Raw genomic sequence first — 288,358 nt, 5'->3', positions numbered from 1 at the left:
ATGTATTTCTGGGAATATCTTCCCTCAGTACAACTGTAATGATGTCCCTTGTCAAAAACATCACCCCCCCCCCCCCCCCCCCCCCCGCCCCCTCCTCTCTTGCCTCTCTTTCTATCCTTCCTATAGCATTTGTACCCTGGAACATTAAGCTGCCAGTCCTGCCCATCCCTGAGCCATGTTTCTGTAATTGCTATGATATCTCAGTCCCATGTTCCTAACCATACTCTGAGTTCATCTGCCATCCTTGTTAGGCTTCTTGCATTGAAATTGTTATGGGGAAAATCACCAGTCTTGGAGTCAGAGTCGGGGTTCAATGACAGAGTTAATTGTACAGGGAAATACCAGAGCTCTGGGCAGGCAAAGACACCAACAGCACAGTGGTCAGCTGCAATTCTTCTCTCAACCCGGAGCACGTCAAGATACGTTTACATACATCTTGTAATACAATAGGTCAGTGATGGGAGTATTGTCTTTGTAACATGGTGTTTGTTTATGGTAATCATTAGAGAATCATTGATAGTTTCGATACTGTCTTTGTCAGTTCCAGCGCAACCTTTGTTAATTTCAGCGCAGTTGTTGTTAGTTTCAGCACAGACATTGTTAGTTTCAATGTCTGTGTGGAAGTCCATTGCTGTGGCAATGGGGGCTAATCGCTGTTCCTGAGAAGGATGATTACTGCAACCCTGGCTATTAGCACTCTGTATTGAGTCCGTATCAAGCAGTTAGCATTTCCATAAAAGGTGTGGCTGGACCCAGACACTTTGGCAGGCAGTGTTTGTTACTCATGTGTATTCTCTCCCCCACCCACCTTAAACTAATGAACTAGGTTGTGAGTGCATTATGCTGGCATTCTGGTGGCCCCAGGCAGTGTCTGTTTTGGTCTGCTGTCACTCTCCATATTGTGGTCTGGTGGCCATCTTATGTGTCAAGTGGCCATCTTGTGTGTCCGTGTGTTTCGTGTCACCCTGCCCCCGTGCCATCTCGTACTTCACTCCCCCCTTTGTGGTCAATGAGGGACTTCGGAGATCTCCCGCAGACCATCCAATTCACATGTGGAGGCAGGTCATCTCTCGGAGCTCCTCCTCCAAAGGGGTATCATGGAGTCCCAATTTCATTGGGGGCCCTTCTGTGGTGACACTTGCTGCTGGTGCAGTTATCATCAGTAGCGCCTTACAGCAGAGCTTTAAACACCCGAGGCCCACACACAATACCAGCATGCGTGCAATGAGGAGAACTATCCCGTGTGCCAAAGAGGGTCCCCAAGATTTACCCAGCAACCAATTTAGCCAGCTGTCTGTAATTGTGGCACACTGCCAAAAACTGTTTAGCTGGCCTCGGATATTCTTGATGGCTTCTGTAATGTTAAAAGAGTCTTCAATAACGTGGGTGATACAATTGTCACCAATAATTGTACAAAGTCAGCCTTGCTGTGCTAATTGATAATCCACTGCGTAACGTGTCTGCTGTGTGTAGAGTCTGAGTTCAGCCAGCTCTGTGTTAATTGCTTCCAGAGTATTTGAGGTACTGTTGCCTAGGACAGTCAGGCCACATTATAAATCCTGACATGCTCCCAACAGTCACAGCACTTAAACACAGTGGAGTACATGCTTTATATACATTTTGCAGTAAAAATAAAGTTGTCAAAGTCTTTACTTTTGTCAGGAGGTACAGTTATGCTTCTGTGTGGTTTGTTCTGTTGTGTTTTCAGTACTCCCCACTGGGATGAACGTCTTGTCCGCCAATCCTGTCTGCACCTGGGGAGTGGTCAATGACATGAGTTTGGTCACAGGAGTCTTCAAACGGTTTTAGTTCGGTCCTGTGCTTTCATGTGCCTTTTCCTTTAATATCGATGCAGGCACAGATGTCCCCACTTACTACCACGTCGTATGGCCCATTCCATTTTGGGACAAAGCCTGGTTTGTCGGGCCATGCTCACACCAGGACGCAGCTTCCTGCTGCTGGGACCTCAGGGAAGATTTCGAGTTCCCCTTGCCTTGTCCTTTTTGTCCTGTTTGTCAGTTACAGATTTCCACATCCCTTTCAATTAGGCACTTAATTCTGTGACACATCACCGAATTTTGTCTTTCAGTGGACCCACTCCAGTGCCACCTGTGATTATTGTCTCTGGCAACTGCATTGCTCGCCTGGTCATTAATTCAGATGGTGTTAGCCTGGTTGCCTGATTCGTGATGGCTCTTAATCTCATTAGTATGGCTGGCAGCACTTCAGCCCATGCTCTGTGTGAGGCCTGAATAGCCTTAGCTAAAGTATGTTTGAGTGTTCTATTCATTCTCTTGACTATCCCTGAGCTCTGGGGGTGTTAGGGGATGTGAAATTTTTGTCTGATGCTGAGTAATTGGCAGACAGTCTTCATGACCTTGCCTGTAAAATGTGTCCCTTGGTCGGAGTCGATCTGGAGGGGTACCCCCCCGGCCAAAACCTCGGGATTACCTCATCTGCTAATATTCTGGTTACAGTGGTTGGGAATGCTTCTAACCACCAGGTGAATTGGTTTATGATGACCAGGCTGTACGCTTTCCCACGGGAAGGTGGTAGTGGTCCTGTAAAATCTATCTGAAGGTGTTCCCAGGGTCCCCTAGGTCTGGGTTGGTGTCCCATCCTAACTTTTATGGGTCTCCCTGGGTTATGTTGTGCACAAATCATGCATCTGCAGCAGGACTTGGCCACGTCTCTTCCCATCCCCTTCCATCACCACTTTCTCCCTAGGCTTGCTGTCATGGCCTCTCTACCTGTATGGGAGAGCCCGTGGTGCAGTTCAAGCAACGTGTTCTGTATACATGCTAATGCTACCACCTTGTCTGCTTACCTCCAACCACCATCCTCCCTTTTGAATGCCCCTTGCAGTTTCTGTTGTTCTTTCTCTTCCTGTGGGTTGTCCTCCTGCAGCTGCTGAATTTGGATAGTATCTTTTCAATAGTGGCTATTGCAACCACATCAATGGCTTCTTGTTCTCGGGCTTTCTTGCTGCTCGGTCTGCTGCCTGGATCCCTTTGAATTTTAGCTAGTTTGGGCTCTCTTTTGCTGGTTTCTTTTGTTGGGCTTTTATTTTTATTACTGCACCCTCTTTTGGCAGTTCACTAGCACACAATAGTACCTGACTTCTTAATTGGTGTCTGATAGGGCGTCCCCCGCAGTGGTGACCCCTCTTTTACCCCATGTCACCATGTAGTCATGGACTACACCGAAGACATATTGACTGTGTGTATATATATATTCACGGTTTTTCCTTTTGCTAGTTCCAGTGCTTTTGTGAGTGCCACCAGTTCTGCTACCTGTGTGGACTGACTTCCATCAATCCCTCTGGACATAACTGTTTCTAACTTATCATTTACCACAGCCCATCCTGTTCAGGGCGACCCTGCTAACTATTTTTGTGACCTGTCCACGAAGAGGGTCTCCTTGGCTGTGTCTAGGGAGGGTATCTTTTACTCTGACTGTTTCAGCACAAGCAACAGATTCTTATAGCAGTTAATAAAGTTAAACACTTATTCTCCACAGACGTGCACTTAAATTTTTAAGTCAGTCCTGTAGCAAATCAGACATTACAATCAGTATACCTTTTAAACTGTGTCTTTGGCCCGTTTGACTCTTTCTGTTTGCAGGTACAAATTGGTTCTTACAATGGCTCCCCGATTGTGGCCTTCAATCAGGGCAGCAGTAATAAGAACCCTGCTAGCAGCACCAATTGTTGTGGGGAAAATCACCAGTCTCGGAGTCAGAGTTGAGGTTCAATGACAGAGTTTATTGCACAAGGAAATACCGGAGCTCTGGGGAGAGAGAGAGACACCAACAGCACAGTGGTCAGCTGTGAGTCTTCTCTCGACCAGGAGCACATGTCAGGATACTTTTATATACATCTTATGATACAATAGGTCTGTGATGAGATTATTGTCTTTGTATCATGGTTTGTTTATGGTAATCATTAGAGAATTGTTGATAGTTTAGATACAGTCATTGTCAGTTCCAGGACAGCCTTTGTTAATTTCAGCGCGGTTGTTGTTAGTTTCAGTGCAGACACACTACATTGGGGAGACTGGGCGCCTCCTAGCAGAGCGCTTTAGGGAACATCTCCAGGACACCTGCACCAATCAACCACACTGCCCCGTGGCCCAACATTTCAACTCCCCCTCCCACTCTGCCGAGGACATGGAGGTCCTGGGCCTCCTTCACCGCCGCTCCCTCACCACCAGACACCTAGAGGAAGAACGCCTCATCTTCCGCCTCGGAACACTTCAACCCCAGAACACTTCAACCCCAGGGCATCAATGTGGACTTCAATAGTTTCCTCATTTCCCCTTCCCCCACCTCACTCTACTTCCAAACTTCCAGCTCAGCACTGTCCCCGTGACTTGTCCGGACTTGTCCTACCTGCCTATCTCCTTTTCCACCTATCCACTCCACCCTCTCCTCCCTGACCTATCACCTTCATCCCCTCCCCCACTCACCTATTGTACTCTATGCTATTTTCTCCCCACCCCCACCCTCCTCTAGCTTATCTCTCCACGCTTCAGGCTCACTGCCTTTATTCCTGATGAAGGGCTTTTACCCGAAACTGCTGCTCCTTGGATGCTGCCTGAACTGCTGTGCTCTTCCAGCACCACTAATCCAGAATTGTTAGTTTCAATGTCTGCACAGAAGTCTATTGGTCTAGTAATGACTGCTAATTGCTCTTCCTGAGAAGGACGGTTCCTGCAGCTATTAGCACTCTGTACTGGGTCCGTACCAAGCTGTTAGCCTTTCTATATAAGGTGTTGGCTGGACCCAGACACTTCGGCATGTAGTATACGCTACTCATGTGTATTCTCTCCCCCACCTGCCTTAAACAAACCAAGTAGGTTGTGTGTGCATTGTGCTGGCATTCTGGTGGCCCCATTCAGTGTATTTGCTCTGCATATTGTGGTCCGGCGACCAACTTATGTGTCAAGTCCTTAAAATGCGTTGCTGGAAAAGCGCAGCAGGTCAGGCAGCATCCAAGGAGCAGGAGAATCGACGCTTCAGGCATGAGCCCTTCTTCAGGATTCCTGAAGAAGGGCTCATGCCCGAAATGTCGATTCTCCTGCTCCTTGGATGCTGCCTGACCTGCTGCGCTTTTCTAGCAACACATTTTTAGCTCTGATCTCCAGCATCTGCACCTCACTTTCTCCTTATGTGTCAAGTGGCCAACTGATGGCTCAGCAGACATCTTGTGTGTCCGTGTGCCTTGTGTCACCCTGCCCCATGCCATCTCTCACTTCAAAATAAATGCAGTTTAATTTATTAGTCCTACCTTGTTCCTGTCTGCCCTGACTGTTTGACTCACTTCTTTTCTCAACTGTACCAGTCTCAGATTGATCTCTTTCCTCATTATCTCCCTTCCCCACCCCATCCCCAGCCTTACTAATTTAAATCCTCCCGAGCATCTCTAGCAAATCTTCCTACCAGTATGTTAGTAGCCTTCCAATTCAGACAGTATCCATCCTCCTTATACAGGTCACTTCTATCCCAGAAGAGATTCCAATGATCTAAAAAATATAAATCCTTACCACACACCAGCTCCTCCGCCAAGCATTCATCTGTTCTATCTTCCTATTCCTACCCTCACTAGCTCGTAGCACCAGGAGTAATCCAGATATTACTAGTCTTGAGGACCTCCTTTTTAAAATTCTTTCCTAACTCTCTATATTTCCCCTTCAGAGTCTCATCCTTTTCCCTTCTTGTATTCTTGGTTCCAATGTGTACAATTCTCTGGTCAATCTCTACCAGTTTACTGGAGGAGATTATGGAATTGGTTAAATCTAGCAGAATAATAGAAACAATTATTTATTACAACTTTATTCTTTGTTCTAAAAATGAAAACATGAAGACTCCTTACATTTGAGTGAAGACGTTTAAGAACAGCTGGCAAGTGAATTAAAAGAATATGTGATCAGTTATTCCATAGGTAAAGAAGAGTGGTCCAGGAAATGGCTGATGGAATTTAACGTGAGCAAGTGCGAGGTCTTGCACTTTGGCAAAAAGAATAAAAGCATGGACTACTTTCTAAATGGTGAGAAAATTAATAAAGCCAAAGCACAAAGGGATCTGGGAGTGCTAGTCGAGGATTCTCTAAAGGTAAACATGCAGGTTGAGTCTGTGATTAAGAAAGCGAATGCAATGTTGTCTCTTATCTCAAGAGGGTTGGAATATAAAAGCAGAGATGTACTACTAAGACTTTATAAAGCTCTGGTTAGGCCCCATTTGGAGTACTGTGTCCAGTTTTGGTCCCCACACCTCAGGAAGGACATACTGGCACTGGAATGTGTCCAGCGGAGATTCACACGGATGATCCCTGGAATGACAGGTCTAGCATATGAGGAACGGCTGAGGATACTGGGATTGTATTCGTTGGAGTTTAGAAGATTAAGGGGAGATCTAATAGAGACGTACAAAATAATAAATGGCTTTGAAAAGGTGGATGCTAGGAAATTGTTTCTGTTAGGCGAGGAGACTAGGACCCGTGGACACAGCCTTAGAATTAGAGGGGGTCATTTCAGAACGGAAATGCGGAGACATTTCTTCAGCCAGAGAGTGGTGGGCCTGTGGAATTCATTGCCACGGAGTGCAGTGGAAGCCGGGACGCTAAATGTCTTCAAGGCCGAGATTGATAGGTTCTTGTTGTCTAGAGGGATTAAGGGCTACGGGGAGAATGCGGGCAAGTGGAGCTGAAATGCGCATCAGCCATGATTGAATGGCGGAGTGGACTCGATGGGCCGAATGGCCTTACTTCCACTCCTATGTCTTATGGTCTTATAACATTTGGATCCTGGTCAAGATAACAACAGCAAAAATGTTGCTCCATAATTTGAATCCTAAATAGGGACATTGTCTTAGAACAAGACTGTTGTAAAAAATGTCTCAGATCTTTATCTGGTCTTGACTACATGTGACTCCAGATCCACTTAAGCCTAACTGACTCTTTCCTGTCCTCTGGGCAATTAGGAAAGGGCAATAACCACCGACTTTGTCAGCCTAACCCAAATCTCTCGATTAATTTTCTTTAGTGATAGATGCTGAAATTATTGTAGTTAGGATTTCGAGCAAATAAATTGAATGTTTATTTCTCAATTAATAATGAATCTACCCAGGGGGAAATAGTTCCCAGTCAGACTTGATTTGGAGACTTCTACGGTTCATGGTTATAAACAAATGAGATCGCCAGACTGTTTACATAATTTGCATTATATCCCTGTGACTGTTGTTAAACTTTGGCATCGATATGTGAGACAATTCTTGATTCTGTTCCACTCTTTGGTGAAAGAATAACCTGAAATCTTGTATTTAAAGAAGTACAGTTGCAAAACGTAGCCTACTAATTTGAGGACAAACATGTTGTGCAGTCTGTACCAATAAACCTTATTTCAACGTCATTCTTTGGACCCAATCAGTTCAGTCCAAGGCGGAACTGGGGTTACTGACGCTAAAATACTCAAGAGTCATGCCATTAAAAAATACAATTTTCTGTATAGAACAGTATGCGAGTCTTTATGTGTTATATAATACATCAGACTGTATACCTTTAAATAAATCAAACATACGCAAAGACCCCATCCTTGCCAAGTATTTGCAATGTGGCGACGTGCGAGTTTGATGTTACACACCAGACCAGGAAGCAACGTGAAATTTACAAGAAGGCGGGACTTCTCTTTCCCAGCCAACTTTCAATGAGTCGAGTTTGTTCACTCCGGCAATTATTTTTTGTAGAATTTGGATCGGAGCAGCTTATTTGATCGTATAAGGCGAGATTAAGTGTTTCTTATCATGTTGACACTGGTCCTTTTGTTGCTTTCTTGTGTACTTTCAGCCCGGTGTAAAGACCATCAGACTTTAAAGAGACAGGTGGATGAACAAAAATGTTCCTATCAGGTAACACACGGTGGATCTTTGTTGATAATTTCATGTGAATATGTGAGGGTTTATCTGAACTGTGTAAAACATAGTTACTTTGTTGCGTGTGTAAACCTCCCCTCCCCCTCACATTTATGAGAACCATGTAGGACATTAAGTCTAGAGATGTCCCCCAAATAGAGTGCTAATAACAGTGGGGTATGTCTGGTGCAGAGCAAGGCCACCTTCTTTTATACTTGATGCTGTTTCTAAGTTTGGATGCGATAGGTACCGTGTTGATATTGCTTTGTGCAAGATGCCAGCTCGCCCCTGTCTGAGACGTGAACGGTTGATTGAGCACGTAGTCAGTGCGGAATGAGAAAGCTATTGTATCGGGTCAGAGTCAAGGCGAGGAAAGAAAAAGTCACCAAGTATTAATCACAACTCCGCTTATTAATCAGAGGGTGTGTCTGTGTGAGGACTTTTACAAATTAACAATCACCTTTCCAACCCATGGTAAGTTACATTTCCTTTGGTTCATAAGATATCCGATGCACGTTGAAGTCAGTGAGTTACCAAGTCAAGCTAGAAAATTTCATCCCTACCCGTAGGATTGCAGATATTCAACTGAACTTGCATGTCGAAGTGTTGTCATTTGTTATGCCCACTTCTTCTGAAGTTACTAACTGCTTGGATGAGGGGAACTTGTATGGTGAATATTCAGAACATTTAACTGTGGAGGGGGCATGAGTCCCAAACTCTTCCTGATGAAGAGCTTCTACGGGAAACGTCGACGTTCCTGCTCCTCGGATACTGTCGGACCTGCTGTGCTTTCCCAGCGCCACACGTTTTGCCTGATCTCCTGCATCTGCAGTCCTCACTTTCTCCCTGCGGAGAAGGCATCACAGCCTTATCCAGTTCTATCTTTGAACATCCAGACCAGACCTATTTAGTATGAGACACTGGATTGTGATGATGAACTAGAACCATAACTAAATCTGGGTTCTGCCTTGAACTAAATTGATTCAGAGTATCGAGTACAGGAGTTGAGAGGTCATGTTGCAGCTGTACAGGATGTTGGTTAGGCCACTGTTGGAATATTGCGTGCAGTTGTGGTCTCCTTCCTGTTGGAAGGATGTTGTGAAACTTGAAAGGGTTCAGAAAAGATTTACAAAGATGTTGCCAGAGTTGGAGGATTTGAGCTACAGGGAGAGGGTGAATAGGCTAGGACTATTTTCCATGGAGTATCAGAAGCTGAGGGGTGACCTTACAGAGGTTTATAAAATCATGAGGGGCATGGATAGGATAAATAGACAAAGTCTTTTCCCTGAGGTGGGGGAATCCAGAACTAGAGGGCATAGGTTTAGAGTGAGAGGGGAAAAATATTAAAAAGACCTAAAACTTTTTTTCACGCAGAGAGTGGTATGTGTATGGAATGAACTGCCAGAGGAAATGGTGGAGGCTGGTACAATTGCATTATTTAAAAGGCATTTGGATGGGTATATGAATAGGAAGGGTTTGGAGGAAAATGGGCCAAGTGCTGGCAGGTGGTTGGGATATCTGGTCGGCATGGACGAGTTGGACTGAAGGGTCTGTTCTTGTGCTGTACACCTCTATGACTTATTGACTTTGAGAGATTTCCAACAAATGACGTTGAAATAATATTTATTGGTTTTTAAATGTTACCTAGTGCCTTTTTTTGTCTGATAATCACCCCTGAGCCATGCTGAGATGTTTTATAATAAAAAGTGTAAAATAATGCTGTTCTGCCAGCCTCCTTCATTTGGAAAGAGTTAGTTGGATTCAAAACATTACCTTTGTTTCCCTCTCCACAGTTGTGACCAAATCTGCTCAGTTTTTCACTTTGTTTTTAATGTTGATCTCTGGCACCTGCAGTATTTTGTTTGATGTTGGGATGTTTTACTGAATTAAAGGCATTATATAAACGCAAGTACTTGTCGTCACTAAGGCAGAGCCCTGATTCCAGATTTGCACTACAATATCAGCATTAGTATAAAGCAACTTGCTTCTCGATCCTAAAGTTGCATTAATGAGATCAAAACGTAACTTCTCTTTCTCCTCATTAACACTATGGCTAGACTTAGAACTTGGAGATTCCAGATAGTTCAGGGTGAGAGGAGAAAGATATAAAAGGTACCTACGGAGATCTTTGAAGAGAGAGGAGGAGAACTTCCTCAAGGTAAGCATCCTTGGAAGAGGCTTCACATTAAGGTTAAAATCAACTAGGAGGAAATAAGGACTGCAGATCAGAGTCGAGCGTGTGTTGCTGGGAAAGCACAGCAGGTCAGGCAGCATCCAAGGAGCAGGAGAATCGACGTTTCGGGCATAATCGCTTCAGCAGGAATTGAATCCAGGTCCCTGTGAGGCAGCAGTGCTAACCACTGAGCCATCATGCCACCCCTATAGCGTATTTGGAAATTATAATAATCATTCTTTTTACAAAATACAGACTTTTCTTTGATTGTATAATGTTTCATATGGAGTATATTGGGTGGCGATGAACTCCTAAACCATATTAATAAGGATAAGCTCTGACAGTGAGTATGGAAGTGACAGAAATCCAGCCTGTGATTATGAAGCTGTGGGTTCTCAGTCTCAGTTTATCTACGTATTGATTTTAATCAGAATTGTGTGTTTTTGCATGGTAAAATATTGTCATGCCTCTGTGAATTAGAATGTTGGAATTCTAGCTCTGCTATACCCATACTTGTCACAAAAGTTAAAGATTTTTTAAAAAGGATGCAGAATTCCCTTTTAGACCAAGTTGTTCGAATGCACAGATCAGCTTCCTGTACTTAACAAAGTTAATTATTTTTCACAAATAATTAGAGAATAGCTGCAGGTAAACAATTACGAACCATCGCCTTGCAACAAATTAAAATTCTAATGCCTTATATACTCCCCCTTATACACACAGGCAAGGAAAACAAGACATGGATTATGGATGGAGTGAAAACTGGGAAAGTAGTTCAGTGATCGGAGTTCAGAGCTCTTGAGCTGGTGGAGGTCTGAAGGCTTCTCTCCATCTTTTTCTCACGGCCTCAAGCTGTTTACTGTATTGTAAGCAAAATGATGCTTACAATGAGAGTTAGGTTCCTTGCTTTCCAAAGTGCAGCAATCCTTGGTTTTTAAGTTATTTTCTCATTTCTGTTCACCATTTGAAAAAGACAGAAAAATAAAAAGGACATGTTCTTTATTACACAATCACAACAAAATTGTTGAAGGGAGAATTAGAATTAGTTCAAAGGCTCTTTTCAACTGAGGTATCACATAAATGAGTTTTTAAAAACTAAATTGCAAATGCATATTTTAGCAAATCTAATGAAAATATTATTATCCTGGGAAAAGTGGATATACCTGGACATGCTGATCATGGTACATTTATCTGTTGAAATGTAACACAAATTTACAAACATGAGGACTTATGAAAAAGAGTAGGCCATTCAGCACGTTAAGCCTGCCCCACCATTTAAGATAATCATGACCACAAAGCACCTCAATGGCTTTCAGCCACCTCATCCCCAAACCCTCTATGCCCTTACTATTCAGAAATCTATCAATTTCTACTTTAAACATATGAAAAGACTGAGCTTCCACAGCCCTCTGTGGTAGAGAATTCCAAAGGTTCACAACCAGTTGAGTTTAAGAAAAAAAATCTCCTAATTTCTGACCTAAATGGTATACCCCACTATCTTGAAATTATTTCCCCTGTTTCCAGAATACTCAATCTGGGGAAAATGTTACCTGCATCTACCCGGTATTCCTTTCAGTATGTCATATGTTTAAATGAGATCACCCCTCATTCTTCGAATAGAATTCTCTTCTAAAGAATAAAGGGTCCATTTTCCAAATTCATCTCCATAGGACAGTACTACCTTTCTGGGATCAAGTCTGATGAAACTTCACTGCACTTCCACGATGGCAATAATATCAAGATAAGGAGACTAAAACTGCACAACATACTCCAGGTGCAGCTTAACCAAGCTCCACTTCACTACACCCATAGTCAAAGACTCTTGCAGTAACATTTACCATTCCATTTATGACTTAATAGCGCATTACACTTGCATGTTAGCCTTCAGTGACATTAATAAGGGCACCTAGGTCCTTTTGTACATCTACACTTTCCAATTTCTTACTATTTAAGCAATACTCTGCAACACTTTCTCCTATTAAGTGGATAACATCATATTTTTCCACATTAAATTCTACCTACTGAGTTCTTGCTAGTTTGCAAAACTTGTCTAAATCCGCCTAAAGTTACTTTACATCTTCCTGACACATTCCCACTTAGCTTTGCATCATCCACAAATTTGGAAGTACTGCATTTGGTCCCCAACTTCAAATCACTGACATATATTATGAACAGGAGGAGTTCAAATACTGATATAGTTTTGAAAAATCATACAATTTTAAGCAGCCTGTTAGCCATAATTAGACTGTCTGTCTTCAGGTTATAACGTAGATCATTTGTAGTGTATTAAGAGCTTCCCTTTCAGTAGTTCTGGGGACACCTGTGTGATTTGTTGCCTGAGATGCATTGATAAGTCATTGGGCTGTTTTAAACTAGCCCAGTTGGCCCATTTGAAGGTGTCAGGTTACTAGCCCATCTTTGGGCCTATTGAGGCCCTTAAGTGGTCAATAATTACATTCATCTGGCACTGTTGGTATTTCACCTACGATGGGAGGTCCCTGTCATTGCAGGAAGCCTGGAAGCTTTAACTTATTGAAACTAATTCGCACCCCACTTGTCAAGCAATCAAACTACCTAAAGCTACTAAGCATGTTGGAATTACCTGCACTCCCAGTATGGAACATCCATCTTCCGCAGCTACGCTGGCACCACCCCCCATCTTTTCCTCCGCTACATTAATGACTGTATCGGCGCTGCCTCGTGCTCCCACGAGGAGGTTGAACAGTTCATCCACTTTACCAACACCTTCCACCCCGACCTCAAATTCACCTGGACTATCTCAGACTCCTCCCTAGACCTTTCCATTTCTATCTCGGGCGACCGAATCAACACGGACATTTACTATAAAACGGACTACACCTCCTCCCACCCTGCCCCCTGTAAAAACGCCATCCCATATTCCCAATTCCTTCGTCTCCGCCGCATCTGCTCCCAGGAGGACCAGTTCCAATACCGTACAACCCAGATGGCCTCCTTCTTCAAAGACCGCAATTTCCCCCCAAACGTGATCGACGATGCCCTCCACCGTAAATCCTCCACTTCCCGTTCCTCCGCCCTTGAGCCCCGCCCCTCCAATCGCCACCAGGACAGAACCCCACTGGTCCTCACCTACCACCCCACCAACCTCCATATACAGCGTATCATCCGTCGTCATTTCCGCCACCTCCAAACGCACCCCACCACCAGGGATATATTTCCCTCCCCTCTCCTATCAGCGTTCCAAAAAGACCACTCCCTCCGTGACTCCCTCGTCAGGTCCACACCCCCCACCAACCCAACCTCCACTCCCAGCACCTTCCCCTGCAACCGCAAGAAATGCAAAACTTGCGCCCACACCTCCCCCCTTACTTCCCTCCAAGGCCCCAAGGGATACTTCCATATCCACCACAAATTCACCTGCACCTCCACACACATCATTTATTGCATCCGCTGCGCCCGATGTGGCCTCCTCTTTATTGGGGAGACAGGCCGCCTACTTGCGGAACGTTTCAGAGAACACCTCTGGGACACCCGGACCAACCAACCCAACCACCCCGTGGCTCAACACTTCAACACCCCCTCCCACTCCACCAAGGACATGCAGGTCCTTGGACTCGTCCATCGCCAGACCATAGCAACACAACGGTTGGAGGAAGAGCGCCTCATCTTCCACCTAAGAACCCTCCAACCACAAGGGATGAACTCAGATTTCTCCAGTTTCCTCATTTCCCCTCCCCCTACCTTGTCTCAGTCAAATCCCTCGAACTCAGCACCGCCTGACTAACCTGCAATCTTCTTCCTGACCTCTTCGCCCCCACCCCCTCTCCAGCCTATCACCCTCACCTTGACCTCCTTCCACCTATCGCATTTCCAACGCCCCTCCCCCAAGTCCCTCCTCCCTACCTTTTATCTTAGCCTGCTGGACACACTTTCTTCATTCCTGAAGAAGGGCTCGTGCCCGAAACGTCGATTCTCCTGCTCCTTGGATGCTGCCTGACCTGCTGCGCTTTTCCAGCAACAGATTTTCGGCACTGTTGGGACTAGAGCTGGCAGTCAGTTGGATTGGCCAGTGCTCTTCAAGCTGGGACTTGCTAATGAGATGGGGGCTACAGAATTTAATTGTTTTAAATTGTTACAGAACAGCTATTGGAATTGTGGCTGGACTGGGCAGAGACTGTGGCACTCCATAAAATTGAATCCATGAAGTAAATTACCTGCCCATTGATTTTTATTGTAGAATTGGTAATCTGAGGGCCTGACCTTGACTCAGTTAAAGTCCATTCACTATAAAATAAAATTGGGCTTTTGGAGTCAGTTAACAGACATCTGGTCAGATGTGATGTGAAAATGTTCCCCTTATTAAACTTTCAAATTTTGTTTTGACAGGAAATATAATTTACATCAATAAACCTGTATGTCAATCTTTCATTATTCTTTATTTGTACTTTTAACATGGAGTTTATGTTCTTAGGGTCGTAGAGATGTACAGCATGGTAACAGGCCCTTCAGTCCAATTTGTCCATGCCGACCATATACTCTAAACTAATCCAGTTCCATTTGCCAGCACTTGGCCCGTATCCCTCTAAACCCTTCCTATTCATATAGCCATCCAGATGTATTTTAAATGTTGTAATTATACCAGCCTCCACCACTTCCTTTGGCAGCTCATTTCATATATGCACCACCCTTTGTGTGAAAAGATTGCCCCATAGGTCCCTTTTAAATGTTTCCCCTCCTATGCCCTCTAGTTCTGGATTCTCCAACCCCAGGGAAAAGAACTTGTCTATTTACTATATCTACGTCCCTTATGATTTATAAACCTCTATAAGGTCACCCCTCAGCCTCCGACTCTCCAGGGAAAACAGCTCCAGTCTATTTAGCCTCTCCCTATAGCTCAAATCCTCCAACCCTGGCAACATCATTGTAAATCATTTCTGAATCCTTTCAAGTTCACAACATCCTTCCTATACAAGGGAGACCAGAATGGCAGACAATATTCTAAAAGTGGCTTACCCAAAGTCCTGTACAGCCGCAACATGTTCTCCCAACTCCAAGGCTCAATGCTCTGACCAATAAAGGGAAGTATACCAAATTATCCATGTCCATTCTGTCCTATGGAATTGGAGTGTCATGTCAGCAAATTCTATGGTTATTGTGCAACATGTGATCCTTCTCTTTATCCCTTCCTCTTCAATCTAATATGGGTTTTGCACAAACGAAATGAAAATGTTCATAAAGACAGAGATTTACCCACTAGAGAATGGATATAACATATTTGTTGCAACAGAAATATTTGTCTTTTTTTCTCATCAGTTACTGTTGAGAAATCTAGCATTGTGCTATTACGAAGCATTCGTTTAGTCAGGCAATGCCTTAAAAACCATGAAAATTATGCTTTGAGGGATATTGTGAAGCTCAGGCATTCGGTTCTTGAAGCAAAATGGCAAGTGTCATACCTGCAGCAACCTGTAACTAGGATGTACATTTGCAATTAAAAATCTGACTGATTATGTATAGAAACAGTTTCCTTTTAATACAAACCCAGGGATTATATTCCCTGGAATTTTGAAAGGTGAAAGTGAGTCAAAGTTTTAAAGATATTAAGGCGAATCAATAAGGTGGAGAAAGAGAAGCTGTTTCTGCTGGAGCCAGGAATTAAGGAACACATTTACAATTTTGAGCCAGATGTTTCAGGACTGAAATTAGGATATGGTTTTGCATCCAAAATGTGATATAAAATTGGAACTCTTGCCTGCAAATGAAGTTGATGCTAGGTCAATTGTTAATTCTAAATTTGAGATTGATTTTTGATAAACAAAAGATATTGAGGAATGTGGAGCAAAAGAATTGGGTCACAGATCAGCATGATCTTATTGAATAGTGAAACTGCCTTTAGGCTCAAATGGCATGGTTCCCTTGTTTCTCTATTTTATATGGCAGCACTGAAACACTTAATGATTGATGGAAATGTCATTTTGCCCTCAGTGTGTTGTCTGCACTATCAGCTTACTTTTCCAGCAATGTATTTTTCATCCTGTTGCCCTGTAGGGAGCCCGTTATGCTATTGAGCATGATTTACGGGTAGTCTTGTAATTCAACTCAGTACAATTGTGTTGCACAATAGAGATTTAATTTGCTCAGTGCCAGTTTTGAACAATTTTGCTTCAGAAAACAATGTGATAAAAGTAGTCTATTCTCTGCATATTTGCAAAGGATCTAAGATTTAGTCAGTTTACAGGACACTGCAAGGATGATAATTTAAACTCTTTAACTGTAGCTGACAGGATACCTCGACGATTGCACTTGTGATATTGAAACTATTCAAGACTTTAATAACAAGAAGCTATTTCCCAAAATACAAGAACTGCTAGAAAGTGATTACTTCAGATATTACAAGGTATGTTGTTATATCTTCTTCTGTATTTATCTGTGTTGGTTATGTACTATGATTCTCAGATTTGTTTAAATTGTTCACTTCAATCTTTACAGGTGAATTTAAAGAAGCCTTGTCCATTCTGGTCAGATAGTAGTCACTGTGGTCTGAGAGATTGTGCTGTTCAACCTTGTGAGCCTGTAAGATCATCATTTCTTTTATAAACTAAAATACAGGGAGGAGGGAATGTGGATAGAGGTAAATTTTTAAAAGAAATAAGGACAGGGAGCAGTAATACCATATAATTATTTATTCATTAAATGTTTTAGTTTTAGGTAAAAAAAGCATTCTACCACTAGTGAGAGAGACTATATAGGTATGGAATTCAGGGAGAAGGCCTGTGATACACTTAAAGAAATTAGTGTAGACTGAGAGGAGGTTTTGAGTGACCTGGCAGGCTTGAGAGTAGAGAAATATCCAGGGACAGATAAAATGAATGTCAGATTGTTCAGTGAGGCAGGGAAGAAATAATAGGGGCACTTGCAAAAATTTTCAATTCCTCTCTGGCCACAGGAGAGGTGCCAGAGGAATGTAGGAAAACCAATGTGTTAGTGTTATTCAGTTAAAGGCAGATTGGGATAAACCAGGAAACAACATGCTAGTCAATCTAACCTCAGAGGTGGAGAAAGTATTGGAAGCAATTCAGAGGGACAGAATTAATCTACATTTGGAGAGGGAAGGTGTATTCGAGAACCGTGAGCATAGTTTTGTTTAGGGGTGGTCGTGTCTGGCCAATTTGATTGAATTTTTTGAAGAAATGACCACGTATGTAAATGAGGGCAATGCTTTTGACATTGTCTACTTGGATTTCAGCAAGTCTTTTGATAAGATCCCATGTGGGAGACTGATAGCAAAAATAAGAACCACTGGAATCCTAGCAAATTTGGCAAATTGAATACACAACTGGCTTAGTGGAAGGAGGCAGAGGATGATTGTTGAGGGGTGTTTTTCCAACTGGAGGTCTGTGTCCAGTTGGATCCCCAGGAGTCAGTGTTGGGGACCTTGCTATTTCTGATTTAAGTAAGTGATTCAGACATGAATTATAGAAGGGTTAATCATTAAGTTTGTGGATGATAGAAAAATTGGTGGGGTGGTAAATAGTGAGGAGGCTACCCTCAGATTACAGGAGAATATGGTGGGCTGATCAGTGACAAATGGAATTCAATCCAGATAAATGTGAGGTGTTGCACTTGGGCAGAACAAACATGATGAATGATGTGTGTACACTGATGCCTTAAGGAATCAGAACAGGTGGATAAAGTGGTTAAAAAGGTTTATGGTATGCTTGACTTTATTAGCCAAGGTATCAAGTTTAAAAGCAGAGAGTATTTCCTGGAACTGCAGAGAATGTTGGTTCAGCCACAACTATGGTATTATGTGCAGGAATCCACATTGTAGGTGGGGTGTCATAGCATTGGGTAGAGTGCAGAGAAGATTTACCAGGATGTTGCCAGGGCTGGAAACTATTAGTTATGAAAATAGATTGGACTGACTCGAGTTGTTTTATTTTCCTTCGAGCAAAGGAGATTGAGGGGTGGGGCGGTGATATTACTGAGATGTAATGAATTATGAGGGGTGTAAATAGAGTAGACAGGAAGGAACTTTACTCTTAAAGAAAGTATCATTAACTGGGGACATAGATTTAAATTAAGGACAAAAGGTTTAGAGGAGCTGTGAGGAAATGGTTTTTTTATTCACTCAATAGTGGGAATCTGGAGCAGTCTGTAAGGATGGTAGAGGCAGAAACCCTCCAAACATTTAAGAAGTGTTTAGATGTCCACTTGTGATGCCACTGGATAGTTTGCTGGAAAATGGGATTAGAATAGTTAGGTGGTTGTTTCCATCTGGCACGGATGTTATGGACTGAAGGGCCTTTTCCTATGCTGTAGCTCTTTATGATTCTAAAATGGGAGCTAATTAGATTAATCCTTAATGGTATCTCATGGTGTATTCAAATGATACGTTTTTCCATTTAAGTTATTTCACAATGTTTTTTTTCTGCAGAATGAAATACCAGCAGGAATTAGATCAGAAAGTTTAAAGGTATGACATTTGCAAATTTAATTCATGGTGCACGTGCTAGTATTTAAATGGATGCATGAATTACTGTCTGATTTAAAACTCTTAGTTTCATATTTTTATTCTAAACATGTTTTTTACATTGGTTAAGACAATCAATTATGAAGAATTTAAGGAGTAAATGTATTTTTTTCTGTAAAAGGTTGAAACTACCAGACTAACAAAGAACCTTTCAGAAAAGAAATTTTATATTAATTATTAGGAATAATCAATAGGACAATAGTGTTATTCAGGGATCCAGATGGGGCCTCAAATCATAAGGTCAAAGCTTGAGTTTCTGTTCTGTCACATCTTTCTCCCTTGGCTCTGCAGTGTGCTATTTGACTAAATCCTTGACAACTAGCATTTTATTTCAGAACTACACACACTGGTGAATATTATAAACAAGCAGATGTGTAATATTGGTGGACTGTTTGATATTCTTGCATTACCTATTTGAATTGTTGAAATTTGAGTTGTTCTTTACAATAAGATTTCAAGTACATGCTTTATGTAGTTAATAACAGTTCACAAGCAATCACGATCACTCCCCTTTTTATTATTTATGCTATCCATTCACTCCACTCCTACTTCCTGAGCCCACAGTCTCTGTTGGACCCAGCAGTACCTCCTGCCTGTCCTTCTCCCATGCTCCTACAATCTTTCCACTTTTTCTTGACTCTCCCACAAATAAGATCCAAATTTAAAAACCACATCTCCATTTACATACTCTCACACATCCTTCCCTCTCCAAGTTACTGGAACTGTATGCTACTACTTTATACAAAAAAAAAGAAATTCCTTTCAATATATCGTACACAATAAATTTTGGGAAAATTATTTTTGGTGCCTTTTGTAATGCAGTTACCGACGCTATGGTGCATGTATTAAAAAAAAATTGACTGGTTTAATTCTATGAACTTCTAGTATACAATGGAAGCAAATGTGATTTCCCAACATGACCGTGACTGTGAAAAGGCTGAGAAGCTTGGTGCTGTCAACAATTCATTGAGGTAATTGAAATGACACAGGATCAAGCATCATTAAATTCCACTGTCTCTCTGTTGCATGGATAACATTTTTTTGCAGCCTGATCTTAAAAAAATACTGCTTTTGTGATATTGGAAATGTTTATAATCCTGACTGTCAGGAAGAAACTGGAAGAACATACAGTTAAAATGGCCGAGCAACTTAATCCCATCAGACAGGTTGCCAACCTTTGGGTTGCGGTTATGACTTGCTGTTTTAAGCACTCTATCACATGGAGGTCAGACTGTGATTGGGCTAGGGCTTCACTGCAGTTTTTAACCCGAGGTCTCAACAGGCAACCCAGTGACAAGAGTAGCTGAAACCAGAGATAAAAGATTACTTCTTTGGTTTCTTCCACAACCATCTTCCTATGTGCCAGGTATGTCCCCTGGTACTCATTGATTCCAGTTTTACTAGGGCTCCTTGATGCCACACTCGGTTGAATGCAGCCTTGATGTCAAGGGCTGTCACTCTCACCTCACCTCTGGAATTCAGCTCCTTTGTCCATGTTTGAACCAAGGCTGTAATAAGGTCAGAAGCTGGGTGGCCCTGGCAGAGCCCAAATTAGGCGTCACTGAGCAGGTTATTGCTGAGCATGTACTACTTGACAGCACTGTTGATGACACCTTCTATCACTTTACTGATGATCGAGAGTCAACTGATGGAGTGGTAATTGGCTGGGTTGAACTTGTCTTGCTTTTTAAGGACAGGATATATCTGGGCAAGTATGTCTTTTCCTCTTGTTGGTTCCTTCACCAGCTGTTGCAGATCCAGTCTAGCAGTTATGTCCTTTAGGACCTGACCAGCTTGATGAGTAGCACTACTCCAAACCACTCTTGGTGGTGGACATTTAAATCCCCCACCCAAAGGAGGTTTTGTCCCCTTACCATTCTCACTGCTTCTTCCAAGTGATGTTCAGTATGGAGGAATATTGATTCATCAGCCGAGGGAGAATGGTATGTAATAATTAGTAGGATGTTTCCTTGCCCATGTTTAACCTGAAACCATGAGACTTCGTGATGCCTCGAGGTAATGTTGAGGACTCCCAGGTCGACTCCTTCCCAACTGTATATCGCTCTGTCGCCACCTCTGCTGGATCAGTCTTGCTGATGGGACAGGACATATCCAGCGATGGTGGTGGTGGTGTTTGTAACATTTCTGTGAATGTGACTGTGTCAGGCTATTGCTTGACTAGTCTGTGAGACAGCTCTCTCAATTTTGGCACTAGCCCCCAGGTGTTAGAGAGGAGGACTTTGCAGGGTCAACATAGCTGTTTCTTCGTTCCCTGATATCCAAAATCCCGCTCCGAACCACCAGCTGAAACCTCGGACTGGACTCAGCAAGCATGTGAGAATGCAGATGAGGCCTGTGTGTTAAAATCTCTTGGGCCAAGTGCAACAGAAGAGCTGATGAGTTGCTATCTGTCTTGATACATGCCTGCACAATGCTCACAACTTACTTAAAATGGGGGCCATTATCTACATTGAGTGATTACTACTTAATCAGTTTAAACATTTTTTATTATTTTAGTGAAGAAACAAAACAAGCAGTATTGGACTGGAACAGACATGATGATTCTACAGACAACTTCTGTGAAGTTGATGGTGAGACCTTATCATTAACCTTTGAAATAAGTGTTTGTATTTATTATGTGTTTACACAGGAATGTCTGATTTCATTGCTTTTTGTATCATGCACTGACATCATCAACTATTTACAATTTAAATAATGACCACAGTAACATTTCTAATGTAGATGGCTAGCGTGACTGAGAGCATATCCCATTAGAACTTGGTAATTTACTTAGGACTAGCATGGACCTTGCAGATCCAATGACCTATTCTTAGCTGTAATCATTCATAATCACTTACTCTCTACCACTCCATAAGCTAGAACCCTATTCTGATGACAAAAGACAGAAACTCCGTTCCATTTGAGAGTGAGAAGTTGTTTTAAGACAGTTTTACAGTGGAGATCCACAGCTTTCCCATCCAGTTATAAATAAAAAGAGAGAAACTCAGCAGGTCTGGTAGCATCTGTGGAGAGAGAAAAACAAAGTTAAGGTTTCAAGTCATAATGATGCTTCAGAACTGAAGGAGCTGGAATACAATGGTTGACAGAGTGGATGAGGAGTGAACAGTGAGGATGCCTAGAGCAAAAGGTTAAAAATCACACAACACCAGGTTATAGTCCAACAGGTTTATTTGGAAGCACTAGCTTTAGGAGAACAACCACCTGATGAAGGAGCAGCGCTCCAAAAGCTAGTGCTTACAAATAAACCTGTTGGACTATAACCTGGTGCTGTGTGATTTTTGACTGTGTAGACCCCGGTCCAACACCAGTGTCTCCAAATTAGAGCACAAGGTATAGGGTTATGGTAATAGTAGTAAAAGAGAGAAGGAGATGTTAAGTAGGTGTGAATGATAGGTGTGGAAAACAGAAAAATGGATCCATTCTGCTGACAGCATGTGGACAAAATAGAAACAAGAATTGGGCAGGGGAGTTCAATAGACAATAGGTGCAGGAGTAGGCCATTCTGCCCTTCGAGCCTGCACCACCATTCAATATGATCATGGCTGATCATCCTTAATCAGTATCCTGTTCCTGCCTTATCCCCATAACCCTTGATTCCACTGTCCTTGAGAGCACTATCCAACTCTTTCTTAAATGAATCCAGAGACTGGGCCTCCACTGCCCTCTGGGGCAGAGCATTCCACACAGCCACCACTCTCTGGGTGAAGAAGTTTCTCCTCATCTCTGTCCTATTTTTAAGCTGTGTACTCTGGTTTGGCACTCACCCATCAGCGGAAACATGTTTCCTGCTTCCAGAGTGTTCAATCCTTTAATAATCTTATGTGTTTTAGTAATCTAATCTAATCTAATCTAATCTTATGTGTCTCAATCAGATCACCTCTCAGTCTTCTAAACTCAAGGGTATACAAGCCCAGTCGCTCCAGTCTTTCAGCGTAAGGTAGTCCCAACATTCCAGGAATTGACCTCGTGAACCTACGCTGCACTTCTCAATAGCCAGAATGTCTTTCCTCAAATTTGGGGACCAGAACTGCACACAATACTCCAGGTGTGGTCTCACCTGGGCCCTGTACAGCTGCAGAAGAATCTCTTTGCTTCTATTCTCAATCCCTCTTGTTGTGAAGGCCAGCATGCTATTAGCCTTCTTCACCACCTGCTGTACCTGCATGCTTACCTTCATTGACTGGTGTACAAGAACATTCAGATCTCTTTGTACTGCCCCTTTACCTAAATTGATTCCATTTAGGTAGTAATCTGCCTTCCTATTCTTGCCACCAAAGTGGATAACCATACATTTATCCACATTAAACTGCATCTGCCATGCATCTGACCACTCACCTAACCTGTCCAGGTCACCCTGTAATCTCCTAACATCCTCCTCACATTTCACCCTGCCACCCAGCTTAGTATCATCAGCAAATTTGCTAATGTTCTAATCGAAATGTAAGACGTGTAATCATGCTGTGAAGTTGTTGAATTCCATGTTGAGTCCTAGGGTTGTAAGATTCCTAAGCAGAAAAATATTGTTGCTCCTTGCATTGAGCTTTGTTGGAATATTACTACCATTTCAGAATCAAACATTAACACTGTTTCTTTCTCAACAGATGCTGCTAGTCCTGCTAGGTTTCTCCGGTGTTCGCTGTTTGTTTAAATTTCGGATTGCCAGCATCTGCAGTAATTTGTCCTTATTCATCCAATGAAAGAAACTGATGGAATTATAGACACGTATAATGAATGACTACATTGACATCTTGTAGAATTGGAGGCTCCATGTGACTTAGCAAAGCCCAGCAGGGACTACTATTCAATAGACTTCAAACATGAAAGATAGAATTCTACTGAAGCAAAGTCAGCAAATTATAGCATTAGCCTTTGTGCATCTTTCTCTACCACAGGCACACACAGGATAAAGTTGCAGATTTTGTTGACTTAAGTTGATATGTTTCATGAAACATACAGGTCAAACTGTCCTGTCATGAAGTTGAATAGCATCGTCCAATGCCAAATGACTCTTGAGAGAAACTGCTCTAAATTGAAGAAGGATAAATTCTTGGAATGAAATATAACTTTTGTCCCTCAGATGAACACTGTCCAGACGCTGAATATGTAGATCTGCTTCTCAACCCTGAACGTTACACAGGCTATAAAGGTCCAGAAGCATGGAAGATCTGGAATAGTATCTATGAGGAAAACTGTTTCAAGTATGTAATTCATCAATAGGACAAAGTGCTACCAGTTCTTTAACAAACTATAGTCAGTCATTAAACTGTGTATAGTGTCAAGATTGCAATTACTTATTTCTGTTCTCACTGTAGGCCAAACTCCATTAGAAGACCATTCAACCCATTGCTTCCTGGCAGAGGTGAGTTAACAATGTGACTTTTTTTCTGTATTAAAAACAATTGCTTTGGACAATTTGAGTAACTATGTAATTTATTATCCATCAACATAAAAGTATTCCTTACTAAATTCATTTAGCGATACCATGACAGAGCGTGTGTATAATAGTGAAAACAGGGGATTTGCCTCACAAAACTGAATACGGCTAACCAATTGAGTTGATTACAATTTTAATTGAGAACAAATAACAAAATGTTAATCTATCCTGGGTTAGTGAGAGGTTTCTTATTTTAGATTTGAGAAAGTAATATTCTCAATATTGGGAGCCTAGGAACTATGAACGTGCATTCAGCTTTGGGTGTCAACATATTCAAATCCCTGAAGTTGGTGCAATAGTGCAAAAGGTATTTAGGAATGTGACCTTCTATTTCAAGAGAAGGTGGATGGAATGTAACATGAGGAACTAATGATTCCCATGTAAATTACATTTAATTTAGGGCACAGACCTCAGGAAAGATATATTGCCTTAGAATCTGTCTTGGTACAGATTCACCAAAATTAAGCAAGTCATGTTATGAGAGCAGACTATATAAATTTGTAATTCCTCAAGTCTAAGGGATTTAAAATTAACAAGGGATAGAGTAGGTTCATGCAGAGAACCTATATCCTTTAGTGGTAAAAATCTAGAATAATTGAGAATAATGTTAACGTTAGAACTAGATCACATGCAAAATAAATATGGAAAAATTATCTCACACAAGAGTAGAGTAAATTTGCAAAGATTTCCTCAAATGCTGTGATGCAGGGTTATATGGCATTTGAGATGAGATTGATGAGATTGAATTTAGGCAAGGATATTGATGATGGATATGGAACCAATTAAGTTTGATGAAGATCATCCATGATGTAATTGAAGAGGTGCAATGGGTGGAATGGAGATAGTGAGGACTGCAGATGCTGGAAAATCAGTTGATAAAGTGTGGAGCTGGAAAAAGCACAGCGGGTCAAGCAGCATCAGAAGAGCAGTGGATTTCAAAGGTTCCAACCTGAGTCGTTGTCTCTTCTGCTCCCCTAATGCTGCTTGAACTGCTGTGCTTTTCCTAGCTCCAAATTTTATTGACTCATTGGGTAGAATGCAAACTTCTGTTCTGATGTTTAGTTCTTACAAGAACTAGAATGGCAGAAGCAGAGATGCTCTCATATTTTCTGTCATCTTTATCAGAGTGTAATGGCATAACAACATGAATACTTGAGAAAGATAGTGGAAGATTCCCAACTGGAGATGAATATGGCAGTTTTTTTTGCATACTTAAAGTAATGGGACTAATATTGAAAAGTAATCAGGCCCGGACTTTATGCATTCCCGAATACTGAAGAAGGTCATAGAAGAGATAGCATAATTCTTCTGAACTATTTGAAAATTGGGATTAGAGAGTGACAAACTTTAAGATAAACTAATACATTACTAGTATCTTCTTACTTTGCTGTGAAGGGAAAGAATATTTCACTATGAACTTTGAGTTTTGAATCTGGTATAATAAAAGAAACTAGTTAAATTATGGATTGAAACTTGTATTAGTGCTGGAAAAATTATTTATCTTTTAGCTCTGAGTTCATAATTGATATAGTGAAAGGAAATATGGATTTTCAGAAGACTTTTGATAATGTGCAACAAAAGATACTTGTTGAAATGAAAAGCAGATGGATTATAGAGGGATGGCCAGAATGCAATGCGCTTAATAGATTAATGCACCTTTTTCCCATTGACAGAATGTAGATGATTATGTGGTCCCACTGGTCTTCACAGATTTCTTTTGCATCTGTGTAATCAAAAGAATTTGAATGTAGGATAAAAGAGGATTGATATTGACGTTTGCTTTTTTTAATTGAATATGGGCTTGACAGGGTCTGAAAGTGTTAATACTGCAGAGTGAAAAACAAACCCATCCACTCTGGTGTCATATTGATTGATTGGTAGTTAGATCAGTTTATGATCTTGAGGGAGTGAGACCTAACTTCTGCCCTGGCTGAGTCTTAAAGGATTTAGCTGCTATGTCCAGGTTTGTGGCAGATCTTGTGGAAACTAACAAGAGGGAGAAGCTTACTTAACCATTTCCCCACCATTCTATCTGTAGCAGATGTATCTGATCATGACTGCATTGATCTTGTGGAGACTCCAGTTCCATGTTCTGTGGAGGATCGCATCCTTTACCACTACCACCATGCTGAATGTGGGATAGATTTTAAACAGATCTAATAATGTGATTGGGCATCCATGAAGGGCAATGGATCATTAGCAACAGGCTGTACTCAACCACAATCTGTAACCTCATATAATAGTTTTCAACTCCACTATTACCATCAAGCTGGAGGTCAACTCTAGTTCGATAAAGAGTGTAAGTGGGCATGCCAGGAGCAATACCACACGTACCTTAAAAATAAGGTGTCAACCTTGAGAAGCTACAATACAGGAAAATCGGCTTGCAAACAACATGTAATATTGCTCAGACTCAATATTTTCTGATGAACCTGCTCAGAGGTGTGATGACACACCTCTGGATCAGATGGGACTTGAATCTAAGATCCTGGCTGAGAAGGAGAGGGACACACCCACAGAACCACAAGAGCCCTGAATTCCCCAGAGTACATATTTTGTAATCCAACCTGTTCAGCGATGTTATTGCACACTTCCGAGGCAGGTGTGACTTGAATAGAGGCCTCCTGGCTTAGAGTTAGGGGCACTACTACAGCGCCACAAGTGCCCACATTCCTCAGAATACTGTTCTAGGCTCGCCCATCTTCAGGTGCATCAATTACATTCTATCCATGATAAGATTATTGTGCTATCATCAACCAATCTTCAGTGTCATTTGTGGCGACTCAGTTGCTAAAGCCGTTCATGTCCATATGAGCAAGACTGGGGTTATATGCAGGCTTGGGCTGACAAGTGGCAAGTAATGTCTGTGCCATACAAGTTCCAGGCAATAACAGTTTCCAGCAAGAAGAAATCTAATCATCACCCCTTGACATTCAGTTGTTTTATCATCATTGACATCTCCATTATCAATTCCTGGGGTTATTACTGACTGGAAACTGAATTGAAACCAGCCACATAAATGTGGCCACAAGAGCTGGTCAGAGGCTCAAATTCTGTGGGAATTAACTCCTATCTTGCCCCTCCTCCAAACAAAGCAAGTCAACAATATGATGGGACATTCCCCAATTGTCTGGATGGATGTAGCTCCAACAACACTCAAGAAGCTTAACAGGATCCAAATAAAAGCAGCCTACTTAATTGGCACTCCCTCTAACACTTTGCAAATTCACTCCCTCTACTACAGTAGGAGCAGCATCTATATCTACAAGATGCACTGAAAGAACTCAAAATCTTCTTAGACAGCATCTTCAAAATCCACTATCATCTAAAGCATTAGGGCAGCAGATGAATGGGAACACCATTGCCAGCAAGTACCCCTCCTAGCCACTCATGATCCTGACTTAGATCTATTATTTTTCCTTTACTGTCGCTAGGTAAAAATTCTCATACTCTCTCCCTGACTGCATTGTGGGTCTATCTATTCAGCAAGGAATGTAGCGGTTCAAGAAGGTAGCTCACCACCACTTTTTCTAGGTCAATTAGGTATGGACAATATACGTTGATTGAGCCAGTGATTCCTCACATCTTTTGACTGAATAAAAAAGACACCTTTTTAATAGCATACAAATATTATTTGATAAATCTACAGATGAAGTGAAAATCACTTTCTTCAATGTTTAATTTAAATGTTGAAGTATGAGAAATTAGAAGTTTTTAGTAGTCTTTTGAATTGGTATATTTATCTTTTGCAGGTGATGAAGGTAATTTCTGTTGCTGAACTTTGGATGATGCAGCTGTTGGCTTTGATCTGCAGTTGTAGCCTGCTTTGACATTGCAGTGAAATACTCATTCTGAGGACCACAGGAACATCTTTAGAATCTCCAAAAAAAGGCGACAGTTTACTTTAAAACTGCAGAATATGCATTTCGTTGTGTGGATGATGTAGTTTCACATGTCCTTACTTACGATTTATCAGCCATCTTTAATATAGACTGTTGTAGCTTTTTAACATGAATTTATTTGACAACAAAACAAAGCTAAATGACAAATGTAACAGGAAATTTAAAAGCAATATCAGCAAAGCAAATCTGTTATTTACAGGTACTAAAATCACAGATCTGTTTTATCAAAGCAAGTGTGTTAACAATACTGAAGGTTTTTTGATGTTTTAGCAACAACTTGTCAATTGCCAGCTTGTTCTCTCATATTGCAAGCAGCAACTTCACTCCTGTTTATTCAGGAAAAGTGAGATGTTCTGCAACTCTCAACAATCCTCTTAGAATTTATTCAAGCAGATGCACAGAATGGTTGATCATTTAATGTCATTACAGTAGTGTAGTTCATTGGATCACCTATGCTGTTTAAAAGTCAGTTGCATTGACAACAAAATTAATTCCATTCATTTTTAGAATCCTGTTTCCAGAACAGAATTGATTTAATAATTTAAGAAATACTTTTGTTGAATGGGTTAAGTGTGCAAAGAATAATAGAAGCTTTTCAATTTCTCTGAATCAAGCCAGACCTGAAAATCTTTCTTGCACTCTGCATTTAAGTATTATTTGATTTAAGTGCCCAACTTTTCACTCATCATAAGAATGAAAATTGCATCAAAGAATTTTACTTAAGATTGCATTTTTTTTTCTCACATAGATGGAACCTTCTATAGCTGGCTGCAAGGTAATTGCATTTTCTTATTCTCAGCTTACTTGACTCCTTAGTGAATAGTAATAGTCATATATTATCAAATAGGACTGTGCCTATCTTATTTCTTAGAAACTAGTGTTGAAGCCCTTGTCAAACAAAAGTCAAATATTCAATATATATCAACTTGTTTTTCTTTAATAGGATTACTAGAGTTTCAACAGTCTTAACTATAAAGTACAAGCTAGATCAGAAATCTATATACTAATAACTATTATCAAAAAATGAAACAAACTTTCTGTTTCAGGACTGTGTTTAGAGAAACGATCATTCTATCGAGCAGTTTCTGGTCTGCATACAAGCATCAACATACATCTTAGTGCACGATATTTATTACGAGGTAGGTGTAGAAGTTCATTCTTGTTCCTTTCCATCTGTTGTCCAACACTCTTGTGATCAGTGATAACAATATACTAAATGTTGAATGTTCTGCTGGAAGCACGTAATAAATCCACTGATGTGGCAATGTAGGGGGTCCTCATTGACCAGTCAGTTTTATACATTTTCATACCTTGCTGAAATAAATATATTTCACAGTACTTATGGTCCTGAAACAACTGCAATTGAATACTACCAACCTCTTTGATGGCAACTATCACCAACCTCCTCAACACATTTCATTTTAATTCTTTTATGTGATTTGGGCATCGCTGACGAGAAAAGATGGATGCTTATCCATCCTCACATAGCCATTGAACTGAGTAACTTAAGAGTCATAGAGATGTACAGCATGGAAACAGACTCTATGCCCCTCATGATTTTATAAACCTCTATAAGGTCACCCCTCAGCCTCCGACGCTCCAGGGAAAACAGCTGCAGCCTAATCAACCTCTCCCTGTAGCTCAAATCCTCCAACTCTGGCAACATCCCTGTAAATCTTTTCTGAACCATTTCCAGTTTCACAACATCTTTCCGATAGGAAGGAGACCAGAATTGCATGCAGTATTCCAAGAGTGGCCTAACCAATGTCCTGTACAGCCGCAACATGACCTCCCAACTCCTGTACTCAAAACTGTGACCAATAAAAGAAAGCATACCAAATGCCACCTTCACTATCCTATCTACCTGCGACTCCACTTTCAAGGAGCTATCAACCTGCACTCCAAGATCTCTTTGTTCAGCAATATTCCCTAGGTCCATACCTGCTAAGATTATGCTTTCCCAAAATGCAGCACCTCACATTTATCTAAATTAAACTCCATCTGCCACTTCTCAGCCCATTGGCCCATCTGATCAAGATCCCGTTGTAATCTGAGGTAACCTTCTTTGCTGTCCACTGCATCTCCAATTTTGGTGTTCTCTGCAAACTTACCAACTATACCTCTTATGCTCTCATCCAAATCATTTATATAAATGATGAAAAGTCGTGGACCCAGCAGTGATCTTTGTGGCACTCTAAGTAGCACCAACTTGCTAAGTAATTTTAGTAGGTGGTTAGGAAATTATCTTCATCCAGTCTCACCCAATTCAATGTTAGCCAGAGAATCACCTGGAATGATTTACTTTCCACTATTTCAGAGTGTTACCTTTGAAGTGCCTACCTTTGGTTCACTCCTACTTCTCATCAACACACTGCCCTTGGTGATATAATATGGATTCCATATGTACCCAGATGACACCCAGCTTGACCTCATCATGTCTCTGATTTGTCACACTGCTGATCTGATATCCAATACCTATGGACAAAAATGCCCTCTATCTAAGGACATTGAACCTGCTGTTTTTGGTCTCCACCACAAACTCCTGTCCCTAGCTGTGTTTTGAGGTTGAGCTAGACCATTCACAACCTTTGATTGACCTACCAAGCACAAATGCTGTCCTCCAAGACTGCCTCATCCATTATTGAGTTTGCTATCCCTCAGCTCATCTGTTGAAATCCTCATTTATGCCTTTACCTTTGCATTTAACTATTTTAATACTCTCCTGGCTGGCTTTCCATTTTCCACCCTTCATCCAGAACTCTCACTAAGGTGAGTTCATCATTGCCTGTGTCCACTGATCTACACTTGTCTTGCAGTTGGATAATGACTTGATTTTCAAACTCTTTATTTTCAACTCCTTCCACAGCTTCAATCTTATCACTGTAATCACCTTTAGTCTAACAATCCTTTGACATCTCTGTGCTCATTCAACTTTGATCTCTTGTGCATCCCTGGTTTTAGCTACTCCATCATTGGTGGCTGTGTCTCTGGCTATTTAAACTCAAATTCTCTTCCTCTTTTTAAACCCATCTATCTCTCTTTCTGAGAACGTTGAAATCCACCTATCATTCAAGCTTTTGATCACCTGTTCTTCATATCCCCAAACTGATGTCAAATTTTGTTTCACAGTGCTCCTGTGAAGTGCTACGAGATGTTTCACTGATGTTGTATAACAGTTATTATGTTAAACCCTAAACTAGAACTTTGGCTTTTTACACACTGATTGTCCTGCATTCTTTTTCATTCCCTCCCACTATCCCGAACTGTTAATCCATTCTTCTGACTGATATTTATGTCTAGAAATCTACTTCAAGAAAAGAAAACTATTTTTGTTTCATCGACTTTCTCCAACAATAACAATTTTGGAAATAGCAATTTTATAGAAAAGGTATTAGCTGAAAACTCTAACAATTTCAGCCAATTGAAAGCTGGAGGTTGGAAGATAGAAAAAGGGAGTGACCAGGTAACTGGTGCATTACAAACAAATGGAAACAGGAAGGATTAGTGATGCAAGGGTATGATATATTCCAGGCCAGGGAGTTATTAGAACTAGTAAACTCTTCTGCAGGCCATGAATTACAGAAGCAATTGCAAATCAAACAAAAGAGTATTTATAAATATAGAGGTGGTGACAATCAAATTAAGTCTTAGTCAAGTTTGCTACAGGTAATCTTTTTGTTGTGGATGTGAAACTCGCACTGAAACCTTGTTTCTATTTTCTTCATGGAGGAGCAGCATGCCCGAATCGTCGATTCTCCTGCGCCTTGGATGCTGCCTGATCTGCACTTTTCCAGCAACACATTTTCAGCTGGTCCACACCCCCCACCAACCCAATCTCCACTCCCAGCACCTTCCCCTGCAACCGCAAGAAATGCAAAACTTGCGCCCACACCTCCCCCCTTACTTCCCTCCAAGGCTCCAAGGGATCCTTCCATATCCGCCACAAATTCACCTGCACCTCCACACACATCATTTACTCATCCGCTGCGGCCTCCTCTATATTGGGGAGACAGGCTGCCTACTTGCGGAATGTTTCAGAGATCACCTCTGGAACACCCAGACCAACCAACCCAACCACCCTGTGGCACAACACTTCAACTCCCCCTCCCACTCCACCAAGGACATGCAGGTCCTTGGACTCCTCCATCGCCAGACCATAGCAACACAACACCTGGAGGAAGAGTGCCTCATCTTCCCCCAGGAACGCTCCAACCACAAGGGATGAACTCAGATTTCTCTAGTTTCCTCATCTCCCCTCCCCCCACTTTGTCTCAGTCCCAACCCTCGAACTCAGCACCACCTTCCTAACCTGCAATCTTCTGCCTGACCTCTCCGCCCCCACCCCCATTCTGGCCTATCACCATCACCTATCACCCTCACCTTAACCTCCTTCCACCTATCGCATTTCCAACACCCCTCCCCTAAAACCCTCCTCCCTACAATTTTATCTTAGCCTGCTTGGCACACTTTCCTCATTCCTGAAGAAGGGCTCATGCCCGAAACATCGATTCTCCTGCTCCTTGGATGCTGCCTGACCTGCTGCGCTTTTCCAGCAACACATTTTCATCATGCCCAAGCATTTTCAAGATGAAGTGTTTCGAGCTTTACATTAATTGGCACATACAAGGTCAAGCAAAACACTACAAAACAAAAGCTATCCATATATTTTTGTAAATCTGAAGCATCTCTCATACTGATCTCCTACACTGATCAGCTGACTAACGTACATTGAGCTCGTGTTAATAGATAATTTGTTACGATTGGGTAAAGATTGTTCAGAATGCCCATTTTGTTAATTCATTGACATTGCTGTTCAATTAATAAGTTAAAATGTATTTGTTTTAATGTTTAGTTTGGATATTAAAACAAGAGGATCAAGTGTATCCAAGCTAATGTAAAGTAAACTTTCTTTGCACAGATACCTGGTATGAAAGAAAGTGGGGACATAACATCACAGAATTCAAGCAGCGGTTTGATGCGCAGATTACTAATGGAGAAGGACCACGGAGACTCCGAAATCTTTACTTCTTGTACCTCATAGAGTTGAGGGCTTTAGCGAAAGTGTTGCCTTTCTTTGAGCGCTCTACCTTCCAACTTTACACAGGAAACAATGCACAGGATACAAAAAATAAAAAACTTCTCCTGGAAATTCTTCACTTGGCCAAGTAAGCAATTGTTTATTAAAAGCAACCTTAGGTTGTTAACAAGCTTTGTAAAAAGGTACTGTGTCAAATGATCAGTAATGGCTTCATAACTCTTCCTTGGCTTTTAAGAAACCTGTTTGTACCCTATGCTTTAAGCAGTCTCTTGCAAGATTTGTCAAATAAATTGGTTTGTTGTGATCACATTAAGAAACTAGACCAAATTAGCTCTGTTTTCTACTTTGAAATCTAGATGATGATAGCAAGTTTGATGAAAGAGCTAAATCCACAAAGCACCTGGCAACTCCCATTATCCATAAAGAAATCCTTTTTAGTGCAGAGCTGATAACTTACAGAAAAATTCTGTGTGTGATGCTTTTAATTACTGGTCATTTACATACATAAGGATTTGCCTAATGTCAAATGATTAAAAGCAGCACCTGTCACATGGGTTGCAGCAGATAGTTTGACTATTTTTAATCCAAATTCCTCAATTTACTTCAGTATTGCAAATGAAAACATTTTACCTTCTAAGAGTATGTTACATGAATGAATTTTTGAAATTCATAAGTAAGTAATGAATACTTGGCACCTACTTACAGTTCTATAATCATACCAATGGTACAAGATAAAAGTAGCATTTTACCACTCCATTTCACAGCACACATGATTATGGCACAGTGGCTCAGTGGTTAGCACTGCTGCTTCACAGTGCTAGGGACCCAGGTCCAATTCTACCCTCGGGTGGAGCCTATGTGGAGTTTTCACTTTCTTCCCATGTCTGCATGGGTTTCCTCCCACAGTCCAGAGGTGTACAGGTTGGGTGGAATGGCTATGGGCAATTTAGCATAGCCAATCCACTCTAACCTGCACATCTTTGGACTGTGGGAGGAAACCTGAACACCTGGAGGAAACCCATGCAGACAGTCACTTGAGGCTGGAATTGAACTGGGTCCCTGGCGCTGTGAGGCAGCAGTGCTAACCACTAAGCCACCGTGCCCATGCCCCAAATCTCCTGTATTCTTTCTCAGTTTATATCCCTTAATTTATTAATTTTAAATTTCAAGAACACCAGTTTTTTACTCATGCTTTCATATTGATGGTAAGATAAGTCTTACAACAGATCCCTTGACAGAACATTGCCTACATCCCCAAAATCTATTTACATGCTCATTTTTGTATCACTGTCATTTCACTATCGATATGATTATATATCCTTCTAATACTAAGTACCTAAGTCATTCTAATAAATCTCTGATGTAGGACCTTGTCAAATAAATATGCGTATAGTTGTCATTCATTGTATCCATATTTTTTATGACCAAGTAAATTCAGAGAAAATTGATAATGGACAATATATTGGGAATCACATTTCTGTTGTTACTCAGTCATGGATTTCCAAGTAGTAACAAAGTATAACAAAAACAGAAGTTGCTGGAAAAGCTGAGGAAGGTCACTGGACCCAAAATGTTAACTCTGATTCCTCTTCACAGATGCTGCCAGACCTGCTGAGCTTTTCCAGCAACTTCTGTTTTTATTTCTGATTTACAGCATGCGCAGTTCTTTCAGTTTTTATTTTGTAGTAACAAAGTGTTCTATCCTAGATCATTTCCCTTTCCCTTTGATGAACATTCCTTGTTTGCTGGGGAAACAAAGGAAGCTGAAAATCTCAAGGTAACAATATACTAAAATCTTTTTATACTTAGTGAGACTAAGGGTCAATTGTAAGCCATGGTTCATTTAATGCAGATATATTTTTTGGTTAGAAAAAAATGCAGCAAGATGATGACTGCCACAGTAGGTAGTGCACTAACTACATAAGCTCCTTAGTGAAATCTGTTTAACTCCAGGTACTATGTCAGACGCTATGCTAAAAAGGATTTTCCTTATGAATTTATGAACTTATAGCAAATCTCTAATAACACATAAACCAATATAATGTCTATTTTCTAGTCCATACTTTGAATTGTTTCAGAGTTCTCTACCATTAAATAAGAATACACTAGCTATCTGGTTGAATCAGAGTGTCAGGCCAGTTATAACATTTGGCTAGATACCTAGTGTGTGATTCAGAATAATGCCAGGAGCATGGGTTTGATTCCTGTTCCAGCTGAGACAGACTGCGACTGACTTTCTTGCCCTCCCCCTAGGAATGGACAGCAACAGGAGCTCTCTACTGAAAAACATGCCTAGAAAAAGCTCAGGATGAAGTATCAACAGGCAATGAGCCAATGACCTGCCTTCAGGCAGAACACTCACAAATTAATAAGGTTATAGCTACTGACTCATAGTGCCAAGGGAAATTCAGTTATTAGTTGGGGTTTTGATACAGGGACTGTTATGACACATTTATGAATACTGAGCTGAAAAGACCAGAACATTCTAAATTTCACTTCTGATCAATATTGAATTACCCTAATTTAGCCATGAAATCCATAGAATTTATGCAGTTGGTCTCTAAGTACAAATAGAGGGCAAAGAAGGAAATATAATTTGGGAACAACTTGAGATTTCCATTGCTGATTATTTTCCTGACACTTGCTGGAAGTAGAAATAGGTGAACATTAGTGAATCGGATTGTCAGACAAATGTTCTTTATTCAAAAACAGGATGTTTTAATCATAATCCAATCTGATTAAATAATTCATAATTTCTAGTGAAGATCTTTATGATAATATTTTATTGTTTGAATGATTTCATGTATCAGTCAAACGTCCTTTGTCCTATCCAGACTCTCCTGATTCTAAAGGAATCAATTGAGTTGATTTTCCAGACAATGTTAATGTAATGTCAAAACATGTGGTACAATATAGAAATTCGTTTGGATTTTACTAATAGTGGTGAATGAAAATTGGCAGCCATTTACTTCAAGTTAAAAATCAAAAATCACCCTATCACCCCTTCCAGAGAATCTAGGAGGTGATATTGAAGAATCTTTAATGAATGACCTAGTCTGATCCAGTAAGTATCAATTAAAACTTTTAATTTATTGCTAAATTAGGTATAGAAATAAAAATAAAGATAGGAGGAATAAAGATGCGATTATTGGATAAGGAATGATTAATTTTAAAAACACTGATTAAATTCTGTGACTCCACACTTTTAAAATTTAATTTGGTTGTTTACATACCTACATTTCACTTCACAAGCCTAACCTTTTCAAGCAAATTTTATATGGAATGCAAACATGCTGCAACTTACAGAATTATCTCTTTCAAAGGCAAGAACCATAGTGAGGTTTAGCAAGGGATAACGCAAATCATGAAGATACAGTTTGTCAAGCATGTTTTCTCTCCACAAGGAAGATAATGACTTACTGCAATTTTTTTTTTAATGTGTGGATTTAGGGGGTGGACAAAATGTATTGTGCACCCCAACATTGCTGGTCTCTAGTGTTAAACTGACATTATTGCCTCCTCATACGACAGCCAAGTTAAGCCAAGGAACGCAAGCAATTAGAATCAAAAATCAACTAATGACAGTTGGCAGGAGTAAACCAACTGTTCTAGAGACCCTGTCCATGATGATTAAGAAGGTGTTGGTAGCAGAGGCTGCAATTGTCAACTACTTCCAATGGTCGATGACCAATGGTTCCTCTGAACTATGTGGCTATTCACAGCAATCAATGTCAGAATACTAATCGCAATATTAGCATTCAGCAATTGCCCAGCTAGGAAGAAAATTAGAGGGACCACTGTTTATGAACTTACAAGAGACAGAGAATGAAGATTTGATTTTATTATTTTCATGTTATTTTGTTATTTTCATACAGTGAAAAGCATTGTTTTGCGTGCTCCCAGGCAAATCATACCATACCAAAGTACATTAATGTAATAACTCAAAATGCAGAATATAGTGTTACAACTACAAAGAAGGTGTGCAGAGAGAGATCAGCTTTAATCTGAGAGGTCTGTTCATAAGTCTAATAACAGATAAGAAGCAGTTCTTAAATCTGTTGGTCACATTTTCAAACCTTTATATCTTCAGCCCAATGGAAGAAAGTACTAGAGTGGTCTTTGATTTTGTTCACTGCTTTCTCGAAGTTTAGACAGAATCAATGGAAGGAAGGCTGATTTGTGTGATGGACTGGACCACATTCTCAACTCATTAATTTCTTACTGTCTTGGGCAGGGCAGTTGTCATACCAAGCCATGATGCATCCGGATAGGATGCTTTCTATGATACATCTGTAAGAGGAGCAGGGTAGAGTGTACGAACCTGAGGCTTTTTTCACCCACCTGCTGGGGGCCAGCATGATAACTCCAGCAGAGACAACCAGAGAACAGGCTGGCATGCTGCAAAGCAACTGACATGAAGCAATTTTAGGTGCAGCACATTCTTCAAAGTTCCCAAGGATGCTGATGAACCTTTGGAATCTGATGCTGACCTGTTACCCAGCTAAAGCTGCAAAATCTACAGACATAACGGGCAAACTTTTTACAGAGGGTGGTTTGCTTGTGGAATGAACTCCCTGAGGAAGTGGTGGATGTGGGCACAGGTCACAACATTTAAGACATTTGTATAAGTACATTTATAGGAAAGCCTCTGAAGGATTTGGTTCAGGAATAGGTAAGTGGGACTAGTTTAGTTTGGGATTATGTTCAGCATGGGCTGGTTGGACTGAAGAGTCACACAGCAAGGAAACAGACCCTATGATATGTCTCAGGAATGCACACTATAGCATGTAATACACCAGAAATGTTTGACCGTACTGAAAACATTTCAGATTGCATTAATTTTGATACATTTGTTAGTTAGACAAAGAATAGCATGTGATTGAGATTATTGGGGATGATTCACTGATATCAGACATTCAGTAATTTGGGGGATATCGTCTAAAAGGTGACCAGAAACGTCCATTCTTCTTGACATTATACAATATTTCAGGCATCAAGTGCTAACTGTGAGCATGGGTTTAGCCTCATGAACTTGATTAAGTGTAAATCCAGAAAGAAATTATGATAGATCACCTGGGCAATTTAATGCAAATTAAGTTGTACATTTCATTTGCATAAAATATCAACCTGAATAAAATATACAACAAATGAACAACAAATCAAGATAGACACACAAAAGCTGCCAACTAGTGCCCTCTCTTGGTCAAGTCGCATATGTGGCGAACGTAGGAACACCATTAAATGGGTTCTGAGGTGAGCAAACAATTTTGTTTATTTGAGCAGGTAGAATACCTGTGGTTGTAAAGTAATGAACACTTTTAATGGTTAAAAAACTGCAATGTAGCTTTCCCTCAATAGATATGATTGCTGCTTAGTCTACTTCAGGTTCTGAACATGAATCCCACACCATCATTCATAACAGGACTGTAGGGCTAAGATGCAATCTATTGGTTATGGGGTTTCTTCACTCAGTTCATTATATGTTGCTTCTGTTTTGGCATGCAAGTAGTCTTGTTTTGTGGCTTTACCAGGTTGACACCTCATTTTTTTTGCCATGTCTGGTACTGCTCATGGCACGCTCTCATGCACTCTTCACTGAACTAGGATTAATTTCCCTGAGCATGATGGTAATGTTATATTGGGGGTTATGCTGAGCAATCAGGTTACATATTATAGTTGACTATGATTCTCCTGATAACCCAAATTTTCCTCCATAGATGTTCAGTTTTGAGTTTAGTCTGTTCGAAGTAGATTTCATTTAGAATGATGGTGCCACATAACAAAAATTGACCATTTTTCACAATTACTACAGCATTATTTTGATCAGATTTTCTTTTTGACTGACCATATTTGTATACAAATCAGGTTACATAGGATTTCTATGGCTATTTTGAAGCTCTGTGTAACAGGAATTTGTGGGTGAGTCCCCTGCATTTTGGATATAAAATAAAATTGCAATATGTCAAATGCATCAAGATTTGCTTTTAAAGTCCAGAGCCCTGTATAGCATTAATAAAGCTAATTCAGCTGCAATGGAGATGAAATGCTACAGAATGGTAGGGGTTAATCTGGAGACAGTTCATCCTGTCACATGTCTGTATCTTGGAGTTCAGAACAGCACTGTCCATTCTCAATGAATAGATTGTGGCGTGGATTGGTAACAAAAAGAAAATTTTTAAAATTTAGTGGTACAACAAAATATTATAATCTGCATTTTTTCCAATTGTAGGAAGAATTTCGTCTGCATTTCAAAAATATTTCAAGAATAATGGATTGCGTTGGTTGCTTTAAATGTAGACTCTGGGGCAAGCTTCAGGTCAGTATTAAGACATCTCCTCAAAAACAAATTCTAAAACTACCTCAAGTCTGATGAGATATTAATATATTGCTGTATATCAAAGACACAGGGATTGGGTACTGCTTTGAAAATCCTGTTCTCGGAGAAGCAAATAAAAAACTTACCAGAATCTGGTCCATCTCAAAGATTCCACCTGAAACGTCAAGATATTGTTGCACTCCTTAATGCTTTTGGCAGGTGAGAGTTTTTCCAATTTTTAAATGCTAATCAACACATTTATGTTGAAATTAATTTATTATTTGTGTTTTATTGAATTTTTTTTTGGGGGGGGAGGGGAGTTTAATTCTAGGATGGCTTAATTGTAAAAGAAATGGATAGACAAACCAGCTTTTTCTGAGCCTGTGCTCCCACATGGTTGTCAGAAGGTGGAAGTAGAATAGTGGAGATTGCAGTACCTCCTTTACCTCCCAAGTGTGAAATACATGACTACATACCAGCAACACAATTAGTTATTTATCACTAGGTACATAACAAATTGCGACAAAAACAAATTGCTGGTGAAGCACAGCAGGTCTGGCAGCATCTATGGTGAGTTAACATTGAGTCCAGTGACTTCATTTGAATTTCTGTTTTAGTTTTAGATCTCCACAGTTTTTTGTTTTATATAAAAAGTTGCTCTTTGGCTAGAATGGCAAGCTCTTAATTTATATTTTCCCTCCATCCAAGGCAAATTCCCTGGGAGTGCTGTGCTTAATGTAAATAGGTACTTATATCAACTATGAATCCTTGGGATTTAAATTGGAGGTCATAAATTCCATTCTCCTTTTCTGCTGCAATCCAGGAGTTTGGGATTACAACTCATTTGCAATTCAATTTAGAAAAGGTTTCTGACACCAGCAGACACCAAGTTCTCTTTTGTATTTGAATACTGTTCAAATTCTTGACTATTAAATATTTGTCTGACAAGGTCATTTTAACAGTGAAGCATAATAGTGATCATTTCTTTTGTTACAGAATTTCCACAAGTATCCAGGAGCTTCAGAACTTCACCGAGTTACTGGAAACTGTACAATAATGGGTCCAAACTGCCCATTAGTTGTTAACGCAAAGGACAGTTCTATTCCCCTCATTAACACCATATAACTTTTGCAACAAAGAAATGTAATTGAATTCTACAGCTTGAGTCTGTAATGGTTTGTTTTTAAAAACAATCACTGATCACTCCTGGGCAGCTGCCTAAATTTTACTGAATGTGAAAATGGATTGAAATTGAGTCATGTTGTGCTATGAAATAGCTTGGTCTGTGAAGGGAATATCAATGATTATTCTGTACCTTTCTATTGCTAAATTTTCTAATCTAAATACTGGCAAATGTGTTGCATGTTTTTGATTCTAAATGTTTACACGGGTGAAATGTTACTGATTTTAAACTCAGGTTGAGTTTACAAGAATGCACTGTTCGCAAACTTTGATTTCTTGTGTTATTGAAAATGTAACTTGGTAATGAATTTCAATCTGGTTATTGTGTTAGTGAAGTACAATTACAAAATTATTGTAACTTTGCTAACCTCAGCATTTTGTATTGTGAAAGTGGATGGGTAAAGCTCTTTCTACTTTTGCTCAACAAGTACAGATGCATAGTTCTTTCAAGGTGGAGTTGCAGGTAGACTGGGTGAAGAAAGCATTTGGCATGCTTGCCTTCATTGGCCGGAACATGGAGTATATGAGTTGGAAGGTCCTGTTTCAGCCACATAAAACATTGATGACGCCACTATAATATTGCATACAATTCTGATTGCGCTTCAATAGGAAGGATGAAATTAAACTTGAGAGAGTGCTGAAAACATTTACAAAGGTATTGCTGGGGCTAGAGGGTTTAAGCTATAGGGAGAATAGGCTATGGCTTTTTTCCCTTGGCGTGTCATAGGCTGAGGGGTGAGCTTAGAGATTTATAAAATCATAACGGCATGGTTAGGGTGAATAGACAAGGTCTTTTTCCTAGAGAAGGGGAGTCCAAACTAGAGGGCATAGTTTAAGGTGAGAGGGGAATGATTAAGAAAGGACCTGAGGGACAACTTTTTCATGCAGAGGGGGGGGGGGGGTACGTGTATGGAATGAGCTGCCAGATGAAGTGGTGGATGCTGGTACAATTACAGCATTTAAAAGGCATTTGGATGGGTATATGAACAGGAAGGGTTGAGAGAGATATGGGCCAAGTGCTGGCAAATGGGATGGGTGGTTGATCCGGACGAGTCAGACTGAAGGACTTGTTTCTCTGCTGTGGCCGGGTATAAAAGAATACCTTGGAAATATTGCACTAGTGCAGTCAGTTTTCACAGTGGGCATCGTCTTAGCATAACTTTGTGCTGCACACCATAAAGTTTGGTCTACATTATTTCAAGCTTCATTATTTGAGATTCTTACACTTAAAAGAAACTTGCTGATCTGACTACATTTGTGGATTCAAGTCTAGCTGTCAGAAGAGAAAGTATTATGCATCCTAATGAAATGTGAGATTGCATTCTAATATTTCCATGGCATTTGAGTGTGAAAAGTATGACTGTTGTGGAAAGTTTTGGATGGTTAAAATTATAGAAAAAAGCATGACTTTGTTGTACTTGATAACTTATTTTAAAAACAGCCAGAATGTTATTTGCAATGAAAACTCTTTCATGGTTTTGTTTAAATATTGTATGACTTATAGGATAAAGGGGGAGATTTACAACTTGAAACTATTGCATGGGAATTTCATTGTCATAGAATCACACAGTATGGAAACAGACCCTTCACTCCAATTAGTCCATACCGACCATGTTCCCAAACCAAACTCGTCCCACTTGCCAGTTTGTAGCACACATCTCTCCAAATCATTCTTTTTAATTAACTTCTCCAAACATCTTTTAAATTTTCTAACTGTACCTGCATCCACTACTTCCTCTGGCAGTTCAATCTACATATGAACCACTGTTTTAAAAAAATAAGTTGCCCCTCATTGTCCTTTATAAATCTTTCTCTGCTGACCTTAAAAAAAATTGCTCCCTAGTTTTGAACACCCCACACCCTAGGGAAAGGACTCTTGCTGTTCACCTTTTCTATGTCCAGCATCCCTTTTAAACATCTGTAAGGTTACCCCTCCACCTCCTACACTCCAGTGAAAAAGTTCCAGTCTATCTAGGCTACCTTTATAACTCAAATCCTCCATTCCCAGCAACATTCTAGTTAATCTTTTCTGCACCTTCTTGGATTTAATAATATCCTTCCTACTGTAGGATGACCAGAACTGTTTATAGTACCTATACTCCAGAAGTGGCCTCACCAACATCCTTTTCAACTTCAATATGACATCCCAATTCCCAGGCTCGAAAGGTCTGATCAATTAAGGTATGTATGCTAAACACCTTAATCATCTTGTCACATTTCAAAGAATTATGTACCTGAACCCCTAAGTATCTCTGTTCCACAGCACTACCAAGGCCCTAACATTAATTATACAAGTCTTGCCCTTGTTTGCTTTACCAAAATTTAAGATCTGACATGTATCCAAATTAAACTTCATCTGTCATTCCTCAGCCTATTGACCTAATTTATCAAGATCTCTTTGTTATATTAGATAACGTCACTGTCCTCTATACCACCAATTTTGTGTCACCCACAAACATTAACCATGTCGTCCAAATTCTCATCCAAATCATTTCTGTTAATGACAAACAGAAGTAGTACTAATCCCTATGGAACACTGCTGCTCACAGGCCTTCAGTCCGAAAAACAACTCTCCTCCACCAGCACACTCTGTCTCCTACTGTCAAGTCAATTTTATATCCAATTGACAAGCTAATTCTGAATCCCATATGATCTAACTTTATTGATTATTCCATCATTTCTATGAATTGGATTCTATAAGACCATAAGATATAGGATCAGACTTAAGCCATTTGGTCCATTGAGTCTGCTCTGCCATTTGATCATGACAAATATATTTCTGAACCCCATCTTCCTGCCTTCTCCCTGTAACCCTTGATCCTTGTATTAATCAAAACTCTATCCATCTCTTTCTTAAATACATTTGATGACATGTGTTCTACAGATTCACCATCCTCTGGCTGAAGAAATGCCTCATCATCTCAGTTCTAGAGGGTCATCCCTTCACTCTGAGGCTATGCCCTCAGGTCTTACTCTCTCGTACTAATGGAAACATCTCTCCATCCATTATATCTAGGCCTCTCAGTATTCTGTTGTGGTTCTGTTTGCCGAGGTGGGAATTTGTCTTGCAAACATTTCGTCCCCTGTGTAGGTGACATCCTCAGTGCTTGGGAGCCTCCTGTGAAGCGCTTCTGTGCTGTTTCCTCCGGCATTTATAGTGGCCTGTCTCTGCCGCTTCCGGTTGTCAGTTCGAGCTGTCCGCTGTAGTGGCCGGTATATTGGGTCCAGGTCGATGTGTTTGTTGATAGAGTCTGTGGATGAGTGCCATGCCTCTAGGAATTCCCTGGCTGTTCTCTGTTTGGCTTGCCCTATAATGGTAGTGTTGTCCCAGTTGAATTCATGTTGCTTGTCGTCTGTGTGTGTGGCTACTAAGGATAGCTGGTCGTGTCGTTTCGTGGCTAGTTGGTGTTAGTGTATACGGATCGTTAACTGTCTTCCTGTTTGTCCGATGTAGTGTTTTGTGCAGTCCTTGCATGGGATTTTGTACACTACATTAGTTTTGCTCATGTTGGGTATTGGGTCCTTCGTTCTGGTGAGTTGTTGTCTGAGCGTGGCTGTTGGTTTGTGTGCTGTTATGAGTCCTAGTGGTCGCAGTAGTCTGGCTGTCAGTTCAGAAATGCTCCTGATGTATGGGAGTGTGGCTAGTCCTTTGGGTTGCGGCATGTCCTCGTTCCGTTGTCTCTCCCTTAGGCATCTGTTGATGAAATTGCGAGGGTATCCGTTTTTGGTGAACACCTTGTATAGGTGTTCCTCTTCCTCTTTTTGCAGTTCTGGTGTACTGCAGTGTGTTGTGGCCCTTTTGAATAGTGTCCTGATGCAACTTCGTTTGTGTGTGTTGGGGTGGTTGCTTTCATAGTTTAGGACTTGGTCTGTGTGTGTGGCTTTCCTGTAAACCTTTGTGGTGAATTCTCTGTTCGGTGTTCTCTGTACCATCACGTCTAGGAATGGGAGTTGGTTGTCCTTTTCTTCCTCTCTAGTGAATCGGATTCCTGTGAGTGTGGCGTTGATGATCTGGTGTGTGTTCTCTATTTCTGTGTTTTTAATTATTACAAAGGTGTCATCCACATATCTGACCCAGAGTTTGGGTTGAATTTGTGGTAAGACGGTTCGTTCTAACCTTTGCATTACTGCTTCTGCTATGAGTCCAGAGATCGGTGAGCCCATGGGTGTTCCGTTGATTTGTTCGTATATTTGGTTATTGAATGTGAAGTGTGTTGTGAGGCACAAGTCCAGTAGTTTAAGTATGCCGTCTTTGTTGATAGGTTCAATGTCCTGTTGTCTGTTATGTCTGTCCAGCAGGTTGGCTATTGTTTCTTTGGCTAGGGTTTTGTCGATGGAGGTGAACAGTGCCGTTACATCGAATGAGACCATAGTTTCTTCCTTGTCTATGTGTATATTTCTGATGATGTCCAAGAATTCCTGTGTCGATTGTATAGATTGTCTGGATCCGCTGATCAGGTGTTTCAGTTTCTGCTGTAGTTCTTTGGCCAGTTTGTGTTAAAAACCTCTCCCAAAGTGCACAAACCAGACATCCCACTCAGACCCATAGTATCACTATCAGGGACACCATCACACAAACTGGCCAAAGAACTACAGCAGAAACTGAAACACCTGATCAGCAGATCCAGACAATCTATACAATCGACACAGGAATTCTTGGACATCATCAGAAATATACACATAGACAAGGAAGAAACTATGGTCTCATTCGATGTAACGGCACTGTTCACCTCTATCGACAAAACCCTAGCCAGAGAAACAATAGCCAACCTGCTGGACAGACATAACAGACAACAGGACATTGAACCTATCAACAAAGACGGCATACTTAAACTACTGGACTTGTGCCTCACAACGCACTTCACATTCAACAACCAAATATACGAACAAATCAACGGAACACCCATGGGCTCACCGATCTCTGGACTCATAGCAGAAGCAGTAATGCAAAGGTTAGAACGAACTGTCTTACCACAAATTCAACCCAAACTCTGGGTCAGATATGTGGATGACACCTTTGTAATAATTAAAAACACAGAAATAGAGAACACACACCAGATCATCAACGCCACACTCACAGGAATCCGATTCACTAGAGAGGAAGAAAAGGACAACCAACTCCCATTCCTAGACGTGATGGTACAGAGAACACCGAACAGAGAATTCACCACAAAGGTTTACAGGAAAGCCACACACACAGACCAAGTCCTAAACTATGAAAGCAACCATCCCAACACACACAAACGAAGTTGCATCAGGACACTATTCAAAAGGGCCACAACACACTGCAGTACACCAGAACTGCAAAAAGAGGAAGAAGTACACCAATACAATGTATTCACCAAAAACGGATACCCTCGCAATTTCATCAACAGATGCCTAAGGGAGAGACAACGGAACGAGGACATGCCGCAACCCAAAGGACTAGCCACACTCCCATACATCAGGAGCATTTCTGAACTGACAGCCAGACTACTGCGACCACTAGGACTCATAACAGCACACAAACCAACAGCCACGCTCAGACAACAACTCACCAGAACGAAGGACCCAATACCCAACATGAGCAAAACTAATGTAGTGTACAAAATCCCATGCAAGGACTGCACAAAACACTACATCGGACAAACAGGAAGACAGTTAACGATCCGTATACACTAACACCAACTAGCCACGAAACGACACGACCAGCTATCCTTAGTAGCCACACACACAGACGACAAGCAACATGAATTCAACTGGGACAACACTACCATTATAGGGCAAGCCAAACAGAGAACAGCCAGGGAATTCCTAGAGGCATGGCACTCATCCACAGACTCTATCAACAAACACATCGACCTGGACCCAATATACCAGCCACTACAGCAGACAGCTCGAACTGACAACCGGAAACGGCAGAGATAGGCCACTATAAATGCCGGACGAAACAGCACAGAAGCACTTCACAGGAGGCTCCCAAGCACTGAGGATGTCACCTAGACAGGGGACGAAATGTTTGCAAGACAAATTCCCACCTCGGCGAACAGAACCACAACAACGAGCACCCGAGCTACAAATCTTCTCCCAAACTCTCAGTATTCTGTTAAAAATCACAGCACCAGGTTATAGTCAAACAAGTTTATTTGGAAGCACTAGCTTTCAGAGCACTACTCCCTCTCCAAATCATCTCAGTGTCCTGTAAGTTTCAATTAGATTCCATATCCCTCATCCTTCTAAACTCCATTGAATACATATCAAGTGCTCAACTGCTCCTCGGATGACAAGTCCTTCATCCCCAGGATCATTCTTGTAAACATCCTGTGGAGCCCATCCAATCCCAGCACATCCTTCCTTAGGTAAAGGGCCCAAATGTCTTCCCCCTCCAACTCTATTTTGATTTAGTCCCTACCCTCCCCTTCACTGTTTTGATCACACAGCATTGCCCTTTGATGTCAAGGGCAGTGCTTGTCACTGGCCACTTGGGTGTTTTTCATATCTTCCTGGTGGTGGCAATTAAATAAAGATTCGTGCACTAAAAAAAAGAGAAAAAAATAAACAGGAGATTCAGCATTGCCCTGTGGTTTGAAGGGCATTGCTTGTCACTGGTCACTCGGGTGTTTTCCCCATTTTAAAAAAAAAGAAAAGAAATAAAGGGCCCAAATGTGATCTGACCAGAGCCTTATGCACACTCAGCAGTGTATCCCTGTTCTTGTATTCTAACTCCCCTTTGAAATGAATGCTAACTTGCTTTTGTCTTCCTTACTGCCAACTGAACCTGCATGTTAACCTGAAGAAAATCCTGAAATAGGACTCCTAAGTGCCTTTGTACTTCAGATATTTGAATTCATTCTTTATTTACAAAATAGTCTAAGCCTGGATTCTTCCTACCAAAGTGCATAACGTCATACATTGTGTTCCATCTGACAACTTCGTTGCCTGCTCTCCTAGCCTGTCATTGAACATTGGCTAATCCATATAGTGAAAAATTGGCACTGTCTCAGGAAATCTTATTGCAACCTCAATTTTTGTTAAAAGTTACTGACTCACTCTCCTGGTTTTAGGTAGGGCAGTATACAATCGGAGTACACATGACAATAAAAGTTAAAACTAAATGGTTAATCAAAAACTGGTATTGGAATTAAAGGTGTGGATTTAATTGAGTTTTTATGAGCCACTTAGTGTGTTATGATACTTCTATGGAACTACTGTATGGTGAACTCCATTTCTTTATTAATAAATTTGCCTTTTAAATAATAACACTCGGGTGTTGGCTCTGATTCAATTTCTGAGTGGATGGTTTGACACTGCTCTCTCCATTCAAGATCTGTCTATTTGTTTAAAAAAAATACAGTAAACATGTCAGGAAGAGTGCAGCTTGCTACACGTTAATGAGGGGGCAACACAAGCCACAAGCAGGGCAGATATCCAGCTTGCCATAGACAAAACTATCTGGAGATGCCTGGGAATGAATGTTGGAGCAGACTGACTCACCAGCGATACAGTCGCTGACATCTGTGCCTTCGTTTCTGAAGATCTTGCTCTTTCCAGCACTAGTTGTCATGTCCTGCAAATGGATATCAAGGTCACTGTGTCCTTGTGTTATTTTTTGTTTTTGGGCTCGAAGGCTCAGCTGTGAGCCTTGATGACATCTCACAAGTGATTGTTCATTACATTTTACAGATCACCTCTTACTCAACTTGGCCATCACATTTTTTAATGACAACCATTTAATGAATTTCCCTAAGTTCAGGACATTACTAATTGAATTCATGGCAATCTTGGCACCTAATGATCTACCATCAATGTCACCCAACGTCTCCACTGGACACACTCCAGTGCCAGTATGTCCTTCCAGAGGTGTGGGGCCACAAAAGTATCTTCTAATACACTTTTGATTCTCTAAAAGTTGACTTGCAGGTTGAATCAGTGGTTAAGAAAGCAAATGTAATGTCATTTATCTCAAGAGGGTTGGAATATAAAAGCAGCGATGTACTTCTGAGAATCTAGTTAGGCCCCATTTAGAATACTGTGTCCAATTTTGGGCCCCACACCTCCGGAAGGACATACTGGCATTGGAGTGTGTCCAGTGGAGATGCACACAGATGATCCCTGGAATGGTAGGCCTAACACACAATGAATGTCTGAGGATCCTGGATTGTATTCATTAGAGTTTAGAAGGTTGAGGGGAAATCTAATAGAAACTTACAAGGTAAGTTAGAAAGGGTGGACACTGGGAATTTGTTTCTGTTAGGCAGGGAGACTAGGGCACAGCCTTAGAATTAGAGGTGGTCAATTTAGAACGGAAATGAGGAGACATTTTTTCAGCCAGAGTGTGGTGGGCCCATGGATTCATTGCCATGGAATGCAGGGGAGGCCGGGACGTTAAATGTCTTCAAGGCAGAGGTTGATAAATTCTTGATCTTGCAAGGAATTAAGGGCTACGGGGAAAGTGTGGCTAAGTGGAGTTGAAATGCCCATCAGCCACGATCAAATGGCAATGTGGACGCGATGGGCCAAATGGCCTTATTTCCACTCCTATGTTTTATGGTATAATATTCATGCTTGCTTCCATGACTACTGCCATGGCTCCTTCATTCTTTACCATCACTCATTATATGGATAGTTACTGATCTCTTTATGGTGTTCCTGTTTTAGGTACCCATAACCAATTTTTCTGCAGGACAACCACTAAGGAAGCCATTGGTTTTCTGCAAAGAGGCATTCTAGAGTCTGAGCCTTGTGGCTGGTGCCATCTTGCAAGGGTCTCAGTCATTTTGTTGTAGTCTGTTGTGACATAACCTTCCAGAGAGATGGGAACCTTGAGGATAGTGAATTTCTAAAAAGGGAAAGCTAACCAGGACAGAATTGAAGGTATATATATCCAAGATGGCGGTGGCAGAGTAGGCAGCATGGAGTGTGGGACTCCCACTTCCTTTTTCTCTTCCTTTTTTATCTTTATATCTTTAGATTTTACTTCTACTTATCTTCTGGAGAGAGTTCAATCATGGCAGCATCAGCAGTGACAGCATCGATGAGGAAGGTGGTCGGGAAGTGGCTTTGTTGGGGTCTACAACATGGTGGTGGCTGGTGATCCTGGAGTGGTACCCTTTGAAAGGCAGTGACTGCGGTATCAAGGAAGTGGCTGGCAGAGGGTGGGACATGGGACCCAGCATTAGCTGCTACATCGGCGGAGGTGATGTCAGTGAGGGAGGCCCAGTGGTGAAAGATGGTACCTGAGGATCAACAACTTTGATGATGGTTAGGCCCTGCATGGGCTGCAGTGAAGCAGTGGCAGAAACGTAATGGACTCTTATTAATCTATTTCTTATTTTAAAAAAATAATTCTTAAGTTATTCAAAATGACAATAGTTGAAGTTTTTCACTGTACTGTACTTTTCACTGCAAAAAACTACTATAAAATCATTTATAATCCAAAATCATTCATCATTTGTCTCAGGGGGATTAAACTAAACAAACAGATGCCTCTTGTAGGACCTTGGCTCAATCTTCCAATTTACTTTTCTCTATGTGTGACCCTAGTCCTGCGTGTTCTTTTAAATGAAGCACTAGGAGAAGATATTCAGTCTCACACTCTTGATTTATTTTAAACAGTAAGTGGACAAAGCATTCAGAGCTCTGGGTCTAACCCTTTTTCCCTGACCAACTACTACGTGTGCCAGTTCAAAAAGTAAGACCTCGTTCTGTCCCTGCCCCAGTCTTTTATACAATAAAAAACGTCATACACACACTGAGGTAGAATTATCTTCTCATTGGCTGTTGGTCTGACTCCATTCTCCGCCTCTTCGCATTCCCAGATGTCCGACGCCACGTGAGCTTCTTTTGCCCGCGAAACGGATCATCACGTGACCTCCTTGGCCCACTTCCGGGGCGCGAAACAGAATGTCACGTGACCACCTCGCACTCTTCCGAGCACGAAACAGAAAGTCACGTGACCGCCTCCTGCTTGGGTTAGACAGCGTCTTCACAGGCTTTTGACTGCTGCAGAGATTCACAGTCGCAGCCAGCCTTCAGTATTTTGTGTAAGCCATATATTTACACTCTATAGTATAATCCAGCCTTCTTGTGGTAGCCTCTGAAAGAAGACTTCTCTCCTGACAGTTTCCAGAATTAGATCCAGGTTGGCTTAGAGTCTGCAGGGCTCCTCTGTGACATCCCATTTGTCTCTGGTGAATTGGAAGATTTTGACCCAATCTCTCCCTCAAAACAGCCAGTAGCCTCGGTGATGGCTGCTGGGGAACATCTAAGTCAGTCTCAAATTTCAACTGATCCAACTACATTCTTGCCACCAGTAGCCGATTAGGGTCTAACACATATGAAAATCAAAGTCTTATTCAGCTTGCAATAGGAGGTAGGTTTCTGACCCAGAAACAAGACCTGGTTTGCATTTCCTCCCTCTGCAGTGAAATTCCAGCCTGTAGAATTTAAGGGGCTGCTCTTACAAATTGGTAATGCTGTTAAAGGAACAGTGTAATGTGAGCTGGAGATTCTCGCTCTTCTATTAAAGGAAACATTTCTCTTGGAGCATCTTTCATGTCATCAAAGTATCACAACCCTTCACATGCTACAACTTGCTTTGAAGTGCAACATCAGTTTCATAGGGGGATCCCATTAGCTCAGCTGGCTAGACAGAGTGTGGATCAGATGAATGCAGGGTGTGGTTTGATCCCTGTCCTAGCAAAGACAGACTTGGGTCTGTGATGTTACACAAAGTGATGACGCCAAACATTGCCATTTATACAAAAGAATCCAACGGCTATTGTATTAACAGTACAGCAAGGGCACAAAAGCTGTTTGAATCAGTACAAGTAGTTTCAGGCAATGATTTGCCAGGAAAAATGTTGTGACTATGTGATTCTGCATCAGATATACAATGTCAAGGGAAATGCTGGTTAGATATTAGACCACTGAACCAAGTTAAATGAAGGGGAGGGGATCAATGTTCAATCTTTTTACACATATTTAAGGAAATGATAGCTTAGATGAGGTAAATTTTTTTTTTCCTAATCATCCACAATTTCAAGGAGCATTCAAAAAAAAAAGCATCGATATTTAAAGACTACAATTAAAGACTATTGTCAAGAATGTCCTAGTGCTTGGGATAAAAAGAAATTCCCTGGTAACAATTTGCCATTAGGGATGTCCTCTGAGTCATATGATTTGGTTCATTTTGAATTGGTAAATGCATGAAGTGAGAGGACCTACTATATTTATTATAAATGTTTATAAAGCAAACCTCAAATATTACCGTCTCAAAATATATCAACTTTAAGAGGAAAACTAAACAAAATGTGAGATGGCTAAAAAATATTTGAAAAGTTTACTGAATAACAACTAAAACAAGAGATAAAGCGGCCAACATTTGTGATTGTATTGCCAGAGGCAAGGTGTTAGTCTTGTTTTCGGTGTGTCTGTGGAACCATTAAAAGTGAGTTTCATTGGACCTTATCATATTAGAGAGAAACTCAATTATGTGATTTTGAAAGAAAAATTCAGTGAACGTACCATATTAAACAGTGATGATTTTACAAAGATGATCATTGAGTCATAGAGATGTACAGCATGGAAACAGACCCTTCGGCCCAACCAGTCCATGCCAACCAGATATCCCAACCCAATCTAGTCCCACATGCCAGCACCCGGCCCATATCCCTCCAAGCCCTTCCTATTCATATTCCCATCCAAATGCCTCTTAAATGTTGCAATTGTACCAGCCTCCACCTCACCCTCTGGCAGAGAAGTGCATTTACTGTGATGAAAGATGGAGAAATTAAAATCAGAATGTTTCAAAAATGAATGAAATTGAAAATTAAAAAGTTGACTCTCCAGTAATCGGATTGAATAATATGGCTGTGTTTAAAAAGTTAGATGAAATATTATGCTGTACCCCAGTGACTTATAAAAACTATTACAGAAAATAAATGTGTGTAAATAGGAAGGCCAACATCTTTGGCTATACATGATATTAACATTGGGGTTGTGTTATCCATAAATCAACATCCAGACAGTCTCAAACCAGAACATTTAGCTCCAGTGAGGGAAGAGATCAAGTTTATGATGGATAATGACGTTATTGAACAGAGCCATATCAACTAGAGCTCATCTGCTCCAATAGTATCAGATGGATCACAATTATTGTGTATTGATTATCAAAGTGAATGCAGTCAAAAAAGGCAGATTTGCAGCCAATTCCACAACTAAAGGATTGTATTAATAGGATTGGACAAGTACACAATTACAAAAACTATGGTTAAAAGGATATGGGAAATTCTTTTGACTGTTACAATCAAACAAGTATCAGCTTTTCTAACACCAAATGTACATTATCAAGGTGAAACTGTGCCGTTTGGAAGGAAAAATGCACCAGCAACTTTTCAATGATTTACCAACAAGGTCAAAGGATTAGGCAACTGTGATATATACATCTATGATTTGAGTGTATTCAGCCCAACCTGGGAAGAACATTCACAATTATTGAACAAATTGTTTAATCAGCTACAAAGAGCCATTTAGGACATATCTGGCTTAAATTTAATTTGCCAAATGATACAGTTCCAGTTGATGTTATTATTGAACAAGTTCAGATCCTACACTGAAATAAGGCTTGTTAGATCAGAATTTGATTTTATTTAAAACACAGGCTCACATGTTGCTGGTTTAGTTTTTTTTATAATAAAACAAGTTTATTAAGCAAAACATGATCAAATAGAATAAGCTATTTACGTATAGTGCAATTTGGAAGATTTCAACACATAGTAAAACAAAAAGGTTTCCATCTATTCCAACAGCATCCCCTTCACAATTTTTAAAACACCAGAGAGAATGTGTTCTCTATTAAAAAAAATTCAACTTAAGAGTTTGATCATCTTTTCCTCAAGTATTCATACAACTGAAATTAAATATTCTAAGCCACAAACAACCCATTCAAAGTTCTCATCAAATGTGGATGAGATGTTCCACTTCTGATATGGAACTTTCAAACTAAACTTTTTGCACAGAGATAACCTATCTCCTAATAGTTTTCCACTATCCCCTTTCTTGAGGGAGGACAGCTTTACACATCTTTTACTTCTATTAAATGAAACCAAAAGTCTTTCCAAGCTACAAGGTGATTCCCCTCAGCAAAAACAGAATTCCAGATCTCTAACTGAAAGAAAATTAATATTCTTCAATATCTGGTTATATAATTTTCCAGTGCAAACAAATTCCCAAACCACTCCAGGAACTATTTCATCCTCATACTGATTTCTAAAAAATAAAAACACACCTTCAGAATATTAATACGTTCATCTTTAAACCGAGACCAAAACACAAATGCCACTAGTTAAAAATCCAAACACTAAAATAACTGATAGACACCATTTATCAAAAAAGGGAGTTGTTTTAGATTTTCCTGTACTTAGGAACAGAACATAATATCATGTGATATACTGGCATAAGTGGCTTTTATCAAGTTCTGGATTTCAGTATTATAGTTGCTCCTTTGAAATTTTGATAAAGAAAGGCAAGAAATAGACAAAGAAATGTTGGAGTGCCTTTGATACCTTGATGGTTGCACTATCACACTAGTTCTGGCAGAAATGAATTACAATAAGCAATTTAAATTGGCAGTTGATGCTAATGACAGTGTGTGCAAGTTTACAGGAGGACAAGATGGGATCAAATGGCCAATCAATTACTTTTCATGGAACTTAAAATACAATGTAGAAAGAAATATTCAGTGCTGGGCTAAGAGACACATACCCTGATACTGATCATGCAATATTTTGAAGTACAGTTATCCAAGAATTCTGCAAATACTTCTCTATATGGACCACAATCTCTTAACTTTTCAGGAATGTTTTCATTATAAAAATCTGTGACTGTTTCATTGGAGTGTAAATGACACTCAAAAGACAAATTTACAGTGGATGCTTCAAATATGAAAGCAATTCAATATTACAATGAAAATAGACTTACATAGAATGTGATTGTAATGAAAGTCCTTGTGTGTTGAATTTTAATATGTCACTGTCAAAAAAACAACAATTCTCATTATAAGGAGAAATTTTGATAGAAAATGAACAATCCACTTCAATATATTTTTTTCATTTCTTTTAGGGCAGGGCATGATTAAAGTTTATTATTATTATTAGGAACTTGGTTTCTAAAAGAGAAATAAAAACAGGTTTTAGTTTTCAGCTTTGAAAGACAAAAGATCAGAAAGTCATTTGAAAAAAGTAATTTCTTTCGAAGAGACCTTGGAGTGCAGGTTCATAGTTCCTTGAAAGTAGAGTCGCAAGTAGATAGGATAGTGGTAGGCCTTCCTTTAGTATTCAGAGCATTGAGCAGGGAGGTCATAATACAGTTGTATAGGCCATTGGTTAGGCCACTTTTGGAATATCAGGAGGATGTTGTGAAACTTGAAAGGGTTCAGAAAAGATTAACAACGATGTTGCCGGGGTTGGAGGATTTGAGCTATAGGAAGAGGCTGAACAGGCTGGGGCTGTTTTTCCGAGAGTGTAGGAGGCTGAGGGGTGACCTTATAGAAGTCATGAGGGGCATGGATAGGATAAATAGACAAGGTCTCTTCCCTGGGATGGGATGAGTCCAGAACTAGAAGACATAGGTTTGGGGCAAGAGGGGAAAGATATTAAAGGGACTTAAGGGTCAACTTTTTCATGCAGAGGGTGGTGCATGTATGGAATGAGTTGTCAGGGGAAGTGGAGGAGGCTGGTACAATTACAGCATTTAAAAGACATCTGGATGGGTGTATGAATAGGAAGGGTTTAGAGGGATATGGGCCAAGTGCAGGCAAATAGGACTAAATTAGGTTACAATACCTTGTCGACACGGACAAGTTGGACTGTAGAGTCTGTTTCTGTGCTGTACATCTTTATGACTCTAAATCAAATGAAATGAACCACAGAAAAGATGAATGGCCAAGGGCTACAAGAAACTATCCAGTGCAGCAAAAGGGCAATTTTTAGGTTTGTGGGAAGCATCAGGTCTTCGGGCTGGAAAGGAGCCTTAAGCTGTTTTAGCACCCTCCAATGGGTCAAAATAGAAAAAAAGGTCAGCGAGTTAATCTTGATGAGTCACCAAGAGAATCTTTTTTGATGAATGTGTCAGAAATCACTGAAAGCAAAAACGTATAATTCATTAGTACTTCAGTAAAGAACGTTAGAGTGAAGACAAAAATGATACTTCACTGGGATTGACTAAGTGCACAGCAGGGAAGAAAAAGGTTCAATCTTTCTTTTCATTGTTTGATAAAACCTTTTGCAAGTGATCTTAAAAATGCTAAATATGATGTAACAAATGTATGTTTTTTGTTGAAACTGCATTGACATCTTTGTGTGAATACGTTTGATGTATTGTTACAGTAATAAACAAGTTGTAAAGAGAAAATGTTTGGCAAACCTAGTTTCATTTTGGAATCTGACTCGTCCAGTATTAGCATCAAGCCGAAAGTGAGGACTGCAGAGGCTGGAGATTAGAGAATGTAGTGCTGGAAAAACATAGCAGGTAAGGCAGCATCAGAGGAGCAGAAGAATTGATGTTTCGGACTTTTGCCCGAAATGTTGATTCTCTTGCTCCTTGGATGATGCCTGACATGCTGTGTTTTTCCAGCACCACACTCTCGACAGTATTACCTTCAGCTGGGAGCATAATACTAGACACGTCAGATTCTGGAGTGCACAAATGAAAAGAAAAATAGGTTGTTAGTTTCAGGACAAGCTTTCTACAAGAGAGTTGACAGTTAAAAAGGGAGGTAAGCAGAAAAGAGGAGCTGAAGCCATAATTTGATCAGCTATGATTTCATTAAATGGTAAAGCAGTTTCAAGGAGCCTAGTGACTTGCTCGTCCTCCTACTTCTGACCTTGATTGAGTGGAGACCCTGAGCTTCAAAGTGTACAAAAGCAGGGAGACAAAGGTGGCTGACACATTCTCTCTTCCTTCATAAGTTTTCAAAAGTAATGTCAGATAACTGAATTTCCAAATCTTCTCCCTTTCCCATAAAATAATGCCTTTTCCTGTCCAATGGGCCTGCAATCGAGTCATGACAGTCAGGAGACAATGCAGGATGTTCCTCCCAGACCATCTTTGTGTCTTTTACCTCTACTGGCTATTTCCATACTTTTGAGGCCAATATCGTTGAACCAGTCAGGTCAAGCACCAAAATAAATTCCACTGATCTCCTATATCAATTGCAATTACACCATTTAAGTCACTCTTAAATCCAACTCTATATAATGGGACCAGTTTGCATCATCTATTTTCCCTTCCCCAACCCCCAGTCATTAATCCCTTTGGAAGACAAATTGTTTTCCAGCAGTATCAGTGGTTTACTTGCTTCAGTGTCTATCAAAATCTTTATTCATTTCCTCATGGTTCAGAAGCATAAAGCAACACTTTCCCTTTGAAACAAAATATTCAATCCCCAGTAGAATGATTTTGTATAATGAGGTATTCAAAATTTCAGTGCCAGATATGTAGGCCTGTTGACCCAAAAGCTGGCTGCTCATGTCAATAGCATTTCCCAGTGGCTGAACCCAACAAGATATTTACCATATCCAATCACACCACAGTTGCTGAAATCTCAACATAATATTTAATGTTACATGTGAATCTGCAATCATTTTCTGAATATACTAAGAATTACATAGCCTTGAATGGTTGCCAATCTGGCAGGCTTAAAGTATGGTGCATATACTGGGAAGCTACATTTTAAAATACACAAAGCTGCTCTGTGCCTGTTTCAACTTTATATAGCCAGGCTTATTTCTTAAGGGAATTCAATCTGCCTGGTTTAAAAATTTGAAAAGCCTGGCTATTATCTATAAGTGACAAGGGGTGCACTCTCCATGGCAACACATCTCCCAATTAACTTGCTAAACAATCAGCACTCACCTCCCAGGAAGCATAAATTTTAGTGTTCCGCTTGAATTTGTATTCTTGTGAAATATCCTACTGACTGCAAGATGAAGAACTTTGACAAAATATCTCTGTTCAGCAGTACTCTAACCTGACATTCTTTACAAATACAGAAATAAATTCTTGACTGCCCCAAATCATCTCTCCCTTCCAAAGGATTATGCTGTACCATTACAACAGCTTCAGTTTTAAAAATCATTTTGTTTCCTGATGCATACTTTTCTGATGATTCATTCATTTTACTGGATTAGGTCTCCCATTTAACATCCCACAATCAGCTTTAGTTTGGTCAGTTTTTTTATACATGGAAGCAATTTAGTTTATTTATCACTTTTAGGTTCTAGCTTTTCTTCTTTATTATTTAAGCAGAATTATGTTTGCTGTCCTAAACTTTCCATCTCCAGATTTCATATGCCCGAATTCCTCATGGAGCCCCATTTGACTATCACCTTGCATGTATTAACTGAACGGTTGTTCATTCACATGACAGGGCCGTCACTGGTTAGGCCAGCACTTATTGTCCATCGCTAATTACTCAGATGGCAATTAAGAGTCAGCAACATTGCTCTGGGTCTGGGGTCACATGTAGGCCATGTCCAAAAAGGACTTCAGTGAATCAGATGGGTTTTTCCAACAATTAACACTGGTTTCAACAAAAACGAAACACAAAATCTGGAATTAGCAAATTCAAATTCCACCACCTGCTATGACATGATGTGAGTCCAGGTCCCAAGAATATTACCTGGGTTTCTGGATTAATAGTTTAACAATAACTCCACAATATCATCATTGCTCCTTTGGAGACAGGCATCTGCCAGAATTGACAATTCTTGGATTTTCATCCAAGTCAGTCTTCAGGGATCCTGGAATACTATTTCTAAATTCTTCTATGATCATCACTTCCCTTATCTCAGTTTTTCTATAACTCAGTGATTGAAACCACTGATCCTATATTTTGATTTAACTTGCAAATTCTATGTCTGACTGATTAGGTTACTTTGTTCTAAACTTATTTTCCCTTTTGTGTCATCACTCTTATTTTTCTCCCAACTTAAAGATTTTTGCTGCTTTTTCTATGAACTACGTTTTTGATTTCTTGCTGAATCTTAGAGATAGTTCTAATGGTCACATCTCAATCTCATGTTTCCACTCTTAATTCTAAATGCTGACTAAACACTAAGTTTCTGAGCTTTACAAGACCATGCGTTTACTTATACTTCCAATTAGGTTTTGGAAGTTTGGTTTCTGAACCTGAGAAGTGAATGTACAGTGGTAAGCCAGTGATGGCTGCTCCAATTTATTAACTCAATGTAGCCATAAAGTCAGTGCTTTTAACAGGAGAACACAAATTTATTACATAAAAGAAATAAACTAAGACAATTTGGAAAAATCCGGTCATTAGCAGCAAATAAATTTACTCTTTCTACTTGCAAAGTCTTTTACACTCCAGTGAAGAATCAGGGAGAAGGTGAGCACTACAGATGCTGGCAATCAGTCAAAGAGTGTGGTGCTGGAAAAACACAGCTGGTCAGGCAGCATCCAAGGGGCAGGGAAAAAAAAATTCAATGTGGTTCAGGCATAAGCCCTTCATCAGGAATCCTGCTAAAGGGGCTTATGCCAGAAAAAGTCTAATTGTCCAGCTGTGCTTTTCCAGCACCACACTCTTCGACTCCAGTGAAGCATCATTCTTAACTTCATTTTTAAAATTTCTTACTGACAAGGTCATAAGCATTTCCTTCCAATGTGTTGTGCATTTACTGGGCATGATTCTCGGTCTCTCTCCCAGACTAGATAACTCACTGAACTGCTCCAAATGATTTTCGGAAAATCCGAACTCCACAGCACTGAAAAACACACCTTTATTTATCTTTTTAGAATCCAAGTTCCCAGAAACATTAATTCTTCCTCAAAGTGCACCACATTATCAGATACCCAGAGTTTTTTGACTCTGTTGAGAATTTTAAGGGTTCAGTGTGATACCCCAGGGCAGCAATCACTGGCTTTCTTACCCCCTCTCCACCCCCCCCCCCCCCCCCCCCCCCCCCCCAACACACACACACACACACACACACACACACACACACACACACACACACACCTTAGCTTCCAAAACATAACTGCTCTTTAAATATCTTTCCCTTCCTCTTCATCATTTTGTTGATGATCTTTGAAAGAAGGTCCATGGCCTGGAGTGAATGCACTGCTGACCGACATACCACCAGTATTTTATGCCGTATGCCATCATTCAAAGTCTTTGGAAAACCCGGAAAGTACAGTCCAAGTTGTACTGAGTAATTTACTCAGTTTTAAGGAAAATTTCTAGGGGTCACTCATGCCAAAATTTTAGATCAAGGGCTTATTAACAATAGATTTACTGTGACTGTACTGGCAGTGTGATAATGTCACTAGACAAGTGATCCAAAAGTTGAGGCTAATGATCTCAGGACACAGATAAATTCAAACTTCAACGCAGTTGAGGGAGCTTAAAATATAAATAATCAAGTCTAGAACAGAATTCCAATCTCACAAGGAGACTGCTGTAAAAACTCATTTGATCACTTGTCCTTTAGGAAAGGAAACTGCTATGTTTACCTGGTCTGGGCCACGTATGGTTGATGACCAAGTGCCCTTTGAAATGGCCGAGCAAGCCACTCAATTCAAGGGCTTTAGAGAAGGACAAATGTTGGTTTTCTGGAAACACCTACACCCCATTAAATAATTACAATGGCTTAAATTCCAGAATTCTGTAAATAATTGGCCTTCATGCAACACATTTCTACATGTCTAACATTACTTACAAACTTAAAAGCAGAGAATACAACAGGTGTATAAATTATTAACAAATATTTGTTAATCAGCAGGAGTGTTGGGGGAACTGCATCTGATGATGGTTCTGGGCTTTAGCTGTAGTTAGAGTTTGACAACATAAGGCAATTTTTTTGGTATCACTTTCAGATTAGGGCTGCAACTGCAGGATGGAGATATTCTCGAAGGGTTGCTTCTGTGACATCTCAAATTGCATTGATTTTAGCACCACTTCAGTACTTTGTAATTCAGTACCTTTTCTCATGGGCGAGGTTATAGCCACTGTATAAAAAGTTTAGAACGAGGCAGCCACCCAGTGAGAAAGCAAAGAAATAACTCCTGCCCCCTTGTATATTATCCAGTATATAGATCAGAGGGACCTATAGGTGGATGAGAGAGACTTAAGATGGCAGAAACTGACTTCTGAATCTTGTGATTTCTAGAGTATAGGTTTGCTCGCTGAGCTGTAGGTTTGATATCCAGATATTTCATTACCTGGCTAGGTAACATCATCAGTGGTGACCTCCAAGTGGAGCAAAGCTGTTGTCTCCTGCTTTCGATTTATATCTTTCTCCTGGGTGGGGTTCCTGGGGTTTGTGGTGATGTAATTTCCTGTTAGTTTTCTGAGGGGTTGATTCACAGGGATCCATTCTGGGCTTTCTTGTTTGTCATTTACATAATGAATTTGGATGAGAATATAGTAGACATAGTTAGTAAGTTTGCAGATGACACCAAAATTGGTGGCATGACTTTCTAAGATTACAAAGGGATCTTGATCAAATGGGTCAATGGGCTGATAAATAGCAGATGGAGCTTAATTTGAATAAATGTGAAATATTGCATTTGGTACAACAAGGGCAGGACTTGTACAATTAATGGTAGGGCCTTGGATAGTGTCGTAGAACACAGGGATCTAGGGGGTTCAAGTAGGTAATTCTTTGAAGTTTGAAGTTTGTATCACAGAGACAGCTGTTTAGCCTACTTGCCTTTGTTGCTCAGTCCTTTGAGTATAGGAGGAGTTAGGATGTCATGTTGAGGCTACACAGGACAGCCACTTCTGGAGTACTGCATTTAATTCTTGTCACCCTGTTGTTATAGGGAGAAAATTATTAAGCTAGATAGGGTTCAGGAAGAGCTTTACCAGGATATTGCCAGGTACGGAAGACTTGTTATAAGAAAGGGTAGGTAGGATGGGACTTCTTTCACTGGAGCACAGGAGGTTGAGACCTGACCTTATAGAAGTTTGTAAAATCTGAGGGTATAGATAGGATTAATGGTAGGTGTATTTTCCCTAGGACATTTCAAGAGAGAGAGAGAGATTTTTTAAAAAAAAAGACATAAGGAGCAATTTTTGTTTTGGAAAAGAGGGTGGTTCATATGTAAAATGAACTTCCTGAGGAAGTGGGAGATGTGGGCACAGTTACAATGTTTAAAAGACACTTAGATATGTACATGAAATATTTGGAAGGATATTGGCCAAGACCAGACAAATGGGACTAGCGTAGTTGGGATTATGTTCGGCATGGACTGAAGGGTCTGTTTCTGTGCTAAGTAATACTTTCAAACTGAAATTGCACACATTATAATACTGATGTGTGAAGAACCCCTTGAACCAACAGTAATAGAATACAAAAGTGTTGTGATGATCAAATTAACTTCCACTAACACTTTTAATAAGTTGAAATGACAACAATACCAATATCACTACAATAATGCAACTTTTCTTTTTTATTCCTCTTTTGTTTTTAAGATTTGTACCTAAGTACTTTGTACCCAAGATGATGCCATGAGATACTACATTGTAAACTTCTCACTGTACTCCTGTACTTGATTACATAATAATAAAGGATATTCTATTCATATAGAATGATATGACAAGTACAATACTCTGATAGCCAGTCTATAATCATATGACTTTATATGCTCCCTGTAACTCAGGCCAAAGTTTCTGTGCATTGCATAAAGTATGATCAGGCTCCCAGTCAATACGACTTTTAGTAAATCTATGCTTCCTTTCCTCAGAATTTGCTTTGGCCTCAAGCATTATAGGAAAATTAACACTCAACTGGAAATCTCAGTCTGAACTGATTTGCATTTGGACCTCTTCCATTAAAACTAGCTGGCACCTCAACTAAATAGCGATATCACATAGGGCAGCAGACTGTGTTTGGGGCACTTATCCCTAAACCCAATGCCAGCATTTCTAAATTTAAAATTAATAAAAGGAACATTTTCAAAGAATGATAAAAATGATAGCACAAGATATGGTCATTCATATCAACCTAGCCTCCAAGATTCCTTCCCAACATGGTCACAAATGTCAAGTGACAAAATAGCCCTCTTAAATAATTTTACAGTCAGCTTCAGCCTTGTGACTTGCCTATGTATTTCATTGCACAAAACATAAAAAATGTTTTAACCATCGAAATTTAAAACTTTTCAATTAAATATTTTCCCTTTACGAATGCCATAAAATGTTTATTTAAATATGGTAGCACTTATTACAACTTATTACATAGTAAATCCATTACATTCATTGGCCACAATAAAATAAAGCCTTCAAAGCAGCTTTACGGTTAACAGTACAAATGCAGTGGAAAAATTTACAGATAAATCATAGTATTAACAATACAGGCACACTTAAATTCCCACAAAGACACTTAAGTTTGAAGATTTACAAATGTTCAATCTTGTAAAGTTATTTGAAAGTTAATGAAAACATTAAGGAAAATAATTTATAAATAACTTCAAAAAAGGGAATAAAGGAATCAAATGTTTAGATGTTTTTCAATATTTCTGTCTTGGCACCAATAATTTAAACACAAAGAATCAGATTAAATTTGGAGAGTTTTACTTTGCTGCATAGACAGAAATAAATTATCTCCTTCAAAACAGAGGTTCAGACCATATGGAAATCAAAGCTTCACAGCAGAACTAAACCTGACCACTTACAAACCACATATCAAGACAAGGCAGGAGTAATATTTGTTTGCTTGTTCAGATCCTGGTCCACAGAAGACTTCACACAGCAATGTGATAAGCATTTGATCCTCAGACTGATTGCCAGTTAGACAATTCACTCATGGACTGGATGGAAAATACAATTAGAATGAGCTCATCGTTCATTAAGCAAGCTAAGTTTGCTGTGAAAAATACAGATAAGTACGATCTATTCAGAAAGGAAATAGAATTTAAAATTGGAGATGGCAACGTCACTGGACTTTCAATTGAGAGGCTAACATTAGTGTATTGGGATCACTGGTTCAAATCCACATTTAGCAGCTGATATTAAATGAATTTCAATTTGAAGTTCTAGAATTGAAAATAAGTCTCAGTTACCAAAGTAACACTGATTATTGTAAAACCCATCTAGTTTGAGAATACTCTTAGGGAACAAAAGCTGCCACCCTTACCTGGTCTGGCAAATGTGACTCCAGATCCACAGAAATGTTTGTGTCTCTTAACTGCTTTCTGAACTGACCCAGCAAGCTACTCAGTTCAAGAGCAAATAGGGACAGAAAACAAATGCAGTGATATCCGTATCCCATTACAGAACAAAAAAGAAAGTACCCGAATTTGGCTAAGGCAGACATTTTTGAAATGATTTGTGGAATAAATAAATTCCTATTTAATGGCTCAAATTTTTTTAGCTTTCACATTTCAACATGAATATGTAGAGTAATTATTTCCAAAGATACTGTACTTTGAGTTTTAAAAACTGGCAAGATATGTAATCCATTTGGATTAAATTGTGCACAAGTTCAAGTGTGTTACCTGCAGAATAGCAAATCTACAAGAAAGAAACCTGACTGAAATAAAGTTGGCTGTAGATCAATAACACTATGCATTAGCAATCAATACAACTAATTGTTTATAGTATAACTATAAACAGACAGGAATCATTTTAATATTTGAAGTGGTCTTGCATGACTCTTCAGCAGGTAGAATGTTTTCAAGAAATAAATTAACCTTTACTCTGCATTCATACAATGTAATGACTAGTGCATACATATTCTCCAAGAGAAACACACATGTATCTTGAAAAATACCTCAGGCCACAAAGAGTTCTAATTGGTCAATTTTAATGCAAAATAAAAGTTTAAATTGGTGACTGGATAAGCGAATTTTTTACAACAATCAAAACATTCAGAAAGACATTTTGCAGATTGAAAAAACATACTGAAGATTATTAACTTCCAGTCTGCCTCACACCATGCACTTGCCCACCTTATGAATTAAAATAAAATTCTTAAGTTTCAATCTTCTTCTGAGGTACCAGGCTTCAGAACAAGAGGACTATTTGATAGTAATCATAAGTAACTGCACTTCAGCATTAGGTACAAATCCAAACTTGTAAATTCATTATTAAAATGTACCAAATATACAGAAGTGAGAACACTTTTTGGGCCATTTTTACCTGATAATTTCTACTGTTATGATTGGACAGCCAAATCCTAACAAATACTCTTACACAATGCTGTCAAAGTCAAAGTCAATTTCTATTTTGAGACTTACGCATACACAAAATTATGTAATCTCAGGATTTCATATTACTTTCAAGCTGGAAAGTTTTACCTAACATTGCAGCAAGTCAGAAATATGAAGTATAAAAGGGTATGCAAATTTAGCACACCTCAAATCCATTAGAGACTGGTCCTGTTGCTATTCCATTAAGGTCCTGAGTCATACATATAGTATTGTACAACTTCCATTTCAGTAGTTAGATATAAAAATACAACACATTAAATACTTAGTCTGAAAAAATGTAATAGCTTATAATTCACATTCATCTGCTTAAGTAGTTGTACTGCTTTCATAAACACACTCAAAAGTGCAAAAGAATAACGTGCGAACTCGTCTAGTATCTTACCATACATGTTTAATCTGTGCCCTACAACTGTTGTGTACAGTATCTAAGTATGCAGCTGCTTCACGGAATGTTCAGGTGTGTACAAGAACATGCTGGTGTACACATATATGTTTAACTTTACATTACATACAATGAAATCCAATAATTATTTCCATCTTGTTTGGAGAAACCAGCCCTCAACTTGGAAACCTCAGCTAACCAAAAATATCACGTGGTTAATGAGGTCCACTAAAATAAACATGCAACTCTACCAAAGTAGGTTAAGTTAATGCTAATAGTTATAGGCTACTGTAGTAACTGGCAATATTAATACATGTACAGATATTAAATTCTATTAAACACAATTTTAGCCCATTTATGAGATTTTGAATGGCAAATAGAAAAACATTGCATTAGATATTACATTCAAATGCTTTGTTGATCACTCAGCAAATTTCCATGTTAGGCCTCAGATCTGGAATATTAGTGGCTTGGAAACACAACGCAAACAAATGTGCCAATATTGTTTGCCCATGACCATGACAACATCATGTGCAGATATTTTTAGTTGAAATTCATGCACCACATATTATAGTATTTAAAGCAACCATTCTATTTTTCCTGTTAGATTAAAATGACCATTTTTAAAAAAAAATTCTGCTCTCCACAGAGCTATCGCACAATAAAACAGGCTGTGAATAATCTAGTCATGAAGAAAATACATCCTTCTGCTCAGCCCAGGCCAATGCTAAAACCTTCCAGAAATTTAGAATATTGATAAATCCAGATACATTCTGGAATTTTGTTCAGATTGCAAGTGCAGATAAAAGTGCAATATGCAGTCCAACTTGCTACAGTTGAAACAAGCGGCAACACTATTGGACATCTTTATCCTTCTTTTCTAGTCACTGGTGCAGTTCTGTAGGTTACTTTATTGACATCTCTTTCTTTCATAGTGCCACAAGTGTACTTGTTCTTTCAATCAATCATTCTTTCATAACATGCGAAGGGCCATTAAAACTATGTAAACATTTCCAAAGAACTGAAACGGTACAGTCCCATTAGTTCTGTGGTGTTGAATAGTAGTTTTGTGGTGTTGAGTAATAGTTATGATGGTGGTTGTTTTGAATATTACCATAAGCGAAGAGAAGTGGTGCTGTAGCTGTTGGAGGTCCATTCAGCAAGTGAGAGACTACATTGTAATTGCTATTCCTATGGATGGCTCCATACCAACCAGTGCCTTGTGGTGTTGTGGATAAGATGCTTTAAAAACAGTAGGAAGAAAGCAAAAAGGGATTTTCAGTTTAAATAAAAGGAAAACTTAATTTTAGACGTTAACATTTTCATCTTTAACTTTATTCGTTCCCCAATTTATACAAACAGGTAGGTAGCTAACCTGCTCCCAAGCATCTGACAATGCTGTTACAATATAATGATATTTTTTCTTTGTATCCCGATTGGGGAACCTTCAACAACTTTTCAGTGCAAGCAGGATCAATAGCTCATGTCAGGAAATCTCGAGTTGGAGACAGACATCTCTGCTGCTTCGGGTATGTTGCTCGAGAGGTAACAGAGCACCATAATTTAGAAATTGATGGGACAAGGATCTTACCTTAATCATGTACTGTCAAGGGCTATCACACATTTACTGAGAGCTTTATTGTCAGAATTCAAGTACTGGGTAAAATGAAGGATGCATGGCCTCCACTACAGACGGGATTTAGATACAGCGCAAGGAAATTTAGGATGGAACAAGCAGTAATCTTGTTACAGGTTGTGTAATAAAGGCGAAAAAGCAAGCATATACCACAAATCCATTTCATGCCTCAGTTCGTGCTGAGTTTCTAAATTAACAGTTGTGGGTATTGTATGATCGATATCCCTTGAAATTTCTAATGCCTGCTGTGATACGCCAACTACCTTACCTGAGCATCACGAAGCTTAATACTGACCACAGCCATGTCTACAAATAGAGGAGAGTTCCTGGATAGTTCAGGCCTCTTGTGGGAACATCTGTTCATGACCATCAGTAAGAATGACCATTATATAGCCCTTGTGGAGAGAAAGATCCATCTTCATATTGAGGACATCTGTCATTCTGTTGTATGGCACTGTGGGCCATCAGGAGCAGCAGCAGGATTGTACTCCAGCATAACCTGCAACCTCAGACCAGCATATTCCCCACTCACTCATTACCATCAAGCGAGAGGATCAACCTTCGTTCAGTGAAGGCATTCCTAAAAACGAGGTCTCAAACCCTGGTGAAGCTACAGCACAGGACTACTTGCATGCCAAACCACATATGCAGAAAGAGATTCCCAACCAATGGATCATATCTCAGCTCTGCGGTCCTGCGACGTTCAGTTTTCAATGATTGTGGACAATTAAACAACTCACTCCAGGGAAGCCTCCACAAATATCCCTATTTGCAATAGAACATAGGACAATATAGCACAGAACAGGCTCTTCGGCCCTAGATGTTGCACTGATCTGTGAACTATTCTCAGCTCGTCCCCTTACGCTATCCCAAAATTATCCATATGCTTATCTAAGGATTATTTAAATCTCCCTAATGTGGCTGAGTTGACTACATTGGTAGGTAGGGCATTCCACACCCTTACCACACTCTGCGTAAAGAACCTGTCTCCGACATTTGTCTTAAATCTATCACTCCTCAATTTGTAGTTATACCCCCTCGTACAAGCTGACGTCGTCATCCTAGGAAAAAGCCTTTCACTATCTACCCTATCTAATCCTCTTGATCATCTTGTGTGTCTATCAAATTCCCTCTTCGCCTTCTTCTTGCCAATGAGAACAGGCTCAAGTCTCTCAGCCTTTCCTCATAAGACCTTCCCTCCAGACCAGGCAGCATCCTGGTAAATCTCCTTTGCACTTTTCCAATGCTTCCACAACCTTCCCGAAACATGGGGACCAGAACTGTACACAATATTCCAAGTATGGCCGCACCAGTGTTTTGTATATTTGCAGCATGATATTGCGGCTCCGGAACTCAATCCCTCTACGAATGAAACCTAACACCGAATGCCTTAATAGCACCTGGGTGGCAACTTTCAGGGATGCATGTACATGGACTCCAAGATCCCTCTGCACATCCACACTACCAAGAATCCTTCCATCGATCCAGTACTCTGCCTTACTTTTATTCTTCCCAAAGTGCATCACCTCACATTTAGCTGCATTGAACTCCATTTGCCACCTCTCAGCCCAATTCTGCAGTTTATCCAAGTCCCCCGACAACCTGTAACATTTTTCCACACTGTCCACTACTCCGACTTTAGTGTCATCTGCAAATTTACTAATCTATCCACCTATGCCTGCGTCCAAGTCATTTATAAAAATGACAAACAGCAGTGGTCCCAAAACAGATCCTTGTGGCACACCACTAGTAACCAGACTCCAGGCTGAATATTTTCCATCAACCACCACTCGCTGCCTTCTTTCAGAAAGCCAGTTTCTAATCCAAACTGCTAAATCACCCTCAATTCCACGCTTCTGCATTTTCTCCAACAGCCTACCACATGGAACCTTATCAAAGGCTTTACTAAAGTCCATGTTTACCACGTCAACTGCCCTACCCTCATCTACATGCTTGTTCTCCTTCTCAAAATCTCACCGAGGTTTGAGAGACACTACCTGCCGTTGACAAAACCATGTTGACTATTTGAAATCAAATTGTTGCTTGCTAGATGATTATAAATCTTCTCTTATAATCCTTTCCAAAATCTTTCCTACAACAGAAGTAAGGCTCACTGGTCTATAATTACCTGGGTCATCTCTACTGCCCTTCTTGAACAAGGGCACAACATTTGCAATCCTCTAATACCAAACCTGTAGACAATGACGACTCAAATATCAAAGCCAAACGCTCTGCTGTCTCCTCCCTAGCTTCCCAGAAAATCCTCAGATAAATCCCATCCGGCCCAGGGGACATGTCTAATTTCACTCCTTCTAGAATTGATAACACCTGTTCATAACTAACCTCGATCCTTTCTAGTACAATATCTCTGACCTCATTCTTCTCCTCAACGATATTCTCCTTTTCCTGAGTGAAAACCGATGAGAATATTTGTTTAGCACCTCCCTGATCTCCACAGGGTCCACACTCAACTTCCCACTTTGATCTTTGATTGGCCCTATTCCTAACCTAATCATCCTTTTATTCCTCACATACCTATAGAAAGCTTTAGGGTTCTCCTTTATTTATTTGCTAAAGATTGCTCGTGTCCTCTGTTTGCTCTTCTTAACTCTCTTTAAATCCTTCCTAGCTGATCTGTAATTCTCCATCGCCTCATCAGCACATAAGCCTCCTCTTTCTTTGTAACAAGAGATACAATTTCTGTTGCAAACCACGGTTCCCCTACCTTATCACTTTCTTCCTGCCTGACAGGGACATACCTATCAAGGACTCGCAATACCTATCAAGCTCCACATTTCCATTGTCTGCATCCCCTGCATTTTGCTACCCCATTCTATGCATCCTAATTCTTGCCTAATCACATTACAATTGTCCTTGTCCCATCGATAACTCTTGACCTGTGGCATGTACCTATCCCTTTGCATCGCTAAACTAAATGTAACTGAATTACGGTCACTCTCTCCAAAGTGCTCACCTACAACTAAATCAAACACCCGGCCTGGTTCATTACCAAGCACCACATCCAGTATGGCCTCCCCTCCTGTCAGCCCTTCAACATACTGTGTCAGGAAACCCTCCTGTACACATTGGGCAAAAACTGTTCCATCTGACGTACTAGAGTTATAGCATTTCCAGTCAATTGGAAGAGCCTAGCACAATCAGTGTAAAAGATAAAGCTGAAGCATTTGCAACAATCTTCAGCCAAAAGTGCCCAGTGGATGTGCCATCTTAGCCTCCAAAAAGGTCTCCAACATCAGATGCTTGCCTTCAGCTAATTTGATTCACACCACATATTATTAAGGAATGGCTGTATTCAGGGGACATCCCAAAGTTCTCTGGGATCTGATTGTATTCCAGCAATAGCACTGAAGATATGTGTCACAGAATTTGCCACTCCGTTTGGCCAAGCTGTTCCAGTACAGCCACAGCACTGATATCTATCTGACAATGTAGAAAATTACCTGGGTACAATCCTGTACATAAAAGACAGGATAATCCAACTCGGCAATTACCACCCATCATTCTATTCTCGATTATCAGTAAAGTGATGGAAAGGGTCAGTGTCATCAATGAACACTTGCTTTACAATAACCTGCTCACAGTTACACTCTATTAGGTTCTACCAAAGTCACTCAGCTTGCGAGCTCATTCTGGTATTATCTCAAATGTGAACTCCCAACATTAGGAGAGTATGACTCCCATGACATCAGTTTTGCACATGAATGCAGCACCAAGGAGCCATAGAAAAATTGGTTAATGAGAATTCAGGAGAACTTTCCATTCGCTTGATTCGGACCTAGTAAAAGGAAGATGGCTATGGTTTGTGGAGTTCAGTCATTTCCGCACCAGGACATCTCTGCAGAAGTTCCTCAATACACTGTCCAGGCCTAACCATTTTCAGCAGCTTCAATAATTTTCGCTGAACCACAACATCGGGAGTGGGAATACTTGCTGATGACTAAAAACAATGTTGAGCACAATTAGCAATGTCTCACACAATAAGGTAGCTCACGACCAAATCCAGTATTAACTGAACAATATCCAGGATTGGGCAGATACTTTTGGAATGCTGCATTCAATTCTAGTCTCCCTGATGCAGGAAGGATGCTGAAAAACTTGAAAGGGTTCAGAAAAGATTTACAAGGATGTTACCAAGGTTGGAGGGTTTGAGCTAGAGGGAGGGGTTGAATAAACTGGGGTTATTTTCCCTGGAGCGTCAGAGTCCGAGGGGTGACTTTATAAAAGTTTATAAAATCAGATTTTATAATAGAGGCATAGGTAGGGTGAAAAGGCAAAGGATAGGAGAGTCAAAAGCTAGAGAACATAGATTGAAGGTGAGAGGAAAAAAATTTAAAAGGGCAATGTTTTCACGCAGAGGGTGGTGTGTGTATGGAATGAGCTGCCTGAGGAAGTGATGGAGAGTGGTACAATTACGAAATTTAAAAGGCATCTGAATGGGTACTTGAATAGGAAAGGTTTAGAGGGACATGAATCAAATGCTGGCAAATAGGATAAAATTTATTTAGGCTATCCGGTTGGCATGGATGAGTTAGACCAAGAGTCTATTTCCATGCTGTATGGTTCTATGACTCTATAATTCTAAGTGGCAAGTAACATTCATGCAAAACAAGTACTAGACAATGACAATCTTGAGGAAAGAATGTAACTAGTCTCTTGAAATTCAATGACAATACCATCACTGAATCCCCCACTGTCAACATCCTGCAGATTATTATTGACCAGAAATTGAATTGGCCCAGCTGTACAAGTTGAGAACAATTCTGCAGCAAATAATTATCGTCTGGGCTCTGCAGAACTTGTCTACCATCTACAAGACAATTCAGGAACACGATGGAGTACTCCTCAACTATCTAAATGAGTATAGCTCAAACAATACTGAAAAGCTTACCACCACCATACCAACATGCACCATATCCACTCCCTCTACCAGTGATACTTAGGAGGAGCATGCACCATCTACAAGATGCGTTGCAGAAATTCACCAAGGCTCCTAAGATACATTTTCTAAATTCAATCACTACCATCCAGAAGGACCATGGCAGCAGACACATAAGAACACCATACCATTTGAAAGTACCTATCAAAGCCAATCACTATCCTGACTTGGAAATATATTACTGTTCCTTCAGTTTGACTAGGTCACAATTCTGGAAATCTCTCCCTAACAGCACTATGTTTATGTCCACCAAATGGACAGCAGCAGTTCAAGATGGCAGCCCAAAACCGCTTTGATTTATTCTCCCCCCCCCCCGGGAGTATTTTTGTTAATTTATCACGACACAGAAGACAAAAATGCAATGGTACATGGAGAACACATGTCCAAATGAGACTTGGGCATCACAGTCAGAGTTTGGGAAAATGGAGATCACGGGAATATCCAACAACCCTATTTATTTGTCAGTTGAATTTACTTACCTTCTCCCTGTGCAATTGGATTAAATACAGGGCCAATATTTTCTTTATATCAATTTCAGCCTACATTATGCTCCAGAAAAAGTCAATGTTTAACCAATGAATTTGCTGTATACCTTTTGTTTGAGCTAGATTTGGCGTGATTGACAATTTCCTACTGGGAGATCTTGCAAGTAGAACTGCACCACCTTAGATTATGCATCAAAGGACTGATAAATGGATTGCTTTTACAGCAAGTCCTGTTTAAAATTGGCTCGTTCAGCCCTGATTTTGCTTTAGGGCTGTGGATAGATCAGACTTGGTATGTGAACTTTGAGCTAGGACATTTGCTTTAGTATCAATTTGTATATGATCTGATCAGACCAGTTTGGACAGTCCTCTCCCATTCATTGAGACTCACCCTCAGATTGCTATTTCCCTTTCTGACCTTCCCACTTGCAGCTTCCATCATTCACTTTTTCCCTCTCAACACCCACTCTTAAGCCCTCGCTCATAGCAAAGGCTTGGGAGGCAAAGATTGAGCAAGAGGGAGTCAGTGAGACAGAAGCAAGTTATTGGGTTTTAAAGATATAAATTTAAAAAGACAGGCTCTCTTTCTTACTATAAATATTAATATCTGTACAAATTCAAGACTATACAGTATTTCAGCTAACAGGATATAACATTGAAACTTCTTTCTGATGGGCAAATTTTGTCAGAACTTATTGGATGCAATGGGAAAATCTGATTTGTTTGAAGTTATTACTTAAAAGGTATACTTTTCAGGAATGCAACTGCAGCTTTAAAGAACAACTTTTTGTAGCTTCAGCCGACACATTAAATCTCAGCTGCTTCATTTTTCCAGTTAGATTAAACGGAATTTTATTGAGCACTGTCAGTATTACCTCATTACATGATCAACTTGGGTGACAATTGACCAAGACTATCAGGACTTGATTGAGTTTTTTGATGAAGTAACAAAGAGGATTGCTGAGGGCAGAGCAGTAGATGTGATCTATATGGAATTCACTAAGGTGCTCGACAAGGTTCCCCATGGGAGACTGATTAGCAAGGTTAGATCTCATGGAATACAGGGAGAACTAGCCATTTGGATACAGAACTGGCTCAAAGGTAGAAGACAGAGGGTGGTGGTGAAGGGTTGTTTTTCAGACTGGAGGCCTGTGACCAGTGGAGTGCCATAAGGACCGGTGCTGGGCCATCTACTTTTTGTCATTTACATAAATGATTTGGATGCGAGCACAAGAGGTACAGTTAGTAAGTTTGCAGATGACAACAAAATTGGAGGTGTAGTGGACAGCGAAGAGGGTTACCTTCGATTACAACAGGATCTGGACCAGATGGGCCAATGGGCTGAGAAGTGGTAGATGGAGCTTAATTCAGATAAATGCGAGGTGCTGCATTTTGGGAAAGCAAATCTTAGCAGGACTTACACACTTAATGGTAAGGTATATACTGGATTAGTGGTGCTGGAAGAGCACAGCAGTTCAGGCAGCATCCAACGAGCAGCAAAATCGACGTTTCGGGCAAAAGCCCTTCATCAGGAATAAACTTAATGGTAAGATCCTAGGGAGTGTTGCTGAACAAAGAGACCTTGGAGTGCAGGTGCATAGTTCCTTGAAAGTGGAATCGCAGGTAGATAGAATAGTGAAGGCGGCATTTGGTATGCTTTCCTTTATTGGTCAAAGTATTGAGTACAGAGTTGGGAGGTCATGTTGTGGCTGTACAGGACATTGGTTGGTCTACTGTTGGAATATTGCATGCAATGCTGGTCTCCTTATTGGAAAGATGTTGTGAAACTTGAAAGGGTTCAGAAAAGATTTACAAGGATGTTGCCAGGGTTGGAGGATCTGAGCTACAGGGAGAGGGTGAACAGGCTGGGGTTGTTTTCCCTGGAGCGTCGGAGGCTGAGGGGTGACCTTATAGAGTCTTACAAAATTATGAGGGGCATGGATAGGATAAATAGGCAAAGTCTTTTCCCTGGGGTCGGGGAGTCCAGAACTAGAGGACATAGGTTTAGGGTGAGAGGGGAAAGATATAAAAGAGACCTCAAGGGCAACTTTTTCACGCAGAGGGTGGTACGTGTATGGAATGAGCTGCCAGAGGATGTGGTGGAGGCTGGTACAATTGCAACATTTAAAAGGCATCTGGATGGGTATATGAATAGGAAGGGTTTGGAGGGATATGGGCCAGGTGCTGGCAGGTGGGACTAGATTGGGTTGGGATATCTGGTCGGCATGGACGGGTTGGACCGAAGGGTCTGTTTCCATGCTGTACATCTCTATGACTCTATGACTTTATGACAGCATCACAGAACTCTCAAATGTCATATCTTAAATAATTTAAATTAGCTTTGAAAATATTCTCAGTATTTACTGCATACTTAACTTTTTGATTGAAATGCTTATAATATTAATTAGCCAGAAATGAAAGGAAGTTTACCATGTGAAACAATGTGGCAAGCCATGGTGCTTCTGAAATTGTTGTTGCTGCTGAGAATCAGCTCAACATAACAGATAGTCCAAGAATGGTCTTGATATACACAGCCAAAAAACTTATTTAGATTCAGTAAGAGTAATTTTGTTGACTGATACATGTTGGAAGCTATTGTATACTGCTCCTAACTGTAATTTTTGAATAAGAATTGTCAAAGCAACATTGTACACCCTGAAGTTAAAAAAAGGCATCTCCTCAAACTAGTTTATTACCTTAATCTTACGAATGACACTTGTGATTGATGGGCTGGGAAAGATAGGAGAGGGAAAATATTTTGCATGGCACTAGTTCTGTCAGTCTCCAATCACACTAGTCCAGGTGGTGACAAAATTCTTCCCAGACATTCTCTGAACTGGAGTCGAGGAAACTTTACAGGAATATGATGACAGTTAGATGAGGCCACATGGCTCAAAAGGTGGTACTACTAGGGAATTTCCTTATTTTTTTGTGGATGAAGAAACTATTTGAGAGAGAGTAAATTGCTGGCTATGAAATACTTTGCCAAATGATTACAAATGCTAAAACTTCAAGAATATTCTTCGTCAAGGCTACTACTTTCATTAGTATCATATAGTAAACAATATGGAGATCACCATCGCCAGAAAATAAAACTACCCACCTTCCTCTCTCTCCTCTAGAGCCACTGCTTCTACTTAAATCATCATCACTATCATAGCGTCTTGGATTATCGAAAAAATATGCCCTGGAACTGAAACTGTGACTGTTGATCATTCCACCAGATCCCTGCAAAAGATTTTCACAAAGTTACAGCAGTTTAATTGAATTCAGATCAATTAAATCATAGAACCCCTACAGTGCGGAAGCAGGCCATTTGACCCATCGAGCCAACCAAATCATCCAAACAGCATTCCACCCAAACCCACCCCCTCCACCCTATATTTCCAAATGCTATTCCACCCAGCCTGCACATCCCTGGACACTACTGATAATTTAGCACAGCCAATCTACCTCATGTGCACATCTTTGGACTGTGGGAGGAAACTGGATGAAACCTGGAGAAACCCCTGCAGACACATGGAGAATGTGTGAAGTTCACACAGACTGTTGTTGGAGGGTGGAATTGAACCCAGGTCCTTAGCACTGAAACAGCAGTGGTAACCACTAAGCACCATGCTACCTGAAGTTTACATGAACAGCCAGAATAAAAGAAATGCTGACAGTTAGCACCATATAAAAATTACTTTTAAAAGAATAAAATGTGAGAATTTCAAACTTACTTTACTATCTTTTCCATGGCAATTAGGGATTGACAAAATCTGGATTTCCCATTGACACCCAGAGCGCAAACAAATAAAGAAAGTCACTTTAAAACAAAATCCATCAGCACATCCACTAAAATAAGCAGATTTGCTTTTCCATCATCTGAATGGAATATTGTGGTATCAGAAGAAAGGTGAGTAACGTTGGTTTGGTTTATGACCAACAATTACATTATTTTAAACAAAATTTACAAGTAACATGTCCAGTATGTTCGTAAATAGTTACCAGAAACAATATCTGGGACTTGAGGCAAAACTGTGGACATGCTTACAATAAGAGCAAGATAATGTCTTTTAAAATTCCTCAAACATAATCAAAGTACAGGCAACTTTGCCAAGAGTATCAATAATATGAGTAACAAACTTCTGGAGATTGCTAAATTTTGCCTTCAAAAGCTGTATTCACCAGCTTCCTGAGATACTGGAAATGTTTCTTTGCAACCTAAATTGTTGTTCAGTTGGGATAACTGCTACTAATCCTGGGAGAAATACATGATTCACAAAGAGATATCAGACAGTAGGAAAAGATTTAACCAGTTAGATGCTGGAATGAAACTCTTGCAAGCTGTGACCATTATATAAATCTAATTAGGCTTTAGATTTGGAAAAGAATGATTTCAAAATTTCAGGAAGGCAAACTTCAAAAAGGGCCATTAAACATCAATTACATTAAACTCAGTGAAAGCATTAAATATTTCCCAGGAAAGGAAAACAAAGTAACTTTTGATGCAAATCAAAATCAGTGCATTCTCTTAAAAAGCCCTTGGGTAATTAGAAACTATGATCAATAAATGAGCTATCCGGTATTATTAAACTTCAAAAAAGTTACAAAAGTTTAAAAATGGAAATCCTGCAGATAAAGATCAAGAAAAAAAAAGACAAAGAATTAGGTCAAAAGAAAGCATTAAATAAAACTAAGAAGGGATATCAAAGTTAGTAGCAAAAATATATTTTGGAAGTGATAAGGAGAATATTGGAAAATGAAAGGTAAATGAATGGCAACTTAAATGAATACTTTTAGTCCTTGAACATGGAAGAGGGCTAAATATTCTCAGTGCAAGAGGATGTAAAACAGTCAAAAATATAACAATGAATTTGAGAAATGTGACAATGATTAAAGTAATTGCAAAAAGAAGAGCAAATCTCTAGCACTTAATGGTTTTCGATCTCGTGATAAGTTAAATGAGGTGATTCAAATCCACTAATTATAATTTTACAAAACACTTCTTTGAAAAAAAATGTGATGTTGAATTGGAAAATTCAAAATATCACAGAATTACGTCAAGGACTAAGAAACAAGTAACTCAGGATATCAATTGTAACAAATGTACTGATAGATCAAAGGAGTGACTGAGCAGTAACACAAGTAGCAGCTGATTAAAATAACTCAACATTGATAAATGAAGGATGACTGTATTAAGTGCTCAGGACCTTTCTAGATGGAGCTTTGTATTTTCCTGTTTGGGAAGGACATCTAGGAATATGGAACAAAGCAGTTAAACAGTGTTGAGGAACATGGCGGCAGAACAGGCTTTAGAAGCTAAATGGTATACAACTATTTTGATATTCCTGTTCATAGTACTTCCTTCCACTGAACAGATAAGAACATTAAAGTTTTTTTTAAGCATTACATTGACAAAAATCACAACATGCAGCATATAGTAGATCGATGAGGAACTTCTGCTACTATATATAAACATGATCTGGAGGAGCCAGTGTTGGACTGGGGTGGACAAAGTGCTTCCAAATAAACCTGTTGGACTATAACCTGATGTTGTGTGATTTTTAACCACATACAGTATAAACAGTTACTTACCAGATTTTGATTTGGTCTCTGCACTCTGAAAAAAAATACCACTAAACTTGTAGGCAACAGCTCCCAAAGGAAAAGAATGATTCCAAATGCCACATAAGCTTGGTCGCTGACTTTTTCAACGTCTGCCTGTAAAGCAAATGTTAATGCAGCTTAATACAATAGCAAGCCAATTGAAATGAACACATTCCTGAGCAAATTAACTGGGGAAAAAAATCTTAATTTAAAATCCTGTACCTCCCCATACCCTGCTTCCTGAAGGACTCCATTGCATTTTCCCATTTCCTTTGCCTCCATCACATCTGTTCTGATAATTTGCCTCAACAATTTCAATTTTTCCCTTTAATGAGGTAACCACAGATAACAGGACCCTCAACTGTGCCTGACCCATCTCCAGTACGGTTGGCCTACACCACTTCCCTTCCCTCTCACAAAAACAACAGTGTCCCCATGGTCCTCACTTTCCACCCTATCAGAATCCAAAGGATCATGAGCAACCATTCCCATCACCTCCAGATACACATTCCTCTTCAACCCCAGTCAGCATTCCATAGAGACACTGTACCCTCTGGGCACTCCGGTTAACTCATCTTCTACTCCTAACACCTCCCCAAACCTACATGGAACCTTCTTATGCAATTGCAGAAGGTTTAACACTTGCCAGTTTACCTCCTCCCTATCCATGGTCCCAGACACATTCTGCAGTTGAATCAAAGTGAGCTGCACTTCGTTCAGTCTAATTAACTATATTCGTACTCACAGTGTGATCTCCTTTACACTGGCAGGCAAACCCCAGACTGTGTGACTGCTTTGCAGAACACTATGTTCTGTCCATAAAAACGATGCGGAGGTTCTAGTTGCGTGCTACTTCAATACGATGCAATATTTCTGTGCCAGCACTTGACTCAGGCTTGCTGTAGTGTGCCAGTGAGGTTTAATCCAAGCTGGAGGAACACCGCCATGTTCCATCTAGGTACCTTAGAACCTTCAGGACTCACTGAATTGAACAATTTCAGAGCACGAACACTACAAGCTCAACTCATCAGCCACATCCCAACTTCCTCAAACCCTCTCAATGCTGGTTATCTCCCCTAGGTCTGGTTTAGCATGGCCTGTCCCCAGCATAGATCACCTACTTTTAACATTTTACATCTGTTATTAGTACCCTACCTGGCATCTCTCTCTCTCTCTCTCTTGGCTTTTCAACTATCGCTGTCTTTGCCTCCTTCTGGGCACCATCTCCATGCATGCCTCCCACCCAACCCCCATCATTAGCATAAAACTACCCTTCCCCAGCTATTCTCAGTTTGGAGGAGTTACTGGACTTGAAACATTACTTTTGTTTTCTTCTCTGCAGCTGCTGCCAGGCATTGAGTTTCCCCAACAACTTCTGTTTTTGTTTCAGATTTCCAACATCTGCTAGTCATTATTTTTAATTTCTTAAGATATCAGCTGACATTACATAAATAATAACTCAGTAAATTATATCATAGCACATTTCATTAAAATTAAACCAAAAAAATTGAATCCACATACTGAACCTGACCAGACATATTAAAATAGTTCAGAAATAGCCTGCAGTATGAAATACATAATCCAAATTCAGCATACCTTGCATTGTAACATTCTTTTGTGCATTTGCCAAATATTAGATTAGCTGTGACTAATGGTTTGAATTGAACACTGAACGGATGACAAGTGCGTTGGCATAGCATACTTCTAATGAAATAAGAATTTTTAATTTTAATATTCATTGCATTTTCAGCTGCGCAGAAGCTTTTTACATACAATGTGTCTCATAATTATCCAGCTTTACCTATCAGCAAATGAAAATTCTGGTAGTTCTGATTAAAAAAAGAAATACCTTTGTAAATGTATATACAACTACCTGATCAGACACATTATACCAGCCATAGTTGAATGAACTGGGTCTATCTTCTGGAGCCATGAAAACCACAACCAGGTTATAGGAAGCCCTTGATATATAAAGCAGGATCACTGCTGCACCCACAAGAGTAGCCTGACAAACAGAAGTTCCCTGAAAGGAAAGTACACACACATTATAATTATGCTGAATAAAGTTGAAACACAACTAAACTCATACTATTACAGTTAAGGCAAAGTAAGATTGACACTTGATACGCAAAACATTTTGGTATGGTATTAAGCACCAAAATAAGGACACTCACTACAATAAAATGGAAGTTGCTGGGGAAACTCTGCAGGTTTGGTGGCATCTGTGCAGCAAAAGCAGAGTTAGCATTTCTGGTCCAGTGACCCTTCGTCATAACTGGATCTGAAATTGTTAACTCAGCATTCTCGACAGAATGCAGAGTTTTTCCAGGATTTTCTGTTTTGTTTCAGATTTCCAGCACCCATAGTTCTTTGTTTTTTTTTGTTCTTAGTCATTACAGTATTTTTTGCTCTAATGAGGATAAAGACGGACATGTTCACTTGTGATATCAAATCAGTGCCTTGCTTTACTCATGAGGCGGCTGTTTCACCTGCTCATTGCATGGGTTCACAATCAGGTGACTTTGGGTAATATTTTCACTCCCAACTCAGCCATTAAAGCCTTACTTGTTAAAACCCACAGCCTGAATAATAGCAAACTGGATTCAATGGTTTGTTACTTTATTGATCTTGAGAATGATCATCACTAAAAAAAAGAGCATTAAACTTCAAAATAATGCTGAAAGACGCAAGAAAACAACCTTTTGGCATTTTTTCAAATTAACAGCAATCTTTCAAAAAAAAACAAGTTTCAATTTCACTTAAGGGTAGACAAATTAGAGGCTAAGTACTTTACTCAAAAATTAATAAATCCAGATCTTTCATTTATATTTTGGTAAATGCAAGCAATCACTTTTACCTTGGACTCGAGATACACATTCGCAGATGACATTTTTGCAATTTTAAAGATGCACACAGCCAATGAAATGGCACAAAGTACAAAGAGGCTGTCATTGATGAGTACTCGAGCAAAAACAGTCCATTTCAACTGGCTTTCTGGCACATTTCCTTGGACAAGCACTGCACATGTGAAGTTCACCACCAGAAACAGAATGCTAGCAAATAAGAATCCTAGTCGTAACGGTATCCTGAAAATATGACAAAGGTAAGTAGTTAGAAAGTGCTTATTATACTTACATCTGTAGCTTAAGTGAGATTCAATAAACAAACAATTTGCATTAATCAAAATGTTGCTTTATGGGGACAGATTTTCCAGAAAATGGTAATCTCTGAGATTGCCATCTTGGGCCTTTTGCTAATGAAAGAAGGGAACTCCACATTTCTGAAAGGAAAAGTGCTCAGGGCTCCCTCAGGAGTTAAACGTGTAGGTTTAATTAAATTCTGGCTACTCTTTAGTAACAGAGCAGTCAGAGTATGGCAAACCAAACCCACTTTTCACAGCATTCTGCTCCCACAATCTGAAAATTAAAATATCCAAGCAGTAAATTTGCCAGCTGATGTCAAAGGGGGAATGCATAAGGGAGGTGCAATATTAGGGCGTTGGGCAGGGTTGGGTGCCAGATGGGTATATAATGTATGCATGTTGTGAGTGAGGTCAGTATGGGGTCGGTTTCATAGCTACTCAGCTATTAGACTTTTTAATTGGCTAACTTTTCCCAGTGGGAGAAAGTGAGGATTGCAGATGGTGGAGATCAGAGTCAAGAACGTGGCCAGGAGAATCAATGTTTCGGGCATAAGCCCTTCAGCTTTTCCCAACGTAATTATTTTACTTAATTTCATTGGTGTCATTCCAAGACTCCAATTTTTAAATCGAGACAAAATTCAATTTCCAGGGCAATTCCTTCGGTGTGCTACGATGGGGATTGCACAGGGTCGCCATATGCAACCCCATCTATGGTCATATAATGATTGACTGTCTGTAGCTAGTGCAAAATCTGTCCCATAAGATTTTATTTCAGAAACTCTACTCAGTAAATGAGATTACAAGGGAACGTAATTAAAAGAATTTTTTGTTAATTATCAAACATTTGTACCTCAATTGAAAATATTGGAGCAAGTTGCTTCAATATGCAGAGAACAGAACCCCCATACATACTATTTTGTGCATATTTAGCTACAGTTGCAACGAAATTAAAGCTTTAAGTAATTAAGTTTTTCCAAAAAGTGTGATGAAAATATCTTTCAAAACAAGTTTGTTTCTTTTGGTTACTCCAGCAACAAAAACAGAAGGTGTGTGCTTGGTACTCACTTGTATTTATTAAGTTCTGGAGAATATTTGGCTTTGGCCTTAAAAATAACCTGCAAAGACATACATGATATTGAAAGAAAAGCCAGCAAACACAAATAGTCAGAAATACATAGATATCTACCTCAAAAAGAATGAGAGGGTGTTCTAGCTAACACAAATTTCCATTTAGATAAAGAGTTAAGAGAAAGAACCAACAGTTTGGAGTGGAAGAATCAATAGAGATAACATTAACTGTTACTTAGAGAGGTACAGATTAATCAGGAATAGTCATGGCGTTTTATTAAGGAAGGCCATATTTACTGATTTGAACTGAGGAATTTAGGAGGATTGTGAGGACAATGCAGTAGATATCACTCAAATGGATTTTAGTAAGACATTTTAAATGACCCCACAAGGCAGACAATTAAGAAAAAATTGGAAGTCTAAAGTACATAGAATCCCTAAAGTGTGGGAGCAGGCCATTTGGCCCGATAGAGTCCACACTGACTCTCCGAAGGACACCCCACCAGACTCACTGTCCCCCTCTGCCCACCCTGTCCCTGTACCCCTTATTTTCCATGGCCATTCCACCTAGGCTGTACATCGTTGGACTGTAGGAGAAAACTGGAGCACTTGGAGGAAACCTACACTGACATGGGAGAATGTCTGCGTGGAGTTTGCATAGTCACCTGAGGCTGGATTCAAACCTGGATCTCTGGTGCTGTGAGGCCGCAGTGCTAACCACAGAGCCACTGTTCCACCCCCAAGTGGCAAGGTGGTCAAAAACTGGCTCAGTGACAGGTAATGGATGGTGGATCTTTAAGTGGAAACCATTTTCATTTGTATTGCACTGGGTCCAGTTTTATGTACCTCAACATGTTGGACTTAAACACGGGAGGCACAATTGGGAAATTTGCAAATGACATAAGTGGGAATGTGGTAAAAGAATGACGGCTGGAAGGTACCAATAGTTTGGTTGAGTGGGCAGGAAAGTGGAAAATGGAATTTAATCAGAGGAAGGGTGGGGTTATGCAATAGGGGAGGGTATTTGGGAAAGAGAATACACAATAAAGAGAAGGGAATTAAAAAGGATGGAGAAATTGAAAGTCCATGCTGCATATGTCTACATGTCCCTGCATATGGCAAGACAGGCAGGTAAAGGTAGTAAAGGAGGCAAATGGGATGCTTTCGTTCATTGGATGAGGCCTTGAATATTAGAGCAGGAATGTAATGCTGGAACTGTACAAAGGTGTTGGTTAGGTCACAGCTGGAGTGGTATACAGAGTTCTGGCCACCACGTTACAGAAAATACATAACTGCTCGAGAGATTAGAGAGAGATTTAATAGAATATCGCCAGTGCCTGAAAATTGAAGCTCTGAAGAAAGATTGAGCAGGCTAGGATTGTTTTCCTTAGAACCAAGGAGGTTGAAGGATGAATTACTCTTAACATGTGCAAAATAATGAAGGGCCTGGATAGAGTTGACAGGGAAGACCTTGCCCCTGATAAATGACCCATCATGCTAGGGGAACAGATATTATTGGGAGAAGCGGACAAAAAGGAAAAACTTTTTCTCTTTACCCAGAGGGTGTCTGAAATTCACCTCCCAGCCTGGTAGTTGAAATGGGAAATTTGAACTCATTTAAGAGGAACTTGATGTGTGCCCCAAGCACTTTAACCTGTAAGGTTACAGATCAGGTGCTGGAAACTGTGGGGAGAATGGGTGGCTGTTTATTCAGCTGATGCAGACACACTGGGAGGAATAGCCTCTCCCTGTTCTGTAATTTTCCCAAGGTGCTATGGAAGCATTAACAATGCCAGCTAGTTGGGAGGTAGAGTGGAAAGGAAAGAAGAGACAGAAAACCAGGAAATGAGTTAATGAGTTGAGCTTGGATGGGTCAGGGCTCAGGAATGGAGAGAAATGGGAACAAGAGTGCAGCTCAGGCCTGATCTTGCTGAAGAAATTCCCGAACTCCTTACACCTCATCTAGAGGTTATGTCGGAGAGGACAACTGGTCACAGCTGTTCCTAATTGCTCTTTAGATAATTCTGCAATTAGGGAAGGCTTTGGCTGGAGACAGTGACATACAACTTACTATTAGAAATGCATAGATTACAATGACCAAATAACTGATGTCAGGTATAGATCACCTGGATTCTTACCACTAGGTTTGAATCCTACTCCACAGACACCAACGTAAACATTGCATTTCACACTCCAGTGCAGAAATAAAGGAGTGCTGCACTGTCAAAAGTTCTACCTTTCAGACAAGTTGTTAAACAGAGGTCTCATCTGCCTTCTCACATAGATGGGGAGAGATGCTATGGGAGTTGGGAGAGATGCTATGCCCCATTTTGATGGTGGGCAGGAGAACTGGCCCTGATGTCCTAATATTTATCCCTCTGTCACAAAAGAAATAACCTGATCATTACCACAGTATCATTAGTGAGAGCTTACTGTACTGTCACAATTTGACAGCCATGATTCCAACAAGACAGTGACTACACTTCAACAGTATTTTGCTGGTTGTAAATTGCTGAGATATCTGATGGTTCTGAACAGCATATAAAGGCAGGTCTTCTTGAAGTCTTGAAGAAATCAAAAACGTGTTTTTATTAAAAGTATTGATAGTGATATTTCCAAAGTATTTCTTTCATAAAAACTTCATTTAGGGATGAGGACAGCACTGGCCTGGCCAGTATTGATTGCCCATTCCTAACTGCCCTCAAGAAGGTGGTAGTGAGCTGTCTTTATCAACCGCTGCAAAACACTTGGTGCAAGTAACATCCACAATGTTCTTACAGATTGGGTTCCAGGATTTGACAGCAAACAAACACCAATATATTTCAAGGCAAGATGGTGAAAGCATTGGGAGGGGAGCTTGAAGGTAGTGGTGTTACCAAGTATCTGCCATCCTTGACTTTCTAGATAGTGGTGGTCATGGGTTTGGATGATGCTAAGGACCCTTGGAAGCATTTCTGCAGGTTATCTTGCCCAAGGCACACAGTACTGCCACTGTTTGTTGATGAAAGGAGCAAATGTTTGTGGATATAGGGCAATTAAGTGAGCTACTTTGCCATGGATGGTGACAAGCTTTGAATATGCTGGAACTGCATGTAGGGAGACTTGCATCGGACTTCAGATATGTACATGGTGGACAGGCTTTGGAAAGTCAGGAAGAGAGAGTTATGCACTGCAGTTACATGCTGCTTAATTCTTAATCTCTACATAGCTTTTGTAGCCAGAGTATTTATATGGTTGGTTCAGTTCAAGTTCTGGTCAATGGTAACCCCCCTAGGATACGGAGAGTGTGATTTTATGCTTGCCATCAAATGTCAAGGGGTGAAGGTTAGACTCTCTTTGATCAGAGCTGGTTATTGTCTGGCACTGGAGCGGTACAAATGTCACTTGGCACTTATCAGTTCAAGCTGGATGTTGCCTAGGTTTTGCTGAATTTGGTCATGGATTGCTTCAATATCTGAGAAATTGTCAGTGGGGCTGAACATCGCGCACATCAGTGAACTTGTGACCTTATGATGGAGGGAAGGTTTTGATGAAGTAGCTGAAGATAGCTGGGCCAAGAACCCCCATCTTGAAGTCTGCAGAGTTGTCTTGGAGCTGAGATGACTGACCTCCAACAATCATACCCATCTTCCTCTGTGCCACCTATGACTCCAATCAATGGACAATTTTCCTCCCGATTGCTGCGGACTCCAGTTTTGCTAGGCCTTAACCAAAGTCAAGGCTGTCACTGTCACCTCACCAGTTCAGCTCTTTTGCCCATTTTTGAACCACAGTTGCAGTGAAGGAGCTGAGTGGCTGTGACATCACCTAAGCTGGGAGTCAGTACATGACCCAGGCTATGTTTTTGTGAATATATCAACATCTTTATTATTCAATTGTCTAAATACACATGAATGCTAGCAGAATTAGAGAAAAAAAAGATTAAAAATTAGAAACTGTGGTAGCATTCCATATTTGTGGGTACTAGGATGTAGTATGCATAACCAACATGTGATTAAATCCAGAGATTGGAAACAATTAACATTCCAAAAGGTATATTTTCCAGAAAGAACAATGAACAAAAAGAGAGTTTAATAAAATAGATTCATTGCATACCCCTCTAACACAAAGAAACAACTGTTTAGACAGCTTCCAAGCTTTGATCCAGGTACCCTACAGATTTTCAAGTCAATATAAAAATTTTCTCTGCAAAGAGAAATGGTAGAAGAGAATGGAAGTATTTTAAGGGAGGTCTTCAAATTGACCAAATTGTGAACGAAGGAAACTGAAGGGGTTGAGAGTCAGAGTTACTAATGGTATTGCACAATTACTTCATGAACCTGATTTGGAGATGCCGGTGTTGGACTGGGGTGTACAAAGTTAAAAATCACAACACCAGGTTATAGTCCAACAGGTTTGTGGGTGGCACGGTGGCAGCACGGTGGCACAGTGGTTAGCACTGCTGCCTCACAGCGCCTGAGACCCGGGTTCAATTCCCGCCTCAGGCGACTGACTGTGTGGAGTTTGTACGTTCTCCCCGTGTCTGCGTGGGTTTCCTCCGGGTGCTCCGGTTTCCTCCCACAGTCCAAAGATGTGCAGGCCATGCTAAATTGCCCGTAGTGTTAGGTAAGGGGTAAATGTAGGGGCATGGGTGGGTTGCGCTTCGGCGGGTCGGTGTGGACTTGTTGGGCCGAAGGGCCTGTTTCCATGCTGTAATGTAATGTAATCTAAAAAAAAAAATCTAATCTAAGAAGCGACGCTCTTTCATCAGGTGATTGACGCTCCGAAAGCTAGTGTGCTTCCAATTAAACCTGTTGGACTATAACCTTGTGTTGTGTGATTTTTAACTTCATGAACCTGGGCAGCAAGTAAGTCTATCTTCTCTTCATGCTATTAGTAACAAGATCAGAGAGACAGGACATGGAAATCTTATAGGTGTGGCATTGAGTGAATGATGAAATTCCACATGATGTGAGATTCAGATATACAGAAGACCTTAAATATACAACATTAAGGAAGATCAAATTCAGAAGTTTGTTTTTGTCAAGAAGTGGACTAACATTGAATATATGGAATAGTAAACTCCTAAAGTGTTGGCCTAAACAAACATAACTAACTGGATTAACAAATCAAAAATTCAAGGACACAAGAAAGTTGACATTATTATACTCTGAAGAGCAAAAGATAGATATGATCACTAAGCTGAAAGTGCCTCAAAAATATTCAAAGATCTGTGCCTATTGCCTTTTGACAAAGAGATTCAAATATTCATGACTGTCAAAAATAAAATTGTCCTCATCTTTTTCTTAAGTGGGCAATCACTTTTTTTCAAAAGCAGTGACAACTAATTTTAGATTATGATTAGATGAATCATTCATTCCATAGCTACCTGTCAAGGCCCTTCAGGGACTTGTATGTTTTAATCAGGTTGCCTCTTATTCTTCGAATTTCCAGCAGATACGAGTAACGGTAGCACTGGCTAAGATTGTATGACAGCCTGTCCATTTGAGGCATGGAGAAATTATCTTTAAGGCAACATGGCTGCTACACATGCAAATATGACACATGGGATCAGCTAAATAGGAGCTTGGGTCAGTCACAATGTGGAAAACAATTTGCAGTGGGAGCTGTATTTTTGCCTGCTACTAATCAGGACATTGCAGAAAGATTGGGAGTCCACAGGGGAAGTAAGAGGATGCAGCGGTTAGAAGAAAACAAAATAAAATAGTTTTATTCTGTTGTGCAGATTACTTCATTTTCACACCTTGGCAGCTGCTTCCCATCACTTGTGAAGATGTCAGTTTTCTACATATTTGCACCACCTAGAGGTGTTCACAGGATACTCTTGCCTTGCAAGTAAAGTTCAGACAAGCCTTACTAGACTGTAAACAATACATTTACATAATTCCTTAAAAAAAAGACTAATACGCAAAAGTCCTGATGTGGTCTCAACAGTGTCTTGTATAATTGAAGCATGGCCTCCATACTTTTGTATTAAATTCTCCTCATGAACTTCCTCAATTATTTGGTGTACCTCCGTACTAACCTCTCCCAATTCATGCATTATAACATCCAGATGGCTCTGCATGTCAGAGCTCTGCAATCTCTCATCAGTTAGTGATAGGCAAGATTTTCCAAGGCATCGCAATCAGTCAGACTGCCATTTCATTCCTACTTTTATGTTAAGAGTGCTGCATTTCTGGTAGTAGATTCTGATCACAGATCCTGCAGAAATGGAGAGTGTACCTTCAACGTAACTATGCACATTGTACAGTATAGTTAGGGCAAGGCAAACCAGTCACTTTTTCACCACAATAGTAGCTATATTCTCCGACTTTAACGGCCAGTAGCACTGACAGCTACTTTGACAGCTCTTGTAAAAAGCTAAGTGTAAGATAAGGCAAGCAAATGGGTAGGTCACTAGAGTGACAGGCAAGTGACCATGATCTAGGTCAGGTGAGGGTAGGTATGTGGTCTAGCCTGCAAAGGGGAAAGTCAGTTCCTTGGTGGGTACAAGGGTTCTGGAGGTTTGGTAGGTTCTGCTGTTCGAATATAGACTGCTGGGTCTGGCAGAGTGAGAGGAGTGTTGCCCAGGATCCTAGGGGTGTAAGAAATCAGCAGAGCTGTGGCTGGAGACAGAGGGCTTGTGAAGTTGAGGGGGGCCAGCTTAAAGAAGCTCCCGAGAATGATGAGAATGCCATGGAGGAATTTAATTACGAACATTTTAATATGAACCTTTGGAGGACCAAAAGCGAATGCTTAAAAGTGAGGATGGAGTCTTTAATACATGGAACTTGGTAAGATATAGGATACATGCAGTAGTTCTTGGACGAGTTGAAGTTTAAAGTAAGAGAGAGAATGGCAGCCTTGGCAGGACAATGTTGCCATATTGAGAGGATAACAGAACCATGGGTAACATTTAAGCAACTGTTGGTCTGAAGCAGGTAAAGCTGTTTTTGCAGAAATGGAATTGCAAAATTGACTCACGGCCAGTTTAGACGTCATTGCCTGTGGTAATGTTTGGGAAAGAGGACAGAGTCAACAGTAAGATTGGAGGGTTTAAGATTAGGGGTCAGAGACAATGGCTGTGTTCTTTACAACATTTAGAGGAAAATCAGTTTTAAAGACAGAAAAGGAGATGTGTGCCAGGATGGAATTCCACATAGTGCCTAGGCAATTGGAGATATAAATTATAAATGGTGGACAAAGGTAGGAGGCCTGGGGGAAGCAGTGCAGATTATTGGGCTGGATAAGGTTAAAGAAATAGAGGAAGACTGGAGGAAAGACATACAGTTTGACAAGATAGAGGCAATGATATCATGAAGAAGAAGAACTGTTTGACTAGTGTACACAAGACTCCACTTCATGTGTGGATAATGTGCAGAAGGAAAGGGGGTCGGAAGTAGTTTGTATCTAAAGTGGATGCAGGGTGGCTGATAGAGGGGCTACTTAGGACTGATATGGCTTTCAATTGAGGATGATTGTTTGATTTTAAAAAAATACAATGTTATGGGAGTAGATCAGAAGATTGCCATTAGATAATGATATTCATTAAATGAGTCAGTGTAGGCTCGGCAGCTGAATGGCCAATGAGCTCAAACACGGATTGTGAGATGAGACACATGGAGGTCAGTTCCACTGAGCTTGATGAGAAAGTACAGGTGCAGAGGTAGGGTAACATGGTCAACAGAATGAAAGATTACAGAGGGCAAGAGAAATAATGTAGCATGATTATAATGAATGAGCATGCGATTAGTGACATCAATTAGGGTTATTTACATGCTTCCAGGGGAAGAAATTCCACAGTCGAGATTCAAAGTAAGTTGTGGCAATATATTCCTGAACTTTGAAAACATTGGCTGAAAGCAGCATCGCAGCTTGAAAGGACAGACGGAGTTCAGAGTGAGCTGTTTTGAGAACAGAGCTGATATCTGACTTTTTGCGAAAGGATAGAATAAATTAGTAGAGTGGAAGGAACTATTTACACAGTCAAAGCATGAGCTAGGAAAGGATGCTGGATGGTCAACAGACTAGTTGGTCTGGGGGCCAGGTGCACAGGAGGTAAATTCAATAAGGAAAATTAAATCCTGCTTTTGACCCGAGGAAGACAAATTGGAATATTTTGTTCATAATGACAGACCATATGGAGCACCAAGAATTTAAAGTATTTCTTTATACTAAAAGCAAGAATACAGGAACAAAAACATAGTAAAGATGCAAAGGCAAGTTTGGTTCTCTCAGTGGGGTTAGAATCCTAAGCGAGGAAGTGATTCATTGCAGTCTGTGAATACTGCTTTCACTTTGGGCAACACATCAAAAGCAGCAATATATTGGTCTTGGAAGTCTGCAGGATAGATTGACTAGAATGATACCAAGAGGTTAAACAGAGTAGGTTTGTATAAAGCTATTTTATATCCCACTGACTGTTTTTAGTAGCAGTATTGGCGGCGGGGGGGGGGGGGGGGGAACACCTAAATTTCAGTATTTCAGATAATAAGGCAATTCAATACAATGTATATAGGAATTATTTTCTCTAGTATGGGACTTTACATAATCTTAAAATTAGGGACAAAAATTAATGCATGAGAAATGGTTTACTAGGACAATTGATAGAAGAACTCTACAACTCCCTCCCCAGAAGATTGCGAACACTAACACAACTGAATTTTCAATATTGATTAATGGAGGTCTTTGGATAAGAGAAATAATATGTGAAACAAAAGCAGATACAATAGGAGATGAAATACAACTCAGCCATGATCTAACGGAATGATACAGTAGGCTGTTCACAAGGATAAGATCAGCTCAGAAAAAGGAGAGGAAAAAGATAAAGAAAGATGGAACCAGGGCTAGGTTTGATGAGCAACGGAATTTGAACTAATTGCTCAAGTCTTTTTTGGTTATAATTCCAGGAGCTCTTGGTGCGGCTTGTAGGACAGAGGGTCAACAAAGTGGATTTTGTGATAGGACCAATGGTGCTATCAAAATCCAGGATGATGTTAGAATCATTAAGGAGTTTTGGCAGAAGAATAAAACTCACTAGTGCTTAATGTAGTCCGGGCAGATGTGGTGAAAGAATGATAGGCGGCTATTTGACCCAAGTTAAAAATCACAACACTGGGTTATAGTCCAGGTTTATTTGGAAGCACTAGCTTTTGGAGAAATAAACCTGTTGGACTATAACCTAGTGTTATATAATTTTTAACTTTGTCCACCCCAGTCCAATACCGGCACTTTCTCATCATATTTGACCCAATACACATTAGCTTTTTGAATGAATCACCAGTTTATGGTGCCCTGCCTTTCCCAATAGACCTATACGTTTGTCCCCTTGAGATTTTACCCAATTCCGTCTTGAAATTTATTGAATCTACTACTACCTTGAGGCATTAGGTTGTGACAACCTGTTGCATAAAAAGAAATCTCAGCTTGCTACTTGGTCTTTTACAAATTATTTTAATTGCCATTCTCTGGCTTGTGAGCATTGAAAGTTGACCCAAACTTACCAGCAGAATTCTTATTAACTTTGAAGACATCAGTTCAAACTTCCATGAGCCTTTTCTGCTCAAGAAACCGCAACTTCTCGAGCCTCTTGAGTGACTGAAGTGACTGAAGTTCCACTGGACTAGCTTCTCTACAACATTAGCTGTCTGTGCTTTTGCACTGCTCTAAAATTGCATTATTTAGCTTGTGTTAACTTCCTTCATTCCTCCTATCAAAGAAATCCCTTCACATTTCCATTTATTGATTTATATTGGTCAGTGTCTGCCCACTTCATCAGTCCATCCTTCTGAGGTCTGTTCATGTCCTCATTTTTTTTTTACAATTCCAAGTCTTACGTCAACTGCAAAACTTGATGGTACACCTTTGAGTCCTCTATCACCACCAGCACTCTCTTGACCTTTAAAAGAGTTGGGGGGGGGGGGGGGGGGGGGGGGGGGGTTGGCACAATAGGGTGCCTAAGTGTGCGTGCTCATGTATGCCTGTCTCGGCGCATCTTGGGAACAACCAGGATTGGAAAGTAGAGGATTTTCTGATAAATGATAAAATAATGGAAAGGAATGGCTGAAATCATTGGGAGCTGCAGATGCATCATGGAGAATGAAAACCTAAATGGTACCAGACATTTGAGTTTGACAGTATATCTTAGTTGCTTAAGGAATAATGGAAAAACCAAAGTAAAGTTGAACATTTAGACCACTTGATGATAAAGAGCTGTGTATTATTGGATCAATGTTATCACAGAGTAGAAAAGTAAGTGGTACGATAGGAAGTGCATGCATCTTCTCAGCGTAAGGAACCATCAAATCTGTAATTGTGGGACTCATTTTAAAAAGTAACCTTGGCTTTCTCTCCCATGGAATTATACAGCTGGAGATAGGGTTGGTATGAGATGCAAACACTGAACAAAGATACAAGGAGGCAAGCAGAGGTAGTTTTGCCACAGAGATAAAAGAATAACAAAGCTTAACAAGTATCACAACAGGAAGTAAAGCCAAGGACATGGGTATGGATAGGAGTGTTATTTCCAGAAAGATACTTGGGGGAAGGCAGGATCAGTGAAATCAAAGAAGGGGGGTAAAGACGATGATTGGGTACGTCAGTATAGTAGTTACTTGCTGAACTAGTATTCTAAAGGAGCTCATTTTATCAACAATTTCAAAACTGAACTCAGATTCAAAGTTTCTGGAAAAAGCCAAATTAGTTTCATTAAGTGATCACAGGTGTGTCAAAGAATCTAAATGATTCACATGCATTCCTTTGTTAAGGGATGTTTTTTGTGATTGTAGACCGAAACTAAGAGTAGACAAATAATTAACCTTTGGTCTAGCAAACCATCCAATTATATCAAATTTGTACCAGTGGCTCAAGGAGAATGCATGTTGTCTCTAAGGGCCACAGGGGGTAGACAACAAATACTCGTCTTTCCAACAACATTAATTTACAAAAGGGAAAAAAACAATAAAATTGGTAAATGAGACATACTGGTGTCTGATTCTATGTCCAATTCAAAATTAAGGTCTAGATATGACCTGTACATTAACTTCAAATATTATTGGATTTTTAAAAAAATGTTTCTCTCTTCATCTAGCAAAATTATCAGGATGAACACTTGTTTAATGCAGATACTGAAAGAAAATAAACAGTGAAATGGAAGGAAGCTAGGTAAATGTTATAAAGCAGATCAAAGGCTTGGATGCCTGAAGTGCAGTAAGGCAAAGAGAGAAGTAGGCAATAGACGGAGGTGTGATTCTTCAACATTGAAATTCAATTCCTATATCTGTGCTTCTGCCACTCTTCTGCATCAAACTCCATGAACCACCATGTCTATGTAGTGCTTTAATATATTACATCACACTAAGATGTCCTTTATGCTCTAGCATAATCTATTGTGCTTTTCAATACAACTATGAACAGTCAAATATCATAGGAAGTGATTTTTAAATATGAAAAAGTTGAGGAAGCGTTATATCTGCACTTGGAGATGAGTTAGTAATTTACAAAAGCAAAGCAAATCTAATGAAATATCCTCCATTACTCTCAAGTTGGCCTCAAATTCCTCAAAAGATTTTACAGCTATTGTCATCATAAGATGGAACTGAACAGCAGACATAAAAAGGAGAGACAAATTCAATACAACCTGACCTTCACATTTGAAAATCACAACCATGTTTCAAACTCCATTAATATCTCAGAACAACTAATGCATGAAATACATTTGGTTCACATAGGTATTATAGAAAATGTCAGTATTTTTATCTATTATTTAATCACACATAGAACTTAAATCTTTTTCATGGTAACTGATCTTTACCTTGGCTAGAGGGTGAAAACATAACTCACTGGACTTCCTGATAAATACCCAATGACTGCCAATTAAAGTTTAAATGTTTCTGGCAAGGACAGAGTCAGGTTCAATTATATGACCCTTCAAAAATAAATCAGTCTCAACAATTCTCTTTCAGAAAACAACGAACCCCCACTTCAAGGTCTTTTTGTTCAGCAACAAACCCTAGGACCTTACCATTACAAGTACAAGTGCTGTTCTGATTTGCTTTTCCAAAATGGAGCACCTCACATTTATCTAAATTAAACTCCATCCACTATACCTTGACCCATTGATCCATCTAATCAAGATCCTCTTGTAATTGGAGGTAACCTTCTTTGCTGTCCACTACACCTCCAATTTTGGTATCATTTGCAAACTTACTAACTATATCTATGTTCACATCTAAATCATTTATGTAAGTGACAAAAGACAGTGGACCCAGCATCAATCCTTGTGGCACACCACTGTACACAGGTCTCCAGTCTGAAAATGCAACCCTCCACTACCACCCTCTATCTTCTAGCTTTGAACCAGTTCTGCATCCAAATGCCTAGTTCTCCCTGTATTCTATGTGATCTAACGTTGCTAGCCAGTCTACCATGAGGAACCTATAGGAAAGATGTTGTGAAATTTGAAAGGGTTCAGAAAAGATTTACAAGGATGTTGCCAGGGTTGGAGGATTTGAGCTACAGAGAGAGGCTGAATAGGCGGGGCTGTTTTCCTTGGAGTGTTAGAGGCTGAGGGGTGACCATACAGAGCTTTATAAAGTCATGAGGGGTGTAGATAGAGTAAATAGACAAGGTATTTTCCCTGGGGTCGGGGAGTCCAGAACTAGAAAGCAGTGGTTGAAGGGCGGAGGGGAAAAATTTAAAAAAGAACTTGGGCAACTTTTTCATCCAGAGGGTGGTGCATGTATGGAATGAACTACCATATAAAGTGTTGGAGACCGGTACAATGACAACATTTAAAAGGCATCTGGATGGGTATTTGAATAGGAAGGATTTAGGCCTAGTACTGGCAAATGGGACTAGATTTATTTCAGAAAACTGGTTGGCATGGAGAAGTTGGACCGAAGGGGCTGTTTCCGTGCCGTACATCTCTATGGCTTATCAATCAGTTTACCTACAATGACCAGCAATTTTGTCAGAGGACACTGACCACAGACACAAATGGAATGTTATTTAACTTTCTGAAAGTAGTGAGAGGGGGGATTAGGCATGAGATAAATGGTCTAGTAGAAATTATAAAAACTTGCTCCCCAGTTTCTCTCTACCTTTAATTGAATACTCTTGTTGATTCAAGAGGAATCTCAAAGCCATCATTCACAAAGCAATTTGACCTTTTATTTGCAATAATCTAGGTTCATTTAAAACTACATTTGAGATGGCCAACTTGAATGCATGATTGTCTTAAAACACATTCATTTAGATTTGTCAGTCAAATTAAGAAGCAATAGTTGGAGAAAACACCAAAATTTAACCACACAGGGAGCTGGAAAAAAAAAATACACAAACTTTTTGCTGAGTCAAAAGCAAAAGGACTCCAATTAGGATGATTTTCTCAGGAATCAGGCACCAAGAAAAAGATCTTCCACACATCAAGGAAGACCCCCACCTAACGTACTTCCTTTACTTCTTTTTAAATTATAATGGGTCTCAGATTAGCTTTTAATGGTAGCATTTATTTATTACAGCTCACTAATCAATAAACTAGCACAGCTCCAAATAATTTTTGTTCTCCCCTCATTTTTCAGTCCTCCCAAGTTTCAGTTCCCACACTGTCCGAGGTCACCATGACGGTCCAGTCTTCTGAACTTTGTCCCTCACCTGAGGTGTGGTGACCTTTGGGTAAACTCACCAACAGTCAGTCATCGCTCTTTAAATGACAGCGCAGTCCAATGGTTCTCTGGGATTTTACTGTGACCCATTACTCCCAAATATGATAATGTAAAGGATTTAATTGGTCTTAACAACTTAAGGCTGGAACTGTGATTTATCACATTAAAACCTTTATAAAGGTATCACATTATATGCATGAGACTGTCAACAATCACTGTTTCTAAATCATACCTTGTGACTCATCATTTGGTTAACATCAATCCTTCAGATGAGACATTTAAGCAAAAAAAAGGACAAAATTGTACTAAATGGCCATTTACTTCTGTTCCTGGATCAGAGAAGTATGTAAAGAAATAACTGTCATTGCATTGCATATAACTGAATGAGAAATTTTAAAAAATAATACCATGGAACATAAATGCCAGTTTCTCCATGCTTAGTCCTCTCTTCAATTCACTGAACATTCGATTTAGTTCCAGAAAGACAATATTCTGATATGTTTTATTAACAAAATGCTGTCAGAGTTTTGTGTCCAAGTACAACATCTATTCCATGCCAGAAAGTAACTTCCTTTTAATGTAACCAGCCAGTTGCTTATTTCTAATATTTATTCTTGGCTTAATTATCCTTAGGCAATTATCCTAGTGCTTAATTACATACAACGCCATTCTACACTAAATTTCCCAACGAAATTAGACTATGACTAAAACAGTTCAAATCATGCAGCTGGCTAGGATAAACTGTATATTCTGAACCCATGTCATTAACGAAGATCAATAGCCTATTGTACTTTCAACTGTGCTAAACGTCAATTACTTTAGTCACCAAGTAATGTTTGAAAACAGAATTCCAATTTGATTTTCAGGGCATTACTTACATCTGCAGCTTTTCACGTGAGAGGTATGGTAATTGTAGTTATGAAACTTAATAATTCAGACATTGGCTCACATTCCACTACATTAGGAAATTTAAATCCCATTCATTATGTCAGCCAGGAATAAAATGTTGGTGATAAATAAGTTACCATAAAGTTTAGAAAAAAAAACACTTTTAGCAAAGAAAATCTGTTTCCCTTTACCCTGGTCTGATTTAGCCTTCTACGTGATTCAGAACCAGAACTCTAAAATGGTCTCATTCATGTTTGCTCTGCGTGAAGGTTATCCTTGGCTCATTTTCTGCTCGTGCTTCATCCCAAGCCATTTCCTCAGCTTTTCTTCACCCCCCCCCCCCCCAGTTGCAGTTTGCCATTGCGTCCAACTCAGTGGCAAGCTAAGGAAGAAGTCCTAAGACTACCTCGTTTGCAATGGAAATTGAATGTGCGTGGTTGGCATTATCCTAAACAATAGCAATCTAGAAAATTGAACTAAATAGCTACTGATTTCGGACTGTCTTGTTTATTCCACCCTCCAATACAAAAAGGAGGAATGTTTGAATTACCTACAGCATCAAGGAAGTTTGTATGCATTTACTGTAATATCATTTATACCATACAAGTTTATATTAAGGGTTTTTTTTGCAGTATAATCAAAGAACATCAATTTAAAACATTATCTTTATGTCTTTCCACTGACACAGGCTGACTTGAAGTCAAAAGTACAGACTGTCAGAATGGCAGTTCCCCAACGAAATTTGTTACCACATCTCAAATCCTTCTTTAAGACTCATTCATGGGATGTGCGTTTGGCTGGCTGGACCAGCAATTTTTACTACCCATCCCTAGAAGGTGAGCTTTCTCAAACTACTGCAGTCCATGTGCTATAGATTGATCCACAGTGACATTAGGGAGGGAATTCCAGGAATTTGATCCAGTGAAAGTTAAGGAACAGGGATATTTTGACAAGTAAGGATAATGAGTCATTTGGAGGGGCACTTGCTGTCCTTGTCCTTCTATAGGGCAGTGATAGTGAGTATGGAACATTCTGTCTTAGGAATCTTGATGAATTTCTGCAGTGCATCTTGTAGGTAGTACATACTATTGCTTTTTGAGCATTGGTGGTGGATGAAGTGTAAGTTGGTGGATGTGGTGTCAATCAAATGACCTGGTTTGTCTTGCATGGTGTGGAGCTGCACTCAAAGAAAGTCAAGAGTGTTCCATCACACTCCTGACCTGCACCCTGTAGATGATAGAGTTTGGGGAGTCAAGAGGCAAGTTATTCACTGCAGTGTATCTAGCTTCTGACCTGCTCTTGTAGCCACTGTATTTATATGGCTGGCCCAGTTGAGTTTCTGATCAATGATAATCCAAGGATATTGATAGTGGAGGATTCGGTGATGTAGATATTATTCAACGTCAAGGGACAGTGGTTAGATTCTTTGCTGAATATGGTCATCGTATTACTTGCCAACTTTCAACCCAAGCCGAGGCATTGTCCAAATGTGGCTGCATCTGGACATGAACTGTTTTCGGATTTAGTGACAAATTGCGCATTGTTGATCAGCATCAGCAGCAAACTTTTCCATGTCTGACCTTATGATCGTGGGAACATCACTGATGCAGCTGAAGATGTTTGGGCCTAGGATTGCTGGGGGGGAATGAGTAGCTGAGAGATTGAAGGTAGGGATGTTGGTAGAGAGAGCTGTGAGAACTGGGGGGAGAGGCTAAGTGTTTACCGCTCGGAGTTTTAAAGACCTACATTTTCATCGGGAATTTGAGTCAGATCACAAAGAACATTCAGTGAGACCATACTCAAAAACTGCAAGGGGTCTCAGTTGTTAACATTCAATGGTTCACAGTTCTTGAGCACAAAGTCTTGTCTTAAGACTCACTGGGACCCATGACCCTAGCCTCAAGTTTGTATGGAATATCTCAGGCCTACTTTATTTATAATCAGTAAAGTATGTAAGCACTGCAGTTCAATTACGCTCTAAATGGAATGGTATAATTCAAACTTCAAAACTATTGTACATCAAAATCTATTTTTTCTTATCCTGTAGTATTTGTATAAAATCCAAAGACAGATTATTAAAGATCATTTAACCAAAAAATCAGAGTTACACAGACAAGAGTTCATTTTGAAAACAACTCTATACATTAGTGTTATAATGTGCTTCTGTACAAGAGAGAAATTAGGAACTGATATTAAAGTTCTGGGGGGCAAGCCAATATATTCATGATCTAAAACTTGATCAAAACATTTGTTTTTGAAACAGAAATAAATGGGGTATTAAGAGGAATTTAAACATTTAGAAAATAGCTTTAGATGAACTGGACAATGAGCAGCAGTGCTATTTATATGTAACATTTGATCTTGCTTATGATAACAATGAATATCCTTTATATTTCAATTATCATATAGGTCAACTTGATGGTATTTCAATTACAGGTTGAAAAAAGATATTTTGGGAGCTTTAAAGTTAGGGTAAATGATGGGTCATGAGACTTGGTCAAGTTTCCACGATAAGCCTAGTTATTTTCTTAGTTGAAGCCAAGGAAGCTTGAAGTGTTTTATTGGGAATGAGGTGCAAATTATTTAAACTTGCATCTAGATTAGTGGTGCTGGAAGAGCACAGCAGTTCAGACAGCATCTGAGGAGCAGGAAAAAAAAAGTCGACGTTTTGGGCAAAAGCCCTTCATCAGGAATAAAGGCAGAGAGCCTGAAGCGTGGAGAGATAAGCTAGAGGGTGGGGGTGGGGAGAAAGTAGCATAGAGTACAATAGGTGAGTGGGGGAGGGGATGAAGGTGATAGGTCGAGTTTGTTTCAGGACATGGTTGAAGAGCTTCAGGGCAGAGAAAATGACCTGGGAGCTGCAGTGGGAGAGGGACTCCCTGAGATTCTTGTAGAGAGAGGAGGAAAACTTCTTCAAGGCAAGCATCCTTGCAAGAGGACTCGCAGTAGTTTTACCTATTTAAACTTGGAGTCAATAGCAGCTGAGGTTACCATGAACAGACCATGAGTCTCTAAATGTCCAAGAAAGGCATTGTAGATATCAGATTGTAAACAAATTATTCATTAATTCTAAGATAAAAGGCAGTTGTGATGAAGGATAGCTAGTTACCATTTCTACTTAGCCAGAAGGCTAAAGTGTTTTCTATTGGATTAGTAAAGAGATGAGGAAACCATTTGGAGGTCAGGTTACAGGCTTCTACGCGAATGAATGAATATCACAGAGACAGCAGATATTGACGTGATTAGCAGAGAGAAAAGGTTGCTTGCTTTGCAAACTACCCTATCCACGCGCACAGAGGCATATGCTGTGACCTTCTACAGATGCTGGACAGTTTCTTCTGGAATGGCCAGAAGAAAAAAATGATCTGAACAGGCTTTCCTCATGTAGCACATTTAAGAAACTCAAAACCAAGAAAGCGCTTGGAAGGATTGCTCGAAGTTATTGTTTGGCAAAACAAAGATAACAATCAGTTAGAAATTAGGAGCAACTGAGAGTAGTAATTTGAGGGAAAGTGCAATGTGTAATATGTATACAAGCTCTTGTGGTAAAGTAGTAGTGTTCCTACCTCTGAACCAGGAGATCTGATTTTAAGTCCCACCTGCTCCAGAGGTGGGCAATATCATCTCCAAACAGGTAGATTAGAAAATATCTCCAAGGGAATGTCACCTCCTCTAACTGAAAGTACAAAAAGTGCTTAGTCAAGAAGGGGAGGCAGCGGCAATGTCATTGGACTCTCATTCAAAGGCTCAGACTAATGCTTTGGAGATATAGGTTCAAATCCCATCTAGGCAGCTGGTAGAATTTACTTTAAATTAATAAATCTGGAACATAAAGCTAATCCAGTCATGGTGCCATGAAACTGTAATAGACTGTTATAAAAAGCTATTTGGTTCACTAATGTCCTTTCGCGCAGGAAATCTGCCATCATTATCTGGGGTGACAGCCACAACAGTATGTTTAACTCTTTGCCGAAATGGTCTAGTAAACTACTCAAACAGCAACTGAGGATGGTTAACCAATCCTGACCTTGGCAACAACGTCCACATCCAAAGAAAGAACAAAATATATTTCTGTTTTTAAGGCATTTATTAACAAACATTTAAAATGTGAAACAAATTGCTGTGTTATTCTTTCAGGTAGTAACTGGAAGATTAGATTACTTTTTAAAACATTATCAGCCTGTCAGAGGTTGCAGAGCTTAGTAACAATTAGGTTAGCCGCTTGGTGTTCTTTACGAGTTATAGGAAATATTTTTAACTTGAAATGGACTTCTAAAACTTACCTTTGCAGTTCTGCATAATGTACAGATATTTAAAATCTGTACATGAATCATTAAAAGTTGTGAATTTTTCAGAGATTGTAGAAGCCGTTTTCAACTGGCTACAGTGCAAGTTTGAAGTTAGAACTGAGATCGTGAAAGGCCGTAGCTAGGTAAGAATATCCTAACCCAAAGGTGGATCACCTCATTAGGTCAATTTTTCTGTTAAAGATTTCCAATATCAAACTGTTTACCGCTCAGAACAAACAAATGCAATTCTTTTACAAATCGTATGTTTATATTTAGATAACAAACTTTAAAATTTAAGAAAACGAATTTCGACGAATATTACGTATCCTACAGAAACATTGCTAATTCTGAGTGAGCAAATAATTAAAATACGGCTTTTGAAATACACCCATCGTTGCACAACAATTGACAGACCTCAACAAATTGGGAACTACAGAAAGACTGGTTCTGATAACGCGTCTTTGTAAAGTGGCTTCTTTCAGTAAATCAATGAGAAAAAAAGCTTAATAACTAGAAATGATAAGTGTTTTAAACACGAAATGCTACAAATTTGTCGGTTTCACAAGGTCAGAACAAAAAAAAAGTCAGATTACTGACTGAAATACATTGAGTAAGAGATTTTCTATTGCAATGGCAGAATCGGTTTTAACTGGCAACAGAATTTCAGCTTGGGGATATTCAAAAACATTTTCCTGACAATAAACAGCAGAATTCAGTACTGAAAGGCAGCGGGCAGTCAAAGCAGTGAACATCATAATAGATATTTATTCTTAATCAGAATGATACGCTTCCCCATGTTACTTGTTTCTTTTGAAACCAACGGTTTACTTAGAATATTACCCGGTCAAGATAAACCTTCTAAATATATATCGCTTCTCTCCCTCAAATCTAAATAGTCACTAAAATAGTGACAAACAATATTAGCTGGCAAATTGACACACCGAGAAGCTGCATGTTGCAAATCGACAATCGTCTTAGAATTAGTCGGGTTGTGATGGGATACACAGTATCGAAAGGACAAAGACAGTTTCCTAAACATCGGCACGATGCATCTGCAGTCTCTCGCAAACGTAATTGTGTCACTATCCATTAAGAATAAGCATGAAAACGAATGTTTTTACTCTTTTGTCTCCTCCTCTAAACACTTACCTGTGCAAAATAAAGGTTTAGTAGACACAGCGTGAAGAACTGCAAACACACAGGAAAACAATACAGCAGCCAATAAGGCAAAGGCTCCAACTGGTTGGCCTGAACACAATTTTTGAAGTAAAAAGAAAAGAGCGTAGTCCTCAGGCCCGCCCAGAACAGACAGAGAAACAAAAACACCGTCTGGTAGCTGAAGCGCTTGTGCCTGTAGTGCAAGACTAGCCAGAGCTGCAGGTAAACGAATAGGAAAAGCAGAGAGTATAGAGCGGTGTAAACCACAGTCAAACCCAGCTCCACTGAAGGGGGCACTGCAGCCTGGATCGGCTTGTCTGGAGTCACCGAACTCTGCGGAGACATATTTTCAGGTTATCCGGAGCCAGGCTATCCCTATTACTGCAGTGACCCTACTCCCTTAGTCTCCATCCATCCATCCATCCTGCTCACTGCCTCTGCTCCTTCAACAACGCGAAACAACAAGCCTGCAGTCCAGCCCTCCCCCTCCGCACAGTCATTGGCGGATCCCCGTCAGCTCTCCCCGTCACTCATACGGATGACAAACGGGATTGGACGGAAGGCGGGGCTTGAGGGAGACGCATGCGTATTTGGGACGCATCTTCGTTACCGGAAGTGGCTTTGTGTTTAATGACATTATTATTCGCCAATAGAGTACTGGAACGTGAATGCACCAATCAGCGAGAGCTTGAGGCGGGGATTCGACAATGGAACTCTCCAAGCTGCACGTTCCGAGGTGAGGTCTTACAATGGGCTCTGGGGGTGAGGGGACTGTATAATCGATGCGCTTTATTTTCCTTTATTGCTTTGATTCTCCTGAATTAATTGTCAATAATCTGCATAGTGTTGAGAAGTAAACAAAATTACAGGCAATAGTTATAATTGAGTCTGCATTTTAAGAAAGCCCATTAAGAAAGTCACATCTTTGTTATTTACAGGCAAAAAACATGAATCACCGAACCATGTACTCCGGACTGAAAAACCACTTCAGGAGTTGAATGTCTTAATTAAAATAGGTCAGAAATGATGTTGATTTGTTAAGGGATTAGAAAGAATTGGTAGGAGGAGGCTAATTTCTGTGTTTGGAAGGTGTTGATTACAATAACGTAGCTGTAAAATGAAATTAAACTGGAGATTTTTTTTGACACTGAATAATGAGGCTGTGGAATGCACCACGATGGGATCTGAGACCATCATGTTGCAACATGACAGAGTGTTTAGCTAGGTAGTTGAAAGAAAGCAAGACATGGGAACAGAGCCGGTATAAAAGATTCGAATGCTTCCTGTGTGGAGGTTTAAAAACAACATGGACTGGTTGGCTGAATAGCCTGTTTTCATGCTGTAATTTCCAGATGCGTGTTAAAGCAGATAAAATACTGGAAACAAACTAGTCAGTTAACACTGAAAAAGGGCTATGACAAGTTCAGTCAGAACAGAAACAAACTGATTAACATAATCTGAAATGTTAAATATCAAAACCTTGCTCCCATCCTCGTCATCATTTTAAATATAGCTCTCAGCTTTAATCAATCAAGCAGTTTAGACAAGCATCACTACAGTTGGGCTGCACAAAACACAATGAGGACTTCAATTCTGCTTGTCTGACCTTTCCCCTCTTCCAAAAATATGGGACAAGCTTAGCAGTTGGCCACTTTGATTGAGACCATCTGTTACCTGCCCGTTTTGCTTCCCCTTACCCCAACAATCCAAACCTTGCCAGGTTTTTACTTGCCTTAGTTCCTTCCAAGCTCAGTTTATAAATGAACCCTATTTCCCTTCTTTTGTCCCACTAAACCTCTGATTACCCAGTCTTCTTTCTAGCTTGCTGATATTGTGAAAGGTTCCCACTCCCCAGGTATTTCAAAATTGCCTGCATCATCTTCCTTCTCGAAATACCCATCTTTGACCTCTCTCTCATTGCAAGCTCCCTCCTGAGCTCTACCTTTTCTTCCTTCTGCAAAGTCTTTGAATTTATTTTTGTCTTCCAGAAAATGCTGATCTTGTAACTCGGAATCTCTCTAATCAGGCTTACGTCATTGCAGCATCATCTAAATGGCTTAACGAAAGTCTCAAATGACATGCTTTGTGATTATGTGGAGCATTATCCTTATACCTTTTGGACCATTTGAAGCTTTTTACCTGGTTATATCATTCTATACCAGTCTTTGTTATTCAGCTATGAAATTAGCCTCACTTGGTTACATTCTCACCATCCAAATTTGTCTTGCTACATCGACGTCATTATCTCAGGAGTTGTCAAGAATCTCTTCCTCATCTATAGGCTCCTCTTGAAAATATGATTTGCAGAGTTGGACTGCATTTCCACTTGGATATTCATGACACAAGTTTAGGCAAAAGTGAGGACTGCAGATGCTGGAAACCAGACTTTAGGTCAGAGTGGTGCTGAAAAGCACAGCAGGTCAGGCAGCATCTGAGGAGCAGGAAAATCGACATTTCAGGCAAAAGCCCTTCACTAGGAATAGACAAGTTTTGCCTTTCCAGCAATTCTGTGGACCCTTCTGCTGCCTCTGTGTTGTTAGGTTACATGTCTAAAATCCAGTCTTAGCTGAGCTACAGATTTAAAATATTGGAAAGATTGAAAATATTGGCATTGTCTTCAGTCGCTACCTCAAACTCCTTGACATCAATCATATCTCCCAGTCTGGCCACACACTGTTAAGTTGAACCATATTGTTCAAAACCTCAACATTTAATTTGACACTATTTCATATCTGCTTCATCATGAAGACTATTTCCATCCTGTCTTTCAATTCTGCTGCCATCTCAGTTTCTGATAAACAGTCTTCTGTGTGTCTATCAGCTTCAGATGTCACTATTACAATGCTTTATTGGAAGACCTCCCCATGCTCCATGAATTTCAGCTCTTCTGGAAATATGCTACCTATATTTTATTGCATAATATTAACATTTATCCATCACCCCTCCAAAACATCCAATTTATTATTAACATCTCTTTGTGGACTTGTTCTTCCTACTTATGTAACATGTTTCTGTCCTGCAAAACCTGTACTCTAACTCTATTCCTCTGAATCTGCCTTTTTCTATCAGTTAAAATGGTCCAATGGCATTCTACCCCAGTTCCCAATCTCGGCTACACTTAAGTTTGAAATTCTTTTCTTAGACTCATGGTCAGTTCCTTTTCTCCTCCTGCTTTTGGGTCTTCCTTTGACAACCTAACACTCATAGGTTGTCATGTACTTCCATTTTCCTAACATGGGAGAAAGCTATCTGCCTGTGTTTGTATGCAGTTACAGATACTGAATGCAGTGTTCCAGTTGATTTTCAACAGTCACAATGAAGATTAAAAATTGAAACTCTTACTTGTTATGTTCTCTTGGTTTACTGGCCTGATTTAACCTAACAAATATTGCAAGTTCATATATCCCTTTTGATAGTAATATATTTTCATTTTCTTTCAAAGCATTTGCCTGGTAACATACTTTGTTGGAAGTGGTACTTGTATAAAAAAAAGAATATTTCACTGGTTTTCCAATTTGAAAAATGAACTTTATTTTAAAAGGTTGACATTTTATCATTTTTGCTGAAATGTGGTACAAAATAAGTTTAATTATGGAGGGATTTTGAAAATAGTTTGTAGATATTCAGAATAGAAAACTCTGAAAGAGCAGATTTGTCAGTTAATCATTTGATTGAATGACTTAATGAGTTGACTCTTGATCTAAGTTACACTTCACCTGATGAAGGAGCTGTGCTCCAAAAACTTGTGATTTCAAATAAATCGTTGGACTATAACCTGGTGTTGTTTGACTTCTGACTTTGTCCATCCCAGTTCAAATCTGGCACCTCTACATCATGGCTACCTTAGAATAAGAAGACTAGTTTTCATTGATATTTTGTGTGTCTGATGCATCGGAGCAATGTTAACATATAGTGTGTTCATTTAGACTTAAATGTGTGAGACTGGCAACATTATGAAGCATTATGGGGAAATTAATGTGATTTTTGGAATATATCTTAGTTATTATTGATAATTTTTGTTTTCCAGATTGCAATATTAACAATGCTGTTGAGGAATTCATTCAACACATTTAAGCAATTCTTCGGATCTCAACTGCCTTTGTATATCAGTTAAAATGGTCCAACGGCATTCCTACCGTTGTTTGATATTACTATATGTTGGGTATTGTAATGTAATTATTTGTACAAAGAAATTGCATACCTTAAATCAGCAACACTTCATCAATATTCTACAGTCAGGAAAAACATCTTTAATATATTTCAAAAAAACAGGTATGCATGAGCTGACTTGGGAAATGCTTGTTTTGGGTAAATTGAATAACACTGTTCATCTTGAGTTTGTGTTTACTCCAATTTAGATCTCTGATAATTGTGACTGAGATTATATTATTTATGATTCTGAATTACGTGTTACTAAATTCACAGTTTCTCAAAGGCCATAAGAGTGATTGTAGTAGGACTGCAAAATGGCACACTATCATTGGTACTTTTCCAAGATTGAATTTAAGAATCATTATTTCAACATTATAATGTAAGATTTACTCTGTATGCAGATTATATTTATTTAAAGCGTAAATACAATAAATAGAAAAATATGCTAATCCTGAATCAACTAGGAGAAAGTGAGGACTGCAGCTGCTGGAGATCAGAGCTGAAAAATGTGTTGCTGGAAAAGCGCAGCAGGTCAGGCAGCATCCAAGGAACAGGAGAATCGACGTTTCGGGCATACACCCTTCTTCAGGACTGAGGAGGGCGTGCCAAGCAGGCTAAGATAAAAGATAGGGAGGAGGGAGGCGTTGGGAATGCGATCAGTGGAAGGAAGTTAGGGTGAGGGTGATAGGCCGGAGAGGGGGTGGGGGCGGAGAGAACGGGAAGAAGATTGCAGGTCAAGAAGGCGGTGCTGAGTCCAAGGGTTGGGACTGAGATAAGGTGGGGGAAGGGGAAATGAGGAAGTTGGAGAAATCTGCATTCATCCCTTGTGTTTGGAGGGTTCCTAGGCTCTTCCTCCAGGCGTCGTGTCGCCATGGTTTGGCGATGGAGGAGGCCAAAGGACCTGGCGCACTGATCTTTACACTGCTGAGGCTAAACACCAGCTCGCGGACACCTCATCCTACTGCTCCCTTGACCATGACCCCACCTCCCACCACCAAACCATCATCTCCCAGACCATCCATAACCTCATCACCTCAGGGGATCTCCCATCCACCGCCTCCAACCTCATTGTCCCACAACCCTGCACCGCCCATTTCTACCTCCTGCCCAAAATCCACAAACCTGACTGCCCCGGCCGACCCATTGTCTCAGCCTGCTCCTGCCCTGCTGAACTCATCTCTGCATACCTCGACATGGTCCTGTCCCCTTAGTCCAAGAACTCCCCACCTACATTCGGGACACCACCCACGCCCTCCACCTCCTCCATGATTTTCGCTTCCCGGGCCCCTAACCCCTTATATTCACCATGGACATCCAGTCCCTATACACCTCCATCCCCCATCACAAAGGCCTCAAAGCCCTCCGCTTCTTCCTTTCCCACCGTACCAACCAGTACCCTTCCACTGACACCCTCTGACTGACTGAACTGGTCCTCACTCTGAACAACTTCTCTTTCCAATCCTCCCACTTCCTCCAAACCAAAGGAGTAGCCATGGGCACCCGCATGGGCCCCAGCTATGCCTGCCTCTTCGTAGGATATGTGGAACAGTCCATCTTCCGCAGCTACACTGGCACCAACCCCCACCTTTTCCTCTGCCACATCGATGACGGTATCGGCGCTACCTCGTGCTCCCACGAGGAGGTTGAACAGTTCATCCACTTTACTAACACCTTCCACTCCAACCTCAAATTTACCTGGACCGTCTCAGACTCTTCCCTCCCCTTCCTAGACCTCTCCATTTCTATCTCGGGCGACCGACTCAACACGGACACTTACTCCCACAGCTACCTAGACTACACCTCCTCCCACCCTGCCCCCTGTAAAAACGCCATCCCATATTCCCAATTCCTTCACCTCCGCTGGATCTACTCCCAGGAGGGCCAATTCCAATACCGAACAACCCAGATGGCCTCCTTCTTCAAAGACCGCAATTTCCCCCTAGACGTGGTTGATGATGCTCTCCACCGCATCTCCTCCACTTCCTACTCCTCCGCCCTTGAATCCCGCCCCTCCAATCGCCACCAGGACAGAACCTCACTGGTCCTCACCTATCACCCCACCAACTTCCAGATACATCGTATCATCCTACGTAATTTCCGCCACCTCCAAACAGACCCCACCACCAAGGATATATTTCCCTCCCCTCCCCTATCAGCGTTCCAGAAAGACCACTCCTTCCGCGACTCCCTCGTCAGATCCACACTCCCCACCAACCCAACCTCTACTCCTGGCACTTTCCCCTGCAACCGCAAGAAATGCAAAACCTGTGCCCACACCTCCCCCCTCACTTCCCTCCAATGCCCCAAGGGATCCTTCCATATTCGTCACAAATTCACCTGCACCTCCACGCACATCATTTACTGCATCCGCTGTACCCGATGTGGCCTCCTCTACATTGGGGAGACAGGCCGCCTATTTGCGGAGTGTTTCAGAGAACACCTCTGGGACACCCGCACCAACCAACCGAACCGCCCCGTGGCTGAACACTATAATTCCCCCTCCCACTCCGCCAAGGACATGCAAGGACTAAGCTAAGACTAAATTAGGGACATAAAAGGGGAAATTATAAAAATTATCATCCACATAATCTGTCAGATAATGAGCATCATTCATCAGGACAACTGACATCAATCAAACTATTTCTGTGTTGATTTAATTTTCAAATTTAAACTGAAATGAACAATAAAAGTCAGGTGAATAATTCTAGAAGAAAACTCAACTCAAAAGCTAAACTGATTTTGGAATCAGCCTAGGAACCCTCCAACCACAAGGGATGAATGCAGATTTCTCCAGCTTTCTCATTTCCCCTTCCCCCACCTTATCTCAATCCCAACCCTCGGACTCAGCACCGCCTTCTTGACCTGCAATCTTCTTCCCGACCTCTCCGCCCCCACCCCCTCACCGGCCTATCACCCTCACCTTAACCTCCTTCCACCTATCGCATTCCCAACGCCCCTCCCCCAAGTCCCCCCTCCCTACCTTTTATCTGAACCTGCTTGGCACACCCTCCTCATTCCTGAAGAAGGGCGTATGCCCGAAACGTCGATTCTCCTGCTCCTTGGATGCTGCCTGACCTGCTGCACTTTTCCAGCAACACATTTTTCAGCTCTAATCCTGAATCAAACTCACTCTTGAAAACATAACTCTATCATATTTACTTAATTTCACTTCTAAATTAAATTTCAAGCCCTAGAAGAAACATATAAACCTCTTTCTGCTCCTTGTCGGGAAATTAATAACCATCTGAAAAGAATCAGTTTAGCTTTTGAGTTGAGTTTTCTTCTAGAATTATTCACCTGAATTTTATTGTTCATTTCAGTTTAAATTTGAAAATTAAATCAACACGGAAATAGTTTGATTGATGTCAGTTGTCCTGATGAATGATGCTCATTATCTGACAGATTATGTGGATGATAATTTTTATAATTTCCCCTTTTATGTCCCTAATTTAGTCTTGGCTTAGTTGTTGCACAGTTGTGTCTGTGTCATAGGATTGCAGGATGACACATAAATAATTTTGATTGCTGCATTACTGAATGACTGCTACAATGTCTGAGATACTGCCTTTTGAACGTGACATTAAACTGAGGTTCTGTCTGCCAATTAGGAACAGCATGCAAGTCCCCATGTCACTATTTGCCAAAGAATAGGGCACTTCCTATTCCTATATACTCATAGCTGGCCACACACCCTTCACTTTCAATATAAATCCCATACTCTGTTTCCAGTGTCTTAACTTACACCAAGTCTAGTTCACACATTCCAGACCTAGATTCCCTTTCTGGTAAGCAAGATCACTTTCTAAAATTATCATTTTTGCTTTCAAATCCCTCTATGACATTATCCCTCCCTACCTCTGCAACCTGACCCAGTCTTAAATCCTTCAAATTATCTGTGCTTCTTTTACACTGATTCGTCTTTTAAGGATCCCTGTTTAATTTCTCCATCACTCGTGGCTGTGCTTTCATCAGCCTAAACCTTTAGCTCTAGATTTCCCTCCCTAAATCTCTTTACATCTTTACTTCACTATCTTCCTTCTATTAACCTTTGACCAAGCTCTTGGTCATCTGCCCTATTATTGTCATTATGTGGTTTGGCCTCATACTTCATTTTAAAATGCCTCTGTGAAGCAACTGGGACATTTTGTTAAAGGACCTATATAAATGCAAGTTATTGTCTAGTTATCTGTCCCTCAACCAGAATTATTTAACAAAAATTATCTGGTCCTTTACCTCACTGTTGTTTGAAGGGTTTATGTTGCCATCTTTGCCCACAAAATAGTCCTGAATATTGCTCAAAAGTGCTTTATTGTGGGGTTATCTGAGAATATGAATGGCTCCATGTCAATGGGAGTTACTTTCTGGTTCACTCTCCCTCTTCTTTATTAAAAACTTAATTATTTCAAAATTACATCAGGCAAATTGAACTTAAATAAAGACAAGTAAGTAAATTATTTTAAGAGAAGGTAGAATGTAAGCTTTTCTTTATCTTTGTCTGATCACCTGCTGTACAGGAATTACAAGAGTAAGTACTCAAATCACTAGAAGCCTTTTTTGTTTCCTTGTTTCAGCAAATCCAGCAATCAGACATTTTCTTGAACAACTCGAAAAATCATCAGAATCACTTGAAGAGTATGGCATCACAGTGGCTCAGGTGAATTAAAATTACATCTTTGTAATATATTTTACTTTTAAAGTGTGATTTTTCTTTGAGCATTAGGTGATAAGAATACAAAACTGAGGGTTGTGGGAGAGAACCTCAGTTCTCGTTTCCTTTATGAAAACCTAATTAAATATTAACGGAAATATTAATGTAAAACAGTGCAAATGAAAATACAACAATCCGGATATTACAGTGTTTGTCACAGTGCAACCCTAATGCAATTGTACATAATTTATCTTAGCTGTACAGCCTTGGGTTTTGAATCCCAAACATCTTGACCCATGGATACACTAATTAGAGGTTACCTGCTGAGAATGAAAATTGATGGAAGTGCTAGCTGAGTTGCTTTTATGCTCATCTTACAGTGCTATTGCTGGAGATTACCTGCCTCAAAAATAAGTAGACTCAGTGAAGGTGCAAAACATCAGAAGATGATTTAAGAAATCAACTTGCCCAATAAGTATCAAATAAATGGATTACATGGTTTCCAGAAGATGGCTTTTACCATCCTCTCAAGCACGGCCAGCATGAACTTAGTTTGAGCTGATGTAGCATCAATGTCACTCCCTGAAGAATTATATCAGTAAACTGGTTTCTATGTGGTCTTGCTCTACAGAAGAGAGGAAGAGAAAATAGACAGAAAAGCTTTTGTTTAAGAAACCAGTTTGAAGAAGAGCTAAGCAGTAGACATGATCTACATGGACTTCAGTAAAGCATTCAACAAGGTTCCCCATGGGAGACTGGTTAGCAAGGTTAGATCTCATGGAATACTGGGAGGACTAGTCATTTGGACAAAGAACTGGCTCAGAGTTAGAAGACAGAGGATGGTGGTGGAGGGTTGTATTTCAGACTGGAGGCCTGTGACCAGTGGAGTGCCACAAGGATCGGTGCTGGGTCCACTACTTTTCGTCATTTATATAAATTATTTGGATGTGAGCATAAGAGGTATAGTTGGTAAGTTTGCAGATGACACCAAAATTGCAGGTGTAGTAGACAGCAAAGAAGGTTACCTCTACGTACAATGTGATCTTGAACAGATGGGCCAATGGGCTAAGGAGTGGTCTGTGTATGGAATGAGCTGCCAGAGGAAGTGGTGGAGGCTGGTACAATTGTAACATTTAAAAGTCATCTGAATGAGGATATAAATAGGATAGGTTTGGAGGGATATGGACCAGGTGCTGGCAGGTGGTACTAGATTGGGTTGGGATATCTGATCGTCACGGACGGGTTGGATTGAAGGGTCTGTTTCTGTGCTGTACATCTCTATGACTCGATAAGAGGCAGGTTTTGGTTGGTAGCCATTTTGCTGTGTTATCAGTTTTGTGTTATCCCACTAAAACATTGCTATTTTTTAGGTTGACTGTGCCATAGAAGCAGTACCAAAATACTGTGAAGATGAAGATATCCTGAAGAAAGCATATCTTTTCCAGTAAATTAACATTTTTATAACTATTTTCTAAATCAAACACCAGAATGTTTCATTTCAATTATTTGCTTCGAGTCCAGCTAATTATTTTGTTCCCTTGCAGTTTATATTAACAAAAAATATATTTGCCAGTGCAGTTTTCCATATAATTCATGAGGAATCAACAATCAAAAAAGTTGAAAGCGCCTGAAAATCACATTAATTTTAGCTTTTCTTGAGGTTTAACAGAGCAATGTGTGATGTTAAGGAAGAACTGTTTAAAATATAGACTAGGCACATTCTAACAAGAGCAAAATGCAGAGGGAGCATTTAAAATGGGTTCTTTAAAATGATCTGGTAGATCGACAGTATAATGAAAGAGAAAAGGGTCAATGATGTGTAAATTATTCAAGTGAGATCCAGGTCATATACAATAAATTGACATGGGAAGTGAAGAAGAAAATAAGCTTGGCAATGGGAGAATAAGAATAAAACTGAAGTTAATATAGAAAGGGAACCAAAGATCCTCTTGACAAAAGCAAATTACAGCGGATGCTGGAATCTGAAACCAAAAGAGAAAATGCTTGAAAATCTCAGCAGGTCTGGCAGCATCTGTAAGGAGAGAAAAGAGCTGACGTTTCGAGTCTAACTGTTAGACTCAGTTTGACTCGAAACGTCAGCTCTTTTCTCTTCTTACAGATGCTGCCAGACCTGCTGAGATTTTCCAGCATTTTCTGTTTTGGCCAAAGATCCTCTCAATTAGTAATTAGTAAGCTTTCAATTAATAAGCAGGAGTAAGAGGCTTGGCGGGAGACCTATTAAGGAAAGTGAAAATGATATATGCGTAGGATACAGGCAAAGCTAGAACACTTAATAAAAGCTATATTTGTGTTTTATCAGAAGTTGACGTGGTCAAATTATCAATAGAAGTGGAGATAATAAAGATAGTGGATGGTGTGAAAATTGTTAGGAAGGATTTCTTGGCTGTAAATAGTTAGTGAATGAGTTGCCTGACTTGAATCCTGTGCAACTCATGCTAATAAACAAAGTGGGGGTGGGGATAGTGGATTCATTGTCATAATCTAGTAATTTTACCTAGAAGTGGGGATATGACAAAGAATTACAGAGAAATGGGACATCCTTGTACAAGGATGATGTAACAAATGTAATGGTTGTAATGAGGTCATCCAGGTTGACCTCATAGAATATGAGTTCTTTGACTGGGGCTGTTAATCTGGCCCAATCAGGGAGCCCGAGCTGATAACAAGAACAAGAATGTTAGGCATTCTGTTCACTCTGAGAGCTGGCTCTTAGGAAGTTGAATCAGTGCTAAAGACTTTCCATGTGTAAGTAAAGAGTGACTTGGTGGTGGAATACTTGCCTTTTGGAGTTATTTCAGTGGTAATGAGGGAAAAACATGCACCTAAAGACATTCACTCATGACTGTCTTCTTTGAATTGTGGGTAAACATTTCTAGCATCATGCCATTATTTGGGAATTTTGCCTCATTTGATTCTGCTGTCAAAGTGGAAGCCCAGGATGTGCAATTAATGTGTTATTTTTTTCTGGCCACATAACACTGGGGCAGATGAAACGCAATGAATAACTTTCCTGATAGCTTGTGGAGCCACACCTTTTCGATTATTAGGAGCTTAACTTTCTCTGAAGCACCAGATACTAAAACCTTTCAAGAGTTGACGGATTTAGTTAAAGATATTATGATCCCTGGCCTCCTCTACTTTTGCGACCCTATTGGTTTTACTTGGCAATGTATCGGGATTTTTGACTGGGTTAAGATGACTGGCAAAAACATATGACTGGTCTAAACCTTAATGAGATATTGTGAGATTGTTTGGTGTGTGGGATTAATGATGTAACTGTGCAAAAGCACCTACTAGCTGAGGCCTAACTGGATTTCAAACAAGCATGAAAACTGGTTTTATCATTGGAAAATACAGCAAGTGGAGCATGTGAGTTACAGGATATTCTGATGGAAGTGGACACCCTCACCAGGCTGACTGAGCTTGCGGAACACCACTTGAATGAAGGCAATTGCATAGCCTCACTCAGGATATAACCTGAACAGAGGGACTCTAGATCAGCCCACACCGCAACCCCAAAACAAAGCCAAACCACAGCCAAATGGTTACACTTTCTTCAGGATCCTGGCTGGCAAGCCTTTGTAGTTGCTGACGGTGTGCAGACTCAAGACAGCAAAAGAGTCCCACTCAAACTAAATTGAGCAAAAGAACTCTTCGGCCAGTATACTGGAAAATGTACACCCTGGAAAGTCCACCTAGATCTTGTTTGGAACAATTAAATTACTTAGCATCATCCAAATCAGAGCCAATCATATTAAACGTCTGGTTAAATGGTTACTTGGTTCTAATGGAGGATGATACCAGCGTGGCAACTTCAGTTATCACAGAACCAACCTTTAACAAAATTCATCCTGCAGTCCAACCCTTAAGTTTGCAAAAGGCCTCGGCTAAACTGAGAACCTATGCCTTTATAGATTAAGGGTATAACGTTGGTTCCGGTCTCTTATGAGAAGCAGTTGGTTCAGTTACCACTGATTGTAGTAAAAGGCTCGGACCCAAGCCTGATGGGATGAAATGGTGGGGAAGGACTTGCTTAATCTTTTTCAATTAGAAAGTAACTGCCAGAGTGAAGTCCTATTTAAATACCTGGAAGATTTTCTGGAAGGTCTAGGGACTAGCAAACGAACTGAGGCCACCTTGCATGTTGACCAGGAAGCAATTCAACAGTTTTACAAGGCTCACCCAGTGCCATTTGCTTTAATGGGCAAAAGTACAGGCAGAAACAGAAGGCTGGAAAATGAAGGAATCATCAAACCAGTCCAGTTTGCTGAATGGGCAGCACCAGTTGAATTGATTGTGAAGGCTGATGGCTCAGTTTGTCTTTGGGAATTTTACACAAATGGTAGACTGCTTTTTGCAGCTGGATAAATACCAATCCCCCACATAGAGGATTTATATGCAAAGCTGGCAAGAGAGCTGCCCTTCACAAAGCTGAACATGAGCCATACGAACTTGTAATTGTTTTTGGATTGCTAGATGCATACTACAATTCATACCCATAAGTGTTAGTACCAATATACGAGACGGCCATTTGGGATATCGTCAGCCTGTGTAATGTTTCAGTGAATGATGGAGGGAATTTGAGTACTTCTTAAAGCCAAAAGATATTCGTAATAATAATGACAGCTCCATACCATCCATCATCCAATGGTCTGGCAGAAAGAGCAGTCCAAATTTTGAAGGTAGGTTTAAAGAAACACCCTACAGTTCCACTAGATACCAGTTCCTATTTGATTATAGGATCACCCCCTCATGCAACTATAATGGTATCTCCAGCAGAGTTGCTAATGGGCAAAAGATGCTACACCAGGTTAGATGTGATCTTCCCAGTCGTGGGGATGGTGAAACAGCATCGGGATCACCAATGCTGAGCAAGATAGACAGCCTATTTCAGGGACGAAGTTTGGCCTCGGAACCCTACATGGGTAAGAGGCTTAGCTGATGTGACTTCAGGTCCAGTGACGTATAAAGTTTGGGTGGATGTGATGGTCTTGCACAAGCGTGTGGACCATATGAAAGTTGCAAACTCTCAAACGGTGTGGTAGCAAAATCTGCCCTGTTCCTCGGCTGCCTTTCCATCTGGGTTCTCCCTCTCTATCAAGCTTGGAAGAAATCTCACAATCTGAGGTGGGACTTCGTGGATGTCACTGCCTTGTGGAATGAAGAGGAGACTGAATTTCTTCTGACACACTTTAGCCACAAGAGGTGAGCTACTGTGCATTACTTGCTGCCCGTATCACAGTTGCCTCTGGAAAAACCTGACCCGGTCCTACATCACCCCAGGAGGAGCTACAAAAAAAAGAACCAGCCTACATCCTTGGACTCAGAGGGGGATGGATGTAGTGATTGTAATGAGGTCACCTCATGGAATATGAGTTTCCTGATTGGAGCTGTTAATCTGGTCCAATCAGGGACTTCTGGCTGTGAGATACAAACAGGAGTGGCAGAGGTTCTGTTCACTCTGAGAGCTGGCTCTTAGTGTTTGAGTGTCATGGACTCTCCATGTGTAAATAAAGGGTGACTTGACGATGGGATACCAGCCTTTGTTGAGTTATTTTAATAACATTCCTATCAGCTACTGGCTAGACTGTTTAATATCAGTGGTGGTTAAGTTTCATAAACAAGAATAAGTCAAAAATGTCCAGGGCCTTGGAAAGCTACAAGTTAATAAGACATGCCAGCAAAGATTTTCAAAATGCAAATTGTGCTTGACCAATTTAGTTGAATGTTTTGAAAAAGTGACAGAAATAGCGAATGAAGGGAAGGCAGTGGATTTTTTCAATAAGGGTTTTAGGAAGCTGACCAATTTCCATGTCATAGATTGGTTAACAAAATTGAGGTTCATGGAATAGGAGGATCAACATCAGTTGATTGAAAATTGCCTGAAAAACAGAAAGTAATGTGTTGTGTTAAATGATTTTTTATCAGTCAGAAAGATGATAGATAGTTTCACTAAGGACCAGTGCTGGAAAATATTTCAAAATTTGCTGATGAATGTGTGGTGAACTGGATGATACTGATGAACTGCACCAGTACATAGGTAGGCCAACAGAATGGACAGACAAGAGGCATATAGGATTAAATAGTTGTGAAGTAATGCATTTTGGTGGAAGGGATGGGATGAGGCAATATTAACTTAATGATACAGTTCGAAAATCATGTACAGGGGTCGTAATTCCAAATCTTAAAACACCATGAAACTAACTATTTAATGAAAACTTCTAACTGATACTTAAATATATTTATTTGTTTTCTCTTTAATAGGGGTAATCTAATGCTTAGGAGTTTTGCAACTGATACATTATTTGATGTGGATGCAATTGTAGCAAATATATTATTGTAAGTATGTCTTTAAATGATTTTTTCCATTTTAAATTCAGTTAATTCAGTTAGTGAAAATGATAGGATTGAATACTCACATAAAAGTAAATAAAGTTTCTAGGTTTTCAGAAGAAGTTGGTATGAGTTGTTCTGTACCCCTGAAGTTAGGGCTCCATGCATGCAAGATATTTTTCTTTATTAATTGGAAAGATGAAAACCCAGTAGAATAAGCTACTATTTACTACTTTGATTCAGAGAATTAGGTAGAATTGATGTTGTATTGAATGACATTAATTCACTATGTTTTCTTTCGGTATAGTCTTATAAATGCCATGTAGCAAAAGAGAAGTCAAATGTCAACCCAGCATTTTAATTAGTACAGATAACACTAACCTTTTAATTGATCCTTTTCTCTGAATGTATTTGGAATATCATCACCAGAAGCACATTTTTTTCACCCACACATGTCTTAGAATAGTAATCAACAGTGGGAATTCACCTTTCTTAATCCAGACTAGAGAAGTTCTGAGATACTTTACTTCAGGACTTTGGTCCAAGCCAACGTGTTTTCTCAACTTTCACCAAAACAGGCTAAATATTCACTCAGCTGTGCTGCCTTTGGCACCAAACTGTACGCACATCAGCTGCTCCCTTTATTTACACAATACTGTTAGTGTTTAATTTTCAGAAGTAATTCATCAGCTGTGAAGCACTGTGTGTGAGTGGGAGAAATTGAATTAATAGTTTAAAAAAAAATCCAAAAAAATGTAGTCATAATCAATATAATCAATTTCTGATGCTCATAAATGCAAATAAGATCAACATACCTTAGTGTGTGGGTGGTGTGTGTCACTTTCTGCTTAGAGGATTCCCATTTACTCATCAAAGCATGCAACAGTTCACCAGAAAATTGATTACATCTTCTTGTCAGAAAGTGACATCCACCTGTTAGTCCAATGACGAGGATGTTGAAAAGCTGAACTATTGCATTATATTAAGGCAAACTGTGAAATATCTTTTTCATTTTTGCTTGCTTCTAATATTCATCCTTGAATTTTAAGAAATCCTTAAAGGCTCCTTAGCTCAGAAATCCTTCCAAACTTAATTGTAATGTGCAGTTTTGATGAGGTTTTGTTTTCTGTTGGTCACTGATGTATTGTCTATGCGTCTTGACAGATATTTTGTTTGTTCTTTAAAGTATCATCCTCTGTCCTCCACCACACCATTGTTTAGCTTTATTGCATGCATATTTAATTCACATTCTAGTTCACATTCATGTGTGTGAGAGATATAGGGAATTTGATGGCACAGTAGTAGTGTTCCTACCTCTGGGCCAAAAGGTCAGGGTTCAAGCCTCACCTACTGTAGAGGTGTGTAATAACAAGTCTGAACAGGCTGATTAAAAATATTTATATATGTCTGATGCATGAAAAGATGCTGAGACCATTTTAATTTGAGTGTTATTGGTCATGTGTTCATTGTTTGGATGGTGACTGAATTATCAGTTGTGATGAGATTGGGAATATCTAATGTAATGACTTAGCTTTACTTTACACAGACATCATTAGTAAACATTAGGCAAGATGTTTCCTACCAACTAGAATTACCCATCTCCCCTATAGAAAGACACTGTCTGGGTTGCAATTCTCCAAACTACCTCAGGTATCATGTCCTTAGAATATTCTTTAAATGTAAGTATAGTAAATATTACTTTTTTGTGGGAATATTGTAGTTGATTGTCTTGTTGTCCTGAGCCAGTATACAAGCTTTCTTGCAAGAATCCTGGGCAATATTCAAGACTGGAAACATTTGCTCAGTGCTAAGTTTCAGTCTACTGAGGCCAATTATCATATCCTTGAAACAACCTTGGTGGATGCATCTTCACACAGACATGACATTAAATCGGGCGGGCTTTCAAACTTTATTTGAAACTGTGATGCTAATAGACCATGCTATTTGAAAACAATTTATTTTTCACATTTCTGGTATCCAAAACAGATAGGGTTACAAATATCATGCAGAATAACCATCTTGAAATCAGTGTGAATGTTTCTTTTAATAAAATCACTTTCTTGCAAATTAACACTGCAATTATAGTACTTTTTATATTGTACAGCTCTTTGTAAATATATCATTGAGAGTTTGCAGTAATTACTAAGTTTTGAGTTTTTATGCTGCCTTCCTGTAGGATTAATTGTATATTGGTATTTGCAGTTAAGTTTACAATTATAGTATTTCTGATTTATTTGCAGTGAAATCTTTTTTCAATGAGCTAGTTCCTTAGTTTTGTTGTGAATTGCTCAGACAACTCTGAATATTTATTGCTTTGTTATAGTATTTTGCTGTTCAATGAAATAAAGTATGTATACTCATTGATGGATCTTCATGACATTGAAAATGATATGAAAGGACGTGGTGACATCATCTTTACATTTGTACGAGCAATCGGTGTTCCAGGTATTGTTAAAACAAGTTAACTTTAAGTGTAGTGTATTTGTTTTATACTCTGCCAGAATGCCCAGAGATTCTGAGAAGAATGATTAATTCTAAGGAATTGATTAGTAAATTTTAATTATTTTAGTGTCCCTTTTTTCTATACAACATCCTGTTTTAGCCAGAGTTGGTGAAACCTCTTTGTCACTTCTGATTGATATTATCCACACTGCTCCTGCACAAAGATAACCTTAGGTAGATTCATTGATGACATCCTTCATAACAGTCAAGATTAGACTGGTGCTGGAAAAGCAATGTAGGTCAGACAGCATCCGAGGAGCAGGAAAATTGGCGTTTCGGTCAAAAGCCCTTCATCAGGAGCCCTTCTGCCTCCTTCATAACAGTGCTTTCCTCAACATCTCCATGATGTTCTGTATGGTGCATAACCTCTCTATGGACAAGCTCTTTGGAAATACCATACCTCAGTGGAGTCAGAATAACACAAAAGATGGATTCCTTATCTACGCATTTGTCCCACTGTAGTACTTTAATCCATCCTTGTTCTCTTTCTCCTGTTACATTTCCAGACGATGAATGCACCAGGCATATCACATACTAGAGTGAAACCTGGCTGGACATATCATTTTATTTTCGCTGTTGATTACTGTGATGGCTAGTCATGGAACATATTTACATAAACTTGTAAATACTCCTTACCAAAAAAAGTGCACTAAAGAGACAAAAATACAGAAAGATCTTACCATCAGCAAAAAGAATGATTCAACTTATTTCCCAGATAATTAATACTAAAGTACCACTCTGATTTTAACTCTTTAAATTCTTATCAAACTGACTTTCCAGTTTTGATGATCTATATGATCCTTTCCAGATCTGATTACCTAAATCAGTGCTGTTCTGACAGCTTGAAAACATATAAACAAACTCTCACAACCTTGTGATTCCATAAACTGAAATAAAGGCACTTCCTAAGAGGATGAAACTAGTGAAGATCGAAATGCCTACCTCTAATCATTACTTATTGTTTCACTTGAAAGTGTGCTCATGGAATGATAACACTGACTTGTATCCATTACTAATCAAGCTATTTTTATTCACTGCCGTTTCTTTCTGTTTGAAATTTTGCCCATTAGTAAATTTTTGAAGAAGATGGGAAATTTACATATTTTACAAAAAGGTGATTACTTTTGTCATCTGAATAATGTTTTTTGTGTCTTAATGCATTGCTTAAAAATTATGGTTAAATCTTCGCAAAAACCTGACCTTGGAATTGATATTTTTATTCTACCAGTCTGTTCTTTAGCTAATATAGTATGCACTAGACAAGATATATCAGTAGTATTGAGCTAGGGAAATAATAATATGCTTCTTAGTCTCTAAAAACCCATTTGTTGTTTTCAATATGATGATTATTGTGTGCATTTGTATGCTTAATGTATTATTTATGATTTGTTTCAGAACATAGAGCCATTATGGAAACTGCTTTTGTTTATGGTACTAAGTATCAGTTTGTATTGACCACAGAGCGAAGTGTTTTGGAAGGCATGGAGTAAGTATGGACCTAAAATTGGAAAAGCAGTGTTAATAAACTTATAATGCAGCAAATTGGCACAATGGTTAGCACTGCTGCCTCACAGTGCCAGACACCTGGGTTCAATTCCCGCCTCAGGCAACTGTCTGTGTGGAGTTTGCACATTCTCCCCGTGTCTGCGTGGGCTTCCTCCGGGTGCTCTGGTTTCCTCCCACAGTCCAAAAATGTGCAAGTTAGGTGAATTGGCCATGCTAAATTGCTCATAGTGTTAGGTGAAGGGGTAAATGTAGGGGACTCGGTCTGGGTGGGTTGCTCTTCGGAGGGTTGGTGTGGACTTGTTGGGCTGAAGGGCCTGTAAGTAATCTAATCTAATCTAAAATTACCTTGGCCCCTTTTGTAGTCAGAGTCAAATGGACATTACCATTATACTAACCACAGATTTTCTCTGGGCTTTCACACTGAAACTTGCAGTGATTAGAAATCCATTTCAGTCTAGCACAAGCCCTTTGTGGTCTGTGTGGACAAAGGAAGCATTTCTCTAACTAATCAGACCAAAGAAAGTTTAGTTAAATATGCAGAGTATAAAATGCCAGAAGGTGTCTTTAATTGGAAACTTGGATTCAGTATAATCTAGTTTATAGAACGCTAATAAAGAGAAGGAAGGAAATTTAGGATTAAAAGAATAAGACAAAGTAAAACATTTGAATTGTGAATAATTACCGAAACCTCCAAAAATACCTAAAATCTGTCAGTGATAATCCGCACATGTAAATTTGGGTGCCAAAAAGTAATTAAAACTTATTATTCCATTCAAAATGTACTTACAATGGTGCAGATAAACTCTAACCTTGAATAGCAAGTTCTGCGAGTAGTTATTATACAAATACTGCAGAGCTCTCCCTTGTATTTGAGATGCCCATATGGGGGGGACTAGGGCAGTTTGGATTTTGACAGTTTCATTTCTGTATTTAATTTATTGGGGATTGGCCATTAAGGCATTTTTCAAACTTCACCCATGAATTATCATGCAATAAAAATCTGTAGTAAATAAGGTATTTACAACTGAAACACATTACAAATCCATTAAGTGAAGTGTTACCTCTGTTCAGAGTGTTCTGCTCCAGAAGCAAAACAATATTTTTTTTCAAATGGGAAAAAGGGAACTTTGGAGGGTGAATTGTAAACAGGATGCCCCAATTTACAGTGTTGAGACATTGCACTTGAAAAACACAGATGTAGTCTTATGTTTCAGATTTCATAACATGGGGTAAAGTGGTAAAATAGTGATAATGTTTCTGATTCGTAATCCAGAGGACCAGGCTAATGATGGGACAAGGGTTAAAATCCGATCATGACAGATGATTAAATTTGAATTCAATTGATTGTTCTGGAATTATAACCTTCTGTCTATGATGAAGTCAGAAGTGGGGGCATTTATTGATAGCTGCACAATATTCAACACCATTCACAACTCTTCTGATACTGAAGCATTCCATGTTCGTATGTAGCAATACCTGGGCTGATCAGTGGCAAGCAAATTTTTCACTGCACAACGAGTACTCGACAATTGGAGAAAATGAGGACTGCAGCTGCCGGAGATCAGAGTCAAAAAGTGTGGTGCTGGAAAAGCGTAGCCGGTTAGGCAGCATCCAAGGAGGAGACGTATTGAATATAAGCTTATGCTCGAAATGTCAAATCTCCTGCTCCTCAGATGCTACATGACCAGCTGAGCTTTTCCAGTGCCACACCTTTTGACTGAGGAGTAGAAGAGACCAACAAGAGATAATCTAACCGTTTCCCCTTGCTGTCCAATGGCAACTCTGATTCCTCCGCTTTCAAGTAATTGACCCCAAACTGAACTGAGCCAGGCATATAAATATTAGGCACTAGATCAGGTCAGAGGCTAGGAACTTTGCAGTGAGTAATTCACCTCCTTACTCCCCAGTTCTTGTCTCCCATTTACAAGGAGTAAATTAGGAGGGGGATGGAATACTCTCCTTTTGTCTGGATGGGTAAAACTCAAAAAGCTCTCAAGAAGCTTGACACTATTCTGGATAAAACAGCCTGCTTGATTGGCATTGCATCCACTACATTTGACAGTCAACACCTTCAACACTGATGCACAGTGCAACAGGATGCACCATTTACAAGATGTGCTGAAACAACTCACCAAGTCTTCTTCGGCAATCTCTAGCACCCAGAAAGGTAGGAGAAGCAGATGCATGGGAACAGCATTACCAGCAGGTTTCCCTCCAAGCCACATACCATCCAGATATAGATCTGTATTGCTGTTCCATCACTGCCATGAGGTCAAAATTGCCAACAGCTCTGCAGGTATACCTACATTCCAAGGACTGCAGTGGTTCAAGAATTGAACTTGCCACCATCTTTGCAAGGCAATTAGAGATAAACAATAAATATGGACTGAGCCAGCAATGTCCATGTTACATGAACAACATAAAAAAAACCCTTGTACTCCAACTTACTTTGTATGAAGCTGGAGATGGTCAGATAGAATTTGGTCTCTGGAAGAGAAGAATGAATTGCTTTTGTAAAGAGTTGGTAAGACATTGTTACAAATATATCCAATACCTATGATGAATATTTGAAGGTTTAGTTTTTTAACCTTCTGTTCATCTTGAGATACAGAACACTTTAGTAAACTGTGCAGTTTTGCGTCAAGTTAGTAATAGTTGTCCAGTTACTCCAGGTCCCAAACTAATTGTGAATAATGTCAGAGATGGTCTAGCTTTCGAAAAGTGCTATGGTAAATTTTGGGCTGTGGATCCTGATATACTGCTGGGATCTTGCCTACCTGATCCTGCTTTGAATGGATTCAGTCTTGGGGAGGTTGTGTATTACAATGTTGTTTCCACATAACTGGATTGATCAGGGATGTGAGGGCAGCTCCTGTTGCAGAGTCCCTCCCCCACACAAATGTCTGGCATTCCTTGGCTCAGCAGTTTGTTTGCTTGGAGATTATAGTGACTAATAATTCCAAACTAACTAGTCAAATGTTAATTAGTCAGATTTTCAAGATGGCAGTGGAGTGGCAGGGCTGTGTGGGGCTCATCAGCTCCCACTTGCTTCCTTTTTTTCCTTTATACTTCTGCTCCTTTTTATCTTTTGCTTTTTCATTTATTTTTCTTTTCTCCAAAGCCTTTTGTGGCATGTTAATTGGCAGCATCAGCGCAGCACTGTTTGGAGGTGACGTTGGCCAACACCGCTTTCCCCGGCAATTGGAGGTGGTGGCAGTGACAGCAGTCTGTCCTCCTGGTATTCAGGGTCGGCTGCAAAGTTCCTCCAGCGATCAGAGGCATTGGCAGCAGTAGACCTTCCAAGATGGCAGCGCTGGCCGGGCGACGTGGGAAGAGGGTGGCTGGAGCAGGACCCTTGGTGAGGCAGCGGCAGCCTGGCTGGCAGTGGGATCAGGGCTCCCTGGTTGTCACTGCAGGTCTGAAGTGGAGACTTGGGGTTGTCGGCAAGGTGGTGTTGGTGGCGAAGTCGGTGTCTTGCGGGCTGTGTGTGGATTCAGTGTGGGACTTGGCATCAATGAGTAGGCTCAGTGGTGAAAACATGGTGTCAAAAGAGTGATGACATATACGTTGGTGAGTCTGACACAGATGTTGGTGAGTCAGCAGAGGAGGGATAGAGATGCAGGTGTAGCTGGTGAGCTGGCTCTGCAGTGGAGGCAATGGAATGATAATAGACTCTCTTTTAATTATATCTTTTTATTCTTAAACTATTCAAATGGCCCCGGATTATGGTGACATTTGATGTTTTTCACTGTTATTCTCTGTAAAATGCAAGTGACAATAAACTATTCAATTCAATTCAGTTTAATAATAGAATAACAGCCTCAGCTTTTGATATGCAGGTTGATACATAGGAATGGACCATGGGTGGTTCCAGTTTCTTCCAGTCCAGGGTCTGGTATTTCTGCCTTTTGCTTCAAACAAGAGCTGTTAGAAATTAACAGGAGAAGCTATGATTTTATATATCTAGTTGCTGCCGATTCACATGCCATTTTCCACTTTACATTGACCGATGTAAGAAATACCATAGAAGGCTATTTTTATGTTGATGTTGTCCCTTACATGATCTGTGCATTGCAAGAACACTGTATTTGTTCTAAAACACCTTTGTGCCTCATTAATTGCAAAGTTTTCACTTTCTTTTAATCTTATTACGTAGCCTGAAAGATCCAGATACGTTTTCAGCCAGACTTTGGTTCTGCCATTGCAAGATGGTTACCGATAGGAATCAGCCATGTAAGAGGACCTATTTTAAACAGCCACTAACTACTGTGAATATACATTCCTACCTTAAGATATTGGAGGCCCCGCTAGTGGTGAGAAAAGTATTTATTAAATTGGATTCATTGATATAAAAATTTCATGTATTTTTAAACCAATATCTATGGTGTTTCTGTCTAAGTAATTTTATAAAGGTTGATTGCCTGAATGGAAAACACTGAGAAACTGGACCCTGTCAAGGTTGCGCACATTTTATCATAACCTAAGCCTGAAACATAGATTTCCAAAAGAGAAAATAGAGTATGATTTCTTCCATTTTTGTTATGTTCTGGGTAAGAACATCCAGGGCGATATTCTCAAAATGTCACCAACAAAGGCCCTAACTGATCAATTTGGCACAATTGGTACAGTGGCCTCAACATGCCTGCTCCCAGACTACCTGCCATCCCAGCAAGACAAAAAGTTGGATTGTTCCCCAACTGGGCAAGTGACCTGCTGGATTTGGAGAGGCCCTATGACTGCCGAAAGCAGGGGCAGCTGAACGCATGTGTTAGATGTCCACTAACACATCATCCACCCATTGTTGAGAGAGCATTCTCAATTTTGCCCCAATACATTTGCTAAGAGCTGACAGGCTGAGATTAGGTAAGCTTTATTTCCTGTCACATGCCTTGTCATTGGCATCCTGTGTCATCAGAAATTGTTCGTCAAATCAGAGACTGGCAGCATCTTGGCCCTAAAGACTGCTGGTCGAGATTTGCTCATCAAGGGTTTGCAAGAAAGTACTTTGTTTTTAATCTTCTTGTCATGGAGTGATAGTCAGTGGGCGTAGAGTCAGAGGCAAGGGCAGTCGCTTTCAGAGGTAACACCTTTGCCTACATACATGCTGTAGTCACAGGGCCTCTCCAAACCCAGGAGGTCAGTTGCTCAGTTGGGAAACTATCCACCTTTCTGTCTTGCTGGGATGGCAGGTAGTTTGGGAGCAGGCATGTTGAGGCCCTTATGCCAATTGTGTCAAATTGACCAGTTGAGGCCTTCGTTGATGACGTTTTGAGAAGGTCGCCCTAGATGTTCTTGCCCAGAACTTAATTGCTGAGGTGGCAAGGAGGGGATGAATATCTCAGTGGAGTCAATTCATCCAATTATTTGCCCGAGCTGCCACCTTCAGAAAGGACAGAATTCCACCCAAAGAGCTTAAAAAGTATTTATGCATAATAAGTATATTCCAAGTCGTGTCTTATTTAGGATTCAATTTTTCCCAAATTTTCAGGCAGAGATTAATCGTCCACCAGAGGAAGTATCTACAATTCATGTACAGTTAAAGCTGCCAATTGTGTTTCTTTTTACACAAAGAGAAACCTATGAACATGACAGAATAACTGCCGAATCTGTCGCATGGCAGCTACTGGGAAGCGCAGGAGTTGTATTAGTGTCAAGGTAATATTCAGAATAACTTCAGTTTTATAAGAAAAATAATTTTGTAAAAGAATGATAAAAAAAACTAAGGTCTTTCTCAAACAGTGATTTTTTTTTCTCTATTCTGAAGCTTAAGTTGGATTTAAGTGAGTGCCCTTCGTTAAAATTGAGATGTTTTATTTATTGTTGCACAACCTTCTCATCTCCAAACTATTACATTTTTCTCAATCCGAGGATAGACATCCCCACAGCTTTGAGATGCTATTGAACATGATAGTTTTGTCCTTTCTGTTGTGGAAGACCTGCCTGAAGATGTTTAAAATTTTAAAATTTACTGTAGGATCTAATAATACAAATGAAGGCATGATACTTTAAAATTACAACTAAATCAGCAGAATGACAATTATTATAAATGTTTATTCAGCCAGTCATTCATTATCTCTGCTATAAATTTGATTTATAGAGCTATTATTATGAATGTTTAAAATTATTTTTGTAAGTGATTACATTCAACTTCAACAGGATCCAGCTACATCCTAATGTGCCAGCAGATGTCACTGTAGGCTACAGACCTGCTGGAGGGGTACGTCATTTATTTTGATGATTTGAAACTTCATTTTCTGCATCCTGTACTGCACAGAATCCTGCTCATCTAACCTCCAGTTCCTTTCTTGCTGATTTCCTCTGGCAAATTCTTCCCATGCAACATTACCTGTGTTTCCATAGCAATGATTTCCTTCCCTCTGGCCTTACCACTTTAAGCTTCTGCAACCTCACTGTGCCTGCGATTCTGGCATTGTGCACATTCTGACCCTCCATGAACAATCAATCAACAGTGTCACTTTCAGCCAACTACCTCTTATTCTTTGGTACTCATTCTTGAGCTCTATTCAGGTTGTTTCTTCCTTTGTCAGCTTTAAAAACCATTTTTATATTGTGAGTTTGCTCAGTTTTAGCTGATGTTTTACTGTTTGACTTGCAATCTTATTTGAGGGGCTTATGTCAGAAATATTATGGAAGTTATTAAATTTATTTTGAATGTGAATGCACTTCACCTTTTTATATGGACTTGCAGATTAGTTACAGTTCAGAAAGTGTTAGTTACATTTGAAGCTCATAAAATTGAAGACAAGTCGTTGACCTGCTTAGAAAATTGGCTGAATGGAATCAGACAGAGAGAAAGACTAATGGTTAAATTATCTAGTTAGCAGGATGTGACTGGCAATGTCCCACAGAAATATTTTAAAAATCATTGTATATATTAATGATAGCAAGCCACATACCCAAACCTGCTGATGACACAGACTGTAGCGTCATTTTAAGCAATGAGGATGGAAGCATAAAATTTGCTGAGGCCTCTTCTGAAGGAGAGTTAGGCTGAACTTGAAATATTAACTCGGTTTCTTTCTCCACAGATGCTGTCAGACCTGCTGAGTATCTCCAGCAATCTCTGTGCTTGTTCCAATTTAAAAAGAGATGTTGGTAGATTAAGTGAATAAATTTGTGACAAATGAATTTCTGTGCATGCACATGTGAAATTCAACCAATTTGGACCTTAAAAGGTTAGAACAAAAGATTTTACAAATGGTGAAGATGGAGATACAATAGGCAGCCTGCTTTGGTGTGCATTGTGTGTTCACATGGGCTTTAAGCAATGAAGTAAGTTACTCCTGCCATGTTTACTTGTGCTTAGTCTCCAGCCATCTTTTTCTACAACAGCAGGCTTTCAAAATTAGTTGGGTTGTTCATAAGTTTTGGGAATGTGAGATATTTCTGTCTCCATTTAGAGATAGCGTACACCTCTTAAAGAGAAACTCTGACTTTTACTGCAGTCAGCTACAATCACAGAAGTCTAAAATGGTAGATCATGCCAAGTGCAGGATCTCACTTTGAAAGTGCTGGTGGAGGAGGTGAACAAGAGGAGAAATGAAAGGAAGAGATCTAGTTGATCTTCTTAGCATCAGTGATGAGAGATGACAGAGTACTGTAAAAGTTGAATTTTTTAGGCTGATTTTTAAGGTTACATTTATGTGGTCAACTATTATATGAATACTACTTTTGAGGGTGGAAACTCATGTTCGAGTCCAAAATTCTGTATTATTAGCAGAAGCCTAATTGATCTCTAAAAATGAATAAAGACCAAAAAAACCAACAAATTATGGTAATTAACTGATAAAGACAATAGAAACAAAAATGAATCAATAAGGTTTAATTTATACACACAAAAAGTGAAGTAGAAATATAATACGGCTTTAAGTTACAATTACATGGTACATCTTAAACATGTCAAACAAAAAAGTTAACCAAAATCCTGCAAACTCTCCCTGTTCAACATCTTCAGCACTGAATAAAGCTTCATAATCATTAGAATGAATGATATAATTGTTTGGATCTTCTTCATCATCATTGTCTGTAATTAGAGCCTCTTTTCATGTATGTTTTCTTCTCCATCACACACTCAGTTATTCCACTTTATTCTCATCATGTCCTTAAAGGGCTTATTGATAACATCTGTTGGTTGCATATACTTGTAAGTCTGCCAGGAGTTACAGCTACGTCAGTCTTATGTGATTAGATGTTACCAGCAACAATGTGGTCTAAACTGGTCCCAGACGAGCAAACTCTTTCCTTGCGTAGTCCACCAGGTCATAAATTCCAAATTTCCTTTACCATTTTCTACATCCATTTTCATCCATCCAGCGTTGTGGATGCATATAGACAACAATTTCTTTTGGAAATTTCTTCTTTGACAAAGTTTTTCTCTTAAAAACAGCCATCGGTTTTATCATGGTGTCATCAGCCATAACAAGAAAGGACTGAAGGAAATCTGCTTTTCTGATGGTCAGTGGTGTTCACCAATACTGTTTTTTTTCTCCTGTCTGGTTCACAGTACGATTTTCCAGCATGTGGAGGTGTTTTGTCCACGTTTCCAGTGCATGATAACTTGTAGCCTTCCTTTTGTCGGTTTCTGATTGTAAACCGGTGAAACTGTAATATCTTCTAGTTCAGCAGGGAGTTTTTGTGCAATCTTAGTTCTCTGCTGAAGTACTAATTCATGCCTTCTCATGAACCCTGTGCACCATCCAGCACTTGCCTTAAAATTCAAAATTCCATCTTTCTTTGATTCATTTCATGCATGGATTCAGATGGCTTCATGACTAATTCATTTTCCTTTTTGATGATTTTCAAGTACCCACTCAGCAATGTTTTTCTCTCATTGTGACTACTTGTTAGGTTTACCGCTGTTGGCACATTTTCGTTTTAGCTTTCTCTGAAGTTGGTTTGATATCTTTCTCCAGTCTCTCTCAAGTTTCTCTGAAACAAAATTCTCTTGCTGCTACACAGATAATGTCTTCTCTGCAATTTCATTAACTTTCAGTTTAAATGCTGCTGTATAGTTTTTGTTTCTTCTAGAGGGCATTTTTTAACACAATATGATGAAATTTAAAAACCTCAACTAGGTATATGACTATATTCCACAAGTGCTACACAGGAACTGAGCTCAGCTGAGCTGCTCACGAAGGGAGGTTGTCACCTGATGCATCTTAAACTCTCATGCCAAATTGTACATCAAAACACATAATAGCATAAACAACATGTATTTTCTCATCATAGCATTTATTTACAGGACAATACCTTGACTCACAAATGTTGATCTGTTATTTGTGAAGAACTGGGGTTGACTTTAAATGACATATATGGGAAATTCCAGATATTTTGTCCAAAATGAGATCGATTTTAAAGAGAGTATATACAGTAGATCAATGCAAATGCATCACAACCAGGATCAAGCAGAAAAATGTTAGATAAACTGACAAGAGGTACTAAAGTAAGACTCCTGCCTCTATCTTTTCTCTTCTTCTTTCTGCACAACTTATTCAAAAGTTGCCTCTTCCCTAATCACTGTAGTCCAACAGTTTGCATCTGCTACTCTCTTCACTTTAATTTAGCTTTAGCTCCTCCATCCCATGCCATCTTTCACATATATTACTTGACCTGCCATGGACACCTCAACACATCTTATTAGATCAACACTCTCATACTCTCACTTGAAGGACAAGTGGCCATTCATTACAAGAATACAGACAAAGAGTTTGTCCATCTGTGAGCTGTCCTCACTGGAAGACTAAGCCTTGGACTTCATGGGTGGAGGGTAAATCAGCGTGATGAATGCTGAGCATGGAGAACACATTTGGATCATACTTTCTTTTGCTTCTCAATGAACTGTTATCCTCACACACTGAGTGACAAGTGCTGCTGCTTTAAGGAATCACTTATCTTTCTCTTTTATTCCTTGCCTCTAACTCTTGTTACTCTGTTCCATTTCATGCTCAGAAGCTGAGCAGTGTCTGGGGAGAGAAGATGAAGAAGAGGCAAGTGCAGTTGAAGACAACGCTTCAAATGCACGAACCTTGGAAGTATCTATTTAGGCTTTGTTTTCCCACTTTTTCTGAAACTAGGTAAAACTTGCTGGCACTACTGTAGGGAGTAAAATGGACATTGAGGGTCCAATTTACAGATGTAACAGAAGGTTGTGTACTAAGCACCTTCTAAGGTGCATTAGTTCACCTGTTAGCAGGCTTGTGCGCAACATCAAAGCATGGATAGTTTCAATTCTAACTTGCATGCGACCTTGATGCATGTCATCAAAATTTGGTTGTCAACCGTGGGGCAGGTGATCAGGTTTATAAGCAATGCAGAGGGTCTCACAGCAGTAGAATCTCTGGAGACAGTTCTAATATCTTCAGTGGAAGCTTAAAGGCTCTCACCTTGACATCAGTGTGCAGCACCTCCTCAGCCTTTTACAATCTGAGATCCTGGGTAGATGGTTGTTGAGCAGCACGCCACTGCTGCAACCTTCTATTGTGCGTAATGCAGGCATTCAGCCACATAAGTATTTGTAGTTCCCTGGGGGATGCTTAGTGTGCAGCCACAGGATGACTGCATGCCCACCTCCCACCTTCTTTGCAACCATATTTGTACCAGACTGCCCTGGCAAGTGCTGACATTGTTAGAGTCTGAACCGGGCCATTAATGGCCAGAGATGTTTCAGGTGAGCCACCAACTTCACATGAAAGCCTCTCTTTTCTCACACTAGGGGAGTTCCTGGCTCCACAGAACCGATTGTTAAAATTGGCTGCCCACACTTCCAGTTTTTGGTCAGGGAGTACAGAGGGCTATAGTGGGAATTGGGGCAGGTGACCCAGGAAGATCTTAAGAAGGTGCCAGTTCTTGAGGCTGTAGTACTGTGGTCAAAACTTAAAAACACAGATTAAATAACAAAATATCCCACCTGGTCATTCCACATTATCCCAGCACAATCAGCATGCCCCATCCATGCCTCCCCACCAATGCCCATAGCCCCATGTCTCCTATGCTAACCTATGCCCATTTACCCACCCCATGGTCCTTTATGCCGCAGGTGCCATTCTGTGCACATTTACCCAACCCCTGAGCTCTTTATTCATCAATAGCTCTTTATAGCCAATAAGTGAACTCATAGAGTCATAGAGATGTACAGCATGGAAACAGACCCTTCGGTCCAACCCGTCCATGCTGACCAAATATCCCAACCCAATCTAGTCCCCCCTGCCAGCGCCCGGCCCATATCCCTCCAAACCGTTCCTATTCATATAACCATCCAAATGCCTCTTAAATGTTGCAATTGTACGAGCCTCCACCACATCCTCTGGCAGCTCATTCCATACATGTACCACCCTCTGCGTGAAAACGTTGCCCCTTAGATCTCTTTTATATTTTTCCCCTCTCACCCTAAACCTATGCCCTCTAGTTCTGGACTCCCCGACCCCAGGGAAAAGACTTTGTCTATTTATTCTATCCATGCCCCTCATAATTTTGTAAACCTCTATAAGGTCACCCCTCAGCCTCCGACGCTCCAGGGAAAACAGCCTGTTCAGCCTCTCCCTGTAGCTCAGATCCTCCAACCCAAGCAACATCCTTAATCTTTTCTGAACTCTTTCAAGTTTCACAACATCTTTCTGATAGAAAACTTTTTACACACCTACCTTTATCATTCCCTCTCCATATAAACTCATCTCATACCCATCACAAGTTCTTCAGAATGCTGATCGTGTCTATTGATGACATCGCTATTGGAATACACTCACAGATAGAAAAAAAAGTTAATCCATTGAAATTATCTCAATTAATTTCTTACATAATAAATATTTCACTTAAGCACTTAATCCTGAAGTGCTCAATTCCTTATTGAATGGAAATGATTGTTTACACAAGTGGTGGTTGGAGATGTCCATCAAATTGTTCACTTGGTAGTGCTCCCATTGTGAAAATAATATTTTGGAAACTCAGTCATGAAGCACAAATTCCATGATGGTTTATATGCACTATGAAATACTTAGCATTGTTTTCTTTTAACTCCGTACATTCCTAGATAAGTTTGCCAGTCGCAATGAGTTCATGCACTTTTTGAACAAAAACATACCTTTCCCAAGAGTTGCCTTACCTCCACCTAAGCTTCACCAAAGCTTTGCAGATTTATGGGTGTACCTTCCAAAAGGGGAAGAATAAAACATTCTACCAATCCTCACCCTTCACAGCTCCCCTCATTCTCCCTCCCCTTCACAGACTCCCCATGCCCCACCCAGCTTTGGTGAAGCGAGGTGTTGTTCTGAAAATAAACCTTTCCATTAATCTCCTGTCTTAGAGCTTTAGTAAATGGTAGCACAGTTGACCTATCTTTCTATCTGCAACCTCCACTTCCTTATCCCTCTCTTGATGTTCCTTCTCAGTTTCTTCCTTGTCCCACAGCCCCAATCATATAGGATGCAGTAACAAAGCTTGAGACTTCCTTGGGGTTGTATTAGAAGACAGTACACCCCATTGGTCTGCTCTGTCAGAGTACTAGTTCTTGTATGATTGTCAGCATATCAAAGCTACCTATCTGCCTAGGTCTTTGACTGAAGTCATGAGCCAGATGGTGAGAGGTTAACCCATGTCCCTGAGTAGACAACTATTTACCAATTATTCTTATGGAAGTGATGGGATGTTGAGAAATGGTATAAGATGAAAACATCATGACTATCATAGGAAATTACAGGCCTGCACAATGATTTGCATATGCTCGGAGATGAGTGACACAATTGAGAAATAGATTATTTTCTGTTTCAGAATTTTGCTAATTGATAGAAATTACACAGGAGGAGATCTAATAATTCTGACAGTTCTTTGGAAACCTCCAAAGGGAATTTGATAAATTCTTGAAGGCTGCCTCCTGCTTTTTAACTGTTTCTGTCATAATTTTCTTCATGTGATTAGGAACAAACAAATTTAGCCTTCTTGAAGTTCAAATTCACAAGGTTTGGAGTTAGGCACTGCACCCTTGTTTCCAAATGCATATTTGCCTCAGGCAGCTGTTGCAGAACACAGATGTTCCCTCTAATCTTTCTCATATTGCATGAGCCTATTCATTTATGTTTGGTTCCCCTTAAATTTTTTTCACGGGGCATTCGTGTTGTAACTTAAAGGGGCTGACAAACTCCGTCCTTGTGTGAACATCTGGGTTGCTGCACAGCCACACAATTCAGACATCTTCAAGATACTACCAGGAAAAGACGGGGTAGATAATAAACTATTTCCGCTGGCAGGAGATTCTGGAACAAAGGGTATAATCTAAAAATTAGGGCCAGATTATTCGCGAGAGATGTTAGGAAGCATTTCTACAAACTAAGTGTTGTTGGGATTTGAAACTCTCTTCCACAAATGACAGTTAGATCAGTTGTTAGTTTTAAATAGAGGTAGATAAAAGTTTTGTTAACCAAAGGGATATGGGCCAAAGGCAGATATGTGGAGTTAGGCCACGATCTCGTTGAATGGTGGAACAGCCTCGAGGGGCTGAAAGGCCTCCACCTGTTCCTGTGTTCCTCGAAGGAACATTGCTGAACACACAACCAATTATGGTGAAATGTTTAAAATGATAAAACGAAGTGATGTGTTAGATGCAGGGCAATTATCAGGTTGACATGGGGAGATGCTTCATGAATTTAAAACCTGAAATACTCTTCCCCTGTGCTGTGGATGTTGGGTCAATTGCAATGCTCAGGAATGAGACTGATACACTTTTAATGAATAATGGTATTAAGGGATATAAATTGAAGGTCAGTAAATAGTGTTGAAGTACCTGTTGACCTGATTTGAATCAAGCACATGGCTGTCCTGGACCTTAACAGGATCTATGGCTGGAAGCAAAAGCTGTGTCAGCATTTTAATCCTCTCAGAATTGGAATTCAATTGAACATCATCATTGAAGACCCACTTATCCAAAACAGCCCTGAAAACTGGGCCTGTAAAAGCCTGCCCAGCTTCTGGTTTCCAGTGGTTTTATTCTTAAAAATTGCGTGTGCATAGATGTAATATAAGAACCAAACTGAAGCTGCTGCGAAAGTCAGTTGATTTGTCAACATTCACGGTTTAGGCTTTCCTGATGTACCAGAGGCTTTTATTTGCCCTCTTGTGGATATTTTGTGGTATGTGTGCATAACATCAGGAAAGGTGAGTTGATTGAATAGAGCTTTGTAATATTGTGAATTGCGTCCAGGATATAAGTATTTTGTGCCTTTTTTGGCTTTTAAGTCCATTTGTGGTGCTTGCATAATTTTTATGTAATATAATATGAGATTTTTTTTACTGTTACCTCCTACTCTTTTGTTCAGCATATTTTGTTTGCACTTGGTTTCAGGGATTGACAGATTCGACATTCTAAAATTGCTGCGTACTCTTAACAGTTTGCTCAACACTAATGGAAGATTGTGTTAATTTGTCAGTAATTAGAGTTTCAACATATATTCGGATAGTAAGTCATATATTAATCTAATATTCTGTTTGATTATAGTCAGTGAAAGATGGTGCTGCTAAAAGCACATAGGCCTTTGCCTGTGGCTACATTCTGTCAAAGATGACATGGATGTTTTAGCCAGAGGCTAATAGACCCTGTATCTAATGCAGGGGAAGACTCACTTTTTACGACTTATTATAAACTGCAAAGACCTTTTTGAAGTGAAGTTCATTTTGGGTATCAGGATACAGCTAGGTCCTAAATTGTTTTGATTTTCTAGCCAAAGGTCTGTAGCACTCTATGTATTATTTTAGAATTAAGTGCTGTCATTAGTCTTGTTTTATTATTTTCACTTTTATGTATTTTGTTATATTTTGTAATGGTTCTTCATTGCCTCAGTTTTAACATAATTCACTATGATGATAAGACTTAATTCTTGCTAATGTGACTCCTATTTCTCTGAAGCAAAAAGTATTTTCAAAGTGACTTCTTAGTTTCCTTAGTAAGTACTGTTTTTAACTAAAATATATTGATAGAGTTTAGAATTCCCCAGAACATTTGGAATGATATTAATCATTGGTATATGATATACTACATACCCTGTAAACAGGCACACAATTCCTCATTATCCTCATTATCTTAGGAGAGTTCTGTAATCTTAGTAAGCTGACAAGAACAAGCTATAATGAAAAGGATGGCCCCGGGAGTGAATGTCAGTGTGGAGAACCATTGTAGAGATAGTAGAAAGGGAGTGCCAGTAAATGATCATCAGTCTTAAGAAATGAATCATAAATTGAAGAGATACTATCTAACCAATCTGAAATTGATCACATGCTTAAGAAGGAGATCAGGGGCATGAGACAGCTTTGGCAAATAAGGGTAAAGAGAATCCAAAGAGGTTAAGGACAAAGGGGTAACGAGGGAGAAAAGAGGGCCCCCTAAAGACCAGGAAGGCCACCTTTGTGTGGAGCCGCAGGAGATGGGGGAGATATTAAATGAGTATTTTGCATCAGTATTTACTGTGGAGAAGGATGTGGAAGGTAGAGAAAGTGGAGAAGTAAATAGCAACATCTTGAAAAACGTCCAGAGGAGGAGGTGCTGGACAGCTTGAAATGCATAAAGGTGGACAAATCCCCAGGACCTGATCAGGTGTACCCTAGAACTCTGTGGGAAGCTGGAAAGGTGATTGCTGGCCCCCTTGCTGAGATATTTGTATCATTGGTAACCACAGGTGAGGTGCCAGAAGACTGGAAGTTGGCTAACGTAATACCACTATTTACGAAAGGTAGTAAGGGAAAGCCAAGGAACTATAGACCAGTGGGCCTGACATTGGTAGTGGGCAAGTTGTTGGAGGGACAGGATTTACATGTATTTGGAAAGGCAGGACTGATTAGGAAGTGTCAACATGGCTTTGTATATGGGAAATTATGTCTCACGAACTTAATTGAGTGTTTTGAAGAAGTAGCGAAGAGGATTGATGAGGGCTGAGCAGTGGATGTGATCTTTAAGGACTTAAGTAAGGCATTTGACAAGGTTCCTCATGGTAGACTGGTTAGCAAGGTAGGATCAAATGGAAAACAGGAAGAAGTAACCATTTGGTTGCAGAACCGGCTTGAAGGTAGAAGACAGTGGTGGTGGAGGATTGTTTTTCAGACTGGAGGCCTGTGACCAATGGTATGTCACAAGGATCGTTGCTGGACCCACTGCTTTTCATCATTCATATGAATGATTTGGATGTGAACATAGGATATGTGCAGATGATGCCAAAATTGGTAGTGTAGTGGACAGCGAAGAAGGTTATCTCAGAGCAGAGCCAATGGGCCAATGGACCGAGGAGTGACAGATGAAGTTTAGTTTAGATAAATGTGAGGTACTGCATTTTGGAAAGGCAAATCAGGGCAGGAATTATACACTTAATGGTAAGGTTCTAGGGAGTGTTGCTGAGCAGAGAGACCTTAGATTGCATGTGCATAGTTCTGTTGAAGTACCTATTTGAGACAGCTCAGCGAATCCCTGATGGACTTGACCTGTAAGCCTCTCTTGGTTCATCCTGGAGATCGTACTCTGTGGCAATAATGAATATAAAACTCTTACAGACAGTTTAATTTAAATTATTACCTTTATTTACCAATGGCATCAATGTTACACTATAACATAGACACCCACAAGCTGGGCTTGAGCTAAGGTTCTGAAACCATCAGCAGAGTAGCGGCGCCAGCTCTTACCCCTAAAAGATCTCTCGGGTTACTCCCTTTAATGCTGCAAACAAGCTGTCTTTATACAGAAATCGATATTAAAATTACAAAAACGCTATGTGTCCTTAAGCAGATAAGCAGGAATAAAATGGCAAAAGTTTGCAGAAGAAGAGAAACTTATTGACGGGTCTGAGTACGCTTGACTAATTAAGCTACATGCACATCAAAGTGGGAAACCCTGATCAAGCCAGGCCAAATGGCCAATTGCTTTGGCTAGATAACCTTCCCTTTTAACAGTACATCACAACGAGGGACTAGTCGTAACTATGTGGAAAAGGCCATGAAGTAACCTCGCTCAGCTAACATGTCCAGCATCACTGTCCTACAAAATGGCATTTTCTTTTAAAATCATCTTAGATTCCCAGAATGCAAATTAAGTTCATAACCTTCCCAGATCTCAAGCTCCAGGGAACAGCACACAAACATTCAGTCCATGATAAGCCAGTGCACACTCAAATCAGACCATTACTAATTAAATCTCCACTAGCTTCCATCCTGTCCCTCTCTCTCTCTCTTTCTCTATCTCTCTGTCTGTGTCCCTTGAACCCTTCAATCAGTGAATGTAATTTACAGAAGAATGTTTTCTCTCTCTCACTCACACCTGAGCATTTTCCATCTTCCTTATTATGTCAGTTCCTGCCTTTGTGTTCTCCTAGCCTGTAAGGGTAATGAGACATTCACCATTTCCGAATAGTCAAGATGAGGGAGTTAGTTTCATAAATTCAAATCTGCTCAGTGTGGTATACATGAAAACGTATCAGAATTGTTCTATTACATGCATATTCCACTCAGCTTATTAAATTATAAGTTCTTTTCCAATTGAATGTGAGTTTTGTTAAGAATTTTTGATATAACCATAATTTTAGTTATCCAACATCCTACTGTGAAATATGAAGTAGGCTGAGTCTATTTTCCCTGGAGCATTGGAGGCTGAGGGGTGACCTTAATAGAAATTTATAAAATCATGAGGGGCATGGATAGGGTAAATATTCAAGGTTTTTTCTCTGGGCTGGGGGAGTCTAAAACTAGAGCACATAGGTTTAAGATAAGAGGGGAAAGATACAAAAAGGACCTAAGGGACAACTTTTTCATGGAGAGGGTGATGCATGTACAGAATGAACTGCTAGAGGGAGTGATGGAGGCTAGTACAATTACAAGATTTAAAAGGCACCTGAAGGGGTTTATGAATAAGAAGGATTTAGAGGAATGTGGGCCAAATCCTGGCAAATGGAACAATATTTATTTAGGATATCTGGTCAGCATGGGTGAGTTGGACTGAAGGGTCTGTTTCCATGCTGTACATCTCTATGACTGTATGTCGCATGGTTCGTGCACTGACAAGCCATTTAGAGTGCAGGACACTTCTGATCATGTACTTAGGTAGAGATTAGCAAGTGTAAATAAGCAGTAATTCTTCAGAAAAGATTTACAAGGCTGTTGACAGCGTAGAAAGGTTTGAGCTACAGGGAGAGCCCAAATAGGCTGGGGCTATTTTCCCTAGAATGTTGGAGGCTGAGCGGTGACCTTTTAGAAGGCCAGTGCTCAGTAAGAAGACAAAAGGAGAATTTCCGTCAACCGAATGGAAGACCTGAGCTCAGCTAGGGGGAGTATGTGATGGACGGGGTAGTAGTGGGGGAATACGTAGACTTACAAAGCAAATGAATAAGAGTGGACAGAAAAGAATGGAAAGCATTAAAGAAAAGCTACCAATAGTAATGAAGGGTGGGAAAAAAAGGTCAAAATTAATGGCTGTTTGCTTAAGTGCAAGACAAGATAAACGAATTATTGAAGCTCGGTATTAGGAAGGCTGATGAGGAGTAGTACAGCTTTGCTTTGATTGTCGCAGACCTCTAAGGCTACACCTGGAGTACTATGAGCAGTTTTGGTGTCCTTATCTCAGGAAATATGTTATTGCCAGAGAGAGAGTACAACAAAATTTCTTTAGACTTGTTCCTGGCATGATGGGTCAGTCCAATGAAGAAACATTGAGCAAACTGGGCCTGTATTCACTAGAGTTTCAAGGAATGAAAAGTGAGTTTATTGAAACCTGCAAAAAATCTTTAAGATGTTTTCCCTGGATTTTATGGGAGTCTAAAACCCAGGAGCCAAGATTAAAAATAATGTAGCTGCCAAGTTAATCAGAGATGAGTTGAAGTTATTTTACCCAGAGTGTTGTCAATGTTTAGAATTTTCGACCACAGTCTTTGAGTATGTTTATAGTTGAGAATGATCAATTGATTTCTGATCATCAGTGACCTACACGGTTGTAAGGGTGGGATGAGTAAAAGACAATGAAGTGTTTGATCAGCCATGATCATATTGAATAGTGGGGTAGGCATGGTGGTCTGAATGGCCTACTTATAAGGAGATCAAAGCCAGGAATGAAATATTTAGGGGAACATGACTTTTCAAAACACGAGCAGGAAGGGAGGTGTGGTGAGTTAACTTTGTTAGTATGGTTACAAGAAATCCCCAAGAGCAAATGAGTTGGAATCCATATGGTGGATATAAGAAATAAGACGTGGAGGAAGGCACTGATGGGAGAAGTCTACAGACACTAGCTGTTCTGTAGGACAGAGAATAAGTCAGAAAATGATGAGGACATGTGAAAAAAAGTAGTACATCGATAATGGGTAACTTTAATCTCCATGTAGATTTGAAAAATTAAATTAGCAAAGGTAGCCAGGAGTAAGAATTCATAGAGTGTATTTGGAGCAATTTTCAAGAGCAATCTGTTGTAGATCCAACCAGGAATCAGTCTATTTTGGATCTGGTGTTGTGTAATGAGGTAGTTTTGATAAATGATCGCAGAATTTAAAAATCCCCTGGGAAACAGGTACCGTAGCATGGTGGAACTTAGGATTCAGTTCGAGAGTAAGGAACTTTGGTTGGAATCAACTATGCTGAACCTAAATAAGGGTAATTATTTCAAAGAAGTAATCACAGTAACAAAAAGAGCAATACTTATAAAGCAATGATTCAGCCCATTCTCTTCAGGACACCAGCTCATAATTTCTGGTGAACTGATAATAAGACAATGAGATGAAGAAACAGAAAGGGGCCATTGACCCATCAATTCTACTTTACCATTCAATAACATGATGGCTGATCTGATACCCTCAACATTACTTCCCTGTCTTTTCACTGTAACCCTTGATTCCCTTACTGATTAAAAATCTGTCTCAGCCTTGTATATACTTAATAATTCAGCCTCTACAGTCCTGTACTGTAAGAAAAAGAACTTCCTCATCTGTCTTAAATAGACAACACCTTATTTTGAAACTATGCCCTTTTATCCTAGGCTTTCCCACACTGGAAAACCAGTCTCTTCCTTTACGCTGTTACTTCCCTAAGAACCTGGTATGTTGCAAAATGGTCACCTCTCATTCTTCTACATTCCAGTGAGTACAGGCCCAACCCACTCAATCTCCATTTATAAGAAAATCTCTCCATAGGCAGAATCAATCTAGTGAATCTTCTCTGAACTGTCTCCAGTGTCAGATGAGGATCAGAAGCATTTCATGGTATTCCAGGTGTAGTCTAAGTTGCATAGTTTTAGCAAGACTGCCTATATTTATTGGCTAATTTGAAACAAAGGCCAATTTTCCACTTGCCTTCTCTGTTATCCACTGAACCTGAATGCTAGCTTTTTGTGAGCCATAAACGAGGACTGAAACTCCTCTGTGCTGTAGCATTATGCAGCCTTTCCTCAATTAAACATCATCCAGCTTTTCTATTCTTTCTGCTGAAGTGCATAACATCCCATTTTTCCATATTATATTCCATCTGCCAAGGTATTTCATTCACTTGACCTGTTGATATCCCTCACCCGTATGACTTCATGTCATCCTCGTTACTTGACTTCCCAACTACCTTTGTCTCATCCCCAAACTTGATGATAGTACATTTACATTACTCGTCAAAGTCATTAATATACATCATATCCATAACATACTACCCCATTACCATGGACTCCTCTTATTAAGTAGCCTAATGTGCAGTGTCTTTTTGGAATCTAAATATTTTATAACTATCAGTTCCCTTTTATCTAAGTGCTAGTTACCTCCTTGAAGAACTGTAATAAATTTGTCAGCCCTTCATGACACCATTTTGACTCTACTTGAGTATATTATGTACTTCTAAATGCTCTATTATTACATCCTGTATGATAGACTCTAAACATTTTTCCAGTGACAGGTGTTAAGCTAACTGGCATATTATTGCATTTTCTTTTGTCTCCTTCCCTTTTTGAGTAAGGCTGCCTTCTTGAATGGTTGCAGTCCATGTACTGTAGGTGCACTCAAAGTAGTGTTAGGGAGATGGTTCCATGATTTTAACCCAGCGTAAGTCATGGGGTAATTATACAGTTCCAGGTTAGACTGGTGTGTGGCTTGGAGGGGAGCTTGTGGTGGTGTTCCCTTGTGTCCACTATCCTTTTTTTTCAATGTGTTAGAGATTACATGTTGGTCTGATCTTATGGTGGAAGAAAAGCCATTGATTGAAGCAGCTGAAGATAGTTGAGCATAAGTTACTGCCCAAAGGAAAATCCTGTGGTAATATCATGAAACAAAATTGTGCTTAAATGTGAATAGTGGCTTTTATTTTCTTATAACATTGAAACATTCACCAAAAGTTAATTTCTAAAAGCTAAAATCTAGATCATTTCTGTGTTTAATTATTCGTTAATCCATAGAAATTGGTTTTGTTTGAATTCTGTCATGTTTCTTTAGGACTTACCCATCAATTATTTGGTTATATCATCTGTTGAAGAAATTGTCGATCTTGTCAAAGGTGAAGTGAAAAATGCGTCCAACGGCATTAAAGATGAAGAAGAGGAAAATGAAGATTTGGATTTCATAGGTATGGTGAAGTACAGTTAGATACAAAAGAGCAAAATCTATTGACAACTTCACACATGGAGAATAATGAATAACCTTTCATTTTCCATCTTGTGTTTGATATCATGAGAGAAGAATGTAAGTTCATAATGTAAATGCATTGTATTACTAGGTAGCATCTACTAAAAGTCATTCAGCATATTCAAACCTCAGAACTTCCTGTTAAGTAAATAATTGTAGGCAGAGTAAGAATTCTTCTTCATGAAAGCATATTTTAAAACCACAATAATGCCATTTCACAAGATATACTCTATTCAAAAATGTTAATGCTTTTAGCATGTCTTCTCACACACTTGGTATTCCCTTTTTTGAGAATAGTAGGAAAGTGGTAAAGATTCCTGGGGTGACTATTTATGATGTGCATCCTCAATGCTCCTTCTGTGGCTACCTCAGCAATGTCTGACCCAGAGGTCTGGATCCTACCACTGCACCACAAGGCCCCCTTTAGAAATGTCATGCTAATAAAGAGATTGAGGGTACTATTGACAATAAAATAGATCTGTATAGTTTTATTTGTAACAGAGATGCATATGCTACATATTCATCACTTATTAAGTAGGTTCCCATTAGTACGTTTTTCTATTATTTATGCTTAAAGAAGAATGAAATAAGAATATAAAGTACTACATCTCAGCAAGTCAACCAGAACAAATCCATTTGTTTGCAGAACTGGAATGATTCTTTATTATAATATTTATTTCAACATAATGTATTATATTTTGATGGATTATTTTTATATTATATTATATTTTGTGCAGATTGTTTCCTTTGTATTTTCATGTTGAAGTTTGCTGATTGATTGTGTACCTCTGGGATCAAATAGCCTAAATGTGGCATTATTCTCAGCATCCTCCTGCTGAACAATGTACTATCATAGTTTCCTGAGATTAGAATAATCATTCCTTTTAGAAAAGGGTAAAGCAAATAACTTTTGAATAAGGTTAACACGCACTTGCACACATGTCAAATGAGCATCCCAGACAAAATGGCAGTGGTTGCTGTTTTAGCGTTGCTACTTCTTTGAGGTATCCAGGAAAGTCACTTTTGATGATCCGTGGTGCCTTCGCAACTAGTAGCAAGATGTTGTTTTACCGACAGTGTATGTATTAAGATGCTTACAGAATTATGAAGGATGAATGCACGATTAGGAAAAATGTTTATCTCCATTGGATCTGAAAAATTTTTTCTGTGGTTCAGATATTCAAGATGATGAAGTGGCAGAAGCTATCAGCGCATACATGTGGAAAGAGCATGATCTAGGCTTAATTCAAGCACTAACAGACATTAGCTTTCCTACAATCTTAGAAACAATTCCCCACGTGGTGGTGCTGTTCTACACTGCTTGTAAGTACTGGGGCATTTTATAGATACAAGCTGCTAAATAGAATTAACTTATTAAAAGATGAAGTGAAAAGAATTCCTGGGCTAAGCATTAAATTACAAAGTTTGAACAAAAATGAATTTCAGCTGTCAAGAGCAACGAAAAATGATTGGGTACAATATGCAGAGCTGAACACAAAACAAATTAAATGTTTGTGTTTTTCATTAATAAGCAAATTATGTTAGATATGTTGTGAAGGGTGATATGATTGGCTAATTTAACTAGATGGAGCAAATAAATAGTGACCGTTTATCATTTTGGTGTTTCTCTACAATCATTTATACAGCAAATATCCCTGATTTCTTTTGAGCAGGCTGGTTGTAGATTTTTTTTCCCAGGTGTCAGTTGTTCGTGTATGTGCAGCAGTTTTTTTTTTCAATTTTCAATTTTCTCCTGATGTTTGTGATTTGTACTAAGGTGAAGTTCCACAAGTTATATTGGCAGTCCTCCTGTAGCTTCCCTTAGTCAGTGTTCTTAATTAGATAAAGCCTTATGACAGCTGTAATCAAATTGTTCATGTCACATCATGGTAATGGATTGATGTCGATCACATCATTTGTGAATTGCTAATAACATTAATATTAGAGAATGAAAGTACACATTTCTGGCACATTTGCTGTAATTATGATTAATGAATTTGAAATGAAACAGTAAGCAACATTTTTGTGGATAAATTTACCCCATGTATGGGGTGTATACAAAATTTAATGAGACAGTATATATTTTTATGACAATGTTTCCCACACATTTTGAATGCTATTACAAAAGTATATTCCTGTTAACGTTCTGTGTATTTCTGGTAATATACGCAAAGTCCTGTGCCAGATAACAACAATGAGATTAATGTGCAGAGTCGAAACCTTGAATTTGTTCCTCTAATTTATGTCTGCTATCATAATTTATTTATTAATTCTAGCTAGATTAACTGCATTCATATCGGCATTCCATAACTCTGCCTATTTTCGGTCTTAGTCAATATTTTCCATGCAGTTGTTGCCTATAGGTTCTTGTGGCAGGTGATTTCGTGTCAAGATAGACCCTACTGAGCTGTCTTATACCATTCTCACACATCTGTCAGCCTCGACCGACCACGCTTTCTGCTGTCCTCCATTTTGCCCTCTACAAGAGACCTCTAGAGTGTTTCAGTTCCGCTTAAGTGGCTAAAAGATTGATGTTCTCTTTTCTACTTGTCTATTTAGAAATCTTTTTGCTCTTAATTTCAAGTACATCTTTATTTACTTTATAATGTGTATAACTGTACAGACGGACTACCTAAACATTTATTTCAAATTTCTGCAGGAACGCTAATGTTGAGAATGAACATGCAGTAAAAATATTTTGTTATGCTTATATACAGTTAACTTAATCTGTAAATGTAAACAATGTGTGAAGCAATGCAGAAACACACCTCTTCTGCCATCTGTTAACAATTTTTTAAGCAATGTTTGTGGTCTTTCAGTTTTGAAATTTCAACTGAAGTGTTTTTTATAATATGAAACTTAAAATAAGTTATTTTTGGGCAGGATTAATTATTTAAAAAAACCTTCATATTCAGTCTGTAACAATTCCATTGTTGGCTAGTATCCGAGCCAAATGGCCAGCCTAATCATTCCGTGTCAGATTATGGATTGACCGCAGAAGACATAGTAATTGAGTTCAGAGCCTCTCCATCTCCAATGATCACACATATTTTTTCCAGGATTGGTTATTGCGAGGAGTGGAAGATGGAGTTTAATTTAGATAAATGTGAGGTGCTGCATTTTGAAAAGGCAAATCAGTGCAGGACTTATGCACTTAATGGTAAAGTCCTGGAGAGTGTCGCTGAACAAAGAGTTGTGAGGTGCAGGTTCATAGATCCTTGAAAGTGGAGTCACAGGTAGATAGGATAGTGAAGAAGGGTTGCTTTTATTGATCAGAGCATTGAGTATAGGAGTTGGAAGATCATGTTGTGGCTGTACAGGTCATTGGTTAGGCCACTATTGTCGGAGTACATTTAATTCTGGTCTCCCTGATACGGGAAGGATGTTGTGAAACTTAAAAGGGTTCAGAAAAGATTTACAAGGGGATTTCCGGTGTCGGAGGGTTTGAGCTATGGGGAGAGGCTGAATAGATTAGGGTTATTTTCCCTGGAGTTTTGGAGGCTCAGAGGTGACCTTGTAGAGGTTTATAAAATCATGAGGGGCATGGATAGGATAAATAGACAAGGTATTTTCCCTAGTGTAAATATATGGCTTACTCAAAAAACTGAAGGCTGGCTGCGACTGTGAATCTCTGCAGCAGTCAGAAGCCTGTGGAGACGCTGTCTAATCTACGCAGGAGGCGGTCACGTGACATTCTGTTTCGCGCCCGGAAGAGTACGAGGCGGTCACGTGACATTCTGTTTCGCGCCCCGGAAGCGGGCCAAGGAGGTCATGTGATACTCCGTTTCGCGGGCAAATGAAGCTCACGTGTGGTTGGACATCCGGGAATGCGAGGAGGCGGAGAATGGAGTCAGACCAACAGCCAATGAGAAGATAATTCTACCTCAGTGTGTGTATGATGTTTTTTATTGTATAAAAGACTGGGGCAGGGACAGAACGAGGTATTAATTTTTGAACTGGCACACGTGGTAGTTGGTCAGGGAAAAAGGGTTAGACCCAGAGCTCTGAATGCTTTGTCCACTTACTGTTTAAAATAAATCAAGAGTGTGAGACTGAATATCTTCTCCTAGTGCTTCATTTAAAAGAACACGCAGGACTAGGGTCACACATAGAAGAAAGTAAATTGGTAGATTGAGCCAAGGTCCTACACTAGGATAAGGAATCCAAAACTAGAGGGCAATGTTCACAGTGACAGGTGAAAGATTTAAAAGGGACCTAAGGGGCAACTTTTTTTATGCAGAGAGTGGTGCTTGTATGGAATGAGCTGCCAGAGGAAGTGGTGGAGGCTGGTAGAATTACATTTAAAAGGTATCTGGATGAGTATGTGAGTAGGGAGTGTTTAGAGGATATAGGCCAAGTGCTGGCAAATAAGACTAGGATATCTGTTCAACATGGACGAGTTGGACCAACTCAAGCTGTACATCTCTATGACTCTACAATGCTAATTATGAAGTTTGCTGTATTGTTTCCTGCCTTCTGTTAATCCAGGAACACTGCAACTAATTCTCTTACAGTGTCAATGACAGGGTAATGCAGTTAGTATGTTCCTGATGATGGGGAGTCTAGAACCAGAGGTCACAGTCTGAGGATATGGCGGTCATTTAGGACTGAGATGAGGAGAAATTTCTCCCAGACTATGGTGAACCTATGGAATTCTCGACCATAGAAAGTGGTTGAGGCCAAAACATTGGGATGTATTCAAGAAGGCGTTTGTAGTGAGGTCAGCCAAATGGACCTCAAAGAATATGAATTCCTCGATTGGGACTGTTAATCTGCTGCACTCAGGGAGCCCTGGCTGACAGATAGAAACAAACACGACAGACGTTCTGTTCATTCTGAGAGCTGACTCTGAGGAAACAGGATCAGTGTCAAGGGCTTTTCACATGTAAATAACGGGTGACCTGGTGACAAGATACTGCTGTCTGTGTGGAGTTATTTCAGAGTTTGATTTTGTTCTTAGGGGTAAAGGGATCAAAGAATATGGGAAAAGGTGGGAACAAGTTACTGTGTTGGATGATCAGCCATGTTGATACTGAATGGCAAAGTAGGATTGAAGTTCTGGATGTAGGTTTGCTCGCTGAACTGGAAGGTTCATTTCCAGATATTTCGTCACCTTACTGGGTAACATCTTCAGTGGGCTTCCAGGCGAAGCACTGTTGATAATTCCTGCTTTCTGTTTATATGTTTGGGTTTCTATGGATTGGTGATGTCATTTCCTGTGGTGGCATCATTTACTGTGGTGATGTCACTTCCTGTTCTTTTTCTCCGGGGGTGGTAGATGGGGTCTAACTCAATGTGTTTGTTTTTAGAGTTCTGGTTGGAATGCCATGACATCATCACAGGAAATGACATCACCAACCCAAAGAAACCCAAACATATAAATAGAAAGCAGGAATTATCAACAGTGCTTTGCCCAGAGGCCCATTGAAAATGTTACCTAGGAGGGTGATGAAATGTCTGGAAATATAACTTCCACCTCAGTGAGCAAACCTACAAGTACAAATATTACAACTAGTACAAAACAATACAATTCAAAACAATACAAAAACAAACACAAGTGAAAAAAACCCAACCCACCCTCATGTACAAATGTATAAACACATATAGAAAAGTATACGGTAAAAAACCCCAAACTGGCTATTTAACTAAATAACTAATAACCAACAACAAGCTAATAAAGAGTAATAACTCAGCCCAGCCAAACAAAATGCTCATAAGTTCACGGTTCCTCCTCCCTGTATATTGGACTCATAAAACCTAAGCATTACGACTATATAAAGTGTGGCAGATAAATCTGTGTCCAAGTATTCCAAAAAAGGCTGCCATGTCTTATAAAAATTCTCAGTTTTGTGGTGTACCATATTTGTGAGAAAATCCAGGGGAATATGCTCCATAACAATCTTCTGCCAACCCGACAGTCTTGGGGTTTTTCGAATATCCAGCCTAGCAAGATATTCTTTCTTGCACAGAACATGAGAATATTGAAAAGTATTTTCTTATGTTTGTCTGCAGGGAATACAGTGGGCAGGCCCAAAATGAGAGAGATAGAGTCCTTCTCCACCCTTACACCCAAAGTCCTCTCCATTGCACCCGCCACAGCACTCCAATATGTTTGAAGCCTATCACAAGACCAAAGACAATGGGTAAGAGTGCCCGTGGACTCTTACTTTGCACTTGGGACATGCTGAAGGTATCCCTGGTTTAAATTTTGACAAATGGTCCAGAGCCAAGTGGACCCTGTGGAGAACCTTCAACTGTAAAGCGTGGGTCCTATTGCAAATGGATATTTTCCTTGCATTCTCCTAAATATCCTCCCATGCCTCTGAGGAATCTTCAATGCCCAGCTCTCTCTCCTACACCTTGCAGAGTCGATCAAACTCGTCTGAGGAGGCACCCCCCCCCCCCAATTAGTGATATAAAGTACTGACAGAAAGTGTACTTTTATCACTTAGCACCCCCTTGTCTTTATGTCAGATTTGTAGGGATCTGTCAAAAAATGAAAGAGGTCTCTATTAGATAACTCGTACTTTTGTATTCACTGTATTGACTGTATTACGTCTCCCTCAAATAATCGCCAATGCAAAACATACCCCTAGCTGCCCAGTGTTTAAAGCCTGAATCTCTCATCCCCGCATGAAAACCTAGCATACTCACTAAAGGTGTAAACAAAGATGTTTTGCCAATATTGCCTTCCCTTTGCCGAATTGCCCTCCATGCTTTAACAGTATTGATGACTATTGGGTAATGGCAGTATTCCCTAACTGTCCTCATTTTGTCCAAAAACAGCAAACTGGTAAGGGGGCACCTGGGAGGCTTCGATACCTAGCCATATTGAAAGAGGATCTCCACAAACCCAAGCACTCATGTAAGACCAAAGTGTTCTTAATTGGTAATTTTTAATGACCAGAAGGTCCACTTCCCCCCCAAATCTGTGAGGCAGTTGCAGTTTAGCTAATTTAATGAGGAGCCACTTACGGTGCCAAATAAAGGAACTGATCCAGCCGTTCAGCCTCCTGAATGTTTGCTTACTGAAAATCGGGGGAGCGACCGTATAGAGTATAGCAAACGGGGGAGTGTATTCATCTTAATAAGCGCTGTCCGACCCAACCATGTGACCAGAAGTGCCTCCCATCTTTGAAGGTCTCCTAAAGTTTAATTTTATCAAATAATTAGATAAAATTGTCTTTGAACAGCTGATCCAGAACTGAAGTAATGAATATGCCCAAATACACAAAACCCCGCTGTGACCACCTAAACAGGAATCTATAGTCGCCCTCAAGACCTAGGTCCTTCGTAAGACCACCCAAATTAATCTTGTACCCCGAAAAGTGCCAAATGCGTGAACGCATTGTATCAGGCGAGGCACTGAAACTGCTGGATTTGTCACAAAAATTAGGACAGTGTCTGCATACAACAAAATCTTATGTAATTTTGACCCCACTTCTAGAGCTGATATATTGGGATCCCCATGAATGGCCTCTGCCAATGGTTCAATCACCAACGTAAAAAGCAGTGGTGAGAGGAGACAGGCCTGCCAGCTGCTCCTAAAAATAATAAACTGATAAACTGCTTGTTCGTACCCCATTGGTCATGACCTCTGCGAGAGCGCCACGATAGACAACCTTTACCCATCTAATAAAGACTTCACCCAAACCAAACCACTCCAGAGTATAGAAAAGGTACTACCATTCAACTCAGTCAATTGCCTTCTCTGCATCTAGAGAAATCACCAAGTCCTGTATTGACAGTTGTTGACATGCTTGAATTACATTTAGCAGCCTCCTAACATTATTGGAGTGAAATGAGCCTGTATGAAGCACAGTCTTCCAGGTCCTTCCCTTTTTTAAGGCTAAGTGAAATATTGGCCAGTCTCAGAGATGGTGGGAGACAGTCATGACTCTATGAGGCATGAAATATATTGAGCATTGGGCCTGGCAGTATACTTATAAATTCCTTATAGAATTCACTGGGAAGTCCGTCAGGACCGGGCGCCTTTCCACTCTGAAGTTGCCTCACAACTTCCTGCACTTCTTGCTCTGATAAGGGGGCATTGAGAAAGGATTCTTGTTCAGGAGTCATACCCGGGAGCTTCAGATCCTTAAGAAAAAGTCTCCATTTTGTCCAGCTCCCCCTCACAATCCTCGGATTGGTAGTAAAATCTCTAGAACGCTACATTAATCTTTTTAGAATCACATGTTAGGTTCCCAGACCCTTCCCTAATCACTGTAATGGCTTGAGGGGCACTCCCTTTCCTGGCAAGATACGCTACGTATTTGCCTGGCTTGTCACCATGCTCGTATAACCTTTGCATTTGCAAAAGCCAGCTCCTTCTTTGCTGTCTGTGTGAGCACGGAATTTAGTGCAGACTGCAGTGCCGTAGACCTCTGTAGTTTGACCAACAAGGGTCTGTCAAAGTAAGGGAAAAAGTGAGGACTGCAGATGCTGGAGATCAGAGCTGAAAAATGTGTTGCTGGAAAAGCGCATAAGTCCTTCTTCCTGAAAATATTGAAAATATGCCAGAAACGTCGATTCTCCTGCTCCTTAGATGCTGCCTGACCTGCTGCGCTTTTCCAGCAACACATTTTTCAGCTCTGTCAAAGTAAGCCTTCTTGGCTGCCTTCAACCGTGCTTCAAGGAGACATTGCTGCTCACCCTTCTGTCTCTTCCTGCTGGCAGAATAGGAAATAATTAACCCCTGGCATAGGCTTTGGCAGTTTCCCAAAGGATGGATGAACTACCAACCGAGCCTAAGTTGATGTCTAGGAACGCCTGAAATTCCCTAGAGAAATACTCCACAAACTTATTATCCTTGAGGATAAAGGGATCCATTCACCAGTGCCTCGAACCCATTGTAATGTCCTTAATCGTAACCATAAGGTACATTGGAGCATGAGCAGAGATGGTAATATTACCAATTGTACAAGATGCCATTAAATCCAGAGTTGCTGCAGGGGCCAGAAAAAGACCAATCCTGGTGTAACATCTGTGCGGATTGGAGAAAAACATAAAATCCCTGCCTGTAGAGTGGAGACGCCTCCAGACATCCACTAACCCTAACTCCCCACACAGACCCATTAACTGTTTAGTTTGTACAGAGGGCATCGAGGGACCTTTGGGCAACCTGTCTACTCTGAGATCCATGAGACAGTTAGAATCTCCCCCTATAACGATGTGCCGGAACTCGAGACTTATCAGTTTAGAAAATGCATCTACCAAAAGTTTAAGGGGATGAGCTGGAAGGCAATAAACATTTAAAACACTACATTATTCCCCATTACTCAAGGCTTTAAGAATTACAAACCTCCCATGTGTGTCTTTAACACACACTCACAATTTAAATGGAAGATTCTTCCTGACCAATATAGCCACTCCCCTACTTCTGGCATTAAATGATGAAAAATAAACTCGGTCAAAGCCATTCTGCTGTAATTTCAGATGCTCCTTGTCATCCAAGAGTGTCTCCTGTTACAAAGCAATATCCAGCTGATGAAGGGCATTTGCCCGAAACGTTGATTCTTCTGCTCCTCGGATGCTGCCTGACCTGCTGTGCTTTTCCAGCAGCACACTCTACTCTAATCTCCAGCATTTGCAGTTCTCACTTTTGCCCTGCTTCTTAAATCCTCAAGTCCTCAAAAAACTTTGAACGTCGCATAACAGGATGGCTTATCCTGTTTGGTCATAATGTGGTGCAATACTATGAACAGTGATGCTCATAGGAAAGAGCACGTTTCTGATTTTACACCTAGAGCCAATTGTATGATGCTGGTCTCCTATGGACACAGGCATAATCTCAATAAAGTTTCATAGGAAGTCCCAATCATGAAAAGGATACACATTTCGAGAATAGTAACTCTGGAGCCCTGAACATTTTGGGTTCACTGTTGTGGGGTAAAGGAAGAATTTGAACTAGCTTATAATTTTGTAGTTATGTTGTGACTCAAAGCAGTTTACGGCCACTGAAGTACTTTAGAAGTGTACTCGCTGTTGTGATGTGCAACTGTGAGAACCAATTTGAATAGACAAGGTCATACCATTGGCTGTGAAGTAATGACGTCTTTTAGCGACGTAGTTTAAAGGATATGTATCAGCCAGAACACTGGAGAAAGCACTCGTTTTGTAACATAAACAGAAAGTCAAATAGAAACACAACAGAATCTCTCCATCTCTTCAAAATGGAGATTCTTGTGTCCACCTGAGAAGGCTGATGGTGTTAGAACATAGAACATTGAAGCACAGCCCTTGAGGTTGTGTCAACCTTTTATCCGACTCCAAGATCAAACTAACCTAAATAGCCTTCATTTTACTATCATCCACGTGCCTATCCAAGGGTCGCTTAAATGTTCCTAATGTATATGACTCTACCACCACCACTGGCAGTGCATTCTACGTACCTACCACTCTCTGTGTAAAGAACCTACCTCGGACATCTCCCCTAAGTCACCTAAAAATTATGGTCCCTTGTGGTAGCCATTTCTGTCCTCGGAAAAAGCCTCTGACTGTTCACTGTATCTATGCCTCTTGTCATCTTGTACGCCTCTATCAAGTCACCTCTCATCCTTTGCTTCAGTGAGAAAGCCCTAGCTCCTTCAACCTCTCTTCACAAGACATGCCCTCCAATCCAGGAAGCGTCCTGATAAATCTCTGCACCTTCTCTAAAGCATCCACATCCTTCCTATAATGAGGCGACCAGAACTGGACACACTATGGTCTAACCAGGGCTCGACAGAGCTGCAGCATAACATTTTGACTGTTGAATTCAGAGTGCTGGTCCTGAATGAATGCTTATTAAGGGAATAAAATGGGCCACCAAGTATGGGCCAAACTCGGTTTAGATAGCAGGTTTCCTGTCCTGGAGGGCATCCATGAACCAGATGGAATTTTATGATAGTCCAATTGTTTCAGGATCAGTAATTCTTAGACTAGTTTATAATTCCAGATTTATTAATTAATTGTATTTCATTTCCACCGGCTGACTTGGTGGCATTTTAAACCCTTCTGTGAGGTGGGTGTCTGGTTTATGAATCAAATAACGTGACCAAAATGCCATCATCCTGAGTATCATCTGCTTCAGTCAGCCAGAGACGACTGGTGAGCTTTGATTTGGAGAGCAGAGCCAGATGCATGACGTAGCCTGTATCGCTCAATTTCCAGATTTTGTATTTCATTAGAAAATATTGATTCATATCCATATTATGAACAATAAATTCAAGGTCAAGAGTTGCCTTCTTAACTGTTGCAGCCTCTATGGTGTAGGTATTACAAAGTGCAATAAGATAGGGAGTTCCAGGATACTGACCCAGCAACAGTGAAAGAGTAGCAATATATTTGCAAGTCAGAATGATGAGTGACATTGATAGAAATGCTCATATGGGGGTTTTCTCATGCACCTGGTCTTGCTCTTCTCAGTAGTAGAGGTCAGAGGTTTGAAAAGTGCTGTGGATAGACCTTAGTGATTTGCACCACTGCATTTTGTTGATATGTTGACACAGTGCAGCGTTGGTGGAGGGATTGAATGTTTATTGCATTGTTTGGGAATTTTTGACTGCTTCACGTAAGTTTCATTACAAGTGTTAATGTGCTTTCTGCTTCACATAAATATGAAAAATTACAGTCAAAGTCTGGAGTCAAGTGATAGCCAAGTGAAGAGAAGTGAGTCTTGTCTTGTCTTAGTGCTTCATTTTGAAATGGCACGGAATAAGAGTCCAGATTGATCTTCCTCGGCACATTTTAATAATGTCTTGATTTAAACATTGAAAGTCAGGATTCTTGTCCTCTTGAATGTTTTGTTTGCAGAATGCTCTGTGCACGTTATTAAGCTTGTGCAGACATCTTTGGTAGCATGCTTAGGTTTGCAGGCAGGCAGACCTCATGTAATGTAAACAAGGTTTTGCATAATTGGAATTTGAGTGTAAATAGTGACAAAATACAAAATAAATAATGACTTAACAACCAATGTTGAAACCAAACAAAGTGAATCAGCAGTTATTTTGATAGACACTGGCTTGTTTCTAAATATGTGCGTATAATTGTAATTGAAGACATATAAGGTTTCAATGTCACCACTTTTGCTTCTTTCTGATGTGCAATTTTGTTTTATCAACATGTTTGATTATGATGCACCTCCATGGCAGGGGAACCTGAGCTTTCTGGCTCAAAGATAGGGACAATACAATTGTGCCACAAGCAATCACATGCAGTTGTATTGTCATTTGTGTTTCCCATGCTTCCTGGAATTTCCTGGCATCTTCCTGGAATGGACTGTGGACCTTCTATACACTACTGCTAACGTAGAGTAATAATCTTGGAGATGTACATCATGGAAACAGACCCTTCGGTCCAACTCGTCCATGCCGACCAGATATCCCAACCCAATCTAGTCCCACCTGCCAGCATCTGGCCCATTTCTCTCCAAATCCTTCCTATTCATATACCCATCCAGATGCCTTTTTAAATGTTGCAATTGTACCAGCCTCCACCACATCATCTGGCAGCTCATTCCATACACATACCACCCTTTGCATGAAGAAGTTGTCCCTTAGGTCTCTTTTATATCATTCCCCTTTCACCCTAAACCTTTGTCCTCTAGTTCTAGATTCCCCCACCCCAGGGAAAAGACCTTGTCTATTTACCTTATCCATGCCCCTCATGATTTTGTAAACCTCTGTAAGGTCATCCCTCAGCATCCGACGCTCCAGGGAAAACAGCCCCAGCATATTCAACTCTCCCTGTCGCTCAAATCCTCCAACCCTGGCAACATCTTTGTAAATCTTTTCTCAACCCTTTCAAGTTTCACAACATCTTTCCAATAGGAAAGAAACCAGAAATGCACGCAATATTCCAAAAGTGGCCTAACCAATGTCCTGTACAGCCACAACATGACCTCCCAGCTCCTGTACTCAATACTCTGACTAATAAAAGAAAGCATACCAAACACCTTCACTATCCTACCTACTTGTGACTCCACTTTCGAGGAGCTATGAACCTGCACTCCAAGGTCTCTTTGTTCAGCAACACTCCTTAGGACCTTAACGTTAAGTGTATAAGTCCTGCTAAGATTTGCTTTCCCAAAATACAGATTTATCTAACTTAAACTCCATCTGCCACTTCTCAGCTCATTGGCCCATCTGATCACGATCCTGTTGTAATCTAAGGTAACCTTCTTTGCTGTCCACTACACCTGCAATTTTGGTGTCATCTGCAAACTTACTAACTATAACTCATGCTCACATCCAAAACCTTTATATAAATGACGAAAATCTCGTGGATCCAGCACTAACTCTTGTGGCACTCTGCTAGTGACAGGTCTCCAGTCTGAAAAGCAACCCTTCACCACCACCCTCTGTCTTCTACCTTTGAGCCAGTTCTGTATCCAAATAGCTAGTTCTCCCTTTATTCCATGAGATCTAACCTTGCTAATCAGTCTCCCATGGGGAACCTTGTCAACCACCTTACTGAAGTCCACATAAATCACATCCACCGCTCTGCCCTCATCAATCCTCTATGTTACTTCTTCAAAATATTCAATCAAGTTTGTGAGACATGATTTCCCACCCACAAAGTCATGTTGACTATACCTAATCAGTCCTTGCCTTTCCAAATACATGTACATCCTGTCTCTCAGGATTCTCTCCACCACCAACGTCAGGCTCACTGGTGTATAGTTCCTTGGCTTGTCTTTCCCACCCTTCTTAAACAGTGGCACCATGTTTGCCAACCTCCAGTCTTCCGGCACCTCACCTGTTACTACCAATGATACAAATATCTCTGCAAAGGGCCCAGCAATCACTTCTCTAGCTTCCCACAGAGTTCTCGGGTATACCTGATCAGGTCCTGGGATGTATCCACCTTTATGCGTTTCAGACATCCAGCACTTCCTCCTCAGTTAAATGGACATTTTTCAAGATATCACCATCTATTTCCCCACATTCTATATCCACAGTAAACACTGATGCAAAATACTCATTTAGTATCTCCTGCAGCTCCACACAAAGGCCACCTTGCTGATCTTTGAGGGGCCCTATTGTCTCCCTAGTTACTCTTTTGTCTTTAATGTATTTGTAAAAACCCTTTAGATTCTCCTTAATTCTATTTGCCAAAGCTATCTTATGTCCCCTTTTTGCCCTCCTGATTTCCCTCTTAAGTAGACCGCTACTGCCTTTATACTCTTGTAAGGATTCACTTGATCTATCCTGTCTACACCTGACATATGCTTCTTTCTTTTTCTTTGGAGTGTCAGTGTTGGATTAGGGTGGACAAAGTTAAAAATCACACAACACCATGTTTTAGTCCAACAGGTGTATTTGCAAGTACTAGCTTTCAGAACGCTGCTCCTTCGCCAGGTAGCCATCCCACTAGCTACTTGACAAAGGAGCGGCGCTCCGAAAGCTTGTATTTCCAAATAAACCTGTTGGACTACAACCTGGTGTTGTGTGATTTTTAACTTGATCCCAGAAGATGTTCATACATTTCTTCAGACAATTGTACCAGACATTCTTGCTTCTGATTCAGGAATACCTTTCGTTGAATTTACTACTTTCAATCCTTATTGTCACCTTTTTCACCTCATGGTCTGCTGAGTCAAGTTTTAGCTTTTCACAAATGTTCAATCCCAATACTTTAGGGTTATCTGTTTCAGTTACAGAGAAATATATGTCAACTGTGTATTCTTTGTGTGCCCTTCTGATTTGAGTTTTTCTTTTTCTTGCATCTACTTCCCCTATATGGCCTGAGCATGACTTTGCTCAATCTCACAGCATCTTTCCTTGAGTAATCATCTTCATTCAAATTTTCAGGCAAGGTCCTCTGCTTTAGTCTGCTTGGGATAATATTACTCTGTGTTCTAGTATTGATCATAAGCTCCAGATTTATGGCTGGGAGCTTAGTTCTCATTCTCTTACTAATCTGAATGTTTGTGAACTGCTTTTCTATGAGAGCTGTTGCGTCTGGACATTTCATTTGGTTGCAAAGTTCCTATCCTGTTGTATCTTCAAACAATCATGATGTAAGATATAAATGTTTTGTTTTTTTTTCCCCATTCATCCCATGTTCAGTCATTCGTAACATTTTTACTATCTTCTTTCCTTGTTCTGCGTATTTCTTCTGAAGGTTTCCACAAGGTCAGCAGTGCAGTCCATATACTGGTCATTTTCATCTGTGATCTCATCACAACTCTTGGTGACCTTTCTTTCTGGTTGCCTTCTTTTCTTACTAATTCACAGCTTCAACCTTTGAGCCTTTTTCTTGACTTAACTGTTGGCAAGCCATTTGGGTAGCCAGCATCTTCATCTGTCTGCTAATGGCTTCATTGTCTCTGATGATGTCCACAACATGATACATTGAGAACTCGTCCTTCTCCAAACAAATATTTTCGTACCTCAGAATTTCAGAACTAGCAGAATTTCATTTGCATCCTTAACCTCACATCATCCAGCTGTATTTTTTCAATCCTGGTAAGAAATTGTCAACAGGTTCACCAAGTGCCTGTTCTGAAATTCACTTTGTTGGATCTGATGATTTGACTTTAGTTTGAGGTGTGCACTGAAAAATTTTGTTTGTATTTTTTACTGCCATAGACCCTTATCTCCCAGTTATTAGTGGAGAAATTACCTCTCCATTGGTATGTTTTAGTTGGGTGTTAATTCCATTTGGATTGTCATTTTGTTTGCAAATGATGATGCCTCTCTTTTTTTCTTGCTGTCTGGCATTAATTGGTTTGGTTGTTCTTCATTTAATTCAATGTAAAATCTATTTAAATCTTGGAGGTCTTACATAGGCCAGCCAGTTATGCCTTCTGGTTTCCAGAAGTTAAAAACAATCATATTTCTAGATTCAAAGGCTGGAGTTTATTTGCATCATTTGTAAGATCAGCATTTGTTCCCTATCCCTAACTGTCCTTGAACACTGGTCATGAGGCCATTTCAGAGGTCAGGTTAGAATCAACCACACGCTGCAGTGATAGACTCACATGGGGGCGGATCAGGTGAGGATGGCACATTTCCTTCCCTATAGAACTTTAATGAGCCAGATGGGTTTTTATGACAACTGATAATAATTTCTTGGCTCCATTACTGAGACTTGCTTTATCTAGTATAAATGAACGAGTTAGCTGTGTGTGAGAGCTCACTGCAGCTTCCTGACGTGGAGTGTGATACATCAAAATAATCATCATGATGTTCTGAATTGATTAGGCTGATTAAAATTCAGATACCATAATCCTCCAAATAAAGGGATGGCAAAAACTGTTTTGGTGCAGGAAAATAGGGCTCTACTAGGGCTTTCCCAATGGGAGTGTGATACATCAAGCTGATCGTCATGAGTTCTTATATTGATTAGACCAATGGCAATTTAGCTACCATATCCCCAGTCAGAGAAACTTCTTTTGCGCCATCTTCTTAGCACTGCATTAGCTATAAAGAATAGTTTAGGGAAGCAAAAATCAAACTATTTCATAATTGTTACAGTTGAGAAAGCTGGGTGAGGAGTTATTATCAAACCAATGACATTACTATTTTGCTACCACTTCCCATAAGGCTGGTGGACTGATAAATTATTGCTCGACAACTCAGGACAGTGCAACAGTGGAGGTGGTAAGCTGGATCTCATTTCACTTGACTATTATTTCCTGTTTCTTTATGAATAATAATCCAAAAGTAACTCAGAACCATTTTCAATGGCTTTGATTTTGTAGGGGAACGGAACCTTGACCCTAGAGTTTTAGGCTTGGTTTCATGGTGATTTGCAGTGAATTATGTAATTACTGGTTACAGATGCACTAACCAGGCATATTTATTATTACAAGTTAAATATGAATTATTATATTACTGTTAGTTATGAGAATTATCATTAATGTCAAGTAATGGTGCAATTTCAGTGAAGCTATTAGCAGCCAGTGGAATCTTCACCATATTATGTGCTTTTCCTTTTGCTTTTATGCTGGTCCTCGATTTCCCTCATCAGCCGTCACTGCCTCGTCCTCCTTTGTGCGTTTCTTCTCCTAAATTACGCCAGAAACGCCTGCCATTGCTGCTCCATCGTATTCCCAATTAAGCTCCCCTTCCAATCAACTCTGGCCAGCTCCTTCCTCATGTCTTTGTCATTACCTTTACTCAATTGTTACATCTGGTTACATGTTACACATTACCTCATTACACTTATGGGCTTTATCACAGGTTGCTCCAAAAAAAATCTCATAGACATTTTTTTTCTTTTTTCCTTTCAAGAATTTCTTTTCTTGAGATTCATTACCAACCTGATTTTCCCAATATACCTGCATTTTGAAATCCTGCATGATTATTGTTTCTTTGCACGCTTTTTCTATCTCCTGATCTATTTTCTTCCCCACATCCTGACTACTGTAAGGAGGCCAATACACAAATCCTGTCAAGGTCTTTATTCCTTTGTGGTTCCTCAGGTATCTCTGCAGCATGCTTGGTTGATTCAATAGAAGATGATTTGATTGGAAAATTTACTAGAAAAATAAGGAGTTTATGTGAGATGACTTGTAGTACCTTTTTAAATATGTATGGTAGGCTGGCATAAGACATTTTGCAGGGTTAATATTTTTAATTATTGATCTTTTAGGGGATGCTGTTTCCATGGCATTTTTGCAGTCCTATGCAGAAGTATCTACCAGACTTGCAGGTAATTTGTGACATAATTACCTTCCCTTGATATTTAATTTCAGCAGCTGTCTGTTGTGCATGTCTTGTATGGAATCCTCAATCTGTGTTACTTGTGCTAATTTTAAGGTTCCAATCATTCTGTTAATTTCAAAACATTTGCATTGTAGCTAACTGCCCCTTGCCGTTCTTCTTGCTGCTCAGTTTAGTTCTGTTGTGCTGATGAGACATAGAACAGTATTGAATCATAGAATGGTAACTATGGTCAGTGCTATGAAGGGACAGATAGTGTAGAGGAGATGGAGTGGCTGAAGAAGGACCGGGACAGGGTAAAGTGTGCAAAGCAGTGTGGCAAATGGAATGCAATGTGGAAATGTGCGAGATTATGCACATTGGAGGAAGAATAGAGGCTAAATGGGGAAAGGATTTGGAAATTTGATGCACAGAAGAACAGGATTACTAGTTCAGGATTCTTTTAACATTAACATGCAGGTTCAGTTAGCAGTGAGGAAGGCAAATGTAATGTTAGCGTTTATTTAGAGAGGACTCAAATACTAGAGCAGGGATGTACTGCTGAAGCTGTATAAGACTCTGGTCAGACTACTTTTGAATTATTGTGAGCAGTTTTGGGCCCTCTATCTAAGGACAGATGTTCTGGCTTTGGAAGGAGTCCACAGGAGGTTTACACGAATGATCCAGGGATAAAGGGCTTGTCACGCGAGGAGTGGTTGAGGACTCTTGGTTGTATGAGGATTTAGAAGGATGAGCGGGGAGCTCATTGAAACTCATTGAGAGGCCTGGGTAGAATGGACGTGGAAAAGGTGTTTCCACTAGTAGGTGAGACTCGGACATGAGGCCACAGCCTCTGAGTGAAGAACTATCCTTTCAAACTGGGAGAAGGAGGAATTTCTTCAGCCAGAGGGTGCTGAGGCTGTCATTGAGTTTAATTAAAACAGAGATAGATAGGCTCTTATTTAGTAAGGGATCAAGAGTAATGGGGAGAAGGCAGGAGAATGGGGTTGAGAAACATCTGCCATGATTGACTGGCAAAGCAGATCTTTGGGATCCCTGCAATTTGGTTAATTCTACTCCCTCACATATTGTTATTTAACCCTGCATTTTTAGTCCCTTCATTTGAACTGATTCATTGTAGAGTAGGCAAATTGGTCACCCTATGGAAAGACAGAGTCGAAGAGTCTGGCGTTGGAAAAGCACAGCAGGTCAGTCAGTATCCAAGGAATTGGAGAGTCAACCTTTTGGGAATAAGCCTTTCATCAGGAATGTGGGGGGGGGAAGGAGGCTGAGAGATAAATAGGAAGGTGGGGGTGGGGCTGGAGCTGGGGAGAAGGTAGCTGGGAAGGTGATAGGTAGATGCAGGTGGGAGTTATTTGTGATAGGTTGGTGGGAAGGGTGAAGCGGATAGGTGGGAAGGACATTGGACAGGTAGGACAGATCATGAGGGGGTGCTAATTGGAGGGTTGGATCTGGGATGAGGTGGGGGAAGGGGATATTTGGAAACTAGTGAAGACAATGTTGATGCTGTGTGGTTGAAGGGTCCAAAGGCAGAAGATTAGGCTTTCTTCGCCCAATCATCAGGTGGTTTGGATTTAGCAGTGGAATGTCTGAGACTACCATAATCTCTTCCCCTCCTGGACCTCTCCGTTTCAATCTCTAGCGAATGACTCAACATGGACATCTATTTCAAATCCACCGACTCCCACAGCTACCTGGACTACACCTCCTCATTCCTGAAGAAGGGCTTATGTCCGAAACGTCGATTCTCCTGTTCCTTTGATGCTGCCTGACCAGCTGCACTTTTCTAGCAGCACGTTTTTAAGCTCTGATCTCCAGCATCTGCAGTCCTCACTTTCTCCTACTTACACCTCCTCCTCCTCCGCTCCTATAAAAATGCTATCACTTACTCCCTATTCCTCCACCAGGAGGAGCAATTCCACTCCAGAACATCCCAAATGGCCTCCTATTTCAAGGACTGCAATTTCCCCACCCACATGGTCAACAATGTCTTCTAGCGCATCTCCTCCACTTCCCGCAGCTCCGCCCTTGAACCCCCCCCCCCACCCCTCCAACTGCGACAAGGGCAGAACCCCCCGGTCCTGACCTTCCACCCCAATAATCTCTGGATACAGCTCATTGTCCTCCATCATTTCGGCCACCTACAATCAGACCCCAACACCAGAGATATATTTCCCTTCCCACAGAGACCGTTCCCTCCATGTCTCCCTCGTCAGGTCCACACCCCTACCAATCCACCCTCCACACCTGGCACCTTCCCTTGCCACCGCAAGAGATGTAAACTGTGTGCCCAAACCTCCCCCCTCACCTCCATCCAAGGCTCCCAAGAGATTTTCCTGCACATCCATGCACTTCATCTACTGTGTCCGTTGCTCTTGCTCTAGTCTCCTCAACATTGGGGAGACAGGATGCCAACTCATGGAAATGTTTCAGAGAACATCTCTGGGACACAAGCACCAAACAACCCCACCACCCTGTGGCCGACCACTTCAACTCCCCCTCCTACTCTGCCAAGGACATGCAAGTTCTGGGCCCCCTCCACCGCCAAATGCAAGCCATGGGTGGAGGGGGCCCAGGATTGGAGGAAGAAAACCATATCTTCCATCATGGGACCCTTCAATCACACGGCATCAACATCGACTTCACCTGTTTCCTCATCTCCCCTCCCCCCACCTCATCCCAGATTCAACCCTCCAACCCGGCACCATCCTCTTGACCTGCCTTACCTGTCCATCTTGCTTCCCATCTATCTGCTCCACCCTCCCCACCAACCTATCACGTTCACCCTCACCTGCATCTACCTATTGCCTTCCCAGCTACCTTTCCTCCAACCCCACTCCCATCCTCCTTTTTATGTCCATGCCAGCTATTTCCCTGACATTCCTGATGAAGGACTTATTCCTGAAACATCGATTCTCCTGCTGTTTGGATGCTGCCTGACCTGCTGTGCTTTTCCAGAACCACACTTTTCCACTCTGATTCCAGCATCTGCGGTCCTCCCTTTCTCCTATGGAAGGACAGTCAAAAATGATTATATGAAGAGTAACCATATAGGTTGTGGAATGGCTGAGACTACCATCATCCATTGTTGGGTATAAATAGTTTGAACATGAAACCATTGTGTTTTCACCTTTCTAATTTTGACTTTTCCCCTCCCCTGACTAAATAGTGGCATGACAGTCTTACAGCAGTTGAGACAGAAAGGCCAAAATATTTGTAAACATTGTAAGTGATTGCTTACTTGCACAAAACGTGTTTAAGAGGGCACATAAGATATTTGCTACTATACAGAATTATTCGTAGTGACCTCAGTGTAGTGTTGTGACAGCATTCATATTATAAAATTAAGTTTAATTAGCAAAGTGCTGAAATTGCAAAGCTAGATTATAACAAGGTTATAAAGGTGTTTGCTTTAAAAAAAAGTAAGCAACGTGAGTTAGCTTAAATAATAAGGGCTGGAATATTATTTTAATATGTGCCAGGGTCATCTCTTCACTCTGAGGCTGTGCCCTTGGGTGCTAGTCTCTCCTACTAGTGGAACCATCTTCTCCACATCCATTCTGACCAGGCATCACAATATGCACAATGAACATCAACTAGCCACAAAAAGACATGACCCTCTCTCACTAGTATCCTCACAAACGGATGAGGAAGGACACCACTTCGACTGGGACAACACATCCATCCTAGGACAAACCAAACAAAGACACGCACGAGAATTCCTAGAAGCATGGCATTCCAACCAGAACTCTTTCAACAAACACATCGAATTAGACCCCATCTACCACCCCCTGAGAAAAGGAACAGGAAGTGACTTCACCACAGGAAATGACATCACCAACCCAAAGAAACCCAAACATATAAATAGAAAGTAGGAATTTTCAGCATTGCTTCGCATGAGGTCCACTGAAGATGTTACCTAGCAAGGTAACGAAACGTCTGGAAATGATCCTTTCAGCTCAGCGAGCAAACCTACATCCAAAACCTCAACCTGAGCTACAAATCTTCTCATCACAATATTCTGTAGGTTTCAATGAGATCTCCACTCACACTTATAAACCCCACTGAGTACAGACCCAAACGTTTCAATCGCTCCTCATATAACAAACCCTTCATCCCCAGGATCATTCTTACAATCTCCTCCAGATCACACTACCTGAGATATGGGGCCCAAAACTGCTCATAATATTCCAAATGAGACCTGACCAGAGTTTTATAGTCTTACTGCCTCATCAGTACATCTCTGCTTTTGTATTCTAGCCTTCTTGAAATGAATGCTAACATTGCATTTGCCTTCCTGACTGCTAAATGAACCTGCATGTTAAGCGAATCCTGAATTGGACTCCCATATGCCTTTGCACTTACGGTTTCTGAAGTCTTTCTCTGTTTAAAAAATAGTTCACATCTCTGTTCTTCTTAAAAAGTGCATAACCTCAAACTCTCCCAGATTGAATTCTATCTGCCACTCTTTGCCCACTCTCCTGTACAAGTCATTCTGGAGCATCCAAACAGCAGGAGAATCAATGTTTCAGGAATAAGCCCTCAGTTCCTTCATTCAGATGTAAATACCCATGGTCCCAACATTAACCCTTGCAGAGATCCACGAGTCATGGGCTGTCATCCTGAAAAAGGCCCTTTTATCCCTGATGTCTGCCTTTTGCCAGTCAGCCAATGCTCTATTCATGCCAGTAGCTTGCTCCTAACACTATGGCTTCTTATCTTACTTAGAACTGTGTGGCACTTCTGGACATCTAAATAGATTACATCTACTGGCTTTCCCTTGTCTAACTTGCTTATTACCACCCCAAGAAATTCTAACAGATTTGTCACCCATGACCTTACTCTTGATGAAGCTATGCTGACTCATTATTATCTTACCGTGCATTTCCAAGCACAGGTACAAAATTCTTTATGTGAAACCCTTAGGGCCAGCTGGTTTTTGGGATTCGGAATTTTTTGGATTTCTGAATAATTGACATTTTCTCAGTGAAATTAACAAGAATTACCAAACAGCCAATCCGGTCTGGCCTACATGTGACTGCAGACCCGTGATGATATGGTAGACTCTTAATTGGTCTCTGAGCCTTCCAAGCCACTCAACTGTATCAAACTGCTGCAAAGTTTAAAGAAAGGGAAAAAAACCTTTGAGCTCTGAGACAGAATTGATGCCGGCCTGTGCTGGGCCATGCCACTACTTCATATCTGAGTGACATGCGCAAATGGATGTGGAGCTGGGTTAACTGTTTGCATGTCAAACAACCTTACTATGGAGAAGAAAGCTTCTCGAAAAAGACTTCTGATTTTGGAGTTTTTCGGACTCTGGGATTTTGGATAAAGTATTGTGTACCCGTATTCTGCAATCTCATCCTTAACAATGGACTGTAAAACCTTACCATTGACAGAGATCAAGCTAACTGGCCTACAGTTTCCTGTCTTCTACCTTTCTCCCTCCTTAAACAGAAGTGTTACATTTTCCAGTCCTCTGGGATCCTCCCCATCTCCAGTGATTCCTTTATGATCCGCATTAATGCCTCTACAATCTCCTCAGCTATCTCCTTCAGAATTCTGGGGTATAGTCCATCCGGGTTGGGTGATTTGTCCATCTTCAGAGTCTAAGCACTTTCTCCTTACTGACAGCAACTAAACTCACCTTTGCCTCCAATTCTTTCAAAGTTCTAGTATGCTGCTAGTATCTGTGAAGACTGATTCAGTTCCTTCACCATTTCCTTGCTCCCCATTGTGACTTCTCCAGCCTCATTTTCTAATGATCCAATGTCCGCTCTTGTCCCTCGTTTACCTTTTAGACATCTTAAAAAAACTCTTGCAATCTTCTTTTATTTTAGTAGCTAGCTTACCCTCATATTTCATCTTCTCCTCCTTTATTGCTTTTTAAAAATTAATCATTTGGGTACAGCATTTTCAAGCACTTATGTACCGTTAAAGGTTGTACATTTAGTACTCTTGAGCAGAGAACCTGGGAATTGAACCATTGAAGATCTCTTGCAATTGCTGCAAGGCTGCTGTGTAAACATGGTGTTAGTATGTATGGTTAAGACATTTAATTATACTACAATCATTTCCTTGTATGAAGTTCTGTCTGGCTGCATCTGGTATATACTGGTCTCACGGAATGGGAATATCCACTTCCTGATTGATCACTGGTTTAAGAGCCCTGTGAAAGTTTGCCTATGGAAGGTTTTGATGATAAATGGTACGGATACTTAAAATAGAAAAAACTATATGTTTGACATTTTTTTAAAGAAAATAGTTTATTTGTGGATCAGAAGAAGCAGGTGTACTCCTCCATGTATCAAAAAGAAACTCTGGGCATTTCCTAGGCTTCCAAAGCCTTTCCATTATAGCATTTGCCTCTCGTCACCCACTCTTGACTTCTTACCATATGATGGGAACACTCCCTCAAGTCTAGACCTGGACCCTTTCTGCACAACAGCCTGTTTGTTATTTCTGCCAGACTTGAAGCAGGGGTAAGTGGTGGTGGAGCATTGGGGATGGAGTTGGGAGGGCTTCCTACAGATTATTAATATTATTATTCCTATTCCTATCCAGGAGTTAAAAATCCATCCTTGTTTTACATGGTAGTGCCATGAGAAATCTTTTGCATTTGGTGCAGGGTGTGAAATAATTTTAGCTGATACATGCTGTGATTTATAGAAAAATCAGGGGACTGAATTCTTAGAATGTTATCATCTCACCATTTTAGTTCATGCTTCTAAGGAATATAACTGATGTAGAAAATATTTGAAAGTGACTGATATTTTACCACCCACTAATGGTTCAGTTTGATCATATTACACTTGCGATTGAGCAATGTTAACAAAAGGCGTGTGCCTAATGCTAAATGTACTATTTTTAACGGTTGGATGTAAAAAAGCCTGTAATTGAAAAATATGTGTTCATACTAGCATATCTTTGTGTTTGTTCAAACTTTGAGTTTTCACTTGAAGATGCACTTTTGATTCTCTTTTTCATTGCCTCACCATTTGAAAAGCTTGCTGGGTCATCAATACTTATCAAAAATATTACTAAGTTAAGATTTATGTGCAACAATTAGATTACAGAATCCTTTTTGCCTTAGCACTCTTCATACCACTGCCTGATGTTTCTAGTCATAGTGAATTGCTTGAATAATTTTGATCCTAGATTCTCCACCATATTTGAGGCATATATTTCTTTCAATTTACATGTATATACCCATTGCATCCTGATCATCAAATACAGTCATAACATTTATTAAATATTCCTAGCAGCATTGCTTAGGACTCATCTAAATTATAATTATCCTACTGATCTCCTCGATGTACTTTCTCCTCAAAGTTGCAAAGACTATCTCTGCCAAAAGATGCAACCATGGTCTTTTTGAGACATTTCTACCATGTAGGTTATTGGTTCAGGATTATACTGCAGAGAGCCACCTGAACTGACAAGGCAGTGAAACCAGTTTTTAAGCCTTCTCACCAATTACCTTCTGAATGATCATTCTGGTACAGTTTTTGTGGTCTTTGCATAATGCTGCCTGGCTGCTGATGTAGACTGTTCTCCATGGAAATAGGAGTATCCTCAATTTGTGACTTCCACGCCATTGCTGACACGAATATTTTTCAGGGCATTTAAATTCTGAAGAATGAATGAATTGTGACAGCTTCCAGTAAGTTTCACATTACTGTGTAGGATGACTAACCACAGACAATCAGCATATTCGAGAGGCAGATGTTATTTTCTATTGAGAAACTTTAAGTGGGGGATGGAGTTGATTGTAGGAGTTCTCAAAACAACTTGGGTGCTATTCATTGAATGCTGAATCTTGAGAAAGCTTCCATAGCCTCATAATCATTGTACTTCCAACCTATTGCTCAATCTTTTGTGATCCAAAATCAATTAACCTTCCACATCTCATATTAACATATGAAATAGGAGCAAGAGTAGGCGGCTTGTCCCCTGAGCATGCTTCACCATTTCATAAGATCATGGCTGATTTGACTATGGCCTCAAGTCCGCATAGTTCTGCAAGTCTACAGAAGTTCATCAAAGATCCTTAGACCGCACCGTCCAAACACGCAATCACTTCCATCTCAATGGACAAGGGCAGCAGATTCATGGAAACACCACCATCTGCAAGTTCCCCTCTAAGCCTTTGGTGTTCCTGATTTGGAAATATATAATTGTTCTTACACTTGTTCAATCAAAATCCTGGAATTCTCTCCCTAATGACATTGTAGGTCTACCTACAGCATGTGGACTGCAGCAGTTCAAAAAGGCAACTAGGGATGGGAAATTAATGCTGGCTCTCACCCGCAATGCACATGCAACACGAGTAAATAAAAAATTGAGAGAATTTTTCCTTTGAGAAATCGTATCAAGCTCACTGATCATTTTACACTGGTCAAGATGTATTCATAAAAACGAAAACAGCTACAGATACCTAAACTTTTAAAATCTTTGCATTTATTTTTCCCACTATGATAAACTTCCTTTCTAGATCTATTTAAAATGAAACTTGTGGAAAATGCTAAATAATAACAACAAACAAAAATTGGTAACAATCCCAAATCAAGATGGTATTTTGTAACTAATAATTTCTATACTGATTCATAAATTTGCCATGTGCATATGTGTACCTGTCTGAAAAAGTTGGTTTCAGTTCTCATATTAATGTCATACTTAAGGCAACTTTTTTTCTATCTTTATGTAGAGCAGAAACTAGCTATCAAAATCAGAGGAGTTCATCCTCTCAATGTGATGAGGCAGCAATGTCTCAGGTTTGCATATATCAGTTCTTCAGCCTGTACTGTAGGAAAAAAGTCTTGCAACAAACTATGTGTTTTCTATCATTTTAGTATTTCAATATGAACCTGAAATATATTTTCTCCAAAAAATGTACATATAGACACTATGCAACCTTTTGTCTCATCGCAAACTTTCACTGTTGTATTTTGTCATTTCAATATTTATGATGTCACATCACTTTAGCTGTTTTAATGCCTCTAAATACACATTTTAAACAGATATTAGCTTTAATTGATACTGCAGTGTTGATATTTTACAAGCTCGACAGTCTTGTACAGTTCAAAATTGTAATTGTAGAATTGTAGAAACCTCTAATTTTGGGTAAATGTTACAAAATTAAGATTTCTCAGAATATATGTAATGCTGCTAAGTTCCTAACCTACATTTGTTTTCAGGGTAGAACCTTCAGAGACCATTTATCTTGGACTACCCATATAAATACTGCCTTACTGGTATATTTTTTGTTTTAAATTGAATGCAATAAAATTCTTCTGAAAATGTTGCTGCATAGATATGAAGGACCTTGTACTGACTCGAGTTAACTGTGGAGACTGGCCAGGTGTTTGTTTGAATGAAGGCGTTACACACTTTCCGACTGTCAAGATATATATTCAAGGCAATAGACCCTTACTCTACACTGGAATGCTAGGAGTACACAGTCTATTAAAGTTCATTATGCTGTAAGTAAATTAAACTAAACCTTCTTATTTTCTTTTGCTTGGAATGTGGATGATTCTAATAAAACAGTATTTATTGTCCTGATATTATTTAAAATTCAGCCATAGAGTGCCTGTGCAGATATAGGTGTAAGGTAGTTCCCATCCTGAAGAGCATTAGTGAACTAATTTAATTCTTTTTTTAAATAATTGGTTTTTGGGCATAAGATTAGTTTGCATACCATAACCCAAGACCAGTTATATTAAATTGCTTATGCAGTGCTAAAGAACTAACAGTTAATTTTGAACTGATTTCTTCTGTTGTTCACATATTATACTTTATTTCCTGTTTGTAAGTAAGGCTGTCAAAGAGGAAAGGTCCATTGGGATAATTTTCTTGTCCTTGACTGTTAGGAACACATCTCTACTCAGTTGCATTTTGATGTTTTACCACAAAACAAAACTTTGCGCCTGTAGTTTCTTAGGAAACTTGATTATCTGTGGACATTTTGCGTGAAGTTTTCTAATTGTATCCTTGATTAATATTTTCATGTGTGTTCCTGTGAGGATGACTCACAAATGGTTTAAAAATGTTTCAAAATACCAGTTATTAATTAGCAGAAAAATCCAAAAATTTATTGTAAGATAAAAGCTTCAAATGTTCCACTTCTCTGCAAACTGCTGAATAATTTCCACCATTCTGTTAGATCTGAAAATCTTGCCATAAACCTCTCTAATACAAATAAAGTGTATCAATTGTATGTCATGAAATTGCTAGATGCATGCTCTAAACCTGACTTAATCTCACTGCTACAGCGAGCACTGATGACATGGTTTATGGTCCTGCCATCAGGTTAGCATTAGATGCTCAAAGAAGAAATAAGGTGGAGGCTGGTACAATTACAACATTTAAAAGGCATCTGGATGAGTATATGAATAGGAAATGTTTAGAGGGATATGGGCCAAGTGCTGGCAAATGGGACTAGATTAGGTTGGGATATCTGGTCAGCATGAATGAGTTGGACCAAAGTGTATGTTTCCATGCTGTACATCTCAATGACTACAAGTGAACCTGTGAAGTCTTATTCCAACAGATAATGAATTTTGGGAACTTCTTTTATTCTGTCTTATGTATATTTTTGTGATTGCTTGTCTTACAATTATTTCATTTGGCTCTATTTATCTGATTTAGTTTTACAGCAGTTACTTGGTTTTCTTTTTTTTTAGCCTTTTTGCTTCATTGATTGAGGAGATTGAAGGCACGCACAGTAATGAGGTCCCAGATTTAACATTGATATTTATGCACCATTATCAATTGACCTGTTAGTCAGCTAACTGTTGGAAAATTGCTTTGGATGTAGCTTGATACAGTGCTGTCCTCCCACTTCTGTTCTGTCCTGATTATTGCAGGATATTCCTTACCTGAATGGGCAAGTTCTTCTTTGCTGAGCAAGCTCTGCTTTGTCCCCATTGCATTGCAGCATTATTCAGGAGACAACCGAGAGCAACAATCTGGTGACTGTGGGTTTTGTTGCAAAATACCCCTCAGACTTGCTCAAGTAGCAATCTGCTGCTTAAGCAAGATGTATAGTCCCTCTCGTAATCCCATGGCTCTGGTTGTGTCTCCACTGTGTTGGTTTGTCTTGAGTCAGATATAAAAAGATAACTCTTTTCCCCAATTAGCTAACCTTTGACTTTATGGGCTGGGTCAAAATGTGACAGACTGATTAACACAGTATATGGTGACACCTTCCATGAACCTGACACCGATCTGTCTGATTCACTGGCCACGGTAAGTACACCTACTTGAAGAAATGCATTCTTGCTGACATGGTAGAGGTATGGTAGAGCGACAGGCTTGGAATTATTGTTGCAGTGTCACAACTGAAAGATCTGTGGACAAACTCTTTTGCTTGTAAACATTTTAGTACAAATAGCACTCAATAATCAAGGCGCATGGCGATCTCTTGGAATTTTGAATTTTTAAACTGGAAGGAACACTCTAAAGCAAAGCAAGTTAAATTAATAAAATTAACAATAGCACGGCAAAGGTTAGTTCTTCCCTCATTCCAGGCAAAGCAATATTTAACAAAATAAACACCTTTAAAATCTTTGTACTATGGCATTATTTGCTGACACCTACAACCGCCCATGTGCACTGTTCTGAAAATGTGCATGCACACAATTCCAGGCCCAATACATCACTTTTTGTGCAAAGGCTGCACTATGCGCATAACGAGAAAAAGTATGTAACTTTGAAACTGGCTCTGCAATAGGCTGTGAGGATATGGGAGGGGGAATACATGGAGGAGGTGACTAGTGAGGCTGGTTCTGGGAGGAAGGGAGATGGGGGATACACTGGAGAAGTTGATGGTACTGTATGATATGGGAGAAGGGATGTGGCATCAAGGATCCCGCCCCCCCCTCCCCCCGCCACCTTTTCTCTGGATGCTGGAAATCTGACATACAAACTGAAACTGCTGGAGAAATGTTAACTGTCATTAAAGACTGTTGTTTTGGAGCACAAACCCCTCATTTTGTGCACGTCAGGCTTGGAATTAACAATTGAAATTATTGTAGTCTGTTCTTCTGTATTTTAAGCCATGTTTTGTATCTTGCATGGTTTGTGAATAAGAAATGTGTTTTTGATCTAAGTTTTGTTGGAAAGAATTTCCCATTTACATCTGTTTGTAAAGTTAATCATTTTCAATCAGTCTGTCCACAAACATTTGGAGAACAACTGTGCGTGGGAGTACAAATCTGAACTTGAAGAATGTTTAAATAAACAAACGAGCAAAGGAAAAGGCCAACCAAATGATAGAAATGTGATACAGTTTACATTGACATCAGGCCCATGATTTTTAATTCTGCCCTTCTGCAAACCAGAGGGGGCAAACAAAATGGAATGAGACTCTTCTCTATCTCTTTCCCCGCAATGATCTTTCACATTGCAGTTTTGAATTGCAGGTCACACTTCCCAAAATGCTGAGGCCCTACATTAGGTATGTGGACTAAAGTTCTGTGAAGTAAACAATTTGCCATTTTAAGTGGAATTGTGATATGAGGAACAGTGATCTCTGGGAAGCAAGAGGCAAAAAAACTGCAGATGCTGGAATCCAAATAGACAAGCAGGAGGCTGGAAGAGCACAGCAATCAGGCAGCACTCAGGCCAAGACCACAAGTTATTGTAAGACATAATTTGTTTTCTGATTGGGGTATCTTCTCTAGTCACCAGAAGGAAGCTTTGGCAACTGAAAGAGTTAATGTTTCAAGTCCAATATAACCCTTTTTTGGAGCTCTTGATTAGTCTGTTTTTGTCCACATAGATGCTACCAGACTTGCTGAGCATCTTCAACATTTTCTGTTTTTTGTTTCAGATCTCAAGCATTCCCAGTAATTTGCTTTATTTTGCGGACTCCACTGTCTTTGGCATCCACCACCCACTCCCTTCTCCCTCTCCTACCCAACATCTGCACTCTTGCTGCACTTCGCCAATATAGTCAGTTTCACCTGGTACTTCTTGCTCTGGGACCCCATGCCAACATTCTAGCCCTATGATGTTAAAGGCCAGCTAGCTACTTCCCACCAGCTTTCCAGGTTTTTCAATGATATTGAGGCCTCACTATTAAAAGCATGCAAACCTACCAAAAGCAGCTCCTGAACAAGGACTCCATTATCTTTTCCGCACTCCCACTCAGCAGTTAAAATCAAGATCCTTTTCTTGTCTTTTATGTACAAGAATTTTAATGATTTGCCATTCAAGTTTACAGCTTGCACTGCTGCAACCAACTTTTCGATATAATTCTTGTCACCATAATAACCTGTAATAGTTAAGGGAAAGAGAATTTCTATGTTAAGAGACCAGTACATGGTCACTGGAAATCTGAGGTCCAGAGCACATTTCAGTATCTAGCTGCTGCGATGAAGATATGTTTAATTTGTCCTGTCCACCTTTTTTCAAGTTTTTGTTTTCCTTGTTGAGAAAGTCTAAATGCTAAATTGCAGTTGCACTTAAGCATCTGAGATTAATTAGAAGGCAGTTACAGTTACTTAAAAGTTTCATGCTATATATCAACAAAAATGTCTGATTTTCTTGCTGCTGGTTTGTTGTTGATTGCATCTGTAACAAGATCTGTTACTGTTTGGAATATAAAACAGGGTGTGATTCACACATTCTGAAACTATTGTGAGAAATACTACAAGATGCAAGTGATTTTTGTTTCACTGCAAGTGAAAGTATCTTGCACCTAGAATGTGTCTACAGCATGCAATACTTTTGATGTGTAGTCGCTGGGAAACACGTCAGCCAACTTGCACTGTTTCCCACAAACAGCAGTGTGAGAGTGAGCAAATAATCTGTTTTTATGAGATTGATTGAGGGTGCTTTAATGATATGGAACAGTGGCTCCTGCCCTGTTCATTTTCAAAAGGAATCTTTTTGCCGACCTGAGAGGGCAGGTGGAGTCTTGGTTTAATGTCTCATCCAAAATCTGGCATGCCCAACATTACAATATGCCTTTGGATTCTATCCTAATTGCCAGCCTTGGTTTCTGTGTTCAAATCTGTGGGGTGGGACTTGAACTCACAATATTCTGACTCAGAGGGGCAAGTACTACCAACTCACACGAGGTAAATAGATCTCATGTAACGTTGCTTGCCATTAGTCAAATGCGGTATGTAGCACAAAATGTAGGATTTTCAAACACAAAAGCCAAATAATGTAAATAGTGGAAATCTGAAATAGAAGCAGAAAATGCTGGGAATACTCAGCAAATCAGGCAGTTGAGGAAGAAACAGGTTTGTACTTTAGGCAAATATTCTCAGGATTCTTACATAATTCTCCAAACCACTCATTTAAGGTGATTAATTAAAGATGCATTTTTATTATGATTTGGAGATGCCGGTGTTGGACTGAGGTGTACATTTTTTATTGTGTTATTCTGTAATTTTCACTTTTACATGGGTATTCACAATTCCACTCACGTTCTGTGAAAACCGAAACAAAACAAAAACTCAGCTGATCTAACAGCATCTGTGGAGAGAAATCAGAGGTAACATTTTGGGCCCCGTGACCCTTCTTCAGAACCCTTCTGTGAAAACAGCACATTTGACTTTATTCATTAACCTATGCTGCTGTCCATGAGGTAGGTTATGGAATTACTTATGTGAGGTAATCCTGAGGTTGATTGAATACACAGTTGAGATAATTTGGCCTCTTTTAATACTGTGTATCTGGTGTTAGGAACAATAATTTTAAATTTAATTTATATTTTGTATCTTTCTGTTAAGAAGGCAGCGACATAGTTACAGGTTAATTTTTAGAGTTGTTTTGTCAGGTTGATGCTGAAGGTCTGGAGGTCTCTTTGTATATATGCATTTTTCGTGAGATTTTTCAACCTTTGAAGTGAAGAAATGAAGATTGGTGGTTTAACGCATTAAAGAAAGTTGAATTATCTGTATTGTTGCCCAGCAACATGGGTCTATGGATAAACAGAGAAGATCACAGTCAGTAGTGGGATTTGATTTCAATAATGTTAGGAATTAAGAGTCTAAAGATGACCATGGAACAGTATTAATTATCATCGAAAAAATCTAGTTCACTGATGTCCTTCAGGGAAGGAAATCCACTGGATATCCCCCAGCTCTCAGATCCCAGTCTTCAAACAATTCAATTCATTCGATCAGTTGATGTCACGAGAAGGCTGAAGGCCCTGGACATTGCAAAGTTTATGGGCTCCAACAATATCTCAGCAATAATGTTAAGGATATTCTCTCTAGAACTTGCCATGTCCCTAACCAAACTGTCCTAGTACAGCTTCCACACTGGCATCTACCTGACAATATGGAAAATTGCTGATTTGTCTTATACACAAACAGCTGTTAAATCCAACCCAATCAATTACTGCTCCCTTAGTCTGCTCTCAGTCAGCAGCAATGTGAGGGAAATTGTAATCAATAGTACTGTCAAACAGAATGGGAAAATTAAATTTGAGAAGATAATAACTACGCTTGAAGTATCATCACCTGCTGGATACAATACAGTCATGTGTGGTTGTGATATATTGAGGCATAACCTTAGAAACAAGCAACAAATACAATGTAACTGGAACATATTCCTTTAAGGATGTAGTAAAGCTACTTGAGTAACTGAATTTTAACTATCACTCGACATGTCAAATTGAAATTTTCGCCTGGAAAGTGTTATGCTTAAACTGTGAAATTACTGGAAATTAAGATTAAATTGTTTTGCTGGCAAGATTCACAGACTTCAAAAAAGAACATTTGGAACATTATGTACAGCATCTGGAAATTGCATTCTTCAGTTCTTTGGGTGGGATCATTAGTTCAGATTCAAACTGTTTGTGTAATGGAGTTTCTTATGGTTAACTTTAGCTGACATTCAAAAAAATGAGGTTCTATTCCTGCAATTCTTATTCTGTCAACAATGATGCCTGCTAAGTACTCAAACTAATATCAACATACATTTAATGAAACCCTCATTCATGCATTTGTTGACTCTGACCTTGACAATTCCAGTATGCACCCAGCCATTTTGTTTCTTTTTAACCCTCCATTTCCATGAAATCATCGAAACATCTGCTGTCTGTATCCTAACTTGAACGCTACCATGTTTATTCGTTAGCCTTATGTATGCTGGCATACACCACCTTCAGTTTTTAACCTTGTTTTCAAATCCCTCTGTGATCTCATCTCTCCCCATCTGTGAAACCTCCTCAAACCCTACAACAATCTAAGATATCTGCACTCATCAAATTGTGGCCTTTCGAGCATTCTGTATTTTACTCACTTCACCATTGGTGGCTGTACTTTTAGACATGAAGGCCCTAACCTGTGAAACCGCCCCATTAGCTCCTCTTCTTCCCTCAAGATATAGTCTTGAAACTTGAGCAAACTGTTTGTCAACTTATTAAATAATTCAATATATCCATGCATAAAATATATCTTTAAATGCATGGTTACTGCTAAACTGGATTCTGGTGAATACTTGACACAGTAGCGCCCATTATGGCCATTAGAGGGTGTCTGTACATTATGTACTTAGAGGACACCATTTAGAAACTGCTGAATTACACAAAATTATTAGCAGGCTTATATTTGTAATGAAGGACTATTGGAAAAATAAATACTAGATAAGAATTACCAACTTTGTTGAATCAGGAATTTAAATACAATATGGTTGATTGTGATTGTTGAATTTGAGCATCATTGGTCATGTTACTTGCTATTAAACTGCTTCGGATACCTTTTGCTGGACATTTAAAAGTTCTTAATGATGTGCAACTATATTGCCTGAGTTGCTGATATTCATTTTTTCCCTTGCTAGGAGCAGAATACCTACTCCCGTTCTGTTGACGTCAGCAGAAGATGTTGAAGCCTGTCTAAAAGGAGATTTACACAGTGATCCTAAACCACAATGGGACATTCCTGTTGTAGGATTATTCAGCTCAGAAATGAAAGAAGGTACGATAAGAATGCCAAACTAAAACACTTGTATTATTTCTGTCAGATTATTCTTAAAGGTTTGCTTCTCTGTGGTCTCAATTCCGAAAAGGAAATTGATGGAAATTAGATTTGACATTTTGAAAGGCAACATATAATGCATATTTCCGTTCCTCTGTATGACACAAGTACTAGATCAGCTTCAGGCTATGTCAATGACAACCACTTTGCCGCTCATCATTCTCTCCCAGTACTATTATTGCCATTGTTGCAACTACCCATCCATTTGACATTCACTGAAAGTATTGTTTTTCAGATTCTGAATCCATCCCTTTCACCATAAAACAATAAGATGTGGAAGCAGAACAAGGTCATTCGATCTAACGAATCAGCTCCACCATGCATCCATTGCTAACATGTTTCTCAATCCCATTCTCCTGTCTTCTCCCTGTAAACCTTGAGCTGCTTACTAATCAAAAACCTATCTCTGTCTAAAAGACACCCAATATCTTTGCCTCTGTAGCCCTCTATGGAAATGAGTTCTGGCTAAAGGAATTCCTCCTCAACTCCATTCTAATGAGTCATCCCTTCAGTCTGAGGCTGTGCGTTCGGGTCCTGATCTCTCCAGTGGAAACATCTTCTTCACGTCCACTCTATCCAGGCTTCTCAGTATTCTGTAAGATTTAAACACAACGGAGTATTCTTCTAAACTCTGTTGAGTACAGGCCCAGAGTCCTCAACTGCTCCTCATTTAAAAAGCCCTTCATCTTCAGAATCATTCTTCTCTCAAGGTGCCTCCTATTTAACCTGGGGGCCACCACACCTCAGGCAGTGGGAGAGGTTGAGAAGGAGAGTCCCTCATGGTAACCTTGGTCAGTGTGTAATTGAACCCATACTGTTGGCATTACTCTGCTTCACAAACCAGCCAACCGACTCCTGTATTTAGATTGAAACAGAATATTTTTAGTGTTGAAAGAACATAAATACTGGATGAATGTGATAAATTTAAGATTGATTAGAAAGCCTTACATCATCTGACATAACTCCTGGCAAATTTTTCTTTTTCCTAATTTCTTTATGCTTGACTCCATTTCACACCAGTTGCACATTTTAGATTGAATCCAATGATGTATGACATTTGTGCCTTGCTTGACACTAAACCTCCAAGCTCATGTTCAATCCATCACCTGGTGAACGTTGGTGATAGAGCCGCTGGCAGAGGCCATTCATCAGAATGTCCACATAACTGCTCCGGAAGTGGGATTGAGGGTACACAAGATTATACTGTATGCGGATGTCGTCCTTCTGCTTTTATCAGACCCGATGACCTCCGTATCCCATCTGATACAATGTATCAATTCATTTGGGGCTATTTCAGGATATAAGGTCAACTTTGCAAAGTTGGAGGCTATGCCTTTGGGGGACCTTAAGGAAGTGCCAGAGGCTGAAGGTGGCCCTAAGTTCCCCTTTAAGTGGTGACGGACGGGTTTCCATACCTAGGTATCTTTATTAGCCCCATGTTTGATCGGTTATTACGGACTAACTTTGATCACCTGCTCAACAATATTAGGTGGGATCTCCAGAGATGGGAGGCTCTTCCAATTTCGTGGTTGGGCGGAATAGTCTTATTAAGATTAATGTCCTCCCTTGTTTACTTTATCCCATGCGTATGCTCACTATAATATTTCCCAGGTCAATGTTGCAGAGACTCATGGGTTGGTTTAGTTATTTTGTTTAGCGTCGTGGGTGACCCCTTAGGAGTTGATTTAACAGACATCAGGAGGTATCAATTGAGTTCCCTGTTGTCCTTTGTGTGTGATTGGACAGGTAACAATCCATAAAGTCATAGAGTCAGAGAGATGTACAGCATGGAAACCGACCCTTCAGTCCAACCCGTTCATGCCGACCAGATGTCCCAACCCAATCTAGTCCCACCTGCCAGCACCTGGCCCATATCCCTCCTAACCCTTCTTATTCATATACCCATCCAAATGTCTTTTAAATGTTGCAACTGTACCAGCCTCCACCACTTCCTCTGGCAGCTCATTCCATGCACATACCACCTTCTGTGTGAAAAAGTTGCCCCTTAGGTCTCTTTTATATCTTTCCCATCTCTCCCTAAACCTAGGCCCTCTAGTTGTAGACTCTCCAACCCCAGGGAAAAGACTTTGCCTATTTACCCTATCCATGCCCCTCATGATTTTGTAAACCTCTATAAGGTCACCCCATAACCTCCGACGCTCCAGGGAAAACAGCCCCAGCCTGTTCAGCCTCTCCCTATAGCTCAAATTCTCAAATCCTAGCAACACCCTTGTAAATTTTTTCTGAACCCTTTCAAGTTTCACAACATCTTTCCAATAGGAAGGAGACCAGAGTTGCACACAGTATTTCAACAGTGGCCTAACCAATGTCCTGTACAGCCGCAACATGACCTCCCAACTCCTGTACTCAATACTCTGACCAATAAAAGAGGGCATACCAAACGCCGCCTTCACTATCCTATCTACCTGTGATTCCATGTTCAAGGAGCTATGAACTTGCACTCCAAGGTCTCTTTGTTCAGCAATACTCCCTCGGACCTTACCATTAAGTGTATAAGTCCTGCTAAGATTTGCTTTCCCAAAATGCAGCACCTTGCATTTATCCTAATTAAACTCCATCTGCCACTTCTCAGACCATTGGTCTGTCTGGTCAAAATCCTCTTGTAATCTGAGGTAACCTTCTTCGCTGTCCACCACACCTCCAATTTTGGTGTCATCTGCAAACTTACTAACTGTACCTCTTATACTCACATCCAAATCATTTATGTAAATGAGAAAACGTAGTGGACCCAGCACCGATCCTTGTGGCACTCCACTGGTCACAGACCTCCAGTCTGAATAACAACCCTCAACCACCACCCTCTGTCTTCTATCTCTGAGCCAGTTCTTTATTCATGCTCAATATGGCTGGATATCAAGGCTTCCCAGGCAATGTGCCCTCTTATTAACCTGTTTTTCTTGGATGAGATGAGGACAGTTATGGACACTGCCGGAACCCCATTATTAATACAGTCAAGGCATGGAGGGAGATGTGTCAAAGTGAGGGTTGCTTATCCAATACTTCACCACTCACCCCCAGAGTTTGTATTGCCAGGGATCCGATCAGGGATGATTCACTCAGGGTTCTAACAATGGGCAGCGAGAGGAATTTCTAATTTGGGAGACTTGTTTGAAGGGGAGGTTATGATGTCCTTCGAGCAATTGAGCCGCAAATATGGGTTAGGCGGAAGTGAGTACTATAGATGCTGGAGATCAGAGTCAAGATTACAGTGATGCTGGAGAAGCACAGCAGGTCAGGCAGCAACTGAGGAGCAGGAAAATCGACTTTTTTCGGGTTTTTTTCAGGTTAGGGATTTCATCCACACTTCTCACTAAGCCCTTTAAGCCCGATAAAGAGAGGTTGTTGCTATGTGCCACAAGCACCCTCTTGTTAGTGCCCTCTATTGCCTACTGGGTGGTAGGGCCTGGCAGGATATTAACCGGCTATGTGAAGTCTGGGAGCAACAGCTCGGAGTGGAGATCTCCTCTGAAACATGGGAGGACATATGGGAGAATGCGTGAAAGATCTCAATCTGTAATAGGACATGTGCTGTGCAGTTATGAATTCTACACCGGGTTCATTTGTCACTGGACAGTCTGGTGAAGTTTAAAAAAAGGGCATCTCCAATCTGGCCCAAATGTAAACTAAGTGTAGGTAAAATAAGTGAGGGTGGCACGGTGGCTCAGTGGTTAGCACTGCTGCCTCATAGCACCAGGGTCCCAGTTTCAATTCCAGCCATGGGCAACTGTCTGTGTGGAGTTTGCACATTCTCCCAGTGTCTGTGTGGGTTTCCTCTGGGTGCTCCGGTTTCCTTCCACAGTCCAAAGATGTGCAAGTCAGGTGAATTGGCCATGCTAAATTGCCTGTAGTGTTAAGTGCATTAGTCAGAGGGAAATGGGTCTGGCTGGATTACTCTTCGGAGGGTTATGTAGACTTGTTGAGCCGAAGGGCCTGTTTCCAAACTGTAGGGAATCTAATCTACTCTAACCCATTGCTTCTGGACATGCCACAGGCACATGCTTATTGGGCGCCGAGGCGGCAGAGATAGGGAGGGTATTGAGTATCAAAGTTCAAGTAGACTCGACATCTCTCCTTCTGGGTCTCCCGAATTTATCATCTTCAGGAAGGCATGGGAAGAAACTATTTAATATTCCTACTTACTGTGCACAGAAGAATATTCTGATGAATTGGGTGTCTGAGGACTCACCAGGCTTGCTGGGATGGTGAAAATTAATTATGGAGCACATTCTCTTGGAATTTTTCATGAATATGGGTGCACTACAACACAGACCTTTTTTATAAGACATGGCAGCCCTTTTCGAGTTATTTGAATACAGAGCTGTCTGCTATCTTAACCAGGGCATTAGTTTAACCAGGATGGTTAGGTTTGCTGAACCCTGGGCCCTGGAAGAGGATTCCTGAGTATATGCGTATATATATAAAACGCTCCTGTTTTTTTGTTTGGAAGCTTTGTGCCAAGCATTGTTATTCTGTGTTCTTGTGTGTTCTTTTGTTTTTTGTTCAGTTACTTACTTATTTATTGGTGTTGTTTTGCACAGTGTCTGGTTTTGGTTTGTTTATAGGGTAGGTTAGTAGTTGCATTGTAATTTGCATTTTTGTTTATTACACTGGTATTTGTGTTTTTTTAACGACTTTATATTTTTGTAAAGTCAAAAAAAATAGTTTTTTTTGGCTAATAAATACATTTACAAAAAAATGTACGATGGTAGACAGACAATTTAAAGAACATTTACGAAAAAAGAACAAAAAATACAGTAAGGGAAGTGTTCCAAGTGTGGCTAACATTTGTTTTAGATCAGAGGAATACTTCTGTAATACAAGCTAAGCACTGCAAATGCTAGAGATCTGAAATAAAAACAGAAAGTCCCGGAGGAACTCAACAGACCTAGATGCATCTGTGAGGGAGCAACTGAGTTAATGATTTGAGTCCAATGTGATTCTTATATGGAGCTGAGAAAGGTCAGAAAAGTAATTGTTTTTATGCTGTTGATTGAAGGAGGAGGAGCACCAAATGGACAGTTTATATGAGTGCCCACTTGATCCCTTACCAATCCCTTACCAATCATTCCACTTGTTCTTCCTCGGGCGTAAGCCCTTCCTGAAGAAGGGCTTATGCCTGAAACGTTGATTCTCCTGCTCCTTGGATGCTGCCTGGCCTGCTGTGTTTTTCCAGCATCACAATTTTCAACACTTGTTCTTCCTCGCCAGGGGAAAATAACGGAAAACTACAGAGAAAACCTGAAACTACAGACTTGTTAGCCCAATATCAGTTGTAGGTAAAATGCGAGAATCTAATAGGATGTGACAACAGACACTTAGAAAAAAATGTTATGAATGTATCTAGTCTACTTTATATTTATGAAAGACAAATCATATTTGACAAGCCTGTTGGAGTTTTGTCAGAATAGACAAAGGGGAACCAGTAGATGTGGCATGTTTAAGTCTTTTGATAAGGTCCAACACAAGAGATTAAAGCACTTCAGATTTGTGGAATATACTGGCATGGATTGAGAACTGGGTAACAGACAGAAAACATAAATATAAATAGATGAATCATTTTCGGGTTGATAGGCTATGACCAATTGAATACCAGAAAGATCACTACTTTGAATCTTTGAAATTTTTTGCCCCCATGTGCCTGTGGGAATTTCAGTGTTTAGTTATGTTCAAGGCTGATACCAATAAATTTCTACATTTTAGAAACATTAGCAGATAAGGAGGGGAGGGGAATAATGCCGGAAAATGATTAGGTATTTCCAATCTGTATCAATGATTTGGAAAAGCAATTCCAAGTTGTTTGGAGAGCCTAATTAATGAGTAAAAAAGAAAATTGCCAGGAAGAATACATTGTGGAGAAATATGAGATTATCCACTTTGGTAGGATAAACAGAAGTAGAGAGTATTTCTTAACTAGTGAGAGGCTGACAAGTGTTGAACTCCCAGACTTTTTTTTTCCCAAGGTTGGGTCAATTACAAGAAGGCAAAGGTTCAAGGTGAGAATGGGAAAGTTTATGGGAGAAGTGCAGGGAAAATCTTTCACACATAAGGTGATGGGTGCCTGGAACGCACTGCCAGTGGGGATGGTGGAAGCAGGCATGTTAGCATAGTTTAAGGTGCACCTTGATAGACAGTTGAAGGGAAGGTGAACTGAGGGATAGATACCATGTATGAGTAATAAGTAGCTGGTCTAAATAAGTGTCAGGAATTGATGTAGGCTTGCTGGGCCAAAGGGCCTGTTCCTATGTTATTTTGTTCATTGTTCCAAAAGAACTTTACTGTTCTTGTTTGTGAGCCACTGAAAGTTAACCTGCAGGTACAAAAAGCAATTGGGAAGACAATTAGCATATTGGCCTTTATTACAGAAGGATTTGTGCAAAGGAGTGCAGCTGTCTTATTGTAATTATTTAGAGCCTTGGTGAGAACACTCTTGGAGTATTGTGCACTGTTTTGGTCTCTTTACCTCAGGAAAGGATATACTTGTTGCAGAGGGACAAAAGTTCACCAAGCTAATTCCTGGAATGGCGGATCATCCAGTCAAGAAATCTTAAAGAGACTGGACCTTTATTCTGTGGAGGTTAGCAGAATAACGGTAATCTTTTGCGTGGATTGACAGGGCAATTAGCATCAGCCCAGAGGTGCCCAGAACCAAGAGACACTCTCTGAGTAGGAGGCAGGCCACTTAGGACTGAGGTGTTCATGGTGAATCTTTGAAATTTTTTTGCCCCCATGCGCCTGTGGGAATTTCAGTGTTTAGTTATGTTCAAGGCTGATACCAATAAATTTCTACATTTTAGAAACATTAACAGCTAAGGAGGGTAGGGGAATAATGCAGGAAAATGATTTTGAAGTACAGGATTAGCAATGATCTCATTAAATATGAGAGTGGGCAGTGAGTTGACTGGCCTATTACTACCTTCCTTTCTTATAGAGTCAAACAGCACAGAAACACAAAAAGGTAATTAACCTCTGAATTCCCAGCTGAGCCACAAGCTAATTGGCACAGGATTGGCACAGGGTCAATAAGATTAAGCAAGTAAATGCGTGATTCAAAGATTGGTGTGGGAGGAATGGGTTTGAATTCATGGGACATTGGCACCAGTACTGGGGAAGAAGTGACCTGTTCCGATGGGACGTCTTCATTTGAACCGTTCTGGGACCAGAGTCCGAGTGCATTGCAAAACTAAGGCTATAGACAGGGCTTTAAGCTAAATAGGTGGTGGTGGTGGTGGTGGTGGTGGTGGGGGGGGGGGCGGGGGGAGCGGGTGGGAGCGGGTGGGGATGGGAAACGTGCTCAGTTATCAGGTAAATTAGAAAACCTGAATGAAAGGCAGAGGTTATTAAAATCTCCAGGACAGACACACATAGGACAGAGTACATGGAAAGGGTTAACAATCAAACTTCAAGCACACTGGACAAATGAATGACAATGAGAAGAGGGATGGTAAATATATTACAGAAAGTAAGTAAGGCAAAAGTAGGTGAGTAAAGTACAAGATGGGAAATTACAAACCAATTAACCTAATCTCAGTCTTGGGTAAGATCCATTATGAAGGATGAGGTTTCTGAATACTTGGAAGTGTATGCTAAAATAGGGCAAAGTCAGCATGGTTTCATCAAGGGGAGGTCATGCCTGACAAATCTGCTAGAATGTTTTGAGGAAGTAACGAGCAGGTTAGATGAAGGAGACCCAATGGAGGTTATCTACCTTCAAGAAGGCCTTCGACAAGGTACCACACAGGAAGCTACTGAGTAAGATAAGAGGCCCATCGTGCCAGAGGATAGAAGCTTGTCTGGCAGAAAGCAGAGAATGGGGATAAAAGGGTCCTTCTCAGAATGGCAGCCGGTGACAAGTGGTGTTCCACAAGGCACATGTTGGGACCACAGCTTTTCACTTTATGCATTAACAATATAGATGAAGGAACTGAGGGCATTCTCACTAAGTTTGCAGACGATACAAAGATAGGTAGAAGGACTGGTAGCATTGAGGAGGTGAGGAGGCTGCAGAAGGATTTGGACAGGTTAGGGGAGTGAGCAAAGAAGTGGCAGATGGAATATAACATGGGAAAGTGTGAGGTCATGCACTTTAGTGGGAAGAATAGATGCATGGACTATTTTCTAAATGGGGATAAAATTCAGAAATCTGAAGTGCAAAGAGACTTGGGAGTTCTAGTCCTAGATTCTTTCAACTTTAAGGTAAACTTTAAGGTTGAGTCAGTTAGGAAGGCAAATGCAACGATGGCATTTATTTTGAGAGGACTTGACTATAAAAGCAGGGATGTATTTCTGAGGCTCTATAAGGCTCTGGCGCACATTTGGATTGTTGTGCACAGTTTTGGGCCCCATATCTCAGGAAGAATGTACTGGCCCTGGAGCAGGTTCAAAGGAGGTTCATGAGAATGGTCCCAGGAATGAAATGCTTCACCTATGAGGAATGTTTGAGGTCTCACGGTTTATACTTGAGAGCTTGGAAGGATGAGGGGGAATCTAGTTGAAACATACAGAATACTGAATAGCCTGGACAGAGTAGATGTAGGGAAGATGTTTCCATTGGTGGGAGAGACTAGGACCCAAGGGCATTGTCTTAGAGTAAAGGGAAGACCTTTTAGAATGGAGATAAGGAGAAAGTTCTTCAACCAGAGAGTGGTGAATCTATGGAATTCAGTGCTACAGAAGGCTGTGGAGGCCAGGTCATTGAGTATATTTAAGACTGAGATAGATATGTTCTTGAGTACCAAGGGGATCAAGGGTTGTGGGGAGAAAGCAGGAGAATGGAGATGAGAAACATATCAGCTGTGATTGAATGGCAGAGCAGACTCAATGAGCTGAATGGACCTAATTTCTGCTCCAATGTCTTACAGTCTAAACAGGCCCTTGATTCCAACGCGCCTGCACCAACCAAATTTCTCAAATCAAACTAATCCCATTGCCTAAATTTAGCCCATAGCCCTCAAATCCTTTCCTATTCCTGTATTGTCCAAATGCCTTTTAAATGTTGCAACTTTGTGTTCCTCAACTACCACATTTCCATTCTATTCCATGTGTGCTTTCCTCAAAGGCTTGTTGTCTGATGTTGTTCCTTCATCTTGAACTGTTTTCTTGGCAGTTTTTTGTCAATAGTGGTTTGCCATTCTTTCCATACTTGGGGAAAGAAGCGGAGGAAGGTCCAAGTCTCTCTGAGCCTGAATTGAACCCATGCTGTTGGTATTACTTTGAACCACATGCAAATCATTTAGCCAACTGAGCTATATTGGAATTGTGTTATTTCCATTCTGAAATTTCCAGTAAGAAATAAATATCCCTTTCATGGAGATCCCAAAATATGTTGTAATTGTTACCATACAGAATCTGTGTGGACTATAACACACAAGGTTACACTCTGCAATCTCTAAAAATCAAGTTGCATCATTAATATATTTCTCAAAATTGAAACTTTCATCTTTTTGTGTTTGCCTTTGAAATCAACTTTTTGCCTTCATCAACTTTAAGAGATTGAGTGCCCTAAAAGCCTGTCTTATGTTTCAGAAAATGATGCCTTTATTGAAGCTGCATATTCCCTCAGGGGCACAATGGTATTGAGAATGTACATCCAGAAAGATACTATCTATCTGTAAGTGATTACATATTCCTTCTTTTCCAAGAATTCTGTGCTTGAGGTTTGTGAAAGCATTAAAAGAAATTCTGTAAAACAGTTACTTTCAGTCACATGGAACATCAAAATTTGTTTTCGCAATTCCTGCTGAAGATTTATGTTTCTAAAAGTTCACAGGCCATTGAGATTTATGTTCCCCCATTTGTTTGCCAATAAATTGCTGTTTTGTATTATTGTGACTGCAGCATACCTTTGTATAACACTTAATTGGGAAGATGTCTCAAGTCACTTCATAAGTGGAGCTAAGTACAGGAAATTAATGATTTTATCTACTACCGCAGCGCAGTAGATTTAGTAAGATGAACATTGAAGTGCTGAGCAGTGACTAAGAAGCAAGGCTGCATGCCTTTGAAATTTGCACAGCCAGTTTGCTATCACAACTACAGGTCATTGCTCCATCAAATTCACTGTTTTCACTGCTTTGCATGGATCAGGGATTGTTTGGAAATTGACTGAGCATCCTGTCAAATTAATATAGAAAGTACACAAAGTTTAATAAACCAAAGGTGAGACCAAATGCAGAAAGACACTAACTGACTATAGAAGATCTTGTGGAGCTAGACTCAAGCCCTCAAGTTTACCTTTTAAACCGTGACATTCTCCTTTTTAATCATAATTTCACAGGTTCTGTCCTAATTTTAAGTCTATTAAAGTGTTCAAGATGGCAAATGTGAATTTGTAAATGTTTCTGTCCTTCCATCCTTCTGTCCAGAAAGCGTTGTTAGCGTATTGGCCGTGCGTTTCAATACGCCTCTTGAATTTTGACAAAATGGAAGTTCTATAGGGAGGCACACAGGGGTGGAAGAGTCTGCATCAATGAGCCTGATTGTCTCCTCATTTGATGTCTGTATATATGCTTCCAACAGCATTTGCTGATCAAGGCAGGCAGGAATTTGAGATGATTTTTCTTTCCGCAACCCATGATCCTGGTCAGATTTAGCATCTGTATCTTTAACCCAGCAAAACCTATTTAAGTCAACAAATTTTGCAAGTGCTTGATAAGGTTAGTCTGACCTACTGTTACATTTCAATTTATACCTGAATTAATTAGTGTAATATGAACAAGTTGAAAAGTCATCATAATTAGATATTACTGACAGTATATTATGTTTGGTGAATGGTTCCAATTTTAGTAGTCGTTCATTTCAAATTTCAACTAATCTTGACAACTATTCAAAAAGCAAATCAATTCCCTTTGACATGGCACACAGAAAGTCATAGCCAATTTAGATAAAACAGGGGTTAGTGGCTGTGGATCAGTCTGTCACTTTTTTAAATATTGTAAGCTTATTTTAAAATTCCCTAAATATATTCTAATGTTTGAATTTTTCTCCTGTAACATTTGCTTTTTATAGGAACAGAGAAACCTATGTAGCCCCTCAGAGACAACTCAAAGTTTAATGCGATTATGGCTACTCTTTGTCAAACTCCATACACCTGTCTGTCTTTTCAACAACAGCTTACTTATAGATGTGTCTTTAGCATAATAAAACATCCAGCCATTTCATTGGAGCTATATAAAGTAAATTAGTCATTTTATTTCACCTCATCACATCACATGCCAGGCAATATTAGGTCAAATAGAGTCATAGAGATGTACAGCATGAAAACAGACCCTTCGGTCCAACCCTTCCATGCCGACCAGATATCCCAAGCAAATCTAGTCCCACCTGCCAGCACCCGGCCCATATGCCCAAAAGCATAGTCTGAGGGAGTGTCTGAAAGAAGAAAGTGAAATATTCCATATCCCTCAAAAACCTTGATTTAATTTTAAAAATCTAGTAATTTTAGATTTAACATCAGTTGCTATTCGTGGAAGAAGGTCACAAATGTTTGCCACTCACTGTGTGTAAGAGTGTTCCTTAGTTCAACTTCAAATGGTTTGACTCCAATTTTCCAAACTTTCCATCCTAGACTCACCAACCAGGAAAAGTAGTTACTCATGACTTGTCTTTTCAGTTTCCTTTACTATTTTAAAATCTGAGATCAAACCACACCTTAACCTCTCAAATTCCAGAAAGTACAGTCCGTTATATCTCTCCATGTAATTGAATCTTTGGAATCTAGGTATCTTTCTGGTGAATCTTAGAAACTATACTACTCTCCATCCAAGGCTTCTGAGTCATGGCATCTAGGACTGCTCAATGTGGTCCAACTAGGCATAACATCTACTCACATGTATTCTACTCCTCCCAAGTTACTTTCTATATAAAAGCCAAGTGCTGCAGAGGCTGGAAATCTGCAACAAACACAGAGAATACTGGAGAAACTCAGCAGATCTGGCAGTATATGTGGAGAGAGGAGCTGATTTACATTTTGAATCCATATGAATCTACTTTTGTACCTGCTCATAGCATTTTACTGCATTATCTACATGGACCTCAAGTCTTTTTTTGGACATCCACTATTTCTCACTTCACATGACTGAGAAAGTCCTCTCATCTACCATTTCAAGGTGAAAATTGATGGTTAAATAATTGCCTGTGATGACATCCATTGGCCAGACTTTTGTATATTCATTCAATCCATTAATGTTATTTTGTAATTGTACGCTTCTATCTACACTGCTTACAATTTCCTGCTGCTAAACCAATTTCCTTAGCAGGAAAGTACATTGAGGACAAGCAGCTATAGTAATGTAATTGTGTGTTTGAGGACTGTTATTCAGAAATGCTTTCAAGCAGTACATTATGAGAATGCTTTAACTGTTTTGGGACAAAGATTTTTCAGGATGTGTATAGTTGGGTTTCATTATTTGCACATGGACAAAGTTCCTGATACCTATAGTTGGGCTACATTTGCTGCTGGATTGCAATAAATGCTGAAATTTTTATTTAACCAACATAGTAACTACTCTAGATGATACAAACACTGGCCTTCTAACTGGTATATGACAATCAAATTAATGAATTATTTTCCTCTTGTCATTCATTGGAAACATTCTGTTCCTGTAGGCCAATCTCTATAAATGCTGTCAGGAAACAATTCCTCGTGAAATCTTTTTTTAAAAAAAATCATGGGGTGGGAGAGAATGAACATCCATGGATATTCTTCCACTTGTGACATGGAATCAGGAAAGTATTAGGATTTACCCTATTTGTCAGGGCTTTTATGGTCTTGCAGGCATGACCTACCTAGCCACAGGTCACACACTGAGACACACATGAATTCAGTGCATCAGTGGTCCATTTGGGATCTTGAGTCTGCTGTGCTGTTCAGTTAGATGCTGGCTGTGATGATTTCTTCACATTCCCATCTAGCCCTGATGTAAAGTCGTAAAGGAGTTGTCCTGGGAGTCTTTAACATTGACTCTGAACACCATGCAGCCTCATCACAGCAGGCCAAATATAGACAGGAAACCAGCTAATTACAGTGTACTGTCTTCCTTCCATTTGCCGATGACTCACTTACCTTCATGTTAATGCCATGAAGTACTAAGGGTAGCAAGGACATGGACTCTGGTGGGGGATGTGAATGTCCATTATGAAGAGTAGTTGAGTAGCAAAGAGTTAGTCAAGTCATAGAGTCATAGAGATGTGTAGCATGGAAACAGACCCTTCGGTCCAACCCGTTCATGCCGACCAGATATCCCAACCCAATCTGGTCCCACCTGCTAGCACCTGGCCCATATCCCTCCAAACCCTTCCTATTCACATAAACATCCAAATGCCTTTTAAATGTTGCATTTGTCCCAAGCCTCCACCACTTCCTCTGGCAGCTCATTCCATACGTGTACCACCCTCTGTGTGAAAAAGTTGCCCCTCGGGTCTCTTTTATATCTTTCCCCTCTCACTCTAAACCTATGCCCTCTAGTTCTGGACATCCCCACCCCAGAGAAAAGACTTTGTCTATTTATCCTATCCATGCCCCGCATAAATTTTTAAAACTTCTATAAAGTCACCCCTCAGCCTCCGACACTCCAGGGAAAACAGCCCAAGCCTGTTCAGCCTCTCCTTATAGCTCAAATCCTCCAAACCTGGCAACACCCTTGTAAACTTTTCTGAACTCTTTCAAGTTTCACAACATCTTTCTGATAGGAAGGAGACCAGAATTGCACGCAATATTCCAACAGTGGTCTAACCAATTACCTCTACAGCTGCAACATGACCTCCCAACTTCTGTTCAATACTCTGACCAATAAAGGAAAGCATACCAAACGCCGCCTTCACTGTCCTATCTACCTGCGACTCCACTTTCAAAGAGCTATGAACCTGCAATCCAAGGTCTGTTTGTTCAGCAACACTCCCTAGGACCTTACCATTAAGTGGTTAAGTCTTGCTAAGATTTGCTTTCCCAAAATGCAGCACCTCACATTTATCTGAATTAAACTCCATCTGCCACTTCTCAGCCCATCTGATAAAGATCGCGTTGTAATCTGAGGTAACCTTCTTCGCTGTCCACCGCACATCCAATTTTGGTGTCATCAGCAAACTTACTTACTGTACCTCTTATGTTCACATCCAAATTATTTATATAAATGACAAAAAGTAGTGGACCCAGCACCGATCCTTGTGGCACTCCACTGGTCACAAGCCTCCAGTCTGAAAAATAACCCTCCACCACCACCCTCTGTCTTCTACCTTTGATCCAATCCTGTATGCAAATGGCTAGTTCTCCCTGTATTCTATGAGATCTAACCTTACTAACCAGTCTCCCATGGGGAACCTTGTCGAACGCCTTACTGAAGTCCATATAGATCACATCTACTGCTCTGCCCTCGTCAATCTTCTTTGTTACCTCTTCAAAAAACTCAATCAAGTTTGTGAGACATGATTTCCCATGCACAAAGCCATGTTGACTATCCCTATTCAGTCCTTACCTTTCCAAATACATGTACATCCTGTCCTTAAGGATTCCCTCCAACAACTTGCCCACCATCGACGTCAGGCTCACTGGCCTATAGTTCCCTAGCTTGTCCTTACCACCCTTCTTAAACAGTGGCACCACATTAGCCAACCTCCAGTCTTCCGACACCTCACCTGTGACTATCAATGATACAAATATCTCAGCAAGAGGCTCAGCAATTACTTCTATATCTTCCCACAGAGTTCTAGGGTACACCTGATCAGGTCCTGGGGATTTATCCACCTTTATGCATTTCAAGACATCCAGCACTTCCTCCTCATAATATGAACACTTTTCAAGGTGTCACCATCTATTTCCCTACATTCTATATCTTCCATATCCTTTTCCACAGTAAATACTGATGCAAAGTACTCGTTTAGTATCTCCCCCATTTTCCGCGGCTCCACCAACAGGCCGCCTTGCTGACCTTTGAGGGGCCCTATTCTCTCCCTAGTAACCCTTTTGTCCTTAATATATTTGTATTCCTGATGAAGGGCTTTTACCCGAAACGTCGATTTCGAAGCTACTTGGATGCTGTCTGAATTGCTGTGCTCTTCCAGCACCACTAATCCAGAAAGAAGTACATATCAGTCTACTAAAGGCCATTTTTGCTCCTTCATGATCTACAGACCCAGACAGTAACACCGTCTTATTCCTCTATAAAATACTGCCCTGGGTTAAACTAATAGTTATGGCTTATATTTTAAGTTTAATCAAGAGACATATCCTAAAGGGCATAACTTACAGACTGGATCTGCAGCAGATAGTGAGGGAACCAACACGAAGGAAAATTCTACTTGGACTCGTCTTCACTAGTATATCTGTCGCACATGTCTGGCCATGACCGTATTGGTAAGAATGACCACTGTACAGTCTTTGTGGAGATGCAGTTCTGCCTTCACATTGAGAATACTGCCCGTCATGATGTGTGGCACTAACACTGTTCTAAATCAGACAGCCTTCAAATAGATCTAGTAACTCAGGTCTGGGCATCCATGAGGTGATGTAGGTCAACAGTCACAGCAGAATTGTACTTTAGTACAATCTGCAACCTAATGGCTCGGCATTCCCCCCTCAACCATTATCATCAAGCCAGTGGATCAAAACAGAAATTGCTTGGAAAAGTCAGCAGGTCTGGCAGCATCTGTGAAGAGAAATCAGAGTTGATGTTTTGGATCCAGTGACCCTTCTTCAAAACTGATTGTAGCTAGGAAGAGGTTGGTTTATCTGCTGTAGATGGGCTGGGGGAACAGAGGAGCAGTAAACAATAGGTGGAGGTGGAGCTCAGAAAGAGAGAAAAACAGTTGGGCAGACAAAGAAATGGGGTCTAATTGGGACTATTAGTAGCTGACAATGGGATGGTCATGGTAGCACCCCATGTGACAAGGCCACATGTTTGTGTGGTTTAGGGTAAGGATATGTGAGAAGATGCTCAGGCCCTAAAATTATTGAACTCAATATTGACATCCACAATGTTAACTTGGTTCCTCTCCACAGATGCTGCCAGACCTGCTGAGTTTTCCAACAATTTCTGTTATTGTTTCAGATTTCCAGCATCTGCAGTCCTTTGATTTTCTTTTGTTTAGCCAGGGGATTGACCCTGGTTCAGTGAAGAGTGCAGGGGTGTCTGCCAGGAGCAGCACCAGGCATACCTGAAAATTATGTGTCAACATGGTGAACTTACCCATCAGGACTACTTGCATGCTTAACAATAGGATGTGATCAACTGAGCTAAGTGATCACACAACAAGTGGATCAGATCTAAGCTGTGCAGTCATGCCATATCAAGTCGTGAATGGTGGTGAACAATTAAACTCACTGGGCTCCATAAATATCCCCTCAATGATGGGGGAGAGCAGCACATCAGTGCAAAACATAAGGTTGCAGCAGTCTTTGCCAGAGGTGCCGAATGGATGATCGATCTCGGCCTCTTCCCGTGGTCCCCAGCATTGCAGATTCCAGTCTTCAGCCAATTTGATTTACTCCATGTGATGTCAAGAAATGTTTGGAGACACTGGATACTGCAAAGGCTGTGGACCCTGACAAAATTCCAGCAATAGTAGTGAAGACATGTGCTCCAGAATTTGCTGCTCCCCTAGCCAAGCTGTTTCAGTACAATTAGAACATTGGCATCTACCCGACGATGTGGAAAACTGCCCAGCTGTATCCTCTACACAAATGATTTAGTTAACACTGCTGCATCACAGTGCCAAGGACCCAGGTTTGTTTCCAACCTTGGGTGACTGTGTGGAGTTTGCACATTCTCCCTGTGTCTGTTTAGGTTGCCGCTGGTTGCTATAGTTTCCTCCCACGGTCCAAAGATGTGCAGGCTGTGTGGATTGGCTATGCTAAATGTGGGGTTACAGGATGACTGAGATGCTGGGTATGGATGGGATGTTGTTCAATAGTTAGTGCTGACTGGATGGGCTGAATGGTCTGTTCCTGCAATATAGGGATTCTATGAAATCCAACCAAGCCACTTATTGCCCCATCACTCTACTCTTGATCATCAGTAAAGTGATGGAAGGTGTTATAAATAGTGCTATCAAGCAACACCTGCTCAGCAATAGTCTGCTCAGTGACGCTCAGTTTGGGTTCTGCCAGGGCCACTCAACTCATGACCTTATTACACCTTGGTCAAACACAGACAAAAGAGCTAAATTCCAGAGGTGCGCTGAGAGTGACAGCCCTTGACATCAAAGCTGCCCTCAACTAAGCGTAGCGTCAAGAAGCCCTAGCAAACTTAAATCAGTGAGAATCAGAGACAAACTCTTCACTGCTTGGACTCATACCTGGCACATAGGAAGATGATTCTGATTGTTGGAGGTCAGTCACATCAGCTCCAGGACATCTCTACAAGAGTTCTTCAGGGTAGTGTCCTTGGCCCAACCGTTTTCAGCTGTTTCATTAATAACCTTCCCTTCATCATAAGGTCAGAAGTAGGGAGATCCACCAATGATACCCTTCATGATTCCTCAGTTACTGAAACAGTCCATGTTCAAATGCAACAAGATCTGGGCAATATCCATGTAACGACTTGAGACAGGTGGATCTCACAGAAAATGAATTCCCTGATTGGGGCTCTTAATCTTAATGAAGAAGTTAGATCAGTGCCAAGGACCATCCAGATGTAAATAAAGGGTGACTTGATGACAGGAAACTGGCCTCTGAGGAGTTATTTCAATCCAGGCTTAGGCTGATAAGTGGCAAGTAACATTCATGGTACACAAGTGCCAAGCACTGACCATCTCTAACAAGAGAGAATGTAACCGCTGCCCCTTGACATTGAATGGTTTTACCACCAATGAATCCCCCATGATCAAAATCCTGGGGGTCACCATTGATCAGAAACTCAACTGGAGTCACCATATCAATACGGTAGCTACAAGAGCAGACCAGCGGCTAGGAATACAGCGGCAAGAAAGTCACCTCCTGATTATCCAAAGGCTGTCCACTATCTACAAGGTACAAGTCAGGAGTATAAGTCATTTGCCTGAATTGGTACAGCTCCAACGACACCCGAGAAGCTTGACACCATCCAGGATATAGCAGTCTGCTTGATTGGTACCACATCCACAAGCGTCCACTTCCTCCACCACTGACACCCAGTAGCAACAATGTATGCAGGCATTTCTGTATAGTGTGTGTTGCATCTACATGAATTGGCTATTACGCGATTGATGAATGACGTGAACTTTCTACTGAATGGGTATAGCAATTTTCTGTAGCGATCATCTACAGTGTGATTTCCTATAATGTTGCACAGGAACGCAACCATCACATTGTACCAGAATTACTTGTACTAGCTACAGGTAGCACTGCAGAAATTCACTAAAGATCCTTACATCTTCCAAATACATGGCTACTTCCAACTAGAAGATACCACCTGCAAGTCCCCTTCTAAATCACTCTTGGTCCTGGTTTGGAAGTATATCACTGTTCCTTCATTGTTGCTGAATCAAAATCTTAGAATTTCCTTCCTAAGGGCATTGTGGATCAAACTACAGCACATGGACTGCAATATTTCAAGAAGACAGCTCTCCACCACCTTCTCAAAGGCAATTGGGAATGGGTAATAAATGCGAGCCAGCCAGTGACATCTATGTCGTAAAAGTTAATAAAAAAACCTTTGCTTCATAATGTATTTAAGTCTTCCTCAGCCCTTTATCTCAGGCCAAGTTTTCGAATTCTCTAACCTTTTGTGTTTTCCCTTAATCTTTTGGTACAACAGCTTGTAGAGACCGTCATTATCATTGTTTCACAGTTTTGAGCCTTGCTACTTCTTCACCTCTGCCTTCATACTTTAAATACTTTCAAATGCTGATATGATAAGTCAATTTTTCAGTCGTTTCCAACTATCTTCTGGTTCATTTTCTTAATCATCTAAAATTAGATTTATATCTAATAAATGCACATAAAGATCTCGTGTATGTGTGAATTTTGTGTTCAGCATTCAGTTTTCATGACTTTTTTGGTGAAATTTCAATGTCAGCTTGTATCACTGAATTTGTCTACGTACATTTTGACATTTCAAAAACAGTGTTAAAAGGTTCAATATAACAATATTTTTGTAGGCTTTGTTATGCTGTGGGTTGAATTTCTGAAACCTTTTCCCAAGCCTGTTGTTTTTCCAGGAAAATGATCTTATCAATGCTTACTAGCTTACTTTTCGTTGATGTCTGCTTTTAGATCATCTGTAATGACCTGATGTAATTCATATCTTCCAGTTTGTCTTTTTAGTGAGAAACCCTTGGAAGGGCTATTACTGGGTCTTTCATGATGTAAAACCACTCCAAAAGTCCTTTGGCAGTGAAATATTGTCCTTTAACTATAATAAACAGTTATTTGAAGGGTCAGTACTTGAACATTGCTGAAGAGAGAGCTGCTCATCTTGACTCGCTAAGATTAACACTAGAATGCAATCTTATAAATGATTGACTTGGAACCACCTGATGAAGGAGCAGAACTCTGAAAGCTAGTGCTTCCAAATAAACCTTTGGACTATAACCTGGTGTTGTGTAATGTTTAACTTTATAAATGATTGCAATACCTTGCACGACAGGAAAAAGGAGGCGCTGATTAGTTGACAAATCAAACCTATTTGGCGGTGGCATTCCTGGGGGATAGCAAAGGAACTATGTACATTTCTCAAGTTCTAGTTAATTCACAAAAACACAAGGTTTGCAAATTTTTGGTTTTGCAAAGAACAAGTACTTTCATACGAATATACGTCACTCTAGCAATTGTACATGACCCTCATTCTGAGCTTAATTGTCTTAATTTGTTTTTTTTTAATTGTAGCAAGTAAAACATTCAGAATATTTAACAAGCGTTCCTTAATCACAGAATCTCATCTATCAGTTGGCCATTTGTTTTAGGTTTCCGCGTGTGGACTGGTTGAGTACAATGTGTTTTCTGCCTGTTATGCACAACTGAAAGAACATTTTTTTTATTTGAATAGCCAGTAATTGTGATATATGGCACTGCAATGGGACTGACATTCTCTGCGGTTGGCAGAATGCCTTTTGCATCTACGTATTAATAGAAAATTTCACTCAATTGTAGCAGCATAAAACACCTGTTCAAATTTTTGAAAACCTTGGCTTTTGCATGGTCATTTGAAGTAGACTAGTTATAGTTTGGGGTGTAATGCACAAATTTACAAATGGGCTAAATGCTGCTATATGCAAACCTGCAAAGTGCCCAGTCTGTTTCTGAGAAGCTGTGGACCATAGACTAGATGCAAGAACCCTTGAAAGATAACTTTAAAGGTCTTACATGTGCACATCGAGACTTAACTGACAGCCCATACTTGCATTTAGTTTGTTGAGATGGGTGCACAGAAGAGGAAATATTACTTAATTGATAAACTTACAAATGTTTTCGTGCTTGTAATCTATTTTGTCTCCAGTTCAATGTTTATTTGCACAAGACTAAATGAGTGTTGAACATTTATAGTCTCGGTTATTGATACATTAAGAGCCTGTTGATTGACATTTTTAAAGAGTTGTAGTAAGAACAAGCTTTTCAAAGACTATTTCTAAGCATTTCCACATATGCTATTATACTATAGGGCCTATGCTTTGATATGGAGTTTAGGTTGGATGAATGGGCATAGAGTTGTGAAGTTGCCATTGAGGGTACAACTGGACTTTGGGAGTTTGGTGAGACTTGGAGAGGATGGTGTATAGATTGGGTGAGGACACGGTTGGAATGGAGTCAGTAAGGCCGTTGGGAATGGTGAGGCATGAGCTGGTATGGAGGGGGTGTAGGAGTGCGTGAGGGGTATGATGAGTAGGAGAGAGAGAGCCTGATATTTAATGAAACAAATGGGGCCAAGTCCCAGAGAACTGGGGTGGGTTTTTAAACTAGATTGGCAGCCCCAGTAGTTGCTTTTAATTTGTATCCTGCAAGGGCAGGACTCTATTCTGCCTTAATCCCCTACCCATAGAATGAGAGCATGCTCTTTGACATTTTTTTCTGAGGTGAGTGTGCTGAGCCGAGAAATATTCCGAATTGAATTACCTAGCTATAAAATGAAAATCCCACTCAATATTTGTATAAACATTTTCTAATTAATCACATCTATTTCAAGCTATAACACGTCTCTGGAGGAGGTGGAACTTGTACCTGGACCTTCTGGCTCAGAGGTAGAGATGCTACCACAAGAGCCCTCCAGTTTTTGTATGTACTAGATTTAAATGGTGGTTTCAATGCTCCTATAAAGATGACTGTAGTCAAGAGCCTCAACGGTGTTGACAAACCAAGAGTCAATGTAGATTAGTGCGGACTGTGTGAATGTATGAACAGTAGCTACTGTGCGTCATAGGTGTTTTTAGTCAACCTATTTAGAGATGGTATGAGACCCCTCTGGAATGAGTGGGATGTGAACTCAAGCCATCTGTCTCAGAGACAGGGACACTATCACTGTGCCACAAGAGTCCATTGAGCTTGTACATACTGGGTTTAAATGCTGGTATCTGTTTTTGTATAAAGATGACACCAATCATAAGTAGTGAACATTGATTTAGAAACAGTAAGAAAAGTATTTATGGATATTGTTATGGACCAGACCAAACCCCCTCAAAATATTTTAGAAAATAGTCTAGACCCTAACTTTTTCTTATTTTAAAGGCAAATGTAAGATTTAGTTTTCCAGAAGCAATTTGACTGCTTAAACTACCAATCTTGAAACCAAACACACTGTATTCATACACTATAGATAAAAGACAACAAAAAAAATGGAAATAACTTTACTGTATTGGAAAACTTAAAAGAATAATAGATTATTTAACTACTAAACAGTAACTGGTTCTATACAGTAACATCCCGTGAACTGCTACTGAAAGCTAAAATTAAAAATTCTGGTTAAGTGGGAGATTGACCCCAAACTCTCAGGCTGCTTCTACTGTTCCAAATTTAAAAAAGACCCAAACTTGATTGCGTTTTTTGAATAAGTAACCAAGAGGATTGATGAGGGCAGAGTGGTAGATGTGATCTATATGGACTTCTGTAAGGCTTTCGACAAGATTCCCCATGGGAGACTGGTTAGCAAGGTTAGATCTCATTGAATACAGGGAGAACTAGCCATTTGGATACAGAACTGGCTCAAAGATAGAAGGCAGTGGTTGGTGGTGGAGGGTTGTTTTTCAGACTGGAGTGCCACAAGGATTGGTACTGGGTCCACTACTTTTCATCATTCATATAAATGATTTGAATGTGAGCATAAGAGGTATAGTTAGTAAGTTTGCAGATGACACCAAAATTGCAGGTGTAGTGGGCAGCGAAGAAGGTTACCTCAGAATACAACAGGATCTTTATCAGATGGGCCAATGGGCTGAGAAGTGGCAGATGGAGTTTAATTTATATAAATGTGAGGTGCTGCATTTTGGGAAAGCAAATCCGAGCAGGACCTATACACTTAATGGTAAGGTCCTAGGGAGTGTGGCTGAACAAAGAGACCTTGGAGTGCAGGTTCATAGCTCCTTGAAAGTGGAGTCGCAGGTAGATAGGATAGTGAAGAAGGCGTTTGGTATGCTTTCCTTTATTGGTCAGAGTATTGAGTAAAGGAGTTGGGAGATCATGTTGCAGTTGTACAGGACATTGGTTAGGCCACTGTTGGAATATTGAGTGCAATTCTGGTCTCCTTTCTATTGGAAGGATATTGTGAAACTTGAAAGAGTTCAGAAAAAAATTACAAGGATATAGCCAGGGTTAGAGGATTTGAGCTCTAGGGAGTGGTTGAATAGGCTAGTGCTGTTTTCCCTGGAGTGTCGGAGGCTGAGGGATGACCTTACAGAGGTTTATAAAATCATAAATGGCTTGGATAGGATAAATAGACAAAGTCTTTTCCCTGGGATGGGGGAGTCCAGAAGTAGAGGGCATAGGTTTAGGATGAGAGGGGAAAGATATTAAAGAGACCTAAGGGTCAAGTTTTTCACACAGAGGGTGATACGTGCATGGAATGAGCTGTCAGAGGAAGTGCTGTAGGCTTGGGACAATTGCAACATTTAAAAGGCATCTGGATGAATAGGAAGGATTTGGAGGGATATGGGCCGGGTGCTGGCAGGTGGGACTAGATTGGTTTGGGATATCTGGTCAGCATGGACGAGTTGGACCGAAGGGTCTGTTTCTGTGCTGTACATCTGTATGACTCTAGGACTGTACTGTTTATTGGCTCTGAGTAGACCGATCGGTGCTCCTCTCTCAACCTTTCTTCATAAAAAAGAACAGGAGAAATGCACCTTTCAAAGCCTATCATCACAATATAACAATATCATTGAATGTTCAAAATATACATTAGATTTAGCAAGGTATTTGGGAAAGCTCAATTAGAATGTTGAAGATTAGAGTCATGGAATGATTGATAAATTATATACTGCATTGGGAATTGCCTAAGCAATGGAACGATCAATAAGAGGAAAAGCTGATGTCACAAACCCATCATTAATGAACTTTCTCAGAGGTCTATTCTGAGCTTCTGTTGCTCAGGCTTCTTGTAAGGATAAATATGGAAATATGTTGATGGCTCTAAACTGTTTAGGAATATGCCCGTAAATGGATAATGTAAGTTAGGAGAGAATACTTGGCATGCAATGGATGGGCATCCATTAGCAATTAATGAAAAGGGTAAGAACTTGAACGTTATTAAGGAATTAACCACAATATACAGTCCATGCCATATCTGTTTATCACCGAGTATACACATGTCTGAAGTGTATTTGATGAATTGAAATAGCATTGCTGAAAAGAGAGCTGTGATGCCAGACTTTCTTATCTTGCCCTCATCAGGACAAACAGAAGAATATTAAATTCTAAATCATCACAAAATTTTCATTGAATTAAAGAAAATTGGTAAGCGTCATAATCTAAGTATTTAAATCTGTGGAAGACATGATTAAACATACATGAAAATCAGTTTTTATAAATTTGAATTATGATTACAAAGCTCGATAAAAATATTGTAAATTTAAAAGATTCCAGTAAAACTAAAAGATGTTTTCCCAGCTAGTAGATCCGTGACTTCAGCAAATTGCACCTGTTGTGTACCGCTGAGGGAATTTGTTTAAAAGTATAAATATCTGTCAGACAATAAGATGGATATTAAAAGAATAAGATTAAGGATGAATTTTTACATTCCCTTTGGAACACTGACTCGTGAGAATGCAACTGCTCACCTTTAGTTGACTATCTCTGAGGGAGAAATTTCCCTGATGTTTTCTTGTAAGGACTTCATTTATTGGTCATTTATTTTTTTCCAAGAGATTAAGTGAGTTGGATAGAACACATTTGTCTATGTTTCATACTTGGCAACAAAGTAGATTAGAGAGCTGTGAGAGATTATTCCAGTCCATCTGCATGATTCCGAAGTTTGAGGAACTGGCATTATGTTACAAAGAGCACTTTTTGCAATATTGTTAGGTCTTAAACCAAAGCAGCAATAGTTGGAAAGGCTCAGCAGGTCTGGCAGCATCTGTGAGAGAAATCAGAGTTAACATATTGGGTCGAGTGAGCCTTCCTCAGAACACAGATGCTGCCAGACCTGCTGAGCTTTTCCTACAATTTCTGTTTTAGTTTCTGATTTACAGCAACCGCAGTTTCTTTTGGTTTTTATTTGATCATAAGCTATTTATTTGGATCAGAGTCTGTGTTTGATGGAATAAGTTGGATTGTGCTTTTATTACAGGACACATTAATGCAACATTTGTGAGCAAGTTTGAGTTCTATGGTTAATCCAATTTAGGATGAAAGCTGCATGTCACTGTCTCTGATTACCACATAGTTTAGTTTAGCTATGCAGTCAGTTTCATCTCTTGCCCACTTTCATGGAAGTAGGGGATAATTTGAGGGAAAGTTTGCACATAGACAGGAGTAGCCTTGAAAGAAAATGACGTTACATGGCATGTGGCTCAATAGCATTAGAAAGGGATTAGAGAACACTTGAACACTGGCCAATGGTGACCCTTAGCATGTTGGAGATGGAGATCATTCAATAATGCTGTTGAATGTATAGGGGAGGTATCTCGCAAATATAAATGAATGTTATTACTACTAATGAGCCCAAGCTGAATTTTGGGCTAGATCTTGCTACATGTGTACATGGACTTCTCATTATTTGAGGACATATAAAATGAACAGTGTGCAAACAACAGTAAAGAACACCACATTTCATCTTAGAATGAAGAGAAGGCCTTTGATGCAGCCAGTGAAGTTTTCAGGCCTAACGTACTTCTCTGAGAAACTCCTGCAATGATTCTGAGGACTAATGTGATAGCTGTCTAACTACCAAAGTCATCTTCCTTTATCAAGATATGTCTCCAACCTGCAGTATTGCTCCAATCCTGCTCATGAGTATGATTGACTTTAGTTTTACTCGCACTGTTGATGCCAAATTTGATAAATTACTGTGTTCATCTCAAAGCCAGTTGCTTCGCAGCTCACTCTTAAAAAAAAAATCAATTCCTGTTCATATTTGGAAAGAGTTTTGGAATTGACCTTGGTGAAACCCAAACTGAGCACTGTTGAGCAGAGTTTTGTTGGGTAAGTACTGCTTGATAGTGCTGCCAGTGACACCTTCTGCAATGTTGTTAATGATTGAGAGTAGATTGATTGAGGATTTGACTGGATTAGGTTCGATCAACCTTTTGGGGACAGGACATATCTATGCAATTATCCCCGACAGTTCGCTCGTTGCCAAAGTTCTAGCTGTAGTTGAACATCCTGGTTGGGGACATGCTCTGACTAGCTCTGATGAACACATCATCTGCCCTATAGCTGCAAGTCCTTATAGCTCAGAACCTTGCTGTTTCTTAACTTCACATGTTCTAGTTTGAATTGATGGAGACTGGTTTCTGAGTTGGTAGCACGTCAGGAGCAATGGAGCATCTGCTTGGCACTGGTGAGGCCACATTCGGGGTATTATTTACAATATTACTGTCCTAATTCAAAAAAGGATTATAAATATATTGGAATACTGGATAGATGGGTTGTCTTATAAGAAAGGGTTGGACAGGCTGTGCTTGTATCAATTTGAGTTCAGAAGACTTGATTGAAACATAGAAGATCCTGAGAATTCTCGGCAGAGTAGATGTGAAAAGAATGTTTGCTCTTGTGGAAGATGTTTGGCTTCATAGGGAGATTGAAACTCTGCTGATTCTTTCAGCAATTTCTGACCAGCGGCATTAGAGTGAAGAAAACTCTTTTCCCTTTTTGTTAACATCGGTGCAGGCGTGTTTAAATGACTGTTGTCATAGAATCATAGAATCCCTAAAGTGTAGAAGCAGGCCGTTCAGCCCAGTGAGTCTGCACCGACCCTCCAAAGACCCACCCTATCCCTGTAACCCTGTATTTCCCATGGCTAATCCACCTAGCCTGCACATCCCTGGATGCTACAGGACAAGTTAGCATTGTCAATCATTGGACTGTAGGAGGAAATGAAAGCACCCAGGGAAAACCCAGTTCTGTTCTCAGAAACTCTGTTCACAGAGCTATCACCCTTAAAAAGTCAAAAACTACAAAGTTTTGCTTTTGTTTTGCACAAAAGTTTCAGTTGCTATTAAATGCAAAGTTGAACATGAATAATTTCTGAACAATTCCATTTATTTATATTTTAATGCTAAAACAAACTGATGAGAAGTTATTTCTTTCCATCAGATATGTGCATTTAAGAAATGATATTTTGTTTTAATCTGTCACTTCTATTGTTGCATTGTCATTCAGCTCTCAAAAGTTTGGTGTGGCTCTACCAGCTCTGGTGTTTGTTAGGGATGAGAAATCTGACATAGAAGCCATTCATCTTGAAAAGCCTAGCAGAGAGGACATTGTATCTGCAGTCAAGAGTGCCATGTTGGAAACATTTGTAAGTGTTTTTAATGCTAGATGTTTGTATTTAAACATTTTAGCATAACTTTTGAAGTTCTCATTATTAATGTTTTAAATATTTTTGCAAATCAAAATGTGATGTGAGTGAAGAATTAATTCTTGACATAATTAGAATATTAAATTAAAATGTCATTTATGTCAATATATTCTCACTTTTAAGTCAAAATGTTGTAGAGTAAGGAAAACTAATGTTTTTTTTGTTGACGTTGGGTTTCCAAATCAAAGTTGATGTATTACAGGAATCTCCATCATGTGATACTTTATAAAATGGCATTCAATCTCCCGACGTTTATCAAAAGAAGAATCACATAATATTGCTCAGTGTTTGCTAGTGTTATTAAGATGACCTTAATTGGGAACCTTAGGACAACAAAGTCCTGAATAAAATAATCGGGGTGTGTAACTCAAATCATTGCAAGTGGAGTTTCTGCACCATTTGCTTCTGACACAGCTCATAGAGGTGCCTCTGCTCAGAAGTGCAATCTCCAGAGATTCCTTGCATACACCAGCAGACTCTGAACTGGTGTTATGACATCAGTCAACTCTGCCTGATGATTAGAAGCCTCATTTGTGGGAATAGATCACACGGGCCCACCTGAAGTACTAGCTTGTTGCTCAGCAAATGTGTGTGAGTTACTTCAAGGACCAGGCACCCAACTTGCAATGTATTTGGAATTGTTGTGGTGTGTAATTCGAGGTGCTGTGGTAAGTTCCTGAGAGGGAATGCTGTTGCATTCTGAGTGGAAGAGCAGCTGACCTGTCCATTCGAAGACTGACCCAGTATGGGGCCTGCAGTTGCATTCTCTCAAGGTAAGCAACAAGACATGTAGATGGAGCAGTAGCTGCAGGGAGGGCAATGATTCCCCCTATTAGCTTGAAGGCACACTCCGACGCATCCCTTGACCGTGACAGAAGACTGCTTGGCAGCCAGCCATTGCACTCAGCATCCAAGTATGCACCACCTTATACGTAACTCCGCTGAAGTCCTTATCCTAGTGCCCTGTAACAGAACTCCTCTGTGAAATTGCCTTCCAATGAGCTGTCACACTCTCTTCTGGGTCTGACTGCAGCCTACGATTCATCGTGTGCTGATCCCAATTTTATACCAGCCTCTAAGGAACATGAATTCCCAGTATCTGAGCTGGCGGCTATGAACATAGGACCTTGTGAACATAGCACCTTAAGAACAGGACTAGGCCATTCAGCCTGTCAAACTTGCTCTGTTGTTCAATACAAATGGCTAATCTAACACTTCAATTCCTTTCCTTCCCATGACCACATATGCCATTGGTAAACTGAAAATCATCGATTTGTCCATTAAACATACTCAAAGACTGATCTTCCATAAACTGCTGTGATGGAGAATTCCAAAGTTAAAAAGAAGTCCTCATCTCAGACCTAAGTGGTACCCCCTTTTGTTTAAACTGTTCTAGACTTCTCCCCAATCAGGGAAACATCTTATCCGCACACATCTGTCTCTCCTGTTAAGAATTTTGACAATTTCAATGAGATCATCACACATTAACGAAAGAATACAGGCCTAGTTTTCTCAATCTTTCTCCGTAGGATAGTCCCATCATCCCAGGAACAAAGCTGATAATCCTTCATGGCATTCCTCGATGGCAGTAATATCTTTCCTGAAACTAAGACTGCACACAGTACTCCAGGTGTGGTTAGACCACACCTATATGCAATTGAAACAAGACTTCACTACTCCTGTAGTCAAAGCCTCTTGCAGTAAAGGCTAACATTACATTAGCTTTCCTCATAGCTCACTGCACCATGCATGTTAGCTTTCTCTGACTTATCGACAAGGACACCTAGGTCCCTTTGCACATCTACACTCTCCAATCTCTTAGCATTTACTCTGCACATCCTACCAAAGTGGATAACTTCATATTTTCTCACATTATGTTAATAGGCCATGTTTTCAGCCATTCATTAAGATTTTTCAAATACTCCTGAAGCCATTTTACATCTTTTTCACCTATGTCTTCCTCACAGCACACATTCCTTCCTAACTTTGTTATCATTTGCAAATTTGGAAGCATTCCATTTGGTCCACTCCTTCAAATCATTAATATAGAAATTGAGAAACACTGGGGCCAAGCACTTATTCTTGCAATACCCGATTAGTTAATCTGGCAATGTGTCTGTTTTCTGTCTGTGAGCTAATTATTAATCTATACCAGTACATTACCTCCTATCTCCTGTGCTTTACATTTCTACACAGTTTCCTATATAGGATTTTGTCAGAATGGTGTCAGTAAAAGTGACAAATCTCTTCATAAATGTTTCTCTGTTGCTTCTTGGATTGTTGTAGCTGAGTAGGGGCAGACATACTTTCCAGACAGACATCACTTTATTGCAAATTGTAAAGGTGATCTGATCATAACCAATAAAGATTGCCTATGATTGTAGATTTGAATTGTTTGTAATTATCTCTACCATTTCTTAGTAACATGTTCTCTTTTATTTCTATTTTTAACATTAGCCTGAAGTCACAGTGGAAAATTTCCCTTCATATTTCCATCCTCTGAAACCATTACTCATTCTTTTCATTGACAATGATGACACCAAGACTTCAAAAGCTAGGAATGAGCTTGAACAACTTACCAAGATAAGAGAAGCGCAGACTTATACCACATGCTGGATTGATTTGTGAGTCACAATTTCCTTTGCAGTAATTCATAAGATTTTGATATACTGCTAAGATTTTATATGATGGTATGAGAAAAATATCAACATGGAAGCCAAAAATTTGAAATGAAGCCTCAAGTTGGCAGAGCAAATTAAACATGTCTTCATTATTGCCACACTGAAATGGTGGCACAGTGACTCAGTGGTTAGCATTGCTGCTGCACAGTGCCAGGGACCCGGGTTCGATTCCAGCCTTGGGTGACTGCGTGGAGTTTGCACGTTCTCCGTGTGTCTGCATAGATTTGCACCTGGTGCTTTGGTTTCCCCCACAGTCCAAAGATGTGCAGTTATGGATTGGCTATGGTAAATTGCCCATAGTGCCTAGGGATGTGCAGACTAGATGGATTAGCCATGAGAAATGTGGGGTTATGGGAATATATTGGGTGTTGGGATGAGTGGAATGTTGTTCGGAGAGTCGGTGCAACTCGATGGGCCAAATGGCTTCTTTTTGCACTGTAGGGATTCTGTGATTGATTAATTATCTATGATTGAAAGGAGATGAGAGTGTGGTGCTGGAAATACACAGCAGGTCAGCCAGCATCTGAGGAGCAAGAGAATCAACGTTTCGGCAAAAGCCCTTCATCAGCAAACCAAGGTTGAGAGGATTGAGAGGATGCTAGCTGTTTTTTGCTGCTAGTATTCAGTAACGACATGAGTGGTTTTCACCACGAACAAGATGCTACTGTCTAGTAAAAAAAAAGTTCTACATATACACAAATGCATGATGTGGTTATACGAATGTCATTGCACATGTGATATAGTGCATGCCACATATATTAATACAAACGACCCTGGATCCATTCCAACTCAACAAAATGGATGGCAGCCATTCTCTCGTACATTTCTCAACACAATGCCTTGACCAATTACAGTCAATCTGCTTGGTTTAAAAATCAAACAAAGTGTATGAGTTAGCTGGCAGTCATCATTAACCGATTCATTCTCCATGGCAACAGCTCTACCAGTGACCACTTGCCACCCACTAAACCGTCTCCTCCCTTCCAATATAAATGTTGCTTTCCCTTTATTTTTCTTGTGAAATATCCTGATGAGTGCAAGACAAAAGCTTAGATGTAATGTATCTCTAAAGAATTTATCACACTTGAGGAGTTGGCACAAGAATGCCTCAACACAAAACAATATTCTTCAACATGCTGAAAATGTACTTTAGGTTTTGACAGAAAATTGTGAAGCATTGATTTAGCCTGGACTGGTAACTTGTAGAAAGGTAAAAACAAGGACTGCAGATGCTGGAAACCAGAGTCTAGATTAGAGTGGTGCTGGAAAAGCACAGCAGGTCAGGCAGCATCCAAGGAGCAGGAAAATCGACGTTTAAGGCAAAAGCCTTTCATCAGGAATGAGTAACTAGTAGAAGTCAGAATTAGAATAAAGGAGGTGTTTCAGGATCAAGAGTGTGGTGCCGGAAAAGCACTACAGGTCAAGCAGCATTCAAGGAGCAGGAAAATCGACAGTGGAGAACCCCCCGAGGCTCCCAGCCTCCTTTCTGATGAAGGGCTTTTTCCTGAAACATCGATTTTCCTGCTCTTTGGCTGCTGCCTGACCTGCTGTGCTTTTTCAGCACCATCATCTTGACTCTAATCTCCAGCATTTGCTGTCCTCACTTTCACCTAGTGGATTTTTCAGGATGGTGACATGTAACTAGTGGTGTGTCATATGGATTGGTATTGGAGCCACAATTACTTACATTGCATATTAATGATTCGGATGAGCAATGTGAATATAGCCAAGTTTGTGAATAACACAATATGGGTGGGAAGGCAAATGATGAGGATAACGCAAAGATTTTGCAGAGGGATATAGACAGGTCAAGTGAATAGGCAAAAACTTGGCAGATGGAATATAAAGTGGGAAAAATCTGAGGGATTATGCATTTTGTCAGAAGAATAGATATATTATTAAAGTGGAACAACACTGCAGAAAGCCACAGGACAGGGGGATTTGGTATTGGATTTTGGATTTGGAGTCCTCATCCATAAAAGGCATAAAGCCAGCATTCAAGGTTAGTGGGTAATGAGAAGGCAAAAAGAATGTTGGACTTAGTTTCAGAGGGAATGGAGTATATAAGTGGGAAAGGTTTGCGAAGGCTATAAAAGGCATTATTAAGACCTTAGCTACAATACTGTGAACAGTTTTGGGCCCCTTATGTATATTTTATTACTTGCTCTTTCCACCTGTCTTGCCACCTTCAATGATCTGTGCATGGAAATACCCAGGTCCCTCTGCTCCTGTATGCCTCCCCCACCCCCACTTTAGAATTGTACGTAAAATTGTATTGTCCTTCCATGTTCAACCAAAGTGAGTTATCTCCCACTTCTCTGCTTTGAACTTCATATGCCACCAATCCACTCACGCCACCAACCTGTCAAGTCCTTTTGGAGTTGCACACTACCTGCTCCAGTTGACCATTTTTCCCAGTTTGAGTCATCTGCAAACTTTGAAATTCTCACCTATATACCAATGTTCCAGATATATTAGCAAAATCAAGCGTCTCAATACCAACCCCTGGGGAACTCCACTACAAACCTTCTTCCAGCCCAGAAAATGTCTGCTGACCATTGCTATGTATTTCTTGTTACTCAGTCAATTTCTATTTAAGTTGCCACTATCCCTTTTATACCATGACTAACAATTTTCTTCATATGTCTGTTGTGTGATACTGTATCAGACACCTTCTGGAAATCCATAAATACCACATCAACAGTGATACCCTCATTGGCACTTTCTGTCAACTCTTCAGAGAACTCCAACAAGTTAGTTAAACACAGTTTCCCCTTTAGAAATCCATGCCCACTCTTTCCCAACAGTCCATCTTTTTCATATGACTACTAACTCCATTCCAAATAATTGTTTCTGGAAGTTTCCCCAGAAATTAAACTGATCGGCCTGCAATTACTGAGATTTTACTTACAACCTTTGTTTGAACAAGGCTGTAATGTTTGCAATCCTCCAGTCTTCTGGCACGTCCCTCAAGTCCAGGAAGTACTGGAAGATCACAGCCTGTTTACCCACAATTTCTATCCTCACTTCCTTCAGAATCCTAGAAAGCATCTCTTTGTAACCGTCTACGACCTGACAAAGGACGTGGCCCCAAATCAAATATCCGGCCCTAAGCGAAAGTCTTGGGCCTTGGCATTGGCAAAAGGCACAGCCCCCTACCGAAGAAAGGGCCTCTAATTCCTGACAGAATTCACAGACCATGGCCCCTGGCAAAAGGTACAAATCAGGGCCTCTGCCAAAATGCATGGCCCTTGATCCCTGGTAAAAGACATGGCAACTGGCCCCAGTCCCAGAAAAAACACACGACTCCTGACCAAAGGCTTGACCCATGATTCCCAATTGAAGGCACAGCACCTTGCCCTTGGTCTCTGGCCAAAAGGTACAGGCCTCAATACCTAGCAAAAGAGACCTCTGACACAACTGATGGACTACTGCCACTTACTTTTCTAATTGATTGCTGCTCCTCAAGTCACAATGTGTTCCTGTGCTGTGATAACTGATGATAGTCAGAGAGGCATAGAGATGTACATCATGGAAACAGACCCTTCGGTCCAACTTGTCCATGCCAACCAGACATCTTAAATCAATCTAGTCCCTTTTGCCAGCATTTAGCCCATATCCTTCTAAACCCTTCCTATTCATGTACCCATCCAGATGCCTTTTAAATGCTGTAATTGTATCAGCCTCCACCACTTCCTCTGGCAGATCATTTCATATACACACCCTCTTCTGCATGAAAATGTTGCCCCTTAGGTGTCTTTTAAATCTTTCCTCTATCACCCTAGAATTATGCCCTCTAGTTTTGATCTCTCCTACCCCAAGGAAAAGCCCTTGTTCATTTACCCCATCCATGCCCCTTCATGATTTTATAAACCTCCATAAGGTCACCCCTCAGCCTCCGACACTTCAGGGAAAACAGCCCCAGCCTATTCAGCCTCTCCCTTTTGATCAAATCCTCCAACCCTGGCAACATGCTTGTAAATCTTTTCTGAACCCTTTCCTGTTTCACGACATCCTTCTGATAGGAGGGAGACCAGAATCGTCCACAATATTCCAAATGTGACCTAACAAATGATGAACCATTTTTTAATGGCAAGCATGGGAGAGACATGCATTTGACTGGTGGAGCAACTCCTCACCGGTTCTGTCTGTTCTGTTTATGGCGATGGTTATTCTCTGGTTAGTTCCCTCTGTGATTGAATTTTTCCACATTGTTTTGATAACTTTCAGAGATGAATTTGCCCACTGCCCCCATGTAATTCAGATGCTGATTCAGAGTCAGGGCACTAAAAGTATTGCTCAGTGGTTACACTGATTTCAAGCATGAAATTTATGTAATCAACCATAAAACCATATATTGCATTTCAAAGAGGTTGCAATTTATTTTTCTCTCCATTCACCATGTTTTGTAGCATGAGAGAAAATAAAAGTTCTTACACAATTCCAGTGTTTGGACAGCTGGATTTGGGGTACTGTACCTATAGTATAAACTGACTACTTCCAAATCCTATGACAAGACCATCTGTTAGTAATGTTAAAATGCACCTACCAAATATGACTCCAGTCTGGGAAGCCTGGTCACATACTGTCAAGTACAATCTGACCAGTTAACATTTTAATAATTAGATAAGAACAAGAGTGTGCTTAAACAATTTTTTCTAATCCAACTAAAAATCCCAAAACTTTTAGTATACCTCTGTTGCTCAGGTATAGGTCTAGCAATTAACTAAACTTATTCTGAAATCACCAGCAATGAATCTAATTTTCTCTAATTTGTATTGTATGTTGGTTGACGGTTAAACTGGTTAATTTTGAAGTAACCTTTCATGGATTTTATTTGTTAATTTGTAATTCGGACTTGTTCAGAACTTTTATTTGGCAGTAATTCTTTTCACAACAGATGTCCTTTCTATTCCCAAAGCATCATTGTGAAAACCTTTTCAGCTGTTTGGTCAATGATGGGCAGTGATTTTACTTAAATGTGCAACACATGTAATTCAATTTTAATAGCATAACTAATTATTTAGCAGTCCTGTGGTTTTGTTAATTTGTTGCTAATAACTTATACCCATGTTTTTAAACCACTTAGACGAAAGACACATGTCGGAAAAGAGATTCTTCAAGTATATTTGAACTACCTCCCACAGCTGCCAGCACTGGTCTTAGTGCAACTCAGTTGTCACGGCCATGTGTTTGCATTTCCGGAAGGAGAGCTGATATCAACGGTCGGTGTGCTACATTGGTTAGAGAAGGTACAAACAGGACAGGAGATTCCAAAATGTAAGTAATATCAATGTTTTCCAATAGTACATTTAAACAGCTGAGTCTGCAGTGCAAGGATAATGGTAATCAGATGGATGAAATTTCTATGCCTTCCAGTTCAGTCCAGCTGTACGTCTGGTGACAATGTACGGAAAGAGCCAGTAAAGAGACCAGGACATTGATATCCTGGGATATTACAGATTCTTGCAAGTCCCTAAGAAGCACAGACTTCCTAAGCTGAAATAACGTCACTTGCCTGAGTGGGTTAATAGGTGGAGGGCAGTTCCAAAGCCAGACACTTCATCATTCATGTTCCTCTGCATTATTGACAAAAATTCAGATCTATCATCTGCCTTGTAATTGGGGCGCCCATTATTGACCAGACCTAACCGAACCTACAAAAGTATTAAATATTTTTGAAATCCTTCTTGCCCTTTTAAAAAGGAGGTTGGGGGGGGGGGGAGAATGAGAGTGGAACAGGGTCACAGGAATATACCTTTAGACATGACATTGTAAATGAGTAATGAAATCAGTTCATGATTTTCTTATGCTACTGTTGCTGACATTGTGTTAACAGTGCTGGAATTGATTGAAATAGAAGTGAATGAAAAGATGGAAGTTTGGGAAATCAAATCGGACAATATAACTTAAGAAACAGTAGTAATGTTGAAGCCTAGAAATTTCAACTGTATTAAAACATTATGAGTTATTCTTCATTGTAACATTTAGAGTTTGTTTTTACCATGTAACATCCAAAGTTATCAAACTTCAATTTGCACTAGAAATTTAGAAATATTCTGTTGATTCCTCCACCAAATACCAAAACTGTCTATGCTAGAATTCTTGGTATCTGCTAGCTGGTTCCTAGGATGTATTCCTGATGGTGCCTCTCATCCTCATATCCTCGGGCGGGGTGAAGATCAGAGGTTCCTGGTAGGCACATCTAACACTTGCACCACGACACTACTCTGCATATTTTCAGGGCCAAGCTTTTGTTTTTAGTTTCCAATCAGGACTTACTGACATAGCTGTGATATTGTCCATCTTGAGTTGCCATGTGAATGTGAGTGATGGCATTCCATGATAGTGGTACTTCAGGACTTCCTGGATATTGACCATGTGATACTGAACAAACAGCATATTTCTGAATCAGGATTGAGGATAGCAAGAAGCTATCTTAGTTACAATATGGGGTTATTGGTTTGGTTACTTGTTTTTCTGAAAAATCTGTCTGTTGACAACTTGTATTTTTACCATGTGTTTTGGATTTGTTGCTGATTTTCACTCCATTATTATATGTATTTAGAGGCATTGTCCATCATGTGTCAAACTTATTTTAATGTTCTTTCTTTGACATATGTTGCACCAGTGATTTTACTTCAAGGTCTTGATACTTTTGTAACAGTGAAAAGTTCAAATACATCAGTATTGACATTCACCATATATCTTGTGATAGTCAATGGTAACACTGACTATGGTAATACTGAAAGCTGGGCAAAACCTAAAGAGGAAGGAAGTCAGGTTTACATCATAGCCCAAATGATAAAAGCTGAACGGAAGCCTGAGAAAAAGGAATTCATTTTACATCACCTCCCAAGGTGCTTTTTAAGTATTAAATATAAATGTCAAGAATTCTCAGAACAGCATGGCTGTACAGCCAATGTAAGAATGACTAGATCATCTGCTTTTGCGTTGTTGATTGAGTGAGCAATTTTTCCCAGGACTTAGGAGAATCAACTGCTCTTTCTGAAATAATGTCATGCGGTCTGTCGTATTTTTTAAGATGATCTAATTGGTTAAGTCTCTCAGCTGAGGAACAGCATCTCTGGTGATCTCATATTCCCTCAGCGCCAGACTGAAATGTCATCTTAGATTATGTGCTCATGTGTCATGGGTTTCAAACTCACAAACTCTGACTCCAAAGTGAGAGTGCAATCAACTGAACAAAACTGCCAAGTTTACATTAAAAATAAAATAGAACTCAAAGAAATGTTACTTCCAGCAAAAGGAAAGCAGAAGAATTTTGACTCAGGATGGAATCTTGCCTGCTGCTGAACAATGTAGGAAGGAAGGTTGGGAAAATCTTGTGAAACCTATATAAAGGAAATTTCTTAACTAGAGAGCAAAATAATCTTGTTTTCCAACAACATGTTGAATGGTGAGAGGGGAATCTCATTAGTAAGTGGTGTGAGGTCTATTTTCATGCGTTGGTATCCTCATTATTACATCCTGTCACCTCATTTATATGCAGTTTCCCACTAGCTAGACAGAACTAGATGGAGATTATTTCTGACATGAAGGTTGGGCTGGTAGAGTGGTGACTCTAGCTCAACGTTTGCTCCTTCAACCCTCCATCTTGGATACCAGGCACCAACATAACACGTGCACCCCTCCAGATCCCTGTTAGCAATGTGCGGTGCCAATTTTCCTCTGTCTGACATGTCTTGGGCAGTTGACAGGAACTGTGCAGGGCAGCTGTGAACTGCCAGCACCTGACCAGGTGCAGATCTGGACTTTAAAGATGATGCCAAAATCCCAGGATGTCCCAGCAGTGGCCAGCTCTTCTACCTGTGGGGAGTAGGTGAGTGTAACTTGCGGGGTGGACATGGGTTGTGGCGCAGATTTTGCAAGATGGTGTGAGAAAACTCACCAAGGCTCATGGAGTAAAACTCTGCATGAAAGTCACCAAAGTTAACACTTAGCCTAAATTTCTGGTAAAATTTAGCCCTCAGTATTGCACGTCACCAGTTAGTAGTTTTACCCCAGACTCTTGAATGGCGCAGGAAGAATATTTAGTTATATTGGTTCCAAGTAGGTAGAAGAACTTCAGATGGGCACTAAGTTGCATGCCTAAAACTATTAAAGCTCATGAATCATGAAAAACACATTGTGACTAATAGACTAGTTACACTGCAGAGTTTGTGACATTGCAAAATAGTTTTGACTTGGCTTCAGTGTAACCCTCTAATGAAATTCACCATGCACTCCTTGAAAATTCTGGTACTGTATTAATCACATTTGTTACTAACTCAGTTGCACATTCCATATTTCCATATGGTACTTCATTTATAAGCTCAACAGACAGACTCAATTGCTTCTGGCAAATAAATCTCCAGTTTAGGGAGGATGGACAATTGGAAATGGACCAAAAAGGAATTGGAATACTTGACAGTTGAAATAACAGTGCATGGTTGAAGATTTTAACCACAAGTTGGGTCAGGAATTGATAAATGCAGTCAATGTTACCAAAATGGCAATAAGCAGATCATGAAGGAGAGGGACAAGATATCTCACAACCTCTGCTTCTTCAGATTTGCTTGTGATAGGTTCTATCTTACCAGTGTTGCCCACATCTGAGAGCAAATAAATTAAGCGGGAACTCATATTGAAGAGTCCAAATAACGAAAATAATGTTGTGGAACAACTAGCTTCATTTTACCAGAAACCTTATAATTTTGGAATAAAGCTGTTTGAATGATTAGAATTACTTCTAAGATCTATTTCTATAACTGAGCTTGTCCGATGAAATGTTTTTCATGTAATTCCTGACATAATGTGAATATGAGTGGAGGATTTAATTTCATTACCTGAGACCCAACGGAATAAACCATCGTCATATCCTGTGGGCAAGATTAGGACTGATAAGATAATGGAAGAACATTTGGAATTTTGATGATGATGTATGTAGAATCAGAGACTGAATCTGAAGTGACATGGGTTTGAGGGAAGAGGTGGTGACATGCTAGTGATATCACTAAATTAGTATTTTAGAACCCTAAACTATTGCTTTGAGGACTTCAATGTAAAATTCTTCACGGCAGATGGTGACATTTGAATATAGCACCATCTAGAATTAAAAGCTAATCTAAGTTGCTTTAAAACCATTATCAGTTATTGTAAAAGCCCATCTGATTCACTGATGTCCTTTAGAGAAAGAAATCTTTGCTTAATGTAACTCCAAGTCCACATCAGTATGGTTGACTCTTAACTGTCCTTGGAAATGGCTTGTATCAAATTGATAGAAAATCCACATGAAGGAATTAATCTAGCAGCAAACTCAGTTTTCCGCAAAAAACATCCTTACTGACACCTGGGAGCTTGTGCCAAAATTGGAAGAGCTGTCCCAGAGACTGGTCAAACAGATCTCACAAATCAAAAATGGGCATCTGTGAGGCAGTATAGGCCATAAAGAGCAGATTGTGCATTCAATCACAATCTAACCTCAGAGCCCAGCATAACCCCCATTCTAACATTATCATTATGCTGGGAGATCCAGTCTCGTTCAATGAAGAGTGCAGGGTTGTTTGTCAGGAGCAGCACCAGGCAAATCTAAAAATAAGGTGTCAAACTGCTGAAGCTACATAAAAGACTTGCATGCCAAATAGCAGAAGCAGCACACAACCAATGGATCAAATCTAAGCTCTAGCCTTGCCACATCCAATGGTGAATGGTCATGCACTATGAATGGAAATGGAACTACTTTCTTATCCAAGCCCAAATCTGCATGCAAAAGCTCCAAGGACCAGCCATTTGCTTTTCCCATCAAAGTATTGTAATGAAGCTTTAAATATGTAATTATTGACAGTTCAACTTACATGTTTTCAAATGTCAGATGTTTACAAGTTTTGACAATCATATTTTCACAGGTAATCTGCAAAGAAAAGAGTGGACACCCCCACGAGCTACTTATGATTTTCTGGCCATCATGGATATTGTACGTCCTGGATTTGCAAAGCAGAGGATACCCAATTCTGCAAACCAAGAAAAGTCCTATAAACAGGAGGAAAGTGAGAATGAACATTTGCATGAGAGTGGTGAGGAAGAAGTCCAAGGTGAATTTGTTGCAACATCTCAAAATGTGCAAGGAGCTCCTACACAACCAGATGAGCAAAAGAAAATGCAGCATGAAGTTCATAATGAACTATGATCAGAAACCACAGTTCAGTAAGTGGATAGCTCTGAGACTGTTGGCCAGCTGTACTGATTCTAGCAGCTGAGGCACAATGGTATTTGCTTCTGAATGTTGTTATAGACTTTATCAGCAGAAGGTGCAAATTACTATCAGAAGCTGATTGTGCAACAGTAACTGAACACTTCAGTTAATCCTGTACTGCTTAACATTTCCTGCATGAGCCAAACAAAATAAAGCAGTCAGTTTTCATAATAATGTATATTTCTGGATTTCAATTAATTCCATAATTCTTTAGTAGTTTATTTTGTTACTCATCTGAAAATAGAAAGAATTTCGTACAGTATGTCTTAGTAAATTAAAGCAGCGAAAATGCCAGTCTTCTGTATGTCTTGAATATTATTGTACAGGTTGATTTAACATATTTTACAGCAAGCCTCTCAGTCCAAAGTGGTGGAGACTTGATTACTTATAACTCCAGACCATGTGAATTCCTGCATGTACTCAAGATCCCTTATTTGACTCCTTTCAAATTTCAGTAAATGTGCCAGAGTCTGACTCTTGTATTTTAGACAGGTAAAATTGATCTTTAATATTGAGCTGATGTGTGGTATACATTGGCAGGATAGGATTTGTTCTTTCTCCACCCAAATTATAGCGAGATAAGCCAGTTTTAACTGTTCACAGAATATTGTGCTTTTTGAAATTTTATTAAACCATTAACATTTGTTAATAAATTGAGCTTGTGTGTGTACTTTAATGAGAACAATACAAGCACTTTGTAGATAGTCCTTTGTTAAATACTGATAGTAAAAGTTATTGCAGAAATATGCATTTTTATTTCATTAACTAATGATTATACACAAGAGGAAGAAGTTGAAGGAGAAAGTTTATTTCAATTCAAAATCAGCACTTTTTAAACTATTCAATGAAAGCACAATAGATTGAATGATGAGATAAACATATGTGGTTATATGGTTTGTTCCTGGATTCACCAGACTTTTAAAAATTTCAATCGTCTCATGACTAGTTTGGTCTGAAATTATTTACAATACCTTGTTAAAAGATTCTATTGCAAACAAGTAAAAACAATGATCTTAAAAGTGTCTGGCCCATTGTACAAATAGTTGTGGTTATAGTGTGCCTACCAGGTTTGATATCCATGCAAAATTACGAATTAGAGGTGGGTGCAGTGCACTTAGACCTCAAGTCTGCCTTGCCATTCAGTAAGATCATGACTGATCCAAGTTGGCACAGTTGAATTACAGTGAATCTAGTATTCTGCTTGAAAGCATCAGCAAAGAAAGGATAGACCCCAGGCTTCCTTTAAACTGTCATTTATTCTAATGTTGTTGTAATTTAATGCACTGGCTAAATTTTAACTGTAGCCTATAATTTTCTATACTCTTCACTTCAAAATTAATGCATGAAAATGTGCTCTACTCTTCTACACAGATGCGCTATGATTTATAAAAGTTGTCCTAAGTCCAATGCTAGTTAGTGGCAAAGGTTGAGAACCCATGTCTATCTGGTTAAATTATCAACTTCATTATTCTATATGCTGGCTTAAATTGTGTGTTTCATTAAATCAGATTGCGTGTTTGCCTGTTTGTAAGGCTAAGAGGCTCACTTCAAGTTGCTCAGTCAAATTGTACAGCAGTTGCTGTGGCTATTTACAACTGAGTGTTGTAAATTTACATTAACATTAAAATTCCATTTACATTAAAATGCAGGGTATCTCAATATGACAGGTAGGAATTAGTTTCTCGGTCTAAAATAGTTCAATTAACAATAAATAAGATCTTAGTTATGCACATTCAGGATCCAAACAGTGAAATTGATGACTCTTTCATTTTTTATTAATGTAGTTTGAGAGATGAATGCTAACTAGCACACTAAAAATATTCCTCCTCCTCCCTGAAAAAAAAGTCCCATAATCTTTTAAGTTTACCTAAATCACAACAACATTATATAAAGCCTTTAAGGTACCAAAGTGTCCAACATATTTAAAAGGGGTATTATTAAACAGAAATTGACACTGGGTAGTATAAGAAGTTACTAGGACAGATGACCAAAGATTTGGACACGAAGGTCGGTGAAGAGACAATGAGAATATGTGAGGGTATAAAGTGGTCACCATTGGTTGAATTAAATTGGGGTAAACATGAGGCCAGTAAAGGAACACAATTATATTGTGGTTGGAGGAGATTACAGAGCCAGGGATGGGCAACTTAATGGATGGATTTGAAAACAAGGTTAGTAATTTTTAAATCGATGCATTGCTTGACTGCAAGCCAATGTAAATCATTGACCATAAGGGTGGATGGGTCTTAGTGCAATTTAGGATACATAAGAGAAGTTTTTTAATGACTGTTTTAAACATTCATTAAGGCATGGCTGAGAGTTTCAGCAGCTGATAAACTGAATCAGGAATGAAGTCAGGTGATGTTCCTGAGAGGCAGTCTCAGTGATGGTAGGGATATCTGTTTGAAAGCACCACCTGGATAAGATTATGTGAACAGTCTGGTTCAGGCACAGGCAGCTGAATGGGAGAGGAATGGGGTTGGAGGTTAGGATAAGGAATTTGCAACAGGGACTCAGGACAAAGTATTTTACTGGATAATGTTCCTTGATGAGTAGAGCTTAGACAAGCTGTGACAAGTTACACATGAAGGAGGATTCGAGAAGTATTAAGGTAAAGCTCTTCATCATTATGGCATCTGTGGAACCTGATTTTAGGCTTTTTGATAATGCTGTAGGGTAGAATGTGAATGACGAATAGGTGAGAACTAGTGATAGACCTTTGAGGGAAAGCAGATGCAACTTCGGGGGAACTGAACGGCAGACTATTGTTGGGGTTCCTTGGCGCTCAACTGGGAAAAGCAGGTAAACACTTTAGTTTAACAGCTTAGTTCCATTTTGAACCTGGCCAATGAATGGAAACAGATTCAGGTCAGTTGCATGTTTTAACACTCCATTGACTTCAATGAAGAATGTAATTGAGTGGTTTGTAAAGCAGGCATCCAACTTGGTGGGTTAGGTCAAAGTATCTGAAGGACAGTCGAACATTCCCTCAGTACTATTTTGCAATGTCAGGCAATATTAATGCTTAAGTCCTCAACTTAAAGTAACTCACAAGTATCTCTAATCATGAACTCTCAGGCTTATATCCTAGGACCCTAAAAGAAGTAGCTAAAAGAAGTAATTTTCCAAAAATCCTTGGATTCTGGAGAAGTACTGAAGGATTGGAAAACTACCAATGAGACATCCCTATCCAAAAAGGGAGAGAGGCACAAACTTGTACAAGGATGATTGGATTAACATCTATTGTTGGAAAATTGTTGGAACCATTTATTAAGGATGTAAAAGCAGCACATTTGGAAAATAATAATTGAATCAAGCAGATTCAGCCTGCCTTCATGAAAGGGAAATCATGTCTAATTAATTTATTAGGGTTTGTGAAGAAGTCTCACCCAGAATACATAGAGGGAACCAGTAGAAATGTTGTATTTAGACTTCCAGAAGGCATTCGATAATGTACCTCACAAAAGATTAAGTTGAAAGATAACAGCCCACGGTGTTGGAGGTAGTATATTGGCACAGATAGAGCATTAACTGATAGGGAGGAAACAGCAAGTGGGGATAATAATCTCTTTTTCAGGTTGGCAATCTGTAACCAGTGGGGTTCGATAAAGATCAGTGCTGGGACTGTAACTGTTTATAATGTGTTAATGACTTGAAAGAAGCAAGTGAATGTACTGGAATCAAATTTGCAGGCAGCACAAAAATAGGTGACAAGGCAAGTTGCAAGAGTGATACTAATGGTTCACAGAGAGATATTGATAGGCTAAATAAATGGGCAAGAATTTGGGAAAAAATGAAGCTTGGAAAGGAGAACAAAAGAATAGTATTGTTTAAAAGGGAAAAAAAAACAAAGTTGCAACACAATGAGACTTGGGGGCACTTGTGCACAAAACACAGAAAGGTAACACACATATTCAGGTATGTGCGCAGGTAATCAGAAAGACTAATGGAATGTTGGCCCTTATTTTGAGAAGTTGGAGTATGACAGTAGGGAAGTCTTACTGCAACTGAACAGAAGGGTTGGTGATACTGGAGTACTGTGAGCAGTTTTGGTCTCCTTACTTAAGGCAAGATAGCATTTCATTCTAAGACGTTCAGAGAAGATACACAAGGATGATTCCTGGTTTGGACGAATGAGCAAAGTCTAAACAGGTTGGCACTTTACTCACTGGAGTTTAAAAGACTGAGAGGTAATCTCATTGAGACACATAGGATTCTTAAAGGGATTGACACGGTAAATGCTGACAGGATGGTTCCCCTCATGGGAAAGTCTGACACCAAAGGGTATCGTCTCAGAATAAAGGAGTGCTAGTTTAAGACTGAGATGAGGAGATATTTATTAGAGGGTTGTGAGTCTTTGGAACGCCTTGCTACAGAGAACTATGGGGCAGAGCCCTTGTGTATATTTAAGGCTGATGAGTAGGGGAATCAAGGGTACGGAGAAAACATATGAAAGCATATGTGATGCATGTTGGATCAGCCATGATCCTATTCAATGACAGAACAGGCTGGAGGGAGTCAAATGCCTACTCAAGTTCCTATCTGTTATGGTCTTAACTAGTATATGTAAGTCATAGTTCCCACATTATTTCTCTTCATGCGGGTCAATGAATTTTTAAGACCCTTTCTTTAGACTTGGAAATACATTTTCTGATTTTTTTGCTTGAAGGTGGAAGAGAGAGGATGGTGCTGGAGGGGTGTTTTGCAGACTGGAGGCTAGTGACCAGTGATGTGCTGCAAGGATCAGTCCTGGGCTCTCTGTTTTTTGACATTTCGATAAATTAGTTCCATGTGAATATAGGAGGAATGGTTGTAAGTTTGCAGATGACACCAAAATTTGTGGTGTAGTGGACAGCAAAGCAGGCTATCTCAGAGTACAACAGGACACTGATCTGTTGGGGTCATGGGCCAAGGTGTGGCAGATGGAGTTTAATTTAGTTAAGTGTGAGGTGTGGCATTTTGCAAACCAGGGCATGATTTATATATTGAATGGTAGGATCCTGGGAAGTGTTGCTGAACAAAGAGACCTTTCATCATTAAAAGTGGAGTCACAGGTAGACAGGGTAGTGAAGAAGGCATTTGATATGCTCCCTATTGTTGGTCAGTGCTTTGAGTACAGGAGTTGGGAGGTCATGTTGCAGCTGTACAGGACATTGGTTAGGCCACCTTTGGAATACTGCATTCGATTCTGGTCTCCCTGCTATATGAAAGATGTTGATAAACTTGAAAGGGTTCAGAAAAGATTTACAAGGGTATTGCCAGGGTTGGAGGGTTTGAGCTATAATGGGAGTCTGAATTGACTTTTTTCCCCCAAGAGCATTGGAGTCTGAGGGGGATCTTATAGAGTTTTATAGAATCATGAGGGGCATAGATAGGGTTAATAGCCAATGTCTTTTTCCCAGGTTAGCAAAGTCCAAAATTGGAGGGCATAGGTTTAAAGTGAGAGGGGCAAGACTTGAAAGCGACCTAAAGGTCAACTGTTTCATGCAGAGCGTGATGCCTGTATGAAGTGGAGGCTGGTACAATTACAACATTTAAAAGGCATCTGAATGGGTATATGAATAAGAAGGGGCTTAGAGGGAAATGGGCCAAATATTGGTAAATGGGACTAGATTAATTTAGGATGATGTACAACTCTAAAAGGGGTTTGAACAAAATGTTGACTTTAACATGCACAGTGAGGGTTTATCAATTCAAATGGAATAAAGAGACAAAGAGTTAAAATCCAATCTCATAAAAATATAATACAATATAATAATAACATTAACATAATTGCTTGTGTAACCAGAACATGTGTGGGATTGGAGAAGCTAAATCATTGGATTTGTTCTCTTTGAGAATTTGCAATAACTTTACAAACCTCCCACTCTTCTCTTCTCTGGTGAGTGCTGCCTCTTGCTCATTTCCAGGTTTCCAAGAAAAACATATGTACCCACTCACTCATATAGCTTGATGCTGCCAACTTTAAGTTTTATAGCTTTCTGTTACTGTTTAAAAACACCTTAAAGGTGCTATAAAAATACACATTGCTGCTCATTGTCACCTCAGAAATAGTTCGTTATTCAGCAGTACTTGACATTTGTTCACTAACTCTAAGCATTTTGAAAATACAGTGGTCCTATAAATGGAAGGAAAGAGAATGGTGGATTATTTCAGCAGAAAATTGAAGTATTTGTACTTGGTCTCCCACTCCAAACTCCATTTCCTGGCTGCTGACACCGTATTCTGACATTTAACCAATCCTCTTGCAACATTCATGTTTTTTCCCCAAGATGAACCATTGACCTAATTTTTGACGCTTTCACAATGCTGCACACTTTCACTTCAGTCACATTGCCCAACATCGTGCTAGTCTTAGCTCAGCTGATGCTGACACCTGTGGCATTCGAGACTGTAGGTCTCTTCGCTAACACACTCACAAGCGCTTTATATTTATTCATTCATAAATCCCTACTATAGCAGGGTCTATTCATTCATTCATAAAACTGCGATTCAGTAGTATATTTTACTATTACAAGATAGACCAAATTAAAACACTCACTACTGCAGTCGTGGGCTTCAGCAGAAACCCACAGGGCAGGAAAGAATAAAAGGGGAGAATTCAATGAATCAGGGAAACTTCATTAGATTGGAATCAAAGTTTCCAGTGGCAACAATGCTGATAAAAATGGAAGTAAAGAGTGCAGGTGGGTGTGACTGTCTAAGAATAGTAAAAGCCCTTGAGAGCCCAGCAGGAGTCAGGTGCATTGTTTACATTTGGTCTAAACCACTTCAACTGAACAGTTCTCAAGTACCTGTCTGAATAGATAAGTTTCAAGTACTTTCCAGATAAAACAAATAAACCATCAAAACCACGGAAAGGAGAATCATTTCAATGAATTGATAACTGTACCCTGTAAATGCTCGACATATCAATGAACTGATAACTGCATCCTGTAAATGTTAAAACTATTAATGTATTGATACTTTATCCTGAAAATGTTGATCAGATTACTGAGCTGCCTTATGGTATAAGAAAGCCATTTCCACTCAATGCTGTAGCTTCAGCTCAGAAACCTCTAAAAGCAGCATGGTAGCACTGCTGCCTTGCAGCGCCAGAGACCCGGGTTCAATTCCCGCCTCAGGCGACTCTATGTGGAGTTTGCATATTCTCCCCGTGTCTGCGTGGGTTTCCTCCGGGTGCTCCGGTTTCCTCCCACAATCCAAAAATGTGCAGGTCAGGTGAATTGGCCATGCTAAATTGCCCGTAGTGTTAGGTAAGGGGTAAATGTAGGGGTATGGGTGGGTTACGCTTCGGTGGGTCGGTGTGGACTTGTTGGGCCAAAGGGCCTGTTTCCACACTGTAGGGAATCTAATCTAAGCAAGTTCTCTGAACAAAGACAGCTGAAGGCCATTTTACTGTCTCTGTCTCTCACTCTAGTCCATGATCTAAAAAGACCTCAACACACTCACTTACGCTTTTGTTATCTCGAATTTCAACCAGCTCAATGCATTGCCGGTTGGTTTCCTCCACTGTACGCTGTATACCTGAAGTTGTTCAAAACTCATCTATCAGCCCTGTGCTCACTGAAATACATTGGCTACCAGGACAGCAATCTTGAGTTTATAATTCTCAACAGAAGCTGTTTCTTCCTCTCTGCTACTAACATTGGAGTTTCCTTTTCAGTACAGGAGTTCAAGATATTTCTTAATCCTTTTTTTAGTGTGCGTCCGTAATTCTACTCTCACAGTATTAACAAATTTTATACCTTCGGTAATGTCATCCACCCCTATAAGGTCATCTGTCAGTTGGATCCCACCTACAATGAAAAGCCTTTTTTTAATCTTTCCTTATAACTCAAATCCTCGATAAGAAAGATTAGCTGATATGGAACAGCCTTGAATAACCTCCTGGATTCCCAATATTATTTAATGTAGAGTCTGATTAGTGCACTATAAAGTCTGATTGTTACCTCCTCCAAATCGAAAACATCTTTGAGGACAATAGGATGAGTATTTCACTTTGATGGCTTTTTGGCAGAACCATTGTTTCTTTCTCAACAGATTTTGCCTGACCTGCTGGATATTTCCAACATTTTCTGTCCAAGAATCCCCGATACAGTGTGTCCCTGATTTATGAATGCCTAACGTATAAATACTCATACTTATGAATAGGATCCCATACAGGAATATATTAATGTTAATTTTAAAGGTCCAACATATGAATATTTCCTTGTACTTTCAAATGACTGTTTTAGATTGTCCTGAATTATGTCCTAACTTGTGTACAAATAAACGGTTTGCAACACGGGGACTGCCTTGATATTATTTTGCCATGAAGGTAATATTCCCTGTAGTTCGAGTATCATAGTATCCTACTGTGGCAAGAGCTTTACATGGAGAATAGATTTGGGATGTTTGAGGGAAAGGATGTTTGTACATCATGCTGAACATCATGATTATGTTTAGTGTGGACTGTCAAGTTGGAAGAGTAGAGGAGACTTCAGATCCCAATACAAATGTATGAGATGCAGTCATAAAGTTAGATGTGAGCTAATTTAAAAAAAACACTAAAAACCTGACCAGTAACACTGAATGAAAACTTACAGTGCTCTGAAATGCTGGCAACTGAAGATCCACTTATGAAAACATATAGTCATAAACTTTGCAAATTAAGCATCGGGTGTTGTTTACCATTGTCTATGGACTCTTGAAGGAGAAATCCAAAGGTTGAAGGCACAAAGTTAAATGTGTTCTTCCTCACTCTACAAAATACCATAAATTACTATTTCCCTGTGCTTGACTATACTTCAATCTTCCCTTCATTGAACCAACTTGGTGACAGGATTAGTGTGAGAATTGAATAATTTCTGACCCTCATGGAAACCAACTACAATCAGATGTCACCATTTGTCGGAAAGTCTTTAAACATGATGTTTGTCAAATTCATTCCTACTTTTCCCTGAACTCCGTGTTTAGACTCCTTCAACCCTGTATCTGTCCCACCACATTATGAAAACAGCTCTTATACAAGTAAAAAAAATCTGATTCTTATTGTGACAAAGATAAACTTGCCCTTGTCATTCTTCTTACTCTGTTGGCAACCTTTGACACGGGCAAATACAACAGCTTCCTCCATCATCTTATGGTGTTGTCAAACTGAGGGATTGATCTCACTTGGTTTCATTCTTATCTATTCAATTGTAGCCACAGAATCATTTCCATCTCCCATACGTTTACTCTATGTTCCCAAAGGATTTGTCCTTGGACCCCTCCAACGTCTTGTTATGAAATTGAAAGTGTGTACTGTACCTTTAAGAGAGAGTTAATGCTGTTCTGAACTGACAGCTAATAAGCACTTGTGAGACTAACAAGCAGTCTCAAAGTGTACTGGAAAATTGGAAATATGTAACACTTGGCTATGAAATAGATACCAAAGTTGGTTGCTGTTTTGACAACAGTTCAAATTTAACCAATCATAAATTATACCCCAGGATAAAACCCAATCGAGTTTGAATTTATTGTTTTTGCCAACATCAAACCAATGAGTTGATCTAATGTGGGGATATTTAAAAAAAGGCATTTTGAAAGTCAGGCAGAGTAACTGCCATCGAGAGAGTAACTGCCATCAAAAAAGACTGCCATTCAAAAACACTGTCTATCAAAAATACCTTTTCATATGAAACATCTTCGCAGTAAAAGAAAGGCAATGACCCAGGGAGATCTTCAGTGGAAGATGACAGACACCAGAGATGAAAGCCACTGTATGGTTTTGAAATTAAGTTGATGTAATTGTAATAAGTGTTTTATTGGAACAGTATATTGTTATAGAGTTGGAAGCAGATAATAAGCAGTTAAGAGAAAGCGGAGCTTAGAGTTGTGAATGCTTATTATTTAATGTTCACTTTTAGAGTTAAGGAAGAAATTGATATTATTTTCTTTAAATAGTAGAATTTGGGCATTTTCTGTCACTCATTTTAACAGATTACGAGCTGAGGTGAGATTTTCTGGGTGTTTGCTTTAATTAGCAGAAGGGTTCACCACCATGTTGTAACATTCTTATCCAGTGACATCATTTGAAAGCAATGCATCAACTTTAACATGCACCCTGAAGCTCCCAGTGTTACTGCATTACCACCTCTCTTGATTCCTCCCTTGTTGCTAAATTATCAGTCTGCTTATCCAACATTCCTTATTGGAGGAGCAAACATTTTTTGCAATTAAACATTAAGGAAGATTGAAGCCTTTGTTTTCAGTCTCCACTCCAAACTCTGGCTCCTAACTCCATTTCTCTCTCTGGCAATAATCTGAGACTTAACCAAATCCCTTGCAACCTTCATGTCATATTTAACCCCAAGAAAAACTTTCGGCTTTATTTTGATGTATTTGGTAATGCCATGTATTTACACTTCTGTCACATCAGCCAACTTCATACTGGTCTCAGCTCATTTGCTGCTGAATCCTCCATCCATATTTTTGTTACCTCGAGACTTGACTACTCCAATGCACTCCTGGTTGGTTTTCCACACTGTACACTGTAAATCTGAGGTTGATCAAAACTGTCTATGTCTAAATCACAGCAAGTCTAGTTCCTCCATCATTCCTGTGCTCACTGATATGCATTGGATCCCAGTTCAGCAACTGCTTGATTTTATAATTCTCATCTGTGTTTTCAAATTATATTGTGATCTTGCTCTTACCTCCTCTTCTAATTCTAGCCTCTTAATTATCCCCAATTTTAAATGCCCAACTATTGGTGGCTTCACTTTTAGTTGACCAGATCCAAAGCTCTGGGACTTTAGAAAATTCATTAATGAGAAATGGATGTTACAGACTAGGCCAGCATTTATTGCTCATCCCTAATTACTCAGAGGGCAATTAAAAGTCAACCACATTGCTGCGGGTCTGTAGTCACATATAGGCCAGACCAGGTAAGAATGGAAATTAGTGAACCAAATGGGTTTTCCTGACAATCAGTTCATGATCATCATTAGATTGTTAATTCCAGATTTTTATTGTATTCAAATTTCACCAGGATTCAAACCTGAGTACCCAGAACATTATCTGAGTCTTGGGATTAATAGTCTAGCGTTAATACCATTAGGCCATCACCTTTAGTTCCCTCCTTACACTTCTCTGCTTCTCCATTCACTTTCCTCCTTTTGGTCATTTAAACTAATATCTCCTTTCGTTGTTCAGTGTCATAATTTGTTTTATGATGTTCCTGTGAAGCTCCGTAGGAGACTTATGATACTAAAGGCACTCAATAATTCCGAGATGGTGTTGCTGTGACATTGATCAAATGAGACTTGAATCTGAAAATGATTCAGGATTACATGTGCACAGTGCAACTTTCTGCACCAGATGTTGAGTGGCTTTACTTAAAGAGACTGCTGGATAATATTGCAAAGATAACATCAGGAATGTCTTGAGTTAAAAAACAATGTATGTTAAAAACTATGGCAAAGATTTGCATTTCTTCCACAGGGGAGCAGTTTGTCTCTTAAACTGAGTTATAACTCATTCCTTTGCATATCCAATTTTATGCTTTTCATTAATGGTTTGCCTCAGGAAGCATTTAAAACATAAATTCCTTACCGCAACATTTATTTTCAGAACACACGTAATCGTTTCCTTTGGTGTTTACGTAAATTATTCTTGTGACGGACCTTAATGCTCAAATGCACTCAGTACCAGTATGAGAGATTTCATTTCATTCCCTGGTAATATTCTCCAGAAGAAAGTGATAACCTACGTAAAGCTAAGTCTGACAAAATGTACTATTCTCAGTGTTTCAGGCTTGTTAAATAATAAGCTGCAATTTACTAAATTGCTTTACAGTTTAGTCTATTTCACACTATTTGGATCCGTATGCCTTTACAACCGGGTCGCAGACCAGCTACAATGGTCAAGGCTGTACTCTCAGAGGAATTGATTTGACAGGCACAGAAACACGTCACCATTTTCCTGGGGAAATACAATATTTAAAATTAATAAGAAGGAATAGTGGTTAGCTGGGGATAAGGAGAAAGAGAGAATAGAATAGAATCCTGACAGTGTAGAAACTGGCCATTCGGCCGAACAAGTCCACACTAACCCTCTGAAATGTAAGCTACCCAGACCCATCGCCTTACCCTATTACCCTACACTTACCCCTGACTAATGCACCTAACCTATACATCCCTGAACACTCTGGGCAATTTAGCATGGCCAATTTATCTAACCTAGACATCTTTGGACAGTAGGAGGAAACCAGAACACCTGGAGGAAACCCACGCAGACACAAGGGGAATGTGCAAACTCCACACAGACAGTTTTGCTCGAGGCTACAATCAAACCCAGGTCCCTGGCACTCTGAGGCAGCAGTGCTAACCACTGTGCCATCCAGAAGGGAGCACCGAAGGAGTCAATATAATTCTTGAATCATACAGCCCAGAATGAGGCCACTCAGCCATCTTACCTCCAATGTGCAGTCCTGAGGAAGGGTCACCAGACCTGCAGCGTTAACTCTGATTTCTCTTCACAGTTGCTGCCAGACCTGCTGGGCTTTTCCAGCAACTTCTGTTTTTGTTTATGCCTTTAAAGTATACTGTCTGAAAGACCTATGTAACTGGACCTACTAACAGTTTTCCCCTCCTAAATTGTTTTCTTTTGAAGTAGAGATCAAGTTCCTCTTTGAATGTTAAAATTGTATTTGTTTCATTCCTCTTTCAGGCAGCCATAGCACAACAACTTGCTTCTCCTCTGCCCACAAATATCATTGTTTTTATTTTACTCAGAGTGCTGATTGCCTAAAAATGCCTGCCCTGAGATACCTGAGAAACATATTAAATGGAGGAGCCTATGGCTTTGAGTTGGATTTGTCCCTGTAGCACTGGGTGCTAGGTATAGAGAGGGTGGTTAAGAAGGCATTTAGCACGCGTGCCTTAATTGCTCAGAACTTTGAGTATAGGAATTGGAATGTCATGTTGAGTTTGTACAGGGCTTTGACGAGGCCTCTTCTGAAGTACTATGTCCAATTTTGGTTGCCCTGTTAAAGGAAGGATATTATTAAACTGGAAAGGGTTCAGAAGAAAATTACAAAGTTGTTGCTGGAAGTGGAGGGTTTGAGTTATAAGGAAAGACTGGATTAAGTTGGGACATTTTATACACTTGAGTATAGGATGGGTAACCTTATAGAGGTTTATAAAATCACAATGTGTTTCAGATGTCATTTCCCTATGGTGGGGGATTTCAAGACTAAGGAGCACATTTTTAAGGTTAGAGGAGAAAGGTTTAATAAGGCATGAAGGGCAATTTTTTTACAATTCGTGTGTGGAATGAACTTCCAGAGGAATTGGTGGATATGGGTTCAGTTACACTGTTTATAACTACATAAATAAGGAACGTTTGGAGAGATATGGACCAAGCACAGGCAGTTGGGACGAGTTTAGTTCGTGATTATGGTCAGCATGGACTGGTTGGACCAAATGGTCTGTTTCCCTGCTGTATGACTTTGACTCTATGATTATGACTTTCTAGTGCATCTGTCCTCTATTATAATCTTGTTCACGTCCAACTTACATAGTCTGTAGTCTGGGAAGTTATGCTTTCTTTCATTATTGCATAATATTCATTTGTTGTTTTTGGCTTTGAGAAACCATGTCATTAGTTGAATCTCACTAGGGATTTCATCAAGAATGTAAGATGTTTACTATTTCCCTATGGAGCAATGGTGCAGTGCCAGCTCATGGAAGTGATTTTCAGCTCACTTTGTTTCTCTGAGTCACACATAAATGTATTTGTCTAATTTCAGAAGTACAAAGTCTCAGATTTTTATGTTTTTGTACATGTTAACGTTGTTTTTGTTTGTTGTGTTTAGGGTGTTTTTAACCCACCTTACCCATGTAGTTATCTCTGAAGACTTACCACCTGCCTCTTCTTGGAGGCAGCAGGGATGCTCTCTTGAGGGGGATTGAAGTGTTTGATCTTTTCAAATCCGGGTTCTAGGATGTCATTAGCATCCAGATGGCTTTATAACCCATGTCTGAATAGGACACCTCGTAAACTACTCTGCTTAGTAAATCATATTGGGGGAAAGATTGAGGTCTAAAGAGCTACATTTAAAACATTCCTTTGTCAGGCTGAAGGGGAGAAAGTCTCCTCTGTCTCCACAGAAAAAAAAACGGGATCTTACTGAAGCACTTGTGAGTAACCTCTGGGCGAGTTCTTTCCAAAACCTTTCCCACTGCGCCCTAAGAGACCTAAGGGACAACTTTTTCACACAAAGGGTGGTACGTGTATGGAATGAGCTACCAGAGGAAGTGGTGGAGGCAAGTACAATTGCAACATTTAAAAGGCATCTGGATGGGTATATGAATAGGAAAGGTTTGGAGGGATATGGGCCAGGTGCTGGCAGGTGGGACCAGACTGGGTTGGGATATCTGGGTTGGCATGGACGGGTTGGATCAAAGGGTCTGTTTCCATGCTGTACATCACTATGACTCTATGACTCTAAAAAGAATTTGTGGAATGTCTATGTGATAAGGTTTTTTTTGGAACAACTTATGGGAGAGCTCATAGGGGCAGGCAATTCTGGATTTGATGATGTGTAATGAGGCAGATTTAATTAGGGAGCATGAGTGAGGAATCCCTCAGGGACAGTGTCTATAATAGGATAAAATTCACCCTGCAGTTTAAGAGGGAGAAGCTTAAATCATATTAACCGGTATAACAGTTGAGTAAAGGTAACAAAGACCTGAGGGAGGAATTAGCTAGATTGGAAGGGAAACCAATGGTAGGAGTTTCTGGAGGTAAATCGGGAGGCACAGCAAAAATTCATCCCAAGAAAAAAAGAAACATACTAAGGGGAGGATGAGGCAATCATGGATGACAAAAAAAGTTAGGGACAATATTAAAGCAAATGGAAATAGTAGGGCCCTGTGTAATATTCTGGATTAGTGGTGCTGGAAGAGCACAGCAGCTGTCATTGTTTTTACCCTGCGTAATATTGTAGAACAGAGAGACCTAGGGGTTCAGGTATATAATTCTTTCAAATTTGCCTCATAGGTAGACAGGATGGTTAAGAAGGCGTTTAGCACACTTGCCTTCATTGCTCAGACCTCTGAGTATAGGAGTTGGGATGTCATGTTGAGGTTGTACAGGATGTTGGTAAGGTCTCTTCTGGAGTACTGTGCTCAGGTCTGGTCACCTACTTATAGGAAAGATATTATTTAAATTGGAGAGATTTACCAGAGTAAAAGAGTTACCAGAATGCTGTCAGGGATGGAGGGTTTGACTTCTAAAAATAGGCTGAATAGGTTGGGATTTTTTTCACTGGAGCATAAGAAGTTGAGGAGTGGCTTTATGGAGGTTAATAAAATCCAGATGGGTATGCATAAGGTCTTTTCCCCAGGGGGGGAGATTTCAAAACTAGGAGGCATATTTTTAAGATGAGAGGATAAAGTTTTAAAAAGAACATTGGGACAACTTTTTAACATAGAGAGTCGCCTGTATGTGGAATGAGCTGCTAGAGGAAGGAATGGATACAGGTGGAGTTACAATATTTAAAAAACATTCAGATAATTATTATTATTAGATTCCCTACAGTATGGAAACAGGCCATTTGGCCCAACGAGTCCACACCGACCCTCTAAACAGTAACCCACCCAGACCCATTCCCCTACATCTATCACTGACTAATGCACCTAACACAATGGGCAATTTAGCATGACCAATTCACCTAACCTGCACATCTTTGGATTGAGGGAGGAAACCAGGGCACCGGAGGAAACCCGTACAGACACAGGAAGAATGTGCAAATGTCACACAGACAGTTGCCTGAGGCAGGAACTGAACCCAGGTCCCTGGTGCTGTGAGGCAGCACTGAGCCACCGTGCCACCCCAAAGTACACGTATAGGAAAGGTTTGGAGGGATATGGGCTGAATGCAGGCAAGTGGGACTAGTTTTGTTTGGGAACAAAGTCAGTGTGTACTACTTGGACCAAAGGATCTGTTTCCATACTGCATGACTATGATTCTATGAAAAGCGTGTAATATGGTAAAGATTAATGGGAACTGAAAAATGTGTTGCTGGAAAAGCGCAGCAGGTCAGGCAGCATCCAAGGAGCAGGAGAATCGATGTTTCGGTCATAAGCCCTTCTTCAGGGAAGCCAGGATTAATGGGAAGCCAATGGATTGGATTTTTAAAAAACCCAGCAGACGACAACTAAAAAAGCAATACGAGGAGAGAAGATGAAAAATGACAACAAATTAACTACTAATATAAAAGAAGACTACAAGTTTTTTTAGATATCTAAAAGGTAAGAGTGGACATTGGACTGCTGGAAAATGAGGTTGGAGAAGTAGTAATGGGGAAATAAAAAATGGTGGAGGAACCGAATAGATTGCATCAGTCTTCACAGTGGAAGATGCCAGAACTGCATGAGAGACGGGGAGCAAAGGTGAGTGTAGCAGCTATCATTAAGGTGAAGGTGCTGGGGATGCTGGAAGCTCTGAAGGTAGATAATTAAACTGGACCAGATGGACGACACCCTGAGTTCTGAAGGAGATAGTTGAAGAGATTGTAGGAGCATTGGTGGTGATCTTTTAGGAATCACTGGAGTTAGGGAGGGTTCCAGAGAACTGGAAAATGGCTAATGTAACACCTTGTTTAAGAAGGAAGGGAGGCAGAAGACAGGAAACTATATGCTGATTAGCCTGACCTCAGTTGTTGATAAGAGTTTAGAGTCCAATATTAAGAATAAGAATGTGGAGTACTTGGAAATGCATTGTAAAATAGTGTGGAGTCAGCATGGCTTCATCAAGGGGAGGTCATGCCTGACAAATCTCTTAGAATTCTTTGGGGTGGTAACAAGCAAGTTAGACAAAGGAGAGCCAGTGGACATGATAAATTTGGATTTCCAGAAGGCATTTGATAAGATATTGCACAGGACGCTGCTAAATAACAAAACAGACCCCATAAATGGGCTTGATTACAAGGGCAGAAATGTACTGCTGAGGCAGTCAAGCTGTATTTGGAATACTCTGAACAATTTTAGGCCTTGTACCTAAGGAAGGCTGTGCTGGCCCTAGGAGGGAGTCCAGAGAAGGTTTATAAGAATGATCACTCGGATAGCGGGCTTCTCTAATGAGGAGTGGTTGAGGATTCTAGGTCTGTGCTTGATGGAGTTTAGAAGGATGAGGGGAGGATCTCTCTGAAACTTACAAAATACTGAGAGGCCTGGATAGTGTGGACGTGGAGAAGGTGTTTCCCCCAGTAGGTGAGACATGGACCCAATGGCACAGCCTCAGAGAGAAGGGACAAACCTTTAGACCTGAGGAGGAATTTCTTCAACCAGAGGGTGGTGAATCTGTGGAACTCATATCCATAGGTGGATGTAGAGGTCAAAAGGCGATGAGTGTATTCAAGACAAAGGTAGATAGGCTCTTGATTGCTAAGGGAATCAAGGGTTTGGGGATGAAGGCAGGAGAATGAAGTTGGAAAACATATCAGCTGTGATTGAATGGCAAAGCAGACTCAATGGATGAAATGGTTTAATTCTGATTCAATATCTTCTGGTCTTATGCTCTTATAAAGAGTATGTCCTCTGCTTCTAGACTCTCCTGTAAGGCAAACTAGCTTTTTTGCATCTACCCTATCAGGTCCCCTAAGACTCTTGCGTGTTTCCACAAGGCAACCTCTCGTTCTTCCAAATTCCAATGAGTATGGACCCAAACTACTCAACGCCTCCTCATAAGGCAGTCCCTCCAAACCCAGTATCAGCATGGTGAACCTTCTTTGAATTGCCTCCAATGCCAGTATATCCTTCCCTAGCTAAGGGAACCAGAACTGTTCATTGTATTCCAACTGTGGTCTGACTTGTGCCTTATATAATTTGAACAAAACAGCTTTACATTTTACTCTATTTCCTTTGAAATAAAAGCCAACATTCCATTTGCCCTCCCAATTACCTGCTGAACTTGGATGCAAGTTTGTTATAATTCAAATATTGAGGACTCCCAAATCCTTCTATTATGTAACTTTCTTAAAACTTTCTCCATTTAAATAATATTTAGCTCCCGTATTCTTCCTGCGAAAGGGCCTAACCTCACAATTCACATTATAATCCCCCTACCATAATTTTGCCCGCTCACTAATCTGTCTATATCTCATAGCAAACTCATTGTGTCATCCTCATCACTTATCTTTCTAACTATTTTTGTGTCATCGGCAAATATGACTATAGTGCATTCACGTTCCTCATCCAAGTTATTAATATATATTGTAAATAATTGTTACCCCAGCACTGACCCCCCTGATTTTTAATGAGTTACAGATTGTCATACTGAAAATGCCACACTTTGTGCACTCTGTCTTCAATTAGTCAGCCAATCCTCCATTCACATTAATGTACTACCTCCAACACCATCAGCTCTTATTAATTATCCTAATATTTGGTATCTTGTCAAATGCCTTCTGAAAATCCAAATGTATTGCATTTACTGCTTCCCCTTTCTATCCTGTTTGTTACATCCTGAAAGAATTCTAGTAAATTTGTCAGGCATGATGTCCCTTCATGAAGCCATACAGACTCTGTCAGATCATACTGTGTAGTTTTAAATTCTGTGCTATTTTATCTTTTATAATAGACCCTAACATTTTCCCAATGACAACTGTTAAGCCCATTGTCCAAACTGTCCCTGTTTTTTTTTATCTTTTCTTTTTGAAATGAAAGATGTTACTTTGGCAGTTTTTCAACTCTCTAGGACTTTTCCAAACTCTAAGGATTCCTGAAAGATTACTACCAGTGCAACCAATATCTCTGTAGCTGCCTCCTTTATTATCATAAGATGTACCCAATAAGGTTCAGAAGACTTATCAGTTTATATCCCGAATAATTCCCTTAGCACATTTTTTTCTCCTGATACTTATCGTATTTGTTTTCTCTCCTCATTTTTCCCCTTCATTATTTAATAAATATTGAAATACTATTTGTGTCTTTTATTGTGAAGACTGATGCAAACTATTTATTAAACTCAGCTGCTATTTTCTGGTTGCCAATTATTATTTCCTGAGTGTCATTCTTTAAGAGGCCTATATTGACATTGGCTTGTCTCTTCTTTTTTGACATTTAAAGAAGCTGTTGCTGTTTACTCTCAAAGTTCATCTTCTCCACCTTTATTATTTTTGGTCAGTTTTTGTTGGTTTTTAAAACTTTCCCAATCCTATGGTTTACCATTAATCCTTGCTACATTGTGCATTTTTTTGAAAACTTGACACTTTCCTCAACTTTTCAGGTTATCCATAGCTGGTTCATCCCCTTCCTGTAATTCTTCTTTGTCGCTGGGATATATGTTTTCTGTGAGCCACAAACTATTTTGGGGATTTGGATAACTACAAAGCTTGACGGTTCGACAAACATCTATGCCTCCTCCATAAATTTCTAACTCAACACTGCACTGAAATTACTTTCTCATGTGATACTAGAGAACCAAAACCCTGCTCCTTTTGCTTCCCTAAAATAGAATGGGGCACATATGCAAGCAAAAGTTTAAATGCTTTATACAAGGAGGATTTAAGTTTGAAACATATGCTAACTATAATTAGGATAAATTTTGATTGTTGATGAAAATTCAATAAAAAGCCATATTGAAATTTCAATTAAAAAATGTGCTTTGATGACTGTAGGTTGAATTTTATTTGTGAAAACATATTGGAATATTTTTCCTTTGTGATCTTTGTAAGCATTAGGATTTTGTTTGCACTATGAATAGAAAACTGAAACTATTAATAATCAACCGAGAGTCACTTAATATTTTAATAGGTTAGTTACACACAATATAATGTTGCTTCAGTACTACAGCCACTATTTTGACCAATATAAAGATGGTTTGAATACAAATGATCTGCATTTGGGATTGTGTACATCGGGTTGTATAAATGACCAACCTGCAACAATTTTACTGCATCAGTTCCATCCGAGTAAGATGTATACTGCAAATAAAGTACACTAGATTAGAAATTTGCCTATTTTTGTGCATGAGGGCTACAGTTTGCAAGTGACAAGTTGGGAATGAGGAAGGCAGCATGAAAACTTGTGTATCCACTAATTTATTGATTGTAACCTGGCTCCAGTGTTGTGTAGGTCTCCATATTGCTGCTGGTGGCCTTTGATGCCTCAGGAGCCAAATACCATTCTGAAGAAGCCTCAGGCAGCCTTCCTTTTTTGGGTGGTGGGGGGAGGGGGGCAGCACCTGTGGAAACAAAGTTGTAGCAATATTCTGTAGGTTGCAGGATAATCCAACGGATCAGAAAGGAGGCTGTCACATCACACCCATGAAATGACTAAGTGGCTTGGCCCTGGTGGAAAAGAGGAAGGAAGTCCTGTTTCAACTGGGATCATGGATGATCTTCAGAAGGAATTAGAAGCATATGACCAGGATGTCCGCAGTGTCATTTCTGGGACTCTCAGGGAAGTTTAATGCTCACTTGCGTAGTGTAAATTGAATGAATATACCTGCATTAACACTTCTAAATTCCACCACCTCTGACATTGCTTAGTCATAGAGATAGAGATAGAGATGTACAGCATGGAAACAGACCCTTCGGTCCAACCCGTCCAGCTGACAATCTATCCCAACCCAATCTAGTCCCACCTGCCAGCACCCAGCCCATATCCATCCAAACCCTTCCTATTCATATACCCATCCAAATGCCTCTTAAATGTTGCAATTGTACCAGCCTCCACCACTTCCTCTGGCAGCTCATTCAATACACGTACCACCCTCTGCGTGAAAAAGTTGCACCTTAGGTCTTTTTTATAACTTTCCCCTCTCACCCTAAATCTATGCCCGCTAGTTCTTGACTCCCCGACCCCAGGGAAAAGACTTTGCCTATTAATCCTATCCATGCCCCTCATAATTTTGTAAATCTCTATAAGGTCACCCCTCAGCCTCTGACACTCCAGGGAAAATAGCCCCAGTGCATCATAAACCCATTACTCAACTAACAGTGGGTCAGAACTCACCCCAAATATCTTCATATTACAATCTTCTACTCATACCTTCCCATCATGCCAGCTGTTCACTTACCTCTCTTTCTCAGAATTACAGTTATACAGCATCATTCAAACATACTGATAGATAGTCACTAAAGTTTGTTTGGAGGAGATGGTGTGAACTGGCATGATCAATGGAAAAACAAGCTACCAGCTTCCCCTCAGTGCTCTTGAGAGAGTCCAAAAAAGCCCTTGTAATCTATACCACACAGCCAGTGACATCTGACACTGCTGAGGCCATCCAGGGTGAGGGTAGGTTGCTGCTTTGAGGAACCTATGCACCCTCTCCTCACCCTCATGTGAAAGGTGCACTGAAATGGCCCAATGGAATCACCATGGATATCTTGTTTTCCTCCCCAACTCATTTCTCTTATTTCAATCCTCCCCCAGGTTTCTTCCAGATGTTCACAAATTGCCATTTGCTCAGCTACTACAGCATCTGGAAGATGGGCAAGGACAACAGGATGATTCTGAGCAATATTATTTTAATCATTACTTTACCATTATTACTACTACTTCATTGCAGCCACCAGCTCAAATACTGGCACTGCAATTATCCTCAAGGCCAAAATAGCACTGCATGGATCATATCTGCATTTAAATTAGATTTGATTCGATACCCTACTGTATGGAAACAGGCCCTTCGGCCCAACAAGTCCACACGGACCTATGAAGAGTAACCCATCCATTCGCCTACCTATATTTACCCCTCACTAATGCACCCAACACTATGGGCAATTTAGCATGGCCAATTCACCTAACCTGCACATTTTTGGACTGTGGGAGGAAACTAGAGCACCCAGAGGAAACCCATGCAAACATGGGGAGAATGTGCAAACTCCACACAGGCAATTGCCGGAGGGGGGTATTGAACTCAATCCCTAGCGCTGTGAGGCAGCAGTGCTGACCACTGAGCCACTGTGCTGCCCACAGTTTGGTAATTCACCAGGCATGAGTGGAATATGGGATAGTTTGACTAATGTACAAGCCTGCCTTTAGGGTGCGATCACAGATAGGAGATGGTGATCATTGGCATGTTTTGCCACAGGGGACACAGATTGAAGGGACAGCATACAGGGCAATGCTGATGTTGATGGTGTTTTTAGCCTGTCTGCCTCCTGAGAGTATCAAGACACATGGAGGAATTTGGCTCCAATCTGAAACAGGGCAGAAGATGAAGTCCATCCTTTTCATTAGGAAAGTAATGGTATCTCTGTGGCCACACTTCCATATTGACCCATTATAGAGTGACTGAGGGTCATTTGCACTGGAGCACAGGCCTTGTGATGTTTCAGACTGAGATTGTGAGATAATTGGCTGTTATCATACAGATTCAGAGTACTGTGGTCATGAGTACAGAACTCAGTGACCAAAGGGACTTGCAATCCTTCACAGCTGTGTCAAAAATCAATGCTCCCAGAGATTGCAGAGATTACTGAGGAACTGTCCTGGGTAGTGGCAGAGGCTCTATGGAACACAAACCTGCTGTTCTCTCTGAGGATAGCAGCATTCATGCTTTCACCTCTGCAACTCTGGCAACACTGTTAGTGTTACCTGTCTGGCAAGACAGCCCAGGCTGCCACCCATGATGAGACGCAGCTAGGCCCTCAAGAACCTGAGCTGCACAAGGTCATTCAACAAGGACATCAACTGCTCACTCCAGTGAAAGTTAGCAGCCTTCCACTAGTCAGCTGCAGCCACTGGCCTAGCTCTGCTAGGCAAAGACACAAAGAGGCAAAGCCTGGATACGCACCAAGAATACACAGCCACTTTCAGGACAATGATGATATGCAGAGCATGTGGAAGGGAATCCAGGCCATTACCAACCACAGACCAGCATCACATGCTTGTGCGAGTGATGCTTCCCTCCCGAAATTCTATGCATGGTTTGAGGCATGAAATGATGTGGCAGTAAGGAAGTCTACCTGCCCCCCCACCCTTCCAATGACCAGGTGCTATGTCTTACCATACCCGATGTGAAGTGAACCCATGTAAGGATGCTGGACAAGATAACATCCCTGGTAGAGTGCTTAGAGGATATTCTGACATAATGGCAGATGTTCTCATGGACATCTTCAACATCTTCCTGAGCTACGCCATAGTTCCAACGTGCTTTAAAGCCGCTACCATTGTCCCTGTGCCAAAGAAGTCTTCAGCATCCTGTCTCAATGACCACCTCCCCATTGCGCTAACACCCATCTTCGTGATGTGCTTCGAGAAGCTCATGATGAGGCATATTAAGACCCCACTTCCCCCCTCACTGGACACCCTGCAGTTCACATTTTCATCCTAACCACTTAACTGATGATGCCATTTCCACCATCCTCTATCTGGCCCTTATCCACCTGGAGAAGAAGGACACCTACATCAGATTACTGTTCAGAGACTTCAGTTCTGCATTTAACACTATTGTTCCTCAGCACCTGATTGGAAAGCTGAGTCTGCTGGGCTTAAATGCTTCCCTTTATAACTGGATCCTGGACTTTCTGACAGGGAGACCTCAGTCAGTCTGGATTAGGAACAGCATTTCCAACATCATCACACTGAGCAAGGGGGGGTCCCAGGACTGTGTGCTCAGTCCACTGCTGTTCACTCTGCTGACACATGACTGTGCAGCAATGTACAGTCATCAACACCACTGATGATATGATTGTAGTGGGTCTCATCAGCAGGAACGATGAGTGAGCATACAGAAAGGAGATGCAGCAGCTAATGGACTGGTGCAGAGATAACAACTTGTCTCTGAACATGGATAAAATGAAAGAGGTTGTTGACTTCAGGAGGGCATGGAGCAACCATTCTCCACCAGACATCGACAGCTCCCCCATGGAAATCGTGAAGAGCACCAAATTTCTTGGCATCCACCTGGCAGAGAATCTCACCTGGTCCCTCAACACCAGCTCCATAGCCGAGAAAGCCCAGCAGCGTCTCTACGTTCTGCGTAGACTGAGGAAAGCCCACCTCCCACCCCATCATCCTCACCACATTCTACAGAGGGTTCATTGAGAGTACCCTGAGCTGCTGCATCACTGCTTGTTTTGGAAATTGCACCGTCTTGGATAGTATGACCCTACAATGGATAGTGAGGACAGCTGAGAGGATCATCGAGGTCCCTCTCCCCTTCGTTACAGATATTTACACCACACGCTGCATCTGAAAGTTTAAGAGCATTGGGGAAAACCCCATATACCCCTCACTCAAGATCTTCTCCATCTTGCCATTTGGCAGAAGATACCAGAGTATTCGGTCTCTCGTAGCCAAACTGTGCAACAGTTTCTTCCCACAAGCCATCTGGTTCCTGAACATTGTATGATCGGACTCTTTTCCATCTGAAATTCTTTGCACAACTTGAAATTGCTGTTAGAACAATATCTATTAATTATCATTCTTTTATTACACTGTAGTTTGCATGTTTTTCACTTCTTATGCACTTTATGCCACCCTTTATATGATTGTGTAGTTTGTGCTATCCATGTAGCACCTTGGTCCTAGAGGAATGCTGTCTCGTTTTTTTACTGCATCAGTTATATTTGGTAGAAATGACAAATAAAATCTTCTCCCTCTCTCTCTCTCCCCCTCCCCTCCCCTCCGCCCCCACTTCTCTCCACCCCACCTCTCTCTATCTCTGCATATGAGAACAGGACCACGCAAGAGTACCCACATGACAGGCATGAAGGGGATGCACAAGGAAGATTTCCTGTGGTTTCTTAAAAGTCCTGATGTATCAGGTGTACCCTAGAACTTTGTGGGAAGCTAGGGAAGTGATTGCTGGGCCCCTTGCTGAGATATTTGTGTCATCAATAGCCACAAGCGAGGTGCCAGAAGACTAGGACTGGAAGTTGGCTAACATGGTGCCACTGTTTAAGAAAGGTGGTAAGGAAAAGCCAGAGAACTATAGACCAGTGAGCCTGAGATCAGTGGTGGGCAAGTTGTTGGAGGGAATCCTGAGGTACAGGATGTACATGTGTTTGGAAAGGCAAGAACTGATTAGGGATAGTCAACATGGCTTTGTGTATGGAAAATCATGTCTCACGAACTTGAGTTTTTTCAGGAAGTAACAAAGAGGATTGATGAGGGCAGAGTATGATCTATATGGATTTCAGTTCGACAAGGTTCCTCATGGTAGACTGGTTAACAAGTTTAGATCACACGAAATACAGGGAGAACTAGCCATTTGGATACAGAACTGGCTCAAATGTAGAAGACAGAGGGTAGTGGTTGAGAATTGCTTTTCAGAACGGATACCTGCGACCAGTGATGTGGCACAAGGATCGGTGCTGGGTCCACTGCATTTAGTCATTTATGTAAATGATTTGGATGTGAACATAGGAGGTACAGTTAGTAAGTTTGCAGATGACACCAACATTGGAGATATAGTGGACAGCGAAGAAGGTTCCTCAGAGTACAATGAGATCTTGACCAGATGGGCAATGGGCTAATGAATGGCAGATGGAGTTTAATTTAGATAAATATAAAAGGTAAATCAGGGAAGGACTTATACATTGAATGGAAAGGTCCTGGGGAGTGTTGCTGAACAAAGAGACTTTGGAGTGCAGGTGACAAGTGGATAGGATAATGAACAAGGCATTTGGTATGCTTTCTTTTTTGGTCAGAGCATTGTGTATAGGAGTTGGGAGCTCATGTTGTGGCTGTATAAGATATTGGTTAGGCCACTATTGGAATACTGCGTGCAATTCTATCAGGTGGATGTTGTGAAACTTGAAATGGTTCAGAAAAGATTTGCAAGGATGTTGCCAGGGTTGGAGGGTTTGAGCTATAGGGGGAGGCTGAATACATTGGGGCTATGTTTCCTGAAGTGAAAGAAGCTGAGGAGTGACCTTGTAGAGGGTTAATCATGAGGGGCATGGGTGGAATAAGTAGACAAGATTTTTTCCCTGGGGTGGAGGAGTCTAAAACTAGATCATAGGTTTAAGGAGAGCAGGGAAAGATTTAAAAGGGCAGCCTTTTCACCTAGAGGGTGGTCCGTGTATGGAACGAGCTGCCAGAGGAAGTGGTGGAGGCTGGTACAATTGCAACATTTAAAAGGCATCAGGATGGGTATATGAATAAAAAAGGTTTAGAGGGATATGGGCCAAATATTGGCAAATGGGACTAGATTAATTTAGGATATCTGGTCGGCATGAACAAGTTGGACTGAAGGGTCTGTTTCTGTGGTGTCTATCTCCACAATTCTAATTCTTTTGTTTGCAGAGAATAGGCTCTCTGTGTATGAATATGTGTTGCTTGTTTCAAGTATAAATGAGGTACATTTCAAGTTGAACTGATTATCTTAAATTGCTTGTTAATGTAGCTTTAGCACATTCAGGACTGTTCAGCAACCTCACGATAGTACAATATTCTTTAGTTGATAAGTGTTGAAATGGTTCATCTCTAGGGACATTAATCTTTCCTTTAGCTGCTGTTTGAGTTTGTCCATTGAGAAGATGTGGCGATATTCTGCAGCAAGTCATGTTGACAGTTGGAAAGCTTTGCTCATAATTACTCATAAAGTGAGCTGGAGGAAGATAAAAACTGAGTTTTAACAACAGAGTTCTGGAAGAACACCAAGATTTAAAAGTGTGAAAATTGATCAAATGGCGTGGAATTTTCCAACATTGACCATGAAGTGGGGAGTAAGCCTTCCTTTCTTCTTTACTGTCATGTTTGAGCATTACATTGTGATGGACAGTTTCTGTTCTGCAGCATCTGTAGTGGTGAACAGGTGAGCTTTAAGTATGACACCTACAGTGTGAATGCCAGAGAGTCTTTGCATGGCAACAAAGGTAAAAGTGCTCACCACTGCCATGCCCAGTGAAAGACACCGAAAAACCCAGTTGCATACTTAATAAGGTGAAGGTTTTGTGAGTCACTCAACAAAGCCCTTGAACTAAAATCCCATTAATTTTATGGTCAACTGGCCTTTTATATATTAATATATTTACACATTAATGGTCTAAACAAAGTTTGATTGAATTTGAAATGCTGTATCACTTTTGTTAGGTTCTACCAATGAATGAAAATAAAATTATATTTCTGAAAACAATGAGTTTGTATTCATTTTCTGCTTATCAGAAGCTTTGTGTTGATTCAGGCATTGCATTGATGTGCGATCAGCTGCTGGTGTATGACTGGTTTGTGTTTCTATGTCTAATTACTCTCTTAGATATCAATCTTCTCCACTACACAGCAAAGTTACTTGTCCAGAGGACTTGGTTCATGAGCACCAACATGTGTGTTTATATTGGTAGGGCCTGAATATAGCTGGGGAATCATTTTCTCTGAAGCTGAATCCAGGGGCTGAATATGATGCAGTTTCTGTGGGTCATGATGTAGAGCAATGACTAAGAACTTGTCAAAGGATTTGTTGTTAAGGAGAGATTTACACATTTGGCTCTCCTTCTTGAATTGTTGCGAACCATTGGTGTAGGCAAAAATGAGGAGCAGACCAGCACAACAGAAGATTGGAAGCATGTTAAGTTTCTTCATCCATGAAATAGACATGTTACATCAGCTTGTTTCTTTTATGAGTGATATGTAGTCACATAATCTGCAACTGAAAAATAGCTGGTGCCCCACAATGAGCATACAGCCCACGGTCAGAAATGTAAAGAATTAAAGTGGTACTTAGTGTTTGATATTTACTGGCTATAGTAGACTGGTTATGGTACCAAACTAACAAACCTGAAGTCATAATTGCAAATACCATTATAGCTAATAGTGAACTTGAATTAAATAAATCAGTCATTTGTAAGTTAAAAGCAGAATTCTGTGATGTTACGTTATGACGCTGATGAATCAGCCAATCATATCATCACCAATTCTAAATATTTTGACCTTTTGCAAATCTTCTGTCATTTCCCCATAACCCAGCACACCGTTTCTATCCAAATAATCATCTAATGGCCTCTTGAATGCTTCAATTGAACCTACCTCCAACATATTTCCAACATATTCCATATAGTATCTACTGGCATTGAGCATATTGGTGTTGTTGCACTTGGATTTTACCTCATTTTAAGATATATGTCTGAACTGTGCATTTGTGCCTTACTCTAAGGTAAGTCTGAGCTGCTCGTATAATTGTAAAATACCATTCATATACTCTATATTGAACAGAATAGTTGTTCTTGCTCAAGGAGTGAGGAATATGAGGCCTATAATGTTACAAATTGGGGTGATGCTCAAATCCAGTGTTGATATCTAAGAGAGTAATTAGGCATAGAAACACAAACCAGTCATATACCAGCAGCTGATCGCACATCAATGCAATGCCTGAATTGTTATTTTCTCACCTTGCATTGGTCCTTTAGAAAGAAGTAACCTCCTGAGAAAATCCTAAATTGTGCTAAATACCCAATTTGTTTACAAATGTCCATCAGGGATGGAAACATGACTCCCTCACCTAGTCATGTCTATTGTATTGCCAAATGTGCACTCATAATTACCTCTGAAGATATTTAGAGTATCATTTAGTTACTATCACTATTGAGTTCAATGCAAAAATTGGAATTGTTCCAATGGAGGTATCACACCAGTATGTGAGTAAGGAAAATATCTCTTAGTTATTGCTACAAATTGTTCCCTGTTAATAGTTCGGAGTGAGTTATTAAATTGAGAGAGATTTCTCACATATGAGTTTTGGCATTTGTGAGGGACTGCAGACCAAAAATTGTTGAAGAAATCTCTGTGCCACGTGATGACAAAAATAGCATGAGAATGTAGCTAACCTACAGACATATGAATTAACAGCAAAACAGACCATTCAACCCATCAAGTGTGCTCCATTTGATATGATAATGGCAAATCTGATTTTGGCCTTAACGTTATTTTCCCATCTACTCTCCATTTTGTATCTAGTGTCAATTAAGAATCTATCTAACTCCGCTTTAAAATATACAATTACTCTCCCTCCACTCCACTATGGGAGAAGAGAATTTCACAGATTAACAACTCTTGCAGAGTGAAAAGATTCCACTTGATCTTATCTTTATTTTCTTTCATATTGCAGATAGTTTTTAGGTATATTTCTCTGTCATGCATCTCTAGTGTGGAGCCTGGCACCACCATCAGATAAAGTGAGACAAAATGGGCATCTATGAATTACTGTAGGCCATCAACATTTGATGCAGCACCCCAATTTGTAACATTATAGGCCTCATATTCCTCACTCCTTGAGCAAGAACAACTATTCTGTTCAATATAGAGTATATGAATGGTATTTTACAATTATACGAGCAGCTCAGACTTACCTTAGAGTAAGGCACAAATGCACAGTTCAGACATATATCTTAAAATGAGGTAAAATCTAAGTGCAACAACACCAATATGCTCAATGCCAAAAGCAGCTGGCAATAAACAGAGCTTAGTGGTCCATAAACAGGCAAGTGGGACTAGATTAGGTTAGGATATCTCATCAGCATGGACGAGTTGGACCAAAGGGTCTGTTTCCGTTGTGTACATCTCTATGAGTCTATGGTGGTTCAGAGCAAAGTCGTGTAGCTCTACCAAAATGAGTTGAAATCAACCAGACAGCAGGCAGAATTAGGAAACTTCATGAATATCTCACTCCTCGCATATAACATTAATGCAAGGCTGGTGTGTTTTTAAGTATCTTCAACTAAAACTGCCATTCAGATGATCAAGCTTTTCTGCTTCCCAATGTTCCTACCATCATAGGACACAATGTTCTTTCAATATGGTTCATTTGAAATGCCATTAAGACGTCATTGAGAATTCCACATTAATGGTAATGCAGGCAGTAAGATTACATTTTGCAAAGTGAATGATAAAGCATCACAACTCAAATAGCAATATTTGGATACAACTAACCATGTCATAGAGTCATAGAGTCATACTGCATGGAAACAGACCCTTTGGTCCAACTAGTCCATACTGACTACATTCCCAAACCAACCTAGTCCCACTTGCCTGCATTTGGCCCATATCCCTCCAAACCTTTCCCATGTATCATCTCCTTGCTGTACAATTTCCATATAAATGATTATGGCCAATATTAATCTGACCATTATTTTGGCATTAAAATCTCGCATTTTCTTTCTTCTTACTTTACTGTTAAGACTGAAATCAGAATCGGATTCCAGATTTGATTTCAAATTAATTTTCTAAAATCAAACTTTTCTTGCTTATTACGAATACATTTTTTTTTAGCCTGCTGAACTGATGTTTAAAATTACAATATTTGGACTAAAATATAAAATATTGTCAACAAACATCACATATGTCTCTTTCCTTTCTTTACATTTCCTATTATCGTGGCTGCTGATGGATAAACAACTTTAGTTCTGATTGCAGCCAAAAGTAACAAGTTAAAATATTATTTTGTAACATCCTTTGTTGTTTGTTATTTTATGGTCATATTAATGGAGTGCCTGATTCCAAACAATGATCATTCAGTTACAGATTATGTATTTACTTACCATGGTGGTGCAATGAAATTTTAGTACGGTTCTGTGGCAGATTGATAGTGTCTTTTTAAGAAGCTCACAGTTCAAGAGCTGCTCGAGGACTTAGAATCATAGAATTCCTACGGTGTTGAAGCAGGCCATTCAGCCAATTGAGTCCACACTGACCTCTGAAGAGCATCCCACCCAGACCCACAGCCCCCTATCCTTTTCCTGTAACTCTGCATTTCTACCTAGCTTGCACATCCCTGCACGCTATGGGCAATTTAACTTGATGGCTGAAGAATGTACATTCTTAACACAATCAAACAGGTGAGTATTAATGTGCAAATCCTTCCAAGACATGGAGGTTCACAATGGTGGAAGTTGGAATGACCTCTGGTCAGCATGTGAGGGAAAGAAATTTGGAACCTCATAACATCACTATTCAGAGCATCGAACTACGACATGCATGTCAAAGTGTTGCCTTGGCACCATGTGGAATGGTCAGAACATCAGGTCAGACATGATTAGGAAAGCTGGAGAGATCAGGGGAACATCTAGTATTGGTGGAGGGTGAAAGAAGTAAAGAGATCATGTTGCTAGATGGGTTCCCAGTGAAATTAGGCCAGGAAAGGAGATTCATAATGTCTGACTGTCGCTGGGTCAAACCCCTGCCAATATACTTTCTAACTGCAGGGTGAGTGTTCCTTCAGCATATGGATTGTTATCAGTTCACTAAGGCAGCTCACCACCACTTCCTCAAAGGTAATGAGGAATGGACAACAAATGCCTGTGGAAGAGTAAAGGAAGCTCTTTGTAGTCAACCTGTCATGTTTTCAATTATTTGAAATCTCATGTAGTACATCAGTTTCATACCACTTTGCCTCTTTTCCACCTGTATTGAAACAAAACTTGTGTATAACATCACTCTATTTCAGAGAATTAGAAATGAAATGTCCCAGGAGACAAAACTGTTTGCTCTGATAGAATTTTACATTTTCCATTGTTGACACAAATTCAAAGAGAGATAAGTAACTATGAGTAGAGCACGAGTCACTTTGATGTTCATAAAATGACTCACCTCCAGTCTCAGGCATTTTATCTCATTAACAAATGATTGTCTATTGTTATTTTTCAAGAAAAGAATCAATCCCACACTTTGTAACAACTGTTACCAATGAGAAACCCTTTATATTCATGACAGATGAATTTACTTCTACGTTTTGTAGCTATTCTCAATTTACTTCGTTACAGCTGTCATTTAAAATTATTTGATTCCATGATAAATCTTGTTGAACTGTGACCCAGACCATTTTTTTTGTTTTACATCTGCTGCTACAAATTAAGAAGTCTTAGAATCATCGAGTTATATAGCACAGAAGGAGATCTTTTGAGTCTTTGAAAGAACTGTCCTTTTAGTCACATTTCTTTGCTTATTCCTTGCAGCCCTAGAACTTTCTTTCCTTCAGACGCTTATCCAATTCCCATTTGAATGTAACAAGCAGATGACTGAAGTGTCAGTGGGGGAGCACTCTGGGGCCAGCAACCATAATTCTGTTAGTTTTAAAATAGTGATGGAAAGGGATAGACCAGATCTAAAAGTTGAAGTTCTAAATTGAAGAAAGGCCAATCTTGATAGTATTAGGCAAGAACTTTCAAAAGCTAATTGGGGGCAGGTATTCACGGATAAAGGGGCGGCTGGAAAATGGAAAGCCTTCAGGAATGAGATAACAAGAATCCAGAGACAGTATATTGCTGTCAGCGTGAAAGGAAAGGCTGGTAGGTATAGGGAATGCTGGATGACTAAAGAAATTGAGAGTTTAGTTAAGAAAAAGGAGAAGGAAGCATATGTCAGGTATAGACAGGATAGATCGAGTGAATCCTTAGAAGAATATAAAAGCAGTAGAAGTATACTTAAGAGAGAGATCAAAGGGGACATGAGATAGCTTTGGCAAATAGAGTTAAGGAGAATCCTAAGGGTTTTTACAAATACATTAAGAACAAGAGGTTAACTAGGGAGAGAATAGGGCCCCTCAAAGATCAGCAAGGCAGCCTTTGTGTGGAGATGGGGTGATACTAAATGAGTATTTTGCATCAGTATATACTGTGGAAAAGGACATGGAAAATATAGAATATAAAAAATAGATGGTGACATCTTGAAAAATGTCCAAATAACAGAGAGCAAGTGCTGGATGTCTTGAAACGCATAAAAGCGGATAAATCTCCAGGACCTGATCAGATGTACTCTAGAACCCTTTGGGAAGCTAGGGAAGTGATTGCTGGGCCTCTTGCTGAGATATTTGTATCATCGATAATGTCAGGTGAGGTGCCAGAAGACTGGAGGTTGGCTAACGTGGTGCCATTGTTTAAGAAAGATGGTAAGGACAAGCCAGGGAACTGTAGACCAGTGTGCCTGACCTCAGTGGTGAGCAAATTGTTGGAGGGAATCCTTAAGGACAGGATGTACATGTATTTGGAAAGGCAAGGACTGATTAGGGATAGTCAACATGGCTTTGTGCATGGGAAATCATGTCTCACAAACTTGATTGAGTTTTTTTGAAGAAGTAACAAAGAGGATTGATGAGGGCAGAGCGGTAGATGTGATCTAAATGGACTTCAGTAAGGCATTTGACAAGGTTCCCCATGGGAGACTGATTAGCAAGGTTAGATCTCATGGAATACAGGGAGAACTAGCCATTTGGATACAGAACTGGCTCAAAGGTGGACGACAGAGAGTGGTAGTGGAGGGTTGTTTTATAGATTGGAGGCCTGTGACCAGTGGAGTGCCACAAGGATCGGTGTTGGGCCCTCTACTTTTCATCATTTATATAATGTTTTGGATGTGAGCATAAGAGATATACTTAGTAAGTTTGCAGATGACACCAAAATTGCAGGTGTAGTGGACAGCAAAGAAGGTTACCTCAGATCACAATGGGATCTTGACCAGATGGGCCAATGAGCTGAGAAGTGGCAGATGGAGCTTAATTTAGATAAATGTGAGGTGCTGCATTTTGAGAAAGAAAATCTTAGCACAACTTATACACTTAATGGTAAGGTCCCGGGAGTGTTGCTGAACAAAGAGACCTTGGAGTGCAGGTTCATAGCTCCTTGTAAGTGGAGTCACAGGTTGAAAGCATAGTGAAGGAGACGTTTAATATGCTTTACTTTATTGGTCAGAGTACTGCACACAGGAGTTGGGAGGTCATGTTGCGGCTGTACAGGACATTGGTTAGGCCACTGTTGAAATATTGCATGCAATTCTGGTCTCCTTCCTATCGGAAAGATGTTGTGAAACTTGAAATGGTTCAAAAAAGATTTACAAGGACGTTGCCAGGGTTGGAGGATTTGAGCTACATGGTGAGGTTGAACAGGCTGGAGCTGTTTTCCCTGGAGCGTCGAAGGCTGAGAGGTGACCTTATAGAGGTTTATAAAATCATGAGGGGCATGGATTGGATAAATAGACTAGGTCTTTTCCCTGGGGTATAGGGAGTCCAAAACTAGACAGCATAGGTTTAGGGTGAGAGGGGAAAGATATAAAAGAGACCTAAGGGGCAACCTTTTCACACAGAGGGGGTATGTGTATGGATTGAGCTGCCAGAGGAAATGGTGGAGGCTGGTACAATTACAACATTTCGCATCTGGATTAGTATATGAATAGGAAGGGTTTGGAGGGATATGGGCTGGGTGCCGACACATGGGACTCGATTTGAGTTGGGATAACTAGTTGGCATGGACAAGTTAGATTGAAGGTTCTGTTTCCATGCTGTACATCTCTGACTCTATGACTCTAAATGCTAGAGATCACAGTGTGTCAGTCAGCATCCATGGAAAGAGAACAAGCTAATGTTTCGAATCTAGATGAGTCTTCAGCAGGACACATCCGGCATCTGCAGTAATTCGCTCCTCTCATATGAATGTTACTGTTGTTTCTGTACCCCCTCAATCCTTCAGGCAATGCATCCTAGACCACAATACTTATTTTTCTCATGTTGCCTCTACTTCTTTTATTAATCACCCAACTCTCTGTCAAAAGTAAAATACTTTGGATGCTGGATATCTGAAATCAAAACTGAAAATGCTGGAAACATTCAGGTTTGGCAGCATCAGTTAAATGGATCCCCCTTTTGTCACTAGAAACAGTTTCTCCTTATTTACTCCAGTAAGACTGTTCATTATTTTACACACATTTCTCTCCTCACTCTCACCGCCTCTGCTCTTAGAAGTATAACCCACATTTTCAATCTCTCCATATAACTGTAGCTCATCATATTTTTTAGCAAATCTTTTCAGCTCTTAATCTTTGGATACATGGATCATACGGCACAAAATCTGATCACATTTACTATAGCTGAGGTCACATTACTGACCCATAGATTGGGTGGAAACATGATGTTCTGTTCCAATTTTTGGAGGGAGAAGATGTACCTTTCTTTGAATTTGTTAACTGGATATGAACATCACTGACTGGGCCAACATTTGTTGATCATTCCTATCTGTCCTTGCAAAGCTGGTGGTGAGCCACCTCCTTGAACTCCTGCAGTCCATTTTGTAATTTTGTAATTTTGCACTCACAATCCCTGGACAGATTTCCAGGACTTTGGCATTGAAGGAACAACAAATTTCCTAGTCAGGGTGGTGACTTGCTTGAAGGAGAGCTAGCAAGTAGTAGAGTTACCAATATCTTCTTGTCAATGTTTTTCTGGATGTACCAGCTTCCTAGGATCTGAGTAACTATGCTCAGGGGTGGCAATGGTATAATGACAATGTCATTATACAAGTACTCTGGCACCCACAAGTTAATGTTCTGGGGTCATGGGTTCAAATCCTGCTATGGTAGATGGTGGAATTTGAATTCAGTAACATTTGGAATTAAGTAACAAGTCTAAAGTACTATGGACCAGGCTAGACTCCTCAAAACATTTTCAGAAGGTAGCCCAGACCCTAAATTATTTAGCTTTTTAGGCAGATGTAAGGTGGATACCCCAGGGGTGATGCAGCTGATCAAACCACTTGGCTTCAAGTAAAACAATTTATTTACATACCACCGAATGACACACAAACAAAAGAAAATAGAATTTAGAATAACAACGATTTGAAAATTCCACTGACATGATAACCTTGTAATTTAACAAAGTAGCTGTTCCAATTTCCTGCAACATCCCCATAAACACACCCTTTGGCAAAAGGCAAATTTAAACACAGGGTCTATCAGTCAGGAGAGGAGTCAGAGAGAAAGAGAGGATCAGTCAGGGATCATTTGCTGAAGCATGGAACCTCTTTCTACTGGAGCAGTTTCTCTCGGTCCTCAGCTAAAATTAAACCAAACTAGAAAAATCCCTGAACGGGGAGAACTAGCTACTCCCCTTTCATTGTACAAGTGTTTTTAAAAAAGGTCCAAGCACAGTTTTCCTGATTCTTGCTTTAGGTAGTATCGGTTAGCCATTAGCAAAGTGACCAACTCTCAGATAAATCAGAACCTTTGCCTTTTATAACCCCTGTTGAAAGAAATTAAGGACAACGTAACCTTGTTAAAGGAGCACCATCATCACAAGGGTTCACACTTATTGATTGACATTAAAAAAATTTGATTCACTGGTCTAAATGGACTTCCCAAACAGGCTTTCCAGCAAAAGGTGATGGAATTTAAATTTGTTATTAATTCAGAATGAAACATTACTCTCACTAACTATGGCATTAAATTATTGTTGACTGTTGTAAATACCCATCTGGTTCACCAACATCCTTTAGGGAAGAAATTCTGCCGGTTTTACCTCTTCCAGCCTGGATTGAACACCAGAGCACAGCAATGTAGTTACTCTTAACTTCCCTTTGAAATGGCCTGGAGAAGCAATTAGTTCATGGGCTTCTCGGGATGGGCAACAAATGCTAGTATTTCCAGTGATACCCAATCCCCATACAAGAATAAAAATTGCCTCACCCAATGTACATCTTGCTATCATGCAATAAATGATTTTGTTATCTTAGAGCAGTGCCCCTTCTGTACTTACTCTCCAGCGCTGTATCCTCTGCCACTAATCAAGAGATAGACCCAGGACAAAGTAAAATCAAAGGGCAATTAGTAGGAACAAACCACCTTGAATAACCCTTAACCAATACCCCGTGCTGGTAGAGATGGCAAAATGCCACATGTTTTGGAAAGGTCATCTGGGCAAATACCATGTATTTATATCCTTCTGAAGTCTATTAATACAATTCTCAGTGCTTACTAAATTTCCAAGTTCCACGTCATTAGAACATTAATAGAAGAGTATGAGCATGCTTCATTTAAAAAATGTTAAAAATAAGTACATTATCATGTTTCCTGTGTCTTACATGCTTTGTGTCAGCCTTAATTCATATCTTGGTTTTCCAGACACTTGGATGTCACTGCAGAGATGACTGAGTTGTTAAAAAGCCTTGGGAATAGAGAGGAGACATATTAACATTATTGTTTCATAATAAGTTGAGAGTATGTAGAGAGCAGGGAGGAAGTCTTCCAAGCTGTGGTAATACTTGGCCACTAATATTATCTGATGAAGTATGTTCTGTAACAGCCAGATATCATGAACTACCCTCACTGACACATCTCTTATCCCATTATAAAAATGACTCACTTTCCCATGACTAAAAGGTCAGTAGGGGAACTGACCACAATCTCAATGGCTGCCCCATAGCAACTTAAAGTGTGGAGCAGTGTGAATTGCTATAAGGGGAGGGGAGTCAGAACTAGACGGCATAGATTTAGGGTGAGAGGAGAATGATACAAAAGAGACCTAAGGGACAACCTTTACATGCAGAGGATGGTACATGTATGGAATGAGCTGCCTGAGGAAGTGCTGGAGGCTAGTACAATTGCAACATTTAAAAGGCATCTGGATGGGTATATGAATAGGAAGGGTTTGGACGTATATGGGCCGTGTGCCGACAGGTGGGACTAGATAGGGTTGAGGTATCTGGTTGGCATGGACGAGTTGGACCAAAGGGTCTGTTTCTGTGCTGTATATTTCTATGACTCTATGACTCTATGAGAGATTTACACTTTTTCTTAGCAGGATGTCCCCATGTAGAGGGATGTTGGCCAGTTGGGCACTTGGCAGTTATGTAGCCCAAGAAATGCCAGCTGGGAGCGTAGGGCTATAACTCTGACCACCGGTAGTTCCAGCAGTCGAGGAGCCCAGGTACATTTAGGGTCAGGAACCTCACAATGGTGGTTGGGGGACCTGGTTTAAGAGACTGGGGGAAGGAGAAAAGAGCATAGGCTTTCAGCGATGAGCTATCAATTGGCCCAGGATGTCCACTAAAGTGGTTTCACACATGTCTGATGTCAACACTGTGGAGGCCTTTTCCACTCTGGGTAAAATACCAGTGGTGATGGTATGAGATGCTTAACAGGCCATTAATTGACCACTTGTTTAAGTACCTGATTAGGCCCAAAGATCTGCAATCTTCTGTAAAATTTCTGACAGCTTGGGGGCAGGTGTAAAGGCAGTAGGAAGACTACCTGCTGGATTTTACATGCCCTCTAACCTTCAAATCCAATGATAGAGGACCATAACGTCCAGGCCCTCATGACTACCTTGTTCAGCTTACTGAAGTGTATTCATCATTTAGAATGTTAGATTTCAGTGGCAACAACAATTAGAATAAAACAAAAGAAATGCTGTTACATTGCTAGATTGTGAATAGCACTTTGGGACAAGAGCAGCTATTTAATCTGCTGCTAACATGATGAAAGATTGTGAAGGGATGTCAGTCAACAGTGCACTATAATTTGAGGATCATAGAGGAGATAGGAATTGTTAGCTTCAGTCCAAATAATAATCAGTATAATTTCTGGCATATAGTCATTTGGGTCCTTATGGAAATTAAATTAAACTCTAGCAATGTAATTCACTACTTCAAAATCTTGCAATAGTCAGGGAATTCAGTAAAGACTCATGTTTTATAAAGTTTAATGTCAGTTTCTAAAATGTGTTAGCATATTCAAATATTATTTACATTGCTTTTTGAAATTGGTGTTTCAGTATTTGGTAGATAGGGTTGGCCTTGACAGACAATGAAAACTGTATTGTGTCAGGGCTTCAAACATTCGCTTGTGAAATATTAAGGGTATAGAGCTCAATGCTGCATCCTGATTCATTAACTATCTGGGTGATGTAATACCCAGGGGTCAAGATTGGTGAAAGATTAGCCAATGCATCCAGCTGTGAAATTAATTTTCATTTTCTTACAAGCCCTTTCAGAGTCACATGTTTTAAATTAAGGAATAAAGTCTGGTGCCATCAGACTTAACACTTAGTGCTATAGCCCTGCCTGTCCTTTCTCCTTTAACCTTTAATTAAATATTTATGGAGTTCCTTTTTAATAGAGGTCCATATGCTGAGTTTTCCTTTACTAATGCAAATGTTACCCTCTTTTCACAATATGACTCATGCAGTTATAGGTCTTTTGTTTAACTTCCAAAGCTGAATTCAGACAGCCAGTGAAGAGTCACTGATACTGACAATATAGCTCAGAGAATACAGGCTAATGCTAGATGAAATGGGATGCATTTTCCAATCTTAACTCTGAATCAATAATGTTCTAGTATGTACTGGCAGCAGATACAGCACCTCAGCATGGATGAGGACTTGGAAATTTAGTCCAAAATTGGTCACTGCTTAATGTATTCAATGTGGTGTGACTATCAACAAAGCTGGACTATATATTCTGAACAGTAGAATGTATGGCAGTGGAAATTATGCTGCAATTGCACATTAAGCTGATGAGTTCCATCTGGAGTGCATTGCTCAGTTTTGGTTACAGAATGGTTAGACTTGATGAATAACTTCATGAGACAAATCATAAATTTGCTGATGATACAACGATCGGCAATTGTGAGCAATGTACATAAAAGTATAAAGTTACTGACTGATTGAGTAATTGGGAAAAACTGTGGCATTTGAACTTCAATGTAAGTCAGCTTTAGGTCATGCCCTTCAGATAGAATAGAATAGGATAGAACAGTGCATTTTTCAACTCATAAAATCTTAGAAAATGTGGAGATCTAGAGAGGCTTGACTGTCCAGAGATCATATTAATTAAAATGTCATGAATAGGCACAGAATGTAATCAACAAGGTTAATAGAATGCTGGCATCCACAGCTAGAGCATCAAAATACAAGGGATGGAAATCAGACATCAACTGTACAAAACTATGGTTGAATCACATCTTCAGTACTGAGAGCAGTTTTGGGCATTACCTTGTAGAAAGAATATATTGCTCTGAGAGGAAGTGCTTTATAGATTTACTAGAATTACATATGTACTCCAAAGGACTAAATCACAAAGTGACATTTAAAAAAATTAAGGTTGTATTCTCTGAAATTTGGAAGGTGGTGTGGTGACTTGAATCAAATTTTCAAGATAACAGATAAGATTGATTAGAGACAGCCATTCCACTAGCTGGCAGGTATAAGAATAAGACAGATTGTGCAAAAATACAGCCAAGTCTTTCAGGAGTGAAAGCAGGAAACACATCTTCATGGGAAGGGTATTTAGAAGTTTGAAACTCATTTCCTCAAAAGGCAATTAATGCAAGTTAAATTCTTAATTATAAAATTGGGAGCTCGTTTTTTTTTCGCAAAGGAATTAGGATTGTGGGGAAAAGGTGGATGTATGGAGTTAAGTCAGACAGCAGCCATGACCTTACTGAATAGTGGAAAAGACTTGAGCGACTAAATGGCCCAGTCTGATTGCTAGGTTCCCCTCACCTAGTGCTCATACACAATGTTACCTCAGTCACTGCAGCATAGCTGGCTGCTAAAGGCCTGTTGTCTTCAGTGGGGGTAACAGCAAATGGCCTTACAGGATGACCTTGAGCAGTTCTGGTTTTAGCAGGTCTGACTTTGGACTATGCTGTATAAATACCACAAGTAGATCTGGAGTCTTTTGACAGATAAGGACTGGAAAGCATATGAATGCAAACTAATGAATATTTATTAGCTATTTACACTGTTTACAAGGAGATGCATATGCAGAACTCCATTAGAACCTCAGCCCTCATGTCCCAGCTCCATGTGATCTGACGTGATCTCCCATCACTGATTATAAGGGGAAGGTGAGAGTATAGAAGTATTGTTCGTGGACTAGACCATAACACCATGAGACATGGAAGTGGTTGTAGGCCATTCAGCCCATTGAGTTTGTTCCACCATACAATGATAAGGGGGAACTGATAATCCTGAACTCCACTTTCCAGCTCTTTCTCCATAACCCTTAATTTCTTTACTGATTAAAAATCTAGCCTCAATATCTCTTTGCTATAAAAGTTTCCACAGATTCACTATCCTCTGAGAGAACGCATTCCTCCACATATGGGTGCTCTCTCATTCTGAAGTTCTGTCCACTGGTCCTGGATTTTCCTATAAGGGGAGATAACTATCCTGTCCACATCTATCCTGTCAAGTTGTCTAAGAATCTTGAATATTTCAATAAGGCCACCTCTCATTTTTCTAAACTGTAGTCAGTGCAGGCCCAAACTACTCAAATTCTTCTCATAAGACGGTCCATACCCAGGAATAAGGTAAAAACAATGACTGCAGATGCTGGAAAGCAAATACTGGATTAGTGGTGCTGGAAGAGCACAGCAGTTCAGGCAGCATCCAACGAGCAGCGAAATCGACGTTTCGGGCAAAAGCCCTTCATCAGGAATGTCGAAACGTCGATTTCGCTGCTCGTTGGATGCTGCCTGAACTGCTGTGCTCTTCCAGCACCACTAATCCAGTACATACCCAGGAATAGCCTAGTGAATTTTCCCTTGACTGCCTTCAATGCCAATATTTCTCTCCTTAGATAAGGAGTGCAAAACTGGCATCTGTGATGCTGGGGATCTCAGGAGGAGGCCAATATGGTACACTTGTAGCTTTCAAAAATTAGACATAAATGGTATTTAAAAGTGATAATAAATTTTAGAAACTACCATTAAAATTTGTAAAACATACTTTTAATGAATTCCCTGACTCAATGTAAAGTTCTGAAGTACTTGGTTACTTTGCTAGAGCTTATAATTTCTAGTGCAGCATGTGTTAGGAATGTGATAGAATACTGTCCACCTGCCTGAATGTGTACAACTCCAATAACATTCAGAAAGCTTGACACTATCCAGGACAAAGCAGCCTGCTCGACTGCCACCAACATCCACAAGTATTCACTTCCTCCACCACTGACACTCAGTGGCAGAATTGAGTACCACCTACAGGATGTACAGCAGTAATTCACACAGGTTCCTTCAACAATGCCCCCCCAAACATGACACCTCTACCATCTGGAAGGACAATGGCAGAAGACACAAGGGAACACCACCTCCAAGCTATTCACCATTCTGATTTGGAACTAAATTGCTCTTCCCTCATTGTCACTGGATCAAGTTCCTGGAACTGCCACCCTAAAGCATTGAGGGTTTCTCTACACCCCAAGAACTGCAGCAGTTTGAGAAGACAGCTCTCCATAAAAATCTCTAGTGGACTTAGGGATGGGCAATAAATGCTCACCAATAGATACCCACTTCCAATGAATGAAAAAAAACTTGAGTGCCAAGTACTGTATTGAAGAATTTGAACAATGTTACACTTCATGTCATATCATTAAATAATGGACACCTGTGAATATTCACAGAGCTTCACAGAATGCCTCAACTTCCTTTTTGGTCATTTTCCAGACATGGGACCACTGCCAGAAAAGCCTCACACCTTTTGCATCGATGCTATATGTTCCCTGAATAGATGCACCAGCTGTCCAAAAGATCTTCAAAAACAAGTCACTGTGTTTCAATAAATGTTGATAAGGTAGAAGCAAGTCAAAAATATCTAGCCTGTAAGTTAGATAGCCGCTCTTTAAATAGCACGATTAGGGGGAGGCTCTTCCTCACGTGGTTGATTAAAGGTTCAGCTAAGAATGATTATGGGATAACATATATACACTGGACCTGTATGGTCCAAGATTCAGAAGTCTCCTGATCTTACTGACCCACATGCCACTCCCTATGCTGGTGCACTTCCCTAAAGCACGTGTACCATTTTCTCATTTTTTACATTTACCTTCCTTATCAGTATTAGTGGTGCTACAGAATTTCATGTCCCAGATCACGATTACAATCTCTTTAAATAGATTCATTGATTGGTTTTTAAAAAGTACAATTAATTAATTAGTTAGTAATGAAAGTTATAATTCAACAGTAAAACCAAAGGCTAAAATATCTATTAATTACGTGTAATTGTTAAGTTTTGATAATCATGTAACCTTATTGTTTAAGTTTATGTGGGTGTGACCTTTAAATAATACTACACAATCCTCATCAGATTACAGTAAATGCATACTCATACAAATTCTTTACATTTCAGTGAGTTCATCCTTACTGAAGTACAGACAATTCACAATTGTTTCCCACAATGGCTTACACAGGAGAAATGTTCACTATGTTGCCATTGTTTTGTACATGAGACTATATGAAATATTCAACTTTTAAACTGTTTCCATTAGTTTGAAGTAAGATAGATTGCTAGGAGTGAATGTATGGTCTAATTATGACCATTCTGCCAGAGAAAGACTCACATAATCTTTAACTCACACTTTTGGAAAATTGGGTGGCCATCACACTTTGACAAATGAGATATAGGTACACTTTTTGGACAGACATGTTTAAGCTCAGAAACATGGAAAGGGAGATATAGATGGCTCTTGCTGTGCAAAACAGAGAACAAGGTTGTTTTGTGTTAACCACTGACCAGGATGATGAAGTGAACTAGTTTTCTGTTCAAAGAAACAGGAACCTGTGGAGATTTAAAGGTCAAGCATTCACCAAGCTGGGTCATGGTGCAGGTTGTTCTGTTACATTGCATGTTTCTTCAATGAGAATTCGCTGTAACGCGATTGACGAATTGGGGACGCTGTTTCGAAAAGATGATTAACGAATTGGGAGTGTTGTTTCTACAACACAAACTTTCAAAGCATGTATTGGCTGCAACATGATTACAGCACCAATATTTTAAGCGTTGTTTCTAAAGTGTGATTTTTCTTTAACACGGGGTCACACAAGAACACGACCACTGTGTTATAGAAGAACTGACTGTACTAGAAGTCATTACAGGAATAGTCAGAAGACTGAATTAAGAGATTTTCAAAGAACACTGGAAGACTTATCTGAGTATGGTAGGGATAAGGGAGCATTCTGAAAAGCTGGGAAGAATGTGGTATTTATAGCACAAGTCTACATATCAATGTGGGGTAAGATATAAATAGGCTATAAAGTATTTATGGATGTGTTGAATAGTTAATATGAAGCTTCTTTTCTGGTACATTAGTTCCTTATTGTGTAATGTGTATATTGATTTTAATTTGTCTTTTACAGTTATAGTTTTATGATTTGAAATTTTGTGTGACTCTTTTTGTCTGCCACTGGGAAATTCTAATCTCTTTGTAGAAGATATTGTCTCCATGGGAGTCATTGCAATATGGTTTCCTGCTGAGAGTTCTCTTCGACTTTCTTCCCCTCTTTCCTGCAATAACTTTCCTTTTTCATTTTGTTCTTCAAAGTATGTTGTTTTCCAAGGGATTTATGGGATTTATGGGATCTGATTTATGCAGAAGTTTTGAAGTCAGTAAAAATGAGTACATGCCTGCTGCATCAGTCCTTGTCGATGTTTGCAATTTGAAACATTTATAAAAAGCATGAAACACCTATAAGATTGGAATAACAATCAGAAAAGTTCAACAAGCAACTAAACTACGAATAGCTGATTATTCCTTTAAGTTGTGCAGTTGGGCTGGCAGGAGCAGAGGATAGGGTAGGAATCCTTACGGCTAATGCATGCTTATTCAATGATGTAATAATAAGAAAAAATGTTGGCTGCACTACCGAGCTTCACAATTTCATTGCCATCAATTTAGTACAGTACTTTGGTTGATATCACAATTTTCCTGTTCCATGAACCTTCAACAGATGTTCACTGCATGCATGTTTGAGCCTACAGCAATATGGCCACTGGTCTACATGTAATAATGAGTCCAATTTCTCATCCTGAGAATATTATGTCACTCTGGCTGAATTGATAATCTGCCTCTAAGTCAGAGATTTCCATCCTCAAGTCAATACTTGCCCTGAAGCTTCTCAACTGAACTTGCACAAACAAATCAAGATTGACACTCCAGTACTGAGTGATTGCTGCTTTATTTGAGAAATTACCATACACATGAAATAATAAACATGAGCCCCAATTGATCCTGCATGTGGATTTTAAAAATTCTATTGTTCTGTTTCATACGAGAGCTGGGAGTCACCCTGTGTTGTCATGACCAATATTTATCCTTGTTTCAAAGTCATATGAAGAGATTATTTGGTCTTTATCATATTGTTACTTCTGCAGGGATGTTGAGTGAAAATTGTCACAGTTCTGAAGAAGGGTCACCTCAACCCGAAATATTAACCCTGCTTTCTTTCCTCACATGCTGCCAGACCTGCTGAGTTTCTCCAGCAATTTCTGTTTTCGTTGTGAAAATTGACAGTTACATTTCGACACTGCAACTGGGATTCCACTTCTAAAATATTTCACTGGCTGAAAAGCAGTTGCTTTCCATTATGTGGTTCTGAAAGTCTTTGGATAAATGTCAGTAAATTTATTGTGCAATTAATGACAGAAGGTGCATTTGAACTAGGCCCCAAAGACAACAAAATAGGATTTTGGCACAGTTTTCTATCTTGGAACAATCACTTCTGGATACTTTAATTTCATATGTAATTGCATTCTTTGTTCAAATAAAAATCAGATTAATTTACAAACTCATATATTTGTGTTATTTGTAAGAGACTGAGCTAATGACAACATTGAGTAAGTATTACACCAGTAAATGAACACTTTACTTACTTCATAGTTTGTCTTCCTGTGTCTCATTCACTATCATATCTGTTTGAAATATCTGTCAGCTGAATTATTCATCACTGGTACAGTTAATGCAGATATTTGAACCAGTCATGTTAACATGTAGACATGATGGTGCTGTCTGAGTTCACAACATCGAATATAGATTCAGAGGACATTTCCTTTGTGCTTCAAATAGATTAGATAAAAACTGGGGCTTGTAGTAAAAGAGGATAAAATTGGCAATAATAATTCACTGAATTTAAGTTTGAATATATTGATAAATAACAATACAAAAATAAAATACTATTAATGGTGGAAATCTGAAATTTAAAGAAAAACCCAATCTTTCAGTTGCATTTCATTTAAGTTCTCCAGCTTGATCCCACTCTATTCTTTCCGTCTTTAAATCCCTAAGATGTTTCGATGGAGTTCAAAGAAAGCTCAAGTAACAGCACCTCATCTTTGGCAGTCATGACATTGCAACTATGTATCTCAACTATTTTAGAATGTAAACTCTGTTTGCATTTGGTGTCAATTCACTTTTCCAATCTGTTTCTCTCATTTCCTTTCATGTTTCTTTCAGATAGCATCTATTCCGCATCATGCCATTCATACATTTTATGGACAATTTTTTTATTTCTTTACCTCATTACCACTCCCTTTGATGTTCACTTGCATCATGAAGCTTTTTTTTACTTAATGTCTTGTGTCCTTTGTACTATTACAGATTTTGTTTTCTTTGTACTGCTGGTGTGAGTTTGCCTCACAGACAAAACAGACAACAAGTACACACTCATAGAATCAGAGAGATGTACAGCACAGAAAAAGACCCTTCGGTCAATGCTGACTAGATATCCTAACCCAATCAGTATCCTATCCCAACCCGAGCAGTTCTAGCAAATACATCAGCTTCTCAGCCATACATTCACCTGCTCTATTTTCCTATTCCTACCATCAGTAGCTCATAGCACCGGGAGTAATCCTGATATTACTACTGTCAAGGACCTCCTTTTTAAATTCCTGCCTAACTCTCTGTATTCTCCCTTCAGAATCTCAACCTTTTCCCTTCCTATGTCATTGGTTCCAATGTGTATAATGACCTCCTGCTGGGCCCTCTCCCCCGTGAGAACATTCTGCACCCTCTCTGAGACATCCTTGATCCTCCACTAGGGAAGCAACACACCATTCTGATTTTTTGCTGCTGGCCACAGAAATATCTGTCTGTGCCTCTGACTAGAGAGTCCATTAACACAATCAATCTCTTGGAACCTGATGTAGCCCTCATTGCTTTAGAGCCAGTCTCAATACCAGAAACTTGGCTGTTTGTGCTACATTCCCCTGAGAATTCAACACCCCCTCCATTTTCCAAAACAGCATACTTGTTTGAAATGGGGATAACCACAGAACACTTCTGTACTACCTGCCTATCTCTCTTACTTTTCAGAGTTAACCCATCTATGTGACTGTATCTGTGACTTTTCTCCCTTCCAATAACTGCCATCCATCACACTCCTCATTGCCTCTAACTGTCGCTCCAATTGTTTCATTCGATCTGATAGGATTCACAACCAATTGCATTTATTGCAGTTATAACCCTCAGTAACATGTAAACTCTTCCTAAACTCCCACATCTGACAAAAAAGGGACATGTTTGCTTCTTCCAATCTGCAGACCCAGAAAGTAGCACCGTCTTATTCCTCTACAAAACATTGCTCCAGGCTAATTTAATACTTATGGCTCATATTTTTAAGTTTAATCAAGAGACATATCTCAATAAAACATATAATGAAGAAATAACCCACTCTATTCACTACTGCAGACTTACAGCAAGGCCCGAAGGCCACACTTAAAACTATTTACTTATCTGTGCTGTCACCTCTCCCAAACAGGTTTCTCCAAAATCAGTTGTGAATTTCACTGTTTATTAATTTTCCCAGATGCACTCCGATGTCTAGCGATACATGGATTTAACAGCATAGGCAGGTTCACTGCTCCATCAGTCAGCAATGTGGGTTTCTTTGTCTCTCTCTCTGTCTGTCTCTCTCTCTCTCTCCTGCACTCACCTCACCATGTGCTGCCTTTGCCTGTTCCTCACCCTTTTAAAAGTGCTGTTGTTTGGACATTTTTTTCTCCAAAGTTCCAAAACAATGCAACATCATATAAAACAGTAATTGCTGCTCCTGGAATTCGAGGACATCACTCCAACACCCAAAATACCTCGAAAAAGGAGCAGCCTGTTACAGCCAGAAATTTTTCCCACCCTCCATGTTGGATTACACAGAAACGTATATGTTGCCAGGTTTTTTTCGTCTCTAATCTCTATCACGTCTCTCTTAGGTATGTTGACATACTAACTGTAAGATATAAAACTATATGTCCCTTTTACCTGCACATGGCAATCCCTTCTCCATTGGGGTTGCAGCAATGCAATGTGAATTCTTAAATAAGAACCAAAAAAACCTGCAGTGCAGTAAATCAGAAATAAAAACAGAAGATTGCTGGAAAAGTTCAGCAGGTCTGGCAGCATCTGTGAAAAGAAATCAGAGTTAACATTTCATGTCCTCAGAACTGATGATAGCTAGGAAAATGTTGGTTTATATGCCAAAGATAGGATGAGAGGAGGGGTTTAGGAGTAAAGAAGAGGTGGAGATAGAGCCCAAAGAGAAAGAAGAACAGTTGGCCAGGCAAAGGAGCAAATAATAATCTGGTTAGGAAGGTGAATAGCTGTTAATGGAGACTGTTAGTGGCTAACAATAGGTACTGTGTAATGGTGGACTAAGTGATAAAAAGGCCTGGTGTGGGGTACGGGGCTAGGACATGAGAGAAAGTGAGGACTGCAGATGCTGGAGATCAGAGTCAAGATTAGAGTAGTGCTGTAAAGGCACAGTAGGTCAGGCAGCATCCGAGGAACAGGAACATCGACGATTCGGACAACAGCCCTTCATCAGGAATGAGCCTCATTCCTGATGAAGGGGACCTGTCCGAAACATCGATTTTCCTATTCCTCGGATGCTGCCTGACCTGCTGTGCTTTTCCAGCACCACTCTAATCTTGACTAGGACAAGTCCCTAGGATTAGGAGTCCAGTCCCTAAAATTATTGAACTTAGTATAGAATCCGGAAGGCTTCAAGGTCCCCAAGCTGAAAATAAGATGCTATTCTTCCAGCTTGTTCTGAACTTCACTGGAACACTGCCGCAAGCCTGAAACAGGGCGGTGTGTTAAAGTGACAGAATGAAGGGCTTATGCTGGAAACATTGACTCTCCTGCTCCCCAGATGCTGCCTGACTGACTGTGCTTTTCCAGCACCACTTTTCAACTCTGATCTCCAGCATCTTGCAGTCCTCACTTACCCCTTGTTATCACATTGTCTGCCATTACACACTATTGTGAGCCACTAACAGTCCCCATTAACATCTATTAACCATCCTAGCCAGATTGTTATCTACACCTTTGTCTGTCCAACTGTTCTTTTCTCTCTTTGGGCTCCATCCCTACTTATTATTTACTCCTTAACCCCCTCCCCGCCCACCCTATCTTCTGCATATAAACTGAAATTTTCCCAGCTACAATCAGTTATGAGGAAAGTTCATCGGACCTGAAAAGTTTAGACCATAAGACATAGGAGCAGAAATTAGGCTCCTATTAGGCCATCCAGTCTGCTCTGCCATTCAATCACGGTTGATATGTTTCTCATCCCCATTATCCCGCTTTCTCCCTGCAACCCTTGGTACTCAAGAACCTACCTATCTCAGTCTTAAGTGTACTCAATGACCTGGCCTCCACAGCCTTCTGTGACAATGAATTCCATAGATTCACCTCTCTCCGGCTGAAGAAGTTTCTCCTTATCTTCATTCTGAAAGGTCTTCCCTTTACTCTCTGGCTATGCCCTTGGGTCCTAGTCTCTCACTAATAGAAACATCTTCCCAAAATCTACTCTGTCCAGGCTATTCAGTATTCTGTATGTTTCAATAAAATCCCCCCTTATCCTTCTAAATCACAAATGTTTCTCATATGATAAGCTTTTCATTCCTGGGACCATTTTTGTGAACCTTCTCTAAACATGCTCTAGGGCTAGTACATCCTTCTTGAGATATGGGGCTCAAATCTGCACACAATACTCCAAATGTAGTCTGACAAGAACCTTATAGACCCTCAGAGGTTAACTCTGATTTCTCTTCACAGATGCTGCCAGATCTGTTCTTCTCTTCCAGCAACTTTTGTTTTTGTTGCCAATATTAGTTCTTGTTTTTGTTGCTCAATACCAAATGATAATTAATTTGATAGTACATGACACATATTCTGCCAGACTATTCGAGTATAGATAGTAGGGTGATAATGTGATATGGATCACTTTCCACTTAGTGCATGTCTTGTCATCAGTGAACTCTGGTGTATTGTCAGACACTATCTGATCTGGAACATCAAATAAGCTGAAATATCAATGACAGTCACATTGTCAGTGGGAAATCTAGAGAAGTAATCCATTACAAGGATGTAATCTTCCCTGTTCACTGTACTATTGTTGTTCAAGGGATGAATGGCACATTATGTGAATGTAAAGACTCCCTCCACTGCTGGAATTGTTACGTTTTCCATGGTTCACACACAATTCATGAGTTGTTGAATATCCTGATTTACCCATGGCCAGTACACAGATTGCCAGCTAACTGTCTTGCGCAATTAGTAATCATGTCACTGGTGTAACATGCACATGATATACTAGTGTAATGCTTTTGGTATCAGAGCTTGAACAGCCGCACCGCATTCAAAATATTATATTTGTTTCTCTCTCCACAGATTCTGCCAGAACTGTTGAGTTTCTCTAGCACTTTCTGTTATTATTATGGTTTTAAAACTTGATTGTGCTTAAATTTGACTTATTGTGGTATGATAAGTTTGCCACTTTAAGGCCAAATGAACAAATCTTCTCAGCTACTATTTTAATACTTTCAGGCCATCCCTGGATAATAAACCATAAGACATTGGAGCAGAAATCAGACCATTTAGCCCATCAAGTCTGCTCTGCCATTCAATCATGGCTGATAGGTTTCTCATCCCCATTCTCCCATTTTCTCCTTGTAACTCTTGATCCCATTGACAATCAAGAAATTATCTATCTCTGTCAAATATATTCAGTGACCTGGCCTTCACAGTCTTCTGTGGCAATGAATTCCATAGATTCGCCATTCTCTGGTTGAAGAAGTTTCTCCTCATCTCTGCTCTCAAGTGTCTTCCCTTATCTCTAAGCCTGTGCTTTCAGGTCCTCATCTTTCCTGCTAATGGAAACATCTTCTCAATAATCTTGTTAAACTTTTGTAGTAGCTGCTCTTTTGCAGTTGCTCTTTGCAACTGGCTCTGGCTAAAGTCTAAATGATCAACCATGAGAACATCTTTAATATCACAGTCAAGAGCATCAACATGCCAATCAAGAATTCCCAGAACTGTGAGAAGATGCTCCTTGTCCTCACTTGCCAACCTATCAGCCTCTGAAGGTTCAAAGGATCATCCTTTACTACTTTTGCTGCCTCCAACGATGTGCCACCAACAAATATATTTTACCTGCTCTCCCTTGTTAGCATTCTGAAGGAACTGTTACCTCCCTAACCACCTATCCACTTATCTATACTCTCAAGATTTTGTCCTTTTCCCACAACATCTTCCCATGCAATCAAGGGAGATGTAGCATATGCCGTCTATGTGTTTCCCCACACCATCCAAACCACAAACACTCCTGTTAGGAAAAGCAGAAACTCACATTGGAATCTTTCAATTTAGTGTGCTGTAATTTCCTGCAAGCTTGAAGTAGAGCACCCCATCTACCAATGTGACACTTTACAACTTTATGGTCTCGATGTTGACTTCCACAATGTCAGACCAATACTCTGCTTTTCATTTTTTTTTGCCATGCACCTATATGAATCTTGGTTTTAATACTTTGCTTTCAGACAAAACTCTACATTATTCTGCCATTCACACTCACTCTGGACAAATACTTTGCCTGTTTATTACCACTATTACCACTCCTTTTGCCCTTCTGTGCTCTGACAATTCTCCTACAACATACACATTCCAAAACCTTTGTGTGTTCCTCTCCTTTTACTCTTGTGTTCACCTCAAAACATTAATTTTGTTTCCCTTTTCACACATGCTGTCAGACCTGCTGAATATTTTCAACATTTTCTGTTTTCCTTTCTTTTTCAGGTTTCCTGCTTCCACAGTGTTTTTGTTTTCAGGTTAAGTCTGCAATGTTTTTCTGTAAAATAGCCACACTTATTATCACTTGCCTCTTATCCAAGCAGTAATACTGTGAGTGATGATGGATGATGAATTGCCAGAGTGGAAACTATAGTAGAAACATTGCCAAAAAAAACCTTTGGTGAAATAACCTAGGATAAACTTGTGGCTGCATTGTGACTTTGAAATTAATCAAAGACTGTTTACTATTATCCAAACCCCTCATATGTATTAGAGCTTCTGACAATTTTTTTCTCCTCAAGCGGAATAAGTGTTGGCATAAAACAATTCAGCAAAATAATTGTGGAAGAACACCCAGCCATAACATATTGAGAGAAGCTGCTTGCTAATTTTTTCCTATCCTTTTCATATGAAATCTTTGTGTCCTTTACCGAAACATAATTTTAAAAGTGCATTTGCTTAAGTGGCCATTATTTGTGCAGGCTGCTGCAATGTGTCTATATTAATGATAATATTCTAATTATCCATCCTAATACTGTAATTATCCGAATGAATAATCAAGGCTCACTAACTCTGTGAGTTAGTTTATTTAATATGGTAACACACATTGCAAGTTATGAAGCAGACATTGCGGCAAACAATATCTGAATTTTATGAGCAGTTTATTAATGTAAAGCAGATAAAACAACGATAAAGAGAGACAGGTTGAATATGTGACAATCACATGATTCCCAATCCTGAATGTATAAGGAAGTAGATTTTCCACTTTAATGTAACCACCATCAAAACACTGCATGGAGAATATTACACTTGAAAACACGCACTACTTAAAAAATTATTATTCTAAATCAAGCTCTTCTGTTAGTTCCATTCATGTAAGTACACAAATAATGATGAAAATTTTATAAAGTTGGGCCAAAAATGTACAATTCCCCAGCATCCAATGTAGATTATTCATGGTAGAAATGCTCTTGGTGATTATCTTGAGTGCTTTGCTGCCTCACAGGGCTCGGGTTCGATTCCAGCCTTAGGTGACTGTCTGTGTGGAGTTTGCACGCTTTCTCTGTGTCTGTGTGGATTTTCTCCAGGTGCTCCAGTTTCCTCCCACTGTCCAAAAATGTGTGAGTTATGAGGATTGGGTGTGATAAATTGCCCATGATGTCCAGGGATAGACAGGCTAGGTGTATTAGCCATGGGAAATTTATGGTTACTGGGAGAGAGAATGGGTTTTGGATCTGGATGAGATGCTCTTTAGAGGGGTGGTGTGGACTTGATGGGCTGAATGGCCTGCCTCCACACTGTAGGGACTCTAAGATGCCAGGCTGCATCATCCTTTGTTTTTAAACAAGGTTGCCAGCTTGAATATTGTTGACATCCCTGAATCAACACAGAATAGATTTTCTGTTCTTATCAATGTTTGGGTCTCTTACCTGGCTTATTTTAACTATCCAGCTGAATATGTATTTGCAAAACATTTGGCAGCTGAAAAATAAACTTGTGTATTAACTTTTCCATCATGCAACTCACAGGAAATAACACCAATGACGACAGTATATCATCCACAGCATCTGGTAAAACTGTCACTTATAGTTGGCTTAGGACAGAGGAAGTCTGCATTCTTTGATACTGTGTTATGCTGCACTCGAGATTGTAAACTAATTGTAAACTTTGTGACTGAAACTAAGTAGAAAGTATGCATTCCTTTCATTATGACTGAGGTATCTTAACTCATTAAAATGGTTACTTTTGTTTTATTACGCAAAGAGTGAGCAATTAGGCACAGCCTAAGAAGAGATGTAGAGATGCAGGATTAGTCCAAACCAATTGTTTCTGATACAGGTAGCACACAAATTATATGCTGTTTGCTAATTTAAACGATCATAGCTAATACTGAACACTGTTGAGGAACTGCATGCTTGAATGAGAATGCAAACTTGTAAGGGGTTGGCATGATTGCAAAGTCTATCTGTAGTTCTTAAAGGGGACTAAATATTATAGTTGCAACAGGTGCTGGAAGTCACTCAAAAAATGGTTTTGATACAACGAGCTCTGAAAAAGAAAGTACAATATTGAGGCTTGAAGATGTTGTGATACTGCACTGGAGCTTTGGTGCAGAATGTGGAGAGAAGAGGAGATAAGATCAATTCACAAAAGGCCATGCAAAGCTTTTCAGCCAAACTTTGTACAGGCAGTGGAACCAGATAGTCCACGGCAGTTAATATTGCATGGAATCTGATGCAGTGCTGCAAAAAGTTGAATGACTTAACACAAGTGGTCAAGTCAGTGAATGTATCTTTAACTGGTATCTCCCATCTAACCACACTACTGGTTTCACACATCATTCAATGCACCATACCTTGCTGTTTATCTATCAACTATCTCTGTAAACCATGAATCACACCTTTCTATCTCACCCCCACACACATAAGATCACTGTGTTTATCAAACCTACACTTTGCAGCTTTCACATATTATTTCCATGACGTGTGAAATAATGTGTGAAAGTCTTTCATCTTTTAGAATGGGTTGCAGGTTTCGATTCATTAATATGTCAATCCCAAAACTTCTTTAAATCACATTCCTGAGATAACTTCAGGTTATCTGAGCTGAGATGTCACCTTTTTATTATAAAACCTGAATTTATCTCAGCAATGTGATTTGAAAGAAGCTCTGGAATTAACATATTAATGAATTGAAACCTACATCCCATTCTAAAAGGTGAAAGGCTTAACAGCAATCTAGGTTAGTTCAATACATTACATCAGTTGTATGACACTATGATCTTTTGCTATAAACTCTGTGTCCTATGATCCTGCTTCACCAGCTACCTAACAAAGGAGCAGTGCTCCAAAAGCTTGTACTCCCAAATAACTTGTTGGACTATAACATGGTGTTATGTGATTTTAACATACTTCTCTCAACCAAGGTAGTTATGTCAGCCAAACAGACTGCACTGACCCACTTGCCTCTCTCTTGCAGAGCAAGGTGACACATAACCGAAGCCAACAGCCTCGAACTGGTATGGGACAGACCAGGCTGCATGACCTCATCCTATGGAGGAAACAATGCATACTCTCATTGATTTGGAGGTGCCGGTGTTGGACTGGGGTGTACAAAGTTAAAATCACACAACACCAGGTTATAGTCCAACAGGTTTAACTGGAAGCACACTAGCTTTCGGAGCGCTGCTCCTTCATCAGGTGGATGTGGAGGACACAATTGTAAGGCACAGAGTTTATAGCAAAAGTTTACAGTGTGATGCAACTGAAATTATAGATTGAAAAATACCTTGATTGTTTGTTGAGTCTTTTACCTGTTCGAATACCATGATAGTTTCACTTCTTTCGTGTGTAAATCACAAAACTTTATTTTAAAAGTTGCATTCTCAGGTTAACTGTGATAATTGGTGTTAGCTAGACAATATGTTGAAGGTGTTAGCCCTCTGTGTTTCCTGTCTGTGCCATAATGTTTAGATTGATTCTAATCTAAACAGTAAGATAACAGTCTTACATGGATTCATGCAGTTTTGAGCAAAGTACAATGTAACTGTGCAAGTACAAATTCACCCCACAAACGTATATGTGTATTTGTGCACATGGGTCTTTGTGTGCGTGTGTGTGTGTGTGTCTGTCTGTCTGTCTGTCTGGGTTGGGGGATTGTGAGTGTGAGAGAGAGTGTATATATGTGTGTATGTGAGTGTAGAGTGTCTTAAGTCTGTGAGGGGGTGCATGTATGAGTGTGGGAGTCTGTTTGTCTGTAAGGGTGTGTGTGTGTGTCTATGTGCATGTCTGTGTAAATGTGTGTCTGTGTTTATATGTGTATAGGAGTATCTGTGTGTATAGTGCAATGGTGGTCACCTGTAGTGTGACATGAACCCAAGGTCCCGGTGTTGTGTCATTTTTAACTTAGTACTTTCATTGAAATGGCCATAGCTAAGACCATTGTTAATGATTAGCGTGATATAATGGAAAACCTATTCCTCCTTCCCACACCCTACACACCCCTCATTCTGCAATCTCTTCTGATTCAAAACTGGCATAAGTAAATAACTCCTGTATACTCCCTGGCTGTCCTCATCAAAATGTCCTCTTCTGCATTTCTCCATTCAGGCACCCAGGCAGTGTTGGATCAACAAGATGACAACAATAAAGAAGAAACACCATAATTTAATCTCACACAGAGCCACCAACTCAGATAGTAATATCGTTAGATGATAACAAAGGCTGGATCCATATGTGGTGAGAGACCAGACATGATCAACCTGCACAAGCCATGGATGACACAGAGATTTTTACAATTCATTTGTGGGACTTGGGCTTCCTTGACTGGGCAGGCATTTATTGCCCATCCCTAATTGCACTTGAGAAGGTTGCAGTAATCTGTCGCTTTGTACCACTGCAGTCCATTTGCTCAAAGGTCCCAGATGTGGCACAAAGACACAAGATGGAAGATGGTGCAATGGTAGGATTGACTGCAAAGAAAGTTGTGGTGCAGAACACATTAAAAAAAGACTTGTGTGTACATAGAGAGTAGAAGAATTTTTAAGAAGTAATTTTAATGAAAATCATTGGTACAGCTTTAAAACCAGCAGAAGTTAAAAAAAGCCACAGACCTGAAAAACAGCTACGGAGGAAACATCTATTAATACAAACTCCTTCTGAGAAACAACTAGAAAAACTGCAATTCTCAATGACAAAAAAGTTTCACAGACTGCAAGAGAAAAACAACCTCTAAAAAACATAGTGAAAACAGAAAAAGCCCCATGCAGCTTCAGGGTGAAGTCTAAGTCAAGTACCTCAGGAAAGATGTCAATTATTGGAAGCCCTTAGCAAATACAGTGTCTTAAGAGAAGGGCATAAAACATTTCACTTTCACCCAAAAAATGTGCTGCGGAGCCCAGTTAAGATTTCGAAGAGTGAGTTAAGAAATTTCTGACATATTTACATGATGGAAAAGTTACCAGGAAGTTAAGATAATTTTTCAGATAGAGACTAAAATAAAATTAATTGGAAAAAAAAAGTAATTAAGAATACAAATGGTTATTACAATTTGAGTATCAGTCTCCAACAGTGAAATCAATTAAATGTTTATTATTTCCATGGCTTGATGATAAATTCAAAGTTTATTAAGAAGTTTTAATGATTTTAATCTTTATCATAGATCCCCTACAGTGTAGAAGCAGGCCATTTACCCTACTGAGTGAACTCTTACCCTCTGAAGACCATCCCACCCATACCCACTCCACTACCCTAACCCTGCATTTCCTGTGGGTTAATCCACCTAGCTGGCACAGCTTTGTGGGAGGAGACCACAGAGAACTTGGAGGAAACCCACACAGACACAGGGAGAATGTGCAAACTCCACACAGTCACCCAGAGTGGAATTGAAGCCAGTTCCTTGGCAATGGGAGGCAACTGTGCTAACCACTGAGCTACTGTGCCACCCTTTAAAATACTAAAAATTGGAGAAAGCAAGAGCATGAATCTAATCCCATGGAGTCAGATTAGGCATGAAATACTTTAGTGAATCTTTAAACGAATGGCATCAGTTCCTCCCTTTCTACTCTTACCAAACTTCTCATGATATTGAAAAATTCAATCAGATCTCATCTTAGCCTTGTTCAAGCAACAAGAACAGTTCAAATTTCTCCAATTTATCCTCATAATCAAAGGTTCTCATTCCTGAAGCCATTCTCGTAAATTTCTTGTGCAACTTCTCCAAAGTGTTCACACTTTTCCTATAGTGTATGGTGCTCCAGACTATATATAAACTCCAACTGTGGTCCCTTGCTCCTTGTATCTTATGCCGCTATTAGATTCCCTACAGTGTGGAAACAGGCCTTTTGGCCCAACAGGTTCCACACCAACCCTCCGAAGAGCAACCCACCCAGACCCACTCCCCTACTCCCAACACTACGGGCAATTTAGCATGACCAATTCACCTAACCTGCACATCTTTGGACTGTGGGAGGAAATCGGAGCACCCGGAGGAAACCCATGCAGACACTGGGAGAATGTGCAAACTCCACACAGGCAGTTGCCCAAGGCAGGAATTGAACCTGGGTCCCTGGTGCTGTGAGGCAGCAGTGCTAACCACTGAGCCACTGTGCCGCCTATTAATAAAGACTCAGGATATTGGTTGCTTTATTAACTGCTGTCTGCCTGTCCAGTCACCCTCAGTGATCTGTGAACATATACACCCAGGTTCCTCTGCTCCAGCACTTTCTTAAGTATTATACTGTCTGTCCATGTTCTTACTACCAAAACATACCATTTCACACTTCTTCACGTTGAATTGAATCTATCATCAATTTGTCTATATTCTTTTGAAGTTCCACACCATCCACCTCACTGTTTACAATGCTTCCAAGTTTTCTAACATCTGCAAACTTTGAAATTGTCTTTTGCACGTCAAGTTCTAATGCCTCATGTCCCAATATGTTGCATTTGTTATGGACTAGCCAGACCACTCAAAACAGTCTTAAGTTTGCAGCCCAGACTATAACTTTGCAATTTGTTTCAGCCAGTGTACAATGAAAATTACAATAAGTTAGCTAGGTTGACTACTAGGTTTTAAAACAGACAAAGATTTATTCACAAAATAACACAATGAACATAAAGAACAGAATAAAGAACTCCTACAGACATCAGTCTATCCAAACTAGACTTAATTATACTGTTCTGAATATACACAACAGTCCAAATAAGCAAACCCCCTTAAAACACAATAGAAATGGAACAAATGCTTACAGGTTGAAGATAGAAGGGCAGAAGGAGAGAAAGAGTTTCACAGCCTGTTTCCACATAGCTGAACTAACTAGGCCTGTACTGAACTGCTCAGCTAGAGAGCTGACCACTCCCATTCATTATACAGGTCACTTCTAAAACACGACTACTTTGGCCTGAAGTCACATTTGATTCCATATAAACAAAAATACCTCACAATACCCTTTAATCTCTTTACCAAACCAGTCTGTTGGTAAAGAGAACTGGGAGCTGTTTACGACCTCTCTGAAAAAAGCCAAGGACACATTATCCTTGAGAAATGGAACAGCTTTTAGAAAAAAAAGGACCAGCTTTGTGACACCTCCCCCCTTAAAAAAAAGTGAACCATCATTATCAAAAGATGACTTCATTTTTAAAATTCTTCAAAAGCAAACTGGTTAGTAATCTAAAACACACAATTACACTGTACCAACTATGAACACGCAAACATACACAACTACATGTGAATTCAGGCCATGGCACAACTGCCACTGAACGCCTCTGTATCTCATTCAAGTCTCAATAACACATCGGCAATCACATTTTTGCAACCTGCCACATGTACAATTGGCAAATTGAATGGCTGCAACAACAAGCTCCATCTAAACAGTCTGGCATTTTTGTTCTTAAATTATTTCAACAAATGTCTATGGGTTATAATCAGTGTATACGTATATAAACATTGAAATTTGTATTGCCAACTCCAAGCTTAAAGTTCTTTTCTCCACCATTGAATGTTTCTGTTGATGAACATTCAACTTCCTGGAGAAATACCAGATGGATCTTTCTATTCCCTTTTTATTGTCCTGCAGGAGCACTGCACCAATACCCACATCACTGGCATCGATAGCCACCTTGACAGGCTTTGTGTAATCCAGTGTGGTTAATACTGAGGCAGTGGTTAAAGCTTTAGGCTGTCAAATGTCTTATGAAAGTCCGCTGTCCACTGAAACTTCTTGCTCTTTTTTAACAATTCAGTGAGTGGAGCAGCCACACTGCTAAAGTTATGCACTAACATTTGGTAAAATCCCAGGAACCGTAGTACTGCTTTTTTTGTTGACCGTGTAGGAAATTCCCAATTACTTTCATTTTCTTATCCCATGGGGCCATTTGTCTATGTCCAATAACATGGCCAAGGAAGGTGACTTGGGCATTGGCAAGTTCACGTTTAGCTAGGTTTACCACCAAGCCTGCCTTCCAAAGTTGATTGAACAAGTCCAATAAACGCCTTAAATGTTCCCACTATGAGTGACTAAAAGCCACCAGGTCATCAATATACACCACGCAGTGGGGTTCTCCGGCAATGACCTTATTAGTCAGTCTCTGAAATGTGGCTGGAACGTTTTTCATAACAAATGGCATGACTTTGAACTGATTTAGTCTATTTGGCATAACGAAAGCTGAAATTGCCTTTGCTCTCTCTGACAGAGGTACTTGCCAGTAGCCTCTGAGTAAGTCCAACTGAGAAATGTAAGTTGCTTGTCCCACTTTTTTGACACAGTCCTCCAACCGTGGAATTGGATATGCATCAGGCTATGTAACGACTTTGCAATAGTCCAAACACAACCATTGGGTATCATCTGGCCTTGGCACCATGACTATGGGTGAGCTCCAGTCACTGTAACTCACTTTGATTATGCCATCTTGGAGCATGCACTCTATCTCAGTTTGAACCTGTGCCAACTTTGGAGGGTTATGCCTATAAGAATGTTACTTAATCAGAACAGTATCTCTTATCTCTACATCATGCACAATTAGATTAGTACGTCCCAGTTTATTTCCGTGTATCTCCCTATGTGATAGTAATAACACTGTCAGGTCATTTCAATTTTCTTGTGGAAGGTAACTCTTTAATTTATCCCAATTGTTTTACAACTTCCTCATTGTCCAATTTGATTTGAGGAATGTCCAATTCAGAATCCTCTGAACTTGGTTCTTCCTTCTGTGCTGTGATCATTAACACCTTCTCCTCTTGCTTTCCTTCCCTATCAAAATACCTTTTGAGCACATTCACATGACACACTCTCTGAGATTTCTTCCTGTCTGTAATCTTTATCAAGTAGTTCACCTCACTCAATTTCCTCTCAATTTGATAAGGTCCACTAAACCTTGCTTTTAAAGGCTCAGCTATTACTGGAAATAGCACCAATACCTTATCCCCAATAGCAAAATTGTGAATTTGTGATATCTTATCCGCTTCCTTTTCATTGTATGCTGTGGTACTTTTAAATGCTGTTGAGCCAACTCTCCAGCTCTATTTAATCATTCTCTAAAAGTTGACACATAGTCCCAATGGGTGGTTTCTGAATTCTGACTTATTAATTTCTCCTTAATCAATTTTAATGGTCCCCTGACTTCATGCCCAAAAATTAATTCAAATGGATTGAATTTGGTTGATTCATTTCATGCATCTTTGATGGCAAAAAGTACAAACAGAACTCCCTTATCCCAATCATCTGGGTAATCCTGACCATAAGCCCTCACCATGGTCTTTAATGTTTGATGCCATCTCTCTAGCACTCCCTGTGATTCTGGATGATATGCAGTAGATTTGAATTGTTTTATTCCCAAGTTATCCATCACCTCCTTGAATAGTTTGGATATGAAGTTTGATCCTTGATCTGACCAGACCTCTATTGGTATCTCGTAAAAAATGTAAGTAATTCTTCTGCAACCCTTTTAGCTGCGATGTTGTGAATTGGGATTATCTCTGGAAATCTAGTCGATGCATCCATTATTGTTAATAAGTACTTAATCCCTCTATTTGTTTGAGGTAGAGGACCTATGCAGTCAATCAGGACTCTTGTGGAAAGTTCCTCAAATGCTGGAATATCCATTAAAGGTGCAAGTTTTATTACTGCCTGTGGTTTTCCCATTAGTTGACACGTATGGTATGTCTAGCAAAATTCAACTACATCCTTGTAGTCCAGGCCAATAAAAATGTCTTTGTATTTTAGCCTGTGTTTTCCACACCCCTAATTGACCTCCAAGTAATAGCTCATGTGCTACCTCTTTTCTATATCCTACTGGCAAAACAATTTGATGAATCTCTGCCCATTTCTCATCTGCTTGAATGTATGATGGTGTCCATTTCCTCATTAAGACATCATTTGTTAAGTAATAACACACAAGGATGCATTCAGTCTCCTTTTTTGTATATGCCTTTTGATGCAATTGCTTTAAGTACTCATCTTTCTTCTGTAACCCAATACACATAGCAGAGCTAAAGATACTTGCATATTTACCTAGATGCTCCTACTTTGTCCCACTTATCTGATCAAAAAAGTTTCAGATAAAGCTATGTCAGTTTCCTTATCTGTGCCTTTTGAACTCTCCTGCTTCAACTTGTGCCTCTGTGATCTGTAACCACATAATCTGGGAAAATTCCTGGATAAACATCCTTAATTTCTTCAGCTGTCTGCGTCTCTGCTGGCTTTTCAACTAGAGTAGGCAGCACACCTACTGGTGAATCAGCTATATCATTTGCAAGGACAAATTGTATTCTTGGAGCTGACAGTTTGTCTAGTACTCTTACCACAAATTCTCCAAACTTCTCTGGACTCTCTAGCCTCACTTTACATAACTGAGTGCGTTTTGTCTCCCATGACTTCCTGTTACCAGTACTTTTTCTGGCAATAGTCCCTAGGAGTACATATCTCCTCATCCTTTAGCATTACAGACTGAGACGATCCTGTGTCCCATAATATTGTAATCTCTTTACCTGTGACTCCTGACTTTTGTGACTAAATCTTACCTTTCAAGATATATTTTTTAAGAAGACCTAGCACCTCCTCCTTAATCAACCTGTGATCAGCTTGTGCACTCTGATGTAGCTTTCTAGTCTCCACTGTGCTTTCTGTTACCATGTCAACAAAAATTCCAGGTTTGTCCTGGTTTCCTACATCTAGCTTTCTCCTAGCCCACCAACACTGTGATTTCATGTGGCCCACTTTGTTACAATGAAAACACCAGAGCATTTTACCTTCTTTGTCCCCTTCAAGGGTTTCCTTTTTACGCTATGATAAGTTATCCTAATGATCTTCACTGAGATTTACATTTCCCTTTCCACGTGAAGATTTCTCTTTGCCCCAATTTCTATCCTTCATGAACTGACATTCACTCTGGAAGCCAAACCGTGTTTTATGCACCAGCTCATAATCATCAGCCACTTCAGCTGCTAACCTTGTCATTTTAAGTCTTTGCTCTTCCACATGAGTTTGCACTACTTCCTCATTTTTATTACCTTCAGCCTTTATCTCGAGCCTTTTAAGCTGACTTTCTTATTTAAGTGTCAGTTTCTGGTGTTCAAGAGCTCTCCCTTTTTCCCTCACTTCTGCTTCTAACCATAACTCAAACTGTTTTATTTCTGCTCCCTTTCCTTATCTCTTGCCTCTAACTCAAGCTGCTTCATTTGCAATCGAATTCTTGCCATCTCTATAGATTCTGATGGTTTCACCAACAAGTTTAAATGCTGAGCTACTGCTGTGATTATCTCTCCTTTCCTCACAACAGTCCCAATAAGCAAACACCCTTAAAAAACAGCAAAAATGGAACAAATGTTTACAGGTTGACGTTAGAAAGGCAGAAGGAGAGAGACAGAGTTTTGTAGTCTGGTTCCACACAGCTGAACTCCGAACTAGTTCTGGATTGAACTGCTCAGCTAGAGAGCTGACCACTCCTTTTTCATTATACATGTCACTTCTAAACATGACCACTTTGGCCTGAAGTCTCATCTGTTTACATATAAACAAAAAGGCCTCTCAATACTCTTTAATCTCCTTACCAAACCAACCTAATTGGAACTGGGAGCTGTTTACAATTACTCTGATAAAAACCAAGGACATAGTATCCTTGAGAAAAGAAACAGCTTTTAGAAAAGAAGCTTTGTAACACATTCGTCAGCAAAAGACTTTCATAATTTTATAGGGTTTTGACTGTAAGTCTACAGTTTAGCACAAATATCAGTTTACATTCTTCCCTTCTGGATTCTTTCCCTACCCCAGAAACCAGCATCCCATTGGTAAAGAACTCAGCATTTTTTTTCATAAACTACCACCATATCACCTGTCACTAGTTACATAATTGAATTAAGAAGTCAACTCATTTTTTGATCAAACTGTTCAGAGCAGGCGGGACTTCAACTCAGTTCTTGCAATACAGAGGTAGGGATACTAGCACTGCATTTCAAGAACCACAAGGACTCAGCTCTTTTTTAAGTCAGTCTGTTCAGATATGTTATTACAGCCTTCTGGAGCAACTGCCTTGGTGATAGGGACACTACCACTGTGCCACAAGTGCCCCCTTCTGTCTCTCCTTTATAGATATTTTCTAATCAACTCTGCACCGCTGTGCGCACCTCTGGAGCAGGTGGGACTTGGGTTACACTGCACCACAAGGGCCCTAAGAACACACTCCTTTTCAACATTATTTTATAATATCCAGAAGTCTGATCACACACAACTGAACATGTTCTTTCCACACCACCAAATGTCACTGTGACATTTTTTTGTTTTTAACTATTAACCTCCACCAGTAAAAGACCCATGTGGCCAATTGGATATTTATATGGAAAGCCCATTACAGGCAATGCAAACTGTCAAAATCAAAATGGAGTTGGAGGGGGAAAGAACACGCTCTTAACTACCAAGTGCAATCATCGTCACCAGTTGTCAGCCAATTTTGGAGCAGTTCCATTTCAGGCTTAAATGGATCTGAATTTCCAATCTTGAAAGATTTCATTTCTTTTAGGAAAGAAAAGTATTTTATGCAAGGATGCAAAGATATAAAACACTATTTCAGTTTCTCACTCTGACAAAATGAGATAACTTTTAGAACCTTCAAGAATTTCTTTGTTGAGGTGTTGTTGCTATTGAAGCAATCTAATATTTGATGACTAGTGCCCATTCATTTCAGCTTAGAGATTTCTTTGCTCTCTAGAATCTGCTTTAACCTGATTATATCTGTCTTAAGCCTTTTCTCACTTGTACCTTTTGTACAATGTACATTATCTCACAAAAACCTGTGTAACTTTCTAATGGTTTGCTCCCTCAGCCTTTCTTACATAGAGAATTTCCTCCAAGCGATCAGACAAATAGAAGCTATGTAAACAACATGAATAACAGCCAGATTTTCTGCAGCTAATGTGCATTTCGCTGCTATCCTTTATTATTTTGTCTCAAAACCAACCAAAAACTTGTCCCGTTTTTTTTCTGCTGCATGTAAAATTACAAATCCTCCTTAGCTGTAAAATCAATCATGAAGATTTGCGTTTGAGACATCACTGAAGTGATTAATATTATACTATTGGGTTCACCCAAAGCTGAGAACTTCAATATGCACTTGTCTATTTTGAATTTTTAATTAGTTTTCTTAACTCTCAAAATGCCCTCATCTTTGGATTTTTCATGGCCAGATTAGCTTTGAGCACATCAAACCTGCATCTGGTCTTGTCAGTGTGTACAACCAGTTCAGCGGTCTCTTGAGACTCCTCAGCTGTTCCATCTCCTCCTTGGTAGCAGCCTCACCTTTTTGTGCAGATCTGGTATGACACATCTTAATTGGATGGACATTTTCCAAATGAGACTCCATGTAGAATTACCTTTGACTCATCCTGATTAATTTCCAAACTACATTTTGGGATGATCCAGCAGCTTAAATGCTATTCAGTTGATAATCTTTCCTTCATTGCTTGATGCATCAACCTCACGTATAATTGCTGACATGTCTCATAAACATTTTCCATTATAATGTTGATAGAGTGTTGCTGGTCAGCATGTAATTCTGAACACCCTAATTTTCATAGAACTGCCCTTACTGAAAAGTTCTACACCCAAAAGGCATCACTTAACCTATAAACTAATTTATTCAATTTCCAGAACTTCCCCTCTCTTTCTGGTGCTCCCTCAGGCAGTCAAAAGAATGCTTCACTCTTGAGGGACACTGCTTTGATATTTATGGAGATACACTTTGAAGAGCAAGTGGTTACAATGGCTGAAAATAGTTTAAAAATTATCTTCCCAGCTGCAGAAGAGTCTACGCTAGTCTCTTTTTCCCTGAGCATACCTTGAAATTTCTGGCTATAACCTAGCTTTGGATTTATGTAAACTTTGAGTACGTGGGGGAATGTGTTGGTGATGAAGCCCAGGGCCTTCCATGATTACTACATTTTTCAACCAATACGTGAACTGAACATAAAGATCATGAGAAAGCAATCCCTTGGGGACCATTTGCCTAGTCGGTCCACTGATAGTTTCTTGGCATAAGAGTAATTTGACTGGATGGTTGCCATAGTCTTAGAATGTGTTAGCAAAAAGAGAAACTGGCCAACTTCTCAAGATGCAGAGCAAGAAATGAGGTCCATGCATAAGTTGCATCCAACTGGACCTTTCCTTTTTGGATCAATCTGTGTGACAAGGCAAGTTGACCTTTATCATCAACTTCTGAATATACTCCAAGTTCTTTCCAGTTTTTTTAACTGCTTAGTTTAAATTCTTTCATCATCCTTCTATCTCTTTATAGGAATAGCCACAAACACATCCTGATCATAGGGACTTCTCCTTCTAGGCTCTCTATTCCCGATTCTATCCAGTTGCCTTGTCGGCTTTTGCATGTTGCATCTCTCTAGACTATTTATATCAGGATGTCTGCTATAAGTCCTGTCTTCGATACTGTCACACCTTAATGGTGTAGCACACTGCAAAATCAAGCCCCATTATTCCTGGAGTCTTTGCACAACTTAAAAATGTGATCAACGTATGCAAAATCTCCAATTTCCACATTGGCTAGACCCAGGCTAACAGTAAACATTGACCTGGTTTCTGTGCATAACAAGAGCTCTATTTACTACAAGTAAATAGATTCTAACCACCAGTAAACAACTATGAATTATTGTCATGTAAGTCTACTAGTTAAACCTTTAAATGCTTTCTAAGACTCCCTATATACACACAGACAGACATAAAATACTGGTGTATGGGTGGAGGGAAAGAAAATTACTTGGGAAACAAATCAACAGCACAGTCCTCTGGATTCGATGGAGCGTTTGTTTTGTTTCCCATGTCCTCTAATCTTTTTGTTCAAGTTCTCTCACTCCTTCACAATGGGCTCAGAGCAACCAGTTCATGAATGATAAAGTCTCTGACTTATTAATTAAGAGCAACAGCTTACAGCAACTAGCTGAAGAAAATAAATTGATTTACTTCAGGCTTTCGGTATTTTACTGGAAAAGGAAACAAACCATCTACTCTTTTAGCAGTCTGAAGGATTCTGCAAGTATTATTCACACCCACAAGTTGCTTAGTTACCCAAGAGCCAAACAGATAAATATTGTCAGACTGATGATCTTTAGCATCCACAACTGGTTATAACTTCACAAATCAGCAACCTGTTGCCAGCAAATATAATTTTGTACACAGATTCCTGTCACCAGTCTGTCTACAAGCATCTTCGCCCACTGTTTGAAAAAACAACAGAGTGAACACCACACATAATGAGTTTCAGTAACTTGCTGTTTAGTAATGCAGCAATTCTTTGTCTGTCTTTTGCTAAAAATAAAACACAGTCCTTTACCCAATTCAGTCCACAACAAAATAAGAATGAAATAAAAAGATGCCATCTTTATGGCACATAGCCTTTTCCTCCTAACTTATCCTACAAATCAATATTTTGCCTGTGTTTTCTAGTTTTTAACTCTTATACCTAATGTCAATCAATGGGCCTCTCTCCTTGTACTGCATCTTGAGCATTCAGCCAGTTTCTCTGTTTTCTCTTGGGTTTGCCTACACGCCCCATTACCATGGCCACCCTGCAGTTAAATGACTCTGCAGGACAATAAACTATCTGTGAACTTTCTGTGGGCAAATCATCCCCAATGGATTGCTTTCTCATGATCTTTCTGTTTAGTATGTATATCAGTACAAATTTCCTGAGCTCTTCTGTCCTGTCCCTGTGGTTGTAAAGTGTAGAAATTATAGGATTAAAATGTATACATGGTTAATCATCAACACGTTCTCCCACTTGCTTCAAGTTCAAAAATTTATAACACATCTCCATTATTAGTGACAATTGCACCTCTATAGTCTGGTTCCCATGTTGTATTATGAAAGGTTTCTGTAAATTCCTATAAATTTTCTTGACCCTTTCCTTTCCCTATGTCCTTCTTTCTTATAATAAACAATGTTACCAATACTGAAATCGCCCCCAGATAGCTTGGTGTGACTTCGCATTTCTCTTAAGTTTTTCTTTTGCCCCAGCTTTATTGAACATCTTTCTGCTGGTGTATGTCAAATTTAAATCACATCCTTATTATGTATCCACTAGTCAGGCATCCTTTAACAGTAGCTTTAATTAAATGAGGAAGGATGAGCAAATTGTTAATGCAATTTCCGTATAACCCTCTTCTTATGAGCTAGTATGGAGAGGCCAACAATATTTTTTGGAGTTCTTGATAAGAAATTTCAGTTTCCTCAAAGGGATATAGCAATGTCCAGATCCCATGAATTGCAAGTTTATCCCCCCACCAAATACAAAAGTTCCATCCTTCCCTATTTCCACTTCTTTGCTTTTTCATCAAGTATTTATTCTGTAATAATGGTATGCCACTTTGGATGATACCAGTGCTTATGAAATGATGCAGTCAGGCAATTGCACATGGGAGAACCACTCTCTTTAAAGATGATAATGAGTTGTTATCCCCAAATCGAAATCAATTAATGCTTTCATGTTCTTTGACTCTATCTTATCGGCATTGTCCAGGGTTGACAAATAACAATTCAGTCAAATCAATGACAAACTGTTGAGGTTCAGCCACTATCTTGTGCTGCACAATTGGATGGATCAGCAACTAAAACACTTATGGGCCAACTTAAGTCATCAGCCACCAACATCATATTTTTTGCTGATCATTATTATCATATTCACCCTCAAAATCATCTGTTTTAAGAGTTACTTAACTGCTTATCCTTGGGCATTTCCTGACAGTGATGTTTAGAGTCAAATTGGAAACATCTATTCATTATTTCCTGTGGATTTTTGGGATTCATTCATTGTTGGCTATCATCACTATCCTACATTTTCTCTTGATTTGGTAAATTATTTAAAGTATGGTTTTCTTCAAAATGTCTTTCAACAATTCCATCTTTATACCAATGCCTTTGGACTTTGAGACTGAGTAATCATGGAGTCTTCCATTCTCTGTTTCACTGCAGAACTCCCTACTTGTCCTGGAGGTCACTGGAAATGATTGTCTCCTTAAAGATTTTTTAGGGCAATAGAATCATTACCAGGACATTGATCAGCCATCAAAACCAAATATCTATTTGTGTGCATGATCTTTGCGCAATCTAATGGTTTAAATTTCAGTTCAGGCTCCCTGATTTTTAAATTAAATTTCCTTAACCTTTCAGATAGCCTCTCAAACTCCAAGAGGCATTCTTCCAAATGCCTATTTTGTTGCATTTATCAAATATGAACTATGTCTCATAGGTTTCCAACAAGTCACTTTTGTGTAAAGTCTGTCCATACATCATGTTTGAATTGCAAATCCCTCTTTGGTATCCAGATCTGTTTATACTTTATTTCTAATTTTGTTTCCTTCTGATAAAGTTAAAGCCAAAGTCGGATCTTGCATTTTCTCACTTAAAGAAATGACCCAAGTCCAATCTCCACCTCATTGTACTACTGCTCCAATTCTGAAAACACCGATGGATAATCTTAATTCATAATGTTGCAGAGCGGATCCAACATTTCACTTTAAAAGCCACTGTGAGCATTGCTTTTGCTTTCCTTGTCTTCTGAACTGAAGACTTTGAGGTAAATCCTCTGTTACCACATTTCTTATGCTGATAAAAATATGTTAAATTAGGAGGCAAAGACCTTCAAAGGTTTACAAGAGCTTTATTGTTAATCTATTGTTTAAAATAAACATCAGTTTCCATCTGTCCTTCTACAACTTTTCCCTGTCCACCAAACAACACTTCAGTTGAGAGGAAAGCAGCTTTTTTTTTTGTTGACATCCACCACTACATCACCAAGTTAACAATTTAAAGTACACAACAGTTAACAATCATGGCCCACTTGGGGCAGTGCAACATCATCATAAATAGAGGAAGGATAAGGAAAGAAGCAGGGGTGAATTGAAAATCGTGCTGGAAGGGAAGATAATGCACTCCAGCCCCACGGTGCCCTGTTCTCTCTCAAAGCTTTAATATACTAGGCATAGTGTGGAGAAGTCATTTTGTTTTATTTTAATTAAACCACCAACAAATCACTTGTTTCACCAGTTTCAGTTCTCAATTGCATAAGCACACTTTTTTTTCTTATTCATGTTCATTTCTATAAGAATTTTCACTCAGGAGCTCTAGATTTGTGTGCCCTTCCTTTCCCTCGAAGGAAATATACTTTGACCATACCAGAACCATCTTCTCTTTGAAGGTGCAGTTTTCCTAGTCAATATTTTACTCCAATTTGCCTGTCTTAGCTCCTTATGAAGCCAGTTGTCTACAATTAATTATTAATTATTTGTACTCTGCATTGTCTGTTGTGCTTTACTATCATCACATTAAATCTTATGATCCAGTGATTGCAGTCTCTTAAACTGATCTACTTAGCCTACTTCAACTTCAAGAACCAAGCCCAACCATGCACCTTTTCTAGTTAGACTGGGCAAACTCTGCTGTAGGAAATTTCCCTCGGAGCATTAATCCAGGAGCATTTCAATTCTTAACAGAAATACTGTTCCAGAGTTGAAAAATGTGGTGCTGGAAAAACACAGCAGGCCAGGCAGCAACTGAAGAGCAGGAGAATTGACATTTCGGGCATAAGCCCTTCTTCCCTGCTGTTATTAGACCTTTGAACGGACCTCTCAAATTTCAAATCTAATGTTGATCTTGTTTTTTGTACATCTTCTTGACAGCATAACTTTGTATTCCTCTCTGTTCAGTCACCTATGAGCTTTATGTTTTTGTATGATGTAAACCGCTATACTACACGCATACAAAACTTTTCACCTTACCTAGATACATGTGACAATAATTAATCTAATCAAATCAAATAGAATCTATGTCTGGAAAGATGGTGCAAAAGAGAAGGTTTTCGATTTTTGGGAGATTGGGACCACATTTTTCAACTCTGGTCTCCAGCTTCTGTAGTCCTCACTTTCTCCTAGAAATACTGTTCCAGCCTACATTTGGATAGTTAAAGTACACAATTACAACAAAACAATGACATCTTTCTGTAATTTCCTTGAGGATTTGTTCCTCCGGTTGATTGTCTATAGACTACACCAAGCAATTTTAACTGTATCTTTGTTAAAATTTTAACTTCATTACTTTATTACACCCATTTACTTTCTATTCTCTGTATTAGGGCTATCTGCCTCTCCAAGTATTTTGTATACCCTGGTATCCCTCTCCAATATTCTCTCTTGACTTCCACATCACATCTAAGTTAGTTTGAAATCCTCCCAATAGCAATAGCTAAATGGTCCACAAGTATAGGTGTCATCTTCCCCAGAGCCAATCCCAATCTCCCAGAAATCTAAAACCTTCTCTTTTGCACCATCTTTCCAGACATAGATTCTATTTGATTTGATTTGATTAATTATTATCACGTGTATCTAGGTGAGGTGAAAAGTTTTGTATGCGTGTAGTATAGCAGATTACATCAAACAAAAACACAAAGCTCATAGGGTGACTGAACAGAGTGAGGAATACAAAGTTATGCTGTCAAGAAGATGTACAAAAAACAAGATCAACATTAGATTTGAAATTTGAGAGGTCCGTTCAAAGGTCTAATAACAGCAGGGAAGAAGCTGTCCTTGAAAACCTGTTGGTACATGTGTT

General features: G+C 39.9%; 3 protein-coding genes across 6 annotated transcripts; 2 read left to right on the top strand and 1 right to left on the bottom strand.

Moving 5' to 3' along the window:
- Positions 1–7,480: 7,480 nt before the first annotated feature.
- ero1a (endoplasmic reticulum oxidoreductase 1 alpha) lies at positions 7,481–43,589 on the top strand. The gene is made up of 16 exons (XM_072568719.1): positions 7,481–7,902; positions 16,335–16,454; positions 16,547–16,630; positions 18,495–18,533; positions 19,476–19,561; positions 21,108–21,181; positions 23,689–23,809; positions 23,924–23,970; positions 27,798–27,806; positions 28,696–28,722; positions 28,994–29,086; positions 32,866–33,112; positions 34,693–34,762; positions 39,215–39,301; positions 39,387–39,520; positions 40,298–43,589. The coding sequence occupies exons 1-16, from the start codon at positions 7,798–7,800 to the stop codon at positions 40,356–40,358; spliced, it is 1,404 nt and encodes a 467-aa protein (XP_072424820.1). The 5' UTR covers positions 7,481–7,797; the 3' UTR covers positions 40,359–43,589.
- A 19,073-nt stretch (positions 43,590–62,662) lies between these two features.
- On the bottom strand, positions 62,663–102,384 carry gpr137c (G protein-coupled receptor 137c). 2 transcript variants are annotated; one of them, XM_072568717.1, is made up of 7 exons: positions 101,928–102,384; positions 81,953–82,002; positions 80,603–80,831; positions 79,619–79,768; positions 77,734–77,859; positions 75,257–75,381; positions 62,663–66,317 (listed from the first exon to the last, which is right to left on the bottom strand). In XM_072568717.1, the coding sequence occupies exons 1-7, from the start codon at positions 102,279–102,281 to the stop codon at positions 66,116–66,118; spliced, it is 1,236 nt and encodes a 411-aa protein (XP_072424818.1). In that variant the 5' UTR covers positions 102,282–102,384; the 3' UTR covers positions 62,663–66,115. The 2 variants fall into 2 exon arrangements, with proteins under 2 accessions (XP_072424818.1, XP_072424819.1); XM_072568718.1 differs by having other exon boundaries at positions 62,663–63,292.
- Positions 102,385–102,593: 209 nt separating this feature from the next.
- txndc16 (thioredoxin domain containing 16) lies at positions 102,594–217,894 on the top strand. Of its 3 annotated transcripts, none has more exons than XM_072568716.1 (20): positions 102,594–102,672; positions 105,964–106,208; positions 110,660–110,742; positions 112,107–112,180; positions 117,022–117,096; positions 119,414–119,535; positions 120,988–121,078; positions 125,255–125,411; positions 126,587–126,753; positions 127,255–127,315; positions 142,530–142,659; positions 143,895–144,041; positions 160,299–160,358; positions 169,686–169,854; positions 177,182–177,312; positions 186,916–187,000; positions 204,107–204,245; positions 206,763–206,929; positions 212,076–212,266; positions 216,895–217,894. In XM_072568716.1, exons 2-20 carry the CDS (start codon positions 106,052–106,054, stop codon positions 217,173–217,175), a joined length of 2,487 nt encoding a protein of 828 aa, XP_072424817.1. In that variant the 5' UTR covers positions 102,594–102,672; positions 105,964–106,051; the 3' UTR covers positions 217,176–217,894. The 3 variants fall into 3 exon arrangements, with proteins under 3 accessions (XP_072424817.1, XP_072424815.1, XP_072424816.1); XM_072568714.1 differs by having other exon boundaries at positions 177,176–177,312; XM_072568715.1 differs by lacking the exon at positions 102,594–102,672 and adding an exon at positions 102,932–102,952 and having other exon boundaries at positions 177,176–177,312.
- Positions 217,895–288,358: the final 70,464 nt, after the last annotated feature.

This window comes from Chiloscyllium punctatum, chromosome 4, assembly GCF_047496795.1.
Source record: "Chiloscyllium punctatum isolate Juve2018m chromosome 4, sChiPun1.3, whole genome shotgun sequence".
Lineage (NCBI taxonomy): Eukaryota > Metazoa > Chordata > Chondrichthyes > Orectolobiformes > Hemiscylliidae > Chiloscyllium > Chiloscyllium punctatum.
Note: the sequence above shows the minus strand (reverse complement) of the source record. Positions and strands in the feature narration are given on the sequence as shown.

Excerpts from the sequence above, each read along its gene's own strand:
- ero1a (XM_072568719.1), top strand. The coding sequence starts at position 7,798 with ATGTTGACACTGGTCCTTTTGTTGCTTTCTTGTGTACTTTCAGCCCGG. Across the intron at positions 16,455-16,546 it reads ATTACTTCAGATATTACAAG|GTGAATTTAAAGAAGCCTTG; the intron begins GTATGTTGTTAT and ends CAATCTTTACAG. Across the intron at positions 39,302-39,386 it reads GACTCTGGGGCAAGCTTCAG|ACACAGGGATTGGGTACTGC; the intron begins GTCAGTATTAAG and ends TGTATATCAAAG.
- gpr137c (XM_072568717.1), bottom strand. The coding sequence starts at position 102,281 with ATGTCTCCGCAGAGTTCGGTGACTCCAGACAAGCCGATCCAGGCTGCA. Across the intron at positions 79,769-80,602 it reads ATGTGTATCTCGAGTCCAAG|GGAACTTCTGTTTGTCAGGC; the intron begins GTAAAAGTGATT and ends CTTTCCTTTCAG. Across the intron at positions 75,382-77,733 it reads AGAGACCAAATCAAAATCTG|GGATCTGGTGGAATGATCAA; the intron begins GTAAGTAACTGT and ends AATCTTTTGCAG.
- txndc16 (XM_072568714.1), top strand. The coding sequence starts at position 106,052 with ATGGTCCAACGGCATTCCTACCGTTGTTTGATATTACTATATGTTGGG. Across the intron at positions 106,209-110,659 it reads AATATATTTCAAAAAAACAG|CAAATCCAGCAATCAGACAT; the intron begins GTATGCATGAGC and ends TCCTTGTTTCAG. Across the intron at positions 169,855-177,175 it reads CTATTAAAGTTCATTATGCT|GAGCAGAATACCTACTCCCG; the intron begins GTAAGTAAATTA and ends TTCCCTTGCTAG.